The following is a 288358-nucleotide window of genomic DNA, read 5'->3' on the forward strand; positions in this document are numbered from 1 at the left end:
CAGTCCCTACTCAAAGTTTTAATCTTCTTTTTTTCCTGGCTGTCCTTTACTATTTATTTATTTTTTTCATATAAGCTCAGCATCAACTTAAAATACTTTTGTGGTATTTGTATTGGGATTGTCATAACTGATACATCCAATTTGGGCAAATTGACATGTCTCCTAAATCTGATTACTTCAAAATAGATAGTTTTGGTTTGAATATATACACACACAACACACGCACACACCCCAGGATCTAAAAATTCATTCCAGATGCAAAAAGAACGAGTGTCATTCAATTCATCAAGCATTTACTTATTACCTACTACTTGCAAGTTGTTATCATAAAATATAGGAGATGAGCAAGGCATGGTCTCTGTCCTCAGGAAGATAACTACCTGAAGAGGGCCATGTGCACTTACAGAAATTACTATAATGTGCCTTAGCATTTAAAGCACCCTATGTATTGGGTTAGCATCTCTCTGAGCCACAGAAATCTACAGCCTGAATATCCATGTAAAGTGCTTACATGCATGCTGATTAATTATTCTCCAGGTACCCTGACTACCTCCAAAACTGTCTCTTTCAAAGGAGAATAAAGGACTAAGATGAGACTAGTTGTGCATTCTACAGATATGTATTGACTGCCTTCTGTATGTGATGAACTGCTCTCAGAGCTGAGATCACAGGAGATACAAGAAAGACCACATTGGTCCTCATGATGGTTGTATTCTAGAGGCCAGAGACAGAAACAAACCTTTAAGATATTGAAGATATCATTTCAAGTAGTGATAGAGCTGTGAAGAAGAATAAGAAGAGTTAAGGAGAGATAAAGAGTAAGATACCATCTTTCCCTTGGGAAGAAAGCATTTGGGCAGAGACTTGAAAGACATGAATGGGAAAACCAAGCAGAGGTCCTTGGAGAAGAACCTTCCATGCACAGGGGAGCATGTGCAGAGCTAGGGATCCTGTGGAAGCCAAAACAACTGGAGAAGAAAACCAGGAAGAGACTGGGAGAAAAGGCTTGAGGTAGGCGAGGTCAATTAGAAACCCGAGGAAAAAAGGTTTGGGTTTTGTTCTGGAGAAGGGATTCTTTTGGCAGGGGCATGGCAGGCATTATCTGATTGCTGTGTTAAATCTGGCTGCCATAGGGAGGAGGAACTGCAGGAAAGGCCCAAACAAGAGACTGGATGGGTATTGCCATGTTGTTCCTGTGAAAGCTGAAGCAGCTTTGGATAAGGGGACTGCTGTGGAGAGGAAAAGAAGTGGGAAACAGGAGGAGTGTGGGAGCTTTTTTAGAAGTCAGGCTAACAGGACTTGCTGAGGGACTCAGTTTGGGAGTGAAGGGAGGACAGGAGCCCAGGATGGCACTGTGGGTTTGTTCCTGAGCCACTGGGTGAAAACCATATATTGAGAAGGGGTGACTACCGGAGAAGGAACAGATTTGGAACAAAAATCTAGAGATCTATTCTGGACACATTTTTTCAAGACACTTGGTTACTTCTCATGAATTATTAATATCCCAGAATAAATTATATGTTTCTTTTCTATTTTTCTCTAGTCTGTAGTTAGAGTTGTTCCCAAGAATGTCTAAGCCATATGTAAAAGAAGATACAGTAAGTGATCATTTGGTCATTTCTTAAGGTCACAAACATCATTCCTCTATACGATAGATTAAGTCAATATTCCTGTTGATAATAAAAGCTGGATTGGTCCAGCTCATTTCAATTGTAATCAAGCAGTAAAGAATGAACTGAGGTTAGACTCAGTTGTTTGCAGTGTTTTACCTGGTCAGAAGCAGAGATGAATGTATAGTTTTCAGTTGGCTCAGGAGGACAATGCCTTGGTTACCTGGGGGGAGATGCCTTAAGAGGTGTAATCTCTGAATTGGAGTCTCCTAGTCACGGAACATTTTCTCGCATCTGCCACACATAGGCCTGAGACTATTGCCATGTGGGATCCTGGCCCACTGCTGTTGTTATTCTTGGACACCCCTTTGTTCCTGGAGGATTTCCCGTGATTTCCTAGATGCAGTTGATCATTTGGGTTTTGTTTGTGGTACTCTAATGAATCTATAAGGCCGAATTCACATCTGAATGAAACCATAAATGGGTTAAGGCATGTGAAGTACTTCCAGGTGTTCAGGTGTGGAAATGATGAGGAAATACCAATTAATATTATCTTTATCTTAAAAGCAGCTCTTAAAACAATAAGCAAGATGTGGGTTTTAAAAAAAAGGTGTGTAGGATATTCTTTATAAAAAACTTCAAGTTCTGCAGTCAGTTCTTTCCTGGCTGAGCATCTCTGGTATTCTGGGAATGATGAGGAAGCACAGTTAGTCCAGGCCGCAGCTGGCCATCCTATTAGGGAGCAGGGCAGAATATCTACAGCTACTGTGAACCGTAAGCTATTTTGAATTTATGGGATAGGAACAGTGGGATTGGTGGTAACTTAAGGAGACTAGACCTTGGATGGTGAACACACAATATAGTGTACAATGATGTGTTACAGGATTGTTCACGTGAAACCCATGTAATTTTATTAACTGACATAACCACAATGAATTTTTTAAAAAAAGAACAGTAGGATTGGGCCAGGTATGAATGATTTACATCTTCAACATCAATGTACACATTTTTTTTCTAAAAGTAAAAGCCACTTTTTTCTTATAAGAAAGATAATATAGATTTAATATAGAAACTTAAAATACAGAAAATTATAAAACAGAAAGCATGTTAACTATAGTCACTACTCAGAGGTTACCACTGTTCACATTTTATTTATACACTACAAATATATATGTAGTATGTGGTGTGTATGTGTGTATATATAAAAGTCATCTTTTAAGAATATTGATTTCCTTGAGTATATTGTTTAGTAGCGCATGATTGGAAACTGAAGTATCAATTTCTAAAAGACTTCAGGTTACAGTGAAAAGTTGCATCGTGTAGATATAATATGTTATGTGTATTTTATAGCCATCTGTGCATGAAATCTTTTACCATTACTAATAATAGCTATTATTAATATCACTAATACCAATTAATAGTATTAACAATGAATAATAATGATTATTGAACTGTTGGTAACAGAAAAAAGAATCGCTTGGTGGGAGATAGAAGTCCTAGCCCCAAGTTTTGATTAGACAGGAGACAATGAGCTGTATTAAGCCTCAGTTTCCTCAAACATAAAATCTTGGGCTGGATCAAGTCTGAGGACGTTTTAGTTTTCAGCTGCTGTCCAAGCCTTGTCTGGGAATATGGGCACTTACTGAGATGCATTTCCTTAGATGCAAAATTTTACTTTTGAATATTTTATCTCAAACACGCCTGTTTTCAAGCAAAGAAAGATGGATCACATTTTTGAAGAATATTGCACGCTTTGAAGATGGGGCCTATTTACAGAGACCAATTTGTTTCTCTGCATTATTTTAGCATGTACTCTATTCCATTCCTGAAGCTCCCTAAGTATCCAAGGCTTCGAAAGAGCGGGTGGAGGAAGCTTATTACCATGGAGATAGAGGGGAGCAAATGGTCACATCATCAAAAGCAAACTAGAAATGTACAAAGCTTTTGTGATGCTGATCCTTTTTTTTAAGTAAGAAGAAGAAGAAGAAGGGGAAAAAAGGCACAAATAAAAGGACAGGTCTCTCTTATTAAATCCAACACTAATTTAGTAATCAGTGAAATAAAGGTACTCTTGAGAGCCTGCTGCTGGGAAAGACAGTACAACAAAGAAGCACAAAAGGTTGCTGGCTGCCAGGTGTAATTTCCAGGTACTCCAAGTGCATTTGGACTCCCTCTTCTCTCAGCTTTTCTTTGCCGATTGCCATCTTCACGGTGCATTCGAACTATCCATTTAGTCACCCGAGTGTATTACCCAAATATTTAGGAGGGGAAAAATTGCAGGAAAATAACCTTTAATTTTATGATTCTCCAAAGGAAACTGTTTAAAATTAAGAGGTATAGGAAGCTAAGAATGAGTGCTAACTTAATTCTGTTTGTTACCTACCATTTTGGATAATCTGGAAATAATTTTGACAGTGGGATGAGAATCAAAGTTGGGATAAGAGCCAAAATTTACATGAAGTAGGTTATATCAGAATAAAGTCGCCGTCGATGAGATTGCTTGTGTTTATATAGCTTTTCTATTAACCCTGTTCATTATTTCATTTTGTTCCACAAGCTGCCAAAGCCTAAAGGCAGAGAAGATTTATACTTAGTTCTTCATGAATACTCAAAAGAGAGAAATCATTTAAGGATAAATATATAAAAGTTAAAAAAAAAAACTTGGCCAAGATTCTGCCTTGAGTTTTCGGTCTATAAATTAGAAACAGTAATTTCATGCTCTTGGGACGTTTTAGACATTGAGGTGATGTTTTATAAGTATTTTGTGCTATTCAGAGGCACAATGCAATTCGTACTCTATTTTAAAATGTGAATTATGGCCCTGACCAGTGTGACTCATTGGCTGGGAGTCCTCCCCCAAACCAAAAGGTCACCAGTCTGATTCCCTGTCAGGGCACATTCTTGGCTGTGGGTTCAGTTCCTGGTCAGGGCGCTTCCAAGGACCAACTGATTGATATTTCTCTCCTACATCAATGTTTCTCTTCCTCTCTTTCTCCCTCCCTTCCCCCCTCTCCCTCTAAGAGATAAACAAACAAACAAGTAAACATAAATAAATACATACACAAATGCATATCTTTTAAAAATGTGAATTATAAGAAAAATTGTCTTCTTCCTCCTCTTCTTCCTCTTTCTTTTTCACTTCAGATTTCTCCTCTTTGCTCACAACAGTAAGAGAGAACACTATTTGCAAATTTTAAAGACACTAATTTCCTTAATTGATCTATAGATTCAATATAGAACTAAATAAAACACCAAGGTGCTTTTTTAGCTTGACAAAATAATGCTAAAGTTCATCAGGAAATGGAAATGAGGAATTAGAAAAATTCTGGGAAAAGACTAATTGGGACATAATCAATACAACCAGATATTAAAATGTATTATAAAGTTATCATAATCAAATATTTTGTTCTAGAGAGGAAATAGCTGATCAGGCTATAATAGAATTGAATTATCAGAAATAAACCCAAACATATGTGAATTTAATGTATGAAAAAAGCAGATGGGTCAAATATATAGGAGGTGAAGAGAAGCAAAGATGTATTCATCAACAAATAGCAATGGGTAAACTGACTAGGAATAAAAATAAAATGTGCCCTAAACCATACTTTTTTATCCAAAGAAATTCCAGAATATTCAAAGATTTAAATACCAAAAAATAAAATTAAAATATTAGTAGTTCAAAACTTTGGTGAGCTTACTACTTGGTGAATAATTGTGATGTACAAAAACTGAGACACACAATCCTAAGGTCTTAAATGAAGAAAAAGGTTCTTCCTGCCCTGGCCGGCGCGGCTCTGCTGCTTGGAGTGGTGTCCCATACACCGGTGTGCCGGTTTGGTCCTGGGTCAGGGCAGGTAGGAGGGCAGCCGATTGATGCTTCTCCCTCGCATCGATGTTTCTCTCTCTTTCCGTCCCTTCCCCTCTCTCTAAAATTAATGAGCGTGTCCTGAGGTAAGGATAAAAAAAATCTCTTCCCACTGTTATCTCCCACAATTTCACCCTCTGGACTAGCACTACTTTTTAATGTACAAAATGTTTGCCTTGTCCCTAGATCGGCCAGAACTTCCTCTCCGCCCACCTCTATTACAGTCTTACTGGACATTTTCCCAAGAGACCTCCCTAACCACCCCAGCCCACTGCGATGATTATAATTACTTCCTCACAAGCTCATCGACTATTCACATCTTTGGGTTCACTCTGCAACAGAAGAGATGCCAACACCTCCCACAGACTCTAGGTTTCCATAGATTTCTCTCTGCCCCTCCCCTGCTCTTTAAACACTCTCTGTACCAGTTGCTTCCCATCTCCATTTAAAACTTTTCAAGGGTGTCCAATGAGAAATGAAGCAGAGAGTGTGGCACAGAGAAAGTTCATGTCCACTTAATTTAAGTGCTCAGAAAGGAACGAAGAAGGAAAACCCTGTAGCAGTGAATCTAGAGGTTGTAGTTTTGCATGCCCTGTGTTAAGATGAAAGCTTCAGAAAAACCAGGCAGATTTGGGACTGGTGGGGTTGAGTAGCCCCAAACTGCAAGCAAGTCAAATGTCCATCAACAGTAGAGTGCATAGATAAAATATGTTTGTACTGTAACATACATAAGTGTGTCATGGTGGGTGTGGAATAGGATACCATGACTGGTGAAAATGAATGAACTGTAGCTACAGGAAGCGACATGGATGAATCTCATCAACATTTGAGGAAGAGAAAAGCAGCCGCTGGTGTCCAGGAACTGGCCTGGTTCGACCAGTCAGCCACTTGCAGGTCGGCCTTGGTGATCTGTTGAACATAAATAATTTCACACGATATAACGTCAGACAAGGCCGCTCTGTGACCACAACAGATCAAGGCAAAAGCAAGACTACTCTGTAATCATATCTGACCACAGACAAAACATGAATAGTATTGCTAACCCACAAAATAACCAAATATCCTCTTATCTAACTAATATGAGTGGCTGCTGCTTCTTTCCCCATCATGGCTTTAGCCTCAGTCCACCCGTCCTTCTAGGTAAGATACAGTGTGACACCCAAGCACAGAGATGACCCTGGCTTCCTGACCAGGGGTATCCAAACCAGAGCAAGGCCCCACTTCTTTAAACTCTCCCCAAATCACCCAACACAAGCCCAAATCCTATAATAAATCCCAACACCCTCTTCCTGAGACTTCTGCTGGCTCCTCAGATGTGCGTTTTCACTCAACGTCAGGCAGAGGTGTCAAACTCATTTTCACCTGGCGCCACATCAGCCTCGAGGTTGCCTTCAAAGGGCTGAGTGTAATTTTAGGACTGCACAAATGTAACTACTCCTCAACAGCCAAGTGAGAACTCGGCGCTGCTACGGGGTGGATACAACAAGGTGGAGGGCCAGATTCGGCCCATGGGCCTTGTCTTTGCCACCTGTGCCATAAGGAGTAACAAACCCAACTTGCTCAACTACAGAATGTTCCTGTTTGACTAAAAAGCACCAGTACATTAAACTGAGTGAAAGAAACAAGTCCCCCCAAAATATAAACTTCCATACAAATGAAGGGAACCAAAGTCAATACTGATGAAATAGCTCAGAGATGCATTAGCGCGTGGTTGATAAAACTCGAGAAATAAGAGGAAAGAAATGATCCGAACAGGGTGTTGGTGTAGTGTTAGCTCTTAGGGGAAGGCAGAGATGGGAGGGGTTGAGGCATAACCATGGAGTGGATCCCAGGCACAGGTGCTCCTGCTACAACAGCACCGGTAAGAACAAACAGAAACATGGAAACTGCTCTTCCACCTGTGTGTGCGACCTCTTCTCCAGATGTGCGTGAGAGAGAAGAGGATTCAAGCATTATTCCACTTGACAGGGAATGGATTCAAGAGCATGTCTGGTGATAAACTTGAGTCCAGACACAGCTTACCTTATTCAAGGATGAGTAAGAAAAAAACACAGCAGCTTAGGAAAGAACTTTTACAGAATAGGAGAAAAGAAGCAACCTCCAGGAGTCTCCGGGAAAGGGCTGGCCCTGGGGACTGATTTACGGTAGGATGCTGAAGAAAACATCGGGGAACCAACAGTCTTAATAGGCCCAAGGCAGACTCTTTAAAGGGCGAGGATTATGAGCAATTAAGGGAAGGAAATAAAATGAGAATACATTAGGATGAAATGAAAATGCAACCAATTTTTTTAAAGAAAGAATAATATGGTAAGGAAAGATAGGAAAGAAGTTAAAACTGAACACTGGAGTTTTTAAAAAATTACACTGGAGCCCTGGATGGTGTAGCTCAGTGGGTTGAGTGTGGGCTGCGAACCAAAGTGGCACAGGTTCAATTCCTAGTCAGGGTACATGCCTGGGTTGCAGGCCATGACCCCCAGCAACCCCACATTGATGTTTCTCTCACTCTCTTTCTCCATTCCTTCCCTCTCTAAAAATAAATAAAATAAAATCTTTTAAAAAATTACACTGGAGGTATAGCAAAATTGATGCTATACTGATGTAGTGGACAAGTTAAATAGCTCCCAAAATACAGAGAAAAGGGCAAGGAGATAAAGAAGCTAAGATGACAGAAATGAAGGATAGAGAGCAAACAAGAGCACTTTAACTGTTCTTTAAGAAGAAGCCAAAACGAGGAAAAAGACACAATCGCAGAAACACCATAGGAGAGTGGCTCTCCCGTGGGAGGTGAGGATGAGGATGTGTGGCCATCCTGGTGGATGCAGAACCAGAGTTGCCCAGTGGGGAGCAGTGTGCTTTACATCGCAGTAATGAGTGGGTACTGGTCAGGCTGTATCGGGTCCTACAGTTGTATCAGAAAAAAACAAATAAATTAGAACCACAGTAGACTAGATCACAGATAAGATAACAAATGAATCAATACACGTGTTTAACCAGATCAAATGTCCTAAACATGCTAAGCTATGTCACACGAGACATCAGTTAAGAACAACTCACACTTAGACATATTTTAAACCATAAGATTAAAAAGCAGGGGAATGCCACCACATCCATTTTCTCCCCTTAAAGAAAAAAAAATACCTAAAACAACAAATACAAAAATAGGACTTGTCACAAGATTTTCTTTCTTGCCACACAAAATTCCTAATGACAGTGAGGCAATGCCTGCACAATGCTAAGGAACAAGGTTCAAATCCAATAGGACTTAGCTATGTTTTCATTCAGAGAGTGGCAACATAAAGACACCTCCTCTTCCCAAGCACTCAGAAAAGAGTACTTATCACTGTTGACATTTGCTGGCACGAAGTGACAGTAAGGAGCAGACAACTACTGGGTTTCATTATCGCTCCATTGCCCTGCTCTTGGTCTGCCACAGGTTTTAATGATTCTGATACATTTATCTGTAAAACTGAATGCCAGACCCTAGGCCTCTCTTTTCCTAGTTATCCTCCGAAGAAGAAGCTGTGGTTTTAATCAGTCAGGATCATGCCGTCACTGCCCCATCAGGAAGGGGAGTATTTTGTGTGTGCAACAGGCAGCCCGGGGCTGGGTGAGCATCTGCACGGCACCATCAGGGCTGTGTGCGCCCTCTGGATTTTTGGCATCAACATCCTTCACTTCTGTGTTTCGCCCTTCAGCTCACAAAGCAGTTGCTGAACCTCAGGATCCTGTGCTGACATTACATGCAAGAAGAAGCAGGGAAAGAGAAGGCAAAATGCTCACAAGTCAAATCTGTCCTTTTTAATGAGGAAAACGGTACCTTTCCTGGAAACCTCACCTGACAGATTTCTGCTTACCTTGCATTGGCTGGAACGTGTTATCTGTCCCCTCCAAATGGCAAGTCTTTTTTATGTTATCAGGTGCATTGCCATCCTGAATAAAATGGGGGTTCTTTTGGTATGGAAGCAGGGTATTCTTCAGGTAAACTGCCTGGACATTACATGCAAGCTATTACATTCCTTTGTTGCTGAAATGTCCTGTAGTAAGTAAACTTGGGGTATAGTTGACGTTCTCATAAGGAGAAACTTGCGGTGGAGAATCACTGTACTTTTACTAGTTCCAGCTCTGTGGCATGAGAAAGACCCGTGCTGGGGTCTGCGTGTCGTGATGAAGTTTCAGATCACAAAGACATCGAAACTCCTAGGGAGGGGCCAGGCTGAGGCTGCAAGTCTCTCCCTACAAGAAACTGCCTCTTGGAGAAATATTTGTGGAACTGAGAATGGTCTCCCTTACGGACTCATACATACAGAGAACAGACTGACAGCTGTCAGAGGGGAGGGGGTTTGGGGGGCTGGGGTTAAGAAAAAAACAAACACAGACAACAGTGTGGTGATTGCCAGAAGGAAAAGGGGTGGGGGGAGGTACAAGAGGGTAAAGGGGAACAAAAGAGGGTAAAGGTGATGGAGGGAGACTTGACTTTGGGTGGTGAATGCATGATCATGTATACAGATAATGTATTATAAATTGTCCACCTGAAACCTGTGTAATTCTGTTAATCAGTATCACCCCAATAAATTCAATATTTTTTTTTAAAAAGATACTTCTTGAAAAGAGTGGGTCATGGTCTTTCATTTTGCTTTTACGTGACAATGTTAGACAGACGTAGGCATGGATATAGGTATACATATATGTACAGACATATAGATGTACACAAACATATATACATCTGAACATACAGGTGAAAATATATGTGGATATAAGTACAGATACAGATACAGAGGATGAAGCTTACTACCAGCTGAAGAGCTGGCAGGCCACTTTGAACACACCTTCTCAAAGTCTGAGCTCACCACACGGCATAGCCATCTTCGCAACTGCGGTGCATTGTAAAACACCTCTGTCATCAGAGTCTTCCCAGCCTGAGGACCGACAGTGACAGGGAGCGGCACTCCATTACACGAGGCCTCGTTATGCAGTGAAGTCCTGCGGGGCCTTTTAAAAGAGAAACAGGGTGGATCTTCAGGACTAACGGGAAAGACAGGCACAGGTGTGGGGAAAGCTTTGTGAAGCCAACAAAGGCATTTGCGAAGCTGTAGACAAAGGAGACTTCTAGTTGGTGTTTTTTGGGGGGAGGAGAAGCGATTAGACTATGGCTAGAGAAAATTCTAAGGGAATGTACAGCACAATGTGACCCTTTTTTCCTGGAGAGCAGATCACGAGAAAACAGTCTACAGTTTTCTATGTTATATGCTTCTCTAATGTTTTATGTTTTATACAAAATAAATACTACCTTCAAAATGAGAAATATAAATGTATACTGTATATACAACACGTTCCCCAAATTCACTTTCTTACAGGATCTGCCCTTGCCTCCGTCCCACTCCCAGACTGTGAGCTTCAATCAGTCCTCTGGTGCTTTTACCCCTGTCATTCCTTCTGCCCAGAATGCCCTCCCCTGAACCCTTCATTATCCTAAATTCTACCCACCTGACCTTTGGGACCGCCCAGACTACACCCAAGGGTCTCCTTGAAGCGCTTCCCCCAGCTCTCAGTCCGTTTGGACTCCTACCTCCCTCAACTGTTACAGTAATGGCTTTCAAACATCAGTGGGTATCCAAATGCCCTGGAGAGGCCATTACTGCCCCTGCTACCCACCCCCAGACGCTAATTCATTAGGGCAGCCCGGGGACCCAAAGTTTGCATTTCTAGCAATATTGCCTAGTGATGTTGATGCTGTGGGGTGTGGGTTACATTTTTAGAGGCTCTGATCTACAACTGAACAATTTAGGACTCATTATATTCTGGTGCTTTATTTCATAAAACATGTGTCTCTTTCATTAGATTGTCAGGTCCTTGTGGCTAGGTACCTAGTTTTATACTATTCTGAGTCCTCTGCAGCTGGAGAGCCGTGAGGTGTGCATAGGACACGTGCTAACTGAGGCTGAGAGGTTTGTAGGTTCCACAGTAATTGAGACAGGGGTAAGGGTTATGTAAGAGTTTGTAGCAGTCTCTTCTACTGGTACCAGCTCCAGAAAACTTTCTGGCCCTGGCTCTGAACTTCAGTGCATCTGGAATTCATGCTTGTGACCATGTGACTTTACACAGGTCAAGGGACAACGAACATACCGGCCTCAGGAAGATGATTCCTTTTGATCTCAGATTCTCTGAGAACTTAACTTTATAATAAGACTTACTGTATTCAATTTCCAGGCTGTTTCTAAATTAGTGGACTCTTGAGGCTGGCTGATGCAACTTGGTTATAACAGAGCGGTCTCAATTTAGGTGGCCATAGCTAAGTGTAAAAATACAAGTATGCAACTGACTTCTAGCTCTGTTTTTTAAGAGGAGGGATGGGATAGGTGGGCTTGGTCAGCCCACTGTACAAATGCCTGATCCTACTCAGTGCAATCCAGGGTCGGCCAGCCTGACGCCCACCCCTGCAGGACAGCCTGAGCAACAGAACACACACCCAGTCCACGCCGGTACTCTGTGCCTGCTGAGGCCCACCCTTCTTTCTCTGACTAGTTGGGAAAGTCGTCGGTTTTCTTGAGAACCACACACAACTGGAAAAATTCCACGCACCCATCTCTGTGCCTGTATGTCTGGAGTGCTGAGAATCTCAATCCTTGGTGTTCCTCTTTCTCTTGGGCTAAACACCCCTTCTCTTTCCTGCCAGGTCTGGAGAAGACAAGAGGCATCATTAGAGCTCCTGTGTGTTTATTTGCGCCTTGTGAACCTCTGTTGCTGCAGAAAGCTCCACTTAGAGGAATAAGAATGTGCTTCTTTCTACCCTAGTAGCTAGAAAATTAGTCTTTAATCCCATAAGAAAGGATACCTGGCCCTCTACACTGATAGGGAAAAATAGGGGATATAAGTAGTTCCCAAATATTTCAATAGTAGTTGTGGGAACCTCTCAGGAAACACACTTTGGCTGAAATATTGAAAATGGGCATGAAGAAGTGGGGGAGGGGGCACAGTACTTTGAATTACTACCTAAAGCATGACAAATATTTACTAAGCACTTGGTCATGGACATTGTCCTGGGTACTGAGGATATAAGGGTACACAAACCCAGACATAGTTACTGCTCATGGAGCTGGTGACTACTCCGTGACACTTACTCATGAGGAGGCAGTTCTTAATGTTAAACCATTCAAACAAGTAGAAAACCTTAACTGAGATAGCGCAGGGAAGGAGGAGTATATGGTACTATAGATGCATGAAGTAGAAGCTGTCAACCCACAAAGGCTGTGAGGGAAGGCTCCCCTGAACATCTCGCTACTGAGCTGAGAGCCGAAAGATGAGTGTGGGCCGCCACAGATCCTTCCAAGAGTGGTCTAGGCAGAAAGACATGCAAAGGCCCTGTGGCAGGAATAAGCAGGATGTGTTCATTCAGTGAAAAAGGCCCCAGTGCCTGTGCAGACATCTGGGAGGAGTCTGGTGCAAGATGTTGCTAGAGAGGAAGAAAGAGCCTCACCATGTGGGGGTGGAGGTGGAGCAATAGTGCTGCTGGGAGAGCAGCGAGGGGACCCCTGCAGTCATCCAGAGGAGAGAAGGTGGGAGCTTGATGTAGGGTGGGAGCAGGGGAAATGAGTAGTGGACATCTCCGCCATCTCCCAGGCAAAACTACTAATGGGTGGGAGTTCCCCTTGTGAGTTGCAAGCCTCCAGCAAAACTGCATGTGTGAGGCCTTTGTTATAAAGCTGGCGGGTAATAATGTAGTAGTTTGAATTCAGGTGGCCATCCCAAGTCCAAATGTAAGCGTAGGATTGACTTCTAACTTCAAATTCTAAAAGGGATAATGGGACAGGTGGTTTTCCCAGAGAAGCAGACCACTGGAAAATGAGTAGAAGCAGCAAGCCTAAGGAGAAATTGCCCGGGAGTGTTATTCTGCTTTTTAACCACTGAGTGACGCTGTTTCCAATGCCAAGTTCGACCAAACACCAAGGGCCAAGGACCAGTAAGAGGAAGTGGGGGGAAATCACCTTGGGATAGAAGAGAAAGACAAAGATGTTTCCTAATTTTGAAAACCTGAATTCTAATCAGCAGGGGTCCCCACCAAGTTTTTGTGAAGGTCATTTTGCAGTATGGTAACTTCTGGCTTTACTGTCAGCATCTCTAAAGACAGTCCCCAGAAAAAAGGGGCCAAGAAGGGGCTTTTTTAGAACCATTAGTCTGCCCCTCCCCCACGGTCCCATTAGTGAACCTTATTAAACCAACTCAGACAAAAAGCAAAGATGCCCTCGTTAATGGAGAGTCTCTGATAATTACTCTGCTCAGCTGCTTCTTTTAGGGTCTGAATAGCTTTTAAATAATGTTTCCCTTGCTGTGGTCGCAGACAATGACCTAGCAGTCGGCTTTAAGCGGTGCCGATCCCATTAGCAGAAGAATAGCAAACTCTGTGTGTGTCTGTGTGCCAGTGAGTGAGTGAGTGAGTGTGTGTGTTAGTGTTTATGTGTGTGGGTTGAGAGGCTCTTCTTATAGTAGAGATCACATTTAAATGTTGCTTTCTTCCTCTTTTTTCTTCCATCCTTTATAAACCTATTCCTCCCAGGAACCTGTGCAGGTTCAGAAGGAGCCACTCTAAGATGTGCCTCAGTGGTCTGCAGAGTACTTTGAGCTAAAGGCAATTTTAGCTTCTGGCTCAAGAGAAACTTCTGCCCTCTCCCCGTTAACTACTACCTGGAAAAACTGGAATCAGTGGCCTTGCCCATAATGAGAGATTATCAGAGGTAACTTCTTTTGACCAATCTGTAGGGCAGGACAAACTTCTGTTTACTAAAGGTCTACTCTTCTCATCATCCTGCAATGACTCTTTGCAGCCCAAGGCCCCTCCCCTCATCCCCAGCTCAGGACGCCTTACTCATCTCCATCCCCCTTTCTCTCTCCCAACCTCTCCTGCATGTGGGGCCCCTCACTCACTCACATATGCAGGGTTCCCACACATAGGTATGTCTTAAATTTGCTTATTTTTTTTATTGTTCTTCTATCTCTTGTCTACTTGATTATTAGACCAGCCAGAAAAACCTCCAGGGTAGAGAAAAGTTTGTTCCTCCCCCACAAATCAAAGGCATCACTGTGTCGATGGGGCCAGCTACTGGGTGAAAGTCTCTTCCTGAAAATGGCAGGGGACCCCTCACATGCCTGCAGAAGATGCCTCACATTCTTCTTTACTAGTCATTTCTCTGCCGGATGTGATTTTAAACTTATGCCTGTCCTCTAAGGACTTCAGATCCCAAACCACAATCATGCAAAGAATATAAAGTCACCCCAGTACATGTCTACTGGTCAGAGCTGAAAAAATGTGAAAAGCTTGATAAATGTGGTGGAGAAAGAGTTGGGGACAAAAGTAATAGGAGAAAACACAGAGATCCTTGGAACATTTTTCTCTGTGGCTCTCTCTCCTGAGGCTTGCAATTCTTTTTTCCCCCCGATAATTAGGCTATATAGTTACATAAAGTCTCATTATATCCTGGACAGAGAATGTAGGAAATGGACAACCTTAATTTATTTAGGAAGCGTCAAATCCTCCTGTACAGCAGTATGAATAAGCTCAATGGTGAGAAAGTTTGCAATGAAAATGCATAAAACAATGTTCAAAAACATTGTAGCAGATCAAATCTAGCTGATAACTGCTCACCTTTGCCTGGAGGACTTTCTCAGGGTTCCAGAATGGTCTGATTCAACAGTTTGTTTGTTTGTTTGTTTGTTTGTTTTTAACAAAAGCAGTGTGAAAACAGGCCAGCATAAGGAAGGGGGTGAGACACACACACACACACACACACACACACACACACACACCATTCGATGACTCTGGGAAGAATGATCATACTGCAGCCAATGGGATAAATAGAGCTATTTTCTGGTTCTGGGTTCTAGAAAGACACCATAGGCAAGGAAATATCCTACTTGGGTTAACTAAGAGGTGCTCCATTCAGTTCTCACTCCCTTTAACTTTGATCTTTCATTTGAATGGCTGTGAACTGCTTCTGCATGATTAAATTTCTGATGTTATTTCTTTTCAAAAGCATAAACTTACAAACAGTTACCTGAGACCCATTGGTTTCTAGTCTGTGCGCCATTGACCACCTGTCTGCAGGGTAACACCTTCATTTGCATGATAATTAGTTCAAATGTGCACAATAAGGACTCATCCTGCAGGAACAGAAAACTTGATGGTTTGCTCATTGAGCTCTATTGTATCAGTGATTCCCATTCGGGTGAAAAAGACTAAATATTGTGAAAGTTCATTTGGGTGTTTGGGGAGGTGACAGGGAACTTTTGGATCATGTAAGAAAGGCAAGGGCATCCAGCTCTTAGGGACAGGTTGGGACCTTGGGTTAGATTCACACATGCAAAAAACCCACAAAAACAAAACACAACCCTTTTTAAAAATCACTCTTGAAAACTGACTTGAGTTCTGGAATCTCAGAAGTCCTTGACATTACAAATTTGAATTGCTCATTCGATCTTACTCTGGGCCATCATGGTGCCTGGTGCTGCGAGAGACAAGTCTAAGAAGTATAGCTCATGACCCTAGGCCTTGTGGCTAGGGTCAACTCAGAGGTCCTGACCCCAACCCACAGCCTTTTCTAGTACAGCAGAGCCTCTCTTATGACATGGGTACTTCATCATACTCCTATAAGAATGAAAGATGGAGCGTTGCATTAAGAGAGTTGCCCCCCAGTAGAACATCCAAGAACTGCCCTTAGATCTGGGCAAATGGGCTGACCTAGGCTCTGCTTTAGGTTCTCCTCTGCCTGCACCTCTCACTGGCCAAGAAGGGGGCCACCTGGAGCCCCTTCCTTCTAGACCATGTCGTACCTAGGGCCTCAGAATTCCTGGCCCCCAAAGTCTATCCCCAGAGCTGCACGGGCCTTTCCCCCAGGGCTTGTCTTTCTGGGGGCTGATCCCACTGCCAGTGTGTCCTCATAGACCTGGGGGGTGACCTGAGCTGGGGACGTGGTGTATGAAGTTAGGACGAGGCAGCTGAGGTGTCTGCATGTGCATGTGTGTGGACTTGGGACGCAGGGCGGGTTTGGACTGGGAAGCTGGAGGCATCCATTGATGTTCTTTCCCTGGTCCTTGTGAATATCAGGATGAACGTGTCCAGGTCTGGTGAAATGAAATTTTGCCCATATATAACCTAGTCCAGCACGAATAACGCCCCCTTTTTAAGAGCTAGTAATCTATACCGAATGTTTTATTGCAAAATCATGAGTATGTAATTCTGTGACATAACAATATCATACTCAACACATCATATGACATTTTAGGTGAAATGTTCAAATTGTTATCCATCTCGTGTGAGACATTCATGTACCCTACCAGCCACACTCAATGGCATTACTTCTGCCAGACCCTGTGTAAATAGACAGATAGATATTGATATACTGTAGATGTAGATATTTGTGTATATATATTTATATAAGCATGGTTGTAGGAGTGATATATACATATATAGTTATATATCAGTACTGATATATATGCAGATATATAGATAAGTATAGATAAACAAACACACACAACTGTGCAACATAGTATCTTTGCATTTAGCCCCTTGCAATAACATTCCAACAACACTTTGAGGTAGATGGTATCATAAGGATTATTTTATTATTATTATTATTATTATTATTATTATTATTATTATTATTATTTTACTCATGGGAAATCTGAGGCACAAAGAAGTGGCATAATTTGCGCGTGGCCCGAGGACTGGCACGTGCTGGAGTCAGGATTCTAACCACAAGGCAGCGGAGCTCCCTACAGTCTCCTTTGCTGCCCACCTCAGCTCCGTCGTCCTTGCTCTTCGAGGCTGTCTCAAACCCTCACTTTCTTAGCAGAGGCCCACCTGAGCAGCTCCATCTTCCCTCCAATTTTCTGAACTCCTGGAGTTTCTTTTGCCTTTATTACTCAGAACACATACTGTTTAAGACAGCTGGAAATCTTTCCATGTGCTTATATATTAGCTCTACCATCTGAAGGAGAAAGATGACTAGACTCTCAGCTGACAGTTCGTTGAGTGGGCAGGTGGCTGGTTTTCCAGAACAAGTATGGTGGCCTCTGGGATGGGCTGCCCAGATCCCCCCATCAAAAAAGGACCTTGTTGCTGCAGCCTCTGGGGGTGCTGCCAGAGCATTGCCTGCAGTGGACCCTATCAGGGCAGAGAGCCGCCTTGCCCCAGGCCATGCCTCCTCCCTGCGTGGCCCACATCCGTTCACTGGTGGATGTGGGAGTGTAAAGGCCTGCCCTCTCGGTCAGTGTGGTGCTGGGGCCAGGCTTCTCCCTTGAGTCCTGACCATGCACATCTCCAATTCCATGTTCAGTGACTCCACATCCAGAGCTTGGAATGAGGCATGCTCTGGTATTTGCACCATGAAAACTGGCAGACTCTCTGGCTTCTCAGAGTCAGTTTGCCAGCACCCTATACTCTTGTCTCAATTCAGGTCTACTCTGAAGCCTCTAAAGGGCCACGCTGTCACTGAGGTCTTCATGGCTGTTAAAAACAAGACAACAAGCCCCACGTGGCATCCTTGATGCTAATCTCCACATCACCAAACCAAGACTTAGTGCTCAATTACAGTTTCAGCTTTCGCAGAAATGGGATCTTAGACCAGTGAATCAGGAGTTACCTAGTGAGCACGAGTGACATAACCGGCCTGACAGACCCCTGCCACCCCCTACAGGGAAGTGACTCGCTGCAGCCAACCTGCTTTTTGCCAGTGTAAGTTCCTTGTTCCTGACCCCTTCTGCCTACAAAAGACTTTCGTACTGTACAGCTCCTTAGAGCTCCTTTCTACCTGCTAGATGGGAAGCTGCCCAGTTCATGAATCGCGGACTACAGCCAATAAAATCTTTAAAATTTACTCAGTTGAACTTGGTTTCTTAACATGGTGTTGGTGGAGCCTCTTGTTGCTCCCTTTACCCACCTCTCCCGTCTCTCCCCGCCCCCCACACACATGCCGATCCCAAAGGCTCTCCCTGCATGCTGAACTCTGAAAGTCTGCTTCCCCACGAACTCAGCCTGCAACAACTCTTAGTGCTGTTAAAGTTTATCTAAACTTTGCAGATTGCTGAGGAATTTTATCAGGAATGCTAGGATTTTTCCCAGAAAGAAGCTGAGAATGTAACATACAAAAATGTTCCCTCCCACATCGAGGCTGAGATGCTTTTCCTTGTGTAAGGTTTTAACTTTCTGAACATTTTTTCAGTAGGTATGCTCTTTTAAAAAAGATTTTATTTATTTATTTTTAGAAAGGGAAGGGAGGGAGAAAGAGAGAGAGAGAGAAACATCAATGTGAGATTGCTGGGGGCCGCGGCCTGCAACCCAGGCATGTGCCCTGACTGGGAATCGAGCCTGTGACACTTTGGTTCACAGGCTGTGCTCAATCCACTGAGCTACGCCAGCCAGGGTGGATATTTTCTTTTATTTATGGGAAAAAGGTACCTAAAGTAGTTTACAGGAAAGATATTACTGGAGCCTAGTTCATTTCTACCAGAATAAGTTTAACAAGTATCTGTTAAATAGAGGCCCCTGGTTAGGACTCACCAATATGCAAGCCATCAGTGGAGTTGTACAGAGGTTGTAGTGCCGCTATACAACTTCATTTACTGCCTAGAGGACAGAAAATTCCTGTAGTACCTGCTCAGTGAATGACTAAAATGCACCACAGTCAGATTGTCCAATGAAATAAGTTTTTGTACAAGATTCTCTCACTTATTATTGATCTTTCTGGTTTAAAAAAGACATAATATGTGGTGGCAGGGTAGGAAATCATTGAATATTTTGCTTTGCTAAAGGCTTTTCACCTGGTGTAGGAGTGATAGTCAAAAGACTTAAAAACGTGTATGACTTGACTATCACCTAATCATAAAGAATCCTGGGCCTAATGAAAGAGCAAAGTCCTGTAGATACCCTCTAATGCAAAGTAGGTATTAGTCCCTTGAGTGCTGGATATTAGGATGCATGATGGTGGGGGGATTCCTTTGGAAGAGAACTAAGACACCTAGGAAGCTTAGGACAGAAGCTAGTTACCAAACTGTAGTGAACTATTTTAATATTTTAACGATGGGTATGGCCTCGTGGGTGCCCACAAGCTGAATAACAGGCTCATTTGTTATTTCAACAAGCGACTCCACTTATGACTTGAGTATTTTCCATCTCAAATGCTTTTTAATTTACTCAAGGAGACAAACAAATTGTATTATATTGCTCTCAATGAATAGCTAAATCATATTTTCTTGGGCCTATTTGGGGAGATGAAGTGAGGCATACTTGGCTTGCAAATGTTAAACTCTAAATAGCACCAAAAATTTTCTGATTAAATTTAAAACATTTTTTGATGAGATTTTTATTTCTTGGAAGACAGCATCACTTTATGGAATCCTGGCTTGACCATTACTTTAGTAAATGAAGGCTAAAAAGAAAAAAGTGTAATGAGATCTTCTTATATGTCATTTGGTGTTTCATTTTGCTGAGATGTACACTTATTGAGATCATTCACTAGGACCCACGATAAGTGCTGTGGAAAATACAAAGATGAGTAAGACGTGGGCCCTGCCCTTTGGGGGATGCAGAAGGAGAAATAATGGGGGAGCCTAAAGCAGGATAATGAGAAAGGAAGAGTATCTAGGAGTGGTAACAATCTGAGTCTGAACTCCAGAGGAGGAGGAAAGGGGTATTCAGGATACAAGTCTGGAAAGGTGGAATGTTAGTCAAGGTGCGTTTAGTTCTAAGTGACAGAAAACAACTCAAACTACCTTGAGCAAACAGATTTAAATTGGTACTATCAACTGCAAGGTCTAAGAGGTGTAAATAAATAGGTGGCCCTATGGATTTGGGGTGATAATGATGTGCCAGTGTAAGTTCCTCAACTGTAACAAACATACTGCCCTGGTGTAGGATGTTTTGAGGGGAGAGGAAGGGCCAGGGTGGGGTGGGGGGAGGTTGGGCATCTATGGGGCAGGGAGTAAGTGGGAACTCTGTGCTTTCTGCTCAGTTCTGCTGTGAACCTAAAGCTGCTCTACAAAATAAAGTGTATTAAAGAACAAACGGCAGGACTGCTGTTTGTAGACAGACTTTTGAATGGAGATAGGAACTTAAATATTTTAAACTTAGAGGGGCAAAAGGTCTCCTTCTGACCTAACGGAGGCTGAGGAGCCCACCACTGCCCAGCTGAGGCTGTTCTCAGCCTTTACTTTTTGTCCCTTTTCTGGTACAAAAAAGGGATCACTCCCTTGGTCTGTGCTGGGAATTTGTTAAGTGATAGTGAGTAAATTCAGTCATTCTGCAAATGTGGCTTTTTAATGCATTTTATGCACCTTACCCTGTGCTTAAAGCATATGTGGTGGGGGAAATGGCCAAGCATGAGCCCTGCCCTCAGACTTCATTGGCTGGGATAGTTTTTCCAAAGAAAAAAATCTGAGATGAGGTGGTTGGAAGAGACAAAGAAAGTTAGTCAGTTAGTAGCTTGGGACTGACATTAATACTCTACCTGTATTCTCCAGACTTTGAATTAACTTCCAGGCAGCTGTTTCAGCAAACATTTGGAAAAAATAGCCCACCACCAGATGCCACTGTATCCTGTTTGCGCGTGAACTTCCCGGAGTGCTGCCCACCACCAATCCAGAAACAAGTACTTCTTCCTTGGGGACTATGCACCTACCCAGAACTTTCCTGCTTCACCTTCTTCTGCTCTCCTAATGTATAGCTGCTGTTAATTCTTTCAAAACAACTTACATCTTTCTTCCCCAAACTCATTGTATAAAAGAGCCCTGGCAACCCCAGGATGGTGAACCTGATTGTCTTTCCCATCTAGCCCCACTGCTGATGGCTTGGACTGCATGCCCCAGGACCTGGCTAGCAAATGGCTCGATAGACCTTTTTTTTTCGTTCAGTGCAACTTTTGGTCTCAAAGTTTTTGGTTGAACATCACCTATATTGGAAGCACTTTAAGGCACTGGTTAAAATCACAGAATGCAACACCCTATCCATCATAGCCCCACAGAATAAAAATCTGTGTGGTGTAATGACCCAGAAATTTGCATTTTTAGTAAGCATCCAAGGGCCTTAGCACTCAAGATGTGGTATCACCTGTTAGTTCGTTAGAGGTGCGGAGGCCCTGTCACAGACTTCCTGAATTATAATCTGCATTTTAACAGGATCCCTACACATGAAATTGGAAAAGCACTGTTTTAGAAGGTGCTCTTACATACTGACATTGGAGAATCACTAGTCTAGGAAGGCTGATAAGCATATAGATGAATTTGGTACAATGTGATGCGTGCATTTAAAGAGGAACATGTGTGTCCCTCTGGGCATGCATGAAAGGAACAGGTTCCTCTGTCAGGGGTTCCCAGGACAGGTGTGATGTCACTTGTTTCTTGAAGAGCAAAGAAAAGTTGACCAGGCTAAAGAGGTGGAGAGGGGCTGGGAACTCTCATCAGAGAAAGCCACATGTGCCAAAAAGTCCTGAGGCAAAAGAGGACATTCTGTTTAGGGAACAAGAAATGTACCTCAAATTGCAATGTCAGTTTTTGTTTTAAACATATTTAAACTCTAAACATCAACTGAAGAAGATTTTTTTTCAAAATTTCAATGGTTAATGGTTTTCTTATTAATCTTTAAGGGGGAGAGGAAATTGGATTTTTCATTTCCTATAACACTGTTTTCTCCAGCCTCTTTTGACAATTTTTTGCATTCATTTCTTCATTCATTCAAACAAATGTAGATTGTGCTTTGTGCTTATTATGCGGTGGTAAGTGAAAAGGAAATAGTTCCTGCCCTCAAAGAGTTTATACAATAGGGAAGGTGGAGTGGAGGTGAAAAAGGCAAGAAAATAGATAAATAAATAAATGTGTAACTATAAATTGAGAAAATGGCTAGAAGTGTGTTATACTGTTGAAAAAAGGAAGCCACTTCAAGTGAGGTCTTCCGGAAAGATCACTATATCCTCTTTCGGGCCGGCCAAACTCACTGTGAGTGGAGTACAGTGGCGTCTTTCACTAGGGAGCACCCAGGTCACCTACCAGTGTGTCTGGTTTGATGAGGATCCGAATGGGGGTTGAAGACCTGCCCTCAAAACCATCCCCTTTCAACCTGCTGGCTGCAACATGAACGAATAGTGAAAATTGATTTTCCTTGCAACTTCAAACATAAAAGGAGAAGCAATCTCCAAGTTCTAACAGGCTTATTTTCAGAAAACTTAAGTAATTCTCTTAGACAAGGGTGCTGCAAAAAACAGATCCGGATCCTAGTATGTTCCAAGTGAAATTTTCCCATTGCAAACACCATTTAGGTGTGGGGAGGAGCAAACAGGAGACTATCCGGCCCATGCCATTGTTTTCAAAATGCGTGTAGTGAGAACTGTGTGAGAAAACAAAGAGGTAGGAGGCCTGGTGGGTACAGTTTGAAGGCCCTGCCTGGCCCTTGGGTCCTCAGGCAGGGAAGACACGTCTTCCCTGCCTGGAACCTTGTGTGTGCGGGTCTCGCTTCCCGGCCTGCTGCGGGGAAGCGTTTAAGAGTGGGACCGTGAGAGGCGCCTGTAAACAGGGAGCCGGGCGGGGATGGTCCGCTGCCAGACCGGCTGTCATCGTGAGTCGGGCGGGTTCTTGAAGCCCAGTCCCAGCCAGGAGTAGACTGCAGGCCCAGCAGGTGAAGGGAAAGAAGCAGCCAGGGGCCAGGTGAGCATCTGCGCGCTTCTGCGCTGCCTGGCTGACCACTGGGGGAAGGGTGTGGGGATGACAGGGTTGTAAATATCTGAGAGGCGCCCTGGGGTGGCGGTGATGTTGCTGTTTGTTCCGCGCTCTGTTTTCATTTCATTCTGGAGGCTGCACTGCAATGCTGTGGATAATGGGTGAGGGGAGATTACCTGATGCCTTGTCTGCCGATTTTTATGAATTAGGTATATAAGCAGAAAGCAGTGTTCTTTCAGTGCGTTGTTTTTAGTACCCCCAACCCCCTCCCCGCTTCCTCCCCTAGGTCCAAGAAGCCAGACCTCAGCAGAGCTTTGAACTCACACCAATTGGGGCTCCCCCAGAAACAACTATTGTTCCTTCTGTTGACTCCGCTCATTTTTAATGTACAGTAAATGACACTATGTAACCGATGACAAGCATGATTTGGCCTTCTATCAGAGAATTACTAAGCTCAAAATTCAGGATAAGGAAATTTCAGTCCCACTCCTCAGATGAAATAAGTGGCTCCTGAGATATACAAATGAATGACAAATTAAGACTGATCTGGATTTGTAGCTTGTAAAGCAGGACATATTTGAATTTCCCAGATTAAACTGAGATTTAGCTATGTGCTGTTGTAAACTTATTTGGAAGTTTTTTCTCCTCCTTTTCATTTTTCCTCCTTGGAAAAGAGAAACATTTAGCACTTTTTCTATAATATTTTAATTTCAGTAATCACAGTGAATTGTGATTTGTATTCATTCATAAGGTATTTTATTATAAAATACCACATGTAAGTTATAATGGGAGTACCTAAAGTAAATATAAGGCAGTTTTTGTTTCATTAACTTCAAATGCCTTAACCATAATTGGGCTAACAGGTCAATAGGCGTGCGGCACCTCTTAGTTAGTAGAAGAATATTGAATTAAATTGCATAAGTATTTTTAAATTGTGTACATTAAGGAAATACTATTAATGTCCAATGAACTTGTCTTTACAATGAATATTTTCACAATGTAATGGTTAATAGCAACAGTTATAAAGCCAGTCTGGGTCTGAATTCCTTCTTGGCCACTTCCTATTTTGTAATGTTGGACAGTTTACTTACTGTGTTTCTTAATCTGTAGAATGAGGATAATAACAGTACCGATCACATAGGATTGTTGTGAGGATTAAATGTGTTAATATTTTTAAAGTGCTTAGACAGTGCATGTAGTAATTGCTGTATGCATGATTGTTAATAAATACATAAGGTAAAAATACACCAGTGTTGAAAGTAAGATGGTGGTTGCCAGCAGCTGAGGGGCGGAGCAAAATGAAGAATTGTTAAACGAGTACAGAGTTTCAGTTTTGCAGGATGAAGAGTTCTGGAGATTGGTTGCACAACAGTGTGAATATACTTAAAGGTACTGCACTGTACAAGCTAAAATGGTTAGGATGGTAAATTTTATATAATGTGTATTATAAAGTATTCCCACAATTAAAAAATTTTAAAGAGTACCGGTATTAGTAAAGTTTTACATTTAGAATCTTTATTAGCACACAGCAGCCCCATCCACAGCTGCCTTTGCCATTGTGAAAAATGCAACTCTGGCAGTCATCAGTAAGATTCGTTTATCTGACAAATTCATGCAATTAAGATATCATAAAGAGCACAAACAAATTATTTTAAAAATTATACCAAAGAGACTATGGCAGGCGCAATTCTAAAAGTGCCCCTATATTGAGATAGCATGCTTTAATTCGTGGAACCTGTAATATGAGAAAATATCTCTTGATTTATGTGTTGTAGAGCACAAAGCTAGGATGGGGAAATTATCTGGGTTGACCTAATGTAATCACAGGAGCCCATAAATGAGGAGCATTTTCTCTGCCTGGGCAAATCAGAGAGATTTGAAGCCTGAGAAGGACTGAACATGCTGTTGCTGTTTCGAAGATGGAGAGGATGCTTGGAAAGGAACAAGGGCTCCCTTGAGAAATATGGGAGGCCTGGAGTGGCTGGGGTTGGCCCAGCACGGAAACTGGAGCCTCAGACCTTGGGCCACAGGTAACTGGAGTCTGCCAACACACTGAATGAGCTCAGAACTGGATTCTGTTGCGGAGCCTGTTGTTAAGAACTCCTCTTGGCCAGCACCTCGATTTCAGCCTTGTGAAAGAGACCCTGAAGAGAATGCAGCCAAGCCCACCTAGACTTGGACCTTCAGAATTATGAAATACAAAATGGGTGTTGTTGTAAGCTACTAAGTTTGTGGAAATGTGTTACGTAGCAATAGAGAAATGGGCAAAAGACAGGAACAGACTATCCAGAGGAGAGAAAATAAAAGGACTAATAGACATATGAAAATGCATTTTCTCACCATTAGTCAAAGAAATGGAATTGAAGCAATAGCAAGGTACATTTTTCCAGCTTTCAAATGTACATACATTTTTAAAAATTATAACTCCACTTTAGTAAGTGTGCAGACACTGTCAAATGCTATGAGGGGTGTGCAAATGTTATAACCTTTCTGAAAAGCTCATTGACTTAATGTATGAAAAACCTCACTAATGCTCCTATCTCTTGATCCAGTAATTTGACTTCTAGCAAAGGAACTTATGAGAAATATTAAAAAAAATAATGTTCACAGATGTTTTAAATGGTTTTGGATAGAAAAGTCAGATATTGGCAACAGTCTGAGTGCCCAACAACAGGAGAACAGTTTAGAATAAATTATGGTATCATAAAAAGATATGGAGTTGGAGAGACATGTAAAAGCATATTTATGAAGAATTTTAACCATGGAAAGGTGTTTATCAGTTATTGTTAGATGGGGGACAAGTAGGGTAGGGAACTGTATTTACAGTATGTGCTCCACTGTGTTTAAAAATCACAGATCTGCCTACATCGGAAGGGGCCAGAAGGGCCAAAATGTGGCAGTGCTGTTTCCCACTGAAGGGTGAATAGGCACTGTTTATTTGATCTCTTATACTTTTCTGTATTTTCGAAATGCTGAACAGTGAACTTGTAGTAGTTGTTTATCATCACAATAGTCCATTGCCATTATTTTGAAAGCTGTTAGGTCTCTGTGCTTGGGGAACAGGATGAATCTAAAACACTGTCCAGTCAAATAATGGAGAAAATAAAAATTCATTGAGTAACTTAAATATGTGGCAGAAAGTGATTTTTTTAAGGAAAACTATAAGATAGGAAATGATACGAGGTCTGCATAGAAGGTATCCAACCAATTGATATAAAAAATAGAGACGTTTATTGAAGAAAATACAAGAAACTTTGTACGTGGAACAATGACACCTCAGTTGCCTTTAAAGTAGGCACCTTAAGACCTCATACAGTTCTCCCAATCTCCCAGTCAGCTGTCCTGTCATATTTTCCTGAATTTCATCGACAGTCTGAAATCTCTTCCCCTTCAAAGGTGATTTTAGTTTTGGGAAAAGCCAGAAGTTACAGGGTGCCAAATCTGGGCTGTAGCAGGGCTGAGTCACCTGAGTGATTTGATGTTTTGACAAAATACTCTGCATAACACATGATGCATGAGAGGGCACATTGTCATGATGAAGCTGCCAATCACCATTTGCCCAGAGCTGTGGCCTTCTGAATCATCTGAATAGTTTTCATGGAGGAATGTTCAAGCTTAATGCAAAATTTGATGCAGATTTGTTGCTCTACTCCCTCGATCATCTTGAATGCAATGGCCACACAGTACACATGCTCACCCAATGGTGTCTACCACCCCCACTGACTAGTACAGTGAAGTCATCATCATTCATGCATACATGCACATTCCAGTCTGCTCTCCTTAGTTGCCAGGTTACATTGATGTCAGGCAAACCACTCTCGTTATATTGACAATGGCTGGACTTTTTCTGGATAGACCTCATAAATATTGTTGGAAATGTTGAAAATAAAGTCAGATAACTTATCTCTCAACAGGATAATCAGAGAAAGATTTGTGGTAGGAAAAAGATCACTGAATATTATACTGAAATAATAGGAAAAGAAGGTGCATGGTTAAATTTTTATGAAAAGTCTTTGTTTTTTCATAGATTGATGGGTTATAGGCTTTGCACTATTGACCTCAGTTACCTATACAAGTGTAAAATAAAGAACTATGATGGATACATAGCCATTTGGAAAAAAAAAAAGCAAAAATCCTGCATGTTATGACCATGAAAACCAGGCTGGACCTAGGCCAGTAACATGTGCATTAAAAAGCATCCAAACGTCATATTTTATCAGATACTTGATGTACTCTATTTCTGTTTAATTATGTGTGTAACCTAGTACTTGAACTCAAGTCATTTGCATATTGAGAAGCAGGTAGGTAGATGGGTGCTACTTTTTAAAAATTTAATTTATTTATTTTTAGAGAGAGGGGAAAGGAAGGAGAAAGACAGGAAGAGAAACCTCAATGTGTGGTTGCCTCTCACGTGGCCCCACTGGGGACCAGGCCCACAACCCAGGCATGTGCCCTGACTGGGACTCAAACCGGCGACCCTTTGGTTCACATCACAGCTCGAGCTCAATCCACTGAGCTATACCAGCCAGGGTGATGGATGCTACTTTAATTACTAACTTTAGAAGACCTGATTTTAGCAGAAACCTTTGCAGATTTTTTATGATACTCCGTCTCTAGACAGCTTCCAGGAGCACCGGGCCCCAGCCACTCCTTCTTCATTTTTCCCACTGGCTCCCTTACCTGCTCTCACTTTACCCTAACCTCTCACAGCCCTAGAACGTGCACAAAGTGTGCTGCCCCACTGGCTGCTAGGCCAAACGCCGGTTTTCTGCATGGGGAACGTTAACCCCTTCAAAGAAACCATTTGGAGGGATATCTGGCAAGGAATTTCTTTTTTCTTTTAGAGTGGATTTTGTATGTGGTTCATAGGCTTGGAGCTAAATAATTCAGAGGACTGAGGACTGAGTGAGACTGTGATAAAAATGACCACTGGCAGTAAATTCCATGCATCGTGTTTGTTCTAGTTCATTGGCTACTGTAGATATTCCAGACAGACAATAAAAAGCCCACATAACTTACCTTCATACTGACAACAAGGTAAGAACTTCATTTGGTCCATGAGTGTAATTAATCCTGGTGGCAACATGAGTAATGAGCAGAAACCCAAGTCAAAATATAGAGGCTCTTGCATTGAGATGACAGGTCTGCTATTTTCATTAACATTTTGTTTGTTTTTCAAATACTCATTAACTGTTCATTTGAGTTATGTGTTTCAAACTGGATTCCCTGGTTATATGCCACACTTATGAGTGTGGTAGAGATTTATTTGTTCAGTTATCTTGATTAGTGTGACCAATTTATAATTCAGTACAAACTAAAGCTGCCCTGTTCTTCCTTATCTAGTTTACTTTTGGACATTTATCTAACTTGGAATTTGCTAAATATCCACTTCACCTTGTGGCCTGGAGATGTGATTATAAATATAGATTTTCAGTCACAGAACAGGGAACATATATTATAGGTTAGAAAACATCAGAAATGTAACCAGCAGTTTTTATGCTCCAGGAAATTAACTAAATGACCTCCTCCCATGTGTCCTTGATCCATTTTTATCAGCACTTTAATTTTTCCAGAACAATTTCTCTTCCACCCTTAAGGGTTCATTGATTCATTGATGGAACAAGTAAGAATTGAGCACTTGTTCTGTGCTGTGGCACAGAGCTCTTGTACTTGGAGCTAGGAGTACAATGGGACAGAACAGGCACACTCTTGCCTTCATGAAGCGTACAGTCCCTGGGGGAGGCAGACAAGTGACCAGGCCATTGTACACAGAGTGAGGAGTAGTACAGTGGAGGAAATCAGGGTGCTGCAGGAACACATATGGGGCATGCCCCAAATGGACGTGAGAGGTCAGGGAAGAAGTGATACCTCTGCAAAGACCTGGAGACAAAATTAAAATTAGCCAAGTTGTGTGCCTGTGTGTTACAGGATGGGATGTGGGGAGGGAGATTAAAGAGATAAACCTAGGGAAGTGAGTGGCCATGAGCTCTTACAGGCGATGTGGAGGAGTGTATGGTTTATCCAGGAGACAGGAGGGTTTGAATTTTAGACGAGAGTGGGCGTGTTCAGTTGGTGTGGCTGTAGACCAGGGTTTTAATTTCAGAAAGCCCACTCTGGCCGCAGTGTGGCCAGTGGATTGGTGGAGGGCAAAACTGATGGGCGGAGGACTGGGCGGTGGTGTCTGAACAGTAACGAAAGCAGAAATGAAGGAGAGAAATGGGTAGATTTGGCAGATCTTGTAGAAGCAGAATCAGTGTGACTTGCACATTTGGAGTGACTGAGGGTTAGGGAGCCAGAAGGGTCAAGGGTGATGGTCATCCTTCTGGAGGGGAGGGTGTCCTTCACTATATGGAGAATGCCAGGGGGAAGGGCAGGTTGAGGGTAAGAGGAGGAGTTTGGTTTTGTGCATATTAGGAACTAGAAGAAAACCAAAAGCAGCTGCATGTGTGAGTCCAGAGCCCAGGAGAACAGTCTGTTCTGTTACCCATCTACCACATGGATCGTAGCTGAAGCCACAAGAATAGAGAAGATCACAGGCAGAAGAGGAACTTCTTGAAAAGGTTATGGGTGAAATGGAGCAATACCCTCATTTACGATGTGGGCAGAGGAAGGGGAGCCCATAGAGGGGACTGAAAGGAGCACCCAGAGATAAAGGAGAAATACTGAAGAGACTGTGCCAGTGAAATAATGAGATTGATGCAAAGGGTGGGTGTTCAGTAGGCGAGACACTGCTGAGTTTTCAGTCAGGTGCAAAGTGGGAAGTCTCTGGTTTAGCGACAAGGAAATTAGCCTCTGCCTGTGCGGTTTCAGCTGGGGCAGAACCAGATTGCTTCTGGGGAAGTTGGACAGGTGGTGAGAGGTGGAGTCAGAAAGTATACAACTTTGAAGAAACTGCGAAGAAAAAGAGAGGAGGAAGAAGTCTCCAAGCTGTAGAAGAACTTGGGAGACAAGGGAGGGTTTTATGTACTTATCTTTTCTTCTTTGAAAAGAAGTACTCCTCTGAGTCATCCTGCATCTTGTACTATGGAATCCCTTCACTTCAGGACCACGAGAAAAGCCATGCATGGCAACTCACGCTGCCTTGAAGAGTGCGGGAGGAAGCTTTGAGTAAATGAAACCTTATCTCAGAGCTTCCTAAACTAATTGCTGTCACCAGCTTGTTGGTTTACAATGGAGGAGATGAAGAGCATGCAGTGAGCCTTCCTCTGGCACCGCCCAGACAACCCCTGCTCCTTCCTGTGTCCTGCTGTGGGGCTGGCAGAACACTGCGGCCTACCATTTCATTTACACTCTAAACACCCTTTTGTAGGGCAGGAATCCTTATTTGACCTACATCTGAAATTCAGGTTCAACTGACTCGCCCAGAATTCTACATCTGGTCGTAGTGCATGGAAGTTCCAAACGCAGGTGTTTTAATTCCAGATCTTCCGATCTGAAAGTCATTGCCCTTCACTGAAAGGTTAGATATAGTATCTATATTTTCACTGTAGTGTGGTCAAATGAAACCTTGGGCATATTGTCTGTTAGTACACTTAAAGAAATGAGACTGAAAGTTGTGGATCAACTTTTTTGTTGTTGTTTTTATATTGATATTTGTCCCCACAGCACTCCCCCGCAAAAAAGTTAAATTGGTTTTAGAAGGAGGCAATTTATTTGGACATGCCTTAATCATTAAAATGTGTTGAATTATCTATAGTCACATCTAATTTGAAACTATTTCTTTTAATTCTTTTGACACAAGCACTTATTTGCAGGTTTTTAAAGAGCAAACATTTTTACAAGTGTTTCTATTTATTGGTTAAATGAAAAATGATGTCTTAGAGAAACATTAGTAAAAGGTCTGGGCAATTAGGACAATGTAAACATTTGCAGAAGCACTTGTTTGGCCTAAATGAAGTCACAGTTATACACTTGTAGGCATTCCAAGTATTGTGTCCAAGGTCACTAAGAGAACTGAGCTTAGCTATCTAGTTAGAGAACAGCCTTTTATTCTGTTTGTTCAGGGACCTCTCATCCCTCATTCCCTTAGAGAACTTACAATGACAAAGAAGAGGTGATTTTTTTTTTTTTTGGTAAATTATGTAAGTGTAAACTATTTCCCTGGGCACAAAGATGATACTAAGCAATTAACTTTCTGAGTTGTGGGATTAACAAACAGAAGGATTTAAAAATAAATATTAAAGTTTCTGGTGTTTGATGCTAAAATTCAAAGCATCATGTGTGTAAAATTTTAGTTGTGTTATCGGAACGCCATTAATTTACTATGAATTTTCTCATGCTGACTGTGTATGCATTTTAGAGTCGTCTCTACTCACTGGCCATATTACCTTGAACAAGGTACTTGACTCTGAAGTCTCAATTTCCTTACTGAAATCGGTAGTAATAATAGCAGCCCTCTGATAGGTTGCTGTGAGGATTTAACAATATAATGCAGCTGAAGCGCTTAACATAATGAGTGCCCTTTAGTAAGTACTCAATAAATATTAGCTATGACTCTTTACTCTTGGTCTTGGCTTAGGAATTATAAGACCTATCTTTATTGTTTAAAATATTTTATTAAATACATCATTCCACATTTAACGTGTGCCCGTCCACTTTGGAGGAGACCCCTGCAGGGCCTTTTTGGAGTTTAGTACCATAGTAGTCTCTGAGGCTGGGCAGCTGTGTGAGCCCAACTGTCGTTCTAATGTCAGATCAAAACAAAGAAATATGGGCCTATCCGGAGTTCTAGAATTCAACTCCAGAGTGCTTACATGCTGCAGGATTGTTCCATAAAAATTCATTTCATACTAATAATAGTCCATAATAAAAGAAATTTAGCCCTGGCTGGCGTAGCTCAGTGGTTTGAGCGCGGGCTGCAAACCAAAGTGTCGTAGGTTCTATTCCCAGTCAGGGTACATGCCTGGGTTGCAGGCCATGACCCCCAGCAACTGCACATTGATGTTTCTCTCTCTCTCTCTTTCTCCCTCCCTTCCCTCTCTAAAAATAGATAAATAGAATCTTTAAAAAAAAAGAAATTTAGACTCAGGTTTGGAGACAAAAGTATAGTGTTCTTCTCCATACTTTGTAAACTTTTCCTTTGTCCTCTATGATGGGCAGAGGTTTTTGGGCCTTCATGTTGTACACAGTAAGATAGCAAAGACTCATCCTTCTCTTTTGCCTTCCCTAGTCCTTATCTTTGAGGGTCAAAGACTGTGTTTTATCTGCCTTTGCCAGCCTTGCTTGTTTTTGGACAGAATTGTTAAAGGCTGCTCTATAGTCACCCTTATCACAGATTAAGTCCAAACGGGAGGGAGGGGTCATGGATGCAGTCCATCACCACTCTGTATGTCTGTCCTTTCAAATAAGAAGTGAGTCACCTTTTGATCTCATCATGAGTTGTTTCTCTCCAGGTGCCATTTAACAAAGACCCAGGCTCACTTACTTTTTTTTTAAGCAGGTTCAAGTGTAGCAAAGAAAGAAAAAAAAAAAATCAGGTAATTACCTCTCATGTACATTCACCCTAAACACCCATAGGAAGCAGTTTTGTAAATAGGTGCTAACCTATAAGCTGGTTATTGTTTTGAAGGTTAAAGGTGTAAGCAGTTTCATGTCCCTTCTGTTAATCAGCAGCAATGACCTAAGGAATTAAAGTCAACAGGAAGTGAGGCAATTTTTCATTTCCTGTAACATCCCAGCTACCCAGCAAAGGCCTCCTGGTGACCAGTGTTTCTGTGGGTCAGAAAGACTCGGACAGCCTGTGGAGAGGCCCTTGGCGCGCTTGCCTTCCACCCATGCAGTTGTCGGGTCACTTCAAGCTCACCCTCCAGTGGGACCTCGGAAGCTGTTACTAAACATTTACAGCTTCATGAGAGAAGTATCACTTCTGGGGCAGGTATGGTTGGTTTTGTTGGTATGTTTATTTCCTTTGTCTTTGATTTCTTTCAACTGAAGTCATCTTTGTATATATACATATTATTGGGTCATTTAATTATGTTGTGTCACTTAAGACCCTTTATTGTCCCTTGATTAGTAATGATTCCTTCTTTATGTTCCCATGACACCTTTTGTTTACTTCTATTAAGGCACCTTTTGCACTTGGTTTTGTGCTATTTTCCATCAGCTAACTAGCCCTTTGAGGATGGGAGCTGTGTTTTGTATCCCTAGCACCTAACATAGCGTTTGGGTACTCGGTCCATCCTCTGTAAAGGCCGGCTGAGCATAAATGGTTGTGTGGTTAGGAATCAGCTAGCTTCTAATGGGACTAGTAATTGTTTTAGATTTTTTACAAAGAACTTTTACATACATTATCCACATCTGTGCTTTACAGCTCTCTAAGGTAGAGGGGGGCAGGCGTTAGCAGGACTTGCGTGTGGCCGACAAGGAGAGCCCAGAAGCCCCGAGTCAGCCTGACTTGCTGGGAGTCAGTCCTTCAGCTTGGGAGGCAGTGCCAGGACAGGAACCCTTTTCCGGTGTCGGAAGTCTGTGTTCTTCCCGTTGCTACACCTCTTTCTCATTGAATAAACTCAAAACTGGGTAGCTCCTGGGTGGATTCAGCCTTACTCCTTGTTTGTGGTCCTTCTAACACTAGGGCCTCTGAGTGATTTAAAGTGATTTAAAAGGTGATTGAACTTGGGTGGCTCACAAGGACTCAGTAATTAGACAGGGATTCCAGGAACTTTTTCCTCTTTCCCATGGGAACTCCAGCCGACAACAGATGAGTCATCTTGGTCTCTCTTACATCATCTTTAAAATAGTCCTGCTACTTTATTCACCTCTCTGTGCTGCGATTACTACATGTATTTATCAAGAAGCGTATCAAGCACTTTACAAAGTATACTCGAGGCATGCATGTGAGGATGATAATTCTCACTAAAGCCAAGTGACTTTCGCTTAGGTTAGCTGAATTCGAGGAGTTGTGAGGAAATCTGATGACGTTTGGTCCTGTACTGGGTTTGGAAGCATAGCTGGCATCACTTGGGCTCCAGAGGAAGACTGTAAATAGTTACATCAGCCAATGGTACCTTTAAATTTAAAGCTACTTCTCTGGCTCTTTTGGGGTGTCTCGCATGTCTGGGTCGCAGTGCACCTCCTCGGCGTGGTTGTTACCTTGGTTGTTGTGGTCTGTCACCCACTTAGCCCATGGCATCTGGCTCTGCTCGGGCGACACCTGCACGGACCCTGGGCGGTTACTCCCTGTTGCCATTGGAGGCTGACTGTAGCAACATTGGCTTTTATGATGGAAATTTCCACTTTCTTCATCCCAAGCCTAGGAAGAAGATAATTTGAATGGCTCTTTGGTTTGTTTTTATATCACTCTCCCCCGCCATGGAGGTAAAAGGCAATGGAAAACATGGAGTCTACATTTTTAGACACTTACACAAGTGAAGTTTGTGTCTGTCTTGTTGCTAAAAGCAGGACATACTGGAACTCGGGTGTTTTTAAGAAATAGGCTTCCCAATCAGAACCCTTGACTCTTCAATCCCGTGGTTGACCCAGGGGCATAATAACATCACTGCCTTCAATAACAAAGCAATCTGAGATTTGAAGTGTCATGCTTATATTTAGTTTGGTTTCTGGGAAAACATCTCAGGGCATCAAATGTCTCAATGATTTTGCAAGTGGCAAACAATAAACAAACATGGAGCTGTACTGACGAATGCTTTAAATTGATTGCCAGTGGGTGTTTCAAAGGAACATCTCCTTACTGGCATTAGAAAGAGCTTGAGCTCAAAGTCACTGGAAAATGAGACCAGCTAAGTTGCTGATTTGGAGTCGTTCACAAAATAATCCCCAAGTCCTGCATAGGTGCTTTTGTTTCTACAGAAGGTCTGAGTGAGGTCTTTTGCTACCTGACCTTTGCCATGTTATTTTTAAACCTGGTTTCAATAGTTTCTAAGCTTTCTCTACCAAGAAAAAATGTATTATATTGGCTTTCTCAAGTCAATATAATATTTTGGAAAGCATGTCAAATTTTACTTCAATGAGTTTATAATGAATTCACATACACTTTTGTCAGAAAACCAGAGTGGTGTTTATATTTATAGGTGGCAGTGCTTTGCAAGCATACTCTTCATGTAGTTGTTCATTCAACAAATATTTCCTGAGTACTCACGGTATACTGGCTGCGTTTCTAGGCCCAGTGGGGTTATACAAATGAAGTAGACTCGAATTGCTGTTCTCAATTGGATGTAAGTCCAGTAGCGTGTGTGTGTGATTTTAGGCAAATATCTTTGAGCCTCAGTTTCTTCATCTGTAAAATGGGGATAGTAGTACCCACATGAGGGTACCTCAGAGATAACTGTAAGCAACGTCTTGGAGTTGGGAAAGCATGATATTTGAGCAATAGAAGAATTTCATTCTCCAATGTGAAGGAAAAGAGTGTATTTTGTGGAAGAAGAGAAGGAAATTGTATGGGCAAGCGAGGCCAAGACTGTGAAAGGCCTAGGGCATTGGATGTCATGGTCAGTGAAAGAGTCACTGATGGATTTTCTCTGCTACGGTCTCTCCAGTGCCTAGAACTGTGTCTAGCCCGAGGGAGCACTCAGCAGAAAGTTAGTGAATGAGTAACTGACTATGATTTTAGACAAACTGAGCTTAGTTTTGTCACAAGTTGTGCCAGTTAGAAATGCCCTAGAAGCAGTTGGGAACACAGGACCAGAGGTTGGGCCTGAGATTGACTCTGGAGGTGGAACTTTGGGAGGCGTGAACATAGAAGTGTTATTGCAGTCATGAGCATGGATAAATTGACCCGAGAAACACATGTAGCCGAGTCAGAGTGGAGGGCTCAGGTAGCGCCCCCATCTGATGAGGAACCTGTAAGGAAAGGAGGAGGAAGGAGATTGAGAACGAGGGGTAAACTAAGAGAATGGGGTGCCTTTGGCGGAGGGAGGCCATGTTTGAAGAGGGGCCGGCTAGTAGCGTAGGGAGGGTCAGGGCTGCGGAGCACCCTGCAGGTGTGCAGTGGGGAGGTCCGGGCGTGGCTGTGGAAGGGAAGTTCCACTGATGGGGTCCTATGCCAGGTCGTAAGGTGTAAGTGGCACAGCACATGCTGGGACATTTATTTTTCTCAGGGTTAGTATTTACCAGTATTTCTTTTTGAGCATACATTTAAACAGTGTGCCCAAACTCTGTATATAATCTGATTCCAATTAAATATTGGATAAAGCACAACTATCGATTTATTCTTTCTGAATTGTAAGATCTTGACTGATTTTGCCCTGTGTTTGTCACTATTGTCCAGAGTTTCCATGAGTATTTATTACTTTTAGAACTAGAAAAAACACTATACAAATTATTTTTTAAAATGTTACACTTCTAATGTATCGCATGGCAATAAACTTCTCATTTCTTGAAACTTGTGTACAGTGCAGCCGTTGAGTGTTCCCTCCAGGCCCATGAAAGTGGGTGGGATTCCACCCGGGTTCCTAGCTGTCCTCCTCTGAAAGAGCTCTTGGTATGAGGTCTGCATTGGCACCATTTCCTTACCCGCTGCTTGTGCCCTATCTGTACTTCACCAACATGCTTACTCTGTCCTTGTGACAAAAAGCACCACGAAAACCCAGAACCTCTTGTAGCCTCATGGTCCAGACATGTCATCTTACTAGGGCCGACCCTCTGGCGGTGGATCCTTCGCATTGTGTAAGTCGCAGACAAGCCTCGGTGGGCCACAGCCTTAACCAAAGTGAGGAGCACGTGAAAGCCACATGTGCTGACCACCCTTGAAATCGCCCTTGATTTCAAAAGGATTGGCAGAAAGTTTATCCTAGGTGTCCTTGGTGCTGCATTTTTCTCCGTAGTCCAGCCGCTTCTAAAATTACATGGCCCAGACACCCTCTCAGCACTCACTCGATTCTGATGACAAGCCATTTCGTCCAGTGGGAGGAAGGCGGCACTTCTACCAAACAGCTTGGGAGAACATGGCATCTCTGTGGGGGCCGGGCTGGTCTCATACCTGCTTCTGTCTCTGAGTGGGAGGACTGCCGGATTCACATTGCCAATTAGCCCTGCCCAGCGAGCATGTAAATGGCAGATTTCCTCCTTAGAAAGTAGCCTTACCCGGATTCTCCATCCTGTTACCATTTGATGCATTCATGGGATTCTTGGGGTTGGCCTTTGGTTACCATCCTAACGAACAGATCTCCAGAACTTTCTCTTGCCAATATGAAACAACTGCTCTTTTCCCCCTGCCCCCAGCCCCTGGTAACTACCATTCTACTTTCTGTTTCTATGAACATGACTGCTTTAGATACCTCGTGTATATTGAATCATGCAGTATTTGTCTGTTTGTAACTGGCTTATTTTACTTAACATGATGTCCTCCAGGTTCATTCATATTATAACATGTGACAGGATTTCCTTTCTTTTTAAGGCTGAATAATATTCCATTGTATGGATATACCGTATTTTCTTTACCTGCCTCTCCTGTAAACAAAGTAACATCAGAACACAGACATGCCCATCCATTTCCGTGTTGTCTGTGGCTGCTTTCCCACCACAGCTGTAGAGGTGAATGTTGCAGAAGTGACTGTGTGGCCCACAAAGCCCAGAATATTTATTATATGGCTCTTCCAGAACATGTTTGGAAACTCCTGTTCACTAGGGAGAGTCTGAAAGGTTCAGAGAAGTGATGTGGAGGCTGTGTTAGAGGAGGAAGACCATGCTGGCTTTGTGGGGGCACCCAGGCGTGGATGTGGAACGTGGCCTAGAGCCTAACTGAGGTGGAAAAGACAGTCTACAAAGGTGACTTGTCTAGTGATGCTTTAGACATCCAGGGAAGGGAGAGACCCAAAGGGACTGATTCCTCAGGAGAGACTTCGCAGAGGGTTGGGACTTCGGATGGGATGGATGGCATCCATGCAGGGCTGCTTCACCCTCTCACCATACCTTAACAGGCGAGGCAGGACGGTGAAAGCATGCAGAGCTGTGTCCTGCAGATAGCAAGGCCTGCACTGGAATATAACTTCCGCAAGGACGGGGCTTTACTCTGTTCACTGTTGTGTCACCAGTGCCTAGAACACAGTAGCTGCCCCCCAAAATATTCATGGAATGAATAAATCACTGCTCCCCTCAGTGACTCCTTTTAGCTATTTCATTTGTACTGTGCAAATACAGGTGCAGCCTGGATTTCTCACACTGGTCTACTCATTCGTTTATTACATTCAGGAGTGATTTTGGGGGGAGGACTGTGGTTAATGCAGCAGCTGTCTTTATTGTTTATTGCTAGAGATAATCATGTGGAGAGAGGGCTGTAAGTCAGAAGTACTGACAACAAAGGAAAAAGGAGTAAAAGAAAACTATGTCAAGTGATTCTAAAGATAGCCACTCAAAAAAATTCATTCATTTATGCACCAAATATTTATTGAGCTGCAGTTGTGTTCTGGGGTCCAAGGGTGAGCAAAAGAGGCAGTTGCTGCCTGAGGGGATATTGACATTGAAACTGGTAATCACAAATGTGATGTGTGTAACTCCCAAAGTTCAGGTGCCACGGAAACTTTAACAAGGACTTTTAACCTAGAGAGTGCTTCCCTCAGGAAGTGATGAGTCCTGATTATTGGTTGCTATGTGACAAACTACTGCCAAACTTTGTGTCTTCAAACAATTTATTCTCTCTCATGGTCCTGGGTTAACTGGGCTCAGCTGGAAAAATCTCACTTGGGATCGTGCATGAGTTGCAATTAGATACTGGCTGGGGCTGGAATCCTTGGAAAACCCAACTGGGCTCTCATCCAAGATGGCTTCTTCACTCACATACCTGGTGCCTCTGTGCTCTCCTCTGAGGACTGCTTCTCGTATCTATTTCCATCCTCTATCAAGGTAGCTTTTTGGACTTATTTTCTTAGGTGCATCATTTCAGATCGTGAACTTCTTTAGGGCGAGAGCTGCATCTTATTCGTCTTTCCAACTTTAGTGTCTTAATCATGACATGAACTTATTAGATGATAAGTGGATGGATAGATGAGTGATTTTCAGGATGCCTCGTTACAACAGCATTGCAATGTTGTTTTAAAGTTGAATTTTACTACCCTTTTATGAGGATTAGATGAGGCGATGCAGGGAAGGTGTCCATGGGACCTCTTGCTCCCTCTGGGCCTCAGTGTCTCCTTCTGTGGAAGGCTGGGGTTGAGAGGATGATCTCAAAGGCCTCTGGTTTTAGAACGTGTGCGATGGAAGCGTTGCACCGCCCAGGACTCCTGGCCATCCGGGGTCCTTTGCTTCTCACCAGTCTGTGAAAACCAGTCTGTGCCCCGAGCAGAGGGCACAAAGAGTATACTTCTGGATATTATGATTTAAAAAAAAAAAGGAAGGAAAGAAGGAAAAGAAAGAATCGCTTTGGAGGTATTGACACTCTAGAATGATCAAAGAAACTGATACGGAATTTTAAGCACTGGGTGAGAAGAGAAACATCCACAGTATAATCTGAGATGAGTAACTCAGTGCTCTGCACCTCGATGCCTCTTCTGTACAATGGGAAACATGTTTGTTACTTATGTTTATCTGAAATCATAGTAAAGAAGGAATTAAAAGCTATAAGATTTATTCTATATTTCTCTTTTTTTTAGCCTCCCACATACAAGATAAAATTTTAAAAAACCTTCCAAGTTTCAAAATTAGAGAGGTAGTGAAACCCTACGGTACAGCTCAAGAGGCTCACGTCCTCGTGGAGGCACAGAAAGCAAAACCCTGTTTGCTGCTAGAAGAACACTGTAACTGGTTTTATCTCTAAAAATCAACCTGTGCCTTGTTTCATGTGTGCTTACATAATAAATATCAAAGTATAAAAGTAGACAGATTCACAGTCATTATCACTTTACAAGAGGTCAACCACCGAGTTCTGGTGAACTGCAAACCCCCTTGATACGTTTGAAATAAAGGGCCGTATATCCTATTTACTTACATACATTGAGCAATGTAGATTGGTGCTGTTGATTGAAATGTAATGATTTAACAACCTAGGTGCTAAAAGTGATTTTAATTAACCATAAGAATTGTGCACTTTAGCACTGGCTGGCGTAGCTCAGTGGATTGAGCGCGGGCTGCGAACCAAAGTGTTGCAGGTTCGATTCCCAGTCAGGGTACATGCCTGGGTTGTGGGCCATGACCCGCAGCAACCGCACATTGATGTCTCTCTCTCTCTCTTTCTCCCTCGCTTCCCTCTCTAAAAATAAATAAATAAAATCTTTTTTTAAAAAAAGAATTGTGCACTTAAAAAAAAAAGAAAGCATATCCATGTTCTTGAGAGGCAGCAGCTTGCAAAGATGTTCTTCATTGCCCAGCTTCACCTGTTTGTAAGCAGTCCAGTGGACATAGAGACTTTGCCTAGTTGCTATTTTTTGGCAAAAATACAAAGGTATATGCGGCTGTTGAATACATGAAATGTAGCTAGTGTACCTGAGGAACTTTATTTGATTTTAATAAATTATAATGGCCATTTATGGCTAGTGTCTACTGTATTAGACGGCCTCACCATCGAGTTCTGCCCTGGTCTGGCCTGACCTCAGATCTACTGTTTCCCAGAGAGACTGGACTGGTGCGAGGATCCTCTCTGCCCAGCCTAGAGGCTGGACCTGTACTCCCAGGCCAATCTTCCAAGCCTTTTTCCAGGACCACTGGAGGAATTCTGAAGTCCAGTTGTCAGTAGGCATTACGTAACCTAAACCTAGGAAGCACAAGCACAGCTACATTTGGCTTTAGTGAAAGGACAGAGTCTCCCTCTCTACAAATTATCAGTGCTTTCAAGGTTTGTGAAAGAACTCATGCATTTATGACTTTCAGACTGATTACCATAGAGGCCTAGTTACAGAATTCCTAGTCTCTTTTGCTTACTATTTTAGGTCAACATATCACAGAGATTTGCCAGGGTAGTCTTTTCACAATTGCTCTCAAAGCTTTCTCTGTGTGAGTAAAAGCTATTGACCTTAATTCCCCTTATCAAGAGTTCCGCTCTGCTCTGTGTGAGTTCTAATACAAAGCAGGCAGTGATGTGTACTCTTGACAGTGGAACTTCTGTGCGTGTGTCATCCACCTGTGGGCATGACTGCCATAGAGAATATGGAAAGGTGGGGATGTAATTGGGCAGGTTCATGTGCTACAGAATACAGTGAACCATGTGTCAATGGTGTCCTTTTTATTTTCTTCCAGGAAATTAAGGATTGCCATGGCATTGTTTTGAGAAGCACTTCCTGTTGTCTTTACAAAGATCTCACTGAAGAATAACCTCAAAGGAACATTTGCCTTCTGGTACCTTTGTCAATGGCCACTGTCAGCGAGCAGATGCTTCTCCTGGCTGGGAAATCATCAGCTACCCTTGCGCATGGCCTGCTCCAGGCAGCCGAATGAGGTTCCTTCCAGTTGTTCCAGAACTCTGTTGCCCAAAACATCTCCATTTGTTGGGTGACTGCTCATGAGGCCCTTTCCTGAACCAGCTTAGCAGGCTTAGGTCTCCAGAGCCCACGACATGGAAGCTTTGGAAGTGGATGATATCAGCCCGGCCTTGGAAGTGACTGAGGATTTCTTTACTACTTTTGACAGTAAGCTAGACAAGGCCGTGCAACAGGCAGAGGTGTATGGGATTCAGGAAGTCCCTGAACTGGTGGGGCACGAGGTACTCAGCGACATAACAGACAATGGTGCTATCAGAAATGTTGCTTCCCTGGGCAAGGGGGGAACCATTTGGGACCACTGTCAGACCAGGCTCTTAGAAACCAAAGCTCAACATGTCTTCCCTGCCAAAGAACAGTTTATGGTCCAGAAAGGTACAACCCCAGATAACCTTTCCTGGATGGAACAAAAGGAAGCGTCCACCTTTAATTTGTTCGACATCTGTCAGCGTCGGAGGAACAGGCCTCGTTCCGTGAATGACTTATTGGACGAGACCTCTACTTTTAAGCCAGGGCATGCACGGTCAAGGTCCGACGTGACCCAAGTGGACTGGCGGGTCATCCTCAACACCACACCTTTGCAGCAGCTGCAGCAACAACCATCTCTTCAGGGCCCTCACTTCCCCAGGCCGTCTCTGCTGTTGCCCCCGCCAAACAAGATAAAAGATGCTCAAGGAAATACTGGTATGTTTTTTATGTCTGATTGCCGTTGACCAGTTGTTGATTTCCCTTTGTGTCTTTTACATTTGCCTCACGAGAATCTTATTCTCTGGTGTCCTTGTCTGTCTATGCTTACTCAAGCCTCCTCTTTTGTTTTCTTTCACACTTGACCTTATCTCACAGTCTTATTATCACCATAGGCAGTACTGAGTGAAAAGACAGCTCTGGCTAGTTCTTCCTTTTCTCGTCTTGTATGTTAGAATCAGAATACTCATCATTAATGTAGCATTTTTCCTTTGCACATTGTATGGTACCGCTTATTTACATCAGTAGGTGTTCATTGGGTCACACATTGGATGTGGCCTTGTGCCGTGAAGGATTTAAAGGTGTGCGAAGACACGATTCCTGCCCTGAGAACTTCTCGTTTAGCTGAGGGGACTGACTGACATTCACAGAGACTCTGGGAGGCACCCCGTAGTTAGAGGAAGGAGGCGGTCACCTGAAATGATTACGAGGGAGGGAACTTACACATTTCATTCTGTCTCGTTGGACTCCTTTTGATGAGGGAGTGACCATGACTGTAAGAGCATAGAGGAAGGAGAAGACACCCTGGGCTGGGCCTGTCAGGCAGGGCTTGTGAGAGGCCACGGAACTTGAGCTGGCCTTCGAAGGACGCGCAGGTGCAGAAAGAGTCTCAGTATAGGACACCTGGTCAGGAGCAGGGCGTGAACAAAAGTGAACAACAGTGAGGACGTGAGAGGTGCAGAGAAGAGTAAGTCAACCCTTGTGAGAGGAGCCAAGGGTCCCACGGCGGGTGGTGGGAGGAAAACGTTGGACAGGTTCGTTGGGACCTCAGGGTGTAGGACCTTGAATTTCCTTTCTCCTTGTGCTTGATACACATCCTGCACTGATATATTGTATGCCATATAAATATGCTTCCACACTCACACGTGAGCTTTGTCTTCTGTGAGATATGATAAGCCACCTCTGTTTGCCTCATCATTTCCCTTCAAGGGAACCTCTTTTGTACAGGTTATTCATTTTTATTCCTGATGAATCTTCAGTGACCCTGCTGAACCTTTCATATGGATGGCTTCTGCTCAGTTAACTGGGGAGACTAATTTATGTACTTAGCTGCTGTTTTACAGCTACTCTAGTCTCTACCGTTGTTTGATATTCCACTGGTACGTTTAGCATTTGATTAATAAAACTTAGTTTATAAGTGTAACTTGAGGCAAGGTTGTAATTAAATATGTCTGTTCAGGAAAGGCAGCGTTCCTTGTGAGGTGCTGCATTAATTTCAAATCCAGTTCAATCCACCCTTTTCAAATACTTTCTTTCCACTCAAATTTATGTCTTGTGATTCCTTGTTGTTTTTTTCCCCAGCGTTTCACTGGCCCTCTGTAACATCTGGCCAAGGGCGGTGACCAGGAGAGTAAAACAGAAAGGACCTTGTAAAGCGCAGAGGGCGGAGTGAGAGCTCCACCTGGAGCCCAAACAGGTGTACTCCTTTGAGTAGCAAGCGACCTCCGTTGGTTTTGGTTTCTTGGAGTTCACACAGATTTTCATCACTGTACCTCCGTACCCGTTCTCAATCCCTGGTGCAGCCGAAGTTAAGAGAGTGTCCTGGTCCCAACTCCAGTTTCCCTATATTGTTTGTCTTGTAAATGCAAGAACCAGACCTACTTTAGTTTCTCTCTTTAGTATATTATGATTATGATTTTTAAAAAGTTGAATGTTAAATGATGTTGAAATATAAGTACTGAATGGTGTTTTGAAAAATAAACTTCAACAAGTGGCCTTTGTAGATATTTCTCTTTTGTTAAGTTTCTTTTTTTTTTAAACTTCCCTGTCCTTTAAATTTGCTTTCTTTCTTTTTTTAAGATTTTATTTATTTATTTTTAGAGAGGGGAAAGGAGGGAGAAAGAGAGAGAGAAACATCAATGTGTGATTGCCTCTCACGTGGCCCCCACTGGGGACCTGGCCTAGCAACCCAGGCATGTGCCCTAACTGGAAATCAAACCTGCGATGTTTTGGTTCGCAGCCCACGCTCAATCCACTGAGCTACGCCAGCCAGGGTGTAGATATTTCTATAACGTAACCTGGCCACCTTTTGGTCATCCGTAAGACACATCTTAGCAGGAATTAGCAGAGTTGGACAAGCAGCATGTCAAGTTTCTGACGCTTTTCCTTTCTGGCATGTTCTGGAGAGCAGGCAGGATAAATCGTGTTCTTATTATTGACCAGGTGAAGTCGAAGGCAAGCAGGGAGTGCCTGCTGGCCATCCATCCTTGGGCTGAGGGTGGAGTTCTAGGTACATGGCTGGTCACCCCCTCTACTAACTGTAATTCTTACAGCCTTTGGGGTGGATGTGCCAACATTCAGGTTCATTTTAGTCTAAATCAGCCAAGATCTTTGAGCTAAGTTTACTTTAAAACCTTTGAAATTAGCGATGCGAACTGAAGAAAGGCTTACTGTTTCTCCTGAAGGAATATGCCAAAAGCAGAGGGAGGCGGCGGCGTATCCTGGCCAGGGCTGGAGATTTGGGGTCTGGCCAGCCCTCGTCCTTGAGCTCCAGACTTGCATATCCGGCTGCCTGGTGAACATGTCTGTTGGAATGTCTCACAGGCACTTTAAATTCAAAGTCGCCGAAAGTGACCCATCACCCTCCCATCTCCCACTCCTGCTCTTCTAAAAATGAGCAGGGGTTAGTGTGTGGCTGGGGGCTCCTCAGAAGAAATGAAATCTAGTCACATTGGCTTCCTTTGACGAGGTCAACTTGATGTCATGTCTAGGTTTGTCACTCTCTCACCTATGGGCTTTATTGCTGCAAATTTTTATGCTTTCTCCGGCTAATTTTTTTTCCTGGCTCCTTTTCTGAGCTCACCTTGAATAGCTTAAAGACTTACCAGGAGCCCTGACTGGTGAGGCTCAGTGGGTTGCGTGTCGTCCCACAAACTGAAGGGTTGCGTGTCGTCCCACAAACTGAAGGGTTGCCCGTTTGATTCCCGGTCAGGGCACATGCCCGGGTTGTGGGCCAGGTCTGCGGTTGGGGGCTTGTGAGAGGGAGCCAATCAACGTTTCTCTTGCACATCAAGGTTTCTCTCCCTCCCTCCCTTCCCCTCTCTCTAAAAATAAATAAATAAAGTCTTAAAAAAAAAGACTTACCAGGAACTGTTTTTCTCCTCATCCTTACCTTCCGTCTCTCCTGCCTCCCTTATCCCTCTTGTTCCCTTCATAACAACAAGCCCACAGGTCTTCTTCAGTAGGTGACACTGCTGCACCTTCTGCCTCCTTTAGTGATGACTGGCTGGGCTTGTGAGCCTTACTGAGGATAAACGCTGCTTCGGGTATAAAGAGGACCAGGTTCTGGCGTAGTGAGGGCAGGGCCTACCTGGGGTACAATATCAGCTATTCGTTAATGGGCAAGCCTGTGTGAAGAAGACCCTCTGGTCAAAAGAAGATAGTGTATTGGTTAAAAACACTGTCTCTAAACAAGCAAACAAAATATAACCAGAGACATTGAAATAAAGAATAAACTGACAGTAACGGGGGGCAGGGGGCGGCAATGGGGGAAAATAAAGGAAGGGCTGTCAAGGAACATGAATAAAGGACACATGGACAAAGCCAAAGGGGGTAGGTTTGTGGGGGGGGCGGGGGGAGGGACCGGTGGGGTGGGGGAGAGTGGGGAGAAAATGGAGACAATTGTACTTGAACAACAATAAAAAAGTTGAATTTTAAATTAAAAACAGAACCAAACACTGACTCTAAACCTATACTGTTAGTTGCAATCCTTGTTCCAGTTCTTACTAGCTCTGTAACACAGGGCAGCCTTCTTAATCTCTGTCTTTATTATTATTATTTTTGTCATAATGTGTGGAAAATAGTAGTATTCGCCTCAGTTTCTTGTGAGCATTAAATGGGTTAAAATATCCAAAGTAATTCTTAGAACTATGTTTAGCATATAGTAAACACTCAGTAAATGTTTTAAATGTTTAACAATGTTAATTGAACTTGAAACTCATGACTGAGAATCAAGGTGACTTTACCAATCACTCCTAGTTTTCCCTGGAGTCTATTTCATAAAATGGCCTCACAAGAAACATTCCTTGAATTTACCTTCCTGCAGTGTTCTTCCTCACAGCTGCTAACTGGTTTGTTGATGAGAAGTAGACCACTCACTCCCTCTCACACGCTGACTTGTGATCAGCTGTTTCCTGTCTTGCACACTAGAGCTTATGGTCACTGAGGAAGGGATTGCCTCTTACTCATTGTTTTATCCTCCGTACCTAAAATAGTGCTCTGGAAATAGTCTGTGCTCAAACATGCTTTTAGTGCGCCACGGCTGGTAAACAGGGGCACCTGGACTCGAACCCAGGCAGTCTCCCTCCAGAGTTCATGCTCTTGACCACTAAGCTAGGCTGTATCCTCTCTTTGGAAACCAGTAATCAATCCTCAGGCTCCAGAACCCTCCACTTCCAAAGCCTTATTGGCAATGAGTCTCTGTGGGGGTGGAGGGTGGGAAGTAGTGTGGAAGAAATAGGCCTGGATAATGTTTGTCGAACTAAAATTAGTCTCTCAGGGGATCAACTGGTTAGGAAAAACTGAGACACTCCAACTCAGTCTAGCTAAAAGCAAGGATTGTTTTCTGCATTTAACACATTTGCTAAAATACATGGACAGTGCAGAGCTGGTCACTGCTCTTCAGGAGACCAAGGAACTGTGAAAAGAAGACTGTAACTTTGCTTTTCACATTCTCAAATGTTACCTATTCAGGGGGTGTAAGTAAACGGGCTCCCCTGGGTTTGTAACCATGGAAAGGTGGCTCAGGGTTTTGTCCCATCTTTGGCTGCTTCTTTTCAGTCTTACTTAGAAGCATGCAAATACCTTCTAGATTCTGCATTGCCTCAGGCAGATGCAGACCTGAGGACAGACTTTTTCAGATGGAATGTTGCCTGTGTTGATGAATAAAGGGTCCTGCCAGTGGGTCCTACTAGGCTGATGGTGTGTGGCCTGAATCCAACCTGGTTAACACTATCTGCTCTACCTGGGGATTGGAGAGTAATGTCAAAAGGATTAGCTCATAGACTGACAGGAAGGAATAGCTGTAAGATAAGATGGCAACAGAGGCAGTTATTTCTAAAGAAGCCAAGGTAGTGGTGGAGAACAAGCTTCCTGAGAGTCGGCTCCTTCCCTTTCCACCATCCCAGTGTCTGCCGTGCCCTGGGCAGCTGGAGGGAGGTATGACTGGGCACTAGCCCTGAGGAAGGGGCCTGATCCCCCTGCAAGAATGGCTCATGTTGAGGTTTGGCACTAACCTTAGTTCTATGTTTAGCGTAGAACTATGCTCATGCCATTATTTAGAAATAACCTCAGTTCTGTGCAAACGTGCTCTTCACAAGTATATATACTTAACCCTTTACTCCTTTGCATCACTGTCATCTTGTTCACGTTCACTAACTAATGGTTTGGCCATGTGCCCCAGGGATTTCCAGAGGATAAAGAAAACAGGGTGTTAGCATCATAGAATTACAGTCCTGGGATAAACATATATCCAGGTAGGAACATACAAGGTCATAGGAACATGAGGACCTTAGATATGTTATCCATAGGAAAAATAGGTTATGTGCACACACACACACACACACTATATTTATATTGGTATACTTACACTTATAAGTGTGTGTACATAGTGGAGGAAGGTGAGACTCTCTGGAAAGAATACTCAGCTAGGACTCAAATGTATCGTGGAGGTTTGGAAAAATCTCCTTGTCTGTTGCCTTTGGTTTATAAACCTAGTGAAGCAAGTTAAATCATTTCTACAGTCCTTCCCAACTCTAAAATTACATCATTCTAGGATGTACTTGAACTGACCCTGACTCATGGTTGTGTGGGAGCTAATTACTGTAGTCAGATCGGTGATGGAAATATAGGTATGCTTTCTGTGTGCCTGGTAACTCTACTTCTGGATGAACTGCTGTTGTACTTTTAAAATCAATGTTTTTTAAAGAAATGCTTTGCATTAGCTCTGAAGCTCTGAAACTCAACAGACTGCCAGAACCTGACTTACTTTCCCTCCCTGACTGTGTTCACATTTTCATCTGCTCGCCAAGGGCAGTGGTCAGCTGGGCTTTTGTTTCAGTCGGTTTCACTCTCTGGTGACCTGGTACCATTCCTATGGCTGTATTTTCTTGTTCTAAGTACTTTAGGAGATGGTCTCAAGCAGAGATTTTCTTTAGGGCTAGAAAAACCATGGCAGTATGGTTTCTTTATCCTGAGTTTTATGTTACTCTGTTTTGATTCCCTTTCCCCCCATCTTTCACTTGAAAAAAAAAGCCAAATTTGGAACTTATACTAAAATGACTGCTTTTTCAATTATGATGTTTCTCAAAAGCCTTGGAGCCAGTAGAGGTGGGAATATTCCTGCAGGCTTAGAACAAGTGAGGTCACCAGGACATGGTCTCTTGCTGAATTTATGATTCACCCTTCAGCAAGATTAGTCAGTGCAAAGAAGCTGCTAAAATAGGTCAAAGAAAGTTGATTTTTTATATGGTTGTATAGTTTCCATTGGTTACATTATTGAAGGTTGGCCGGTCGCAGCTCTTCGAAAACCCAACGCGCCTCACCGACGGCCCGCATTCTGGTTCCCGAGATTTCTGTGTGGGGACTCTGAAAGTGAAGCCTCTGACTCTTTGTGTGGCTGCTCTGTTAATGCATTTTATCTTTCTTGGCCAGGAAGAACTATAGTTACTAATTTGACAAACTGCTAAAGTTACTTTCTTAAAACACAGATCTTTTTCATGCTGCTCTGTTCTCAAAAGTGAATCACAGTTCCCCATTTTTTACAAAATCAAGTATATATCTTATCAAGCATCCAGATATATTGCTAACCTCATCGCCCACACCTTCCTTCGGCCCCTCTGCGTGCCATTGCTGATTGCGCCATGTCCGCTCAAGCTTCCGGCCTCTGCTCACGCTGTCTCTTCACCCCAGAGTTCTTCCCCTGCCTTTTCCACTTCTCAAATCCTCCGTTACCTTTCTAGGGCCGATTCTGATGCCACATCCTCCCTGAGACCTTGCCATACTTTTCTCAATTAAAATTAATTTTTTTCCCTTATACCCTATGTTTCTATAGCACAATCTATTTTTATTTTGCTACCCATATTAAATAATTGCTTGTACATCTATCTCCCACACCAGGTTGGAAGTTCTTTGATGATATGAACCATCTTGTAGAAAACTTTGTATTATACCAATATGAGCATATACAAGGTGTTTGGTTGAATTTTATGTATTGGTGCTTGGAAAATCAGGACAATATAGTTTGAGTTTGTTTGTTTTTTTGTTTGTTTTTTACAAAATGGAAATTGCTTCTCTTTTCATTTTCCTTATTTATAGCTTGAGTGAAGTTGAATGAAGTTTGTTATTATTAATACTATCATTTAATGAGAGTTAACCACATTCCCAATTCTGTGCTAAGACATGTTCATTGTTTATCTTATTTAATATTCATAATAGTTTAATATGATGGATGATATGGTTCTGATTTTACAAATGAGGAAGCCGGGCCTCAGAGAAGTCGGCGTCGCGCCAGGCCGTGCAGCTAGTGTGCGGTGGGGCTGGCGTCCCAGCCCAGGCTGGACATTGGAGGCCACACGTAACCACGCGATAACGCTGTCTCTCAAGGCTGAGGAAGTCTAGGACTTATTTTCTCCACAAATAAAACAGAATTTGATCCAGATTGAAAATCTGGATTTTGGAGTTCCACTCTCAACTTGTGACCTTCGTGGTATAACCTTGGCCAAGTCATTTTGCTTCCTGGAATCTCTTTCTAAATCTGTGAAACTGGTTAGAATGTTTTCAGAAGCAAATAATGTCATACTCAACTAAAAGTGGCAGAAATAGTAAGGCCACTTATTACATGTATTTTCATCTCTCTAACAGATGGCTATTGAACACTTAGTGACTGCCAAGTACCGTATGCAATAAACACTGAAGAAGTTTGTCTGTAGGTGGCCCCAGGGTCATCAAGGATCCAGGCACTTTCCATCTTTTTGCTCTGCTCTCTTCAGCGTATTGGTGATGCCTCTTCTCTCCCCTCCTTGGTACCAGAAGGCTATAGCGTTCCCAAGGATCATTTCATCTATCAACAGCCAAAGTCGGGAAGGGGAAGCAGGGCATGTCCTGTGGGTCTCTCTCCAGTACCCTCTCAGTAGCCAGAACTGGCTCACATGCCCACCCTGAAAGCAGTCTCCAGCAAAGGAAAAGAGAGTTACTGTGATTGGATTAGGCAAATCGCAGTTCTTTCCAGGGGGCTTGGGAGAGGCCATCTCCTCTAAGCATATCCCATCGTAACTGAACAAAATAGGGTTCTGTTGGTAAAGAAGGGGAGAGAGAACTAGCCAATAGGATAAGCAGCTAACAGGTTCTGCCTCTCATGGGGTGGACTAAAAAACTTTCTAAGTTTCTATGATTCCGTATGTTGCCCAAGGTACAGTAATGACATGCCATTTATATTGAAATCGATTGGCCTAAGTATAAGAGATTCTTTATACTTAACGTCTATAGATTAGAGAAAGAGAGTAGAAAGCTTACTATGGCAAAGACTGAGCATGGTTTGAAAGCTGATGTTTGGAACTTTCTGGGTGAAAAGTTCTACTAAGATGAGAGGCTACCCTTGTCACAGAAGGCAGAAAGCTTCTTTTAAGAAGACGGTGAGGTGTGTTGGTCTCCTAGTCAGGATCACGTTTGAGAACTGAAATTGACCGTGACTACGTTGACTTATGTTCCATCACTGCTGCCCTTAGCAAAGACCTTATATGCAAAAGATCCCTAAGTTGATGTATCTAGCCAATATGTAGCAGGTATACTATAGGTTGATTTCTACAGGAGCTTACACAGATAATATGTCTTTTTCCCTAGGTTTATTGTAAAGAGAGAACAAATAGGATATTTTCTTTTATCTATGGAAAAAAGGTACCTAAAGTAGCTTACAGGAAAGATATTACTGGAGCCTAGTTCACTTCTACCAGAATAAGTTTAACAAGTATCTGTGAGCCCTACTGTGGACCATATTTTAAGTGTACAAGGCACAGCCCCTCTTTGGTTCCTATAGTATCTGTCTCTTTATGTTCTTGACATAGACATTTGGGGCAGTGTCCTGTTTAACTGGATCCTGTTAATTTCACTTTTCTCATGTGCCTCTAATGAGGAGAACAAATACCTAAAATTAGTCAAATTTTTTCTCTAGTTTCTGGCTTACACACAATTGAATACTATACTATGATATAAATAGACTCAGAGTACTGTGTTTTGTCACCCAGGAATGTAAAGAAAAGAGAGATGATTATGATGGAGAATGTCAGAGAAGCCCTCCTAGAGGAAAGGATGTTTCAGCTGAACCTGAAGGTGGGGCACAAAGTCACGGCAGAGGTGAATGCAGCATGCGTGTGGGATGGCCAGGAGGCCACTCTGGGTCAGGTCTGAGTTTGGGAGAGTGCAGCAGTGGCCTCAGGTTATGGAGGACCTTCAAGGACAGACAATTAAATGTAATGGGATAGGTTTGGCAAGAAGCACTTGGAAATTACTTGAAAGTCAAGATTAAAAAGGTAATTACAAGAAGTTTGGAAGTTGGCAGGGTTGAGGAGTAGTAAGGGGGAAGGATAGCAGGGAACCTTCTTTCTTACGGCTTTTGTGTCCATGTAAAGGGACATCAATTAAGCTAACACTCTTGGCCTCTCTTCCTCCTTTGTGACCTTTACCCCTGGGGAGGCGTGACTTATGGGCAGGTGTAGGAGAGGAACCAGGCAGTTAGCGTGCAGCCTGTCTCACAGGAAGCACTAATTCTGGCCTGCTCTTCCAGGCTTGCTCCTCCATTCATCAGCCTGTCATGGGCTGTCCCCCCAGGAGGGGCAGCCTGTGGAGAACACTGCTGCTCGTGACTCAGAGGTAAGTCTGTATAATCCTGGGGTTCAGTGTGTTAGGAGGACCCTGTGAGAAAAGTTTTAACTATTGACCACAGAATCTAGAGGAAAGAGGAGTATAGTGAAACAAAGAAGAGACAGCAAGGGGTAAGGTGGAATGGTTTCAGGATTAAGAAGACTCTTATAAGGATGGGGTAGAAGGCAGGCAAGGTGGAGGAGTCGGAAAAATGCCTGGGTTAAAAAGGAAGGAGTACCACACTGGAAACTGGTAAGTAGTTTATGATGAAGAGTCTCAGAAATCTAGGAGGTTACCGTTGTGGAAGAGAGAGTCAGGTCTCTGGAGTCAAGGAAGGCAAGGAACCTCCTTGATAAAGATTCTAAAACCAGGTGGCAAATGCATACCGATATCTTTTCCCACCTCAGTGACATCACAGTACTTTCCCTCAGAGTCTAGCTGTATCTCAGCATCTTTTTCAATACAGGGTTCCAGGTAGGAGCAGTCAATGGAAGTTGCCTTGTGTTGCTGCCTCAGACGGTGTCAGAAGGGGCTGCTACTCTAGGCTGAGGGTGGGTAGAGCTAAGAGAAGGTCAGTCTGTAAGAGGTGAGGTCCAAGAGTCCCCCTGGAATTGGGATTGAGGACCAGAGCTGAGTCCTGAAGCCTGGAGGGGGTAACTAACCCCAGAGAAGCGTGCAGTCTAGGAGGAAAAAGTGGGGCTGGCAGGTGGATGGCCAGTTCTCAGGAAATCCTGTGCCTCTGAGGAAGTGTAATTACATTCTCTCATGCTCTAGGCTATCAGTGTGGTGTCGGTAGTACCTGGGCCAGTGCTGTGAAGGTTGAACCGAGTGGCACTGCAGTCTGGGAAGCAGGGAATGGGATCTGGAAGTCAAGAGAAAATAGCAGTCGAGTATAGGTTATTGGCATTGGCCATTCATGAAGAAGAACCTAATTTGTAGGGGGTATCTTTGTTCGAAGTGACACTGTAGTTTCTCCTTCATCTTGAGCTATTCAGTTTACTATATAGATCTGGAAGACTCACATCAAAGTCATTTACCAAAACCAACTGTAAACACTTACAGAACTTGTTATCGTGGTGTCTTCAACAAGACTTAGTGCCCTGCTTTGCATATAGTTGGTGCTCAGTAAATGTGTGTCAAATTGCTTTGCTTCCTTCTTTTTGAGCCCATGCAATATTTGTAAATCCTGTGTCCTAGGCTTTCAGATCTTAAAGTCATCTATCCTTATAGCTGACTATAGTATGGAGAATTTACAGGGAAATTGAAAAGAAAGATGATGTTTGCAGGAACAAGTATAAAGGACACACAGACAAAAACAAGGGGGGGTGGAAACGGGAGGGAGGTGGGGGGCTAGGGAGTGGGGAAAAAAGAAAAGAAGGATGATGAAGGACAAAAGAATCATAATGTATCTGCTAAACTTGGAGAGGTGATCCTTTTGGGTTTGCCTAGGACAGCGTGTAGTACTGTTGTATTATGAATACTCCATTAACTCTCCACTTAGGCTTTCTTTCACATTTGTTAATTTGTTGTAAGAATTTAAATGTTTCCCTTAATTTGCCTAGACAATTTTGATTTGGAATATTGACACCACATGGGCTTTGGAGTTCTTTGGAAACATTAAAACGTTGCTCTTTGTTTTCCATTCTAACTATTGCCTGATCTTCAGAATCCTATTCTTGTGACTTCGTTCATATACTCGCTCAGGCATTCCAGATTGTCTTGGTAAACCAGATTACCTAAATATTTCATTTATTGCTTTCTGTGACGTGGTGGTGTTTTAAAAGGCAAAATTGTATAAAGTAACCAAAATGAAAGTACATAACAGTTCAGTAATTATATATGCTAATACATGTGGAAATACCCAATTATTATGTATATTATTACATAAATACATATATAGACACTACATATAATGTCTGAAGGCTTCATCTCAAATGGTACACAGTCTGGGCAGGAAGATTGTGGGTGCTGGTGTGTGGAAGAAAAAATGTGGGGGGTTTTTTTTTAGCTTTCTTGCCAATTTTTTGAATGATTTTATTGTAATTTAACACATATTTGATGAGTATAAAATACAATCTGAAATGCGATCTTTAAGGTCTAAACAGCAATTAACAGAGAACTTAGGAAACCAAGGAAGATTTAAACAACGCCATTAGGGCACATCCTGCCAAATCCAGAACGTGACAAATTCTAAATGACAAATGGGACTAATTTCTTCAATAGATACACGTCATGAAAAAAAGGAGGAAGAGGAAACTGATATAGATTTAAAGATACTTAAAAGATATAGCAACCAATCCATGTGTGAACCTAATTTGGACAAACCATCTGTATTAAAGAAGTTAGAAACAGACCAAGTGTTAGATAAGGCATTATTCATGCTATTGGGAGAGAAAATAGCATCTAATCTATATTTTAAAGTTCTTATTTGTTAGAGAGACACCCCAAAGTATTCATAATAGAAATGGTAAAATGTCTGCCACTGGCTTTCACACGCCCCGGCAAACAGCCACAACGGTAACAGCGAGCACTGAAGAGCCAGCACTGGAGTGGGGCGGGAGGGATGGGACCAGAGCAGCGGGATCGTGACTGTTGAAGCTGAGGGATGACGATTACGTGGGGATATTCATTTTACGCCTCTACATGCTTTTGAGTGTGTTTGAAATTTTCCGTAGTGAAGCCTTAGAAGGCCAAGCTAAGGGTTTGGACTCCGACGTGTAGCACCGGGACGCTTGTGAAGGGTTAATCTGACGAGCGGCCCCAAAGGTTAAGCTGGTAACAGAGTGTGGATTGGCCAGGACTGGGGAGGACTGGAAGTGGGAGCCTGCTTAAGAGTTTGATTAAGGTGGTAGCCATGAGAATGGGAATGTTTTGAGAACAGATAGAGGAAACAATGGCGAAAGCAGGGTGAGCTCCTTATGGGCAGTCCAGAAGTGACTCGGGTGCATGATGGGGAAAGTGCCCTTCCTCCTCGGCAGGTGGTAGCATTCATTGTCCTCTGACCCACTGCGGGGGCTTCCGTGTGAAGAGGAGGAGAGGGAAAAGGCACCTCCACGGAGGATGAACCAAACCAGCTCTTCATGCTAGAAGGTGGAAAACAAAGAGGAAACAGGGAGTTCTTTTTAAACATTTTTAAAATAAGGGATTAACTGTCTGTGGTTGCAGAATGAAATTTACAGGCATAGCAATTCATTCTGATCATCTTTCTCTATTTCACTGAGGCAGTACCACAGTCTTTGTCAGTGGTCCCATCCGAATCATTTTTTGTTAGTTAAGATATAACGTTAATTTATAAAATTGAACAGTTTACAGTAATGCGTGTGGGTTGATTAAATGAGTTGAAACGATATGGTCTGGGAAAACAAAAGTAAAACTATAGTAAATTAATGAAAGCTTAGATTTAATATGTAACTTCTGCTTTGTCAATAGAAAAAATATTAAAAATAAAGTTTAGATCCAATGAAAGTAGCAGTTGCTAGAGATTAAGGAGAAATGGTAGTCCTCCAGTTCCCTACAAATAAAGATAATTAATACTTCACACCCAAAATATGAATGAGGTCTGATATAAGCAGGCACTCCAGAGAGGAATGCGCACCCCAGAGAATAGTTTTCTGATCACATTTGCCTTCTTCTTGATGCTTCTTCAAAAAATTATACTACATATCGGTCTTTAATTATGGGTCACTTCCTATGACTAATACCCCCGCTTCTGTCTCCAGCTAACATACGTATTTAGACAGAGCTGAGCTGAGGTAGGGCAAAATATTGAAACACAATGTATTTTTTTACTCTTCTGCATCAAGAAGGTGAGGGAACTTTTGAAACTCCCTAAGACAACTTCCAATCCAGTGCACCCAAGGACTTCTCAGGTACCCCCCTAGCTGGTACAGCTAGAAAGAAGTGAGGTTTTAGTCAGCTTTGCTGCTGGTTTGGGCCCAATTAAAGTAGACTTTCTAATTCGTGGTAGCTTCTGTAAAAAGCTCTCAGGGAGGAAAGAAAAGGAGAGGAAAATTCCTAGCTAAAAGCAAGAGGAGTGGTTTCTATTTTACCCAGGGCTGCATAGCTGAGCCGCTGGGTCGCAGGAGGGCCGGGGGCGAAGGGAGGCTTGGTTGGGAGCCCTATTATGGAGAAGGTGGAACTACCATCAGCGCTGATGGAAATGAGAGGGGCAGAGGCGGCAGCGGTGTCTAGCAGCACTGCCTCCCTCGTCGCATTATCAGAACAGAAAGAGAACCTGAGAATAGGCATCCATTATCTCTTCCTACAAAGGGATTAGTGTGGGTTGCAAGAAATTAATGGCTTTTGCATTAACACAAATACTAATGAGTGTCAGGACCAGAGATGTAAAGCAGGTAAAATAGGCTTTTCTCTGCCTCATTTCTTTCCTTTTCTCTTTTGGCTTGCTATTTTAAGATGTAGATCTGTGTTACTCTTTTTTTTTTTCCTTCAGCCAAGATCAGAAATCATGCCCTTTGGGAGTGTGACTTGTCTTCTGTAGGGAATGACTCAATTAGCTTATGACCATCTGCAGCGTGTGTCAGCAAAGAGATGGAGACGTCTCAGAATAAAAATCTCTAGCGGCGAGGACTGCTTCCTCTTGCACTGCTGTCATTTCTGTGCCTGATAAAAATATCAAGACGTCTCCCAAGTGATAGCCCTTTTTATTACAGTATTAAGCTTGTATATATTGCAGCCGGTCATTGATTAAAGATGGTATGACCAGGTACACTCTTGAAACCGAGTGGAAGGGAGGGGAATTATATCTACTCTATGCTGGGCATTGTGCTGGGAGCTTCATGTCCAATCACTAAGCTCTTTTAAGGTACCTGCTATGTACCAGGCAGTGCATTATACTCTGTGATATAAAGACAAAACGACAGCCCTCACCCCTGCCCTCAGTAGGGAGGACAGACTTAAAAAAAAACCCACAAACTTCAATATGTATTTTATTTGTTTTGATATTTAAATAAACGATTATAATACAGCTTGATAACAATCCATCGAAGAGGAATGATACAGGGGTCTGAGAAACAGGGGTCTGTGAGCATCACACTTCCTGTGCTGTCCCTCCCATTGACCCCTCCTGGTTTCAGCATCCTAAAGAAAGATGAGGCTGAGCAGGGAGTTAGGTCAGGTGGCAGGAGGAACATGCTGACTTGTGTGTGCATACTCTATAGGGTGTTACCCAGAAAACAAGAAATCCTGGTGAGGTGTAATTGTTTCGTGGGTCCACAGGACATGGAGAGTCACATTTTTTCCCAGTATTTCTGTTTTCCGCACAGACCTCTGCATGTCACATCTACATTGCTCTTCTCCTCAGTACTTACTCAGTACTTACTCTTACTCAGTACTTAGTACTTACTCTACATTGCTCTTCTCTCAGTACTTAGCGTGATTCCACGCTAGCTGAGTTTTTAGACCTGAGATTTTTCTCCAATTACATCGTGTCAATTAGGTGTTGTGTTGGAAGTTTGCTACTGCTATTGAGTTTAGTTTGAACCAGAGAGGTGCCGACCCCTTATGCATTTGGTTGCTTGTGCCTGCCTTTTCATCTCATTTGATTTATTCTCGTTATTGAATTAATGTCGTGCCTTTTTGTTTTTGTTTTTGTTTTTTCCTCCTAGAACACAAGCAAACCTTCCCAAACATTTTGAAGAAGGGTTACCTGGAGATTAGGAAGGACCATGACAGCTGCTGGCAAAGCTGTTATGCAGAACTCTCCCCTTACAACTTATACTTCTACAGCCTCGACAGCAGTGGGAATCAAAACCTCTGCGCCACGTACTCGCTGTCACACTTCCAGAGCATCTCTGTTCTGGGCAACCTCGAGGCCAGGCTGGTGGACACTGTGCTGTATGACAACACTCAGCTCCAGCTAAAGGCAGAGTCGCCGTGGGAGGCTTTGGACTGGGGGCAGAAGCTCTGGGAAGTTGTGCACGCCTCTGTGCCTGGTTATGTGGGACGGCAGGATGAGCTGGCGAACTCACCAGGGCTTGGTTATCCTTTTGACTGTACGCAGAATCATTGTTTACAGAAGAAACCCAGTGAGCTGCTCACGCGGTCCCCTGTCTTGGATAGCCCCAAGCAGTACCAAAACATCCTCAAGTCGGGGACGCTGTATAGGCTCACGGTCCAGAACAACTGGAAGGCATTTACGTTTGTGCTGAGCAGGGCCTACCTTATGGCTTTTCAGCCCGGCAAGCTAGACGAGGATCCCCTGCTAAGCTACAACGTGGACGTGTGCCTGGCTGTCCAGATGGACAACCTGGACGACTGTGACTCTTGCTTTCAAGTCATTTTCCCCCAAGATGTCCTCCGCCTTCGTGCCGAGACCCGGCAGAGAGCTCAGGAGTGGATGGAGGCTTTGAAAACAGCTGCCAATGTGGTGAGGAGCTCAGAGCAAAATCTGCAAGTCACGCTGAGGAGCAAGCCCAAGGATCAGATCGACGGACATGAGCTCAGGAAGAGCAAACGGCAGTCCGTGACCACCAGCTTCCTCAGCATTCTGACGACGTTGTCTTTGGAACGAGGGCTCACTGCTCAGAGTTTCAAATGTGCAGGTATGAAGCAGATTTTTAGCCTAAAGCTTATTAAACAGTTCTGAATCTCACAACTGGAATTCAGTCGCAGCTCCTTCTTGTTTAAAAAGCTGTATTAGAACATCTGTTTGTCTTCATGCCATGCAGGTGAAGTAAGTATAGAAGCAGAGACAATAGACCCCATTGCATCAAAACGACTTTGCCAAAGCACTGCCAGACTAGACTTCAGACTTCCCGAGTCTGCTGTGATTGTTTCCTCTGCTTCCTTACATAAAGCTCACTGTGGATGTGGATGCCACAGATGGTCTCATAAGAGACATTCAGGCCCAAAGCCGACTATAAGCATCCTCAGGCAGGGGAAATGTCCATGGCCAGTGACTGTCATCTATCATGACCTTGTCAAATCCCGTTAAGGCAGAATCTACAGAGTCAGCCTTGACAGCAGTGTAGACGTGAGTAAGAGAGCAGGGTAGATATGACTAAGCAGATGACCTCTGAGTTACGACAGGCCTGTGCCTCATGCTGGGGAAGCCCCGGCCTCCCGGAATTGCTAAGGGGAGGTGAGACACAAAGTGGAGTTCAAGGCCAGTAATCTGTTTTTTCTTAAAATCCTGTTACTGCTTCTCTCCCCTACTCCCCATTCCTCTTACCTTCCCCAAAGCAGTAAACTAGACAGGAAAAAAAACCTCACTAAACTAAATCTATATACTTACTGTAAACGAAATCAAATGATTCCCCTTTCCCCCACTATTTGTGATAAGAAATTTACCTCGAAGGCAGCTTTAATTGGAACTCCAATTTGGAAAATTTTAAGTCACGTACATCAGATTTTGAAGTACGTTGTTTAAAAATGTACGAGAGGCTCACTGCCAACCAAGGCCAAATTTTAGAATTTGTGCTGGCTCCCGCATTGAAAAGCCATCAGCAGTGGTAGCACACTGAAAACCCCCGTTTTGAATTTACGTGAGTTATGATGATGGCCTTTTCTATTGAAAAATAATTTACCTAACAGGGGTGGTCGGGAGTGAGTTATCCCTGCCGTGCCGGGAGGGCCCCAGCGACCGTGAAGCAGCAGCTGGCGGGGTGAGGTCGGAGAGAGTGGAAACACCCAGCCAGGAAGGCAGCCATACGAGGCGATGTGCGCATCTCTGTCTGCAGGCTTGGCTTCAGCCAGCCACCTACTTGTCAAAACTGGTTTCGAAATAAGGAGACACCTTTTGTAGTGCAGTTCTTTAAAAATGATAGGTGTTTCAGTATCTAATTATACTAGTAAATATAGCATATTTCCAAGTTCAGACACTCAGCGGTCATTGATTGAGCGCTTGCTTTGTGGATGTTCTGGAATTACGGTATACTTCTCTGGCTTTAGGCTGCCGACAGGGGCAACACATCTGCTGTGTTATTAGAATCAGGGAGGACAGCCCAGCTTAGTTCTCAAGGTAGGGACGGGGGTGCCTGAATTGGGAATCTTTCTAATAAAAGGGGAAGAGAAGCCTCAGGTGTAACAAAAGGATTGTTACCCAGTTGTCACCTAATTCGCCTCCCTGTCCTGAGTTTGCTTCCTGCAGAAGTGTGCACTGTTCTGTGCTGCGTCAGTAGTGTTTTAGCACTCAGGGGAAGGAGAAATGCAGGTAGAGGGTACCATTCAGCAGGCCCACTGCATCTGGCAGTGGAGAAATGAAAGCAGGAAGAGGACAAAGAAAGGTGAGTAGAAGAGGCAGGGAAAGGGATGCTAAGTAGGAAAGAACAGGAAAAGGATTAAGTAACGGGTGGGGATAGAACTTTAGGGCAGCTGCTTTGGGTTCCATATTTAAGGGTGCCTCTCTATGCTGTGTTCGCTAAATGTGGCTGGTTGGAGCATAGGTTGGAAGTACAGAATCCAGGAAACAGGTAATATAGTCTAAAACTCATTTGCTTCGCTCAGCTTTTACCTTCATGTTTTGGTTTGGAGTTTTAATAGGGCATAGGTAGGTTTTTAATTTGGAATAGGGAGAATTCAATCCTAATTTGTATAGTGTGGCCAATTCCAAAGTCAAAAATGTTAATTTCATTTCGCTGCTCTCTCAGTTGCTTTGTGGTACATGTGGTTTTACTGGGTTGCTTTTCATTTTCCTTAACTGCCCGTGCTTGGAATACTTGTTTCCTATCTCAGGTAGGAATACTTCATCTCCTGTAGGGGGCAGAGTCTCAAAAGAAAAAGGCAGGAACTTGTTAAGCAAAGCTCTGAATGTTTTTTAAATTACTTGGGAGGCTGTTCATTATATCAAGATTATTATAGCAGATGGAACTTTAAAAATTGATCTATGTTTCTCACAAACACAGTTAATGTAAACCAGCTGCTTCTTCGTGTAGTACTTGTGTTCCCTAACTTTGCATCCTCATAAAAACACCCATTCAGTGAAAAAGCTGGTTGCATGGCCGTGTTCACCGTCCAGAAGGCCAAAAAGTCCAGTAAATTGTTTTGAGTTGAATCTTGGCTTTATCTACTGTTTTAAGGAGGAGCGAATCCACAATATTTCACGGTTTAAGTGAGCCTTCTTAGACTGTAAGTTTTTACGTCCACTTAGTCCCTCTCCCTTTAAATATTTTTGATGAATAAACCTTAAAAGTGGAAGATTGCACCGAGCAGCTCTTTATTAATGATGTCATTCAGTTGCTATTCAGGAGAGCCACAGACGTTGGCTCTTCAATCTACAAAGTAGTGCAGTTGGCCTGATTGCACTAAATTCCTTCTATAGGTGAAGAATTTTCTATATTCTTCTTTGAAACTTAAAGTGCCCCTGCAGAGAAAATGGACCGCAACCATCCAAAAATGTCTTGAGGTTATGGTTTTGCAAATACATGCTTATGTATAACTGTATCTTTCTTAGCATGTGCTTGAACTTTTTATAGTTGTATTTGATTATGTGTGGTTTGTCCAAGGCCTCCTCTGCAGCCCCAGGGCTGCCCTGTGCTTGGGCAGCCCCAGCCGCGGTGGCCTGCTCGCTGCTCTGGAACCCACTGCGGTCATTCCCACCCGGCCTTTACACGTGCTGCTCCCTTTTCCTGAACGTTTACCTTTGAAAATTAATTTCTTTGGTTCATTCTACCCTGTACTGTCTGCCAAGTTTCTGATCATGTTTCCGAAACTTGGGTGCACCTGGGCAAGTCAGTGCTGCAAAAAAGTAGACGTGGTCCCTGCTCTCGTGGGACCTGCGGTCCACTAGGGAAGACGGACGTTAATCGAGAGTAATCACTTCATGGATGCCAAGTAGCTGCTGGGATGTGAGCTCTAGAAGGAGAGCCGGCCCAGTCACGGGAGTGGAGAACTGTCGGCGGCGGTGCTCAGTGGAACTATATGGCATTGCAGATATTTGGTCATTTCTGACCTACAAAAGAGGGGCAGTTTGACCCTGAAGCTGCAGAAGGTTCCTGAGCAGAGGAGCACATGATGAAAGTGGTATTTAATAATAATTAATTAGGTGGTGCTTTAGTACGGCTTTTCAGAACCCCTCTGTGGCAGAAAATGAGGTGTGCTTCTTTGGCGAAGCTACTGATTGGGATTCTAAATGGCGTTTGTTGGGCAATGGGGAATCTGTGGTATTAAAATATTAATGCTAAAACAAATGATGATGTGGCTTATTAAAATATTTATAAAGTATGTACCTGTAAGTGGTTCTCAGGTTGTTTGCAAATAGCTGTATAAATTAGGTTATAAGGCAGCAGCCCTGTTTTCCTCAGGAATTAGACATGTGTGCATACATACCTATTTCCCCTCAATAGATAACACGGTTTCCTTGGCACTGGTACACACAGATATTTTTCATGTAATTTCCCAGCAATCAAGAAACCTAGCAATTGAGTACAGTACTGTAATGAAAGGGCCCAGGGCCTTGTTTATAGTTGCAACAGGGAGATGCGAAGCTTACCTTTTAAAGCGTCCCTTTTGTTGCTGCTTTGTAATCTGGTAGTGAAATCAGACGGCCCACTGTGGGACCGTGTTCCTGGATCTGAACTGCAGTTGAAAATGTTAACGGAAGAGACAGCAAGAAAAACAGCGAACCCTGGGGATCCCCTCCGCCGTTTTCACACTGTCAGTTTTTATGGTTTAACTCCTCTGGCTGCTGTTTAACCTCTTGGGACTGCTGTTGGTAATTACGTCTCTCTGGCTTTAAGAGCTTTTTGCTTTCCTTTTTTTCCCCCCAGCCCTTGGGAGGGGTTAGCCCAAGGTAGAGTTGGGGGCGGGGGGAGCAGTTTTGCTGTGAATTCTTCAGCCATTTAGTGCAAATTCCTGTAATTACCGGCATTGTGTCCTCTCTGAATGGCACATAATGCAGCAGAAGCCGTTCCTAATTGAGACCTTACAGGAGGTACAAATCCTCTCTTTGTTCAGCCTGACAAATTAGTGCCAGAAAGTGGCAGGGTCCGAGTGGGAATCAAAGGCAAGAAACACAAAGATGGAACTTAAGGCTACAGTAATAACCCTCTCTTGTCCTGAAGGAAAAAAAAAAGGAATGACCAATGAAAAATGAAGTTTTTTTTTTTTGTTATAAATTCCCTTGACATGACAGCACCTCGGGGCTGCTCTATTTATTTAGCAAAAGTGATTAAATAGTCATACAACAGGGCTGCCCATTGTTTCCCCGGGCACCCCCACCTCACAGACCCCCGCTGCCTTGGCTAATTGATTGACAATGAACCTCTGATAAAGAAGTATGTTGTTAGGGCCTGGGGTGGGGGGGGCACTTTTTCCCCTCTCTTTTTGTGTCTGAGTGTGTGTGTGTGTGTGTGTGTGTGTGTGTGTGTGTGATTTCACTTTTGTTTGAATTGCCCTTCAGTTTTTCTTTGCCCCCCCACCCCTCCTTTCCCTCTTCTCCCCCTTGCTTTTTTCCCCCTAAAGCTTTTCAGCGCTTGCTCCCAGCTGACATTCACAAACAGGTAAAGAGGAATTAGTATTGTAGTGCAGGCTTTTGACAAGTTTATCTTTGGAGCGAACTTCCTCCTTTCCCCCTGCTCCATTTAAGGCAAAACAGCAGTGTGAGAAGAGGAAAAGAGGAAAGGGGGCTGATTATTGGTGCTTTAAGGTCAGAAAAGTGTTTTCTTAAGTCTCTCATTTATGGAAACGGATGTCTGAAACTAGCCTTGCACTAAGATATTCTCTTAAATTCCTTACTCAACTTTTAAAAAATTTGTGCACTAATAACATACGTTTTGGGGAAGGGGTGTTGCAGAGTAAGAAATTGAAATTCGAATTGTTTCATCTCCCCTTAGCTCCTGAAGAGTGGGCATTGATAATTTGTGGGTAGAGTCAGGCTGCTTGTTGTGTAACTCGGTACTCTGAGGATGCTGTAGACTGTGGGAAGATGACCAGAACCCTCCTGGCAGATAATTAATAGGCCCTAGTTTTTATATATGCTCAACTAGCTAAACCAGAGCTAAATCCCTAATTTAACTCTGTTACAGCTGCAAAAACAAATCATTTCAAGCCCCCATGAAAGCAAAATATATTAAACAAACAGTATCGACCTTGTTAATACCACTTGGCATTTCATGTGATAAATGAGAGTGTCTTTCTGGCAAAGGTCTGTTTTATGACATTGTTTAGACATAAAGGATACCTTTACCCTGGTAATACAAGCATCCCCGATAGAAAGTATGAGGTGGTTAATTATTCATTAAGTAGCTGCCAGTCTGGAAGTAAGCAATTATTTCTGAGTTGGGCATAGTTAGTTACTTATTGGCCTCAGAGTAAATCATGCAGAATGGCAATTCTTAGGAAAAAGAGAAATTAAATGTGGAAACTGATTATGTGTGTAAGTCTAGGTAAAGGAAGAGCTGTAGGTTTTCAAGTGCTAGGAAGGGAAGTTGTATAGTATGCTCTTAAAAAAACAAATGTTCTAATGTAGCCAAAATCTGTTTTGATTTCCATGTGAAAAATTAGAAGATCCTCTGGCCACAAAAGTGCCAGATCTCCTAAAGAAGTGAGAGAAAGAAAAGAAATAGACTTTCCTTGATATCTCCAATTCCCATCTTTACAACTTTTTTCAAATTTGTCCCCCTCTTGCTAAAAATGGTAGTGAGGTGAAGATTTGTTTGAGTTAAGGAATAGACGGGTAGCCAATTGGAGGAAAAGACAATGAAGGAAAACTTAGATATACCCCACCCCCAAAATGTCATAGGTAAAAATTGTTTTGTCCCTTGATGTCTTCTCACCTTGTATTGTCCAAGTCATTTGGGGTTTTAGTGTATTGGATTGTTATCTTCCAGAGGAGAAATCTCTAGTTTGTGTGTTAGCCCTTGAAGGGCTGTTTTATTTCCCTGCCTTGAACATGACCACGAAGGGGTTGCTGACAGTAAAATCCTTAAGTGGTGTTTGGTGCAGTGTTCATTTCAACAAGCATTGTTTAAACTCCTCACGAGTACCACACACGTGCTCCACCAGGCACCTTGGGATGTACAAGTAGGGTGAGGTACAGGCTGTGCTTTTCAAAAATTTATAGAATCCCCTCCAGAGGGTATGAGGAGCTTGAAAGGGGTGAGCAGGAGAATGGGGCTGGGAGAAAAGGGGTTAAGCTTTTAGGGCCACTGGCTCGGAGATCTGGAGATCGATACATCCTGTCTCTGCTTATGTCAGAGACTCCTGTTATAGAGAATTTGAGAGCTGAAGAGCTAAAGTGCTCTCTCCCCTCATTTCCCCCTCTAAAACGTCATCCTTATATTTCCTACAGAATTAAACTCAGGGAAAAATCTTCTTGGCTTTCACTACCTGTCAAGGGTAAAATTTTAATTTCTGTTGTGTGCTCATGCAGTAGGGGCTACGGAAGAAAGAAGCAAAGAAATGGGCTGGATCCCCAGGACTTTACAGTGTGTGGTTGAGGATGCCCAAAGGAAAGGGGGGGTTAATAGACAGGTCAGGTGTATGCTGTATAGCAGCGATTTTCAACTGGTGTGCCGCCACAATGTCAAAGCACGCAATCCCTGACTGTTTTGTCAGGGACCCTGACCTCCTTTTAGATTGTCAAATTAAGAAATGACAACAGCCAACACAACAATAGCTGTCTAGTATGAATGAGTCAAAATTATACCCATTTTTTTTGGTCGGATAGGGAAAAGGATATTTTTTTGGTGTGCCACAGAATTTTAGAAATTAATTTAATGTGTGCCATGAGATGGAAAAGGTTAAAAATCATTGCTATATAGCACTTAGTTTTCTAAAAGCATTTGGCAAAACCCTCAAGACAGGGAAACTTGGGTTAGAAGAAATTACAGTTATATAATTTTATGAATGATTGGCACTTTACCCAAGGATTGTTGGCTAATGGATCCCTGCCGGCCTGGGAGGTTGTCAGTAAAGGTACATGGTAATAATGAGAAGGAGCATAATTTAGTAATTAAGATCAAGAACTCTGGCATCAGACTGGCTGGGTTTCCAGAGCCGTGGCTCACCAACTGGGTGACCCTGGGTAAATTACTTAACTTCTGTGTATCTCTCTTCTTAAATCTCAGGTGGGAGAAAATAATCACATCTACCTCACAAGTTTGCAGTGAGTATAAAATAAGTTAACAGGGCTTGGAACTGTGCCTGGCACATGAATATAAGGATTAGCTATTTTTACTGTTTGCCCAGGTAAGACAGTAATTACCTTGATAAAGATATAGACATACGTATCAATTTGTAGTGCTCCCAAAACTAGGTCAGACAACTAATATGCTGAATGACAGAATCTGGATTCTGAAACATGAGCTAAGGAATGGACCAAACAAAAATATGATTTAGTAGGGATAAATAGATAGCCCCATACTCAGAAAATGAACTGCAAAGATAGAGGGTGGAGGACATTTGATCGAAGAGCAGCTCAGCGGGCATACAGACGAGGCAATAGGAAGCCAGAATCTGTGCTGCTGTGGGCGCATCGGAAGCACGCGCCACGGGTCTAGTAAGAGAGATCGTGTCCTCATTGTGTTCAGTGTGGCCAGACCGGGACATTTCCGTTATGGATGCTGCTCTTGTGGAACAAACAGCCACATCCATTGACACGTGAATGGATAGGGAAGGCACTAAATACCGTGCCATGCAAACATGACCTAGAACAAACAGGGAGAATGCAAGTGTTGTCCCCACTTATTTAAAGGCTGCTCCTTAGCAAATAGTACTTGCTATTCTTTGTGTAATGCCAGGGGACCGAGGTAATAGAAATGTCCAGAGTGGGATGGGCTTTGCTTCATTAAGATTTTATGGTCATGGGTGAAAATGAGTGGCAAGAGCCCGGGCCAGTGAGACTGGAAGACCTCGAATTTTGACCGCAAAGCAGATCACTTTACTTGTCCCAGCTATAGTTTTCTCATCTGCAAAATGAAAAGATTTACTAATTCAGCCCTTCTGCAGATGTTTATTGAAGGCCTCCTGTGTTCTAAGCACCGTGCTTGATGCACAGTGAACAAGATAATCCCATTATGCCCTCACAGAAATTGAAAATTAGAAACCAGACAATTAAAGAGAACACACAGTTGAACTGGAAGATTTTTAGTTTCCTTCCAATACTTCCATCTCTCTGGGATATTTTAGAGGGAATGGCCTGGCGCTATACGGTCCCTTTTATCTCTTGTTCTGTGATTCTTTGAACGTCTATAGAAAATTAGAGAAAATTAGATTAATGTCCTCCATTTAAACTTCATTTAATAAGTAATACCTTCTTCCTTTGGGGAAGAGATTTTAAACCCGTAGAAGTATCACTTGAGTAAGAAGACTGGAGACAGGAGTCTTTCTCCTGGCTCTGAGGTCTGTCATTGGTTAAATTACTTTGCTTTTTAACAGCCCCTGCCCCCCGCCACTCCTTTCTCTGCAGTCTTTCTAGGGCCATACAATCATTTTAAATTTAAAAAAGTAAATGGATATTAAGAATATGAATACACACTGAAATAATTATGTGACTCTTTGGGAGGAGAAGAATGTTATATAATTTGGGTTTTGAACTATTTCACATCCTAAAATTCAGAGAGATTTGATCACTTTGTATAAGTAGACCGTTTGATTTTATAGGATATAAATTTGCTTTTTTGATTTATTCCTGGTATTCTCATCATAGAAGTCACATGTTGGTCTTTGATATGTTTCAGAAGAATAAAATCATTTTGAATTTCAGAAGATATGGATCTTTTGATAGACCTTCCTGAACTTCATAGGCCATAGCTGTGCTATCATTTTTTTTAAGCTGTTCATTTCTCCCAGTCTTTGTTGCTATACTTTGGTCTGGAAAGTTCTTGTCCCTTTTTGTAGCTTCCTTTATGGTTCACATTGTTCTCATCATGCGTTCATTTCCGGCTAAACTTCTAAAGGAAGTGTTAATGTACTATTGGACTGTCCATTGAGTGAAAAGTTTCTATTTATTGACCTTTCATTAGGAGAGAAATTGATGTAGGTGTGGTTTTAGGATAGACTGGGGATATCATATCTGGGGGTAGGTCAATATTCTCCTTAATTTCTAGCTAAGTTCCGTGAGAAACCGAGCTTTCACAGGCTCCTGTAAGAGTAAGAGCTTCTTGAGAGGTTTTCTAAAATCCATTATACTGCCTAAAAGCAGAAACGTACTTCAGTAAAAAACGTACTTGCCATTTTTATCAATAAAGACAGCTCTAAATAAGGAAATCTAATAATAGAGTAATACCGATTTACTTCTCACATTAATATTTGCATCTAATCACTCATTCATTCACCAAACACAGGCCACGTGTAGTCCCTAAATTTTACATGTTGGACTAAACTAAAAGTTAATTTTAGCAGTAGGAAATATGTATGCCGGTCTTTATACTTTGGAATATGTTAACACAGAAAATGTTGTAATTAAATCACATTGATAAAAAACAAATAGTGGGAAACTCCCTTTTATGTTTCAGATAAAAAGGCCTGCAAAGCAGTGAGCCCTGAGATGAGGGTGACAGGCAGTGTTCTGGGTGTAGTTGTGTATTATGCTTTGTGGAAGATTTCTGAGTGTAAAAAATTCTGAGTTTTTTCCAAGCCTTCCTTGACTACTCTGTCCTCCCCCGACCCCCTCTAATTCCCCAGATAGAAATGAGCCTCCCTCCTCCATGACCCCACCCCCTCCACTCCCATGGACTCTCATCATTGGCCTATGACTTGGGTCTGACTTTTGAGGGCAGGACCTCAGCACCTCTGAAAATGCAGTCAGAGCACCATTCGCCTCTGCATCAGGAGGGTAACATGGGGAGCACTGGCTGGACTCTTCTCTGTTGAACTCACGATCTCTGGAATTAGGCCCAGAGATTTTAGCAAACTTTCCAGTTGGTTTGACTGCATACAAAGTTTGAGAAACCACTGGCCTATCCCTTAGAGCATTCGTAGTGAATGAGTCAAGCCAAACTTCAGTTTTCTGAAGTTTTCAGTTTTATTAAGCACTTTCCTCCCACTCTTTCTTCTACATATGTCCGATATTGAGGTATCCATCTGCTGATAATGTCCAGGTTTCCATGTCTGCCCTACTTTCTGGACACTGCATTAATGTTCTAATAGAGTTCTACCCAGTGGTGAATACAAACAGATTAGTTCAAACTTTTATCCACATTCTGGCTTCCTTTTTAATACATCCTAATATTAAGCCTAGTTTTTATTTTATACTTAATAAGTATATTTATATTTGAATTTTGATAGCCTTTACCTCTCTTACTTCCTTTGCTACCGGTTGGGTCATCTTCACCTACACAATGACAATGGTCTTCTAACTGGTCTTCTTGCTTCCATTCTTACCTTTCTCAAGCTGTGTTGTAACTGCAGGCCATGTAACCTTATTAAAATTCAGATTGACCTTTGTAGACCCCTCTTTACAGTCCTTCAGGGCTTCTCATGTCTTTTGGCATGAAGACGAGCATCCTTACAGTGTCCCACATGGTTTGACTCCTGTCCCCTACTCACCTTCAACTCTTGCTTTCTTGGCATCCTCTCCCACACACTGAGTTCCCGCCACACAGTCTTCACTCTGTTCCTCCGACACACACATCCTTCCCACCCACCTCAGAGCCCTCCCTGCACAGCTGCCGCTCCCTGGAATATTGCCGCCCTCCCCACTCCCCCCAGCCCCTTCTTTAGGTCACTACTTAAATATCACTTTCTCAGAAACACCTTTCCAACCCTTCCTCAGACTGACTTAGGGCTCATTTAGTTCTCTCCACTGGGATGCTGATGTGGTACCTCCTACTCTAGTACTTGTCGTAACTGAGATTACATTGTCACTTGTGTAACTGTTTATTTAATGTGTCTCCTCCACTCTACTGCAAATGCTGTATGGGCAAGGGCTCTGTCCTCTTGTTCATCGCCGTCTCCCTCGCTGTGCATCTGGCACACGAAACATTTCTGACCATCTCTGTTTTGAACCCTCTTTCCCCACTCCCACCAGTGGGTTGCTTGCTTTCACCATCTCTTTTAGGAATCCTAGGTTGGAGTCATCTGCAGCTATAATTAACATGTTCTCCACTGCATCATCTGGGTTGTTTAAAAATATCAATACATCATGGGGCCAGAACCTACCCTTTTGACACTCAAGTTACAATTGTGAAGGTTTCCAGGAACTTTTTTTATTTTTCATTTTGTTAGGGAATTCTTATTTTTAATTATTTTAAAATGTGATAAGTATATATAACACTTATTTTATAATTATTAATATTTATGCAATAAAACAGCACTATTAGTTTACCACTATATTCTTTTTTTTTATTTTTTATTGAATTTATTGGGCTGACATTGGTTAATAAAATGATATGGATTTTAGGTATACAATTCTATATTACATCATCTGTATATTGTATTGTGTGTTTACTACCCCAAATCAAGGCTCCTTCCATTACTATTTATTACACCCTTTACCCTTTCCTAGCCCCCTTTGCCTCTGGTAATCACCATACTGTTGTCTATGAGTTTTGTTTTTTTGGGGGGGTGGTTTGGTTAATCCCTTCATCTTTTTCACCCAGTCCTCCAACCCTCTCCCCTCTGACAGCTGTCAGTCTGTTCTCTGTATCTAGGAATGTGTTTCTATTTCATTAGCTTATTTTGTTCATTAGATTCCACTATGAGTGAAATCATATGCTATTTGTCTTTTTCTGCTGCCAAAGGTTAATATTTCCTTTTTTTTTTATGGCCAAGTAGTATTCGATTGTGTAAATACACCAATGTTTTTATCCACTCATCTGCTGATGGACACTTGGGCCGCTTCCAAATCTTGGCTATTATAAATAATGCTGCAGTGAATGTAGGGGTGCATATATTCTTTCAAATTAGTGTTTTAGGCTTCTTTGGATATATTCCCAGAAGTGGAATTGCTGGGTCATAAGGCAGTTCCATTTTTAATTTTTGAGGAAACTCCACACTGCTTTCCACAGTGGCGGCATCAGTCTGCATTCCCACCAACAGTGCAAAGGTTTCCCTTTCCTCCACGCCCTCGTCAGCACTTGTAGTTTGCTGATTTATTGGTGATAGCTGTTCTGGCAGGTATGCGGTGATATCTCATTATGGTTTTAGTTTGCATTTCTCTGATGATTAGTGATGTTCAGCATCTTTTCCTATGTCTATTGGCCATCTGTATATCCTCTTTGGAGCAGTGTCTATATAAGTCCTTTGCCAACTTTTTAATTGGATCGTTTGGGGTTTTTTGGTGTTTAGTGGTATATAAGTTCTTTATAAATTTTGGGTACCACCCCCTTATCAGATATATCATTGGTGAATATGTTCTTCCATTCAATGGGTTATCTATTCATTTTGTTGATGGTTTCCTTTGCTGTGCAAAAACTTTTTAGTTTGCTATCCCATTTGTTTTTCTTTTGTTTCCCTTGCCTGAGGAGATACACCAGAAAGAATATTGGTATAAGAACTGTCTGAGATTTTACTGCTTATCTTTTCATCTAGGATTTTTATGGTTTTGAGTGAGACTTTTTTAATTTAAATTTTTAACGATATAACCTTGACTACTTGTAGAGCCTTTGTTACATTGGTATGAGGGATATGTGTGAAACATTTCCGGACTTACTTGACCCCCCTCCCTGTAGGCCTGGGGTTCCTCCAACACAGGGTGCAGACCCCTGCTCTGCAAAGTTTTTCTCACTTGCCTGTATTCTGTTTCAGCCCCATTGGTGCACTGCCCTTCAGTTCTGGCACTAACCACCCTCACTTAGTGCAAGCCTCATGAGTGAAGGATTTGATCCTCCACAACACTGCACCCACTGCAGGTGCCAGCCACAAATTCTGGGGGTACCCAGGCCACCTGCACTCTGACTGACTAGCCACTAATTTGGGGGTTCCCACAACCCTCACAAGGTTGCTAATTGGCTGGAATGACACACAACTCAGGAAAGCACTATACTCACAATTATAGTTTTATTAGAAAGGATACAAATGGGGAACATGCAAACGCACAGACCCAGAATGCACAGCGTGGGAGGGCTCCAAATACAGAGCTCCGGGCCCTCTCCCTGCAGACTCAGGGCACGTCACCCTCCGGCACTTTGGTGCGTTCCCAACCAGGAAGTTCCACAGAGTTTCAGCATCCAGAATTTTTATTGGGGTTTCATGATATAGGCACGCGTGACTGAGGTCAGGCTGGCTCAAAGCCCCAACCCTCTAATCATGTGGTGGGTCCTTCTGGTGACTACCCCCATCCTGAAGCTATTTAGTGGCCCACCATGAGTCACCTCATTAGCAGAAATTCAGCTGTGACCCAAGAGGCTCATGAATAAGGACATTTGTATCACTCAGGAAATTACAAGGGTTTTAGAAGCTCCCTGCCAAGAGCCAGGGAGAAAGACCAGACAATATATTACAGAACAGCACAGGACATTGAGAGGGCCATTTCTACAGCCGAAAATGGAGCCTGGATGGAAAGAGGATAAGTGATGTGTGTAGTTGCTCCCAGAGAATGAGGAAGCCTCAGGCTACTCATCCAGTCCATGCATTTCCAGTCAGTCTCTAGTGTGCGCCCTCCTGCACTGACTGCACCCACCCAGGGAGGGAAGATTTCCGGTGGTATCTTCTTGGGTCTTCCTGGGACCAAGCGGCTTCAGAAGCAGCCGTGAAACTGGCTGGTTGTGGGCTGCCGGGCTGGCGGCAGCTTCCCGGGGCCGCTCAGGGGCTGGGGTGATGTGCACACCCCGTGACTTTGTGCTACCCCCTCTCCAGCCCAGATACCACTCTCAAATCTTGGCGTAAAATAGGGAGCATTTTCTTTTCTACAGGATATTATAAAGGTGACCAACAAAATGAGTTTTATGTATTAGCTTTCACTGAAAATAGTTTTGTGTGTGCTCTACAGCACTTCTAGACAGGAACTAGGATTCCAAAACCAAAGGCATGCAGGCCAGTATAAATTTTCCAAAGATTGAAAATCACGTTCTTTTATTTCCTCCCAGCCTTATTGAGTTATAATTGACAAATAACATTGTGTAGCTTTGAGGCGTACGATGTGATTTGATGTATGTATATAATGTGAAATGATGGCCATGTTAAAGTTGGCCAAGATGTCACCCCACATAGTTAATGTGGTTTTGTTTCTTGTGAGAGCATTGAACCTCTATTCTGTTACCTACTGCCAGGTATACAACACTGTTAACTACAGTCACCATGCTGTACCTTAGACCCCCAAAACTTAGTTCATCTTTTTCCCAGCTTTGTTGAGATATGGCTGATAGAACATTGTGTATCTTTAAGGCACACAGTGTGATGATTTGCTATACATAGATACTATAGAATGATGACCACAATGAGGTCAGTCAACACATCCATCACCTCACTTAGTTACCTTTGTGTGTTGGGGGGGTTTAGAATTTTTAAGATCTACTCTCTTAGAAACTTGCAAGTAATACAATACAATATTGTTGACTAGAGTCGCCATGCCGAAAATCACATTCTAACCAGGTACATGCCAATATACCAAGGGTTGTGTCTTGCTCATGTTTTGCAGTAAAGGAAATCACGTGGTGGCTGAATCAAAAGCCTTGCTGAAAATCACATCCCCTGCAAATTGCCAGGCCCGTGCCTTCATCAGAGCATAGGCTTTGGTGGAGAGTCTTGGTCTCTGTCTCCAGCGTTACCATTGAAGATGTTCTTTTCAGGCTCCAGACTTTTACAAACCAGACAGATAATAGACACCCATGCTTTGGTGGCTTGGAAGCATCCAGAGTCAGTGAGATAAGTAATAGATTAAGAGCGCAAGAGGCTGGTCTTCTGTTTACAGCCCCGCCTCTGGTTTACTATGCAGCCTCCAGCCGGTCTTTTCACAGCCTTGCGAGTTAGCATCGTCGACACTGCAACTGGAGGGAAGACTGAGCTGCCTTGACTATATACAGTTCAAGTGTTAGAAAGATATCGGCAGAACCGGAAGTGTCAGATTTTAATTTAGTAATATTGTGTATCACTGCATTTTTTTCCTGAGGTTCCTCAGCTGATTTCTTAGACAAGCAGACTTGTAGTCTAACAGATGAGGAACGTTTAGGAAAATGATGTTTCTCATCCACAGGAGGATAAGAAATTTAACTGAGCAGAGGGGGCCCCATAATGCAGAGGGGTCCTGGCAGCCCCTCGAGCCCGACTTCCGAGTACGATCCTCATCTCAGGGCTCTGGTTGGCCCGTGCCTCCCCCCTTCTTCCCCACTTCCATTCCTGGAGGCTGTCTGTCTGGGCCGTCAGCCTTATAGGGGCAGTACAGGGTTAAAACTCATACCTCTTCATGCTGCCCCCAGGGGCCAGGAAGACAGGGACCACAATACCCACACGCACACGTCTTATTATATAATGGGCCCTTAAACTCGATGGACTTCCTCACAGCTGGAGGCTAGGCCATGCTGTCCTGTCACGGCAGATAGAGAAATTGCTTCCTGCAGGCCCGGCTGAGCATGCCAGGGTCCTTCTAAACTCACCAGTCAGACGCCTTACTTTTCCATCTGCGAGGAAGGCTGGAAGGCTGGGGAGAAGCTGGGAATATTATTAGTCTAGGAGATTCCTTTCAAGAGGCAACACGAGGACCGGGAAATAGGAGTCCCCCCCTCCACCCCAGCACGTGTAAGTCTCCTCACAGAAGCAGCCCATGTTCAGGTACTAAACATGCGGGTCAAGGCTTAGCTCTGGAGGTGGTCGCAAACCTGTGTTTTCAGAGAGACAGAAAAGTTTGGAAAGCAGGCCAAAGAAGGCATCAGGGAAAGAAAGAAATGGATGAAGTGGACCGAGGCAGTCCCTAAGTTTTCTGGAACATGAAGAATTCGGTTTGGGTTGAAAATGAAGAAATCCAAGCGTGGATTTAAAAGAAGCTGATGAAAGTGATCTTTTTCACTTTGAGACTGTTTCTAGCACTACTCAGATCCACTCTCATGACTTTAATTTTATCAAATTGTTGTCATTACTAAAATAGCTCAAGTAGAAATTACTCTAAGGGATGCAGACATGGTTTTTCAGGTCTTAGCAAAGAGGAAAGGTTGTGTTTTAAAGATATTGTAGAGTTCAAAGAGACGAGACTCTCGCAGAAGAGAAGGAAAGAGAGACGAGCATTAAGCATGAGGAGTGCCGTGAAAGAGAAGTGAGAGGGGCCCCTGGTGGGACAGTGACAGCCACCACAGACTGGATGGGGCTGGTGAATGCAGAGGCTTCTGTCTCCCTCAGGCTGGAAGGGAACACGAATTCCAGAAATAGTAAGGAAAGACAGGTTGCTCTTCAGGCAAACCGAAGAGATAATCTGAATTGCTAAGTCAATAAGAGGTTATTGACCTTTTGAAGCAGTCATGATAGAGATGTAACTGGGGAATCACAACAAGAGTTAGTGGTGCTTCAATATAATGTTAAAAGCCGGGGAAATCACTGTGGCAAACGTGGGCAGGCACTGGGTTCTCTGTGAGGAAAAAAGGTTCAGAGCAGGGCTGGGACTAGGCGGAGGGAGGGAGGCACTCGCTTCGGGCCCCAACATTTAAGGGAATGCCAAAAAACCCTCAGTAATCAGGATAAATAATATTTTAGTGTATTATTATCTAAAGGTAAAAATAATACCAAGAAGTCCACAAAGAACAAACTGTCATATTTTATATGACTTATTTTTCCTGTGGCCTCAGGCTCTGATATAGTTCAGGGGAACATTCCAGTAAGACATTTCCCCCTGAAGCTTTCAGTGTGCACATTCCAGGTAGCCGCCCCGCTCCCAGCACTAGCCTTGTTAGGAGGGCGGTGAGGTCGCAGGGTACCGCGTGGGTGACCCTGGTACTCCCTGTTTAAGATAGAGCTGATGGAGGACAGGAGGTAAACTGTGGCAGAGGAGCATTATTCCCACCAGCAGCCGCTTTCCTCTTTGAAATAATCAGCTTACTTTGACACCCTCTGTTTCTGCAGTTGTTTTTCAAGTAAGCGTTATTGGCAGGCGAGCATTTCACCAGAGGGTTAATCTGTGAAGGAAAGAGCCTCCAGCTTGGAGCGGGTGGTATTAGCAGGCAGTCGAGTGGATGGTGCGGTGAGGACAAGGCCACCCCTTGGTGGCACCTCTTTCCTCTAACCTAGCAGCCTGACTCGTTTTCTTTAGATAAGAAGGTAGAGCCTGTGAAAGGGCTTTTTCTCCTCCACATAATAGATGGCACATGCCTCGCTTGTAGAGAAAAGTGATGAAGGTCAGTACACGGATCTCTTACTGTGCTCACTCGTCTTTGTACTGTCAGTGTTTTTCAATGGTGGCATTATTGACGTTTTTGGACCCGATAATTCTTTGTCATGGGGGGCTGTCCTGTGCATTGAGGGGTGTTTAGCAACATCTCTGGGCTCTGTCTATTAGATGCCAGCAGCTACCCAACTCATCATTTTGTGACAACCAAAAATGTCTCTAGATGTTGCCAGTGTCACCTATTGAGACCGAAACCTCTCCGGGTTGCACTGCACTGTCTAGAAGCAAGACCTGCTGTGTCTTCGCTCCCTTGAACCGCTTGTTCTTCCTCACTTCTGCGTCGTGTCTTCTATGAAATGCATGTTGATTATTTCACACCATCTGATGGTTTATAATAAGACCTCGGCATCTTAATGAGTAGATTTAAATAAAAGTAGTAGGTAATAAAAATAGAACCCTCACCAACCATCTTTCAGTATAAATCTATGAGATGCTTTCAGTCACAAGTAACAGAAAATGGAATTCAAACTGATTTGTACAATAAAAGGGAATCACTTTCTATCAGTGGAGCTTTAGGCGTTAGTTGATCTGCTCAAATTTTTGAGCTCTGTTTTCTTTTTTAACTTAATGCTTCAAACAAATAGCTTTTCTTCCCTAAAGGTGCCTCTTTTGACTGATGGATTTCTCATGTAATAGTCACAAGCTCAGAACGTCCTGGGCATCTTTGAGAAGCCCCTTGCTGTGCTCTTTCCAGTGGTCAGCTGTCACATTGTTGGCATTTTATCTACACATTATCTCCTTCTTTCCTTCCTCTCCCTGCTCCCAAGCCCACTGCTACCTCAAGTTCAGACTGGTGCAGTAGCTTACCAACTATTTCTCCCTTTCCAGTGTCTTCATGCCAGTTAATCTCAGATTGCTGTTCTGCTTCAAACAACTCTAGCTGCCCCTGTATCTCATTGATTCTAGGACTTCTTCCCTCGAGCATCCAGTTCTTAGGTTCTAGTGTCAGTTTATGGTTCAAAGCTGCCCCAATGTCCCTCTAAGCTCCAGTGGGCTTCAGACCGCTAGAATGGTCAGTGTTTTCCAAATGTGCTTCCATTTTTCTGACTCAAAGTTTTCTTTGCCAAAATTTCTTTTCTTTCCCGGCTGAAAAAGAGATTTTCCCAGGCCCAGCTGAAATGCCCCTGTATCTACACAGCCATCCTTGATCTCCACAATTAGGATGATTGCTTTGTCTTTTGATTGTCTCTTCTGCTTTCTACCTTATAGATTTGTGGCCTTGCCCCCCGTCCCATCCCACCTTCATACATTCAGAGGTGATGCTACTGCTTGTGAGGTCCTAGGCTGGATGCATTGATGCACCAAATTATGTACTTTTGTGTACTTGATTCATTCATATTTCCTGTGCTTGTCCTATTATCATTTGTGAGTAGACAATTTTTACAATGTCTTCTACAAGGATACAGCTATGTGGAAATTCACCTATATAGCTTATTGGTTTGCTCATAAAGTGCCATATCATCTGCTTCTTTTAGGCTCTGTCTTTTTCGTTAGATGTACAACCATGGACAGAATTAGTGTATCACCCTCTGCCTCTGTTTCTTCATTATTATTTCTTAAAAAGGGAATAATACCTACCTCGTAGAATTGAAAAGAGATATGGGTGTGAAGTGAGTATAATAGTGACTGGCACTACATAGAAATTTATTTATCTATTTGTCTATTTATTTATAATTTCCATTTTAAATTGCGTATCATTTTTTTGAAAGTCTTTGGGGAAAGAGCAGACAGGGACAGAAGTTAATGAAAAAGTCTAAGAAGAAAACAAGTATAAAAATACTAAATTTAGACTGATTTAAATATACTAGATTCTGAATTTATAGCATTTCATTATTAAACTTTTCTTATCTTACCCTATTATAAATAGTACTATGGAAGCATCTTTTTGTAACAAAATTAAAGTAACCCAACAACTCAAATAATTTCTTTGGCAGTGAAAATATGTGTCACAGATCATTATAGTTATAACTCAAGGTAGCTATTTAGTAGATAGAAAACCAGTCAGAATTTCTAGAACAGTGAACATATTTACTTACTTGCCTTGGCAAAAATCAAGATTTATTGCCTTTCAAGATAAATTTTGACTAAATATTGACTTTAGACTCTCAATCATTGTTTACTTGAAAGACCAATAAATCTTGACACTTCTCAACTTCAGTTGGAGTCTACTTGGTATTTATTAATTTATTTAATAAGATTTATAATCTTAACAACATTCCATGAGCTTGAACAAACAAACATAGAGTTTAGCAAGAGTAGAAAGCCTTTAGTTTGTATTTTCTTTTCTTCTTTTTTTTTTTCTTTTCTTTTGTTCTTTGCTGCAAAGAACAAAATTGTTTTCATTTGGCCTGCAGCTTGGGAGAGGGCTCCAGGGTGGTTAAAAACTGCCCCATGTCAGGGGGCAAAAGCCCTGACACCAGGGGGGTGAAGAGGGGCCCCTCAAAGTCCACTGGCCTCTGGAAGCTCCTAGTCCTGCTTGAGGGTGAGCCTTTCCAAGAGATACTTGCCCAGTCCCGCCTGCGCAGGTTAGTCAGGTGGTGGCCCACCTTCTTGATGAGTTCCACCTCCTCATCCAGGGAGGGGCCCTCCAGGAAGGCAGAGAGATAGAGGTCCATGTGGGCAGAACCCAGGGCCTGCAGATCCCAAAGGGCCCGGTTCAGGTTCTTCTCCAGGACCATGGTGCTTCGTGGCATCCACGGCTTTACCTGACTCATCTTGGGATGGCTTCTGCACATCCTGAAAGAGGATGTGGCCACTGCTTGCATTTTTATGAGAAGCCCGGTGCTCTCATGCTTCTCCTCACAAAAGAAGTGGCCTGCCCGCTCCAGAACTACATCGTCATGGTGGATATATAAGCCCAGAGGGAGATAGGGTAGGAGTCCTATAGATGCAGATTGCAGGTTGCAGACCAAGTGGTTGATGGTGGCCTCCACCTAAGTGGAATAATCCTGATGAATCTGGGAGCTCCTCGTTGGTCAACAATAAGGAGCTAACCACAAAAATGTGTGTTGGATGGTCCTGGAGGGAGGGGATGGCCGAGACGGTGGTTTTGGCAGTAGTGACTAGAAAGGGGGTTGGAGGGTGGTTAGAGGCTGGAAGGAGGAGGACTCCCTGGATCTGTTCCTTCCAAATGCTGTTGAAGCAAGAGAACAGATTCAGGGAACCACTGGCATGCTGCCTTATATTTTCAGTCAGCAGTAATTACATGACATGTGATTTTCACTTCATTGCTTACTTAAATACAGTAACTCTATATTTAATATGACATACAAATCAAAGCTAACTTACCTATTGAAATATTCGTTGCAAAAAAAAAAATCCTTACTGAGACTTGTAGAATACTTCTAAATTTTAAACCAATTAGTATTCAGATTAGATTTTTTAAATTATCTTTCTTTGGTTGCCTTAGTCCTATAAGTCTAATCAAGTAAGCCATGATTATAGTTCTTAGATAGCCTCTGTCTTGGACAGTTGGGATCTGTTGGTGCGAACCTCAGTCTGTCTCCGTTTCTCTAGATATCGTGTGGACTGAACACTCTTTGTGTCCCAGGGCAGATCCAGGACCTTACGAGCATTACGTTTGCCATGCTGCTGCGCTGAGATGGAAACCCCTTAGTTAGGTGCACCCATTTTGTCCGATAGGAGTTACTGACGTCTTAAGGACAGGCCTGTCTTAGCAGCAGTCCAGTCTACAAGTGGCAGCCTAAGTTTTCCTACACGTGTTGGCCTCCACAGGGAGTTTCTGTCCAAGTGGTACTGATTTAGGTTTTTTTATAATCCTCACCCAAGAATATGTTTATTGATTTTAGAGAGAGAGTAAGGAGTGAGGGGGATAGAAGGAGAGACAGAGAAACATTGATCAGTTGCCTCGCTGCTACCACTTACGCTCACGGACCGGGGATCAAACCTGCAACCTTTCGGTGTACGGGATGTTGCTCCAACCAGCTGAGCCACTGAGCCGGGGTTTAATTATGCTTTTTACCATGCATCATCCGTTTGTGCAGCTCAACCTTTTGAACCAAAGTTTTAGCCAACAGTGACAATTTCTTTTTATAATCACTTGTTATAAAGTCCATAAACAAACAAAATAAAACCCATCAGAAAAAAAATATTATTTTCTGATGAAAAGAAATTAATTTCAGTGTAGTTTTGGAAAGAACCAGTCTGTACATTTCAAGACTATGCTTTATTGCACTTCACGATGTTGCACTTTTTAAAAATTGAAGGCAAGACCTTCCACCAGCAAAAAAGATTACTCCTTACTTCATTGCGATGCTCTATTTATTGCATTGGTCTGTAATCAAACCCACGATATTTCCGAGGAATGCCTATATGTGTATTCCCTCCCAACCACGAATTTTTCATCTTCTGGGAAGAGAATTCACTATTACAAGACTTAAACCTTATGGAGAAAATGATTTTGAGATGTTGCAGTCTAAAGTGAGCCCATAAATCATGCAAAGGGACTACTAGCAGTAAGTATGCATACTGCTGGGATGGGCAAAAGTAGGCGTATAGTTGTGAGTCCGTGAGATGTATTGTTATTTATTATTGTATTATTTCCATATGGACAACTGTAAACTTACTTCTGCACCCCTGTATTCACGTTAGCGTTCCGGGTGGTGCACAATGGACTTTCCTTGATTTACCCTTTCGTTCGTTCAGTTTCGTTTGAGGTGCTCGTGGGCCCTGTTTGCCTTGTAACAGACAAAATGCACACTCAGAGGGATGTGCTTTCATGTGCCTGATTCTCCATCCAGACATTTCATGTCTTGATTGGTTTTCTAAGTAGGTGCCTCCTACTTGGTGGGTCACCACCTTGTCCCACAGACAGAATAACTTAGCCATTGAGATGGGAAAGTTTTAGATCACTTATAGCAGTCCCCCCTTATCCATAGTTTTGTATTCTCGGGTTTCAGTTATTCATGGTCAATCTTGGTCAGAAAATATTACATGGGAAATTTCAGAAATAAACAATCCATTAGTTTTAATTTGCACACCACTCCTGTCAGGGTAATGAAATTTCAGGCCGTCCTGCTCTGTCCCACTGGGGACATGAAGCATCCCTTAGTCCAGCGCGTCTTGCTGTGCATTCCACCCTGCCCCCACTGGTCACTTGCGCAGCCGTCTGGATCATGGATCCACTGGTGCAGTGTTGCAGTGCTTGTGTCCAAGTGACCCTTGTCTTCTTGCTGTAATTGTTCTCTTTTCTTATGAGGTATTGTTGTTCATCTCCTACTGCGCCTAATGTATGCATTAAACTTTATCATGGGTATGTATGTGTAGGAAAAACATAGTGTGTGCATATTTGTGTGCATGTGTGTATATGAGTATACATATATACGCACACACATGTAGGGTTTGGTACTCTCTGCAGTTTCAGCATCCACTGAGGGTCTTGAATCAGATCCCTCACAGATGAGGGGGGTCAGTGTACTTCTAAGTCAGTGGTTTTCAATGTCCCCCACCCTTGGCTCTTTTCCATTACCATTGCGTAGAATTCCATAGCCCCGGTTCCACCTGTGTTAACTCGAGAACACACACGTGGTCAGTCTGATATGCCAGCTCTGTCCCTCCTCCAGTGCAGAATGCAAGTTGCACCCAGGTTGGCTTTGTCTCCACTTCCTTTAATGGGCACCAAAACTACCTTGCAAAAGATTGCTTCTGCCCTCTGTCTGCTAGTCCCATGCTTAGACACTGTGCAAGCTTTGTGCTAATGCCAAGCTCATTAAACAGAGTTTTTGGTTGTATACCCAACATGACACCTTATTTTAAAAAGAACATGTTCAACACTTAACTACTTACTGAGCCAACAGTTACAGTCTGTAAGCTAGGAAAGCTAAGTTCTTTTTGATTTTTTTTCTCTTAATTCCTGTACAATTAGCAAGCCATTGAACCCCTATTTCCGTTTTTCATTTTGGCAATTCCAGTCACTAAAGCATATGACCAAAGTCCAGGCCGGCAAGCCACACTTTGCACAATGCTTACCACAGCTCCCGTCTGGGGCCAGGACACCGGACAGCATGGAGGAGGGAGGGGCAGGGCAGTCCCCCTCCCCTGCCCCTATGGCCACCTCCCCTTACCCTGTGGGCGTGCAGTAAAAGAGGGTATAAAACTTACCCATTTTATTTTTTCTATTTTAACAGAGCAGATGAGAATCTGTCCCCTCACTCTGAATCTCTTTGACTGTGTTTTATAGAGATACCTTCTCTTTTTTCTTTTTATTTGCCCCTGTTCTCCTCGTAGAGCTTTTTACCTTCCAAATACAAACACTGGATTTACATGACCAAACTGGGTAAAGTGGTAGCAGGGCTGCGCACACTCAGAAAGCATTGTGTGTGTTTTTCTCCAGTGACAGGGATTCACCTGGATCCAGCCACAGCCCTTGTTACTTCTCTCTTACACCCATGAATTCTCCAGTTGCTGGTCCGGGGCCAGAGGGCGGAGCTGGTAGCCATGAAGCAGAGAAAACGTGGTTGGCTCCTCCTCAGACCCCAGCTTCAGTAACAGCGTGTTGCAGCCAATTGAGCTAACTGGGTACACTTGTTAGAAGAAAGATTGTGCCTTTGTGGAGAATTATGCCAAAATTTCTGCTTCAGCCCCCAGCAACAGATTCTTTGGGGTGTCTTAAAAGGCCATTTGGGAAATGGACTTACATGCAGCAAATAGAATTTCGGTTAAATGGTTACATTTGTTTCCCAAAGTGTATCAGAGGGAAGCCAAGCTCTTCAGAGAATGTGTTCATTAAAGATTTGAAGTGGGGTGGGAAGCAATAAAAAAAAAAAGGCCAGTGGGTTCTCTTGTGAGATAGTTTTTTGTTCCTATGAATTGAATACACTCTCTGAAAAGTTTCAAAAAGGGACTGGGAAGAATGTATTTGCTTTGATCCAACATGTGGAGTGTTCTCTACTACAAATGCCCTTTAATTTAGAAACATTGTTGAAAAGTCTATTGGAAGGTACATACAAATATAATATGTAAATAAGCTCTAATTAGTTATTTCAATTAATTATATTTTGTTTCTGCTTTGCAGCTCTATTTTTCTCCCCGTGACGTTGCTTGTCAGAGTCCAGCTTTGGTACCCTCCAAGAAAAAATGTGTTTTTCTAACAGTAATTATTAAGAAAACACATTTTCCCCTCTCCTGAAAACTTTATAATGATAGTGAAATCCCAGATTGTGTATCTTTATAAGGAATTGTTTCAGACGTTTTTAGTCTATGATTTGCTAGTATAATATTAAAGAAGGAAATCTGGCAGTTAATTGAAAGAATGGGTGTTTCCTTCTTCAAATAAATGGTGTGTGTTGTTTTTATAAAGTGAATCTGCATCAGGCTACCAGCTAGCCTCTAATCTTCTTTCCCAACCATCCTGTGTTCTTATAATGATAAATATATTGGATTTGAAGATTAAAAGTTTTATTTCTTTGTAAGTCAAATAAGATTCTTCTCAGTGGGGACAATGAATGCTCTGGAAAAACACTGGCAAAAGGAACTCAGGTTGTTTCTACATAGTAAATTTTTGGAAATAGACAGAACCTGAACTGTTGATTTTGGCAGCCTAGAAAATAAACTATGTGACAAATTATGAGCTTTTCACTGAGCTCATGATTTGCACACCCTCTGCACTTTGCTTGCCTAGAAGTAGAAATGCAGAGCTTGGAGAGACTTTTGCAGTCACCTAGAAATCGGGGAGCAATGCCCAGCTTTTACATGCCTCAGTCCCTGGTGGTGGTTGGGTAGAAATGCCAGTTCCTAGGCCCTACCCCAGAGCTACAGAATCAACATCTCTGGGGGTGGGGGGTCTACACTTTTCACAAACATCTCTACAAAATTCTCATGCTCACTGAATTTGGCACACCACCAATGCAGGCTAACCCATTAATTCTGTGGTGAGGAAAGCAGGCCTAAAGAGTTGACGGGTCCGACTTAACTGTACCCGAGGCGAGAACAGGCTTCCCGACTCTCGGCTTGCGCTCTTCTACACACCTCGTATCCGACACAGCCCTGCGTGTGCAGATAGGTTGACACCCACTTCTGTTATTAGGGGCGGTTTCAGCACCCAGAGTAGGAGAGCATGGTTCTAAATAAGGTTGAAGGTAAAGACCCCAAGAATGAGAGATCGGAGTTTTTATGCTGGTGCTCCTGTCTACACACTGAGACCCGAGTGAGCCTGAGCTGTGTTGTCTCAGCTTTTCCCTCTTGTATGAGCCTGGAGACCTCTACAAACAAGCGAGGATGTTCAGCTCATTTGTTATCGAGCCCCCAGAATGTTAGGCTTTGGACCTGTGTGCCTGGTTTGATATACACATCTGTAGGCTATATGCTTTCTTAACATGCACACTTGTGTATTTTAATAGTACCTAGAAAATTATAATAAAGTCATTAAAAAGTATAGGTTGATATACTCAGTAATACCTACTGCAGCATATGTAAATATCCGGCAAATGCTTACTAACGTGTATTATATCCATCAAATAACCAAAAAGCTAAAATAACCTAAATGTACTTTACAGTATTCGCCAGTGAGTTTCAACTATAAGAATGATTCTGAATTTGTACAAGATCACGGTTATTTTCTAAATCATTAGGGAAGACTGAATTCTATCCATTGTCATTTCAGCATTGAGTCAATTTGCCTGCCTGTTGATTTTTGGAAACTGCAATGGCCCAGTGTCTAGAATGTGTCAAGATCCACTCAACTCTTTTTCAACTTCTGTGTATGAACGCATGTGTAATGTGTAAATCTTAGCACAGACAACACATTTTCATAGGGAAATTAACAAAAGTAGGCTGTTTCAAGAGGCAGTTGACCATGTTAGGAGGGTCAGCTCTAGAACTGCTATGGGAAATTAAAATCTCTTTATATGCACGTGGCTGGATGTGTGCTAAGTAATACTCAGTTTATCATCCCTTCAACATAAACATTTGTTGATGGTCTGCTATATGCAAAGCTTTGTGTGAAGTGCTGAGGATAAAAAACAGATCTGAGAAGATAATAGTATGGTTCTGGCCGTACAAGCACATAAAAAGGCCCGCTCGTGTAAGGAGACATGTGCGGCATGCCAGAAGGGCAGTATGGTCAGTGAGTGCCGCAGGCAGCGCCTGGAGCTTGTGGCCCAGTGACTGGGACAGCGCCTCCTGCATGTCCAGCAGGAGCAGTGCGTAAGTTTGGTTCTTCCTTGCCTTTCACACGTACCTCACTCCGCGGCCAGTCTGAAAAACAGGAACCTGCTAGGATTTTGTTGCTACTCAATAGTAAAGAAATAGCTCTTTTAGGAAGGAAGAGTATTGAGCTCTTGAAGTATAATACCTACACATTTACTTTCTGTCTCTCAATACCTCCCATATTTAAAAACAGTAGGATCTCATTCTCTTTGTGGTGGATGCACTGTGAAACTGCTCGATTACTCATGCCGTTTCATTTCTAATGAAAATGAAAGTTCTGTGAGCTTTGTGATCCTTTTATTCATGCAGTTCATGTGAATCAGTATCTTCTTAGGTTGGCAATTTGTTAAGTGTGTTTTAGCTCTTGCTAATGGAAATGGAGTACAACACTGATCATTATATCATCATTATTATTAATAGTAGCAGTAATTTATTTTATACCCATATCACAAAATAGGCTTAATATGAGATTTTTTTGATAAATGTACTTCTTAGCACTCAGCCATGACATGGGCCATATGGAAGGATTTCTAAAATGAAAGTTGTAAATCAAAAGTGTCAGGAAAGTGCTGCTGTTTATGTAATCGTGATTACCACCTGTCTGGATTTTGTCCGTTGGATTGATTATGACAGAGTTCTCTACTCATCAGTAGAAGGTAGCTCCTCCATCTAAAGGAAACTAGTGTCTTCTTGGCGGCAGAGCCGTGAGCATCACCAGGTTCCCCGACAGTACCAGGACAGCGCTCACAGACCATGGACTTCCTTGGTCACAAAGAGGGCCTTCGCAAGGACCTGTAGGCAACCAGTGACTTTGAGTAGTTGGCAGGACTCAGCAAAGTCGAGATCAGAGAAGAGGGCCTTGTGTAAGGAGAAACAATATGTACCAAGATATGGAGGGTGGAGTGAGCACACTGTGTTTACTCGGGAAACGGTGTGGAGAGTTCTCTGACTGGAATAAAGAGGTTACATTCCCAGTGGAGAGTGGTAGGAGTGGGTCGTCAGAAAGGGGAGATGGGGGCCAATCAGAGGACACGCTTCTTTCATTGACTTTGGAAGCGAAGCTACATACTAGTTTTCAGGGTTATTTGAGAGTCAGACAAGCTCAGAGCCAAGTCCAGCTCTGCCCCCTGTTGACTGGGTAACCTCAAGACAAAACACCTAACCTGGCTACAACCTTAGTCTACTCACCTGGGACACAGAGCTGGTAACATCTCTCCCACAGAGATGTGTGGCCCATGTGACGTCCTCTATGAGAAGCCCCAACAGAGTGCCTTGTGGACGTAGAGTGTCTGAGGAGGGCAGCGAGGAGACAAAAGTGGGCTTGTGGGGAGACCGACCGGTGGCAGCTGCATGCTGAAGAGCTGCAGTCAGGAGAGGCCAGAAACGGGACCAATGGAAGCTGCTGGGCGAGGAGGGAGGACACACTTATCTATATGTGGATTCTCTGCGATTTCTTTCCTGTTGCGGAACTTTGTTTAAACTGAGGGTTGTATAGTCTGGTCCTGTGCTGTACAGTACAATAATCACAGACTTCTGTGTTTGCTTGAACAGGATGCCAGCGATCCATAGGCCTTTCCAACGGGAAGGCCAAGGTGTGCAACTATAGCGGCTGGTATTACTGCAGCAGCTGCCACGTGGACGACAGCTTCCTCATCCCGGCACGCATAGTCCACAACTGGGACACTTCGAAATACAAGGTAGGTAGGCCAGCAGCCGGTCCCCTTCCTAACGGCAGTCTGTTCACATGCCATCCCGTGCGTAAGAATGTGAAGCACACTTGACTAGGTAGTCTCACAAAAGCCGTAAGACCTTTTCCCACTTTCTACTGTCTTGCGTTATCTCCCTCCCTTCTGTGGTTGGAACTGCCAGGACTCGAGTGCTGATGATTCCCACTTTTCTCTCCAGCTTCAGTTTTGCTCTTGAAAGTGAGATCTGTGGAATTAATTGCCTAATGGGCATCTCAACTTTAGTTTTCAACCTAGTTGTCTTCGAGATCTGTGGACTGGTTAGCTACATTGTACAGCATTTCCACTCTTGCAGAAACCAGGAACCAGACGTTGGCAAGGTGAGGAATCTAACCCCGCGATGGAGTGGTACTTCAGGCTTAGGATTCTTTTTTGGTCTTGTGCCTGCCACACAATAGAGAACTTTGTTACCTGATCTGACTGGAGCTCTTCTGATCCTTCTGCCTGAATATTGTCACATCCGTTTTGAATGACCCTTCCATGCAGGTGCTATGAACAAAAACAGGCTGTATAATTGGTTTGTTCACCTCCTTGCTACTAGATGTCTGAGACTTGTTTTCATGTAGCTATATCACCTGGGAGCAAGGTAGGTGGAAAGGGGACTACAGCTGTGACCCACCTGTAATCTCTGAAGTCGTAAACGAACACGGAAATTGTGAGTGATCAGTTGGCTCACATCCCTGGGCAGCGCCGTCTCCTTTCCTCCTCAATACCCATCCACATCTTCACTGTCTTCAAGATGCCTCATCCTAATCCTGGGTTTATGACCTTGCCTCCTTCAGGAGAAAACTGAAGCTGTGAGATATGAATATGAATACCTACACGTCCTGTGGGTGCTCAACCTCAGTATACCCCAAGTGGGCTTTCTGACCCTCACCTAATGCCCCCCCCCACCCCAAGTGCACATGGCCCCACCATTCAGCACTGCCGGGGCTGGGAGAACCCCTGGTCTGCCTAATCAGCTAGCAGAAGTCAACTGCAGAACTTTAGCTCTTGAGGTCATACTGTGCACTGTACCCACGGCTCTAGCACACGAACTTGAATCCTCAGCATCACTCACTCATGTGGAGGAAGTCAGTAGCTTTCTATCTGTGCTTCCTGCCTTCAAGTCTTGCCCTAGCAATATTCCAAAAAAGTTAAAATTTGCACCAGTAATATTTCAAAGAAGTTCTAATTTGCCCCCCAAAAATTTGTTCAAAAAAAGTCCTAAACTCACCTTGGGTAAATTTCATTCCCTCCTCAGTCTCAGTTTCTTCACATTCAAAGTGAAGATAATAATAGTACCTATTTCATAAGATTGCTCTTTGCTTAAATAAATGTTTGACAGAAAGCACCTACTGCAGTGCATGGTATATAGTAAGTGCTCAGTTAATGCCAGCTTTTACCCTATTTGTACCTAAGGTAAACACAAATCTCTTAGCTTGGCATAAAGATCTTTGTGATCTTTAGTCCCTGCCTTTCAAGCCCCTTCATCCACTACGTCCCCGCCCCCATGAGTCTCCTCAGTAAGGGCACACTCCTGCTCTTTCCCCGTCCTGCCACGCCATTTCACACCTCTCTCTTCCTCTTGCCCTCGTTCTGAATGGCACATCCTAAACCCAGCTGAAACCCCATTTCCTCTCCTGATTCTTTCCTTCCCCTCTGCCATGCAGAGTTATCATCCTCTCCTCTGCATCTTGTACTTGACACTCTGAATAAGGCTATAAATATATTTGCCATGTGTGTATTAGATAAAAACGTATTTAGAGGGAAAGAACACCAGTTGGATTTGGCTTAGACAGTTTAGATTAATCTGCTTGGAGCGGGGCTTTGACAGCTATGAGAGGTGTGTAAGAGCATGTGAGTGAGGCAGTCCCAGCCCCGTAATCATTGAGGGCTTAGGCTGGTGGCACCTGCCAGCAGTATATATGCCAATCAGGGGAGCTAAAGCAGAAAAGGTGTCACTGAGTGAGGGAAATGAGAAATTGGGGCACAGTTTATGAAGACGTGAAATGAAGGAAGCAATCAGGTCTCTGTCCACAGTGAGCTGTAGAGGCCACCCTCAGCGTTCACCATCAGTTTAGCCATCACTGACACGGGGGTCTTTTACGTGGCAAGCATTTTGCCGTGGTGGTCATTCCGATGGCAGGGTCTGATTCTGAGAGGATAGTAACTAATGGGAGATATTGGGTACCCCAATTCATCCGGGTTGCACGTGAGGAAAATCTCCTTTGTCAGACCACTCCTTCTTGGGATGTCAGCGGACGAGAGCAGATTTTAAAGCAAAAACAGAGCCGGTCGATTTTATCTGGATCATCTCTCACGGGCATTAGGTAACTGCAGTATATTCCATTTAGTGCAGTGTCTGTCTGTCTTTGCTCAAACGCAGGATTTAACTTAATGTTCCTAATTGTGAGGATCAATTCAGACCTATCAGTTTCCCAAACCAGACATCTTTCCATGAGATCTGCCTGCTGTCCCTAATAGCAAGTACGTGACTGGCTTGCCTATCCATTTAAAGGAGTGAAAAAATGGTTTCGCAGAGCAGGATGAAATCTGTCATCTTAAGCGTTTCCTTGTCTGTCCTCTGGGGTAATAATAATCCTAATTATTTTTAAAGCAGGATTTCATCTATTTTCCGGTGTACATCCTGCAAATTGAATTGAGCTCCAGGATTACCCAGCAGCTAAACCCTATCCTCAAATTCTATAGCCATTTTCTAATGAAATTCTCTTTGACAAAAGATACCCCCCCACACCATCATTTGAAAATACCAAGCATGACAAAGAGGTGGTGAGAAACTCGGACTTAGCCTCAACTCTCCCTAATAGTGCCCCTTCATTGTGCTTTTAAAAAATATTTTTGTATCCTAGCCTGAATATTCACATTCCATTTAGCTAGGGGTTTTCCATGTTACATAAACCATTTCCTGTCTCTATTATCTTGAGAGGTATTCGAGGCGGACGCTGTTGCCCTTGCAGAGCTGGAGAGCCGTTCGCCGAGGGGGAAAACCACTTGTTCAGAGCCATTTGGAGATTTTGAGAACAAATTGTAATTAAACTTAAGATCTCCTGATTCCTCCTCCATTAGCCCGCAGTGCCTGTTTTAACAGGACCAAGAAGTATTGTGGTTGGGATTGATTTCATTAAGGCTTTCGCCATGGCTTTTCAGAGATGGGAAAAAATGCTGGAAGAAAACCTTATGCCAAAGCAATAAGTGGTTATTTGACTGTGGTAAGATAATGGGTGATCATTTTTTTTTTCCTTTTTCAATTTTTATTCTCCAAATTTGCAGTAATGTAATACTATTTTTATTATTTTATAAATTTTAACTGTCACTTAGCTCCATATATTGTTTAAGAAAATATGTATTAGAAATTACTGTTTTTCAATGCCTCAGAATTACAATTATGTAGAATTACATTGTTCTGTCCTGTGATGGAAAACTTCAACGTGCATGAATGTGGTATGAGAGGCTGTTTTGCTGTAAAGACATTGCCTTGTGCTGGTATACTTTTATTCTTCTATTTTGACTATACTTCCAGAAGTTTCAAGATTCAGAAAGTACAAAGAGCATATACACATAGACAATCTCCCTCTCACCTCTTTCTCCTGCCCACTCTGTTCTTCCTCCCTCGGGCAAGCGGATCACACACGTCTGATTGTTACGTAGATGTGGCAACAGGCGATGCAGTGTAGGGGCTCCTCTTGGGCAGCTTCCATTTAGAGCATCAGACTCCTCCTGGGGCTTTTTAGAAAAATATACAGCCACTCCGGATTCCATCATGAATTTTACACATGCAAACTCACCAGTGTATCCAGCCTGACCTTTGGAGGGGGTTCTGATGGACATTGAGGTTTTCCCAGTCTTTTGCTCTTATAGACAGCGATTCAGTAAGTAGATTTATACATCACTTTGAATATAAGTTCCCTCATTTCTGAGTGAGGCACCCTGCAGATAATTTTCGAGATGCAGGTGCGCACCTCCGCACAGAGGGAGGGATGTTGCCCAACTGCCCGCGGCCGGGCTTGCACGCTGTCCTTTTCCCCGTGTCTCCTTGCAGGTGCCTTTCCTCCCTCCGTACCAGGGCATCAGCCGCCACGCCTCTTGTCACTGTGCCGCCTCTTGGGTCCTTTCCCTTTTCTGCTTTGTTACCTCTGAATAAGTTGTGAGCTTAGTAACAAATAACCGGGCTGTGAGGAGTGTGTTTAAGGTAATGGTGTGTGGTTCAAAGTCACAGCCAGAGTATTGTGAAGTTCTCGTCTATTTGCTCAACAAGCATTTATTGAACAGAGACTGTGCTCAGCATTCCAGGCATTGGTGCACAGTCTCTGCCTCGAGCGTTTCTCCTGAGGCAGAGAGACAGCAAATGAATACACAACTAAGAGACTTCTAGATCAATCAAGTGTGACTGGACTTTAGTGTTTGTTTTAGAGTTAAAATCAAGTGGGAACCTGCATGCCAGTGTATCGCCTAGTTATATTAGGTTAGTCTGTCCGTAGCCCACTAGCTTGCTGTTTGTCTGCAGGGGGGAGGAAGGATACCCTTTCTCTTTTAAAGAGTGAAGAGGAGATAGTTTATGGTAGAATTATGGAAAAATAGAAAACTGTGAATGTAAACAGTACTAAAAAACACAGAGTATCCAGAGATCGAAGTTTTGGTTCTAAATCTGCCACAATAAGTCACCTAAGCTCTCTGGACTCAATTTTCTTTTTTACATCAGGTCAGCATTTCTCAAAGTGTGGTCCCTGGAACATTAACAAGCTGCGTGCATGCTAACAGTAGTTACTCAGAAAGGGGGTCCCACAGTTGGGCCACAGGGAGGTCAGCTGTATAGTCTGAACAGGGCCCCTCCAGGAGAACACAGTCCTGGGAGCTCACAGCTTGGCAAGAGGATGAACCGAATTAGACAAAGACACCCCTTCCTCCTGTTGGTAGTGGAGCCCAGGCTGGATTTCACCTCCCTCCACGCGCCCCACCCCCATACAGCCTGTACCACATTAAACAGCTGCCTTGCCTGCAGTCAGGTAGGTTTGGGAAGTGGCTGGGGGGGAGTGGCTTTTCTCTAATACACGATGTCCCAGGGCTTTAACATGCCAACTTGCTGCACTTGAGTCATCAAGAGAAAAATGTGACGTGTGGCATATTTTTTATGGGACCTCAGAACTTCTTTTTTGCAGGATTAGTATTCCTTGGAACACAGGCTGAGAAAAACTGAACTAGATCATCTGTACCAATCCTTGCTATCCTTAGAGTGTGTTCTTATCTGTTTTATTCTGATACACTTTCCTCCTTTAACAAAAACTGAAGTCCTCACGGCTGCCGCCACTGCCACATCGTCTCCAACTTGCTGTCTGTGGTTAAACATTCCCTTTGCCCCATCGCATTAGCACCCAGGGCTCTTTTTGTGGGGGAATGTACTAGCGCACTCTTCTACAACCTCCCTCTCAGAATCGTGTGAACCTGAACACCACTGGAGCCCTCTGTTTTTAAGGGGTAGCTGTCACCAGAATAGTAATTCTATGTACAAAGGATGCTTAATGTTCAAATTAAATGGTGTGTGTTTATTTATAAATACATATGTGTATGTAGCAGGTTTGGTCATTATTAATTTCGAGCTAATTATGACCTCGTGGTGCTGCTTGCTGCAGTGCCTTAGGGGTGTGGGGTGGGGAGGACACCTGTCGCCCCCGGGCGTCCTCCCCCTGCACTCGCTCAGCTCACGGAGACTCAGGGCTGCGAAGGCAGGACCAGTTCACAAACTGCAACGCAGTCACAGGTTTGAGTTCTTACAGCTCAAACTATTCTGTTACAAGGTAGAAGAGCAATGGGTAGAATTTCATTTATATTATTAATAATAAGCATTAAGCATTATCTAGTAAAGTACTAATAGGTCAATAGGTAAGTGAACTATGTTGACCCTGTAAACATCTTTTACAAAGGAAGAGTATTGGGCTCACCCATCCGCACCTGTGGGCCGAGTTTTCACATGCGTCAGAAGCAGCGCCCCGGCCTTGTACGTTCTCCATGCGTTTGGTTGGCAGGGAGTGGGACAGTAGCTCTCAGCTCTTAGGTGAAATATAGTCAGCGTTTACATATAAATCACATAATATTTATGTTAACTAGAAAGAAACATACTGTCATATAAACTTTATCACCTAAGAATGTCATTGGCTTCCTTCCCTGGGTGACTATATATAATTCGAAACATTTTCTTTTTTAAAAAGCTGTTAGATGACGGTTGAGTTTGAAAGTGGAATCCTCATACCAGTGTGGAGAGCCATTGGAACTTAGAGGGGAAAGTGCTCTATTTGGCAAAAAATGGCATTTCACGCCAACTTTTGAGTTCTTGCAAGCATTTCCTCACCGGCAAATGACTCACTCTCAAAAAGGAGCACTTGCTCAGCCTCGCTGCCCCAGGTGGCTCCGCGGGGCGGGGACTTGCTCCCCTCCTCGGGCAGCCACGGCCACAATGCGCTCTGTATTCTTAACCTAGTTAATAACCTCGTGAAATAGTGCCTCAGACCTTATTGAAACTAGCTCTGTTTTTGTTTTTAGCAATTTCAGTTTATGAATGCTGATGTCAGTAGCTGCTGTCCCATTTGTCTTACTGCTTTTACTGTCTCTGTAAAAGACTTTTTTTTTCCCTCCCTTTCGGGCTTAAGTGCCACCTGAAGAGAGAAGCCTTTTAAGGCCTGGAAGACTGGCCAGTGCCCTTTGTCCTCCTGTTCACCTACTAAAAGGTAGCATTGTTAACCTAACGCAGCAGGGCCCTGACTCAGTGTAAACACTGCTCAATAGAGCCAGAACGACTAATTGAATTGTACAATACATCATTTTTCAGCAACAGTTTCAAGTGGATTGTACTTCATTTTCCAGAACACCATTTGCTTTTTTTCCTCGTTTAAGATATTTAAATATGGCAAATATTTAACCATGATTTTAAAAAATGTGTTTGAACCCGATTCTGCCTTTCCCCACTGAACTGCGAGCTGTGTGAGGACAGGGCCATACCTGTTTCGTCTCCCACTGCCTGCCTGATGCTCGCTGCGGTGTCTGGCATGTGCCCACGGCTCTGTGCCTCGAAGTGTGGTGTTATTTAGGTCTGTCAATTGTTGTTTCCAGCCTAGTAACATAGTCGAAGGTTTTGGCTAACTCTAGGTGCTTGTTTGTGGGCTGGAGTTACAGAGACTGTAAACTTCATTAACCTTAACTCCATAACTGTGCAGGACCCCAGAGGATTACACAATACAGCAGCTACCTCAGAATAATTGCTTTTAAGGAATAAATGATACTTTTATTAGAAAAAAGAGTTGATGCATATGTTGCATCTCTGTAAAGAGCAAACTTTAATATGAGCTTTACAATGAAAGATAGTATTGAATTTCATAAACATGTTTTCAATCAATATATAGTAGCCATACATTTAGTTATCTTGGGTTTTCATGGCTGTGTCTGCTTATTGTACTCTCCTGTGTCCCATCCCTACCCACCAAGTGAACTTCTACTTCTCTTTCCAGGCCTGGAGCCAATGTCACCTGCTCTGCCAGGCCTGCCCTAGCTCCTGGCTGCCTTCTGCCAGAATAATTATTTCTCCCCACTTTAAGCTACCAATGGGCCTCATCCATATTTCTTTGGTGGAAGATGACAGGCTATGTGCTACCCATATATTTTGTTTTAAATATTTGTCTGTTGTACTGAACAGTGAGTCCCTTGAAGGTAGGGACTGTATCCTATTTAATTTCATTAATAAGCTTCTAGCCTAGAGTGTGAAACATAGTGCATTTTCCATTTTTAGTGCTTTTTAATAAGCGAAGTTGTTTGTTTTGTGATGAATTCCAGCCTTATTCCCAGTACATGAGAGGTTTTGGTGGAAACTTGAAGGGATTTCACCTTCCATAAATAGAACCTGAGCCAACTCTGTGTATCACTAGTGAATCCATGTCTCAGTGAATTGGAATGTACAGATTCCCACAGATTATCTGTGTGTTATGCATTATTTAAGCAACTCCCTGTCTCTTGGATGCATTATGTTTCTACCCTTTATTTCTACTGATGACAGAGACATTTTACAATCAACTTTCATCATTTACTAGCAGAAGTGGAGATAGACTTGGATGAATATGTTGGCCAGAGTTAGCCCAAATTCAAAGTTGTTCTAATCAGAAAGACTCCTTTCTGCTCACTGAAGTGTGTGTTTGAGCCTGCATTGCACTGAAACTATTCTGCATATATTTTTTTATTTTTTGAAATATTCTTTTATTCCTTTTGAATTTTATAATGTATATATGGTTTACCTATTTTTTGAAAGTGGCTACTTATAAAAAGCATTATAGGATATACATAGATATAAATGCATATACATGTATGTATTTTTAAAATTACAGTCTTAATTCCTTTTTTATTTATTTTTTTACTTTTTATTTTGAAATAATTAAACAGTCACAGAAAGTTGCCTAGGTAGTACAGAGTTGTCCTGTATCCCTTTCACCTAGTTATCCCCATTGGTTGCATCTTAAATAACTAAAGCATAATATTGTAAAAGAACAGAAAATTGACATTAGTATAGTACGGCTGTGTAATTGTGTCATTTTATCACATGTGTAGATTCATGTAATCATGTAATCCTGAAACAGAATTAGTGAGTTCCTTTCAATGCCAAGGTTACTTTTACCAGTTGAGTTTCTAGAAGAGAGAAAGAGAAGCCAAAACTTATACTTAGTTAAATGGGCTTTTTCATTTGGCTGTGATATTAAAGCTGTGGCTCTTAGTCTGAGGAGGTATGGGCGGCTGGATGGCACACCAGAACTGACTGAGGACGTTTACTTTGTAGGTGTCTAAGCAGGCCAAAGAGTTTCTGGAGTACGTGTACGAAGAGCCCCTGATCGACATCCAGCAGGAAAACCCCATGCTGTACCTACACGCCGAGCCCCTGGCCGCTGTGGTGCGGCTGCGGCAGCGGCTGAAATCTCTGCGAGCCTATTTGTTCAGCTGCCGGGCAGCCGTGGCCGAGGATCTGCGCCGCAGGTAAGAGTCATAAATGTCAGATGGCTCCAGTTTGTTTTTCTTTCCTGCCCTGGGAGGGTGGTTAGACGATCTCCAAGGGCCTTGCCAACGCAGACCGTCTCGAATTCTGTGGTTCTCCCTCTGGGCTCATCTTTGACATTTCCTCCAAGGTCCTCTATCAGGTTGAGCCAAGCAAAATGAAAACAATATCTCAGCATCAGTGCAGGATGTTAACCCAACGATCGAGTTCCCAGGGTGGTGATGACTTCTCTTACCAAGAGGGGAACTTGAAATGATGACTGTGGCAGTGTCTTCATGGACCACTTCTGCGGTGTCTTACACTTTTCCCCATTTCAGTTCCTATTTATCACCAGTAAAACCGAGCATGTTTGAAATATTTCATAACTTAAAAACATTTCTCAGTGGGATGTAAGTAGGTGGTTATTCAACTCCTATTTTCCACAGAGAAAGACGCTTGGTAAGTGATGCAGGCGGGAGAGCTGGGATTGAAATGCACAGGCCCAGGCGCTTTCTTATGGCTCTGTTGTCTCAGAGCTCACAGAATGCGCAAGTCCACACCAGGCTCAGGTCCTCAACATCAAATTGAAGTGAAATGTGCCTGCTCTCATCAAATTCCTTCTTTTACAGTTAGATTTTATTGGCATTTAAATTCTCACTCTTGGCATATACAGACTAGCTTATACTTGACATAATTGTTGATGGTGTTCATAAGTCTCTAAAAATACCTTCTAATTTTTTCTGTTTTAACAGAAATGACCAAAAGCATACATTAGTCATGGGTCTTGGAGGTGCATCTACGTGCATAACAACCTTTGGAAAGTATTACAAGTGATAGTTTGCTCTTCGAGATCCAATTAGATCCCAAGACGTTGACATAACCTCAGGCATCTGAAGAAGACATTTTGAAAAGAATTAAATGTAGGTAGTGAAGAATACATAATATCTAGACAAGCTCTCATAAAATAATAATGAAAAGGCAGCTGCCATAAATTGAAATACTTCTCAGAGGTAGTCATTCTATTACCTAGTTTTGTTTTTTTTAGAAAGCACTAGAAAGTGGTCAGGATTTATTCTTATAAAGTCTAGGCAAATCTTAATTTAAAAATATCAGGGCTTTCCCTGAAGGGCAATAGAATTATGTCTCAAACTAATTTACCAACCAAGACTTTTAACATTCAAAGTATGTTTGTTCTATTATTTTCAGTACCTTTTGGCTTTCCTCAAAGCTGGCTTTTCTTGTGCCTGTCTGTTTAGACAATATTAAAATCTGCACATGGGAATTACGTTAGATGCTTTTCTGATATCATGTTTTACTTTGGTTGAGTATGCCACACAGGGCACACATTTAGAAATTAAACAGGAGATCCTGCCTTCCTATGGATGACGAAGAATACCTATGCTGTTCCAACAGCCTGTGGCTCACTACCATGGACTGTGCCTATGGCCAGACCACAGGGAAAGGAATGGGAGTTTTAGAAAGAAGATGCTCCCAAGGCTCTACTCCCGAGAATGAAAAGGCTGTACTCCCCAGAATGAAGACAGTATTTTTTTTCTTTCCCTCGATTTTTCTTCTCTGGCCTTGTTCATGACCATTACGTAGTGCGGTCCTGGCACAAGGTAGATGCTTCGTCAGTGCCGAATGGGTAGATGGACGGAAGGAGGGTTGGGGGAATGGCCGTTGCGGTGTCACTTTTGACCACTGAACAGTGGCTAGGAGCCCAGTTTTGAGGCAGGAGTCATCTTCAAATTCTTTTTCTTACTTCCCTATGTTACTTAGTGCAGTGTATGACCCATATGAAAACCTTAAAAATAGTTGTTGAATGAACAAATGAACTGAAGAATAAACCTAATCAGTCAGAAAAAGATTTAGTTGGTTCTGTTTCTGGGGTAAGTCTGAAGTCTTTCCTTTCCTGCTCACATCCGGCACAGCACCCCGATTCAGGATGTCACACCTTCTGTCGCATCCGTCTCACTGAGGTGCTCCCTGCTCCAATCGACCCTTCAAGTGAGATAAATGACTAAAGTATGCAATTCAAGGTCTGCCCAGTTCTAGTTCATCCTATTGCTCTGTCTGCCCTCTCGAATTATCTTGCACTTCACACACAAATAATTAATATTGTTATTTTACCTTCTCTGTACTTACAGGCTTGAGGTTACTATGTCTTTCCAATCTGGCACAGAGCAAAACACAACAGTAACAAGCATTCTTTGTACAGCTTTTGGTGGGGGTGCCTAGAGGGGGAGGCCGGTCTTCTTGAGTTTTTTGAAGTCTTTTTGATTTGTTTTGAAATATGACTATTTAGTGAAAGACAACTAAGAGATTTTCTGGGATGTGTCCGTACTTCTTGCAGCTGGGCCATACTTGGTATCAATTCACTATCTACCAAAATAACCATAAATACAAAGGAGAACCGTTGCCCACCTAATATGCTAATATCCTGTCCCCCGAGGTCATCTCCTTCCTATCTTTCACTTTCATATGGAATCCGACTTTTTCAAACAGAATTTATGTTCAGAGATGATAAGCTTCCCCAAAAGCAACATCCCACCTTCCCTTTGTTTCACCGGCGGACACAACAGAAGTGGGGGAGTTTGAACAGTGAGGAGAAACTGCTGGACACTACTGATTTTAGACATCCCTGATAGAAATTAAAAGAGAGGGAACTTGATAGGCAGTAGGGGAACAGAAAAGAGTAAAGAAAGTCCAGTTCTTATCTAGTTGTAAAAGGCATTCTCTTCTTGCCTGGGTTTTACCTCAGTGGAAGAGCAGCCATTAATCTCCAGCAAGTAGGCCCAACATGCTGAAGACTTGTCAGCACCGTATAAACAGAATAAAGCAAACTGTTAATATTGCTGTCGTGAGAAAACTGAAAACAGACTGATTAATTGTATCGGCGCTCTACCGCCAGGGAGCCAACCGTGGTCGTCGCCTTATTAGGGAAGTCACAGTTTGCTTTTAGGCCTTTCATTAGGATGGCCGTCCAGTTTTCATCCTCACTGTTTTTGTTATTGTTGTTAAATGAACGCCTTGTTCTTGAACTCCTGCGGCAGATCTTGACTGGCAGAGGTGATTAGTTTAGAAAAAGTCAGTGTCTGCCCCGAAGTCTAAAATGTTTACAGTGCTGACAACTCACTGTTTCTGAGGCCTCCCAGATGGCAACCCCGCGGGACTGGTTCAAGGCCTAGCTAGCTTTTCACGAGAGGAATTATTTACAGTGTCCACACGTGAAGGTGCACGGAGAACTCGGTGGAAAACCTTAGCACCGGCAGGACATCAGGATCAGCAGCCCTTGGGGAGCCTTTGGGAAGGCCCCCGAGAAGAGCGGGCAGAGGCCGCAGCCCTGGGTCTCCCACTGAGCTCGGAGCGAGCAGTGGGACACGTGTGTGGATCAGAAGTCACAAATGAGCGCCCCGGGGCCAGGTCTGGCCCTCAGACGTGTTTGGTGGGGCCTGTCGGAGACGGCCACACCAGGTTTTTTAAATTGTTGACATGGTGGCAAACATTAAATAATCAGGAGTTTTCGTGAACATACAACATGAGGCTAGCCCTCTGGTTGCTCTTAGGAAATCAGACGCTCTGGTTCTGCCAGGCTTCCCTCATTCCCGGAGAGCAGACATCAGCTGGAGACACTAGATACTCTACTCTGCCTTAGTTTCCGTGCCCTGTCGTCTCCTGAGACACAGCGGCAGTCGGTATTAAACTCATCGCTGCCGTTTTTCTTACCCCCGGCCTATTTCATTTGTTTATGTTGGTGCCTGTGCCTGTGTAAGATAATGATGATTTTCTCAATTAAGAAATACTTTCCTGTAAATATGTTATTTGTTCTTTACAACAGCCCTTATGGCTAGGGCAGAGGGTATTTAGGGAGAAGAGAAAGAACTGTCACTTTGAGATGCCGTGTGACTTGCCTGAGGTGACAGAGCTAGTAAGCAGTGGGCCTACTGGTTTCCCACCACTCAGATCGCTGCTGCTTTCCCAGGCACGCTTGTTATTGGTGATGGTGATGTCCAGAGGTCTCCAGACTCTTTAGAGGAACTACCTGGGCCCTGGCTGGTGTGGCTCAGTGGTTGAGTGCCAACCTGTGAATCAGAGGGTCACTGGTTTGATTTTTAGTCTAGGGCACATACCTGGGTTGAGGGCCAGGTCCCCAGTGGGGGGCGCATGAGAGGCAACCACACATTGTTGTTTCTCTCCCTCTCTTTCTCCCTTCCTTCCCCTCTGTCTAAAAATAAATAAATAAAATCTTTAAAAAAAAGAGGAATTACTTGGAATTCTCCTGAAGTCTTGATTGAGGTCATTAGGAGAGTGTGGAGGAGAGTGGGGAGGTGGCACACGGTACTATCCCACAAGCAGGAAGGTGGGAAGGCTGACACGGGCACCCTGTGCGCCCTGCCAGCGCAGGCAGCCTTGGAGGGGAAGGCGTGATGGCTGGCTTAGCACTCGCGAGTTCATTTTCTCTAGTCAGTGTTTACCAGGCCTTTGCATTTCACAGACCTGTTCATTTAAAACAAAAATGTGTAGCTATCTATAGGGCTATCTTATATATGTCTATAGCCAAAACAAACTTAAACATGACCACCTGTTTCTCACTATCATTTCATAAAAGAACATAGTAACACTAAAAATACATTTAGGCAAACAACCTCAGAAATTGAACAGCTTTTTAAAAAGTCAAATATATTTAAATGTATTCTACTACTCTTTTTTTTCCCCTCATTTTACCTTGCACTGCTAAAAACTTCACCAGACTGATACCAGCTGTTTGGACCAGCTTTTCAGAAATCTTGATTTAAGTCATCTTTTCTCTTCTGAGTAAAGTGCAATCATCCAATCCAGGGAAAGACATTCTAGAAATTAATGTGGGTGCCTGAGCATTTCCTATTCTCTATCAAAATGTGATTTGGGGACTTGGGTTGCCTAGTGAGTCCAAAGTTTCTATTATGATATAAATTTAAAATTAGATTTTCTCCAATCCTAGTTGTGGCTAATAGGCAACCTTAAGCCTATTCTCCCAGTTGCTCAGAGCAGAATTGTGTCGATGTGGGTGAAGCATTGGTCCCACTTGGCTTCGATGGTTCTGAAGCAACTTAACAGCTTAATTGGGAGTCTCAAGAGAATATGAAATGTCATTCTTCTACCTTCTAAACCACCTTCCTGTCTTTGGTTTCACATTTTATTTGAAATACTTATATCCAGCATTACTTCTCAATGACATACCAGCTTTGCCGAATGATGAGAAACATCTATCAAAAGATTGCTGTTTTTATTAACATTATTTATCCTGGTGATTACCAGAAAAAAGTGAGTGTGCGTGTGTGTTGGGAGAGTTTCATTGCTGCTTCTTCCTTCAAGGAAAATTTAGCATCTTGCTAAGCTCTTAGAGGAGTCCCCATAAATGTCACCTGATTTACCAGGATTCCCCTTCCATGCCTTCTGCTGTTACCCCAGGGAGAGCAGTCTTTCTAGGGAGTTCACTGGAGGGAAGCTAAGTTCAAAGGTTGAAGTGTCCTTGGGACGCCTATTAATGTGTCCAAAACTGAGCTCCTGATATCCCTGCCTCCACTCCCACTACAAATCGTCCCTCCCGCAGACTCCTCCATCTGGCTTCACGGCACTGCCATCCATCCAGGTGTTCAGAGCAAACTCCTTTCTCTCACAGTCCACATCCAATCCATCAGCAAATCCTGTCAGCTTCACCTTCAAAATATATTCGCTCATCACCACTTCCACTGCTACCACCCAGGGCCGAGCCACTGTCTTCCCCTGAATTATTTCCCCCGAATCATTGCAGTAACCGGTCTCCCCCTTCAGTCTGTTCTGAAGAGCACAGCGAGAGTGGACATGTAGACTGGATGACATCACCCCTGATCCACACTATCTAATGGCTTCACCTCCTGCTCTGAGTAAAAGCCAAGGTCCCACGTGGCCTCGTTCCCCGCTACCTCTCTGCCCTCTTCTCACCACTTCCCTTCTCATTTACCCTGTTCCGGTCACACTGGCCTTTCTGTTGAGCATGCCTAGCAGGCATCTACATGAATTCTATACTTTCTACTTTCCCCAGATAACCACAAAGCTTACTTCCTTACCGCCTTCATGTCTTTACTCAACTCACCTTAATGAAGCATTCTTGACCACTTTCTTTAAAATTGCAACCAATGAATAGACACGGGGATGTCAAGTATGGCATAGGGAATAGAGTCAATAATAACTATATGGGTGGCAAGTGGGTGTCAGACTTACGGGGTAATCACTTTGTAAAGGATGTACTGCTTAATCACTATGTATACCTGAAGCTAATATAATATTGTATGTCAACTGTAATTGAAAAATAAATGAATAGTGACATTAATCTGAAAAAAATTCAAATGAATTGCAATTGCTAAAAATTGCAACCGTTGTCACACACTTCCTGTGCTTATTTCTTTTCAGCTTATTTCCACCTGACATGGTATTTTATTTTGTCTGTCTTCCTCTCGCCGGCCCTTTAGTGTAGGTATGGAGGTTGTGCTTTGCTCCACCTGCACTGCCGTAGGCAGTGGCCCTGCTCTGCCCACCAGACATAAGCTGCAGAGGGGCAAGGCTTTATATCTCTTTTGTTCACTGCTGCATCCCCAGGCCCTAGACCATACCTGACATATAGCGGGCACTAATAAATATTTGCCAAACAAATTAATTAAATGAATAAAGTACTAGCACCAAGATTCTACCCACTAAATTTAGTCAAACTTATTTTTTTCTTATTACAAAAAAAAATACTGCTCATCGTAGAAAACCAAAGTATTTAAGAAAGGCCCACATTATTCTACCACTGTGGTGTATACCCTTCGAGGCTTTTTCCTCTGAGCTTCATATGGAATATCCTTCTTTTAACCCAGTCGCTTCCCTTAGTATATTGTATCTTTTTATGCCAGTAACTGTTTGGCAAAGTATCATGAACCACTGAGTGAAAATGATGTATTGCTGTGTGAGCAGACCTATATATTATTGACCTCGGAAGAAGGAAATGAGGATGTTATTTAGTGTACCCAAGATAAGACTGCATGGGCTAATAATAAATTAGCTGGGAGAGACCATTTCAGAGCAACGCCATCTCTTGTCCCCTACCTCAACCCCTTCCCCCCAAAGTCCAGATGTATTAGGTGGAGGGATTTCTGTTACAGAGAGAAAAGATGCACACTGTTCTGGATTGAATACACTTCATTGAGAATGCCGGCTTGTTAAGAGTGTATCTCTTGGGGTAGCCTCGTTCTTAAAACACAGGCTGTGCCAACTGGACTGGCTGCGCTTCTGAGCGGCATGTGAGGAACACCTTCTGACTGAAATCGGAGGTACAGAGGTGCAGTTAGTAGCCAACAGTCTGGTTAGTGTTGAATTTTAGAGGCATAAACCCATTTTAGCAACAATATTATCACAAAATTAGTCTCGTTAAGGACCAGTAATTATTAACACTTCCGAGTACATAGATAACCCTCTTTTAAGTTCAGTAAATGAATATAACTCATATTTTCTGTAAGGTTTAATATTTTCCAGCCTTTGTGGCTGGTTTTCAGGTTAGCTAATTAAAAGTGTCATTAGCGGCAGCTGAGGCTTTAGTCTGACCAGATTAGCTGCATGAACCTATCAGGACTCAGAAACTACTGAAACCCAGGATGCCTCTTTGATACTTTTTGAAAGCAGTCATTCTCATTCTACATCAAGAATTCCTTTTCCTTCGGATGACTTCTAGAACTAGGGTTTTCAAGTCATCTAACCTCCTGATCTCCTAATAGCTCCTCCTCTCTCATTTTCTCTAGAGATCTCATTTAGCCAATTATAAAAATACCAATATCAACACTCTAGATGGGACCCACAGACTCTCTAAAAAAAAAGACAGTGTCTTTCAAAACTTAACAGATAAGTAAATTTTGAAAAAATAACTCTGGCAAGTTATATATTAATTTCACTATAATATACACATAGCTTTGTATTTACTGAGAAACCCTTCAGAAAGTTAGAAAGTGATTTTATCTTACTCTGAGATTAAATGAAACATAAATTATCTAAAATTGTTTTCTAAGAAACAACAAAATATAAAACTTATTGCAGGAAAAGGGTTATATTCTTGGAACTGTTAAAAAATATCCTAAGAATTTGAGGTAGGAGCTACAATAACTGTTATAATCTGTTGCTCTTATAATCAGACCCCAGAATAATCACAACCAAAATTACTTCCCAAGTATTTCTACTCCAGGGAGACTGTTGCTAAGAAATTTAAGCACAATTTCTGAATGAGCCGGTAAGAGAGACCCTTATTTCCCATAATCATCTACCCGGATATAATATCTGATACAATCTTGCCACTTTTTCATCCAATGAGATTAGCAAAATGAGTTATCTAGAAAAATGATTGAAGTTTGTTTCTTCCACACGGGTTGCTATCAAAATATCTGCCTTTGATTTCAAATTGTTTTTCCATTAGCCAGGAGCATGGCTGGACATATGCGTCCTGTCCACATCCAGCCTAATGTAACTATTTCAGGAAGAGTTTGCAGCTCGTATCAGGAACACCAAATTGCATCTCCCTGGGGATGCTTCACAGTGCTTTTTGCTGATCTCCGTGTGGGTGCCTGTGCCCTCCAAAGGAAAGACACCGAGGCTCTCAGCTCCAGGTACAAATTACCTACCCTGGAGCATGTATTCTTGGAAAGCACAGTAATAATATATGAATAAATGATTTTCCTCTTATATGATTCCTTATGCACCATATTCTTCCTATAGACCTTTATAATTTGGGATCAAAATTGGAGGATTTCCTTCGGTGTTGTATTATCTTTTAGATTTAGTGTGTAGCAGGGAGGAGGGGGGAGGGGAAAGAGGGGAGGCCTTTTCCTTAAAGCCTATTACGTGTGTTGTGGTATTTCCACGGCAAACTTTTTTCTTTCCATTTTAATCATTGGTTCCTTTGCTGCCAGTTGTGCAGCTCTGAGAACTGAGCTTCAGGGAAATGGTGATATTATTGAACCTATCAAAAATCCTGCAAAGGGTCTGCCTACTTCAGAGCCCGACCTGTCCCCCTTCTCTCATCAGCATCAGGGCCTGGTGGAAGCTGAGTCGAAGTCCTCAGAAATTACTCAGGTTAAATGGGTCTTGATGTATTTGACTCAGTGTCCTGGTACAAAATGGAATGAGGACCCCCTACCTTTTTTGTAAAGACTCCTGGCTTTGATTTCATAGGCAATTATCTCTGCATTTTTAACCTCAAGTACCAGCTGCCTAATATACGGGCTCTGAATCATGTATGATCTTTTCCCTTAATTTTCATCCTTTCTCACCTTTCTCATTAGAGCAATCTATAATGAAGCCTAAGCTATCTTCTCGGTGTGTCAGGCAATTCTAAAGGTGATAAAATAGAAAACGTTGGCACTAGAAATGACTGTGCTACTTGGTTTTCATGACCCTTTAGCAGCTTTCCTCCTTGTTCATTGGCATCAGAGAATGTGAGAGTGCCACCTGCCAGGGGCAGGTGAGTGGAATGCAGAGTTGACTCTCCTCACGTCTGCCCTTTGGCCCCTGTGTCAGTACCGACCAGATGAACTTGCGCTGGCATGAGCACGCTGTCCTCGTGGCCGGCCTGCTGGAGAAATGCTGTCAGACCCGATGATTAATAGGCTTGCAGTGCAGTGAGGTCACTTAATGGACAGAAAATCCCAAACACAGCAGCCTCACCGGGAAACAAAAGGCCGTGCTGCACTGCGGCACGGACCCTGCTTTCCAGACACCGCTAAGGCGGAGCGCCTCGGTCAGTGTGCTGCTTTCGCTTCCCGATACGTTGGAGTTTGGAGGGAGCACTGGAGGAATCAGTAATTGCGTTTTCACATTTTAGTAAAACCTTGAAGGATTTCAATTAAGAAAACGCAGGGTGCGTGTGTATTTGGAAGCGCTTCCAGCTGGTCCCCATCCCATTTCCTGGAGGCCTTTCCAGGCCCAGGCTCCCTCTCAATTATCATGACTTTTGTATCTGCAGCTTCTGTTTCTACACTGGCTTCTCTAGTTTATCATGTAAATATGTCCAAGTCTCTCCCACATTTAAGAAAAGAATCCTCTCTTAGTCCTACATCCTTTTTTAGCTATGGCCCAGTTTCTCTCCTTTCCTTGCAAGTTAGCTTCTTACAAGAGTCATCAGCCCTTCGCCCCTCTGCAGTCTGGTTTCCATCTTCCTCCCCTAACCATCTGTCCGAGGTCACTCGTGAATTCCCTCTGCCAAATCCAGCAGACTTCTCAGACCTCGTGAGAGCCTTCCCCATGTTAGTTGACCTCTCCGCTGCCTTTGCTGCCATTGACCCTCTTCTTCCTTGTTGAAATTCTCTCCTTCCCTGATTTCCCTGACACTCCCTCTTCTGCGCTTTCTCCTCCCTAACAAGCTGTTCCTTCCCAGTCTCCTTCCTGCAGCTACTCCTTAAACAGCACTGTTCTGCCAGGGTCCCATGTTTTCCGTTTCCCTAACACGGGCTGTCCCAGGCTATGATTCATTCTCACGGCTGTACCCACACCTGTAGGCTGGGGGCACGGAAATCTCCTTGCTGACTCTGGACAGCTCTACTTGGCCGTTTCACCAACACTTCCAGTCCTCTGCCCTGATAGCCGAGCTACCTTTCTCCCCAAACACAGCTCCTCGTCCTTGTCCCCATGTCAGTAAACGGAACTGCCATTTACCGACTGGACCTAGCTAGAAAACTGTGAGTAATCCCAAACTCCTTCCTGGCCTGCACTTCCGGTGAGTCATCATGACCTGTGCATTTCCCTTGAACCCTGGGCAACCGTTTAAATGCTGTTCAGGCCCCCATCGTTTCTCATCTAGTTTACCCCCCCCAAATCATCCATCCTTTCCTTCTCCTGCCCTCTTCCCGTTCTGCTGACATTGTTCTTTTACAGGTGCGAATCTAGCCCTGTCATTCTCCTGCCGGAGGCACTTTTATGGCACCCCGTCTATTTTGGGGCATTCAAGGCCTCTCATGTCTGGCTACATCCTGCCTTTCTAAGCTCGCACCCTGCAGTTTCCCCACCCCAGAGTGTACGCATGGACAGCTCCTTCATCTACACAGGCGGTCGGTTCTCTGAGAGCCTTATTCTCCCTCTGGCCTCTCCGCTCCTACCCACCTTCTCCCTCCACCTGGAATGCCCATCCTTCCACTCGCTCAGATTAACTTGAACTTGTCGGTTCCCTGAGGCCTTTCCTGACCATGCATTCTGCAGGCTTCTCTCACCCTGCACGCATGACTACAGATCAGCACTATACTTGTGAACTGGAACCGCTCCATACTTGTCTGTTCACCCCAGTGGCCTACGTGGTCCGATATTTAAAAAACTCCTCTTGGGCCCTGGCTGGCATAACTCAGTGGATTGAGCACGGGCTTTGAACCAAAGCATCGCAGGTTCGATTCCCAGTCAGGGCACATGCCTGGGTTGCAGGCCAGGTCGCCAGTGGGAGGCACATGAGAAGCAACCACACATTGATGTTACTCTCTCTCTCTTTCTCCCTCCCTTCCCCTCTCAAATAAATAAATAAATAAATAAATAAAATCTTTAAAAAGAAACTTGACTATAAAAAAATAAAAAATAATAAAAAACTCCTCTTGGGTTCCAAATCTCCAGGGCCTAGCACAATGCCTTTCCCGTGTCATGTACCCAATGCCTGCTATTGCAGTGAAAGATATGCTGATCTTAGGTCCTGATCTTAGGTTTTCATCATGGTGACAACTCACAGAGGTCATAAAGCTGGACTTTATTTGCATTAAGTTCATGGGAGATATGATCACATCTGTTTTCTGACAGACAATGCACGTAAACATCCATTCTTTCTTGAATACATTAATAGTAAAAATTAATGCCGACCTGACTTTGTTAAGGGGGCGCCAAACTTTACCTCCCAGACAGGAAAGGCTTCCCAGGCCGTCCCTGAAGCTGCTCACGTTTATCTCTGTGTCTCCTGCAGAGCCTCTTCCTCTCCGAGTCAGATCTGCTCAGGCAGCTCGGTGCTAGCTGAGCACGCCTTGGGCTTGCGGGTCCTCCACAACCTCTTCCACTGCTCAGGGTTTAAGGGGAACTGGCCCCGGGGAGTCCCTACTCGTCCCATCCCTTCCCTAAAGAGCAGCTATCCAGAGAGCCAACTTGTACATCTAAGCCACAGTAGGGAAAATTCCCTTGACACCCCCCACATGGGAGGTTGCCAAGGCTTTTCTGGGCTTGGCTTTTAAGTCATTATTTACCCTATGGATGGTCTGCCTAAGGAAGATATTCAGAGAATGTCTTGCAAATGCAGTGTACCTTGAAGAGGAAGGCATGGGGAAGACGAAGAAACTGATAGCTGGCAGCCGTAAGTTATCTGACTCTGCCTTCAAAACCCTAACCTCCTCTAAGCAGAAGAGTGCGTCTCTACCTCTAAATAGCTGCAGAATATCTTTTTCTTTTACTTACATGAAAAGGCATCACTGTAAGAGACACATTTTAATACCTCTCAGTCTTCCCTCTCAGGAAATTTATTCTCATATTTGACTTCAGTGCTACAATATCCATCCTCCAGAGAGAAAAAAAAAAAGCTGACTGGCATTATCTGTACTAAATATCTCTGTTTTTTACAGCCACCACTAAATCTGGACAGAGCATCTTCTCCAGACACAATAAGCTCAGTTCCTTTATCTTCTCTGTATATATTGCATTTTCCAGTCCTTTATGTCTGTTATGACTGACCTCGTGTGAATTACAGTATCAGACCCTGCAGAGGGATAGAGAGGAGACAGCAGATAAGGTGCTGCCGGAGGGGCTTAGAAACTCCTAAAGAGAGAGAGAAAACAAACCCTTGTGAAATATACTTACGCACACAGAAACACTAAGTAAATGCATAGCTAACTTTAGCTGTACAAATAATGTTGGTGAAATACTAGAGCTGACTGTGCCCCGAGTTGGTTGGTTATTGTGAGAAGAAGAATAATCAACTATTTGGAAGCAAGGAGGGCCCAGCCTAGTAAGAAAAAGCTCAGAAATAAAACCACGGACCTATGGTCAATTCATTTACAACTGAAGAGTTGTAAATTTACAATGGCGTTTGGACAGTCTCTTGCATAAATGGTGCTGGGAGAACTGGACAGCCATACACAAAATGAGGAAACTGGGGGACAAGCTTCTTAACCCAGGACTTGGCCGTGATTTTTTGAATCTGGCACAGAAAGCAACAAAAGCAAAAATAAACAAATGAAAACCTTCTGCACAGCAAACCACCAACAAAATGTAAAGGCAACCTACTGACTGGGAGAAAATAATTGCAAATCACAGAGCTGATAAGGGGTTAATATTCAAAATACAGAATATAAAGAATGTATACCTTATAATAACAAAACACCAGACAACCTGATTAAACAATAGGCAGAAGCTCTAAATAGTCATGTGTGCACAGAAGACGTACAAAGGGCCAACAGGTACATGAGAAAGTACTCCATATCACTGATCATCAGGGAAAACAATCAAAACCAAAATGAAATGCCTGTTATTTCATTTGCCTCATACCTGTTATAATGCTCATTATCAAAAGTAAAAAAAAAGTGTTGGTGAGGAAGTGGAAAAAAGGGAACTCTTGTTTACTGTTGGTGGGAATGTTTACTGTTGGTGCAGCCACTGTGGAAAGCAGTATGGAGGTTAATCCAGCAATTTCACTCCTAGGTATTTATTTGAAGAAAATGAAAAAATATATGCAACCCCATGTTTATCACAGCATTATTTACAATAGCCAGTCATGGAAACAATTAGAAAATGCAGTGTATATACACTACAGAATATTATTCAGCCATAAAAAAGAATGAAATTTCTTCTTTCCATTCGCAACAACATGGATGGACCTTGACGAGGTTATGCTAAGTGAAATGAGTCAAACAGAGAAAGAAAAATACCATGTGATCTCACTTACCTGTGGAATTGAAAAATAAAGACCAAAGAAACCAGACACAGATACAGAGAAGAGATTGGTGGTTGCCAGACGTGTGGGAGGAGTGGGTAAAGGGGGTCAGAAGGTAGAAACCTCCAGTAATGAAATGAGCCATGGACGCGATGGGCCGCACGATGACTGTTGTTCATGATACTGTTTTGCATATGTGACGGATGTTAACGAGACTTACTGTGGTGATTATTTCACACTGCATACAAATATCAAATCATTATGTTATACATCTATTACTAATACAGGGTGGGACAAAAGTAGGTTTATAGTTGTTTGTATGGAAAATAATATAATCATTAATAATAATATAAGAATGAACTCTGTATTTTGCATATCTACCCTGTATAATGTAATGGTATATGTCAATTACACCTTAATAAAAATTTTTTAAAAACCTGGGCATTGCCTTTATCGCTCATCAGATGTGCTCATTGACATATCCACCAGCAGTTAGCACAACACCTGGCTTATTTTTGGCACTCAATGAGGGTTTGTTGACTGGACAACTGAATGGCTCTGGTATTCTACTAAAAGAATACCAGCATGATTTAGTTTGTAAACTTATAAATAATTCTTATATCCTTTATGCTCTCAGTCATAGAATTTGGGGGTTTAGGAGCACAAAGAATTTTAAGTAACAAAACATTATAGACAGGCTACCCTGCATTTGTCTCTGCTATAGTTCATTTTAGTTGCCTTCCTTCTTCTAACCCTCTCTGACCTATGTTTGTACAAAGCAACAGAAGAGGCAATGCTAATTTTGAAATGATTTGCCAGCCTATTCACCTGGTTCACTGTCTCCATTTATCAGCTCTGCTGCCGCCTTGCTTTCATTTCACCTGCAAAGGGATTTCATTGAAGAAGCAGTCACCTTTGGGAAGGATCATGCCCCCCAGGCAGCCGGGCTCGCACCTCCTCTGGCCCTGCATTAGATCATCATGCATCGCTGTCCTCGTAGTCCCGCTGAGATACTGTGTCCTGTGTTTCCTTTTTGCACATACGTTTGTGTCTCCAGTCTTCTTGCAAATGCTTAAATATATGTATACAGTAGTCCCCACTTTAACCACAATGGGTATGTTCCAGCACCCCTAAAAGGATGTCTGAAACCATAGACAGTACTGAACCCTATATACCATGTTTTTTCCCATGCATACATGCCTGTGATACAGTTTAATTTATAAATTAGGCATAGTAAGACACCAACAACAATAGCCAGTCATAACATAGAACAATTACAATAGTAAAATAAGGGCTACTTAACACAAGCACTGAGGTACTGCCACAGTTAGTCTGATAACCAAGACAGCTACTAAGTGAGTGAAGGATGGTTAACACATACAGTGCGGGTGTGCTGGGCAAAGGATGACTTACATCCCAGGTGGGACAGAGCAGGACAGTGTGAGATTGTATCACACTGCTTAGATCGGTGTGCAATTTAAAACTTATGAATTATTCCTACAGTGTTCCATTTAATATTTTTGAACTGCAGGTTACTGAAACTATAGGGAGTAAAACCACGGATAAGGGTGGACTGCAGTATTTTTTTTTAAAATCTATAAATGCAATGTTGTATTCAGGATTGGATCCTTTGTTCAAGGATCCAGTCCTGAATATGTAGTGATATGATTGATGAAATCTGAATGAAATCTTTAATTTACATAATAGTTCATTTTGTAGTTTTGATACCATAGTTGTATAAAATGTTATATTAGGGGAAGCTGGGTAACAGGAGGAGGAATGACTTAATCTCTAGATTTGTCAAGTAATGCATACTTAATTAAAAGACTGAATAATGAATGTCCTAGTGAGCAGGATGGATATTAGGTCAGTGGCTATGAACTCTGGCTGCACTAATTATCAGGAGAGTTTGTGTCTTGTTTAACACTGATTTCTGGGTTCTACCCATGCTTGTGCCCTGTTATTTTCTAAAAGCTCCCCAGGTAATTCTAATAGACAGCTAGGGTTGGGATCCACCATGTTCGACCATTCCAGAAATGAATGCCCACGCATTACTCTCTTTCAATAACCGACCACACTGTATTGCAATTATCAGTTCACGTACTGTTCCCTCACTTGACGTCATGCTTCTCGAACTCAGATACTAGGTTCGTCCTACTCCTAGTTGTCTTCCTAGTGCCTGGCACTCTCCTAGTGGATAGTCATAAATGTTAAGAAATGTGTGGTTTCCTTCATTTAGGACACCAGAAAAATGCATAGTACCATGTAAGATAAAGAGAGAAAATGCTAGAACCATGAGTTTTGTTGTGTGTGTAGTGTTGTTCTGTGACCATCCACTCTTTAGTACCTGTCTCTTTATCCGTAATCTATTGTTTGTTTGTTTTAAAGTTCACTCACTGTCGTTTACCCAGATGCTATGAAATGACAGCAGCAAAAGACATGGGATTTTGTCAGGGAGTCCCAATTTGAGCTATTTTGTTCCATTATTCCCATTTGTACCTAGGGTCTAAAATTTATCCTCACCGTGCGTGTAAGAGGACAGCTCACCGACGTGATGTTGAGCACTGCTGTCCCTGCTAATGAAACCTGTAGAAGCCTCCAGACAGAAGACACGCAGGCTTCCAGCCCCATTATTTTTCTCAACTCCAGAATCTATTCAATTAGACATAGAATAATGGAGCTGGAAAGATTCAGAGAATGGAGTTCAGTCACCTTCATTCAACAGTGAAGAAGCTGAAGTAGGTTTTGTGACTCGCCTGAGGTGGTGCAGCTTGTTAGGGGCACAGCTGGTACAAGAAAACCCGGTGCTCTGGCCCTTGGGCCTGGACCACTCTGGTACCGACAGCACCTCAGATTACGGTAGAAATCAAGGAGCAGAGTTTTACTCCCGTCTCACGATGTGTGTTAGGAAGAGAAATATCTGGAAAAAGGTCTTATTACAGATTTTCCAGAGGGTAGGAGGAGCATTATAGGTGGGAAGGGGAGAAGGCAGACGAAAGGGACCTTGAATGAGACTTTGAAACTTATCAGGAGAAAATGCATCGTGTGGCAGCATCACAGTTCATCTGGGTTTCTGTCCTTGTTTTCAGAATTTTCCCCAGAGAGTACCTCCTCCAACAAATCCACCTGTACTCGCTCGCCGATCTGCAGCAGGTGAGTGCCCAGAGGGGCCATTTCATTTCTGCTCCCTCCCTGGGGAGGGGTCTCTGTTGATCATGGTCTGGGCGCTGAATTCAGCCACCCTGGGGCAGTTTTCTTTCAAGCCTTGATAATTGATTAATTTCTCTTCAGAATGTAAAAAATAAAGTTAGTATAAAAAGATATTCCAGGACAATAACAACTGTTGGCAAAGACGTAGAGAAATCGGAGCTCTCACCCGTTGCCGGTGGGAACATGAAGGGGTACAGCCTCTGTGGTGGAAAACCAGGCTGGCGGCCCCTCGAGGAATTCAGCGGTTACCATGTGGCCCAGCAATTCTACTCCTAGACATATACCTACAGAATTGAAAACACATGTCCACTTTAACACTTAATACATGCATACTCGTAACAGCCAAAGAGTGGAAACAACCCAAATATTCATCACCTGATGAACAAGGTAAACAAAATGTTGATGTCCATACAATGGAATGTTACTTGGCCATAAAAAGGAGTACAGTACTAACACATAGGCAACAGGAGTGCACCTAGAAAACATCATGCTGGGAAAAAGCAGACGGAAAAGATGTATATTTTATGATCTATTTGAATGAAGTGCCCAGAACAGGCAAATCCACGGACAGAGAGAGCGGGTGAGTGGTTGCCAGGGCCTGGGGAGGAGAGTGGAAGGACGGGGTGATGGCTGACGGTCCAGGCCTTCCTTTGGGGCCGATGCAAATGTCCCGGAGCTAGATAGTGGTGATGGTTGCACAGCTGTGTGCATATGCTAATGACCCCTGACTTGTACGCTTTAAAAGGGTGAGTCTTATGGTATGTGAATTATATCTCAGTAGAAAGAATTGTACAAGGAAAAAGGATATAAAAGCAGTGAATACATTAAACTCCTTATGCTCAAGCCAAACAATTCGATGGTTTTAAATTTTAACAAAATGTAACAAAGCATATAAGAGTCAAAATCATCTTTTTATGCTTCTATTAGTGTATGTCCTTTTAATGATTGACAAGTTAGCAGCCAGGAAGAAAACGGACATTTGTCTGTTCAACCCCAAGTTCTGAATATGTTAAGCTTTGGTTAAATCATTTAAATCAGCAACTCCTTCCCTAAAAAGACACTAAATGAAGGCATATCAATTGATTCTTTCAACAGTTATTGACAAAAAAATAATTGCGACAACTTTCAGAACGTCTCCACTACCGTTCCCCTGTTCTTCTGTTTGTTGTTCTCCTCTCTGGTGGTTTTGCCCAGAAGAAATGAGGTCAACGAGAAAGCTGTACAGATCCTTCAGTCATTTTAAGACTTTAAAAAAAATCTTAAAAATAGTTTAAACTTAAGACTTTTGTGTTCTTTTTGTTCCCCAGAGATAGGAAATTTATTTTAAGTGGTAGAAGTAGTTTTAAAGCACTTTGTTGGACAAGTCTGAGAGGATGCTAGAGTTTTCGTTCCCCTTGTGCGGCGATTGTAACTGTTTGTGCGCACCAGCTCCCTCCACTCTTTCAGTCCCGTCGCCGGCACCGCACGGTCTCGCTGCGGTGATCTGCTGGCTAGGGTGGAAGGGCATCTATTTTTAATTACGATTGCCCAGTGGTGTTCGAGGGGCAGCATTGGTGAACAGGCCATTATACATTTGTCTATTTTCTAGGCCTCTACCTGATCGCAGTGTCTGGGAACCAGACTATCACTTGAGAAGCAGGTTTACGATGCATTCTCATAAAGGTGGTTGAAAACAGAATGGGCGGGCCCCAAAGTGAGTCCTCTTTGAGGAAGCCTTTCACAAATGAGTGCTGTTACCAGATTAAGTGAAAGAATCAGAGTAATTCCATATTCATTTTAGAGTGTCAAAGTAGTGTCCATTTGACATAATAAAACCCGCTTTTTAAAGCTTTCCTGTACCCTGCTGTCTTTTTTCTTCTTCTTTTCTTTTTCCTTGTAATAGTCATACCACACATGCCAAGCGGCTTACTTCAGTCTTGGTGGGCCAGACCATTAGCCCCCGGAGCCCTGTAAGCAGCTTAACCAGTCCTCAGCCCCAGTAGTGAAGTGATGGAGGCAAAGCGGCCGCCCATCCCACTCCCCGTGGGCAGGGCGGCGAGAGCTGCCCGCATCCATTTACTCTAAGGCCTGGTGCTTTGTGCCTGGCTTTAAAACCCCCAAACTTATCATATTTAGAAGAGGTTTAATTCAATTGCTTTTCCTGCCTGGGGTGGCTTAAATTGGATTTAGCTTTTGATCTGTCTTCATCTAGGCTATCAGTACTGAAGGGCACCTCCACTCTTGGCTTCTGAGTAAATTTCAGGCATGTTTTCTGAATCTGAACTATTCTTGCAAGTAAATAGGTAAAGGAAAGGAACACACGGAGGGGAAAAAAATACTATTGCTTTGTGACAGAGCACGGTGGTGGTAGCACGTGGCCCAGCGGCTCTGACCCACTTGCCAGCCCCGTATTGTCCTGTGCCGCTTCGGCCTCGCCTGGCTGCTTTGTCATCCCGTTTCATGTCAGCCTCAGGGGTTTTAGAGTAAGTTATTCCTCCCCACTCCTAAAGTGGGGTTCTCTGTAAAGGCAGGCCTTCCTCTCATATAACACAGCTATAGAAACATGCGTCTCCGCTTATCCATTTTTCAGGGGAGGGGAAGGTAAACTGAAGCAGGTAACCAAGAGTTAGAGATCTCAATAATAATACAGATGCCCTTCCTGCTGGCCAGTTCCTTTCTACAAATTTCCCTTAAGTGAATTTGATTTTTCTTATTAGTTTTTATTTAAAAAACAAAACAATAGACATTTTTCTTTCCAAAAAGAAAAAAAGGTAAGCACTTAGTAAACATTGTTAAGGGGGATTGATAATTTAAGTATATGTACTCTTAAAATAATACAGTATACCAAACATTAATAATACCTTAAATAATAATGCTGAAAGAATTCTGGTACAAAAACATTTACAATCTTCTTGTCTGTGTGTGTGTGTGTGTGTGTGTGTGTGTGTGTGTGTGTGTGTTTTCAGTTTTATAAGTAACAGTCCCCAAAGTTTTAGCCAATAGACTTAGCTCAACAATTTGGCTAAAGACTTCAAGCTACCTCAATGTTTCTGATGTTACATTCAGACAGTTTTTTCCCCTTCTTATCATTTGAATTTCCTGGCCTCTTTGCATGCATTCTCCTTTACGATCCTACACTTGGACGTCAGTCAATGTCTAGCACAGACTGACACCACTTCACACAGGGAACTCCCTTGCTCTGGGAGCTGTAATCACCTGCCCACTGGCCAGTGAGTGCCAGTTATTGGCAAAATTTGTAGCTCGTGCTGTACTGAGTCCCTAATTATCTATTTATCTCACCAGTGATTGTGCTGCTGACTGGATTTTACTAGCACATCGTGAAAGTAGTAGTTGAAAACACAAGTTGTGACCTGACTCACCAGTGGCAGCACTGTGACGTGGGACATTAAGATAGAGCTAAGCACCCCTCCTGGCCCAGCAGCAGGGCCACGGGAGGGGGCAGAAAGTGGGGGCAGAGGCTTCCCAACTCCCAGGAGCTCGGGGGTCCACCGGGTTGAGTTGGTCATCTCTTCGGTTTGGCATTGCCAGAGAATTTCTGTTCAGCAAAGTAAAAATTGCTAGAATACAAAATCCTATTAAATCTGTAATCTTTGAATTACAGATTCAAAGATGTAAATTGGCAGAAAATAAAATCTTACAAACAGGACATTTCGTTTAGGAGGTGAGAACACGCAGTGGTTTTTTGGAACTGACAGGCAGTTCCTTCTAAAGGGTTTGGCAGTCAGTGACTAAGCGTCTGTGGACAAAGGGACCAGTATCGGTGCATGGTTTTTAAATCTATAAATCTCAAGATTTGTTTTCTTTTACAAGTTTAAAAATTTGTATTTTTCAATTACATTTCATTTCAATTGTTTTATTTTATGTTGGTTTCAGGGGCACAGCATGGGGGCTACTTTACACGTGTCCCACCAATATTTCCAGTACTATCGGTGCATGTTTTGAATGGGGAAACTGAGGTACTGCTTTTTAAGAGCTTTCTTCTGGTTTGATACTTTGAGAAGGGGAAGCAGAATAGAATTTGTGTTTTGTCATTTTCGGTCTACCTGTCATTATCACAGTCCACGGAAGAGCGTTAGGATGGGAATACAATAAAAAGAGATACTCCCAAGAGCCAGCAGGAAGAACACTCTCACTACCCCAAGGAGCCCTCCCCTTTGCCTGTAAGCTGTGGCTCCTTACTCACGGCCCCAGAGCCGTTTTAACACTGATAAGAAAGTTCCACATTTTACCAGTAGAATACATTAGTATATGTGAGTTAATGTTCAAGAGATTGCAGTTGCTCGTAAGGAGCAAATCAGAACCCTGGTTTAATATGTCATTCCTCATTCTGTGTAAATGATAGGAGAATTCTTCTAAAGTTCCTGCTACTTGCTGAAAGGAGAGGTCAGATTTAACTTCTAAATTTTGGCTACCCGTACTCTTGTGACAAAACCCTAAAATGTATATTAATGACTAACGCTTCTGGTGTTACTCACCTTTGGGGCATATGTAAGTTAAGCACTGAATGATTCTGTTTGTGCGTGATTCATGAGAAAGGGTACTGGATGATCCCATGGGTGAGGCAGCCAGTTAGGGTAGCCCCTCCCCACCCATTCCTCCACCGCCCACCCCTTCGCCTCCCAACACCGCCCCCCCCATCTTGTGGGACAATCCAAAGAACTTACCTCCCCATCGTTCGCCCTCCCTAAATTTTCAAACTAGACTGTACCCTGAGGTTAAGGCAACTCAGACTCTAAATAATAGAAATACATTGCCTAAGAAGAATAAATCATTATTTTGGCACAAATTCATTTGTCTTAGTAATAAATTCAAAACATAGAATGACATTTGAGGGGAGAGAGATCTCAACAGATAAGACTGAGTGAGGAAAAAGAGATGCAAAGCCTGGGGTCTGGAGAACTTGCTGAAGAGATGTGAAGTGGGAAGGATGCCAGAGAGGGGGACCCAAGGCACCCAAGAGCCGTGAAAAGAAAAGAGTAAACCAAATGCAAACCACCTTCCTGGAGTTGCCTGCAACGGTCTGAGCTGTTTGTTTTATGCTAACACAGTAAACACTCACACCGAGCAGCAGGGCACAGACTTTCCGTGAACCGACGGACAGAGGGGTGAACACACACACACACACTATCCTAACCTCACTAGCTTCCTCCCCAGGGAAAACCAAAGGAATGATGTTAACGTTAGCCCCTGAACACAATATTGGAAATGCTGATCCGTAAAATAACAACACACGGAATTCTAAAACCAAAAAACAATCTCTGCTTTTTGTATGTTGGAATAATGGTGAGTTATTCGATGCTGCGAACTTTCGGTACACTGGACACTCCGGAAGAGCTGGCTGACTCCTCCGTTACACTTTCACTAGTCTTCCACACCCACAGACCTTGGGGACTGTCCTCTGTGGGACCCAAACATTTGTCCAAATTGGCCTCTGAAGAAATAATGCAAATCGTGGTCCTACCTTGAAGATTTTCTAGTGTTTTCTAGATACTGAGTATGATCACCAAAAGGCAATGTTTTAAGACATTTCGAGGCCACGTTCTAAAAACATACTTTACTGAATTCTTTCCCAAGGAAGTTATGCAAGTTATTTTGTGTGGCCCTGCCCCCCCGGCACACACAGACTTCGAGACTGTTGTTCCCTGTGGGCGCTATTCAGAGCCGGCAGACAGAGGCCAGCCTGAGTGGGCACCCAGCGCAGCTGCCCTTTCACCGGAGGAGGAACAGGTGATGACCTTCGCGCACACGGGGATCACGGCGCCTCAGTACCACAAGCAGGTCACCAGTCCCCAGGCCTCAGGAGCCCGAGGAACTTGTATTCATAGCCTCAGCACCCCTGCTCTCCGTGCTATTGTTCACCCAGGCGTTAGCAGGCAGGGTAACTAATTAGGAGCATTCAGATTTAACAAGCAGAAAAACAAAGCGTGACAGCTTGCCTGTGCTGCACTGTGGCCAGCGCCTGTGTCACCGCTGCTGTCACTGCCCTCAGAAGCCCCTGAGCATAGTAACCTGGGCTGAGACAAGCGTGAGGCCTCCAGTGAGACACCACTACATCTCTGTTAGCTACTTTACCCAGGGTTGTTCCACCCAGCTAATGAGTTAGGAAAGAGGACTGACTGTTAAGTTATTTGTGGAAAAGTCATGCCTTTTAAATAAGTGGATCTTTAACAAGTGATCTTTCAAAGGGGAAAGCAAGGGATTGAATTTTATCCTCTGCAGGACAGGCAGGCTGGCAGCAGAGCAAATGGAAAGTCGCTGTTTCCTTGGAGAGCAGGTGTACCTCAGGTAGGTGCTGAACAGTTCATGCCTCGCGCTCAGTCTCCCAGGACGTTGCAGATCTTGGGTGGAGGGCGGAGTGACAGCCACTGCTAAGTGCCAGGGCTGGAGCCTGGGTCTTCGGACTGCTCCCCAGAGGCCTCAGTCTTTGGAGCTCCGCTGACCATGACTACTGGGTTTTGGCGTTCTGGTGATGGGGCCAGGTAGCTGGGTGAATTAAAGTAGTTGATTAACAAGGTGCTGATACAGATTGTTCTTTATACCAGCTGGGTAGTCTTTGCACAGAGGAAACAGTGTGCACACCCAGGCACCACACCCCGCTGTGTCCACACACCTGGTCCACAGAGCAGCGAGGACCGGGGAAGGCAGGCAAAGGCTGTGGCAGACGGTGGAGCTAGCTGAGGGCAGTCTCTGCTGTGTGGGGGAAACCAGGTCGAAAACGTGACTGTGCTGTGAGTGTTGGGTAAAGACCCTCGTGGTCCAGGTGAGAAAGAGCTCGGTTGAGATCGGGATTCCGGAGGCCAACCCTGGGCCCTGCAGGGGTAAACAGCATCGTGCAAGATGAGGATACAGCCCCAGGATGAAGCAGTGTTTGGTCAGTGCGGAAATCACTTTCCTGGGGGTCTAGTTACCTGGCCCCCATTTCTACTTTGGCATCCAGCCATCTGGATCCACTCAGCAGTGGATTTGCAGGACCCTGCCGGACCCTGCAGCCTGCACTTCACATACAAATTTGTTGGTAGTCGCTAGGAACAGGCAAGAAAGGATTTGGATCAAAACCTATCACATGCTCAGAGAAACAGAAATGTCTGCCACACCACTGGTTGGTTGGTATTAGTTATTGGTTGCCATATGACAAATTACCCCAAATGTTGCAACTTAAAAGCCAAACTTCATTGTGCCCCACGGTTTCTGTGGGTCAGAAACTCGGGGTCAGTTTAGCTGGGCAGTTCAGGTGTGGAGCCCATGAGCGGGGTGCAGCCTAGGTGTTGGTCAGGACTGCGTCACCTGAAAGAGCCTCTGACTTCCGAGGTGGGCTACCCCACAGTCGGCAAGGTGGCACTGGTCATTGGTGGGAGGCCTCCATTCCTCCCACGCAGGCCTCTTCACGGGCTGCGTCCTTGTCCTCGTCGTACGACGGCTGGCGTGCACGGGATCTGGAGCCTGAAAGCCAGGGGAAGCTTCAGAAGGCAGACAGCTGTACTTCTCCACATTGTACACCTTTGAAATAAATCACAAAGCCGGGCCCACAATTTGGGAAAGAGAATTAGACTCCACCATCTAAAAGGACACTTGTAAAGAATGTGTTGTTTAGAACCACAGTTTCCTGTCATAATCTCATTTTGTATTTGTATTTTGCATTACCAGTTGCAAAGCATTATTCCCAACAACTTGGTGAGAAAGACAGGTCTGCCTTTTTAATACTTGCTTTAGAGGCAAAAAAAAACCCGAGACTGAAAATTAGCAGAGCTGCACGGCTTCTGCTAAGGGACTGAACCAAGCCCGAAGCTGAGGTTTTCCGACTCCCCGAGCGTGTGTCGGAGCATAAAGAAACAGGCGGCCTCTCGGGCCATCGCATGTTTGCTGTGCTCATGGCACAGAGACGCAAAGGAGAGAAATATTTTCAAAAAGCTCAAGAGAAGAGAAATATGAGGTCAGTTACGATTCTTGTAGTTATTTCCTATGCACAGCCAGAGAGGTGTAAGGAAGCAAATGCTCCCTTTGTGTGTACAGTCCACTCACAGAGAGCAGCCTTGGCCCCGGTCGGGGGGGGGGGGCGTTTGGGTCCTTCCCCCTCACACTCACTCTATTTCCCTGGTCAAACTTCCCTCATGCCAGCAACAGCCAGTGTGAAAGGGGGCCCCAAGAGCCCTTCTGGTTCTTCCTTTCTATTCGGTTCTGTTCACCCAACAGGCGTCGATTCCTTCTGTGTGCCACGCACTGTGCTAGGAACAGAGCTCACAGAGGTGCATGAGTCACAGCCCCTTTTCTCACCGAGTTCACAGTCTGATGGGAGAGGCTGACAAGCATTTTTTAAGTCTGGATTTGGACACTTGGGAAACACATCTAACCAAGTGTGGCGGGTTCTGTTTTGTGGAGATAGGCACAACAGTACCTTTCGTCCCACACACCTCTCTTACGCTTGACTTTGATATTCTTCCCATTGAGAGGTGGGGGTGGGGGGTGTCTATGTTCCCTTTCCCTGGATGTGGTTGGGCCTGTGACCATGGAGGTGGTGCTATGTGACTTCCAAGGCCAGGTCATAAAATGATGCAGCTCCAACACGGTGCCCTAGGTGGGCGCTCACTTGTTCATCAGCCACCATGCTAACTAGCGGTGAAGAGTCCTGGCTTACAGCCATTACCAACCACTGAACGTGCGAGTGGAAATCCCTCCAAAGGATTCCCGCCCCTAGCTCTCCAGGGGCTACAGATAAGAATACAGATATCGTGGAGCACGGACAGGCCATCTCCACGCTGTCCTGCTGGAACTCTAACCTGCAGAACCTAAGCATAATAAAGTGATTGTCTTACACCCCTAGGTTTTGGGCTAATTTGTTTTCAGCAACAGGAACCTGAACACTCGTAACTCAGCTGTCAGGGAAGGCTTCCTAAAAGCTGTGATTCTAAATCGAGGTGTGAGCCAGGCGGAGGGCGGGGGAGGCGGCCTTTCAGGCTGGGGTAGCCTCAGACCCTTCGGTGACCTAGCCCGCAGCGTCTCTGTCCCGGAGACAAGCAGGAGAGATTTCTCATGACTGACTTGGACATTTCTGAAGAACATTTTGTCTGCATGCTTCAGGATTATTTTGATAAATTGTCTTGACAGACATTCATGGAATGAGTAGGATGGGATGGCTTCACTTTCCTCAGAAATGCAAGTGTTATAAAGGGGCTGTGGAAGAGTCCCCAGCCTAGAGCTGCACCGAGGGTAGAGCTTATAGACTCTCCATCCCAACCTGCGCACCTGAAACACGAACCCAGTTTCCCATCACCAGACCCCTGGCTAGGGGTTTTCTCTCCCTGTTCATGTACTCACTTAGCAAACATTTATTAAGCACATTCTGTGTGCCCAGAGCCATGGTGACCTTGAGGTTGAGACAGCTCGTTTTCTCAGAAAAGGACTAGTGACTCTGACTGGCTGCGGTCAAACTCCCGCACTCTGCCTGTGTGCTGAGGACTCCCAGCAGGAGGCTGCCCATGAGTCTGCTCAGCCTCCTAATGGTCAGCGGGATTTCACCCCCGGAGGCCTGCTGCCAGCCGTTCCACTGCAGCGGCTGTTGGTCTTCAGGGGGCCAGAGCAGGAAGGCTCTGTCTAGTCAGGTGCTGAGGGCTTCGGAGGTTCTAGCACTTCCACAGAGTCCATTCCCTTGATGATGCTCCAGCGATGGGACCGGGAAGTGTGGCAGCCTCATTAGTCAGCATTAGCACGTGTCTCAGCCGAAACTGTGGGCCGTATGTGATGGTAGCTGCAATTCCAACGACATTTGGAACTTGTTGCCCTTCAACAACATCACCCCCATCTTTCTGAGGAAAAAAAACGAAGATTGACTGGGGCAAGTCTTCCTATTGCTGTTTTTTTATTTTAATTTCTGGCTAAATCCAATTAAACCATCAACACATTTGCTCCTGGAATGTTAAGCAGGGTTCAAAATCATCTGTGACAGCAGGGAAGGCCTTTGCAGCAGAGCAAGTAAAGAAAAGGTGTAGACAGCAGCCTCGGTCATTCAGGAAGCTGCCGAAGCATTAATGAGCGTGGACCTCTGTAGCGGTTGAACAGGTTTCTTGTCACTCAAATTTACTTTCTTCCTGAGAGCTAGTCAGTCGTTCATTCACCCACGCAAGAAGAAAGTGATAAGCATCTACTCTGCACCACCTACAGTGTCAGGTGCTGGGGACAGGACAGAAAAGGGACAGCTGTGCCCGTATGCCAGGCGCAGCGGGAGGGGCTGCCCACCCAATGCAGTTGACATTTTAAAGGAGGGAGATAGGGCTTTAGAACAGAGTCTAGTTGATTAGATTCCTGCAGAGGCCAGGCAAGTGGCATCTGTGCATGAAGCAGGGCCAAGGTCAGGCTTCAGGCCATGCTGAGACCAGAGAGAGTGTCCCCCTCTGAAGGGGACAACTGTTACTCAGTAGCCCCAGAGTTGTCATCCCTTCCCGTTTTCTAAGAGAAGCCGGAAATCCGTATTTTTATGTGAAATTTCTCAATATTTGAACACTCTGCAGGCCAAACAAAACACAGCCACTGGTTTTGACCTCTGCTTTATAATAGAGAATGCCTGCTTTTGTTCCGTCAAACTAATGAATGCTCAATTACGAGAAGGAATTTGGAGGTTAGGGTTAGACTGTGCTCCACAGAGGCCTGCAGACCCCACCCCAAACCCTTGAGATCCTAATTGACAGACGCGCACAGGCTGGCAGCTGGGCTCTGAAAGTGGACACACACAAGGAGACGGGCAAGCTATTCCAGGTCACTTTGCAGGGTCAGGGCAGCAATGCAAACATTAGGAATGCCGGAGACAAAGGTCAGGCGGCAGCAAGGAAGCCCTCCCTTTCCTTGAGCTGTCGATTAATAAATCATATTCAAATGGTATCACCAGATTCCCACTCCCTGGTACTGCTTTGTGAGGTGGAAAATTAAATAGAAATCAAAATTAAGATGGCTGTCAGGAGACCAGCAGGCCAGCGTGAGGCTGACAGGGGATGAAGTTTCTGCCTGGAGCAAAGGTCCCCAAAGCGGTAATGATACCTGACCTTGGGCGTTGCAGAGGGGCTGGGTGGGGCAGTGGTTATGCACTGGAGCCTGGCTGCACACACTCCTAACTCACGGCAGACTCACTTAGGTGACCTTGGGCAAGTCACTTCTCTTTCTTACCTCAAGAAGCTCTTCATCTCTGATGTGGAGAATAATAGTACCTTCCCCAAAAGGCTTTCCTGAGGCCTAGAGGAGTTAATGTGTATCAGCCACTTAGAGTTTGCTTGAGGTAACCTGAGTCTTGACCTCTTGCTTTCATTCCCAAACATGAACTTCAGCACCTGCTCCAGCTCCTCCACCAACCTTGGGCTCCGTGCAGCTGGCCAGCACTGCAGCTGGTGTCTCTGCAGGCTCCAGGGGCTCGGGCTCCCATATCTCCATGTCCTACTCCACCGGTACCCGGGATGGCTAGGGGCCCAGGGGCCTGGCTGCAGGGATAGCCGGGGATCTGACAGACAAAGGGGGAGTCCAGAGCTAGAAGGAGACTAGGCAATGCCTGAATGACCTCCTGGCCTTTTATCTGGAGAGGCCGAGGAGCCTGGAAGCTGATAATGGGAGACTGGAGAGCAAAATCTGGGAACACCTGGAGAAGAAGGGATGCAAGGCCAGAGACTGGGGGCATTATTTCAGGACCATGAGGACCAGAGGGCTCAGACCTTTGCAAGTTCTGTGAACAATGCCCTCATCCTTATGCAGACTGGCAATGCCCTTCTCACTGCTGATGGCTTCAGAGTCAAGTATGAGACGAGCTGGCCATGCAACAATCAAGAATGACATCACTGGGCTCCGAAATGTCATTGATGACACCAGTATCTCCCAGCTGTAGCTGGAGGCAGAGATCGAGGCTCTCAAGGAAGAGCTGCTCATCATGAAGAACGACGAGGAGGGAAGGCTTCCTTCCATGAGGAAGTTTTCCCTCATGGGATCCCGCAGCACTTGGAGTCAGAGCCAACTCAGACACCAGGCAGAGGGGCAGCACCAAGCCCAGAAGTACGAGGCCCTGCTGAACATCAAGGTCAACCTGGAGACTGAGATCGCCACCTACCACCACCTGCTGGAAGAAGGGGAGGACTTTGATCTTGGCAGCATCCCAGACAACAGCAACTCAATGCAGTTCCATCCAAAAGACAACCATCTGCAGGACTGTGGATGGCCAAGTGGTGTCTGAGGTCAACGACACCAAAGTTCTGAGGCGTTAAGGCAGCAGAAGTTGCACACCCATTGAGGGGCAAGAGGCAAATAGAAATTAATAGATCATTTATAAAAAAAAGATGACACATAGGGCTGAGGAGATATGAGCTTTCCTAGTTGTATGAAGACTAGTATTGGTGCTGCTATGAGATGTGGGCTCTTCACAAATGGCTCCCAGTAGCTTTCTTCTGTGTCACCAAGACTCTGCATTTCTGGACACTAGACTCCAGCTGTAACCACAAAAGCAATGCTTGCTGCACCCCAGTAGTGCCCTTCAGGTTCTGCAGTAGTGTTTAGGCCACAGGATTCTGCTGTAGCAGCAGCTGTGCAGTAACCAGGTGGACCAGCACCTTGGTAGGGAAAGCTTCCTCCCCTACCGCTTCATTCCATCTACTTCCCTCTCCCGCCTACCCCCTGGCCCACCTCCCACCCCCTCCATTCCCCCAGGTGACCCTAGACTAGCCTTCCCCCAGTGGCCACACAGAGGAATTGGATCTGGAGAGCTCATCCCCAGTCAATGAGATCTCTGTAAAGTTATGCTAGAGCAGTCAAGTGTGGCCCTCGGAGCTCTCCACCTTCTTTGGTCTCTCTGAGAGGACTTCAGAGTTTGAACCAGAAGGTTGGTCTTGGCTTCCCCAAAATGGTAGGCACCTTCAGCACCTGTCTCTTTGAAGAATGCATGCCCTTTCAGTGGGTTGCACAAAGACATCAATTGTGTAGAATCACAAATATTTTTTCTGCTTAAAAATACTGAGTCTACCCTATTTCTGCAGGTATAGAAGGGAGGGGCTTACCAGACTGAAATGTTGGCAGAAACAAAGAGAACCCGTGTGTCTTCCCACCTGCAATTATAGTTTTACTAGCATGTAAAGCACACACAGAATTTGCAGTACATTCTGCCCTTGCAGTAAGGGAGAGGCCCTGCTGTGAGAGTAATTGGCTTTCTAGCTTCCTTTAGCGCGGAGGTGGAAGGCAGCTCGGACTGAAGGGCCTTTACTCTTGGAATTAACTGATGTTGAATTGTGCTTAAATTCCACACATCTCCCTGAGTGTATGTGCTCCATTAAATCTTAGGAGTGGAGGCACAGCTTACTTCTTAAAATACCTCCATCCCTATCACTTCTCGGGGCTTCATAAAAGCTCAGTTCCTTTTCTTTTCTAATGGATTTTAACTTAACCCTCATAGGGATTATTCTCAGACCTGTTCACCAGTGTGTTAAAGATACATGGCGTCTGTAAATGACAATTTTATATAGTACATCCAAATTTGGACCAGCTTTTCTTCAGGCTTTGGCTTTGAGCTACACCTGTTCCCAAAAGGAGAATCATAGTCGTATTTGGATAGAAAGCACCTTTATCATCTTACCTCTTAAGTCTTACATTCCCTCATTTGTGAGGTGAAAGGTTGAATTAAGCAATTTTTACAGGTGCTTCCAGCTTTAGGACCTGGGTTCCATGACTTTTGGTACTTGAGAAGCAATTAAATTACTTATATCGACTTTACGAGGTTTCCCAGCCAATTTGCACAGAGCTGCCAAGCCGTGGGCACAGCAAGGGCCGGAGTGCTAGAGCCTCACTCAGCCCCTTCGGCTCCAGCCAATGAATGTTGAGACTTGTATTTGCCAAGGGTCAGCTGATGATTTGCTTTTTTGTCATTAAAAGCTGTTTCAACCATTTTCACAAATATGATATAGACAGCTTATATAAACAAGTTGAATATTTTGATTTTACATATTCCTTAAAGGAAGATAAATTATTTTCTTAATACCTTATTATCCAGTGGCAGTTAGAATAATACCCAGCACACACAAGTTGGCTAATAAAAATATGCAGAAGATCATATGCCACTGAGAGGGTTTGCTGCATCAGTCAGGTCATCTGGTGAGCTGCGAGTTGGTGTTTGTGCTGGGCTGACACAATGAAAGGATAGGACATTGTAAGGGAAGGTTTAGAGCTGAAGAAAAAAGGGAGTCAGGGAAGGGTATTGTGAATGGATTCTTGGCTGGAGCAGAGGTCAAGGGTACAGAGAGAAAGTAGTATAGGCAATTGCAGGTAATAAAACTACCAATTGGAGTTTCATCTTTTTCTCCTTTCTCTTCCTACTGCCTGCTGGGGGCTGGGACTGATCATTTGACAGACAGGCAGAAGGAGCTACAAAGAGCCAGGGTTTTCCACCTGCTTTCTTCAATCCACAGTTAAGGCACAATCTCACTGAAGGCAAGGGGCTTGCTTATTTCACTGTCATTTCCTATCACTTAGGCAAGGAGAAAGAGAGGGACATTTACAAAACCTAGGACCCAAGGTGACAACAACAGTTTATCATTTAGCAAGTCACATGATCTCTCTGGTACTTAAAATCTTTGTAAAATGAATAAGTTGCACTAAATGATTATATTAATATCTACTAGTTATATGCCTCCAAAATGTTGGTTACTTTTATTATTGAGTGCTTAACTTGCAGGCAGACCCTGTTTGAAATGGACACAGATGACCTTGTTTAACCCTGACTACAGCCCTCTGAGATGGATGCTATTATTACTCACATTTCACACATGCGATGAACTTGCCCCAAGTCAAATAGCCACCACAGGAGATCTGGGCTTTAAACCCAAGCTGTCTTGCTGTAGCACATACCCTCCTTTGTTTTGTTTCCTCCATTTAGTGTGAAATATTTCAGACTTAATCAAAACATAAGGAATAAGGAACAGGACCAGCTGTGCAATCCGCCCAGCAGCTGAAGGATTCCCTTCTCCTGGGCACATACTCTGAACCGCTACATTATACTGGTTCCCTCCAGCCCCAGCATCCTGCTGTTCTAGAGGCAAGCTGGAACCAAGATCCAGGAGGCAGCAGGGCTGGGCCCCACTGTTGAGGAAACCCCACCAAGTCCTTCCACTGGGTGGTCGGAGGAAAGAACAGGGAACAGAACCAGGTAAATGCATCCACAGCTAGCCCCAGAGAGCCAGCACTGCACGTGGCCAAAGTGACCGGCCCACCTTCTCCCAAGTAGGCCACAGCCCCTACAGTTTTCACAGATCCATTTTAACCACCACCGTGGCGGTCAGAATAGTTCAATTCCACCCAACCCAGCGAGTGACCTGTCCTTGTCAACAGCAACAATGTTCTAGAACAAAGAACTAGATAACCCATAGAATATATTAATCTCTAGTCCAAAAGGAAAAGCAGGCTAATTACATATGGATTTATGATACTATGAATTTGCTTTTTGTTTTGTTTTTCAAAAGTCTAGAGTTGGCACATTCTACTTTCATAGCTGGGGCTGACCTGTTTGGTGTGTGTGTATGTGTTTATGCCTAGTCAGATTCCCAACCAGACCTTTGTGGTAACTTCTCTCTACCTCACGTGTGTGGGTGTACATGCGCACACGTGCACCTGCGTTCATAACTGTGGCTATTTTTAATTCCCCTCCTTTTCCATTTGCTCCAAATTATCGGCATATACACTTACCAAGACGATTCTTCGCTACTCAGAATCCTGGTACCTGGAGTTCTGCTGATATCCCTCCTACAGAATGTGGTTAGAAAACCCAACCCTCCTAGAATTGCCTTCAGCCAAAAGGTTCCCTTCAACTCCTGGAAGGACAGAAAGCAAAAATCTCTGATGCAGCTGACATTTTAGGTGTGTATATAATTTACCAAATTGTTGGCCACTCAGCTCTTAGTCAGTGGTCACAAAAGGAATTAGCAGTCTTCCCCTGCTACCCCAAAACCCGAAGGAGGAAGGGTGTTACTCCGCTTTGGCCCAGGAGCCTGCTGGCACACAGCACCAAACAGCAGCTCAGCAGTGCATGTTGGCCACAAAAGACTTTGGGTGGTAGAAAGGGCCAAAATAGTTGTGGCATAAGTTGGCCAAGATATTAAGCAGATCTGAGTTTAATTTAACATGGAGATAACAACTCTCTTTTTGTTTTCCAACTGGCTGCTGCTTTCTCCGTCTCCGTGGGTCCAGCACTTTCAGCCAGGAGTTAGTTTGCGAGGGCGTTCAGGTCTTTCAGAGTGAAATGCAATGGTCTTTACATGGGCTTTCACGTTTGGCTGCGCGGGATGCAGTGCAGAGAAAAAGGCACATGGGATCTGGGGAAGGCTGAAAATGGATCTTGAGGCTTGAATTCCTTCTATGAGTTTGCTTAAGCCACATTGCCTGAGCTCAGAATAGAGAGGCAGGCAGTCTGTCTCCTTGGGATAAGGAAGGATTTGGAACTCAGCTACTGTGAGGTCTTGGCCCCTACTGTGTTTTCTGGTTTGTTTTGTTAGCAGGAGCAAGTTATTCTAGTTTCTTGCTTCTGGGGTTTTCTTCAGCACACTTATAAGCTGAGCCTCCACCCCACTGATGGCAATGGGGTGGATGGAATGGGATAATGAAAGGGGTGGAGAGAGAAGTTGATTCAGCTGCTTAGGATGAGGGAGGCAAAGAAACTTTAGACCTCCGAGTAGCTTCTGAATTTATCAAGGGTGGGGAGGGAGGGGGCGCCACAAGGATTGAAGTCATCCCAGTCTAGGAGAGAAGCTGGTCTTTCTGAGATACTAATATGGCCAGGCGTGCTAGTTGGTAAAACCAGCTTATTGTTTGAATTACAATTTTATTACCCATGAAGTGGTTGGAAGTAAAGAAGCCATAGTATTTAGAAAAGTTATCGAAGTGTAACCAAAAGTGATTATGAGATATACCTAAATATGGTGAAAATGGTAAATTTTATGTACATTTACCACAATAAAAAGAAAGAATACTGTCATCTTAAAAGTGATTGTGGGCACTGCAGGAAATTACCAGCACTCCTTTACTTACAGACTATATTTTACAGCCTTTCAAGTATTTAAGTGCTAGCTGTTACGTACTGTGATGCTGTGAGTTCGAAATATGCGTGAGACATTCTATGTGGGCAGTGTGCTGAAAAAGCCCTCCTAGTGGGGTGAGCTCAGTTCCTTGGCTGGAAGCAGAAAGGGGACAACTTTATTGTTCTCGCCAAGACTGTTGACCCATTCCCGAAATAAAATGCACCTGTGTTACCTCGCTCTTGGGCCTGCTCCATAAGGTTGGAGCAGATTCAACCTTGAATAAGGTGGAAAGATTTAACCTAAGATAAGATGGAAAGATTCAAACTTGAATGCAAGTCTTATCTTATTCGTCCTGGTCCCCACTACTAAGAACAGAGCCTGGGCAAGAGGCAGTGCCTGGTAAGTATGAGGTAAATGGATGTGTCAATTACAGGAAGAGGAAGGCAAGGACGAGAATGAACTCAAAAGAGGCTGTTAATTCAAGCTCTGTTATTGCATAAGTGAGCACTTGTGAACTGAAGTCCTCAGCAACATTTATCTCTTGTTTTTTCTTTAGGACTGTTTGGTCCTGAGTTCAAACAACTGACTTTCCAGTAAACCTTTAATTAACCGCAGTGTGTTGTTTAGCTACAGCACACCCTCTGAAAGGCAGGTTAGCCCAGTGGTTGAGGGCATAACGTCTAGAGCCACACAGCCTGGGTTTGCATTTTGGCTGCATCCCTTACGACCTTGAGAAAGTTACTTAAACTGTGCCTCAGTTTCCTTATCTGTGAACCAGGGATGAAGTACATACCCCGCAAGGTTATGAGGTTGTTACAAGTATGTGAAGTGCTTAAAAGAATGCCTGACATACAGTGAGTGCTCTGTGAGCACCGCTGTGGAAAGTCCCTCGCGGTCATATTAACAAGGTGCCGCGAATTTATGGCCCTGTCCATACGGCTTTATCATACACCCTGTGAACACAGGTGCTTTCCTTCTATTTTTTTTCTGACCAGCAGTTAAAGCTGTTTATGAATAGCAAGAGCACCTTAACAGGCATTAGAAACTCAGAAATGTCACAAAGGGGATTTCCTGCCTGGACAATTTGACATTTATTTCACATCCTATTCCTACCACTACCACCCATCTTTTCTAGTTTAGATGGCCTCAATGTCTCCATCTCTGACATGGATAATAATTTACCTTATATGGCTGATAAAGAAATGAATAAAATATATGTTGAAGTTTTATTGAAGTATATTAGCAAAGTATTAAAATGTATAATTAAAATGCTTGTTCAAATGGCCCGGCAATCACTGATACTGGCAATTAAAAATACTTTGAAAACAATAGTTGACTTACTAGTAACCATACCCTTTAAAAGGCATACCCCCTATAAAGCTGAGTGACGATAACCCAATAGAAGAAGCAAAAAGTACAATATGTAATCATTATGATATAGAGCTGAAACTCAAAAATCAGTTTGGTGGGGGTGTCATCGCTAAGGAACATTGCCCTTAAGAGTGATGGTCTTTTCTGTTATCAGATCTGATAGCATATTCTTGGTAGTAAATTACATGTGTATACAAAGAGTGACAAACAATGCAAATATATGTAATATCCAGTCATGTATTTAAGGAAATGGTCCCCTTTCCATAATTTGAAAATTCCCCAGTAACTCCCTTTTATTTTATAAAGCACACATTCTCACTTGATCTTAACTACCTGCTTCCGAGGATGCCCTGTAATTTATACTGCTGGCACTGCCTTGTGACAGGAATTATGAGTACTACAGACAGTCTGAGATTCTTACATAATGAATGAAAAACAAAGAGGAAAAAGTAATAACCTGTGAATGGGGGAGTACTGGGCTGGGGGGTGAGCAGGAGGAAGGGAGGAAGGCATTGGCCCAGGAACGGCCTTGGAACCCGGGGGAAGAGAGGGAGCTGGCTGCCTCAAGATGTGTTATTTTTACTGTGGCTTCTTGCTCCTCTCCACCCCCACCTCTTCCAGTCTGAGCTTGGAGTACAGTTGAATTTTCACCACAAAACTTGGCTAGGCCTCCTCGGGGACTTTCTCTTTCCCATCTTTCCATAAATTATAGGTTTGCACATGAGAGCAGCACAGATGATTCCCATTATCTTTTGGGTTGGGTTAGGATTTTTTTAAAACCTTCTGCCCACTCTTAAATGTGTATCCTAGTTCAGGGAGGTGGAGCATTGGTTAGCATAGTGCCCCATCCACCAACGAATCGATCTCCTTCTTCCTTAATAGGATGGTTTCAGCCTGGTTTTCTTGACCAGTGTGACTGCGATCGCTTTCCTTGGCCTTTAAATACTCTCAGAAGCTGTTGCTTCAGGAGAGTGGGGCCTGGTCTGAGTTGTTCACCCACGTCCCCAGCCCCTGGAGCAGTGCCACAGGTGCTGCAGACTCCCTGTTAATGTATGAGATTTTGCTCCTTACTTTGGTGGTAAAGTGACATTTCTAGGACACTACTATACCTTCACAAATGACCCCTTCAGGTCACTGTAAAGTCATCAGACAGATCCAGAAGAGTTAAGTTACCCTAGAACATAGAGGCCATTTATAGGTAGGGTGTAGAGCTCACTAAAAGCCAGAGCCACTGCTAGTAGTTAATGTTTATTGAACACCAACCTCCGGTACTCCTGTTGATTAGATACCCAGGCCAGAGGCAAACTCGGTGAAGGAAGGGGAAAGGAGAGTTCACTGCATTGCCTCTGACCTTATTCAGCTCTTTTGGTCTCTTAAAGTACTCCCGGTAAGCCTTCTAAAAGAAGCAAGTCCTGGGGAAAAGTGCAAAGGCAAATGAAAGGTGTGACCAAATTCCACTTTCAGGATCCGGAACATTCTATTGGTTATAGACTTAATAAGGGTAGAGTGGAGGAATATTTTTTTAATGTCCTTGACAACAGTGTGGGAGGAAGAAGTAGGAAAGGACAGGTAACATTTTTAAGAAGAATAGTTAATGTTTGATGCAAAATTCAATAGAAGAGTTGCAAGACCTGCCTGAAAGAGCAAAGCGAATAGGGACGAGAACTTGGCCTAATCAGAAGAGGACAAGCCTAGCAATGAAGAGGTCTATGGGGAAAAGGTAGGCAAGTTACAAATGGGGGGCCCTGACAGCAAAAAGGGAAAGCTGGGGTGCTCAACCTGGTGGAGGAAGAACCAACAAAAGAAAAAGGGAGGAGAGGAAGGCGATAAAGGTGTTACCAAGAAGCACGTCGTAGGGCTGGAAGAAACCGTCCTAAAGTGAATGGATTGAAGGGACTGAAGAAGACCAGATATTTTAAAAACGCCAATCTTTGTCAATCAGGCCACTGTCAAGGTGGACTCGACGTAGGGTCTTGAGACTGCTGTAAGTTTCCAGTGTGACCTTATCTTATATTTTAATAAATTCAATATGTACTTGTCCACTATCTCTTGCCCTAACCTTGACCAAGACCTACTAAATTAATACCCTCTCTTTCTACTTGACTGCCCTGGCAGCGCTGTTGTTCTCTCTGTGCTAAATATAGTTCCAGGGACAAAAGGGATGACACATGAAAGGCAGCAGCTTAGGATATGTTAATGTACGTCTTTCTTGTTCAAGACCAACTAATCCATCTCAGGAGCCCCCTAGAACCATTGCTTTTTGATGTTAGCTTATTTATCTGATGGTTTAGTGATAAGTCCTCCCTTACTGTATTTCATAATAAGAATTAAATCATAACATATGTAGCCACTCTGAGGGTTGAACCTGACATTAATTCTGTTGTTGACTCTAAACAGAGGGGACATTGATTTCATAATTTAAAACCTAATGTATTTGGATGGCCTTATTTATCTAAAGAGTGACTTGCAGTTAAGATTGTGAAAGCCGTTGTCTACGGTGTGACCTTTTTATGTCGAAGGCATTGCACTGTGCCTTAAAAACAAAAATACATCATTCAGACTCGCCCTTGACCAAGTAACTGGAGCATAGAAGAAAACTTAAACCAAATGAACAATAAATTGCCTTATATGCATGTGGACCAAGTCATTCATTTTAATTCAAATTACCCAAGGAATTGTCATTCTTATTCCCTAGCTATAAGTTCTTTCCAGAAACGTGTTACTGCATTGCTGTATGCTTGGTGTAGTCTAACGTGAAGTGTGGACCTCTTGGGTTCCTCCAAGTATGAAATAATAAGTGTAACTAACATTTTTGAGCTCTTGGTATGTGGCTTACAGTTCTAAGAGCTTTACATATATCTACTCATTTGATTCTCACAAGCAGCCTGTGAAGTGGGTGTTACTGTTACCCCCATCTCGTAGATAAAAACCTTACACAGAGAAGGTAAATAACTTGCCAACGGTCACCAGCTGGTACATGGAGAAGTCCCAGAATCTGAACTCAAGGAGGCTGGTTTAGCCAGCACTCTTAATTCCTATTTGAGGACACCTCTGATTCCATAAATGGCTACCAAAATGGCATTAGTCTATACAAGAGATGCTTTTAGGCAGCGCATGGTCATGGCATTAAATGACACTTAATTACATAATGAGAAAGTTTTTCCCTTCAATCCTCTTTCTGTGCTTCAGGTTAAATCCAACAGAAAGTTGCGTCCTGGTATTGCTCTGACTTGAACCCCTAACACCTGCTAATCTTCCTTTTCTGCAGAGAGTCGGCTGCAGGCTCAGGGCCTTCCCGCAGTTGTGTTATCCTGACATTGTGGGAAGAGATACTGGCTTTCCACTTAACGATATTCATGTAAGACTTCCACGTTTAAATAAACGTATTTAAGTAAACAAATGACTCAGTTGGAATTGAGTAAATAACAACACAGGTGAAATGCAGCTGTGATGCTTGCGAAGGTGTTTTCATGTAACCGAAGTTCGGGAAACACTGTCCTCATTCTTCTACGTTGAAACTCACTTTAAAGCAATGGTTTTGGCGAGAACAATAAGCTCCCTGTTCTCTGTTATCACAAACATTCCCAGCTTCCCTCCGTGGGCTGAGGGCTCATCTGGGATGGAGTTTTCACCAGGTCATATAGAAGGGAGAAAAGTAATACAATGTGGTGAATTTTCAATAACACCACATATATTCCATTTAAAATATCCTTTTTTTTTCCCCCTGAAAGCATACTCTTTCTACTTTTTAGGTATTAAAATCTCCTTCCTTTCTTGTGGAATGATGATGCTAGATAATAGATTTTGGTTCTAGTGTCCTTATTTGGCAAAGTTAAAAACTGTAAAACCTTTGAAGAGTTGTACTGACCCAGAAAACATGAAATGTGGATGTCATTGCTAGTCCCTCTCTCTCCACGGACGAGGCCTCTCGGTTGCTTAGCAGTCGTGGCTGCTTCAGGAAGGGTGCTGTGGAGTCATGCCAGTCTTTCTTTCTGAAGTACATTCAAGCATCTTCTTCAGGGAAATTATTAAAGAGTTCCTGCTTGTGAAATTCTCTTACGTCTGTTCTCTAAGTTTACAGTTTTCCTATCAGGACTGCCATGTTAATTATTAATGAAATAATTTTTGAAAGACAAGGTGTCTGTGAAATAAGTAGTGATTACAACCAGTTCGTTGGAACACCTACTTACACTTGCTACGATATGTTTATTTCATTACAATATGGAAAGTTCAGAGCACAATTTTAGAAACACTTAAATACTTACCTTTTTTTTTTAATGTTGCTGCCATTGTTACTGGGACTCTGGAGAATAGAGAAGACAAAATCTTGGACATATTTAAGAAGATTGTAAAAGGTCATTTTTCAGTTCTTCGTTGCTTTGACCAGCATTGTTTTACATAAAATTTAAGAGTTGGCCTGGAAAGAGGCCATGTGGAGATGCAGAAATATTTATAAAAGGGGGAGCAGGAGGCTCCAAATGTCCAATGTCAAGAAGACTAGGGTTGGAAGGGCTAGCTGTAGGACCAAAGCACAAGCAAGAAGCAAAGTTCAAAGACTCCAAGTTTTAAGGTGGTTTATCAGGATATGTCTGAGTTAGCACTGAAGATCTGGCAAGTTCAAGGCCAGCAAACCCAGAGTAACAATTTCATTGCCATAGTCACTATTCTATGAAAGGAAGTAGAAACTAGAGAGCCCTCCAACCTAGACATTCCCAAGCACCTGGGTCGCTCCACACACTCAGCGGATATTACTGGGTTGCGTGGAACTTTTATTTTCACTAATGTTTAAGATATTTGAGTAGCCTTGTCTCTTACAGGGCTTTCCTTTGTGCTTTAAAAGTTCTCATTTTCATCTACCCAATGGCCTCAGTTTCAACAACAGATAGCAATGACTTGTTTCTAGTCTGACTCTATGCCCCATGTCCACATGGAGTACAAGGGGATCTGGAATAGTCCTATCAGACTAATGCCATTTTTCTTTTCTTGAGAGTAGCCACGACCCAGAGAACTTGCAGGAGGCGGGGCCAGATGAAGTAAGTAGACACCAGGTAGGCAACTGTTTGGCATCCTACTCACCAATAGTCTTTAAACATATTTTCAGTATGTACCCAAATAGCATGTATTTAGTAGTTAGGGGAAAGGAAATTAATAGCTATTCACAAAAATGCACTTCTTTCTTTAGGTTGAAAATAAGGAGTTTATTATATGCTTTGTCACCACCTTTTTAGCTTATTTGGAATGGGATGCCTATGAGTGTTTTCATAGCTCTGAACTGGACAGTGTCAGTCCGACTTTCCAAGCAACATGAGAATATAGTTACAAAGTCTTGTTCAGAGATTATTTTTTTAAAAAGTTTTCTGACTTTCATGTCAGCAAAATGTTTCCAGCTTTTCTACATTCCAGATCTTGCCATCTGAGACTAGCAATGGTTTTACTTCTTCCTTTCTAATCCGGAGTTTTCTCTTTTTTTGCATACTTGACCTGGCTAGAACCTCCAGTACAATGTTGGATAGATGTGGTGAGAGCAGATATCTAGTCTGTTCCTGATATTAGTGGGGAAAACATTTAGTCTGTCACCTTAAGTATGTTGTGTTAACTGGTTTTTTCATAATAGCTTGTGCCAGGTTCAGGAAGTTACCTTCTTAATTTAGTGAGTACTTTTTATCACAGAGAAGTGTTGGATTTTGTCAAATGCTTTTTCTGCATCTATTGAGATAATCATGGGGTTTCTGTCCTTCATTCTATTAATGTGGTCTATTACACTGCTCGATTTTCAGATGTTAAACCAACCTTGCATTCTTGGAATAAATTCCCAATTGGTTGTAGTGTGTAATAATTCTTCCTATAGGTTTCTAGATTCAGTTTGCTAGTAGGTTGTTAAGGATATCTGCCTCTTTTCCAGGTCTTCTATAGTTCTTATTTTCTCTAGGTTTCCTGTTTGCAGTTTTTCACCAAGTCAGTTTACTTTAACCTTTAGGGAATAAAATTAATCTCTTGCACCCACATTAGTTGATTGCTAACTCAGATTAATGTGAGCTGCTTCATTGCAGAACTGTATCTCTGGCCTACAGTTGGTCTCTCCACCTTACACACACTTACCACTAAAATGCTAGTACTCAATATGTAGAGGTGTTTTTTTTTTTCATTTTGACTGCCATCTACTTATCCTGAAGTGGGAGTAGTTCAGTGCCAGTAATTTCAGGAGTGGCTATGAAAACCTGAGCTCACTGGCACCTTATTTCCAATTTATTTGTTGACAGTATGACACAGTTTATTAGTTCATGCCCTGGGACCGCTTGGCCATGCCTTAGTGATGGTGGGGGGCTGAGAAGAAGAGCCTCATCATTGGACTCTGATGTTTGGGCTTATAATCCCTGACAGAATAGATCTAAGGCTCCAGAAAAAAAGCTCTCCAGGATCGTTTCCACTTTCTATTGTGTTAGCCATGGCTTTGGGATGCACAGTCACAAAAGAATACCCACATCTTACCTGCCCCTTTCAGACACTGTCTTTGAGAGAAAGGACACAGAATAGCTAGCTGAGTGCATGGCACCAAAGCCTTGCCACCTGGGGGTGAAGTCGCACGTGTGGCGCTCCCCAGGTTTAGAGTGCACGGCCCCGTGTGACTGAGCCTGTTGAGCAGGTATGGCGGGTACCGAGACACAGGCTTGGATATCTGCCTCTTAGCCGAACGAGCCACATCACCAGTAGAAAATGATTTTTGTTGTTTGATTAGCCAACTCTCACTGTGACAACTCAGACCTTGTATAACTGTTTTCAGAGACAGAGAAAGAAAACAAGGGAGAACAGCCCTGACCATGGTCTGCAGCCAGGCTTCTGTCACTAAGCAATAAAGAAAAACGCTCAAGTAGCCCTTGCATAAGTGGGAATTTGTGGTTTCTAAGGCTGCCCGTTCCCCAAACGACTAAAATATGTTATTGGCATTTGGCACTGTTTCCTATGTTTTGCTCTCCTTAAATTTCTCTTTAAAAGGGTTTGAGTTTAAAGACAGAACCACTGAAAAATGCAATTTAATCATAGAACTGTGAAAGGCCAGCCCAGCGTTAACCCCAGGATGCCCTGTTTTGTTTTGTTAAACCAGAGCCTTGAACCAGGCTTATTCCCAGTGGGTGCTAGAAAGCCTAAGGGTCTGCAGGAGGGAAGGAAATAAGAGGGAGGCAGAGGAAAGAAAAATGAGTCGGCCAGACTGGCCCTCAGCCATCGGACGGCGCCGCCACGCACGGGGGCTTCCCTCCCTCAGCAGGCCGGGCGGGCGGCCCCACGGCTTACACTGGAGAGAGTGGGAGAGCGGGAAGGGGAACGGAAGAACCACCCACAGCCGAGGGGAAGAGCGAGCGGACCCTACCACAGGCCGTCACAGGGCTTCTTGACCCCAAGTCACTTTTTAAAAAGTTCTGTGCTTTTTTTCCCCCCGAGATTGTAAATGTATGCTCACTGTAGAGAACCAGGGAAGTACAGAAAATTGCTGAAAAGAAAATAGTCATCAGGCAGCATGGGAAAGAGGTTCAGTTCCCAAGCCTCGGTGGACCTGAGGTTGTGGTCCAGCTCCACTGCCCGGCGTCCTCGCCTGTAAAACCCGGGTAGGAAGATCCTTGTAATGACCATGGGAGGGTTGAATCAGGTCGCCGCCCGGCTAGTGTTAGTTGCCATTGTACCTCTATTATTACTATTCACCACCACCACAACTACCATTTACATAGACATCGGCTGGTTTGTCCTGTGCATCTGCAGGCATAAAACATAGCCCGTTCTCCACAATATACACATTTTTAATCTTACCTTTTTAATGTATTAAATAATCTTCAGAAGTACTAGCTATTCTGAATTCCTGGACAAGATCTCATCGGCTGTAAATACCATCTTTTTGTTGGGCATTTAGAGGTTTTTGATTTTATGTTGTAAATCCTATGATAATATGCATCCTTATACAAAATTTATTTTCTGGTTAAGATAAACTCAGAAGAGGAACTACCGTAGTCAGAGGATTTGAAATTTTTTAAAAGCTCTGGATATGATTCACTATATTCACACCCACCAACAGTTTAAGAAAGTTTTCCCTCGTAACACTGGACTGCTAGCCACTGTCATTTAAAAAACACACAGTGTGGGTAGTTTTAGAGGCAAAAAAAAAGATTTCTCATTATTGTTTGATGATTTATTATTTGTGAGGCAAAACATTTTTAATATGCTTTACTCCTACTATTTTATTAATTTATAAATTTTATTCCCCTTTTTGAGTGAAGGCTGTCTTTTCAGTTGGCTCATGAGTTCCTTAAATTTTAGACTATCAACGCTTTATGTGTGATATTTTCCCTAGTTTCATTGTCTGCCCTTGGTTTTTATATGTCATGTTTTTTGATAAACAGAATTCTAAAACTTTTATGTGTTCAGATCTATTTGTTTTTTTTCTTATGTGATATTTTCCTGTGGCTTTAAAACCTGCAAAGCCTTTCCCCACACTCAGATCAGATAAGTGATATTTTGCATTTTCTTGTCTTTTTTAAATCAGTTCATTTTATACATTTAATAATAAACTTCTGGGATTTATTTTAGTTCATGGTATAAGGTGAGAATATAGTTTGATTCTTTCCCCCAAGTGGCTAAGCAATCATTTCACTCTACTTTTTCTTTAAAAAAAGAAAGGCTTAATTCACTATTTCCCTTGTATAAAATCATGTGGCGACGCAGCTAGAGCCCGATCCACTGCACAGGAACCCTGGGGAGGGTCTGTATGTGATGCTCAGTGAAGTCCTGTAGGGAGACTTGGTGCATACGGTATTTTCCCAGGGGTCAGGGGCGAAACAGCTGTAGGCATTAAGAGATGGTATCGATGGTATCAAAGGCACCATCTCTTAGCTTAGCCTTGGCTCAGTTGCCCAGGGTAGCAATGCAGCCCCCGGCTAGGGAGGAGCGGTTGTAATACCAGCCATCAGCAGCAGCTTCTTGGGCACAGGGGTTGAGATGATTCCAGTGCCCGGGGGTCAGGGATGAGGCGCACCAGCACAGACTCTCACCGGCCGGCCACCTTGCAAGGGACAGTATGGGACTTGCCAGTCTTGTTCCCCGATAGCCTTGCTTCACAGGGACAGTAGAGAGCTTGGCCAGGATGATAACTCCATGGATGGCAGTGGCTACTTCCTCTGAGCACTTAACACCAAGACCAACATGTCCACTGTAGTTCCCCATGGCAACAAATGCCTTGAACTGGGACTTTGGCCAGCATGTGTTTGCTTTTGCATGGGCATAACCTTCAAAACCTTGTCCCTGAGGGATGTCTCCAAGAAAAAGTCAATGATCTCAGATTCCTTGACAGGTGGGGAGAAGAGGTAGATCTCCTTCAGAGACTTGATCTTCATGTCCTTGACCAGGCGGCCCAACTTGGTGATGGGGATCCACTCCTTGTCCTCGGCCTTGCCTCCCTGAGCCCTGTGGCTTCAGCACAGACCCCAACCTGGCTGCAACCTCGGCCCCAGATGCTGCTGCCAAATCCTCCACGGAACCCACCGCGGCCTCCCATTCCAGGGCTGAGCAAGCCTCCAGAAACCAGGTAGCAGCACTGTCACCTCTCCAGCCCCTCCCCACACACAGAGCACAAAGCAGTGAAGTGGGTTGCCCCACCCTGGCAAATACCTAAGGCTCCACCCCATATAATATAAGAGGTACACTAAGGCAGGGAGTCAAAGCAGCTCTACCTGATACACAGAAACAAATATAGGGAGGCTGCCAAATTGAGAAGACAAAGAAACATGGCCCAGATGAAAGAATAGAACAAAACGCCAGAAAAAGAATGAAACGAAATGGAGATAGCCAACCTACCAGAAGCAGAGTTCAAAACACTGGTAATCAGGATGCTCAGAGACCTTGCTGAGTATGGTAAATACGTAAGGAAGGAAATGAAAGTTACACTAAGTGAATTAAAGAAAAATTCACAGGGAACCAACAGTGAAGAGAAGGAAGCTGGGGTTCAAATCAACAATTTGGAACATAAAGAAATAAACATTCAACCAGAACAGAATGAAGAAACAAGAATTAAAAAAACAACAAGGAGAGTATAAGACAATTCTGGGACATCTCCAAAAGTGCCAACATCCGAATCATAGGGATGCCAGAGGAGAAGAGGAAGAGCAAGAAACTGAAAACTTATTTTTAAAAAATTATGAAGGAAAACTTCCCTAAGCTGATGAAGGAAATTGCCATACAAGTCCAGGAAGCACAGAGAGTCCCAAACAAGTTGGATCCAAAGAGGACCACACCAAGACACATCATAATTAAAATGCCAAAGATTAAAAATAAAGAGAGAATCTTAAAAACAGCAAGAGAAAAGGAGAGAGTTACCTACAAAGGAGTTTCCATAATACTGTCATCTGATTTCTCAAAAGAAACCTTGCAGGCAAGAAGGGGCTGGAAAGAAGTATTCAAAGTCATGAAAGCAAGGACCTACATCCGAAATTACTGTATCCAGCAAAGCTATTATTTAGAATGGAAAGGCAGACAAAGTGCTTCCCAGATGAGGTAAAGCTAAAGGAGTTCATCATCACCAAAACTTTATTATATGAAATGTTAAAGAGAATTATTTAAGAAAAAGAGGAAGATCAAAACTATGAACATTAAAATGACAACTAACTCACAATTATCAACAACTGCATCTAAAAAACAAACTAACTAAGCAAACAACTAGAACAAGAACAGAATCATAGGTATGGCGATCACATGGAGGGTTATCAGTGGGGAGACTGGGGAAAAATGTACAGGGAATAAGAAGCATAATTGGTAGGTACGAAATAGACAGGGGGAAGTTCAGAATAATATAGGAAATGGAGAAGCCAAAGAACTTACATGCACGACCTGTGGACATGAACTAAGGGGGGGATTGCTGGAGGGAAGTGGGGCACCAGGCAGAGGGGGGGCAAAGGGAAAAAAATTGGGACAACTTTAATAACACAGCCAATAAAGTATACTTTAAAAATTGTCTTACTTATGCCTGCTCTTTTATTCTTCCAAATCAACTTTGAAATCACCTTGTCAGCCCAATTTAGTTTTTAAATTATTTAAATAATTGTGCTGTTCCAAGTTGGATATTTGTACTTTTTTCTCAACAATGACACTTTTTAGCCTGGGACTTGAAACTATGCATATGTAGTTTCAATATATGCAAAAATAATAAGCCAAAGAATTAAGTAACTCATTTAACCAACTTAAATACGAGCATGATTGAATGATCACAACCAAATGCTGCCCGATCTTGTCAGGAGGCAGTGGCAGAGCCAGTCACTTCCTGTCAACTCGTGAGACTTTACAGATTGCGCATTAATATTCACTCTGCAGTACAGAAGGAGTGGAACGTGTACCAAATGTTCAAATGCTTTGGTGCTTTTTTATTCTGCATAATCAACAAGAATGTTAGCTATTCCAATAATAAAACACTTTTCAAGATCATTTTCAAAATTGCCCAGTATGGCCTTTTGGGCTGCCCACAGAAGTCACCCTCCATTGTCCTCAAGTTTGGAGAGCTGGCTAGCTCATCCTTTAGGAATTGCACATGTCCCCGGAGCGCATGATTCACGCATCCCCTGGAGGTTCTGCTAAAGTACATGTGGTGTTTAACTGGCAGTGACTTCTCCATTTGCCTTCTGCATTCATGCCATTAGACCATAGCCCGATCTGGTCAAAGATTTGCCATTTTTCTTGGACAAAGTTGCAATTTAAATGTTTGGTTCTAGGGCTTGCAGTAGGAATATTCCACAAATATTCACTTTCAGCTTTTTTAATAGAAAGGTCAAATGCACTTGGAAAGGTCTAGGATAGAAATGCAGCAAGAGCCATTCCTCCTTAATTAGTGACCTGTTTATACCTGTGGAAGGAGGCAGAGGAAGAGGGAGCAAATGGGTGGAGAGGTAAAAAATGCCTTTGAAACCAAGTGGCATTTGAGCCAGGAGTGACAGCATGGGACTTGAGAGGAATTGAGGGGGAGTGGGAAGGACTGAACACTGAAATCAGATGTCCTGGGTTCAAACTCTAGCCTTGATGTCCGTGTATATTGGCAACCCGACCATGAAGCAGGACCCTTAATCTTTTCGTGTCTCGGTTTATTTATCTGTAAGATGAATATCCTTTTCAGTTAGCCGTGTGCCTGAAAGACAGGGAGCCCAAAGAAGACGGAAAGACCTCTACAACTCACACAAAATTCTGACTTGTTGGAAAGTTTTCCCTTTGCTAGAGCTCCCAGCAGTAGCGAATCAATCTAGATGAGAGTCTCTTTTGGCCCAAAGGTGCCAAAATGCTAGAACAGAGAAAAGCAGGGCATTGGGGTGGCACAGAGAAGGATGCTGGACACTGGACCAGGTCACAGATTCTCCTCTGTCCTCAGCCCACCGGGAAAGCTGGGTGTTTACTAGGCTTCCTTTTGTGGGGCTCTTTTCCATTTAGATTTTACCAAACCTCAGAACATGTCACACACAGGTGGGCATACTGTTAAAAACGCTTTTCTCTTTGATTATGTTTGAATGTCCTCCTGTTGTAAAACCACAGTTTTTGTTTCTTTCTTAAGGCCAAGTCCAAGGCAGGTCAGTCAGTTCACTGACTTTTCTTTGGATGAACACCAAGCTAAGTGGTTAAAAACATTCAGATTGGGCAACATACTTCCTCTGCACAGTGCCCTGGGTGATGTGACATCACTGTGACCTTTGAATAGATGGGGAATGGGTTTTTAAAGATCTGATACCAGTACTGTTTCTTCTGTTGACAAAACAATCTGAAACTGTTGGAATTTCCAGACCAACCAGGTGATGAAAATCAAATAATGTGCTTCTGGGGGTGGAGCCAGTGAGGGTAGGTCACTTGGGATAGGGCAGGGAGGAGAGAACCCTGACCCAGCAGAGCTGGGAAGGGGCGTTTAAAACATTGAAGTGAGATTCGTAGAAAATGCAACGTGCATTCTAACTAATTACTTACTTACTAACTCCCAGTTAGGTATTTAAAGAGATAAGATTAAATGTCTAGAATTCAGTGATAATTATGTCAACAAAACCACCTTAAATTTCCTGGCATTAGATATGGCTGTTGACACTCTGCATATCTTATAAGTCATTCTAATTGGGGCAATGTTGCCTTCCAAATCCTAAAACCCCCTACGTCAGGAAACATTCTGATTAGACATACAGGTCTCCTTGGATACAAGCGTCGGGTCCGAGGCAGTCACAACATGGTCACTGATAGGCAAACTTTCAAGAACTTTTGTGAAAATAAACAGTGTGGGGACAAGTGAAAGCACAAGTCATATAAAACTAAAAACTGAAGGCTTTTCTACATTTTTATAATGCTCGCATATATGCATATGGAAATTACATGTGTATATTTCTAAAGCCATTTTTATAGAGCTGTCACTGGGTTTTTAAAAGCAAGTTAAATATTTATTTTAAAGTGACAAGCTGTATTCATTATTCAGCATTCCAAAGTACAGGACTTTTCTGAAGGTACAAAAGCTTTATTACTTACATGATCCAGGTCTCTGGGATGAGCAGGGGGCTTCGAGCAGGTCCTGAGTGGGTGGCGAGAACCAGGGAAGCTGACCAGCTTGGGCCGTTATTGTGGTTGGGGTGGGAGTTCTGGGTGGGGACCCCTGCAGGTGGGGATCCCGCAGGAGTCTGGGTGGTTTGAATCTCCTGCAGGTGCTAACGGGGGAACACTCGGGCTTCCTGTCAGCCTGCCCAGGCTTGAGCCTTCCACGCTGTTTGCAGTCGAGTATCAAAACAGAGTTAACTCCGTCACAAACCTTATACACATAATCACCAACATGCTCTTCAGTGTTACCACCCAAACTTTTCTTCCCTCTCCACTCTCACTATCCCATTTTAGTTTTTAAAAAGTTATCATCTTTGAATCTCTGTGAATGACCTTTTAAATTGAGGTATAATTGACATCTAACATTATACTAGTTTCAGGTGTACTATATAATGATTCAATTCCTTTTTCATGTTTCTCACTACCTTTGATCAGGTTTTTATTTAAAAACTAGCTGTCGACAGTGATTTGACCTTTATGGAATAAACAAAGTTCAGTGTGTGCTGCAGGCTTCTTTTCTTCTCTGGTGGGTTTCTTTTCTGTGGGCTGCTTCTCGGCTGCTGGTGTCTTGGTGGCTGTAGCCCTTTTTCCCCACCAAAGGTTTCTGGTCTGTAATGCCAACATCCTTCTTTCCTCTCTTCCAGGCTTCTTGCCTGGAGTCCCCTTCTCATCTGATTTGGCTTCTAGTGCTGCTGCTGCTTTACCCACCTGGAGCTTGTGGTTCTTGGCCTGGAGAAGAATGGTGTTCCAGCACATGGTCTTTGCACGTGGGTTTAGCTTCAACGTGATTCTCTGGTTTTTCAGTGGATTCTCCTTCAAGACTCTGTGATGATTCTTCTTGTGTGATGCTTGGAGGGATCTTTGGATCTCTGGGCTTTTCAAGACTCTGCTGAGGTCTGCACTGAGTGCCATGTGCACGGGAGGGTCATAGTCGTTCTCCAGGGAGGCAGCTCTCTGCCGAGCGCCGTACAGGCCGTCTGACCTACGGAAGCACTTCCCATCCAAATGCAGAAATGGCTCACATGCCCCCAGGAGCAAATTTCAGAATGTTCAGTGTGCTTACACTGAGCACAGTAGTTCCAGGGATGTTTCTCAAGGCTTCGATAATACTGTTGTTCTCATCACAGACGATGCAAGGTCCCTGCACTAGATAGGATGACGGTTTCTCCTTTTGCCCTTGCCAGCTCTCCTTCACTGAGAATCAGAACTTTTTGATATCATTCCAGGCCTTACGTTTCTTAAAAAGAAAAACAGCCTCCTTGGTCTTCTTGTAGCCTTCAACTTTATCTTCAGTCACCAAAAGAAGTTCAGGAACTTTCTCAATACGATGGCCTTTAGATATGACCGGTGCTGGTAAGGCCGAGGCAGCCAGGGTGGAGCCACTGGCATTTCCCTGCTGTGCTGTGTTCACCCTGTGGTGCCAGTGGTGCCAGGTTTCGGCTGGTGCAAACATACGGCCCCCAAGACACATATTCCCAAAAGCACCCTGGCCAGGACAATGAGCCCCACCGCCTCGAACTCTGGGAACTGGAGCCACAGCCCTGCCAGCACCCCAAGAGTCAGCAGTGGTTTGATGATCTGCCAATTCACTGGCTGTCTATTGTTTTTGCCCAAGTTGGTGTGAACAAAGTTCACAATATCTGGTCAATGGGGGCCTTGAACACAGCAGGCAAAGTGACACTTTTGCCAGATTCCCCCTTTCCGGAGCACACTGATAGCAGTGGACAAGCACATCCCATGGCAGGGTGAGGCGGAGGCCGCTCTCCTCTCAACCTGGTGGATCCCACAGGAAAAAGGCGGTTCAATATTTATATAAATTGCAAAACGATCACTGCAATGTCTAGTTAACATCTATTATCACACACAGTTATAAGAATTTTTTTCTTATGATGAGAACTCATAAGATCTCTCTTAGCAACTTTTAAATATGCAATATGAGGTCCGTCCAGAAAAAGTCCAGGCATTGTTAAGATAACGAGAACATTTTGTGTGGCATTGGTGTAACCAGGCAGCCAAGGAGAGTGGACTGAATGTGTATGTGTGAACAATGACAACTCCACTGTATTAGTCAGTGGGGGCAGTAGACACTGTTGAGTGTACTGTGTGGCCATCGCATTCAAAATGACTGAGCAAACAGACCAACGAATCTGCATCAAATTTTGTGTTAGGCTGAACATTCCTCTGTGGAAACTGTTCAGATGATTCAGAAGGCCACAGCTATGGGCAGCTGGTGATTGGCAGCTTCATCATGACAACGCACCAGCTCGTGCATCACATCCCATGCAGAGTTTTTTCGGTGAAACATCAAATCACCCAGGTGACTTAGGCCCCCCCCTACAGCCCAGATTTGGCACCCTGCAACTTCTGACTTTTCCCAAAACTAAAGTCACTTTTGCAAGGGAAAAGATTTCAGACTGTCAATGAGATTCGGGAAAATATGACTGGACAGCTGGTGGCAATTGGAAGAAGTGGGTGAGGTCCCAAGTTGCCTGCTTTGAAGGGGACTGAGGTGTCATTGTCCTATGTACAATGTTTCTTGTATCTTCTTCAATAAATGTCTCTATTTTTTGTATTACATGGCTGGATACCTTCTGGACAGGTCTCGTACAATTTTAACTATAGCCACCATGCTATATATTACCACCCCAACCTACCCCCACCTTGGGCAACCACCAATCTGTTCTCTGTATCTATTAGCTGGGGGGGGGGGGGTAGGTGTGTGTGTGTGTTTAAATTTCATATATAAGTGAGATCATACAGTATTTGTCTTAGTCTGATTTATTCCACCTAGCATCATGCGCTGAAGATGGCATATGTGTTGTTGCAAATGGCAAGATTTTTTCAGCATATTTTATTGATTATGCTATTATAGTTGTCCCAATTTTTTCTCCCATTTACCCCCCTCCTCCCTGCACTGCCCCCCAATATTCCCCCCTCCTGTGGATTGTACACATAAGTTCTTTGTCTTCTCCATTTCCTATACTACTTTTAATCTCCCCCTGTCTATTTTGTGCCTACCAGTTATGCTTCTTATTCCCTGTACCTTCCCCCGATTCTTCCCCTCCCCCTCCCCACTGATAACCCTCCATGTGATCTCCGTTTCTGTGATTCTGTTCCCATTCTAGCTATTTGCTTAGTTTTTATTTTTGTTTTTTAGGTTCATTCATTAATAGTTGAGAGTTTCTTGTCATTTTATTGTTCATATTCTTTATCATCTTTTTCTTAGATAAGTCCTTTTCACATTTCATATAATAAGGGCTTAGTGATAATGACCTCCTTTAACTTGACCTTATTTGGGAAGCACTTTATCTATCCTTCCATTCTAAATGATAGCTTTGCTGGATAGAGTAATCTTGGATATAGGTCCTTGCCTTTCATGACTTCAAACACTTCTTTCCAGCCCCTTCTTGCCTGTAAGACTTCTTTTCAGAAATCAGCTGATAGTATTATGGAAACTCCTTTGTAGGTAACTCTCTCCTTTTCTCTTGCTGCTTTTAAGATTATCTCCTTATTTTTAACCTTGGATGACTTAATTATAATGTGTCTTGGTGTGTTCCTCCTTGGGTCCAATTTCGTTGAGACTCTCTGGGCTTCCTTGACTTCCTGGAAGTCTGTTTCCTTTGCCAGATTGGGGAAGGTTTCCTTCACTATTTGTTCAAATAAGTTTTCAATATCTTGCTTTTTCTCTTCTTCTGGCACCCCTATGATTTGGATGTTGGAATGTTTAAAGTTATCCCAGAGGTTCCTAAGCCTCTTCTCACTTTTTTGCATTCTTGTTTCTTCATTCTGTTCTGGTTGGATGCTTATTTCTTCCTTTTGTTCCAAATTGTTGATTTGAGTCCCAGTTTCCTTCCCTTCACTGTTTGTTCCCTGGATATTTTCCTTTACTTCACTTTGTCTAGCCTTCATTTCTTCCCTCATTTTGCAACTGAGATCAATCAATTCTGTGAACATCCTGATTATCAGTGTTTTGAACTTTGCATCAGATAGGTTATCTATCTCCTTGTTCCTTAATCTTTCTCTTGAGTTTTGGTCTGTTGTTTCATTTAGGCCATATTTCTTCATCTTGGTGCACCTGTTACATGGTAAGGATTGGAGCCGTAGGTATTTGCCAGGGTGGGGCAGCCCTCTTTACTGCATTGTGGCTCTGTATGTGGGGCGGTGGGGGGGGAGGTCAGAGAGGGAACAATGACACTTGCTCGGCTCTTGTCGCATTTTCTGTCACTTCCCTTGCTTCCCACAAGCAGATTGTGCCCTTCTAGGTGCTGTTTCCCAGGTGGGTGGTTTTGTATACGTTCTAGGATCCTGTGGGTCTCTCCAATGAACTCTCCTGTGAGGCTGGAAGTTTCTTCCACCACCGCAACCCCCAAAGATTTTTTACAGCCGGGGGGTTTGAGGCTTTGTTTTCCCATACTGGAACCCTGGGTTGCATGGTCTGCCTCGCTCACCGGTTGTTCTTCTCCGATTGTCTGCTCACGAATGTGGGATCACCCACATGGTCTGCTACCTTGCTGCATGTCCTCTCCACCCCAGCTGCCCATCTCTACCCTTCCTACCAGTCTGGATGAACGTTTCTTTAACTCCTTGGTTGTCAGAGTTCCATGCAAATGATTTTCTGGCAGTTCTGGTTGTTCTTTGTTTTTAAATTGGTTGCTATCCTTCTTTTGGTTTTGTGAGGAAGCAAAGCATTTCTGCCTTTGCCTCCATCTTGGCCAGAACCTCAAGATTTCCTTCTTTTTATGGCTGAATAATAGTCCACTGTATATATTGCCCCTTGCCTTCTAAAAAGGTGGAACCAATTATAATTCCATTTAGTGTCTTGAGAATTCCTGTTTTCCTACACCCACATTAACTTTCCATATTAGTGATATTTTTAATACTAGCCAATCTGAAAAATTAAATATAACTTTACACAGTTACTTTAATTTGTATTTTTTTCCATTGTAAGTAAGGTTGAAGCATTGTTTTATATGTTATTGGCCATTTGTAGTTTTTGTGAATTGCCTGTTAATTTCATTACCCTGTATTGAAATTATATTGTTTTCCTTATTCTTATTAACCTGAAAATGCTCTTTCAATATTAAGGAAATTGGCACTTTTTCATATAAGTAGGAAATATTTTTCCCAGTTTTCTGTCATATGACTCTGTAAATGGTGTTTTGTGTTGTACTTATTTTTAAATTTTATTTATTCAGATTTGTCACTCTTTTATGGTTTCTAGGACTATAAAAATATTTTCCCCAGGTAAATATTTTTCTAACATTTTTCTCTAATACTTTTTTATAGTTTTAAAAATACTTTTTAAATGATTTATCTTTTTATATTTAAATCTTTGACTTATCCAGAATTACATTTTTTTATCCTCACCCGAGGGTAGGTTTATTGATTTTAGAGAGAGAGGAAGGGGAAGAGAGAGAGAGAGAGAAACATCAATCTGCTGCCTCCTGACCAGGGATCAAACCTGCAATCTGGGTATGTGCCCTGACCCCTGCGGGGGATTGAACCTGCAACCGTTTAGTGTATGGGACCACACTCCAACCAATTCTGCCACCCAGCCAGGGTGCACAGTTACATTTTTTATTAAATGAGTTAGAGATTCAGCTTTATTTTTCCCCTAGTAGCAAACCAGCTGCCCTAACATCATCTATTAAATAACTTATTTCTGCCCACTTTTCTTGTATACTAAACTCCCATATGTATTTCAGTCCATAACCTAGGTATACCCAGTACACAGACGCCACAAACACAGCCAATAATATTCTTGAAAAACAGGATATGTGAAAGCATAATTAGTGTTGTGTGTGAGTGGTGGTTTACTCCTCATTGGTACCTTGAGGCCAAGAATAAAAATCACCAACAATCGCAACACAGGGGCACGCAAGCGAATAAGGGGCACCTGTTTTGAGCTGTTGGCAGGATTTGTTTTTCCTCACATCAGCGGCCCAACTCTTTATTACAGCACAGTGTTCTAGTTGAGAATCTACTTTGGTTTCTCATTTAATCTTAGGCATTGCTAGTCTCCTAAAAGCTATTAAGTAATAATAATATTGAGCACTTATATCGTACTTTTCCTCCCTAAGTGCTATCTGAACATTAACTAATTAAATGCGTTGGTGAAAAGAAGGGATTTTCAGCCTTCTTCAGGAACACGGATATCTGGTGGCACACCTGTGAGGGGATGGTTCCTAAAAAGCATTCACTCCCTTCTGAATGGCCCTCAGCAAGCAGAGGAATGAAAAGCTGGTGACATTATTTCACTTCCTTTGAAAATTACCTTGGGTATCTTCTAATTAGTCTGGCTAAACTCACCTTTTATCTGTCTCCCCAGATATTCCCTTTCTACGTTCTTGGGGGCATTCAACAAGCTTCTTTTGATGTTTCCCCTGTTCGTTAATCACAAAATCATAAAATCGTCCAACTGAGAGGGATCCTTACTGATCATGTAGTTTTGAATGACCTAGTACAATCACTTTATCTCGTAGATGAGGAAACATAGGCCTGGAGAAGTTAAGTGACTTACAAAAAAGGTCATACAGCTCACAGGGGACATGACTGGGAAGAGGAACCTAGGCTTCTAACTGCCGTTTCAGATCTCAGTCAGCTTCATCCTGCTATTTCCCTCTTTGTGAGCTTCTGGCTTCGCTTTCTCCTATCTTCTTAACTTTTCTTCCTTCCTTCCTTCCTTCCTCCCTCCCTCCCTCCTTCCCTCCTTCTTCTTTCCTTCCTTTCTTCCTTCCTTTTCTTTTCTTTTTTCTTTTCTTTCCTTTTTTCTTTTCATTTCTTTTTGTTTCCATCTTTCCCTACTTCTCCTTCCCTTCTTTATTTTCTGCATTTTCTGTCTCCCCTAACTCCTGATGGGTCATCTGACATGATCAGGTAATGTTGCTTTTATTTCTCCTCTATTTCTCTTTCCCCTTAAACATGGGGTCTTCATTGTGTTTCTATTAGGGTGTCTTACATTGGCCTTTACTCAGGTCCTCTTTGAAAAGCCGTATTTCTTCCACATACATGCACACAGGGAGTTGCTTCTTTTGCTTTGGGTTTTTTTTTCCCCAGTTGTAGTTGCTTCTCTCTTTAATAAAATCATTTCTCTAGTTTTGGTAAATAGAATAGGATTTATGTTGATGTTAAGTCCATTTCTGTCACAGAGTTTTGTGTCACTTTATGAATTTCCCATATGAATACTCCATACTGAGAAATTTACACAAGATGGGACCATTTAAAAGAATTCCGTGCAAGAAGTAAATAGGTTAGACAATAAATCTTCCTAAAGGCCGGTTCAGTTCAGATCAAAACTGTGGGTGTAAACCTTGATCAATCTAGACTGTGCATCTTGCTTCCATGCAGGGACTGAGTCAGTTTTAGAAATAAATCTTCCATTTGTATGTGATGGGTCAGTAGGTACCCAGTGACCTCAGAATTCTCAGGCTGCACCAAATCCTAAGGCTGCCTCCGACCCCAGGTGCCCTCGGAACGCCCTTTCCCTAGAGCAGTGAAGAGTGTTTTAGAGGTCTGTCGCTAATCAGCTGGGTGACCTGAGGCAGCCACGTTACCTCTCCGGGCCTCGGATTTCTGACATATATATTAAGTAAGGAAGCTGTGTTTACAAGACCACTTAGGGCCTTTTTTTTATTATTATTTAATGAGTCAATAATGTCAAAAACTAGGAGCAAAATGAATAGTAGAGACCTAAATCAGATTTATTTCAGGCATATAACTAACTCAACAGAGAAGTATAATTCTGCTGAGAATTTTTTGGGACTGTGTCAATTTAAAATGTTGTAATCATTTTCCCTCATAAATAATGCATATGTACTTCTATCAGAGCATGTGGCTTGTTTGGGGGCTTAGAACATGTGGACCCCTGACTGTACTTGACTCTGTGCAAATGCTTCTGCTGAGTTCCATGAGGCTGTGTCTGCACAAGGCCACACCCCTTGAGACACTACCTTCAGTAGCCCCCAGCCCCCATGTTTTTCTGAGTAAGAAATTCACGTCCTTTGGTTCATCTTTGCCATTCAACAACTAAAGAAAACTGAAATGGAAATTCCTTTATCTTTTATTCCCTAAGACTTAGTTTCTAGTAGGAAGCAAAATGTAATTTGATAGGAACGATGATGACTACTCACAAATATACCCAATTACATCAACCCAGATTCAATTATCACGTACTTTCGTAAGTCTGAGTTGAAATTGTCACCTTCGGGAAAGGATCAGATAAGAACTATTTAGTGACATCATAATCCACCCTCAGTGAAGTGCTTGATTAGCCAAAAGCCCAGTGGTGTTGGAGCCGCCCTGTAAGGGGTAAAGAGGGGCGGGGAGCAGCTAATTGGAGAAGACACAGTTTTCTGTTTATATACAAACATCCCAGCATTGAGCCACGATAAGGAGCTCAAAGGTTAATTATGGGAAAATGGGGTTCAGCAAACTTTTGAAATAGGAACATCCCCTATGCTTTTTATTTTCCCATTGTAAGGACATTATTAAGAAGAGTAAAAATTGGCATGGAATGGGACCTCAAAATATTCTCACCATGTGTTAGGGTTTTCAGACTTGAGCAAAATCCACCGCCAGTTCTTTCCTAACTCTCCACGAACTCCTATGACCCAGGTCCCTAGACTTCACTGTACCTGCCTGTTAATGCAGAGAAAGGGCCCTCAGAGAAAACGAGTGCCATCTCTCCCGGGCCTCTGACTAAGCACATGCAAACTAGATTACATTGGAAATCATCTTACAATGTGTGACAACTTTGGGTCTTCCATTTCATCAGGCTAGCTTGTTACTAGTAAGTGGCAGGTGGCTTTGTTTACTGTGAATGGGGTCTTTGGTTAGACTTTTAGAGGAGGGGCCATTTGTCAAGTGCAGCAGCCCTCTCCATCAAAATCTTCCCAACGGTTGGCCAGAATCGAAATGCTGCACAATGGTTGAGGAATGCTTGTGTTCAAATGGAAGGTAACTTGACAAATCAGGGGGAAGGAATTAGCCCATGCACACAGAAATTCAATGAGAAAAAGCTTTTTCTTTCTTTTTTCTTGTCCAACTTAGGAGTGTTCTGTCCCTCTTTCCCTGTAGATTTTGAATTTTGTGCTGGTGCCAAGGGAGTGAAGGTAACGGACATAAAAGAATCATTTGTGCCCATTTCCCAATCCCACAGATCTCTATTGGCTGCCGACCTTGAACATGACACTGCAATTTCCTGGTGCCACACATGAGTAATAAGCAGCTGCTTCTGAAACTGTGGTTTGGAGAAGACAGCACTAGGTTATTTTTTAACTTAATTGTAATTTTTGATTGGTCTGCAAGAAAGTAAATCAAATAAAGTCTGTTGTCTTAGTCTGCAAGAAAGCCATAGGCCTCAAATTCCAATGCTGACCATATTGACCAGAATAGAAGAGGGGGGAAAATGTGTGTATCCCTGAACTGGAAGTTCGACCAGGCAGCTTTCATGGGGTAAGCATATTTGGTATATCTGTCAGCTAGCTGGATCGTGGAAAGTAATATTTGATGGTTCCTTGAGCGCTAGAAGTACCTGAAGTGATAGAGTGGAAGGATTTATAGAGAGACTACAAAAGTGACAAAGAGCAAAATCAGGAAGAAGGTATCAGCCTGGTGCTGCAATCTGTCCTTACCCTACCTTGCACTAGGTGGACATGTCATTTTAAGTTACAAATGGAAGTGTGGATTCTTTGAACACCCAGTCAGAAAATACCTCTGAAATGGTCATACACACGTGCTCTCCAAATAAATAATACCAGAGTAGTACCTTTCTTAGTAGAAGAAGTTAATTTGAATGGAAGCCTTTTCTCAAGGAGACAGGGCAACTTGGTATGTGGAGAAGGGGGGGCGGGGTTGAGAGCAGGGGGTGGAGGAGATGGACAGAGTACTGCATATACTTTCTGCTCCTTTGTTATGATTTTGCACAAGTGGACAGGCACTTGGGAAAAGAAACAGAAGGATTACTAAACCTCATCTCAGAGGCCTATTTTGCCATCACTTTATGACATATCCAAATGACCACCTGATTGGTGGCCTTATGACACTTTTCTGATGTATTTATTTTTATTTACTTTTATTATCTGCCATTTAATCATTTTTTTTATTTTTCATTTACAGTTGACATACAATACTATACTAGTTTCAGGTGCACACCGCACTGACCAAACATCACATAACCCACCAAGCGATCATCCCAATAAACCCTGCACCCATCTGAATCCACACATAGCTGCCAGAATATCATTGACTGTATTCCTTACACTGCGGTCCACATCCCGACGACTGTTCTGTGAAAACCAGTTTGTACTTCTCAATCCCTTTGTCCCTTCTCCCATCCCCCACACCCCCTCCCACCAGGCAACCGTCCAAATGTCCTCTGTATGTATGAGTCTGTTTCTGTTCTGCTTGTTCATGTATTTTGATTTTTAGATTCAATTGTTAATAAATATGTATTTATTACCTTTTTATTGTTCATATTTTTTATCTTTTTTTCCTTGTAATTTGTAAAGACCCCTTAACATTTCATATAATACTGGTTCGGAGCTCCTTTAGCTTTTTCTTGTCTGAGAAGCTCTGTAGCTGTCCTTCCATTTTAAATCATAGCTTTGTTGGGTAGAGGAATCTTGCTTGTAGTCCCTTGCTTGTCATCGCTTTGAATTTTTCTTGCCACTCCCTTCTGGCCTGTGAAGTTTCTGTTGCAAAATCAGCCGACAGTCTTATTGGAGCTCCCTTGTAGGAAACTAAATGCTTTTGTCTTGCTGCTTTTAAGATTCTCTCTTTGTCTTTGACCTTTGGCATTTTAATTATGGTATGTCTTGGTGTGGGCCTATTTAGGTTCATCTTGTTTGGGACTTATTATACTTCCTGGACTCGTATGTCTATTTCCTTCACCAAGTTAGATAATTTTTTTGTCATTAAATAGGTTTTCAATTTTTTTCTCTCTCTCTTCTCCTGGTATCCGCATAATGGGAATGTCGGTATGCTTGAAGTTGTTCCAGGGGCTCCTTACACTATCCTCATTTTCTTGGATTCTCTTTCCTTTTTGCTGCTCTGATTGGGTATTTTTTGGCTTCCTTATATTCCAAATCACTGATTCGATTCTTGGCTTCATCGACTCTACTATTGATTCTCCGTAAATTATTCCTCACTTCAGTTAGTGTGTTCTTCATTTCTGACTGGTCCTTTTTCATACTGTTGAATATCTCACTAAGTTTATTGAGTATCCATATAATGAGTGTTTTGAACTCTGCATCTAGTAAATTGCTTGTTTCCATTTTGTTTAGTTCTTTTTCTAGAGTTTTGTTCTGTTCTTTCATCTGGGCCATGTTTCTTTGCATCCTCATTTAGGCAGTCTCCCTGTGTTTATTTCTATGTATTAGTAAAGCTGCTAAATCTCCCTGGCTTGATAGAGTGGCCTAATGTATATAGTAGGTATTGTGTAGGATATAGTGGCACAGCCTCTCCAGTCGCCCAGGCTGGGTAGTCTAGGTGCACCACCCCCATGTGGGCTGTGTGCACTGTCCTATTGTAGTTGAGCCTTGATTGCTGTTGGCATGTCAATGGCCAATCAGCTAGCTGTAAGGACTGGCTGTGACCACTGACCTCTAATCGCTGTGGAGGATCAGCTATATAGGGGCCCACCCCACAGAACAGGACTTACTTCAGTGGGGTTCTGGTGCCTGCTGAGCCCACCCCTTGAGTGTGTCACTTGTGGAGGTGGTTGGGTGGTGATGCTTCAGTGTGGTTTGAAGCTGTCCACTGGGTGTGCTGGCCCTGGGGCCTCCCAGGAAGTGCAAACCAAAGTCAGCCACCACCTGTGTTCTGCCCAGGGCCACTCAGCATAAGCTACAAAACAATTTGCATAAAGCTGCTACTTTTGCTGGGCTTAGAGGTGCCCAGGTGAGGCCAAGCTGCAAACCAAGGCTAGCTGCTGCTAGGGTCACTTAGCAAGAAGTACGGGGCTTGCTGAGGCCAGATGCTGCTTGTTTGAGAGATTTTAGGAAAATCTGAAGCATAAGCCAAGATAGGCCACAGGTATGGAAAAGCCACTGGAAACAGCTTGGGTAGGCCTGGAAGTTGGGTGGGGTAGGGCAAACAGTGTGAGCCAGGATGATGGGTTCTCAGATAGGGTGCCTACCTGCCGGCTCATCAAAGGAACAATGGCCTCTGCCAACACTTCTGTCTGAGAGAAAACTGCCCCATCCCCAGCTCTCATCCTAATGCTGAAAAATTCATTTCTTCCTCTTATGTCTCCAGTCCCTTTGGAGCTGTTGTCCCAGAGCTCAGAGGGAGGGAGCCCGAGTAAGTCCATGTGCAGGCCCTTTAAGAAGAACTGCCTGGAACTCTAGATGTCTCCTTCAACCTCAATCTCCACTAGTTTTTACAGCCACACTTATGGAGACTTCTCTCCCCGGCACTGGAACCCTGGGCTCGGGGGCCTGCTGTGAGGCTGGGACCCCTTGCTTCTTAGGCAGGACTTCTGCAGCTGAGATATCCCTCCCAATTTGTGTTTGCTACACAAGTGTGTGGGCCCTGCCTGTTCCTTGTCTCCACCCCTTATGTCATTCTCTACATGGCTTCTTCTGTAATTCCCTAGTTGTAGGACTTCCACTCAGCCAGATTTCAGGCAGTTCTGAATGATGGTTGCTCTGCAGTTTAGCTGTAATTTTGACGTAGTTGTGGGAGGACACGAGTACCACGTTTATGTCTACCACCATCCTGACGGGAAATCTGACCTTGTGACTTTTAATGGGTTGTTATAAAGTTATATTAACTTGTGACTAATTTAATTATCATAAGTAGGAAAAAATAAGCAAGACAAATTCCAGCCTTGTTTTTTCCTTCCTATCCCACTGCTTCCCCATGCCCAGAGACAACTAAGCTCCGAGGGAGTGTGGAAAACTCTGTAATGTAAGCCTCTCTGGGGGACTCCCTAATAAATCCAACTACCATACACCAGAAAAATACACCTAAGTTGTCAAGAAGCAAAAACTGTACTGTGGTTAGATTCTTTTCTTAACAAGCTTTAGCCAGTATTATGAAGAAACTGCTTTTTTGGCTTACTTTGTCCTAGTCAGTCCTGGCTTGCTCTCAGTGACATTGGAATCCCCTGGATCAACTCTGGATACACACTTTGTAGGACTTTTCCCCGTGCTGGTCCCCATTGAGAACTAATGTCACCCTGGGGAGGCACTCCAGTTTCAGGCTAACACAGCAGAGGTCTCAAATCTGACTTCCCTCAGGCTGTGCTCTTGCTCACCTGTTGGCAGTTTGACTTTGCCCAACCCATAGTATTTTCCAGGTCCATTGGCATTCTAATAGTTCTTTTCTACTCTTCATTCTCATTTGGAACCTAATGGTAGGAGGATCCTTGGGCTTTGGTCTTCAAGGCTGTCACCTTCCTGGTGTTTTTGGAAAGTGGCCCTAACCCTAAGCCTCCACCAAGATGGCTAGGAAGTAGACATGGAAGTTGTAAGACTCTTAGGGGCAGGAGGAGATGGTGGGAGGCAGGACACTTGATTTCCTTTTAAGCAATGATCCACAGTAAAGATATATGGGATTTTTAAAAAGAACTCTAGGAGATGTCACACTTGGAACCTACTTCTTTGTAGTGATCAAACCTCTAGACCAGAAGCTAGATTGTTGGATTCTGCTCCTAGTGTTGCTAGCAGTTGCATTCGAAGATAAGATTTAAACCTCCTAAATATATCTTAATCCCTGGGAAATTATAAGTATAAAGTTTTCCTTTTGAAATATTAAAGAAATGTTTGTAAAGTCTAAAATATACTTATAGGCTATTACCTCACTTTTCTGGAGGGAAAACTCTCAGCAGCTTCAGCCCCTTGGAACATGGTCATGAACCTGAGCTGACAAATAGGAAGAGCAATTAATCAAGTGAAAAGAAGCAGAAAGAGTCCCTGAGTAGCTGAGCTGCCACCAGGTCCATGCACTCTTTATGCTCCTCACTCAGTCACACAACAGAGTGATTGAACGTGTCAGTGACACAAAGAGAGCCCTAAGATATGCCTGCTGCAGGCAAGGAAACAAGATGAGAAAGCATCGGTGGCCAGTCAACAAGAACTTAGGTGCCTGGCAGAGATGGGACATTAAAGACAAGTATGAAAGCCAGTCTTTGCCTCCAAGCAATTTACATTCTCTTCGGTGGCTCGATATAAAATTGACATTTTTTAAAGTAAAATCACTATTTTATAGTTAGTATCACCATTTCAATATGTTCAATCAACAGTCGGATAAGCAAAACAATCACATTTTGAAGAACAGCAAAGAGTACAAAACAGCATCAAGTTCTGTATTGAATTACATGTTGTAAAAGTAATTTACGTGAAGCACAAAAGATCCAAACAGCTGAAGTTGCCAAAGGTGGCTTTCCAGTTCATGCCAGAATAGATCCGAGCCATGAAGCCCGGGTGAAATTTAAATAAGTGTTAAGAAAAGAAGCGAAACTTTAGATAGAGGAAATGACATGGGTGAAGGCACAAGAGCCAGAGAAAGCATATTCTGCATGAGGAAAAGTTTGCTCACAGCAGAAGGAGCATTGCAGGAGGTGGAACCTGAGTCTGGGTAGAGAGCATGGAGTCAGCTGATGGAAACACCTGCACAGCAGGAAAATGTAAGATCCAGTTATACCCAGGTCACTCCTGCAGCAAGTATATGGGATGTAGTAATTCAATACAATTCTATGAAATGAAGGAGTAAAGAGTTTTTACTAATGATAAAATAAGAATTCACCAAGGCTTGATTAAAGAGATGCCATGTGACGAAAGTGGTATATAAAACTGATTAGCAAATATGCTGTGTGGGTTGAAGGAGAAAGACTGGCATCTGGAGACAAAACCAGAAGACTGAGAGCAGTGATATGAGTGCTGGGCAAGATGGGAAAAGGGACTTCCACCAGAGATGTTTAGGGAGAATCAACATGAACTTTAAAAATGTTATGCTAAGTGAAAGAAGCAAATCACAGGAGACCACATAGTGTGTGGTTCCATTGATATGAAACATCCAAAAGAGGTAAATCTATGGAGACAGGAATCAGATTATTGGTTGCTTAGGGTTTGGGAGCAGTTTACGGGGGAAAGGGAGTACTTGCTCCCGGACGCAAGGTTTTTGAGAGAGTTAAAGATGCGTTCACAAATTGATGGTGGTGATGGTACACAACTCTGTGAATAAACTAAAAGCCATTTAATTGTAGACTTTAAATAGGTGAATTACACGGTATGTGAATTATATCTCAGTAAAGCTGTAATTTGAAAAGAGAGGGAATCAATAAAATGTGGTGAATGACAATACGCATATATGTTTCTGATGGAGAAAATGGGCCACTCACTAGACTCCATAATTTCCAGTTTGATTCTCTTTGAAATAACAAGAATGCCCACTGATACTCTCGTTACTTAGTATTGTTCGAGGAGCGCTGGGTGATGCAATAAGACATGAAAGAAACAAGAAGTATAATATTAGAAAAGAAGTGACTAGATTATTACTTTCAGAAAACCATAAGAATCACCTAAAAATGATTTACATTCCTAAACAGTCAGTAAGATATAGTCATACATTAGATGTACACAAAAGTTAATATATTCTAATATACCAGCAATAGCTAATAAGAAAAAAATATTATATAGAAGTTTAACTTGGAAATACCTGAATACAATAAGAGCATGTGGTTTATTCAAGGGAAGGAAACAAATTTTTGTTAAGCAATAATAAATGAAGATTTAATAAAATGGAGATTTAAGAAAAAGAAGATCAAAACTATGAACAGTAAAATGACAATAAATACATATCTATCAACAATTGAATCTAGCTCTGGCTGGTGTGGCTCAGTGGGTTGAGTGCTGGCCTGCAAACTGAAGGGTCTCTCGTTCGATTCCTGGTCAGGGCACAAGCCTGGGTTGCGGGCCAGGTCCCCAAGTGGGGGGCACAAGAGGCAACCAATCAATGTATGTCTTGAACATTGATGTTCTCTCCCTTTCTCCCTCCCTTCCCTTCTTTCTCTAAACAATAAAAATTAAAAAAATAATTAATTTTTAAAAAACCAATTGAATCTAAAAAAACAAGAAGAACAGAGACAGAATCATGGATATGGAGAGTGTTTTGATGGTTGCCAGATGGGAGGGGGTGTGGGGCAATGGGTGAAGAGGTAAAGGAATTAAGAAGTACAAATAGGTAGTTACAGAATAGCCATGGGGGTGTAAAGTACAGTGTAGGAAATGGAGTAGCCAAAGAACTTATACACATGACCATGGACATGAACAAGGGTGTGGGGATTGCCCGAGGGAGTCAGGGGTGGTGGGTGGAGAGGAGGCAAAGGGGAAAAAACTGGGACAACTGTAAAAGCATAATCAATGAAATATAATTTTAAAATAAATAAAGCTAATAGAGATATAGATCAGGTTCTTTGATAAGGAAACTAAATATTATAAAGCTATCAGTCCCCAAATTAACTTTTTAAAGCTTATTAAAATCCCTAGGTAGGAATAAGTATACATTGTTGCCCATGTAAGTTTGCTGAAATATTTCAAAAGGCTTCAAAATGTTCATACCCTTTGTCTCAAGGAAACCATCTGGATAGGGCAAAGCCTTATGCTCAAGATGCCCAGTCTGCTCCTTTAGATCCTAGATGGTAACCCTCAGGCCTTCCCTGAGGTCTTCCCATCCTCAGTTCTCCCAACAACCTTCACTCACCTGGTTTCCAGAACTGTTCTGCATCCCAGTGTTTTCCCCTGAATGGACTGAAGTTTGTGCCTCTCTTTAAATGTGTCATTAACCTTGGTTGTTTAGGAAAGAATAATGTAAGTAAGTAAAGCCAAATGGAACTGAAATATCGTTACCACAATTTAGAAATAACCCTATGACACATTGGAAAGTGCTTACTGGTGGCTGGGTATATGATTTGGTAGTGGTTATTTCTTAGAAAGTATAGCATGTGTTGGTATTAGGAGGGTGCTTTACTGGAGTTTATTGAAGTTAATGGTCCTTGAGAAAGTAAAAATAAAAAGAGCTCTATCTATGGCTTTCTGAAGGTCATAGAGAGGGAAATAAGTTGAAAAATGGTGGGAAATGGACTTGCTGGACTCAAAGCCAGCACAACTTCTACTGTCTTTATTAAGAACAAAAATCCACTCTTATAAAGCAGTAGACCTGCTTTTTCTGTTCACTTTCTGAATCTTGATGCAAAAGTAATATACATTGTTTTAAAAATGCAAAAAAAAGGACAACTGTATACAAAGTGAAAGACTTGCTCTTCCAACTTGTTCCCTTCCCTAGAGTTAACTATTGTTATATTCATTTTTAAACCGTTGTGAGATAATGCTGTGATCTTTAGTTTTTATCACTAACATTATTCACGGCTTCATTTCTTGCAAAATACAGTATTACATTCTTTGTAGTCTTATTTTTGTAATGTCAGTTACTACTAATTTATTCTCCTTGGCATTATAATTTCTTTTTAGGTATGATTAACATTGCCCTCAGACGTTATTTTTATGTAAAATTTTCATTTAAACTATGTATTCATTTGAAAGTATCCATCTATTTCCAATTATTTCCAGTTATTTCCTAATAAATTAAATTTCATCTTTTTTTCTTGTATCAGAATCGGCATGTGTACGTATTTGCACTAATAGCAATAAAGGCACGTTTTAGCTTATTAATGTATGAACTGCTGGACTCCTTGAAGCCCACGCAGCCTTAGTTAAGTGAGGAGGGATCCTACTAACCATTGGTTAGTGGATGTTTGCGGGGCCAACAGGTGAGGTAATTGTGGGAGGCAGGCACATGCAGGACACCAGTGGGGACAACTGGTGGGGGCGCTAGTTGGGGACACTAGTGGGGACAACTGTCAACAGGACAGCACATGCCCCAGTGGGAGCAAGCTGCCCCTGTCACAGCCAATATCATCGCAGCTTAGAGTTCATGCCTAGTTCTGCTAGATCTATGGATTTTTTCAAAAGAAGCCCCCAAAGCTGGATTTTTGTGTGAAATCTCCCAATTACTAAATGGAGTCATTATTTTAAAACACTAAGTCTTTAAAAAAACTGTCAGGCTCAATGTGACCTTCAGACTGCCCAATTTGCAACCTCTTTATATTATATACTTGTCAGCAGCAAAACAAACCTATTTTTCCACATTTGGTAAGTGTTCTTGGGGGAGATAGTGAAAAACTATCCCATTAACTCATCAGAGAAAGAGCATTACTGAACTTACAATAGGAGGTTCTACACTCAAATTTACCCTGCGTGTTTTCAGTCTATTCTGGGAGCCCCACCACATTCCTCTTGTACCGCACCATAACTGCGAAGTCGGCCTATGGAAACAGGGCTCCCCATTTGTTGGCCTTCGATCCCCTACTCTACACTACAAAGAAAGAAGAATACAAAAGAAGTTTCAACATCTTCATTTTCCAACCTCCAGTGGTTTAAACCAAAGGGTTCTTTTGGAGCGAAAATACTATGTCTTTTCTTTCTCGGAGTTGCTGAGAAATTATAATTAGAGGTTTTCCTGTTGCGTAAAGGAAAGGAATTCCAGTTCTCCTCATCTGCAAGATTTCTGTTCTCACTTTCTTCCTTGTCCCGTTTCTCTTTCTGCAGGTAATAGAGGGAAAGCTGGCTCCGTTCCTGGGCAAGGTCATTAAATTTGCCACCTCACACGTGTACAGCTGCAGTCTTTGCAGCCAGAAGGGGTTCCTCTGTGAAATCTGCAACAATGGGGAGATCCTCTACCCTTTTGAGGATATTTCAACGAGCAGGTACAGAATTTCTTGTTTTAATTATACCCGAATGTGTCACATGCAGTTTTATTTGGCCAGATCGGGCCAACTTCTAGTGAAAAACTGCATCTTTCTCGCATACCCTGTATCAGATCTCCCTTATTGTTGGAGAGCATTTCTTACCCTTTGGTTTTCTATATTTATTTGCAATGCACCTCACTACCTCTACCCAGAATGAGATAGCAGAGTTGCAAGGAAACATCTCCCAGCTCTGCCTTATTAGGTAACAAAGAGTGTTCATATTCATTTTTAGAATGAAGACTGGGGGGGAAGAACTGTCACAGCCATTTCAGGGCCAAGGGCTGGGCGGCGGGAAATCGAAGCCTCAGAGGAAGGCCCGAGCTGGGCGGATTACTCGGAATGAAACTAGAGGACACCGGTGACCAGCTGTCTGGCTCACCACATGCGTCTGTCCACAGATGCCCTGCAGCCTAGTGATGAAAGTTTTAGGACCCAAGGAGAGAAAAGTGGGAGTTTATGTGGGATTATTTTTCTAACCAAAGTAACATTTGGGCATCATCACATCCATTGATTGATGGATGATTTTTTCCTCCACCAACTTGAGAGCAGGATTTTTACCATTGCTTTTCTTGAATCTCAAAATGATATATATCACTTTTCCTTTTACACAAAGAGCATGATGGAAATATACACCGGGTGTATGTGTACACTGGCTTCTCTGGGCATGAGCGTCCTGGTCCATTTCCCACCCTGCGGGGCTCACTTACTCTGTGGTGCAGACAGAAGGTGAGGCATGGAGCCAGGGAGAGTGGAAGCGTGTAGGGTAGAGTTAGGGTGTTAACAGTTGACTCAGCCCTTCTGGCTGCTCCTTAAACCCAAAGACTCTTTGTAAACATCCAGGAACCTTGGTTGTTCCCACACAAGGAAAGACAGACAAAAACACACACTCTCCAGCCTCCAGTTTCCTGAGTGGACAGGTACTTAGCTCATAGCCTAGAGATTATACGCTGCTTAAAAACGTACACCACCCAAAATCCTGCACACAGATGTTCATAGCAGCAGCATTCATAACAGCCAAAAAGTGGGAACAGCATAAATGTCCATCCGCTGATGAGAGGATAAACAAAATGTGGTATGTCCACATAACAGAGTAGGATTCCGCCTAAAAAGGAATGAAGTGCTGATACGAGCCGCCATGTGGATGGACCTTGAAAACATTATACCAAGTGAAGTAAGCCAGACACAATAGGCCATATACTTTATGTTCTAATTATAGGACACATCCCAAATAAGCAAATCCATAGAGATAAAGTAGGGTAATGGTTGCCTGCGGCTTGGGGAAAGGAGAGTGGGGACAACCAATGGATACAGATATTTTAGGGAAGAGAGGAAAATGTTTTGCAATTAGATTATGGTGACAGCTACATGGTCTGGTGAATACACTAAAAATCAGTGAATTGTATACTTTTAAAAGAGTGAATTTTATATTATGTGAGTTATAGCACAATAAAAAGTTTAATAAAAATTAATATTAAAAAGACTTCCAACTGAGCTCTGGGTGGTGTGGCTTAGTTGGTTGGACTGTCATCGCATAGCCAAAAGGTTGCAGGTTTGATTCCCGGTCAGAGCACATGCCTCAGCTGAAGGCTTGGTCCCTGGTCCAGGCGTGTGCGGGAGGCAACCAGTTGACATTTTCCTCTCACATCTGTGTTTCTCTCTCTCCCTTCCTCTCTTTCTTCCTCTTTCTCTAAAAGCAATGAAAAATGTCCGCAGGTAAGGAAAAAACAAAGATTTTATTGCTTTAAACTGAATAAACCATTGCTGGACCACAAAACACGTCTCAATAGATTTTAAAAGACTGAAACTATACCAAGTACATTCTCTGACACATAGAATTAAGATCCCCAGTAAAAAAAGAATCTGAGGAACCTCAAAATATTTGGAAATAAGACAATACATTCTAAAATCTCTGTGTCAAAGAAGATATCAATTACAAGAGACATTTTAAAATATTTTGAAATGAATGAAAATGAAATATAAAATTTCAAAATGTATGGAGTACACTAAAATAATGCTCAGAGTGAAACCTATAGCTATAAAGACCTATATCAGAAAGGAGGGAAAAAGGGCTCAAGTCAATAAATAACCTGAAATTCCACCTTAAGAACCCAAATAATAACCAGTAAACTAAGTCCAAAGAGAAGGGAGGAAAAAATGAAGATTAGAGCAGATATCAGTGACATAGAAAACAGAAAAGCAATAGATCAGTGAAACCACAAATTGACTCTTTGAAAAGATCAACAAAATTGATAGCCCTTTAGGCAGACTGACCGAGAACCTGGGAGAAAACACAAATTGCCAGAACCAGGAGTGAAAAGGGTACAGCAGTTACAATCATTATAAGGAGGTACATTTAAACAACACCATGCCAATAAGTTGTAAAACTTAGATGAAATAGATAAATTTCTAAAAAGATAAATTACCAAAAGTGACTCAGTAGGAAACAGAAATATGAATAGACCTGTAACAGGTAAAGAAATTGAATTAGTAAGTTTTACATCTTTCCATAAAGAAGGCAAATGGTTTTCATGGTGAATTTTGTTGAATATTTAAAGAAAGAGTACCAATCCTTCACACAAGAGGGGCATTACATAGTGATAAACGGGTCAGTTATCCAAAGAGTCACACCAGTCCTTAATTCGTATGAACAGAGAATCAAAACTCATGAGGCAAAAATTGAGAACCACAAGGAGATATGTATATGTATATATATTGTATATCAATATCAATATGTGTATATATGCACACATATACATATATACATATATGTGTGTATACATATATACGTGTGTGTGTGTGTGTGTGTGTGTGTGTGTGTCTAAAGAAAGTTTCATTTCACTGGGTCTGGGCAGGCTCATCCTGATATTCACAAGGACCAGGGAAAGAACACCAATGGATGCCTCCAGCTTCCCATCCCAAACCTGCTCTGCATCCCAAGGCCACACACATGCACATGCAGACACCTCAGCTGCCTAGCTTCATACACCGAGTCCCCAGCTCAAGTCACCTCCCAGGTCTATGAGGACACACTGGCAGCGGGATCAGCCCCCAGAAAGACAAGTCCTAGGGGAAAGGCCCGTGCAGCTCTAGGGACAGACTTTGGGGGCCAGGAATTCTGAGGCCCTAGGTACGTGGTGTAGAAAGAAGGGGCTCCAGGTGTCCCCCTTCTTGGCCAGTGAGAGGTGCAGGCAGAGGAGAACCTAAAGCAGAGCCTAGGTCAGCCCATTTGCCCAGATCTAAGGGCAGTTCTTGGACGTTCTACTGGGGGGCAACTCTCTTAATGCAACGCTCCATCTTTCATTCTTATAGAAGTATGATGAAGTAACCATGTCATAAGAGAGGCTCTGCTGTACTAGAAAAGGCTGTGGGTTGGGGTCAGGACCTCTGAGTTGACCCTAGCCACAAAGCCTAGGGTCATGAGCTATACTTCTTAGACTTGTCTCTCACAGCACTAGGCACCATAATGGCCCAGAGTGAGATCTAATGAGCAATTCATATTTGTAATGTCAAGGACTTCTGAGATTCCAGAACTCAAGCTGGTTTTCAAGAGTGATTTTTAAAAAGGGTTGCATTTTGTTTTTGTGTCTTGTTGTTGTTGTTGTTGTTGTTGTGAATCTAACCCAAGGTCCAAACCTGTTCCTAAGAGCTGGATGGCCCTTTCCTTTTTTACTTAATCTGAAAGTCCCCAGTGTCTAAAAGTAGACGTGTACTGTGATGACTCTGTATTCTTTGCATGATTGTGGTTTGGGATTTGAAGTCCTTAGAGGACAGGCATAAGCTTAAAATCACATCCGGCAGAGACATGACTAGTAAAGAAGAATGTGAGGCATCTTCTGCAGGCATGTGAGGGGTCCCCTGCCATTTTCAGGAAGAGACTTTCACCCAGTAGCTGGCCCCATCGACACAGTGATGCCTTTGATTTGTGGGGGAGGAACAAACTTTTCTCTACCCTGGAGGTTTTTCTGGCTGGTCTAATAATCAAGTAGACAAGAGATAGAAGAACAAGAAAAAAATAAGCAAATTTAATACATACCTATGTGTGGGAACCCACCTACATGAGTGAGTCAGAGACCCCACATGCAGACAGATTCACAGAGGGAGAGGGGGACGGAGGTGAGTAAGGCATCCTCAGCTGGGGATGAGGGGAGGGGCCTTGGGCTGCAAAGGGTCATTGCAGGATGACAAGGAGAGCAGATGCTTAGTAAATAGAAGTTTGTCCTGCTATGTAGTTGTACATATGTGACCACTATTATAATTAGAGACTTCAACACCCCTCTATCTGTAACTGGCAGAAGCAGCAGGCAGAAAATCAGTGAGCATATAGCTAAATTGCCCAGCATTATCAATTACCTGGATCCAATTGACGTCTTTGTCAGTTCGTGTGGTTCATCCAGTAACAACAGAACGCACATTCCTCTGAAGCTCACAAGGAGCACTTACCAAGAGAAATCACCTTCTGGGCCATAAAACACCTCTGAACAGACTTAAAAGCCTAGAAATCATGCAAAGTATTCTCTCAGACCACAGTGAAATTAAACTAGTAATCAGTAATAGAAAGATACCTGGAAAACCCAAAAATATTGGGGGAGTAACCAATGTGCTTCTAAATAACATGACTTGATAACTTAATGTCCACCCAAAAACCTGCACATGGATATTTGTAGCAGCTTTAACATAATCACCCCAAACCTGAACCAACCGGGTGGATGGATAAGTGAAATGTGGTACAGTTGACCCTTACCTCAAGGCTCTGACCTCAAGTATAAGTACAGCCGGTCCTCTGCATATGTGGGTTCCCAGCCTCAGGGTTGGCCCTTGAACTACAGGTTTGAACTGACTGCAGGATGTTCACGGACCAAAACTGTGTGTTCATACAGTGGAATATTATTCAGCAATTAAAGAAATGAGCTCTCAAGCCACAAAGGGACACAGAGGAACCTTAAATGCATATCTCTAAGTGAAAGAAGCCAATATGGAAAGGCTACATACTGTGTGATTCCTGAAAATATGATATTCTGAAAAAGGCAAAACTAGGGAGGGGGTAAAAAAATAAGTGGTTACCCGGAGCTTGGGAGAGGCTCGGGAGGGATGAACAGGTGAAGCACAGGGGAACTTTCGGGCAGTGAAATTATTCTCTGTGCTTCTGTAACAGTGTGTACATGGTGCTAGGCATTCGTCACAACTCATAGAACTATACAGCACAGAATGGACATTAACCTGGGCTTCAGTTAATAATATTGTATCAACATCTGCTTATGAATCATAACAAATATACCACACTAATGCAAGATGTCGGTAACAGGGAAAATGGGGCAGGGCATGAGTAATATGGGAACTGTACTATATGCTCAGTTTTTCTATAAATCAAAGCTGTCCCAAAAAGTCAAGTCTACTGAAATAAAACTATTTACCCAATTAACAGATGACTCAATGTCCAAAGCTGAACAGTTTTAATATACGTTATTAAAACAATTTCAGACTTACAGAAACATCCCAAAGGTAGTACAGAGTTCCCGTATACCCCTCACCCAGTTTCCTTTATTAACATCTTACATTAACATCTTACGTTAGTGAGGTGCATTTGTTACATGAACAAACCAATGCTGACACGTTACTGTTAACTCAGTCCATAGTTGTTTCCAGTGTCCTTACTTTTTCCCTAATGTCCTTTTTCTGCTCCAGGATCCCGCAGTGCATTTAGGCGCCACATCTCCCCTCGGCTTCCCTTGGCTTTAGGCTCAAGTGTCTTAGATTTTGTTGTGTTTTTTTTTTCTTGACCTTGACAGTTTTGAGGAGTACCAGTCAGGTGTTTTATAGAACCCTCTGTTGGGATATACGTGATACCCTTCTTTCGGTTAGGCCGGGTTTTACAGGCTTGGGGAGGAAGACCAGCTAGTCAGTCTTCTTCCCCCACCACTACCCCCTCCCATACGTCTCCCTTTGGGGGAAGTCACTGTGCAGCGCACACGCAGGGCCTGGGGAGTTAAGTCCCACCATGCCTGGGAGCAGAGCATGTACAAAATTATTTGAAATTCTTTATGTCTTTTGCTATTTCAAAACATTTTAAATTAAATTTATTGGAGTGCTGCCATTGGTTAATACAATTATATAGGTTCCAAGTGTATCATTCTATGACACATAATCTGTACATTACAGTGTGAGCTCACCACCCGAAGTCACCTCTCCTTCTGTCACTGTACGTGTGACCCGCTTTACCCTGGAATTATTCTGCATGAGGGATTTGTCTCTTCTTCCCTGTTTATTTATTTTCTCAATTGCTCATTCACATCAGTGTGGACTTGTGCATGTTTAGTTTATACTGTGGGTTATAGCCCAATACCACTTTATTGTGTTGGTAAAACCATTGCAGCTTTGGCCATTCAGCTCTTTCATTTGTCTCCTGCATCCTCTTTGACATGCCGCCACGGTACAGGTTTTGTTTTTGACCAGTTCCTTGCTTACTGGCACTTACCAGATGTTCCAGGCTCTGATTTTTCCTGCTGTAATCCCAGAAGCAGCCATTTCCTCAAAGAGCCCCATTCCCTTTATTGGAGAGTATCAGAAACCAAGACGGGGCACTGGGCTGCACACACATCTCACAGCGCAGTGCGCCCAGTCCCAGGATGCAGCTCGTGACTGGGGCCGAGGCGCCCCCCTGGGACTGTGCGTCACAACCTCCTGTGAGGCTTTCCAAGGCTCCCCCCCGTGATTCTGCATCACAGCCTGAGGAGGACACTCCTGGGAGACAGCTGTGGTCCTGGTCAGGGCTGCTGCTTTCCCACGGCCAAAAGGACCACATTAGCACCTCTGCGGGCTCGTAAGGGCCTTAATCGAGCAGGAAAGAGTTCGTAGCTATTCAGGACCCCCTGTTTCTTCTCTGGTCAGATGCAGTTCTCTCAGCTGGCACAATGATCTGAGTGCAAAGGAGCCCCGGTCAGCCTTGCTGGACTTCCAGAATGAAAATGCTCTTCAGGGACCTGTTGAGCTATTTCTTGATGTTTAGTTTCCAGTTAAAGAGTGGGAGTGGTTTATATGAGTCTATAGGAAAGGACAAAGAGAAACGCTAATAAAAGATTTGGTAAAAGAAACATTAATTGGAAATAGAGTTGCAGGTGTAAAACATGTCCATGGAGATGTGCCGAGTAGATAAATATGATAAATAAAAATAAACTGGAGTAGCGGGGCACACTTTTAAATCTATATTAACTGAAGTCTTTATGGATGGAGCCACATGATAACTGGGACCTGCTTCATAACAGCCTGATAGTGGGGGGCAGATACAGATGAAAGGTTGATCATTGCTGAAGCTAGGTGGTAGGTGCACCATGGTTTATTACACTGTCTCTCTACTTCTGAGCATGTTGAGATTTCCATAATAAAACATATTTAAAAATCTATATGTAAAAATCTTAGAAGTGAAGTATTTAGTGAATTTGTTACCACGTATCCTTGACCAGCTTGCTAAATTCAGCGCCTCCATGTCCTCAGCAGTATACTTACTATCCTTTGAGATCCAAATATTATTGAATAGTATAATTCAGTTTTTAAAAATCCACAAGCATTAGAACTATTTGGTTCTTTCACAAAACAATTCCTTGAGTGTACTATGTTTGTGCACTGGGCTGGGTTCTGGAGACACACGGTGAACTTGGCGTGCTCCTTGCTCACAAAGAGGTGATAGTCTCTGGGAGAGAGACACTCCCTGAGCCATTAGGAGGCTGCAGTGAAGCGTGGGAAAAGCCGCAGGAAAGGGTGAGAACCTGAAGCTGCAGCCAGGAGTCATGCACAGCAGTGATGTACACTGTAGATGGAAAAGAAGTTCCACAATTTCTAAAAACACTAGAGCACTCTGTATTGGACTCTAAAGCACTGATCTAGGTAGTTTAGTATTAGAATATGCTTGGCTTTAACATGCTTATTTGATTAGGGCCATACATCAAACACTGGTCAACTCGTCAGACTTTCTTTTCCTTATTACCGTATTTTGCCATGTATGATGCCCACCAACATTTTTGTGCATGTTATACCTGGAATTATCATACCCATGGTATGTAAACATTATACCCATGTATGACCCGCATCCTTATTTTTCCCTCAAAAATCTGGGCAAAAAGTGTGCATTATACACGGTAAAATATGGGTAAATTTATTGTTATGCAGGAGAAAACATCATGAATATGTAACTTTAAAATAATAGCCTTAGTATTCACTTTTAGAACACCACCTCTGGCAAACAGAATGTTCTGGGTCTGTAAGGGGAATAATACTAATATTTACTCGTACTAATGGTATCAATTTGCATACCTCACCATTTAATTCATATGCCAGTGGTGTGAGGGAGTATTTTACCTTCGTTTTAATAACAAGGAAACCCAGGTTCAGAGAAAGCAATTACCTTGGCCCAAGAGATAAGGCCCAAAACTTGAACCCAAACATATCTCACTCCCCAATCCAGCCCCTTTTCATTATACATCACTGTTTCTTCTGCACCTGTAATCTTCAAACCATTTTTGCAGCATAACCCATAAAGATTGGGGAAAAAACTGTGTACCTCTATCATTAAAGAAGCGTCCCCAAAACTGTTATTTTGAATTTTGCTTTTACTTGCCACCTGGAAATTTTTACATTTAGAGCCTATCAGCCAGAGCTGTGGTGGGGGTGGGGGGAGCGCGGTAAGGGAGCTGCTGTTAGGGGGGCGGGGAAGGCCATCACAGCCAGGGGTCGCTGAAGGCACCTGTGAGCCTCAGGCCTGCTGGGCAGACCTACCTGTGGCCCCGTATTCCCTCCCCTCCATCCAGAAGATACTGTTGCCAGTTTCACCTTGAGATATTCAGTCTTCTCGAACCCAAATTAAATACATACCTCTCTCACATTTAAATAGGAAAACACTAAAAGCCAAATCACCAAGTTTTCAGTACAACAGGAAGAGCCAGAGTCTCCAGACTGCTTTACGTGCGACTGGCCCAGCATTCACCCTGCCAGAGGACTGAAACAAAAGTCCAGCTTGCAGAGAGAGAGACGTTCTGTGACCACAGTGGTAGAACCCCACACCCTAAAGAAGTACACGTGACAGTGTGCAGCCTCTAACTTTTCAGAATTCTAGATCGGAAGATCAGACGGATACTCTTCTAGGACTGAAGGGAAAAAATGAAAAGCAAAGAAATCACATAAATCCACAAAATGACCCAGAACATAGATTTTTTTTTTAATCCCTAAATTGCCTCCCATCCAGCAGCTTTCTTTCTGACATCTCCGCAGATCTCCCATCTTCTCCTGCTATTAAGGACAGAATGCTGCTAAGGAGACCATTCTCCTTCACACATTTCTGTGAAGATGCCGCTCCCGAGTCTTGCAGTGCTTTTAGATCCCAAGTACATAAAGCCTTCATCTTAAAGACACTCAGCATGCATTTTATGGGACTCAGGAAATACACCAGCTACTATGAATCAGTGCCATCCTGTCTTTCTGACCCATTTGGCTCTGTTGCATTTTTCACGTGACATACAAATCATCCCCCCAAGCTTTCCAACATGGAAAGTGCTGCACTTCAAGACTGCATGAGCCCCATGCCGTTCGTTGTTGGCTATATTTAAAGGGGGGTATACTTAACACTGAATTTACTGTGTTTCCACAGTATTTACTGTTCGGTTCAGCTCTCCCAAGTATATTATGAGCATTCATTAAGAACACTGACAGCCCTGATTGGTGTGGCTCATTTGGTCAGCCTTTGTGCTGTGAAGCCAAAGGTCACCAGTTCGATTCCCAGTCAGGCCACATACCTAGAGTGCAGGTTTGGTCCCCAGTCAGGGCGAGTATGTGAGACAACCGATCGATGTTTCTCTCTGTCCCTTCCTCTCTCCCTTTCCCTCTCTTTAAAAATAAATAAGATCTAAAAACAAAACAAAAAAAAACACTGACAAAGCTTTTTAAATAAACTGATTAGTTAAGAGAATTTAAAACACTTGCACTAAATGAAGTCAGACAGAGAAAGACAAATACTGTATGGTCTCATTTATATGTGAAATCTAAAAGTAAAAAGAACAACTCAGATACAGGGCAGAGGTTGGTGGCTGCCAGAGACGGGGTGACGGGGTGGGTGAAATGGGTGCAGGTGCTCAGAAGGTACAAAAATTCCAGATCTGAGTTCCGGGAATGTAACACATAGCATGGTGACTAAAGATAACGATGTTTTACCATGTATTTGAAGGTTGCTAAGAGTGTAGATTTTTAAAGTTCTCATCATAAGAATAAAAAATTTGTAACTAGGTGAGGTGATGGATGTTCACCAGACTTACTGTGGTGATCACTTTGCAATATATACATATATCACATCATCACGTCGTAGACCTGAAACTAGGACAATGTAATGTGCCAGGTTCATCTCAGTACAACCTGGGGGGAATACTTGCAAAGATAGAGGAGCACAGTGGGAGTCCGAAGTAACACTGCAGCTTTACACATAAGGTTGAAGCTCGGACCTACCAGACCTACCGTTGAGAGGGTTTCTCCGGCGGGAGCATCAGCCCGCCCAGGGGACAGCACTCACTGCCCAAGGGAAGGCGCCCCGGGAGGGGTCTTCCTGTGCGAGGGGCGTCTGCAGCTCAGCGGTTACTCTCCTAAAAGAGTTACGTGTTTTTTCAAGCACTGGGTTTTAGAACAGATTGAGTGTTACTTGCCAGTTTTTCTTTGCGTGCGGTATTCGACCACTCCCTCCCTGCCTCCCAGAAATCATGACTGCACACAGGACCTTGAACTTATCAACACCAAACTCTTACCAGTTGAGTTAACATACTCTGACACCCCATCAAATCTGCACACATTTCAAGAACATTTCCTGCACCTCTCTAGTGAGAACAAGCACTGGCCTTATGGAAAAGTCCACAGCGAGTGAGTTTCTAACAGGGCTTTATCCTCTTTTTCATTTTTAAAATGTGTTTTGTCAAGTTCGTTTACAGAAAAAAGTCTCCCAAAAAACTTGCTGCCATCCATCTGGCCAACTCTAGAAATGTCCAACTTCTACTGAAGAACGGGCAGGCTCCTCTCAACACACTTGACCTTTTGAATTGGTCTTTGTCATTCTGCAGTTCGTTGTAATCCCTACCACACTGGCCCCGAGGACCTGACTTGCTGGGACACGCACTTCGTTCTTGGCTGTGGCGCTTTCTGCCCTTCTTCAAGCGTCACGTACACGTGAAGCTTCCAATAGCTAAGTGTTGTCAAACCTTATAAAGGTTTGTTTAAAAAGAGAAACAAGCTGCTTTTTTATAAAGTATAGAATTACTTCTTCCCACAGAAGGTGCTGAGGTGCACGGTTTTCCTCCGCACAACTGGAATGGTCCACAAACAGCTGTGTTTTCCGTTGCCCTGGCTCTTTGATTGTCCACGGAAGGTAATGTGGAGGTGGCTTTGCCTAACGTTGTCACTTATGCATGTGGCTAGAAAAATCATCAAACCCCACATTTGCCAGCAACCTTACAAAGATTCTTCCATTTTTCCGGGGAGCCAGTTAGAGTTTGTCATATTTTTGAAAGAGAGCTTCATGTTTAGGCAGGAATTTTTTGGTGGGGGCAGGGGAAGCACGACAAAGCCCCAGAGGAGCAGAGAGAAGCATCGCCAGGAGCTGGTCTTTCCTTGTGGCTTCCTATTTGCTCAGCCTTTGCTTTCTGCAAGTCCTTGCACAAACAGACTGAATACCTGGATTATGCCCTCATCTGGACTAGAATACACTTACATTACATACCCTTTTCTCACTAATCAGCCTGACACATTCCTTTGTGGGGGAACGGTTCCAAAACAAACACTGTCAGCGCATCTAATTAGCAGGTCTGTGGGCAGTGCTTGGCAGTCCTGTTACATCCTGTTCAACAATAGAGAACAACAGCCTTGGCTAGGTCGGGCTTAAGGGAGGGAACAGCCTCCCTTAAGCATATACACTTTCTTAATGATATTTCCTTTCTGTGGCTTTTCTTGGGAAGCAGCCACTCGGTGAGTATTGTAATGAGGTGTGGGATCCTCGAAACAGCTACAGGAAATTTGGACTCGTCTTCACAGGTACCTTTGCAGAGGAACCATGAGTGTCTGGCTTCTTGTTCCTTCCTCTCTCTGGTATTGAGGAGGAGCACATGCAGGAACTTTCTCCATGGACCTCTGACACTGATTGGGGAAGACGAGACTCCTGCCTGTGTTCTAGAATCATACACTAACAGAGGGAAGGGACTGTGCAGAGCACCGAGACATGTGGCGGGGGGTAGAAAAATGGAAGCCCAGAGAGCTCCCAGATTTTTGTGAGTGCCAGAAGCAGGGTAGTGACTTACCAAGATGGAATTCTACTTTTGTTAGGCTATACGGTTGCCCCCTCGTAAGTGTATCTGTATCAACGAAGGTTTTCTTTGATTATAAACTCTAGCACTATGCTTTTTTTTTTTTTTTTCTTTTAAACTTTGGTCAAAGAGTAACTTGGTAAACAACATTTCACCTTGGCCTGGTGGCTTCTACATTCACATGTCAAACTGTCTCAGCATGTCTAACCCAGGCAAGACTTTTGTGAAACCCCCAGGACTGACCTGACCCTTCATGCCATTGAAAGTCACTTGATAAATATGGTGCATGTATAAACATAGTCTTAGCTGGTGAGGCCAACCACCGCTTTTTGAGACCATTTGGTCACTTGAATAGATGGCCGTCACCTCCACCTAGGCATACTGCTTACCAAGCCTCTAATTAGGTGTCTGGTTAATATTGTGTTAATCATCTTATCTCTAATCATTTTAGACAACCTAATTTTTTGTTGATTGTTGTGGGGGAGGGGGAATGTTCATCATTGTGTAACTCACATTTTAACTTTCTAACCCAAATTAATTGATGTTCATTATAGAAAATATGAAAAGTACACAAAAAATGTAAAGAAAATTTCTCCAACATACATGTGTATATTTTTTAATAAACTTGAGATCATATTAAAAACATAATTGTATATCCAGCTTTTTTGTCACATCATATGAGACCCAGGAAAATAATAACATTTAATTTAAAAACTTTGTTAATGGGTACTTGAGCAGGACAAAACTTAATTGGCTCTAAAATCACTAAGGTCCATGTAGTAAATAGAGGCAGGCTAGTCCACGGAAAAATCGCTGGCCTGGGAATGAGGAAGCCTACAGGTCGTTCCTAGCTGGCCACTAATTTGCCGTGCGACCTTTGACAGACCACCCCCCACCACTGACACAGCAGGCATATGGCACAGATTTAAGCTCTCACTTACCAAAGAAGCTTTACTTCAACTTTATTGATTAGCATTTTGTATTAGTCTATTTGATTATTTTCAGTAAAGTTGACTATTTTTCCAGAATTTACCCACAGGGATTGAGATACAAATCAAATGGTAATTCAGTCCACCGTTTTGAAATAATGTAAGCTTCGAGAAGAAACGGACTTTTTCCATTCTGCTCACTGCCCTGTCCTCTTCATCCAGCACACCACATAGTAAATGCTCAATAAATAATCCATGAGTAAATTAAGAATTTGCTTTATTTTAGTTTTTCAAGGCTAGACTTAACATATTTTCTATTATTTTAAATAGCTTTTAAACTAATTCCAAGGAAATTGTCCACCTCAATGTAGATCTATATTACCAAGATACATGACTTTATTGAGTGATAGTCCAGTATGTTGGGGACAGATGTGTTTTACTGGCCCAATGGAAACTTGAATGTTAAAAATAGGAGCTTTGCTAAACTACTCAGATAATTTAATTTTCAGAACATCTTTTTGGTCATTTTTTAATGTTTGCCTTTTCCTTCCCTATAGGACTGTAAATAAGTAACCTGAATACACAATAGGGAAGAGAAGGAGTATTTACCTTTCCATACAAAAAATGTTGACTTTTCAGACTGAGCAGTATGTTCTGAAATGAATTGTTTTATGCTTTAGAATTACAAAAGGTACAAGAGTATCTTGGTTTTGCCAGTGTATGCTTATAATAGTTCAAGACATTTTTCTTACAAGTAATCATGAGAGTACAGATAGTAATATCTTGTAAAATTGTTTTAAAAAAATCCTTTTTCATTTTATTCCAGTATCCGATGTATGGTATCCTAATTTTATTAAACCTCTTTAGTATTCTGAATATTAAATGGCTCAGTGTTGCCTCAGAAAGCATCTACATTGCTATCTCTAGCTACCATTAATAATCATATGCTACCTAGCTACTGCTAATCTGTTCAGTTCAAGAGGCCTTCCAAATGCTTGAAATAGAGGCAAAGGCCCAGGCCACAGATATTTGCACTCTGTAAAAAGTGGTCATTTGCACTGAATTGATATCAGAGCAGAGACCCTTTGTAGAGTCAGAGGGAACTTACCAATCATTCTCCCAGCACTCTCATCCCCTGTGACGCCCACCCTTCCCCCCCCCCACTTCCCCAAGACCCCCATCAAGGGCAGCATCTGCACCCGAAACCACAGCCTGTAGCTACAGGAAGATTCAGCCTGCGGGACCCAGTGTGGCACCCTTTCCGCCTCACTCCTTTTGTAAGCCTGAATTTGAGGGACCCACGCACCATACGGCCCCTCTACCCACCCTTAATGAGTCTCAGTTACTTCCAGTGATGGTTAATGGTTTCCAAAGACTGCATTGGAAACACTGGAAGCCACTAACTTGAACTGGTTTAACTTATACAGAAAGATCTAATTTGGCCTTGACAGTCAGGAGGTTGAAGGATCCTAAAGCCTTTCTTTAAGAGGGGCGCTGACACTTTTTTGCCAGAAAGAGAATCCTTGATGGTGGAGGGGAAAGAAGTTAGAAGATATAGCTGTGCATCATTGATTTTTTAAAAAATCAGAATTTTGAATGAAAAGAGATGAAAAATTTCATTGGCAGGAGGGAAGACTGGGGCAGGGAGAATGCCAGGGTGGAATGGTGGGGAGTGAGGCCTGTGGTTACCTGTGGGGCCGGGGACGGGGCGGGGTGGGGGGGTTCATGCCTGAGAGAGGCACCAGCCCAGGATTTAGGGACAGAAATAATGTGAATGTCAAAGCAGCAAGCACGAAAGATGACTTGTTCCTTCCTCGAGCTTTCCCAAGCTTCCCCGATAGCATACTTAAGGTATATTGTTTAAAAGAGAGAGATCTAATCAGAGGAAGCTTAATATTTACTCAGAAAGTACCTATGAGCAGTACTCAACCCTTCTTCACGCCTAACTCCACCTCAGTTTTTCTTACCTCAGTTTTTCTCACTGAAAGGGCTAAAGAGTTTGCCCAGGCCACCCCCCAGAGACAAGGAAAGAGAAAAGACGCAGTTATTAGTTAGCACAGCCCATTGCTAACCAGACACAGCTAATCAATGCTTCCTCTCCCCCATCGATGTTTCTCTGTCCCTTTCTCTCTCTCCAATAGAAATGAAAAAATGTCCTCAGGTGAGGATTAAAAAAAAATCAATATAAAACAGGCAAGGGGCATAAACTAATTTACTAAAAAAATATGCAAATGGCCAATAAATACATAAACCAGTCCATATTAATTGTAATTAAAGAAAATGAGATTTACCTATGAGCTTTGAGAAAATACAATAATAGATACAAAATGTAAAGCCCTATATAAAAATATTAGTTCATAATCACTTCTTAATTTTGTTTTGCAAAGCCCATATTTTTGTTTCAGATATTTAGAACAGCCCTAATATTAGCCAGCTGTCTTTGGGAATGATTGGCCTGGAACAGTGGTTTTCAAACTTTCATGTTCATAAATTCTCTGGAGGGCTTGTTAAAACACAGATCGCTGGGCCCCACCCTCGAGTTTATGACTCAGTGAGTCTGGATTGGGACCCAATAATTTGCATTTCTAACAAATTCCCGGGTGATGCTGGTTTGGCTGGTGCAGGGACCACACTTTGAGAGTCACTGGCTTAGAACACGTTGAGTATCAGAAAATTCTGTAATGCCATCTTGTTAAGAGAATTGTACTGGTGAGAGGAGACAGGGAATTAGGCTGAAGTTATGATGAAACATAACTTCAAATGATTTCTTTGAAAGCATTTCTCCTTCTAAATTGACATCACTAACTTACTCCTAAGCAACTAATCATGCTGCTCATAAAATTAGATTTGGTTTACTTCTGAACTGTTTTGTATTTTTCTAATGTACCCGTGCTTGAAAATTTTCATTAATTTTGGCTCCATTAAGTGTCTTAGTACTTTGAGGAACTGAAATGTAATATGTTAAATAGAAGTAAATCCTGTTCGGAGTCTTAGATGCCTATCTTCGTTATAAATTATTATTTCTTTTAAAGAAACTTAACTTCAAAACTTAACAGTTAAATTTTTTATTTTTACATTAAGAAGAAAGGTTCCTTGGTAAATCAGTGGAATCCATATATAAGCCAAGATTATTCAAGATTATTGTTTTTTAAGTCTGTATGAACCTAACGATACTCTCATATTTACTTCCTTTGTCTTAGATGCAGCAAGACATTCCTAAACATCTCTTGGGCTCTTAGAAGTCCTTACAGAAGGACAATTCTCTTATTTATGGTTCTCTATGACTACAATTATAATATACTCTGGCTTTTTCCTTTTCCAGAAATTGTAGAACATTTTTAAATCCTCCTGCAGTCCTTTACTCTTCTAGGATTAAATAAGATTTTCCTAAGGCAATCCCCCAAAGAGATGGACGTTTGTTTGTTGAGAATTCTATTAACTGCCAGGTGAACCATAAAAAAACCTTAGATGTGTTAGAAATATCAGTTTTTCCCTATCCCCCAAAAACTATTCGGGGCAAATTTATCATGGTTTTAGACAGCTCCATAGGCTATTGCTGAGAAGTTCTGTCACTGTCCACAAGTCATCACAAAGCATTTATTAAGCTTTTGCTCTAAAGGTAACAGCGAGTTACTGTCCCCAGTAGGGTAGCAAAATTAACAAATGAATTAATTAACCCTTGTTTACATTCTATTTCAAAGCCAAGATTTTAAGTAAAGCTTTTGCCAAAGGTTATTAACTGAGCTTGGTTTACAAACTAAAAGTGCAAGACCTGTGAAAGCCAAATGCTTTGTGGGGTGCAATCAGGGGAAAAGCCTTCCTTAATTAACTCTGGGGATTAAGAGGTAAATAAAAAGATCATTGCAGGACATACCGATTGTTCTTCCCAGATTTGAGTCTTAGCAGGCATTAAGGGATGTTTTGAATAACTTAAAGGACCATGTGGCCAGTAACAGGGAAAAAGGCCTAGATTTCAGGTCAGAAGACTGGAGTCAAGTCCACTCACTTCCTAGTCCTGGGACCAGAGCGGCCACCAGTTATTTTATTCTTTCATTTCAGTGTATTGATTTACTGACTGGCTTATTAAAAATAGGAAAGTAAAGAGTACCTGGCTCATAGAACTAATGTAAGGATAACTTATGTAAAAACAAGGGCGAAGGGCCATTCAGATGCTGCCTGATTTAAGTGTCTAATTTTGACCTTGCTGTATTTGCACTTACCATTCAGAATCATTGCAATAGCTTTACAAGCTAGCACATAGACGCCTTAATCTGCCAGACATTTGGCCAAAGGAGCTGGATCTTGTCCAGTCTCTTACAATTCTAGTCAAACCATATGGATACCTTTTCAGCCCCCATATCCCCATCCTCAGCCAAAAAAAATTACAATGAACACTCCTAAATGTGATATGTCCAAGTGTAGTCCATTTCTCACTCTACAAGGAGCCACAACAGTTCTGGAATCCAACATTTCCAGACTCACTGCTCTTTCCCCGCTCTCGCCTGTGCCTGCAGTGGAAGAAAGGGGCCCCTGGAAAACGTGGACAGAGTGAATCCCGGCGATCACGGTGCGAGGCTTGACAGGAGGTGGGGCTCCGGGATGTGGCTGTGAAACCCGGACTCCCCTCAGCCGTCAGCACCAGCCTTAGTCAGTTTCCTACTGAAATGGCGTATTAAACTGTCTTTATTTTAACCCCACTATGTCCTCCAGTAGAACGAGTCTGTTACATCATGTCATTTATTTAAATCATAATGAAATCATTTTATCTTAGGATATTTAGTAACATGTCTGTGACTTCTTCTAAACAGCACAGATACATGTGTAAATACATGTATAGCACATATGCACCCATGCAGGTGTACACTGTACATGGTATTTGGCTGATTTCCTAATCAGGCAAACTGTCAGTTGTTTGCTTATGTTCATTTACTTATACAATAACAGAAGAAAGCACCAACCCAAAATATTAAAATAACCAGGGCCCAATAACTACCCCCCTTAGCTAAGAGATTTAAATAATCATCTTGGTTTCTTGGAAAAACCAATAATAGCTAGTGGTCCTATGGGGCGCCTTACATAGTAGCTATCTACTAAACCACACTCGCCTGCCTTGTAACGTGCACTTACTCCGGCACCCCACCCTATTCGCTGTGGGCTCCGACATGTGGAAATCAGCCAAAGCTCTACTACCCTGCTCTGCAAGCCTGTCCTTTGGCTTGTCAGAGATCCAGCCAAACTCAAGCCTGCATCTGAATCCTAGTGAAATATCTGAGGTCACTGCCTGAGCCAAAAATAAAAATGCAGCAGGAGTAGGACCCAACATCAACAGAGCAGAAGCATTTCAGTGACCTCAGCTTGGGGCAGGGGCCTTTAGCAGTTTCCTGTGACCTCCCTGTGTGCAGAGAGAATCTGGAAGGGCGCAGACAAAGCCATCGAGCCTGTCTCTAATTGGTCTCACATCATCAGCATTCCAGAACAGGAAACTGTCTGCAGCCGGGAATTCTTGCTTCTTGGCCATAATATCTGAGAAGCAAACCTTTCTCCCCTGCACATATCTAGTTTGTAGCAAGTCGGTTTTCTTGGTTTTGACAGCTGCAATAAGAATGTGTCTGTCCCATGTCTTGGCAATTGACTTAGATTTCTAGGTTATGAACTCCTCCCTCAGTTGCCACAGGTCAGTTAGTAAGCTAATTTTTAGGTCAACGACTGTTCATAAAATGCAGAGTCTCATTCCATGGTGCCTTTACTAAGACACAGAATGAGATTTGTGTTGCCCCCAAATGGCAGACATGTTCTCCTCTCCCAAGAAAGGGGACCGGTTTGCCAGGGCGCATGTGGATGATGGATGCCACTGTCCCTTGGCGCTTCCGCCCAAGCAGACCTCAAGTTCCTCCTTCCTTGTGCCACATCCTGTGGTGCACCCGGTGCTGATATGCACCAGGGCCACACTGGGGTGGTTGTCCCAAGGTTTCAAACACAAAACTCCTTCCAGAGAGAGCGGTAAGTGACTGCTATCTCGAGCCAGCTCCCTCCTTCACCCTCAAATGGAGGGTGAACCCCATTTCTTTCCTTGGAGAGATGTGGTGCTGATGAGGGTAGGGGAGGCTTAGAAAGAAATCCTTAACGTAGAATTGAAAGTTTATAAGGCAGGGCAGAGCCAGCTCCTTTTGGCCAGATTTCTGATCGTCAGAGCTGCATGTACTAATTCATATAAACTATTTCATAGCTTTTGCTCAATCAATGCAAATAAATAAAGTTGAAAGTACTGTTTTTCACTTTAAGGCTCATCTCATGCAGTCCCAGCTTGTCAGCTTGAGCCATTCCCAGGAGGGGCCCACAAGGCTATGGTCCCATCCTTCGTCCACGGACTTTGGGGCAAGGAAATATGGAAGGGGGAGGACCAAACCCAGGGTAGCCTTTTTCCTCCGGCACAAAATCCACAGGCTGGACGGAACCTCGCATACTATCTAATCCATCCTTCTTTATCACGTTTGCAGAGAGTGAGGTGCAGAGATGAGTGACTTACCGAAGAGCCCAGTGACTCTTGGGCTCCCCCAGGCCGAGAACTCTGGGCCCCTCACTCCATCAAGCCCGCCTGCTGCAGTGAGTGGCCTCCTCGACATTCACAGGGCCCCTCTGCACTGCAGTAGTTGCCAAACCCTATCTGCTTCATCTATATAAAAGCAATTCATTTTATGAAGCAAACACAGAAGTTTTTCATTTTTCGTGGCCCAGACAGGGCACGAAGAAGCAAAGGATACTGCCAAGAAACCACCCACAGGTGCTGCGCCAAAGAGCAAATAAATGTGACTGAGGGCCAGCCACCAAGACAGCTTTGGGGAGGGCTGAAAAATCGGTGAGTTGATAGAACGTTAAGGGTTGCTGAGCGATGCAGAGAATTGTGTCATTAGTGATAGTCTAAATTATTTTGAGAAACCATAGGATGATTATGCTAGTGTCAGCTATTTTAATCAAATAATGTATTAAAAATATACACTTGTGGAAGTGACAAGGATAAGGATACTACACCAGACCTTACTGATGGTGTAAGCCTGGGGAGAGCGTGTTTTACCCCCAGGACACCTCCTCCAGGAGTCCTTCTCCAGACAGACGAGGCCAGCGGTTCTCAGCTGGGACGGCCTTCCCCACCAGGCACATTTGGACGTTTGTCAGTGTCTGCAGACATTGTCGGTTGTCACAAATGCAGGGGATGGAGGCAGGGTGGGACTGGCATCCAGTGGGTAGAAGCCAGAGACACTGGAAACATCCCACAATGCCCAGGACCGCCTCCCCGCAACAAAGAACCAGCCAGCCCCAAACACCTGGATTAGGTGAAGCAATGGATGTTTTCAGGAAAAACCCGTTGCATGGCTGTGGGCCGTAGCCACGGTGCGTCCCTGCAGTGGCATTCTCTGTGACACGGGAAAGGCAGGACATAGGTCTTTGTTCTCTGTGGTGCACAGCCGCAAGCAAGAGCCAGGCAACAGCCGATGGCTGGGACTGAGTGACTCAGAAACGGAGGTGCTGGCTCCCTTTGATTTACCGCTCAGGAGCACCGAGGGGACGTTTCTCTTTCATTATGTGCGGCAATTTTCTGGCCAGATGATTGCACTAGTAGATTTGCCTTCTATGAAAGACATGTTTCTGAAAAGTTGGTGTTTGTTAAATCATGTTTTAAATAAAGTCAGGACATTCGGTAAATACTAAGGAGCTGGTGACTTTTTAACGTGAAAGGTCCTTTTTAATGAAGTCTTATTCTCAAAGAGGAGCATACCTATATTGCATTTTTTAAAGTAAATACTTTCTTTTTCCTGTGCATTACATTTTTATTACAGAGCTCCATAAAATTTATGTAAGAGAACAGTTTCTCTTCCTTCTTCCTTCTCCTCCCTTATCCTTTACCTTTAAAGAAAAAGTCAGGGGAAATTAACAACAGAGCCTCTGAATTTAGGAAGGTCATTGATCAGTCTATCCATTACACAGTTCAAAAGATGCCTGCTGGGTTACAAATTGTTAGAAAACAGGACTTGGTTCTATTTTGAAATCATTAATTTTTTATCTCACTTTTTTTTTTTTCAGTTACTGACCTTTGGTTAGAAAGAGCAGGTGCACTTGGTCCCTCCATCACCCGTGGGTGTTTGCTGCTCCAGAAATATTCGATAAGAGTCAACTCCTGCCACGGGTGGGGGTGGGGGGCTGGTATCAGCAGAGATAAGGGAGTGGCACTGAAGGAACCCAGTGGTTTTCTCCTTATCAATTGCCGCCCTAGGGCAACATCCCATGTATATAAATCACTGACTAACTCAGCAGGGCAAAGGGGGCAGGAAGGAGGAAATTTATTTGATAAAGCTACCATTAGTGTCACTTCACTGATAGGAGGTTACACAGAGGTATGACCCAATGGGGACAAAGCCACTGCCACTGGGGAGGAGCTGGCCCAGACAAGAGAGGCAGGCCTCGGCCTGACCTTCATCCCCACAGGAAGGAAGGAGGGGCAGGGGGCAGAGAGATGCCACAGATGGCCCAGCCTGTCACCTGCCCTGGCCAGCATAGCACCACTGTCGAGAAGGCTAGAGCCACCATGAGAGGTGGTGTCACACTCGCTGCTCCTTCGAGCCCTTGCCATTTGCATCACCTTCCCTCACCCGCTCGCCCACTGTAGTTTCGCAGACCCCAGTGAGCAGGCGGGGGTCAGTGAGAGCAGCCTTTTTACTAACGAGGGAACCAGAGCACCACGGAAGTCAGTCACTTGCTCACACCACTCAAGGGAAGGTTTCTGATTCGAACACTATTCTGACTCAAAGCCCTGCATTCCCCAGCCCGACGGCACACACTCTCGCTCAAGTGACCAGGCCTCAGTAAGAGTCACGGCGGAGCAGCCAGAGGCCCTGGGTTCCAGACACAACTCTCTTCAACTCACTGTGTCCTCAGGGGGTAATCATGTGCCCTCTTAGAATCTTAGTTTTCTTATCTGTGAAATCAGAGGGTGGATCAAGGTGTCCTCGGGTCGCCACAGTGACATAAGTGAAGTCAGGTTGAAATGAGGCCCCTGGAAAGGCAGCAGACAGCTGCTTACATGAAAGGGGCAGTCTTAGCTGTATTAAGCACTTGCTGTATGCCAGGAACTGTGCTAAAAGCTTTCTTCATGATCTCACTGGAGACTCACAACACCTCTACGAGGAATCTGGTCATGGAAACCCCACCTAGCAAACAAGGAAAGTGAATGAAGCTCAGAGAGGTGCAGTGACTCGCTCAAGTCCGTTGTGTTGGTCTGCTCAGGCTGTCGCACACAATACCGCAGGCTGGGTGGCGTAATAGCTGGGACTTCGTTCTCTCGGTTCCGGAGGCTGGGAGTCCCAGATCAAGGGGCAGCAGGGCTTGGTTTCGGGCAACGCTGTCTTCCTGGCCTGTAGATGGCCACCTCTGAGCTTCCTGTTGTCCCATCTTGTAAGGACACTAATCATATCAGATCAGGGCCCACCCTTATCATTTGTTTAACCTTAATTACTTCCTAAAGGCCCTATCTCCAGTTATAGTGACACTGAAGGTTAGGGCTTCAACACAGGAATGGGGCGGGGACACAGTTCAGTCCACGGCAGCCCAGCAGCCAGAGAGTGATGTCAGGGGGGCGTAGAATGCGGCCATCTTACTCCTTGCTTACCCTCCTAACCGCTGCGGCTGACTGGGCCCAGAGAGCCGACTGGGGTAGAGACTGTGAGTGTGGTGAGGCTCCTTTGTGTTCCTAACTCTAAGCCTCCCCAGTGTCTCCCCCTCCAAGTCACCGCCTGCGCCCCTGGGTACAAGCGTGGCTAGATCCTCCTTGGGCAAAATTTCTGAATCCTCACTGGTGCCAGGGGTAAGTAAGCGGCAGGCAAAGGAGTCACTCCAAAGACTATCCTGAGCCCAGGAACAAAACTCACGATACTATGGGAAAAGCAAAAGAAGCGTAAGGCTGAGCCCCGAGGCCTGGCTCCTCGGTAGCCATAACCAGCTTTGTTCCTTGTCCAGTGCCGGCCCCTCCCTGGTGTTGCTGGTTGAACAAAATCACGTGGGCCCAATTCCCTGGGCTCCAGGGGCAAGGTAATAGTCACCTTGTCACTCATGTGTGGAAGGATGAAAAATTAATCCACATTGGCGAGGCACCCACCGAAGCAGCTAGAGTTGTGCCTGTCAGTTGCTCATTATTAAAGACTCCGCAGTAAAAACAAGCCGCCTAGACGCCTGTGCAGGCCTCCACGACCAAGCCAAACAACAAACTAGTCATCCACCTGGAATGTCTGCTCTTACGGATTGTAATATCTGTGTGTCAGTTTAAGAAACTATATTCTCTTCCTTGCTCCCTCGTGCCTTACTCTTTCACTTATTCTATAAAGGTAGGCTTACAAGGGTGGGTGGGTTTTCCTAATAAAAAAAAATAAAACTCAGAAGAACAACAGACCACAGGATAGCATTCCAAAGATGAAGGTGTGTCAATTTATCTTCCCATCCCATCAAATGAAGGCAGGGAGTTGATGGAGAACCCCTTAGTTCCCCTTAACTGCCGCGGAAAGCTGCTTTTTCACAGCTGTGACACCGGGGTTGTCGCTGGTGTCCCGGGTGTTCTCAGTTGCAGAGGCCCTTCACACTCGCTTTCTGTCGCTGACGCCCTTCCCTCCCCGAGGAGGGGAAGCTAACACAGAGTTTCTAGAACTCTGTCCATCATCCAGCATTGGGATCACGGTGTTGTTAGTTGACTGCTGGCTCCGGTCCACCAGTCAGCAAAAAGCCTCCTCCCCAGCTACTTCTAATCACCAAAAAAAGAAAGAGAAAAAAAAGTTTTCCAACTGCAATTCAACCTTGAACATTTGGGAAAGAAAGGGAAGCGCTCACTTATGAGTCATCTCTCTTCCCAGCGGCTCTCGGCTGTGCAGAGTAAAACACTGCGTCCCGAGCTGCACGCAGGCCGCGGGACTGCAGCTGTTGTGTCTTGCTCATTGCACCCTTGCTCATCATGTCCCTTGCTGGCTTTTACAGGTGCGAGAGTTGTGGAGCCGTTTTCCATTCTGAGTGCAAAGAAAAGTCTGTCCCCTGTCCGAGGTGCGTCCGCCGGGAGCTGCAGAAGAAGCAGAAGTCTTTCTGGCAGAGGCTGAACATGGACGAGAGCCTAGAGGAGGCTTGCAACATGTTCGAGCTGTCCTACCAGAACACCTGACTGGGCAGGGGCCCAAGGCCAGAGAGTGACCTCGCAGTGACCCATCAGCCCCAGCGGCGTCCTAGCTAGCCAGTTAGACCCCTCTGGATGGAGAGTACGTCTCATCTCCAGCTAGATATAGATATATATTTATACATAAATATGCACACACACATACCTATCCGTGTGCTCTGTGGAAGTCGATGTCTCAAAGGTCCGTGGAGCCTCCATGGCTCAAAAAACTACCAATAACTGATTACACATAGCCATGAATTTCAGCTGCTTGCTCCTAAGCAAAATGTGGTTTACACATAATGCTTTATGGTTCGGACATGTTTCTTTTTCGTTTTTGGCTCTCAGGGGCCATTTTATTATTACACAGGAGGAAGCATTTCCAACAGAACAACCGTGCTTTGGGGGTTTTTTGTGTTATTTATTTTTAGCCTTCACAGCCCAGTGAGGTAACTGAGGCAAGCACCCATCACCATCTGTTTCCTACGAAAATCTTCAAAACACAGGAATGACTTTGGGATCCTTCCAGGATCCGGTGTCCCTGGCTCTCTCCCCGCAGTTTCCTCCCCAGGGATCGCCTGAGCTGAGCCGAAAGGTTTGGCAATCAAGAGTGTGAGCTCCCCCGACAGAAAGCATGCACCCCTAATTTATATCGGGAGAGCTAGTTCTGGTTTTGAAGTCCATCTCGGAAACGATTTTTCTTTAAAAAAAAAAAGAGAGAGAGAGAGAGACCGCTACGACCAATTACCGCACATTGTTGCTCTGTTTGCTGGTACGAATCGCAACTCCGCCAGCGAGGCGACGCTCCGCCTATTTCCCAGGTTGCGAACAAGGCTCTCATGAGCGCGGCGTTCCCGGGGCTCCATGGGTGGTATTTATGATATTTTAATGGTGCTGGCCTGAGGAAATTTCCGAGGATTGCCGTTAAATACATCCGTGTGTGGACTGGTAAATACATAGTGCATGCATTCCAAGAGACCGTCTTCAATTTCTTTTCCCAGAATCCTGTGTAGGCAGTTCCTACCTACCCACTGTAAATGCTTTGTTTCTCATGGTTCTTCATTGCGCTTTCATCCTGATCTCTGTCAATCTAACCACTGCTACTGCCGTACTTTTTAATCATTTAAAGAAATCAGAATAGCCTGGACTTCACAATACCAACATTAGACTATTAAGAAAATACCAAACTTACCAAATATATTTAATGAATTAAATATAATATTGTTTAAATAAATATACATACACGTAGATCATTACCACCTTAAGGTAAAACAAAAAGTGCTAAAATAATATTGTAGGAAGAAGAAATACAACAGATTGCTTGGCCGGCTGGCGGGGGCATGTCCTCCACTGCGGCGCCCTTGCAGGAGCCAGCCCCGCGGTGACCGCGGCACAGACGGCAGGGACGGTGGCGCTGGGGATCACGGTTCCCCCTCCTCACTTTAGCTCTTTCCACACAGAAAAATATGCTCATGTTGGAACAATGGTACGCTTGACCCCATTGCTCCTTTTCCCCACACCTTGCTCCCTCCAGATCCCAACTCGTTCCACTTCCGCCCACCCAGAGACGTGGCGTTTCAGACCAATGTTTCTGCAGACCTTCCGCTGTAAGCATCGCGCCTCTCAAGCTGTGCAGGTTCCTTTGCCCCCAGACCGCACGTTTCCACTCAATAGCGCCGCACCACGCATGCGTTTGTTTTCTCCTTCTACAGGAGCTGTGTCTGAGGCAGTGGAGACTTGTTCCGAGGCAAGGGCCCCATTCCCGAGATGCCTTATGGTGCCTTTTACTCTTGGAAAAACAGGTTGACTCCCCCCCAACCCAACGCCCGCTCTAGTTATAGAAAACATCGCACACAAAAGTAAAAGGGTGGAAAATCTCAAGCACTTGGCAAAGAGGCACACAGATTTGATCATCTCCTCTTTCCTACCCCCTTTCCATGAAATACAGCACTTATATTTTTCAGCCTCAAAGAAGATAGCAGAACAGGATCTTTCACTAGAGAATTATGGGCCTGCTTATTATAAAACAGATGTGCTCCGATGGCACAGTGCCTTTCCCCTCACCCCCGCTCCCTGTCACTGTAGCTTACTTCTGCCTTCGCGATAATTAATGCATCTGCGACTCCGACTGTCAGCGAGGCTGTGCCCAGCGCAGTGCGTTTGGAGCCCTGAGCGCACAGCCGTCTCCCCCCCTTCCAGCACGCTTGCTCTGTGTGCAGAACTTCCTGTCCCACCTCGCGGGCCCCCAGGGTCAGGCCCACCATGCGTCAGGGGAACATGCTGGATCCCAGTTCTAAAGGCCCTTGTTGTCCCCAGGGCCCGTTCAGAGGGCCCTGCTAAATATTGGCAGTCTCTGTGAACTGCAGAGAGCTTTCCAGCCACATCGTTTTCTGCTTATTTTCAAAAGGGAAGAAAATAGATGTGCCATCACCATCAGCTACCCAGTGTTGGTGCTGTATCCCAGTGGCCTCTGTGATCACGCCTGCCCATGCGTCTCTGGCAGCCCGGCCAGGGCCAGTGCAGGCCCGCACAGTGCTCGCGGCCACCATCGCCCAAACCTAACCAAGCAGTGCAGCCGGCATCAGAGCTGGGTCTGCCTTGAAAATTCAGAATTGCTGTTTTCAGCCCAGAATGCCTGAGCGCCCATGAACACCCTTACTGTTTTCAACTCGAACCAGTTCCTTGGTGTATGGTTAGGTAATTGTTCCACTGCTTAGAAACTGTTGAAACAAAGGCAAATCTGTGGATTACCACCTCTGTAAAACCAACCTAATACCCGCTTTCCCTCACGTTCTGTTTGTTATCCCACATTAAATATCTTGTTCTTAAAGTACATGAGAAAATGGCCAATTAATCTCCTAGAGCTGGCAGCTGACCCAGGAGAACCTCTTTTCCCTTGAAAGGCCCATTCCCGGGCGTATCACTTGAGGAACTCCCTCCCCTGAGCGCCAGCAACTCCTGTGTGAGACAGTCCGACCCTGGCGAAACGTTGGCACCTCACCCCGCAGTACAGCAGCCAGTTCCTAAAATAGACCTCAGTGAGCACCGCTGCAGGAAGGCCACAAAGTACTTAAAAAGCAGTCAACTGGAATGCGACTGGTGTTCTCTCCAGGGCTGCTTTTCCCCAATTTTGAAAGCCTCTTTATATGAAAACCATGTAAACGCCTGTCTTCCCCTCTTTGCTTCACTAAGCCTTTTCAGGGGCCTGCATTATAGTCGTTTTTGTGTGTGTACTGCTAAAGGTAATCTTTTCAGGAGCTGTAATATTTGATTAACTGAGGAGGTAACACTCTTTGATTGTTCTAGATAGACCAGGCCTGCCCCAAAAAGGGACCATTGCGAGCTCTTGGGATTTGTGGGTTCCAGCCCACTCAGTGGTGCCCTTTTCAGGCTCCTGCAAAGGGATGGTGCGTGATTTCCTCGCGCCGCGCTGAGAACGGAGGTGTTTATATCCCTAGCTGTTGTGAGCAGCCTTTGCTCAGCTTGGGGGAGTCCCCTCGGACAGGGCCGGGCCTCTGTTTTTGTCTCTGCGCATGTGCGCGCTGAACGCTGACAGGGAGGGTGTCTTCCCGAGCCTCCTCGAAAAGGCTTGGCTTCCAAACCTATGGGTTTGCGTGGGCAGAAAAGGCTTTGCATGAAATTCTGTATCAGGGCGGGCACGGTGTGATGCCACCCCGAACACGGTCTGCAAAGAGTGTTCTCGGACAAAGCCACCGTGCGTCCTGCTCCTAGTTTAGGGTGAAGCTGCCGCTGCCGCTAGTGTGACTGGGCTGCTGTACTTTATTGAAATAACTGGATCATGAAGTGAACCTTCAACTCCTGATTCTAATGCTGCCTGGAGTCACCACAAAGGCTATTTTATATTTGTACTTCTCCCAGGAAAGAGATGCATGCAATTTGCTCCTTTATTTCTTGAGTTTTCTGTCTCACTACTTCTCTTACTCTAAGATAATGTGAAAAAGTAGAGAATTTGGGGCAAGACGGAAAGAAATGAACACCTCCCTCCTTGGCCGGAATTGAGCCTCTTGAAGTCCTCTGGTTCTCTCTCCTGGGTACTTGTGGACAGCTGGGCAGTAGGAGCCCCGGGGGTTGTGCGCCTTGTACCACTCCTCCCCCTGAGCCAAGTGGAACCCGCCGCTCCAGGCTGCACCCAGAGATGGTGAATAGGACGGGGCCATCGATCCAAGCAGACAGCTGCTGGTTCCTGTCGCATGGGATCGTGTCTGGACAGTTAGGTCCAGCACCGGCAGCCTTACTGGTCACGATTCTACTTGCATTGTATTCAAAAATCCCTAATTTGAGGGGGTTCTCAGCAGTGTGTTTTGGTGGGGTTTAGTGTGTTTTAGTGAGGTTTTACCTTAGCAGGTGGAATCCAAGTCCTTGTGAAACTCTAGGTGAAAGTTGAAAGCAATGTGCAGGCTGGCCTCCTCGGCACACCTGCAGTTGTCGGGTTCTCTGTAAAATGGGTTCCAGATGATCACGTCGTGTGGCACCTGCTCACAGGTGGCCTCCGGTGTGATGGGAGGCACTGTTAAACTCCTGCTCCACCCAGTGAAGAGACAACTGCAGTTCTGCTGTGGTTTCTCCTTGTGGAAAGAGAAGCCATCTTGTTTGAAAGGTCCGCAGTGAAGCCAGTTGTTGCAGGTAGAAGACACAGGTGCCCACAGCAACTCGGCCCAGTGACGCTTTCCTCCTATTGGCCATAGAGCTGTAGACCAGCCTCCCTTCCTCCCCTTCCCTTGACCTTCCTTGCCCCTAGCCCTGGGCCCTGGCCCAGATTCGGGCCTCATAGCTAGTACCCTGGCTAGTGGGCCGCTGGGGCCCAAGGCTCCTTCTCCACACTGGCCAGCCCGTTAGTTCCTTTCCCCCGTAGGAGTGCCTTATAGTACTGCTTAGTGCTTCTCACCTCGTCTCTCCGACCCACTTGAAGCCCACAGGACTCTCCACCGAGACGTGGATCACTTTGTTTCTTCCCCCCATCAGCTCCTCTCTGTCAGATCCCTCGGAGCCTGCATATTCCATACGCATGTCAGACCTTCCACCTTCGTTCAACCTGGTGCCTTAAGCTCGTGAGTGAACGGGATTCCTGTGGGCAGCGCCTAGTTAAAGCAGAGGGGCAAGAACACTGGCTTCTTAGCTCCACTGGCACTTTTACCAGGAAATACAAAAGATACAGACCACGTAATGTTTTCACTTCGTTTTATGCTGTTTTTCAGATCACTCCTTCTGTTTGCTTGATTGCTTGCTCTCATTAACCAGACTCAGGGGAATGCCACGATGTCAGGCCAATGGGCAGAGACATTAAACCAGTTATCCAGACTTGCATCTGTAAAGCCCATGAACTCAGCCTTTTTCAGGTTAAGAAATTACATAATAAACATAAAAGGATTTTTTCTTTATGCAAAGGTTTCTTTTTATTTTGCCACCTGTTTTCCAAGGGGAAGCCCCTTGAAGATTGTGCGATGAGATGTTCGAGGTGTGGGCAGTGCACCGAGCCATTACTAAATGGGACTGTCGCTGCTGCAGGCTGGGTTGGGTTGTGGTCATCGGTTTCAGTCTTAGTGCGGCTAGCCAGTAACCTACTACAGAAAATGTAAGGGGCAGGGGGGAGTCTATCTTTGAGGGACGGTAAAAAAGAGGGAAAACGCTGAGGTTACAAATGAAGAGTTTTGAACACAGCGATGCAGAAAACACCTACACAACTGTTCTTTCGCTCCTGGGTTGGAATGATGTCGTCTCCCCACTGGGCTCATGCACTGCAGAGCTGACGAAAACTCCGGGGTTGGGCTCTCGTGTCGCTATCTGTTGAGCGGTTCGAAGTAGCTGATGTGCTAACTTACGTATGTGTTGTTTCTGTTTTCTGGATTTGTGTTGCCTTTCGTCTTGTCATCGCTTTCCCATATTTTTGTCTACATCATTTTTTAAGTATCAGTAACTGTAATACTATGAAATGAAGTTGTACTGTTGACGAGGCCCCTAGTTTTTATGGTTATCTGTTAAGTGCACCAGTTCCTAATGTATAAAGTTATCCTGCTCTCAATAAACAATGCAGAAGGTACTGTCTCTTATAACGACTTCATTAAATTATTCTTTTTGCGGGGGTGGTGACAGTCCGGGATGAGCCCTGGATGTTAATTCACAGTCAAGCTTTGAGCTTTATTAACAGTGAGCTGCTGGGGCTTTAAATATCTTAATATTAGTCATGCAGGTAGATTTTGTTTTTTTCTAAATTCATCAATCTACAATATTCTCACCAGCCCTTCCTATGTTTATGAAAAACATAACCTTTTTTAAAAATGCAGATGTTGTGTTACGGGCCTTGTTTGCCAAATCAGAGCATGATGATCTTCTTCAGTTCTGAGACAAACCTGCTGAAGCTCATGCAGGAGCTGTCCTTCCACCAGGGCGCATGGCCTCCAAGCTCTCTGGCCCTGGTTTCACCTCGCCTCCGCACTCTCCAAATTAGACGGACAAGTGCCGGGCCGGGGGCCGCTAGGCAAGATCGCTAGTCCTTCCTGCAGACCCTATTTTGGGAGCAAAGAGCGAAAAGTGAAGAGTAGGTGTTTATGTGAGAGATAGCAGCCCTCTGGGAGGTGAGAAGTGATTGGAAATATCCACACTACCTTGCCTGGGCCGGCCCTCAAGGCCGGCCCCATAAGGCCACGGGATGCAACCCCTGTCCACGTGGAGCCCCGCAAAAGCACCAGTGAAACTCACTTTCTCAAAGAAAGACATCGAAGAGACTGAAAAGGTGCTTCTGGTTAACCATTTACCAAAGGTGAACCCTGAGCCTCACTCCCCGAGACACACCTACCCAAACAAGTCCTTGCCGGCCTCCGCCCTCCGGAAACCAACTGGGGCTCACATCCAGGCCGTCCAAGGAGCGGCTGGACTTCATCCTCACAAGAAACTTGACACAATCCGTGATAAAAAGAAATGAGTTAATGTTTCACTGACCCAAACTAGACACTTGGCCTAGTCAGGGAGCCTGAATTCATCTGATTCACAGGCCAAGTTAGCTTTGCCCCAGTTGTGGTAAGCGAGGGGCTGGGTAACTCCAGCAATTTCGGGTGGCATCCAAGAGAAGCTGTGCGGAGATGTCTTCAGAAGGGTGGAAAGAGACACAATCTGGCTCACCTCTCCCCGCCCCCACCCCACCACCCTCCTCAGGAGACGGTGATTTGAATCTACCTGAATTGTTCCCCCACCCCACCCCACCCCACCTGTCCTTTTAATGGCTCATGATCGTGGGTTTAAGCTGTGGTTCCCACATTAGAAACACAAGAAAACAAGCAAAATGTCAGGACCCCATATAGACAATTGAATCAAATCTCTCTGGACGGGGCCTGAGTATTCGTGTTTCCCTGAGTGACCCCTGTGTGCCCCAGGAGTGAAGGACCACTGGGTTAAAGGGAGCACGTTGCCCTGAAATAAACACTCGCTGGGCACACTGGTGGCCGGTCCACAGCGGGAAGGGCGTCAAAGGTTTGCAGAGGGACTGAAGGGCTCTGGTTGCCCTCTAGCTGACGGCTGTTGCTTCCCTCCCTCCCAGCAGAACGGTGCCTCCGAAACTGCTGCTCACAGACTGCACTCATTTCCATAAAACCTTAGCTCTTTATCCTTTTAACTTTCTTCCAGGGTGTGGTTGGCTTCCATCTATCCAGCATATACTATCACCAGACGGCCTGGTAAATAGAAGCAGCCAGGTCACGGCCACGGGTGACTAAGCTGGCCTACGGAGGGAACCGTGTAACAGTCTCCCTTTTGTTTTGTTTTTTTTTCATTCTTCCTGGTTATGTTGCACTTGTCCTCACATGCAGGTGTATGATTGGATGAGGGTCTACTTTAGGCCCAACCAGCGAACGTGAACCTCATCACTCTGGACACTGATATTTAAAGTGGGAAATCACTAGGTACTTCTTGCCCAGAAAGGCCTGGAACATTCAGGAAATCCTGGGCTGTGTCCAGCTTTGCCTTGGTTCAGGAGAAGAATGCCTTTGAAATGAACCAGACTCATTCCAAATGTGGGCACCTATCGAACTGATGACTTTCAACCTCCACTGCCAGTTACGGGAGAGCGGAGACAGAAAGACAGTCCCGGCCCTTGGCTCCCTCTACGGAGTCAGTACTGTCAGGGGCACAGTATTCCTCACTGACAGCACACTTTTCCAAAGGGTTCAGAGTCTTAGAAACGGCACAATCTCCTCCGTGCTCACCATGCTTACCACCGGGGGAACACCCACCGCAGCAAGGACCTTATTCAAAATCTCTGTACGGAGCTAGTAGTGCTAAGGGGCAGGAAAGCAATCAAAAAGAATCTCGGCCTCCCAGGGTCTGAAGCAGCACCTTTAGCACCTTGTTCTAAAGCAACATCCTTAGAAACTACATTCCTGATTAGGACAAAAAAAAGTTTCGTATTTATTTTTATTATTACACTGGATTCCGCGTGGCATCGAGAGTATGCCTCCCCCAAGGGAACAAAGACTCCTGGTACAGAGTACCCAGGAAGCCAGGGGCAACCACGACCAGGAGAGAGACAGAGTCAGTTCACTCGTCCCCGTTTGCATCCATCTCTTCATGGCCTGGGCAGGGGAGTCTAGCAAGAAGGATACATTGTTTCCATAGCTGAGCATACAGAAAAAATTCTGATTTATGTGCTCTGACTTCCAATTTACCTGGACAATAGGGAAATGTACTACTCCTCCACCTTTATTTCATATTCCTCCATTAAGGGCTATTGGTTTTAAGCAAATCAACTAGAGTTCACAAGTTCATGCCATATTTCAGATCCTGCCATGCAACCACGGGCTGCTGCCGGTCTGGGGGAAATTCCTCCAGCTCCCGTCCAGACGCTCCCAGACAGACCGGCAGGAGAAACGCTTTCAGTGGCTCCCATGTTCTCCCAGGACGGCCTATTGTTCTGAAGCTGAGAAGCTGCTATTAGCACAGTAATTTTTTCAAATGAACATTGAGCTAAATTATCTCAAACGTATAAAGGACCATCTCTCACTGTGTTATGGAAAATTGCCTTCCAAATTACAAGACTATACAAAGCACATATTAATTTGGGGCCCAAGGACATCCAAATTGCCTTGGCTTCCGAGCTGTATTGTGATGACACGCTCTTAATAATGTCAGGTTCTGAGGCCACCACGAGGTGCACGCCGTTGTGAAAATAAACCAGCAGCTTTCTCTGTGAAGATCACCACATGCATGCTCCAGCCCAACAAGCGGTATTTTGCTCTGAGATTTCAGCCTTTTGCAGAGGAAATAAATTCCAATTGCACAGGCAAGGAAGTGAATTTGAATTCTAAACTGGGTCAACCTCCCCAGAGGGCTTCCTCACTGCCCCCCAGGAGTGAGGTTGCTGAGGAAGCAGCCATCGGCCACCCCGGTGCCCAGAGGTGACTCCCGACGACAACTGTGTCTGGAAGTAACTCCTACTCTTGCGTGTTCAATTCCACGCCAGGAGAGACGGGGAAAGCAGAGGGCAGCCACCGGCCGACGGGCCTGGCCGAGTGCCGAAGCTGGAAGAGAACATGGGACCAGATGTGGTCCAACAGGCGGCCCCGCCCAAAGCGCCCCAAACCAGTCCCCAGCCCCCACCAGCCCAGACGGCCCACCACAGAGAGTTTCGAATGAGGATTATTAGATTTTGCCTGGTTTGTTTCACCTACTCTTGTTTTCATTGTTTTACTTTGAAAAAATATCAAATCCCAGACATAAAGACATGTTATGCCCACATGCTTTAGTATTCATCTAAAACGTGTTTATTTTTTTGTACACAGCCAAAAAAAGCATTCCACACCTAACCAAATTAACAGTGATTCCTTGTTATCAGTGGACGCTCAGTCCCAAATTAAATTTATCCTTTTGTCTTAAAGACATCTTTTTGTTTCTTCACAAAATAAGGCTCTTACACAATAAATATAAGAATACAAATGTCCCCACCCAGGCTAGATAAACTGCAGAGGACCATGAGCCTCCCCACCTCCCTTCCCTGTCTTCACTGCGCAGGCATCCCACTTGTCTGTCAGAGTACTCTACCCCCCATCCCAGGTGGCCCTGGCGGGCTGTCAATCAAAGCCCCTTTTTCCTGTGGGCCCACAGCCCAAGCTCGGTCAGCAGGAATTTGAATCTCAAGGGGAGCACACACGTTGGATTTCAGTGTCTGGAGGCATTGTCCTTGAGTTCCTGCTCCCTCGAAACTGCCCTGATCCCTATTCTTCCAAAGACCCGGGCTTGTAATTGTTCACATTCTATGAACTTTGCAACACGTGCCTTCTCTCCTTAAGAGCTGCCTTCTGGCACAATGTCTTTCCCATGCAGTTTCTCACTGCCACTCTTCCCGTCTCTCTGCATTGCGATCTCACCCTCGCCCACGCATCCCACAGACGCTGCCGCGTGAACACACGGGAGTGAGCAAGGGCAGTGCGCACCGTTCCTGGCCTCTGCGTTCAGAAAGCAGTACCAAGGCCAGGAGGAAAGTTTCCTCTAGCCGAGAAGAGGTACTTCTTCAGCAGCCTGCTGCACCCCAACACAATGGCAGTGACTTAGCAAACGGTGCTGAGTGCTGAACTAAATGACATCACTTGTCCGAGAAACAGGGCTGGTTCCTACAAAACGGAGTGGAGAGAGCCACTCATTTGCAGAGACGCAGTTGCCCGAGGGTGCAGAAGCTCCCGTCCCATCTGTTCCCAGGTGGTCCACGATCCCAGGCCAGCACCCGGATCCTTGAGGGCAGATTCCTGAATTCCTCACTGATCCCTGGCGTGCCCTCGCCAAAGACGTTAGAATTCAAGTGCTCTTTATTCAGTTCTTTCCTCAGATGAGTATTTCACTTTAAAGTCTAACATAGTCATAAAATAAAATTAAACGCCACAGAAATCTGTGCAAGAGAAAGGTTCTTCATAACAGCTGTCCCCAATAAAAGCCTGTCTAGAAACTCTCTAGAAAAATGACATTGTTTGCAGTGTGGTTAGCAGGGCACAGCGTTGATCATCTTTCTTTAATCAGATATAAATGACTGTTCAAGAGTGTTGTTTAATGCAGGCAGGAGTCTAATTACTTACCATTAGAGTCAAAACTTCTCAACCTGAACTTCTCCATAATAAAACTTCTGATCTGGGGCCACAGAAAGACGAGGTAAGGGAAGGAACGGGGTTCCCTGCCACACTGGGAGCATGCTGTTAAAGCAGCACTTCTAGACCATGGGCCCCGCCTGACCAGCCGCAGCCGCTGCCGCCGCCACCGCCGCAGCCAGTAAAACATTAGGAGTGCGAGTTCTCGAGTCCCACCTAGACCCTGGGGAGGGGCCCAGGGTCTGTTTTAACAAGCTCTCCCTACCCCCACCCCAGAGGATTCAGATGCAGGCTGAGGTCTGGGACCCACGGGGACAAAGAGGAGGACTACCAGCAATTTAGACCCCTGCCTCACCCTTGGGCCAGCAAATGTTCCTGGAGGCCTCCTGTGCACTAAGCACTCTGCTAGGTGCTGGGGATGCAGAGACAAGGAAGACACAGCCCCTCCAGATATGCAGGGTGAGAACAGGGAGGGGAGAGCAGGGAAACCAACAGAGCCATGTTAACCAGCTCTGTGGCAGCTGCTAGATTTCAGCCCCCTTCATGCTGGGTGACCTTGGGCAAGTCACTTAACCTCTTAAAGTGGCCTCAGTTTCCCCATTTGCTTTCTTTGTTGGGATAACGACAGCTGTCAGGTGACAGGGCTGTTGTGAGATGGCAGTGGCACGGTGCACACAAGGCCCTTAGCACCAGGCCTGGCCCACAGGAAGAAGGAGATGTCAGGTCCTGTTATTTTCAGGGTGCAGAGGGAAGGCATGAAAGGGGGTGTGGTGCTCTCCTCTGGCCAGGAAAAGCTCCTGGGAAAGGGCTCGTTTGAGGCTGGTCTTGGAAGGTGGGTCATTCTGTGTAAGACGGGGTTTAGGCTGGACCCAGGTGGCTCTGAGACCCCTAGTTTCCAGGTGACATTCTGGTGTTTCCCAGGCATTCTCCAGCAGCCCTGAGAACCCCAGCAGCATACTTTGGCTACCACATTGCTCTTGTCCGCCATCCTGCCCAAGTCCCCTTTAATGCCATTTGAAAGGTCACAACCACCGTCTGTGGCTCCCAGGCTTCCTGGAGCTCTAACACACCACCAGCAAATGGATAAGCCTTTTCCTTCTCCAGCTTCCTGGCTCTCTGCTTGAGCACTGTGGTTGAAAGGAGGATGCACCAACCTCAGCCCCGCCTTCTAACCATCCTTTCCCTGTTCTTGCCGGCCTCTCCCACTGGCCCCAGGGTTTACAGAAACACACGGAATGTTGGATGTGGAAGGTGTCCGCTGAAGTTTCCCCGCCCACCCACACGCATCCCCACCACCAGGACCCTGAAGTTGTCTGCAGCAAAGCGTATACACTTTTTACAAAATAATTCTTTCCTCCCTGGTTCGTATTATTCATTTTGAAAGCCTCGCACAGACCACAGCACTGCGCCCGCTCTGTGGGTCTAGCCCATTCTCTCCATCAGGAACCTGGGCCTCCAGTCCACCTCCTCCGCCTTCTCCTCCTCTTTTATTTCAGCGGCCCATGATTGGAAAGGAGCGGCCCCCCTCTTCCTCCCAAGTCCACAATTGTCACCGCCAATTAGCGCATTGTTAGGACACACAATGGCGTTACTGTAGCCAGTGGAATGGGCGGCCTTTGTACTTCTCCAGCCGGCCGTGGGGCAGTCAAGTTTCATTTAGAGACTTAAAACACAACGCCAGGAGGAAAATGCTATCAGAAAAGCAAAAAGGAAAAAAGAGAGAGAAGGAGGGGAGGGGAAGCACAAAAAAAAAAAGAAAAGAAAAAGAAGCAAAGGAGAAGGTGAAAATGAAGAGGAAGGAAAAGAAAGGCAGGCGGCAAATGTTGAAAAGGAGAGGAGGAAAAAAACCTGCCATTGAGGCGTCAGCCCGAACTCATGAAAGGACGCGAGTGGTCGCTGCGCACTGAAGTCCCCCCTCAGCACACAAAAGGGGCTCGGGCTTAACAGTAATTAGTGGTCTGATTGTGCTCGGAACACTGTGTGTCTTTAGAGGATTTTTCCAACTTTTCTATTTTTTTTTCAGTCTTAACAAATAAAGGAGGTAGAAGGAGAAAGGTCGGGGCTGGGGGAGGCAGGGGGCCTGCCAGCCGCATCCCCCCACCCCGCCCCAGCAGTCCCGGGGTGGGGGTGCTCAGCCTTTTTCTTTGACAGGTAAATTGGATTTTATTCTCTAAAGCATATAACTAATTACAGAGCGTGTTTTTCTGTAAGAACGTGACATATGGGTGCGTTTTAGAGTCACTGTTGTGTTTGTTTCAAGTGGCTTTTGAGCCGCCTGGCCCTTTTTGCAGCCCAGAAGATGCCCCCAGAGGCCCAGCTCTTTCATCCGGAGCCCACGGGTTGTGGATTGGTTCTGTCAGCAAAACGTTTATGTCCAGGGCAGCTTTTTTCTGCCTGTAAAATTAATATTCAAGTTTAAACACACAGCCGCCCTCAGCAAGCAGCCTTACCTTAGGAGCCGGCATTTACTCAGAGCACCTGTCAGGTAGCCTGTGGGCTGGTGTTCCCTCCCTCCCTCCCTCCTCGCCTTCCCTGAAATGACCGGATATGTTCCCTGCTTGTCTGAGCTCTCGCACAGGAAAGGGCCCTGGGCAAAGAAGCCGCCCTGACCTTGGGCTCGTCTCCTTCTCCCACCTGGCCCCCGCCACACCCTCCAGTCTCTAGAAAGTGCCAAGACTCACCAAGTCCATCTTGCCACCAAACAAGGAGATTCTTGTGTTTTTTCTAACAACATAGCCCGACACAGCTGGTTCCTAACTTGTACCTAGTTACTAGAATTTCATTTCCTTTCAAATGCATTAAATGTACCTCCCCTTTCCCTCTTCCTGGGTCAGACCAGATCCTCATTTTTTTAAACAAATAAATGGAGACATCATTTCTATGCACAGTTTAAATAAAATTTCCCCCACTTTAGAAACAAGATAGAATTGACCCAAGACCCCAAGACCATCACATTGTATAGTATAAGCAAAGGAACCTAGAGGCTGTTTCCAGGCCTTGGCCTAAGACGGGAGAAAGTCTGGGTAGAGCACCCCAAAATGTGAAGACCAGGGTTCTAATCCATATCACACCAGCACGAGGTAGCTGTAGACTTCAGTGATAGGCCGGTGTTCATGGGTAAAGGGGGCGGGCACTGTGCTGCCCCCAGGTATTGCAGTGAGGGACACCAGAGACGACCTACGAAAAGGGAGGGGTCCCTGCGCAGCCCAGCGCCGGCACGGAGCACACGTGGAGCACACGGAGCACACCTGTCTTCTTGCCCTGCGGTCTGCTGGCCAGGAGGGCTCCTGGAGTGGCCCACCCCGGTGGCCGTTTCTTTTCTCTTCCCTCCCTGTTGTCCATGCTCTTGGTGGAGGCCTTGCCGCATGCCGTCTCCCTCAGCCCCACACCACCCCCAAAAAAGGGCAGTCCCGGTTCACTCAGGAAATGAAAAGTGAAACGCGTGGAACATGGCCCATGGAATGTCACAAATACCGGCCAGGAAATGCAGGTCAGGGAGGCCAGTGAAACAATGGTGACTGGCTTCCGCGGAAGACAGTGTTTCTAGGGCTGGAGGAGAGAGGGGTGCTGACTCTGCTCCAGATCTGGGTCAGGGACACGGTCTGCCCAGAGGGAGCCGGTCAGGTAGATCCTGAACGGGTCCTTGGCCAGAGGCCTGTGGTGTGATGTTAGCCCCTCCCACTGTCCCTGCACCTGCAGCCTTTGGCTCCGGGCTGAACCTGCAAAGAAGGAGCAACGAGAGACCTAGCACAAGTCCACAAGCCCCACCTCACCTCCACACATGTCCAATCAGTGTCCTGTCATCGGCTTCACCACCTACTATCTTCCCGAGTCCTGTCCTCTTGTTCCTGTCACTTCTTCTGCCCTTGTCCTCTCTCCAGGCCATTTCAATGGCTTCTTTTTTTTTTTAAGTTATTTTTTATTTTTTTAAAAGATTTTATTTATTTATTTTTAGAGAGGGAAGGGAGAGAGAAAGAGAGAGAGAGAGAGAAACATCAATGTGCAGTTGCTGGGAGTCATGGCCTGCAACCTAGGCATGCGCCCTGACTGGGAATCGAACCTGCGACACTTTGATTCGCAGCCCGCGATCAATCCACTGAGCTATGCCAGTCAGGGCTCAATGGCTTCTTCAAAAAAAAATTATTTATGTATTTATTTATTTCTAGAACGAGGGGAAGGGAAGGAGAGAGAAAGGTAGAGAAACATCAGTGTGAGGCAGAAACATCGATTGGTTGCCTCTTGAAAGCACCCTACCGGGAACCAAACTGCTCGTGCCCTAACCGCGAATCTAACTGGCGACCTTTCACCTTGTGGGATGAGGCCCAACCTACTGAGCCACACCGGTCAGGGCTCAATCGCTTCTTAACCAACCCTCCTGCTAGGCCCTTCGGTGCTGCCCCCAACATGCTCTTGGTCAAAGGCAAGCGTGATCTTGCCTCACCTCAGCTTAGAAATCTGTCCTGTTTCTCTATCACCTTCAGGACACAGGCCAAGCTCCAAAGCATGACCAGAACACCCTTGATAACATGGTCCTGCCTTTCTCTTTAACTCCCTCTCCTGCCACCAGGGCGGCCTCGTGGGCATGCCACCTGTGCATTGCACAGGTCCCCATGTCCCTCCTGCCACCTTACTTTCCTCTAACACCAGACTTCCCACAGTGATCTAGAGTTTTTTTCTAGTTCCTTCTATTTTGAAATGTTCTTTCTATTTGCTGAGCTTCTTGTCGTCCATCTTAACCTTGCTTATACTTCTCTGAGAATCTTCCCAACTTCGCTGTCCAAATAATTCATCATCACTTTGCAAATGTCTACTTTTTGGTTTATCAGAGCTTATTATTATTTATTCTCTGCCTCAACGTATAGGTTATGAACTCCAGCACAGCAGAAATTGTGTCTTGCACAGTACCAGATTTATTTATTTTTTACATTTTTTTAAATTAAAAAATTTTTTTCAACTACAGTTTACATTCAACATCATTCGTAGTCGTATTAGTTTCAGGTGTACAGCATAGTGGTTAGACAAGCACCAGGGTTTCTAATGCTCATCTGTATGACACCGAATTAAGTGCTGCATCTCAGAAATAACTGCTTATGGGAAGTTTCATGAAGTGTTCACGCAAGGACCGCACCCGCACTGCTTGTGCAGATTCACTGCAACGCTGCATATCTTCACTCCAGCCTCACTTGGGTCCCTCAGGGCCATGGCACAGGTCACTGCAGACTGGGACCCGCCAAAGGGCCTCTGCTCAGTGGCGAGCCTTAAAGTAACACTGTCCAGTATGACATCCTGCAGTGGCAGAAGTGTCCTGGACAGCTGCACTGCCCTGTACAGAAGCCACCAGCCACGTGTGCTATCGAGAACTAGAAACATAGCTAATGCAACTGAGAAACTGGATGTTTAATTTAATTTTATTTTATTTTAATTAATTTAAATGTACACAGCCACCTGTGGCCAGAAGCTCAACATCGGACACAGCCTTCCATGATGTTGCGGCTTGTGGCCGCGGGCCGGGCAGCCTCTCTGCTCCCAGGCCTTCCTGCTCCAGAAAAACTTCCCCACAAATCGCAGGCCTCCTGGGGAGAAAGGTTTTCAGTGAAAGAGAAAATATTCGTCTCTGCCATCCTTGGTTGAAGCCAGCAGCCTCTCTCTACACACATTCTGTTGACAACCACGGTTTGGGGCTCCCTGGTGTAAACACACTTGGTCTCACCCGTGAAATGAGTGGGGATGAAAAGCCTTCTCCACCTGGGAGGGAAATACCTGTTGGAGTCAAGTGTTTCTGTCATGGTCGCCAAGGGCAATGGGACCAGCCTCCACTCCTCCCCTCCAAGGTGGTAACGGAATTCCTGCTGACGGTAATGGTGGCTCCCTGCAGGACGTGCCAGGCTAGCTCCCTGGTCCGGGGTCACCCGTGCAGAGTCAGCTGGGTGCTGGATTGTTGAAGACATTGAGTGAAGCCGAGAGAGGGGGTGAGGATCCCATTTTCAAGGTGCATTGTTCCTTTCTGTGGGGACTTCTGTAACTGATCCAGGTAACAGGAGATCACCTGGGGATAGTTTCAAAGACGAGAGCAGCCGGGCGAAGAGAAATCACGGCACATCTAGACGGCCGAGAATCAGGACAGTGCCGCAAATCACAGAAGAAGGAGCCCCTCGGTCCCTTTGTATTTAAAATGATCCACAAACTTGCAAAAAAGGGGACATCCCTCTATGGTTTGAATTATAATTTCAAATGCTTTTTTTAAATTATTGTCATCAAAAGGATAGATGAATTTTCAGGCCCCCAGGTAAAATGTGGGTCCTTCCCCTCAGCTTTGCTGCCAGTGCTTATAACCCCACGGCCTCCAGTTTCCCAGGGGTACTCCCTGTTTTCACAGGCCCTGGGGCAGGAAACTCTAGAAAATTAGCTGCATCTAAGACTGGAGAGCTAAGATAAGAATGAGGGAAATGATCATTGAAACTGTGGGGGTTTCCCTTCAAGTTCTAATTGCATTTAAAACAGGTACACAGCATTCCTTCCAGAATCATAACACTCAAGTTGAGGGGTCCTTCCTAATCTTCCTTCTTGTCTCTGAGAACAGCTGTTCATACTAATTATTCTCAGCTGACTTAAAGTTTACAGAGGCTCTGAGGTTGTCCACTAAAAATATACTTTATCAGTCAATATTTGGGTCCGTGCTGTTTTTAAGAGGAGTTGTGTACCAAAAAAAAAAAAAATGTAACCCAGGCCTTTGGCCCCAGAGGCGTCACTGTTTGTCTGGTGTGACAAGGAACAAAGTTTAGAGGGCAACACAAGGACTAACAGAATTCTGTGTTCAGTTAGGAGTTGCCAACTCCCTGCATGGTCAGAGTCAGAAAGGCACAGGTCTCTGTGCACTGCAGGCAGGAGGCTGCGTCACCCAGGAGCTGAGCAGAGCCACTCCCGAGGGAGGGCAAGTCAGAGCCACCACAGTGGCCTGTGAGGCTCATCCATCCAGTCCCAGGAACTGGCAACACCTCAGCTAAGGAACCCCAGGAGCAGGAGGGGCTCTGCCAGTGAAGCTGTGGACTCTGAGGGTCAAGGACACACAGCTACTCTTGCAGGCATTCCCATACTCGAGTACGGGCACAGAACAAACCCAGGGATTTCCATCCTGTTGCCCTCCCACTACAGACACCAGCAAAGTCACCCACTCCTGGCCTTGGTTCCTGTTAGTAACCCTGACTCAGTGTTGGGGGGCCACAGACACAGAAAGGACAATAGTCAAGAAGATTTCAGTGACTGCCCCCAAAGGGACAGAGATGAATTCCCAGCTCTACTTTACCACAAGCTGTGTGACCTTCAGCAAGCGACTTAACCTTCCTGGGCCCTCCCCATCTGCCAAAGGGGGGTAGCGGTTCCCTTGCAGAATGATTATGAAGGTTAAATAAGATTAAATAACAAATGTACAGCACTCAGCAAATTATTTGGTACATGTAACACCTGTAATAAGTGGTGGTTATCACTATTGATGTTCTCTTTCCTGGAAGGGAGGTGGGAAGACTGCATTAAGGATCACTGTCCCTTTTCCACCCTTTTCTAATCCACCGGTTATTTGATCACTAGGTGTTCTCATGTGGACAAAGTGCATTGCAGTACAGGTTCACCACAGTGCATTTCAAGGAGCAGAAACTTGATGATCTACTATTTTCATAGCCATTTGGCTTTTTTTTTTTTTCTGAGACTGGTAGAACAGGTTAAACTTAGAGAAAATTGTGCTAGGAGATGTCATGAAGACTTTAATTAGCTTCTGGATTTGACTCATCCCTGTAAATCCTAAAAAAGAAAAACACTGATGAAACACGTGCTTTCCAAAAGTGACTTAGCCATTCAGTAAACGTTCATGAAGCCCCTACTATGAGGCGGGTCCTGTGCTGTGTGCAGGCGGCTGCCTGACTGTGTGCTGTCTTTTCATACTAAAAAGTCTCATCAATCAGTATTCCTTAGATACTCAAAAAGAGCATGACAAGCACTTGGGTCCAGAATGATGTTGGAACTTATTTTTAAATGTGTTTAATTTGCCATGTATGTTAACAGATAAAAGAAAGAATATCCAGAGTATATGAAGATTGTCTGAAATCCCATTTAAAATCATACCAGACAACAGGCAATTCACAGAAAAGAGAACTTAAATTTGCCAATAAACACATGCAAGATACAATAGAATATTATGCAACAGTCAAAAAGAATACGTTGACATAGAATTACCACATGATCCGGCAATTCTACTTCAGGGTATACACCCCAAAAGAACTGAAAGCAGGAGTTGCACCCCCATGTTCATGGCAGCATTAGCCACAATATCCAGAAGGTGGAAACAACCCGAGTACCCATCAACAGACAATGGGTCATATATACATGGCATGAACTATTATTCGTCCCTAAAAAGGAAAGAAAATCTGACTCATGGTATAACATGGGTGAGCCCTGAAGACATCACACTAAGTGAGACAAGCCAGACACAAGAGGACAAATACCGTGTAATTCCATGTAAATGAGGTGTCTGGAGTAGTGAACTTCATCGAGGCAGAAGTTGAAGAGTGGTGGCCCAAGGCTGGAGGGAGGGAGGACTCGGGAGTTGGCGTTTCATGCGTGTGGAGTTCGGTTGGGGAAGACGGTTGCATGACAATGTTAATGTCCTTAATGTCATTGGACTATACACTTCAAAATGGTGAAAATGGTCGGTTTTATGGCATAGCTATTTTACCACAATTAAAAAAAATACTTCCAAGCTGGAACTCCAAAATAACTATCGAACTTTTGTCCTTTTCTCACTTTTAATTATGCTTAAGGAATAGTCTTGCTTTCTCTCTCATCACTGAAGTTTTTCAGTGTGCTTTTATTATTTAAAAATGTAAGGAAAAAAAATAAGGTAGACCCAGAAAGAGGTTTAAGATAAATCATTATGTGAAAAGGTTGATTAATACGCTAGTTTTTCATTTATGTTATGGAAAAAAACACACTATATATGTAAAAGCATAGAGAAATGTCTCCAAGAAAACACCCCAAACTGGTAACAAAAATTGCTCCCAAGAAGGAGAATGAGAGGCAAATGGGAACTTCTGATTTATCTTTATTGTTAAATAACTTAAAAATAGATCCATAAATCCCCAATACCAGGGGAGGGGGCCTGGGGTCTCCTGCCCAGCGGGTTTGGCAAGCCAGACCTATGACGACCATATCTGACTGCAAAGACATCCTGAAAGTGACAAACAGGCTAACACAAGCCCAGGGCAGAAGGAGACCATTCAGAGTACCCATTGCCTGTCAAAAAAAAAAAAAAAACCCCATACTTATAAGATTATGAGTCTCCATTTTTGGTGTGGAAAACATGGCTACCACAGTCCTACTCTGAAAGACTCAGAGGTAACAGCTCGGCCTGGAGCCAGAAATATAGAAGTATAAATACCATGAGACCACATTATATGGGTATGATGTAGGCAAACTGTTTAACCCCCCCAAACCTCAGTTTCCTCATCTGTAAAATGGGCATAACAAGAATACGGCTTCAGGTAGGTGTGGGGAAGTTGAGAAGATCAGAAGATGCCTGGCGTACACCAAACACCCCATAAATACCATTGATATCAAGTCAAGTCATTTCCTTACAAGGGCAGCTGGAAGTTAGGCCTTTCAAAAACCAAAGCCAAAGCTATTTCTCTCCCTTGCACAATACCTGGCATTAAGGAGGCATATTCTAAATAGGACCCTGAGCCTCACTCATCCATGGTTCTCAATCTTCAGTGGGCATCCACATCATCTGAGGGGCTTGTTCCAACTACAGATCCCCAGAGTCTGATCCCAGAAATTGTGATTCAGTTGGTTTGGACTGTGGCCCCCAGAATCTGCATTGCACCTCCAGCCCTGTCCTAGGAGTAACGTTTGGGAAAGAGATGAGGCAGAAGTCAAATATCCCCATACCCGAAACTGTTCTTTTCCCTTCTCTGCTTTCCCTTCCTTCTCAAGAAGAAAATCACCCCTCCTTTCCTTCTCCTTCCCCCAGAGTTTTGGGGAGTACAGTTTCTAGAAAGGATGCCCTTGCTATTTCAAGACGAAGTCTCAACAGGACTGTTTTTAAAAGAGAAGGGGTGGGGGACGGAAAAAGGAAACGACGGCTGCTGGGAGAGAGTAGGGGGACAGTAGGAAGGCCGAAGACTTCGAAGTGCTTGGCATTTAAACTCAAAAGACGACAGATCCTTAAGAGTCCCGTGTGACAGGCAGACAGACCTTTTCCGTCCTCCAGGACAAAATCCAAAGAGTTTTCCAGTTGGAGAAAGAGCGGAAATGAGAGAGAGAGGAAAAAATGGGCTGGAGGACAGGAGGGTGGGGAACATGGAGGGAGGCAAACGGATGTCCACGGGACGGAGCGACGGAACTTGGACGTGCGTTCAGGGCGAGACAAAGGGTCCCTTTTTCTGTACCTTTTACACTAAATAAATAAATAAATAAAAATAAAAACTTACCTAATGCTTTCTTTGGATTCCTGCCTCTCTGCAAACACCAACTAATGAATTCGCCTGCCCAGGACAGCCCCTCCAGAGGGAGGTAAACAGTCACGGGCTCTTAGGCCATATCTGCTAAGTAAACCAGAACTACAATGGGCTAGAACTCAAGCAGCTTGTGTGGCGAGAGGCTGCGTACAGCTAATTAATTGCGTCACGTCTGTGGCTGATAAAGCAGTTCGAGTGAGTGGCTGTTTTTAAAGTCTCACGGCTTTAGTAGGAAATTGAAAATTAAAATAGTTGCTTCTTCGAGAGAGTTGAGGTTCCAGGATTGAACCTTTACTAGGGCCTCAAAGGAAGGGGTGAAGTTGCTCAGAGAAACTTGAGGAGCTGGGGTTGGTCCAGAGGGGTTAGAGCTCCCTGTCAAAGCCTGCTGCTAATGCAACCATTAGCCCAGACTTAATCCCAAAGGCAATAAAGACACGGGCCCCAACACAGTACTTGTGAATGACATTCAAGAGAATGCGTTTGTCCACTGCTAGCTCCGGAGGCTGTCCAGCTATGACCCGTCCCCCATCATACACACTCTCCCCTCTCCCAGTGGGCTTCATTATTCCTTTAACTACTACAGGAAATTTCAGACATGCCTATGAACCCCCTCACACAGGAACTTAGTTCTCAGCCTCAGCAATCAACTCCTGGTGAAGCTTTTCCACCTAAACCTCGAGGTTCTCAGACCGGAATGTGCATCAGAATCACCTGGGGGCCTTGTTAAATACATTAGTGGGCCCTCCCCTGGAGTTTTGGATTCAGCAGGTCCGAGGTGGGACCTGAGAATTTGCATTTTCAAGTTCGCTGGTGATGCCGATGCTTCTGGTCAGGCAGCCACACCCTGAACCACTGATCTGTATTCCCACTCTGCTTTTCCTTCTGGTATTATTATTATTATTACTATTTTATTTTATTATTGGCATTATTACAGACGTCCCTCATTTCTCCCTCTTTCCCCACTCCACCCAGCCCTCCCCCCGGCCTTCACCACATTGACTTCTGGTATTATTATTAAATCTAATCTCAGCCATCATGTATTTCATCTGAAATAAAATGTCATTACACCTAAAGAGTAATAATTCATTAATGTCATTGAATATATAGGAAGTGCTCAGATTTCCAAATGCCTCACAAAAGTCATAATTTTTTACGGTTTATTTTAACCAGAATCCAAATAAGCTGTATGTATTGTGATTACCTGTCTCTTAAGTCTCTTTTCATCTTTATCCCTCCTTCAACATTTTTATTCCCTTGCAATTAACTTGTTGAAGAGCCTTTCTTTTATTTTTAAGAGGTAGGATATTGTAGTGGAAGCTCTCTGGAGTCCAGCTGCGCGCTTGGCGCCCCCACCAGCCTTCTGACCTTGTTAAGTGAGTTAACCTCTCTCAGCGCAGGGAGACTGGTAAATGTTTAACGACCGGCTCTCTGGGGAAAAAACACAAGCCCTGATTTGTATGTTTGTTAATTTCTGTGGCGTAAAAACTGCCACCATGCCCCACGAAGGGGAGAGGCGGGAAGGCCGGCGCGGCAGCGCACTCTAACCCAAGACTCTCTCCGCGCAGACTCGGCACCGTCAATAGCCCCTGCAGCGTAGACACGAGTGCAAGGTAGTTAGTGGTTAGGAAGTGATAAATTTTGAGTATTTATTACCTTTGTGTTTAATATAGTTTACTTGGTTCTACGTTTGGGTAATTTAATTTTTAATGATGGTCGTGTTTAACCCCTAGCTTGCCAACCGGCGCTGGGTCCTTCACGCAGCTGCGGCTGCCTCTCACCGTTCTCACCCGTGAAATGGGAGGCACGATCGCAGTAACGCTTCGTGGTGAGCGTGAAAGAAGACCCACCACGGTGGGTGAGGGTGTTGGGGCACACAGTGAAGACTCAGTGTGAGTACTTGGTCATGCGGACCTCAAGGACAGAGTTAGTTACCCGCTCCCTCTGGCCGGGCAGGGTTAGATTTCTACATCCAGGGGAAGCTGGTTTCAGAGCTCCAGGGGAAGAAACAGCCAGAAGGGTGTGAGCTCAGTACCCTTGGGCCCAGGAATTGGCCCTTGGGCCTGGCTTGATTACCAGACAAATTCCAACTGCCCAGAAGAAATGCTATTTCAGGAGCTGACTCAGTCCTGCTCCACCCCTCCACTTTACACAGAGGCCACTTAAACTGTTTGCTAAAACCAAGACCCTTCTTTTGAGGTAGATCAGGTTACTGGGCAAGGTGATTATTGTTTCTAATGGTCTGCAAACAGGTTCTCAACTGTTAATCCCTCCAGCCTCTGGGACACGTGGGCAGACTAGACAGAGGCAAACTCCAGCCCCCGGAGCTCAGGGGTTTGAGAGATGCCACAAGCCTGAGGCTGGATTTAGGAGGGTCCTGTGCTAGTGAACAAGGTGAAGCTCAACTCCAGGCTGAGTGCTGGCACCTACACCCATTCCCCAAAGCAGCCCGTGACTCCCTCCTGGGGGTCTCACATTCCAAGGAGGCCCTGAGGTTAAGCCAGGGGCTGGAGAATTCGTAGGCATGCCAAACACTATCCACAGAATAAGTAAATAAGGGGCAGGATCAAGTGGCATTAAATCCTCCATGCCTGTTAGTTAGACTTTGAATTCTCAGGCCCCCACTTGCCACCTTTGGGAGCTTGGGCAAATCGCTTGGGCTCTCCAAGCCTCAGTTTCCTCATCTACACAATGGGGGTGATAAAGGGTTCCACCCTGTAGGGTTGTGGGCAAAATTATGGATAATGCATGCAGAGCACTTAGCAAAATACTTGGCACGTAATAAATACACAATAATAGCAGTTGAAATGGGAAAAGGTCGTGCTGGGGATTCAACAGTGTCACCGAGATCTCACGAAGGGAGGGGCACGACTGAGAAGAAACCTGGGACGAGGCGGCTGGGCAGCCAGGGCTCCCTGAAAAGAAAAACTCTTTAGAAACATATGATGTCTCCAGAACATTCTCTTGCCTCTTAGCGACATCCACAAAAATCTGTCTGATCAGCATAATGTGGAAGAACAATATTTAACATGGAAATAGGAATTTGTTGACACTCAGAGCCTTCCCTCCACTTGTGTGTTACCCCGGAGCAGGTCACAGCCCCGCATGCAGCAGGAGCCCCTTTATGTGAACGTTTTCACCTCGGAAGAGTCTGGGAGGGTCATCACATGAAATAAGCAGCAGCTAGCACAGACACATGAAATTTGGATGCGGGAAAATAAATTTTGCTTATTTCATTACTTCTATCTATAAACTATTGAACAGTTACATTCTACCTTTATTTCCTTTTAAATTTTAGATAAAACTTGCAATACTGAAGCAGACAGATCTTAATATACAGCTTGTAGATCTTAGATATACAGCTTGATCAGTTCTAACAAAGGCATACACCCTGTAATCCCACCCCGTCAAGACATGAAATGCGTTCATTACCCCAAACGCTTCTTCGTGCCTCTGCCCAGTTACTCTTCTCCTTCCCCCAGCCCCCATCCATCCACACCCCATCCTTCTAGCCCCAGCGAGGCCCTGGTTTCTAGTTTTGCCTGTTCTAGAACTTCATCTGAGCAAAGCCATACAGTACATACTCTTGAGTCTGGCTTCCTTCGCTCTGCATAGTGTCTGTGAGACGTTCCCATGTCATACGCGTATCCGCCACTTGTTCCTTCGTGCCGATGAGTGACATTCCATTGGGCAAACCTGCCACAGCTCATGCAGTCACCTGTCAGTGCACACCCGGGCTGTGTTCAGTTTCCGATGATTTTTTTGTATAATAACTCAATTATTATAAATAAAGATGGAAAGAAATTCATGACCAAGCCTCTTTTTTTGAGGACAAATGTTTTCTTGTTTTCTTCAAGGTAAATATCTAGAGGTGAAAGTGTTGGATTGAAATGAACTGCTTTCCGCATTCTTACCTAGGGCTTGATGAACCCCGGGCAGGATGAAATGGAGGCAAGGAGAATTGGTGGGGGGGGGGGGGGAGAGGCCGCACTTCTGAGCAGAAGATGCCATGAAGCAGCTCTTTGAATCAACCCCTCAGGGTCCCAGCTTCCTCACCTGGACAAGAGGAACAATACAGGCACGCCTCACTTTGCTGTTCTTTGCAGATGATGTGTTTTACAAATCGAGGTCTATCAGTGCCATTTTCCCAACAGAGCAGATGACCGTTAGCATTTTTAGCAATAAAATATTTTTTAATTGATGTATGTCCATTGGTTTTTAGATGTGATGCTATTGCACACTTAATAGACTACTGTGCGGTGTACACATAATTTTTCATGCACTGGGAAACCAAAGAGTTTGTGTGGTGCGCTCTTGTGCGATGATTTGCCTTGTTGTGATGGTCTGGCGCCGACACCGCACTATCTCCGACATGGTGGGTCTGTGATGGTTCAGACAGGGACGGTGGGAGTGGCTGTTTTCAGGTAGATGCACCGAGAATGTGGACGGCTCACTGCCAGACCTCTCGCCCTGACTTTGAGGTGGGGAGACACGCTCAGCACCCCCGTCAGCGAGCAGCAGTGGCGAAAAGACAATGCTCACCCTGGCTTTCTGAATGTGGCTAAGGAAGAATGAATGAGTGACTAGTTTAGATCCAGAAAGTTCTCCCAATACTGTCTCCCACTTACAGTTTACCAGGGCCAATTTCCCGTCTTCTGCACCCATTCTTCCTTCCTCCACCGTCCAACAGGGCAGGGGGTCCTGGTCCAGGTTTCACATGACGATAATATCTAAATTCTCCAGTGGTCCTGGGGATATAAAGTACAGCGTAGGGAACAGAGACATTACAGTGTAGGGAACAATAACATCGAAACAACTCTGTGTAGTGTCAGGGGGGTACTGGAAATATCAGGGGGATTGCTCTATAAAGAATATGATTATCTAACCACTATGCTGTACAACCTGAACTAACACAAAACAACACTGAATGTAAACTGTAATTGAAAAATAAAATTTAAAAACATTCTCTGGTGGGGTGAGCAAGGGTGCTATTGGGAGTGCAGCAAGCCACGCAAAAGGTCGCGGAAGGCACAGGGAGGCCCGTTCGCGTTTATAGAGGAGAGGTTTGCCAGTGAGACTTTGGCCCTGGGCCCCAGAGGATCCCTGGGCGTCACCGACCAGCATCCATGCGGCCCCATAATCGGCTCCTGCACGGGCGTCATTCCTGCCGCACTGCAACCTAGAAGAGATTATGTTTTCACTTTGGATGTCTTCAAATTCCCTGTAAACAGTAAGGGCCCAATGAATATTGAATAAATGAGTGAACCATCCTTCTTGTGGCTTCCACTTGGGAAGAAAAGAGGCTGAGGCAACGGTTTGAGCCTGTGCAGGATGGCTTCATTGCCCAAGTGACCTAATGCTGGATCATTATTTCCAGAGCGTTAGATTTTCCTGCTGCCAATTTCAATATAAGTCTCAAAATTTGAAGTCCCTTCCATGAAACTTTTCCTTGTTTATAGGCAGGAATATTTTCCCTCTGTGTTCTTGCTTCTGGCACGATTTTAAACATCGCCAGGGCAGAAAAGTCCAGCGCTGGAAGCGGGAAGAAAAAGAGAGGAGAATGTGAGCATTATTATTTCACAGAATTTTCCCCTCTGGGCCAGTAGAGTGTCTGTGGTTCTGATTAGAGTCATTTTGCCTGGATCTATTAGTTCTTATTTAATCGAAACGACTTGCTCTTGTTTTTCTTTCCTTGCTCCCGAAGGTATGGCCTTGGGAGGGAGACAGTTTTGGCAGCTGGGAGAAGCGTAGGAGCAGGAGGAAGTGGAGACTCTGGACGTGAATTTAAGGCAAAGGCCTGAATAGTGAGGCTGTCACTGCTTTTTTATGAATGCTGCAGAATATCCTCGAATTACAGCACCCAGGAGCAATAACACCACTGACTTTTATTTTATTTCAAAATATAAAAATCAGCCCTGGCTGGTGTGACTCCATGGATTGAGTGCTGGCCTGCAAACCAAAGGGTCGCCAGTTTGATTCCCAGTCAGGGCACATGCCTGGGTTGCAGGCCAGGTCCCCGGTTGGGGGTGTATAAGAGGCAACCACACATTGCTGTTTCTCTCCCTCTCTTTCTCCTCTTTCTCCCTCCTTTCCTGTCTCTCTAAAAATAAAATAAATAAAATCTTGAAATATATATAAAGCAATGTAACCTGGAAAGTAAGCCTAGGTTCTTTGGATTCTAGTCCTGGCTCACCACAAACCACAGCAGCTTGGACAAGCCATTTCCGGGCACTGCACGGAGCTTCCACGCAGAAATACATGTAAAGCAGCGGGGTATTTAGAAGTTACAACGAGGCGTACTGAGATCTAAGGTTGAGGGATATAGAGAAAAGCAATTCCAGAAACTCTGCAATCAGCTACTCCCAGTCTTTTCCATTCATTGCTCTCACCATCCCACTTCTTAGTTCCCCAGACAAATGGAACAGCCTCTCAGACGGACACACACACACACACACACACACACACCACTTTTCCCATCTGGGCTCCAGGTATGTGCCTGATCTAGAATGTTCTTCCTTTCTTCCTGAAGGGTCAGATGCTGCCTTGCCAGGACATGGCGCTCCAGGATAAACAGGGTGTGGGTGCTGAGTGAAGCAAGCCTGGGCTGGAATCTTGGCCCCATCACTCTTGGGCATCTGTGCATTTGGGTGAGTTACTTAACCATTCTCCTCCATGTGTTAAATGGGGTCAGTAATACTTTCATTGGAGGATTCTTGTGAAGACTCAGTTAGAGAGTGTGTTTAGCCGATGCTGGCACATAACAGGTGCCCAAATAAATATTTGAGTGAATAAAAGTACAGAATGATCCACGGGTGTTTGGAGAGCCATGAAGGGTTAGATATCATCAGAAAAAGACCTGAGATCGTGAGCTCCATGACCTTAGGGACCCTAAGTTGTTTGCCTGACACAGTGCCTGGCATCTAATTGGCATTCGATCAATGCTTGTCCAGTGAGTTATTCCATATAGAGGTTTAGAGAGCAAACTAAAAAGTCTGGTGACTATTTTGTCCTATTGCTGAGCTAACATCTATTAAGTGCAAACAATACGCCAGGCACTATGGCAGCTGCGGGGGGATGAAGAAGCCAGGCCCTGCCTTCCAGAAGGCTGCAGAAGAGGCAGCCGTTCGGGCTGGGTTGGCAGGAAGGTTGGATGAACTGGAGGAGAATGAGTGAGGGAGGCTGGTGGGTGGGAGCGTCAGGCAGGGCGGGGAGGGTGGCCCGGCCCGCTGGTTAGAGAGATGGGTCGGGGGTAATTCTCGGCAGGTAGGGGGGCAGGGAAGATCTCAAGATAAAGCCAAGTTTTTATAGTCAGATTTTTCTCTCTGTGTGCTTAGCCACCCAGGAGTTGAAACTTCTTGGCGCGGTGGGGACAGCTTGCGGGTACTGGGGAAGGATGCTTCCTCTCACTCCACAGGGGCAGTGGGCTTCCTAACAGAGACACCCCGCAGGAGGGACCCCAGAATCTCAGGGCTGGAGCTGGTCTGATCCCTGTGGAGCAGGGGTTTGCCCAGTGCCACACATGATGTCCCAGCCGACGCAGCAGGCCTGGGGACCTTCTGAGAGGGACAGGAACTGGAACTGGGATGAGCTCAGAGGCACTTCACTGAATATTACACAAGCACCTTTCATGATCCCAAGCCGGAGTGTTTCAGGCTGTGTCTTTTTAATATGCAGCTGACTGTCTCCAGTTTTTCCATGTTATTTCCATGTTATTTTTTTTCCATGTTATTTCTCTCTCTCTCTCTCTCCCTCCCTCTCTCTCTCAAAGGTGGGAGACTTTTTATCTATCCATTCATTTAAAAATTATCCACTGAGAGCAAACATGCTGGAGATACCAAGAAAAACAAGATAGAATTCCAGCTCTCCAGCTTGGCCACAGTTATTAAAAAGTTAAATGTCATCACAGCCTTTGACTCAGCAATTCAACTCCCAAGAATTTATTCTAAATATATACTCCCACAGGTGCTAAGACATATGTAGAAGGACAATCCCCGAACTATTTTAAATAACAATTCAAAATTAGGAACAATGCAAGTGCCCACCAATAGGAAACTGATAAAATAGATTATGATAAATTGAGACAGTCTACTACTATAACTGTCTGGAAAGTGGTTGAACTTTATGGGAAGATAGGAAGAAATCCCCCCAAAAGATTATGCACTAAAGAAAAGCATGTATATGATATTACTTTTGGTTTTTAAAATTATGTAATTACATGCATACAAAGAATATCTAGCTTCTACAGATAAGCTGTCCACATGTTGCTGTTGAACATTCGAAACGTGCCTAGTCCACAGTGAGATGTGCTGTAAGCATAAAACTCACAGCAAATTTTGGAGACTTAGTATAAAAGCAATAATTACTTATTTTGATTACATGTTGAAATAACATTTGGGATAGATTGGGTTAAACAAAGCATATCATTGAAATTGATTTTACTTTTTTGAATGCTTTTTAAAGTAGGGCTATAAGAAAACACAAAACTACCTATGTGGCTCTCATTATATTTGCATTAAACAGCAAGTACTGTTCTAGAACAGGAGCCCACCAACATGGGTCTGTTTTTGTAAAAACAACAACAACAACAACAACAACAACAACAAACCATTATTGGCTCACAGCCATACTGTTTGTGTAGTTATTATGTGCGGCTACCTCCCTGCTGTACGGACAAAGCTGAGTAGCTGCAATAGACAACATGTGGCCACAAAGCCAAAAATATATACTACCCTGCCTTTTATAGCTCCTATGCTATAGAAACCACAATCTACAAAGATTATCTTTAGGGGTTGACCGGAAAGCAGATTTTTTTGACTTCTGTTTTGCAGGGGAATCATGGGTAAGAAGATATTATTTTTGTCAGCAAGGAAGAAAAACAATGAAAAGAATTGACAAGCCTGCCTTTAAGGGTTGCACATTCTAGTAGGTGGTCAAGCCAGTAACTAATTAAAGGGTCAAGAAAAAGTACAAGGTCACTGTTAGGTGTTCGGAAATGTCGGTGGACAAGGATGATAATAGCCAGTAACTACTGAAGGCCTACTAGGTGTTGGCCACCAGGTGCACAGTCGTGCTTTCTATACCTTGTTTCATTTTACCACAGTATCCTCATTGCTACAGTTGAGGAAACTGAAGCCTAAGAGACGTAGCGACCTGCCCAATGGGACGAGTCCACACCCTTAACCACGCTAGACTCCGCTGGGGAGGCAGCCTCGAGACGAGACGCAGTCTGTGGAACCAGGAAGACTTACTCTCACTTCCCTGACTCTGTTTCCCTCTCCCTCCCTAACTAGCATTTTTGTCTGATTTTTCATATAGTAGGCTTGAGCCTGAGGAAGGGGCACTGGGGGGCTGTTCTTTTCTGGAATGCACTAAATGCCTTTAAGAATGTCTTCATTCTAAGCATTAACCTGCTTGTAAAATACTACAACAATCCAGAAGCAAAACGTGACTTTCCCTTTCTGAACCCTCCTTCCCCACATTCCCTGCACCCAGCTGGAGGGTGGCTTCCCAGAATTCGTCCCTAAAAGGTACTTGATGCTTTTAGCAGGAGCAGTACATGATGATATTGTCAGCAGAATTGCTTTTATTGCTGACCAATAAAGCATGGAACCCTTTACACGGTAGCACTCACAATCTACTGAATTTTTTAACAAGTTTTAAGTAACCCATGTGTTATTATTTTAGTAACCTGCTTTTTAAAATGAAAACATCCATTGAAGTTATGATCAATACTAGAAAAATACCTTTTAAGAACCAGTTTGACCCTTCGGCTGTTGCTTTCAGGAATTAAATTTACATTTGTGATTTCTCCGTGGACCCAGCAGCAGGCTAGGTGCAGCTCTGAACGTGTGGGAAGCATGTTTCACACCGATTTTCAGTCTGCAACAGTCTGCGACAAACAGCCAGAGACACAACTGAATGAGGTTGTCTTTGGCCCTCATGTACTTGCACCAACAGCAATGGTATACACCTGTAAAACCCAAGATAATTATGACTTGCCTGGAGAACGTCAAAGTCATGTCCAGGCAGGGTAGGCTGAGGAATAAAGCCTTAGTGTCTGCCTCTCTTTTACCACTTTCCCAGCCACTGACCTAGCTTGGGCCTCTTCACCTCGTCCCTGGACTCCCGTTGAGATCTCCAGGAGTCTCCTAACCTCAGGCCTCCTCTGCTGCTAACCACCTGGCATAGAGTGGCCAGGTTACACTTCCCAAATTATTGCTTTGTGCATGTTGCCCTAGTTTAAATACCTGAACAAAATTCCAGATCTTTATCTTGGCGTCCCAGGTCCTCCTCAGTATTGCTCCAACCTACCATTCTGCTCTTATTACCGAGTTGCGCTTTAAGCTTGTCTCCTGTCTCCAGCCAAAGTGGTCCTCTTTGTCCCCAGTTCATCTTGCTCATTCTAAATTCACTCTCTGCTAAGACAGTCCCTGCCTGACTCCCACAATCCTTTGGCTCTATCTAAATCCTTCCCTAACTCAAGCAAAATTCTTCTGAAGACTTCTGATTCCCTCCACCTCAAACTTTTTCCCCATCCCAGCATCAGGTTGATTCCACATTCATTCTCTGATCATTGGATGATTTTGATTGTTATCAGTGTACGAAAAGATTATGTGCAACCTCAGCTAGACTTGGTAGGCAAGAGGGACTTCCTCTCATATTGTTTTATACAGTCTATAAAACATACCTGAGCACCTTCCGTATAATACATTGTCAGTAACTGTTGGCACAGATTAGGAGGCAACTCACTGCCTCTGTTCTAGTACGTCATAGTGCTCTCCTGCTGGAATGCCAGGGACTCCAGCTGCCCTTCCCCAGCTGCAGTCCAGTGAAGATGCATTGTCATGCCATCTTCATTGAACAGGACTTCTTGGAAATGTGCTATGTAAAAACATAAAAAGCCTCTTTCTCCTCTTCCTCCTCCCCGCCCTTCCTACTTCTTCTCTTCCTTCTTTCCTTTCCCTTCTTCATAGTTGTGTGCTATTCCATCCTAAGGAGAAACCATAATTTATTTAACTGGTCCCTATTGATGGTCATTTAAATTATTTCCAATATCGTGCCAGGGAAAAAATGCTGCTCTGAATAATTTTGTATGTCTGTGAATATTTCTGTAGGATAAGCTCCTCGAGCTAAAATTGTTAGGACAAAAAGTACTTTCATTTATAGTTTTGAAAGACAGCTCCTAATGATACTCTTACCTGTCATTATAATTTGATAGTCATTATAGTCATTTAAGTTTGATAGTCATTATATTTCATGTTTTCCAAGTATTCCACTGAGCAGAAGAACTTGATTAAAACATTCCCTTATTTTTGTACATTTGAGCTCAGTTGCTACCCAATGGGGAAATCTACTTCCAAAGTCCTAGAAACTGAGAATGTGATCCTTTGACTTACAAATGACACAGCTTCTCCACGGTACAACAACGGAAACTCAAGCACCTAACTCTATGTACAGAAATGTGCTCCAAAAAAGTATAAAAATAACATTTTTGTAGATAAAGTCAAACAGCTAACAAGAGGATACAGCATAGTTCAGGAGAAACAAGACAGACTTCATGGTCAAAATATAAAATAATTTTTCATCTTTCTCTTATAAGCTGTGTGACTTTGAACAAGCCACTTCATGCTCCCTGAGGTAGAATTTTCCCCTCCGAAAAAGAATTTAGGAGTACATGTTTTGACATAAGGGACAATGTGTGGAAAATCCATCGACCTGAGTTGGTAGCCAGCTCAGGAAGCATAGGTGAGTACTGTTTCACCCCCAGCGTCCAGATAGTTCCTGGAACGTAGCACATAACCAACACACAATGAACAGATGAACCATATTTCATCCACTTGTCCACAGGATAGGTAGCTTGTCCACGGTCAGGTAACGCACAGCCAAGGAAAGTTGAGCTTAGCTAAGGCAGGGCTCAGACAGGTATACTGAGCTCTAGTCTGGACTATTATGTCTCCATCTGACCAAACACTTCAGAATCGTCTCCAGCTTTGCTCCATTCCAAGTGAAGAGATGTGAAGAAGGGGCCTTCTGTAAGCCATTTTTAGGATTTCCCCCCTCCCTTGCTTATTCATGAATCCTACACTTTCAGGTCTCTGAAGAAATGAGACTTTATATCTGACCTCCAAGTATATTTCTTAGCCTTAGACAAAACACATGCTTCAAAGTCATCCAGTTCCCCCCCTCCATGCATCTGTCCCTTTTATGACAATCACATTTTATTTATACCAAAACAAAATATCCTCTTACCTCACTCCCACCTTCCTCATCTCCTTCTTAACTCTTGCAGTAAAGTTCCCATGTTAATTGGGAACATTCTCTCAAGCTCTCATGATTTTGAATTTGTAAGCCAACTCTGTAATTTTTCTGGTAAGACCCAGAAATCTTAAACTATCTGCCCAAGTTCAGAGAGTAACTGGGGGCATGAGCAGACCTGAACTCAGGTCTTCAGGTTCCAGGCCCAGGGCTTGTGCAACGGTCCATGCCCTTCTGCTCACTCCCCACAGTATGACATTTGCAAAGTGCTTTTGTTTCTAGTTGCTCATATAATCATCATGACAGTCTCAAAGGCCATGACCTCATCACAGTTGCAGGGGGACAAACCACCTCAACATACAGGGACTTAAAACAACCACTACTACTCCAGCTCCTACTCCAGCTCCTGCATCTGCAGTTCAAGTGAAGGCTGGGTAGGTAGACCTGCCGATCTTGGCTGGGTTTGTTCATGCATCTCTGGGTCAGCTGTGTAGTTCTGCTCTAGTCTGGGCTGGGCTGGGCTGGGCTGAACTATGGAAGCTTCCTCGGGGCAACTCTGCCCCACATATCTCTTATTCCCATCCTGGGCCCATGGGCCAGTCCAGGGATACTCTTCTCATGAAAACTGTAAAGATGCAAGAGAAGAAGTCCTTGATACAAGCACGTTTCCAAGTCTCTGCTTGTGTTATCACATTTGCTAACCTCCAAAGCAGACGTCACAGTCAGAATCAGTAAATCATCTCTTGACAGAAAGAACTGCAAAGCCGCAGGGCAGAGGGTAATGATACGAAGAGGGATGAAGACCTGGACATTTACGCAATCTACCTGCTGTTCAGGTATCAAGCCATCTTAGATAAAGGTCATCTTCCTTTTTGCTTCCAAACACAAGCCAGTGCTTAGATCATCAGTTCCCAGAGCACATGGTGAGGTGGGACTGGGCACCAGAGGCCCTCCCACTGCTGGTGCCTTCAGCACAGGCTGCCCTTTGGCTGCCGCAGCAGGCCAAGCTGAATGAGGGTGACAAGCCAGCACTGGCTCAAACCTCCTGGCTCCGTATCCAGCTGCCCCCACCCTAACGACTTCTTAAAATGTGATTCACTGCTCTGGGGAGAGAAAAGTAATTGAGGGTATAATTTATATTGGGAAAATTGCTCTAAAGAAATTTACAGAGCAACAGACCCAACATTCTGTCTCAAAGGGAGTTTCATACTGAAAGCCCAGGGAAATGGAATGAAGAAGGTAAAGGGTGTGGGGACCTGGAGGAGCAGATAGACACCAGCGGTGGTGAGAGGTGGGGAAGAGATCTGAAAACGGGGGAAATGAACAGTACCAAGAAACTCCAAACTAACCTTCGAGGAGAAAAATGGAAGAGCAACGAGCTTCCCATTGTCTCCAATTCGCTTTGCTCTGTGAAAATGCTCAAGAAATGAGACAGACACATGTGACACCAAGTTGTCAATGAGAATTTCTCCAAGAGGTTTCTCTCACACCCTGCCCCTTGCATTGCCGGGATTAATGTGCTAGGAGGCTGGTCCCATACACAGTGAAGTCCAAACAGCTGAACTAACTCAGGGAAGCCTGAGAGGATACAGTTCCCAACTCAGGTAACTTGGTGATCATCAGTTCTCCATCTGGTTTAGATCGGAAGCTCACTGTACTTGAAAGGACTTTTATAATTACACAAAACAATAGTCACATGCGAATATGCTAAGAAGGTTAAATTAAATAGTAATAGTAACATTACTGGCCACAAGTTATACCAACCAAGGCCATGACCTTGTACATCTGAGGTTTAGAGGACACAGGTCAAAGCCCAGTGAGGAACTGACCTAGCCTTCCCTCCCCCTGGGGTTTGGACTTTCTCTATTTTTTTTTTCATTCAGCTTGTTAAGGCATCCAATGTTTTCTTTCTTGGCCCGTTTTCTCCTCTATAAAAGAAGGAGGTAAAATGACATGACCACCAAGGTCCAGTCCAGCACACATACGTAATTCTGTGATTTTTCTCTATGCTTCTCAGCTCATGCCACTGAGGAATAAAGGAAATCAGTGTGGCACAAATCTTTGTCCAGGTATTTAATAGCATGGGTCAGCTGGCAGAGATATCTAAAATACAAAGCATGATGGAAAAACAGCAAGAAGAGCTCCTGCCTGCAAGTGAAGCTCTGTCAGGTACAAACTGTGCACCCTTGGGCAAGTTATTTCATCTCTTTGTGCTGGGGTTTCCTCATCTGTAAAATGGAGCAATAACAGAGCCCGTTATTATTGGGCGTTACGGGGACTGAATGAGCTAAGGAGTGAAGAAGCATTTAGAAAGGGACTTGGTACGTAGAAAGCATTCCATAAGTTTATTTATTATTATCTGCCAATGTGATTTTGCCAATTCTAAGGATGGCAGGTTTTCTTTCACTAAGAGGTAAATGCTGAGAAAAGTTGTTTATAAATGAAAGATCTTGGTTTAAAAAATGCAACCTTTTTTTTTCCCTTTATTGACTAGCTGGTGTGAACTTGTAGCTTGGGTTTCTTCTTACTTGCTTTCATACTGGTACTTTCATACCTGTACTATGCATTTGGTTTAGTTCACCGTGCCTTCAACCAGTAAGACAACTGCTGTCAGTGGTAGCTACACATTAGAAGCATTTGGGGAGCTTTAAAAATCTCTATACCCACACTATCTATGCTGTAAGAGGTGTGGACAGTGGTTGGGTGGTGGGGTAAGCGGGGAGCGGGGGAGACCAGACGGGAGATGGATGCACACTCCCGGGTGCTCGTGATGTTCTGATTCTTGAGCTGGGTGGTGGCCACACAGGTATCTTCGGTTTGTAAAAATCCATTGTCATGTATCCTTACAGCATGAGCACGTTTCTACATGCATAATATACTTCAATAAAAAACTTAAACACAAAGTTCTGTGCTGAAGTTGCACTAAAAAGCAATTAAATCAAAACCTCTAGGGACAGGACCCTGGCGTCAACATTTTTGAAAAGCTTCCCAGGTGATTTCAGTGTGCAGCCAAGGTTGAGAGCAGCTGTGGAGGTTCTTTTGGCCACAGTGGGCCCAGATGTTGGAATTGGCTTTTGAGCCAGTCGTAGAAAGCCCCTCGGAGCAGCCAGGAGTCAGTGGGATTGACCCAAAATTTGTTTAGGCAGATCCCAAGTCCAAAGGTCACTGGGCATGATGGTAGGGGCGAGAGCTCTGGACCGAGACAGAAATCTGGGATCAGTGTCTGGGTCTCTCCCCACTGGCTGGGAGACTTGGCTAAGCATGTAGGGAACCTCACAGAACTGCTACTTCCTCATCTGTTAACTGGTGCTCATGCTGGCTCCTCCTTACCTCGTGAGGTCTCCCATATCCTTTCCCATATAGAAAGCGCTCCGTAAGTGAGCTGTTATTACAAGATGTTGCAAACTTTCAAAAAGACCTCCCTGCCCCCACAAAAAGCATTTTGTCCTTGCCTCCAATTTCCAGCAGAAAGGCTAGGCAGTATTTTGACATTTGCACTGCTATTGCTCCTACCACTCTCTTTTGCACTGAACCAATATGGGAGGAAGAGGCACTCTTGCAGTTTCTCTTGCAATCAATGACTTGCTTGTTGCACGTTAATTTGACGCATGGGCACATGGGTGGGAAATTGGCCATCATGTGGCTACACAGTTTTCAGCATCTGGGTGTTCCCTTTGGTGAAGCTTGATTAAGTCAACCTAGCTTTGCATCCTTTAAGAGAAAACTTTAGCTTCCTTTGCCTCCACTTTCTGCTTACCTCCACCAAAATTCCAAGAATCCTCAAGTCAAAAAAAGTCTTCCTTCCATGCTGCTTGAATCTTTGTTTTATTTCTACAGTTGTGCCTACATTTCCCTCTTCTCTTATTCTTTGGGGAAATGAAGAATGACCCTGCTCAACATAGTTCCTTTGTACAATTGAACATCATTCTTGTGCTCCTTCTTTTTTCCACCTTTGTCCTACCTATATTTCAGCCCTCCGGGAATTTTGGGTGGTTTCCCTGAACCCTCTTCATTTCCCTATATTCTTTTTATAAATGTGGCTCCTCACAAATATAGTTCTCGTGAGCACTCAGGAGGCATTATTGGATAAAGATTTAACAAGTGAACTCAACAGCACTTACCAAGGCTTGCTACATAGCAAGTGAACTCAACAGCACTTACCAAGGCTTGCTACATAGAAGATTCTGGGCTGGGTAGTGAAAACCATTGATTCCTGCTTTAAAGGAACCCACATTAAGGTAGACCTAAAAATAACATTAGCACAAGATGGGCTGTCAGACGTTCTGTGATACAGCCACACACAAGCCAGCCATGGGAGTATGCCATCAAGAAGGTAAATCCCGTGATCGACAATTACCAAAGCCGCTGATGTAAGAGGCCTGGGTCTATAGTTGAACAAGTGTACCATCTGCACATCCACAAACAGTCATAACTTGTTTTTCTTTTATTCTTCCTTACAAATGTCATTGCCAATTTGAAGTTTCTTATGTTAGAGTCAAAGAAGTTTTTTTTAAAAATACAACTTACCATCTTTAAAAAAATGAACCAGAATTGCTTATCTCTGTTTTTGTGTTAGACTTGGTTGGTTGAGTGAATTTGTTAGAAAGACTTGACTATTTTACTAGCCTTAGAAAAGTCACTCATTTAATAAATCATCAAGTATTAAGGAGCAATGATATATCCAAAAAGTAAATCTAAATCTTCCTTTCTCACAAAGGTTACATGGGTGGAGTCCACGCTGGAAGATGTAAGAATGAGGAAATCAGTACAAGGGCACTGAGGGACAAGCGGGCAAGGTCTGCAGATATGTGGCGCTTGTGGCAGGGACTGACACAGAGCCAGTGGTCACCTTCAGATGCTAAAAGTGCCACTCAGGACAGCTCCCCAGCATTCTCCAAGCTTCTTTCTGGAGTCCAGTGATCTCTTCAAATCTTGTTTTCCAGACATTTAAATACCCTTTTAGATGCAACACCAATAGTATGATGCATGAAAGAAAAATTCATAAGTCAGACTTCATTAAAATTAAAAATGTCTGCTCTGTGAGAGACAATGTTAGGGAATAAGACCAGCCACAGACTTGGAGAAAATATTCAAAAACATAACTGATAAAAGACATATCCACATATACAAAGAACTCTTACAACTCAGCAATAAAGAAACAAACAACTCAATTAAAAAAAACATTCAAAAGATCTGAATAGCCCTGGCTGGGTAGCTCAGTTGGTTATAGTCAGCCCAATACATTAAGGTGGTGCGTTCGATTCCTGGTCAGGGAACACACAAGAAAAAAAAGTACCCAGCATAAAAAAAACCTGGACACCTCACACAAGAAGATATACAGATGGCAAATAAGCCTATGAAAAGATGCATTCCATCATATGTCATTAGGGAAATGCAAATTAAAACAATGAGTTACCACTACAAGCCTATTAGAAAGACTTGAAGGAACCATAAAATGTGTATTACTAAGTGAGAGAAGCCAATCTGAAAAATCTACCTACTGTATGATCCCAACTACATGACTTTCTGGAAAAAGGCAGGACTATAAACACAGTAAAACAAAACAAAACAAAACAAAAAACAGAGTTCCTAGTGGCGGGGGGAGGAGGGATAAATAGGTGGGGTACAGAGGATTTTTAGGGCAGTGAAACTGTTCCGTATGATACTACAATGATGGGTACATGTCCTTACATACTTATCAAAACCCATAGAATGTACAATATCAAGAGTAAACACTAATGTAAACTATGGTCTTTGAGTGATCAGGACGTGCCAATGTAGGTCCATCTATTGTAACAAAGGTACCACTCTTGCGTGGGATCTTGATAATAGGAAAAGCTGTGCAAATGGGGGGACATAAGGGAACTCCATACTTTCTTCTCCTTTTTGCTCTAAACCTAACATTGTAATAAAAATAAGTTATATTAAAAAAATGTGGTATCGAGCCACAAAATGACATGAAGGAACGTTAATTGCATGTTGCTAAGTGAAAGAAGTCAGTCTGAAAGGCCACAGAATTGTATGATTCCAACTGTATAACATTCTGAAAAGGGCACAATTATAGAATAAAAAGATCATTGATTGCCAGAGATTGGGGTGGGGGATGGAGAAGGGATGATTAGGTGAAGTATGGGAGATTTTTATGGCAATGGAGCTGTTCTGTACGATATGGTAATGGCAGATACCTGCAACCTAGAGAACCACACAACACAAAGAGTGAATCCTAATGCAAACGATGGGCTTGTGTCAAAAATAACATATTTATATCGGTTCAACCATTCTGACAAATGCACCACGCTAATGTAAGATATTAATAATAGGAGAAACTGTGAGTGCTCAATTTTCTGAAAACATAAAATGGTTCTAAAAATCCAAGTTTATGAATTTGAAAAAAAAAGTGCAACCCATTTGCCTGTCCAGTCCATGATGCCCTTAAACAGTATAGACTATCTTAGCACAGTGCCCCTGGGCAGCGAGCAATGGTGCGGCACAGCCAATGTGGGCAGGAGGACTCTGAAGCCAACTGGGTCATCCCCTAGCGATGGTGTGAGTAGGAATGGAGAGGGGGGAACAGATGTGGTGTTTGGTACACTGGGTTCCCCTTTGGAGTGACAACCAAGGGGTCACTGAGCACCTGAAGGCAGCCTAGTGAGGGAAGCACCGCTCTCAGAAACAAACCACATTTGTGATTAGTTTCAGTACTGATTAACCAAATACCCTAAATAAACAAATAATAACCAAACAATCTGTCCTATGTGACCTTCAATTTTCCCTTTGGTACAGCTGAGTGTATTAATTGTTTAAAATGCTGCTATGATGTTTTCAAGGCTTCCTCGAAAGCCTTAACAATGACATCACCCCATTCTCGTACATTATGACGAGGAGGAAGTAGATGCATGTGCTCATGTATGATACTGTGTGCTATTAAGGAAGGTGGGGGAGGGGTCTTCTTTAGAATACTTATTTTCAAAAGCTCTTCTAGGCATTAGATATACTATTTTATTAATTTCACCACTGTTATTCTCCTACTCATTATCTGAAATTTTATCTAAGATTTAAACCCTCCATGAATTATATGGACCTCAAGGATTTTTTTTTTTTAACCTTGCAAATGCATTCTATTGAATAGGGCCTTGTCCTGCTACTGGTTGCTATTGATATAGTTTGCCAACTCACCAATGAAAAGCAATCCATCCTCCCAACACATGGTATCCTTTCAATAGTGATCATTCTGTAATGAATTTTAAAATCAAACGCGAGAGACAATTCTCCAACTTGGCACTGGAAAGTGAAAATTCACCAAAACAGGATGAAGAGCTGAAGAAATGCGTTTGAGTCCACAAAGCCGGAGACACATGGAGCAGGCCTGAAAGCTGGTGAAGTGAGTCCCCGCTGAGTGAGACCGAATGCTTTTCCCAGGCCCCAAACGGTGACTGCGTTTTCCTTCTGCAAGGAAGAGGGTTGGCAAGGCATTTCAGATTGAGATCTGCCTGAGTAGTTCCTACAGCGCTACTCACTGGGACATTATCCTTTTTCCTCCCCAAGGTTACCCTGCAGCAGAAGCTGTTACCCCACCCATTCATTCTCATCGCTTGGCATGGAAGTGTCCCAGCACCGATGTCCGGCAAGGTAGCTGTGAGAACCGATAGAAAGCAAGGGAGCCCCAGGAATGCACCCCCAAAGCAAAAGGACTCAGGCTGTAAGAACTGTCACGTAAGAGTTACAGCAGAGTTATTTTTTTGGTAATTAAAGCCTAATGTGAACACTGATTTTGAAAAAAGATAACACTTGTTTTCTAAACACTAGAAGATATATTTTAGGGGGAGGGTTTTCTCTCCAGCCCACACTTTAGAGCTAAAGGCACCCTGTAGGGTACAAACTATATACTCATACTTCTTTCCATGAATTCATGTAGTAGATGTCTCAGAGTAACTGGCAAATACCTAGAATTCATAGAATGTTAAAGGCAAAATGGTACCACGGGACACTCTGGGTGAATCTCTTCATTCTGTAACTGAAGAAAATGAAATCCAGAGAGGTTAAGTGTTGTGTCCAAGGGCACACAGCTGCTCACAAGATGAGACTTGAATCCAGATCGTCCATGAACTAGCCAGTGTTCTCCCCACTGTACTGTGCCGCATTTATCCGCACCACAGGAAGATACTCATTGCCTCTTGCAGAATGTACAGACTATTTTTTATAAGCTGGGAACTAAACTTGTGACTAATTAGAATACTGTGCTCCATCACCCTTCAGTCACCAGCTAAAATCCACTGCTCCATGTCCCAGCACGCCTGAGGCCTTCTGGGTGACCAACTCAAAGAAAGATTATTGTCTCAACTCAGTTCTCTGTGCCTAGGTACCCACAAAATGGAAATCGTTTTACATGGGGAAGAACAAGAGGACAAGATGAGATGAAAAGGACCCATGTTTAAAATGGATAAAAGGAGGTACTTTTTTCCCCACTACACACAATTGACCTGGGGAACTCACTGCAGCAGGATATTAAGATCAATGGTGAAGATTTGTGTTTTAAAAGATTAGACATTTCACATGCATATCATCAACAGCGAGACGCAATAGGATGAAAGTAAGATGGATGAAAGTTCTCAAGCTTCAGCGCATAAGTTGATCACCAACTGGGTCAGGTAAAAAGAAAAAAAAATTTCTGTTCGGTCATGTAAGATTTCACAGGAAGGCAGATTTGGGGGTATTCCAGTCACTGCTACCTTGTAACAAACCACTCAAACTAGTGGCATGAACCACCAGGCATTTTGCTGTGCTCAGGGACACTGTGGATCAGCAGTTTGAAGGGGGCACAGCAGGGGTGGCTTGTCCCTGCTTTCTGCCATCTGGGGCTGCAGCTGGGAAGCCCTGAATATCTGGGGGTAACTTGAGGCCGGGGACAGGAGTCATCCGGAAGCTTCTTGACGCATCTGTCATACTCCTGGCCCGGCATGACCTAAAGGCTTACTCAGCTGGGACAATCAACTAGAGTACCTTCATGTTGCAAGAGAACCAGATAGAAGCTGCATTGTGTTTGTGACCTTTCGGAGGAAGTCCCATTGCATCACTCCCAACATTTTATCAGTCAAAACCATCACAAGGGGAGTGGACTTAGACCTTCTCTCCCCCACGGCATATGTCAGGGTCGTGTTTCAGAACACGTACGAAGGGTGAAGCTTTTGCAACCGTCTTTGGAAAATACAATCTCCTAAGGAAGGGATGGGAATGTGAGGTTGCATGAACACACCATCTAATGGGAAAAAAAATCCTGATATATAAATAGAAAATCACATAACCATAAAATATATTTCAAGGTAGTTTATTCCCCCTTTTATATGTTTCCATAAGAATTCTTTTTTTCCCTTTGATAAGTCATCATCCTTAAATTTTTTCATTTATTTTCTGTCTTCCCCCTGGATTGGAACTCCACATATCTAGTTCTCTGTGCCTAAAATACTACTCCATAAATATTTGTTGAAGAAGTGGATGAGTAAAAGGCTGTGGTAGAGGAGTGGCAAAAGGGCTGGGGGAGTACAGGCAGTAGCAAATAACTCAGTTTGACAGAATCAACATCTAACTGGGTCTTGAATGATTTTTGAATAATAACTAACAATTTTTCTAGTGACAAAGGAGGAATGCATTTTTGTCCTTAAATCTCCTCCAGGGACTTCCATTAGCTAAGTCCAAATGAGCATAGCCTCACCCTAAGTGTACAGACTGCATGTAGTAGTTATGATGTTTCTGGTTACAAGTGAAGAAAGCACTGACTCATTTGGGTCAGAAATAAGCAATGTATTGTACCAAATAACAAGAAGTCCGAAGCCAGGCAGAGGGGGCAGCCTCGATGTCATCCTTCCTCAGTGTCGGTTCAGTCTTTTGTGGTTACAAGATGGCATGTGGCAGGCATCACACACATGTGGACAAAACAATACCTAACAGGGAAGCACACTGTTTTTCCTTTTGAGTAAAATCTTCCCCATGAGCCCCAGACACACTGATCTCACACTGGCCCACTCCCTTACCGGCCAGAACTGTGCCCCATGCACACATGTAAGCTATATACTGTTAAGAAGGGCAGCAACATGATCGTGTGTTACTTCTTCAGACTTAGATGGGAACGCCTGCCTCTCTTGAAGCACATGGCTGTGTAGAAAATGGCAGATTCCCAAACAAAACAAAACAAAAAAAACTTGGGTTCCGATAGGAAGGAGAAAGGGGAGATGATTCTTGGGTGGGTAATCAACAGTATTCATAACATTAAGCTTGGAGAAGGCTAAGGTTCTGTTTTCTTTGTGGATGAGTATCATCGCCGAGCACTTTTGTCTGTTCTCTTTTGTGCTGTTTTGCTCATTTCCTTTCTCTATCTGCATTAGCAGATTTATTAGCTAAATAAGTCCAGTACTGTATCAATGAAAAAACTATGATGTGTTGAGTGTATGTTTGAGTCTAGTTAGTTTTTTTAAAAATACATTGATTAAACACTGAGTGTACTTTCAGGTAAAAACCTGGATTCAATGCTCCTATTACTCCCTGATAGCCTAGTCATGCCCAGCTGCCCATCACTTGTACTGTGCTCTTTCATGGCCTTATGTCTTTCATTTGTGCTGATTCCTCTGTCTAGGAAGTCCTCATCCTTTTTTTCACATATAGCAGATACAGAGGATTGCCTCTGCAGGCCTCAATTCAACGCTTCTAGTAATCTAGTTGGAGAGATTGGAAACCTCAAAAGTACATTTCTCAGACTCCCTTGCAGCTATGGTCTGGATCTGAAATACATTCAGTCAACCAGGTGCACTCCTGTAAGATTTGGCAGGCAGATGCAAGGAGAGATGTCATTCTGCTGCTATTGCTGCTGGCAAGCCAGGTTTGAGAAATAACATTTATAGGCATTTAATGCTGTTGGGCTCAGTGTCGGATCTCAGTGTCTAGTCACCAGTCTCATAGGCATGAAGAGTAGTTGCAGCAACAGCACCACCCTGGCTTCTGAAACGTAGCTCCAGTAGTGAGCCCTTGAACTTCATAGTCCAGAGGTAGCTCTCTGTCTTCTGCCTCTCCAGCCCTTTCAACAATTTTGTAAGGCCCTGCTTGATTGTCAGTATTAAACCTTTCTGTGCTTGAAGTAATGAGAGTGGTTTCTGTTTCCTGTACTAAAACCTGGCTGATAGAGCACCTAACTCATATGGAGCCTTCTAAGCACAGCCTGGGTTTCCCTGAGTCCACAGGTTGAGGTAGGTGCCTCCTCTGCACGCCCTCCAGGCCCTGCCCGGTAAGTCCATGCCTTATCATGTTTGTACCCCAGCACCACTGGTTGGCTCACAGCATGCACAGCATCAGTGTTTACTGAACTAAAACTTCCTCTGCCAAGAAACAAGGAAGGTTCTGAAATCTAGTCTAAGGAAAGTCCTACTTCCTTCCTGATCTGCAAAGCCCAAAGAACAAGTTGGCTCTAAACTTTTACTGGATTCTAGATGAATCCCGAGCCCTCAGCTTTTCCACACTTTAGCTCCCCCAAACACTAGAATCAGAGATTCGACCTGGCCCCCAGGAAAGGGGATGCTAAGGAGCAAGGGGAGTTATTTATCTCAAGATTTACTACCCGGACCCTCTACTGCTGGGATTACAATGAGGCCTGCAATCAATGACAGCATAGGCTTTGGAGTCAGGGAAACCTAAATTGGAAGGTATGTAACCTTGGATAACAAGTTATTTAACTTGTCTGAACCTTGGGATAAAAGAGATTATATATATATATATAATGCTTAGCACAGTATGTGCACATTGGAAATGCTCCATACACACCAGTTGCTGTGATTACAGTCAACACTGCCATTAACTGTACCATCACGGTACCACAGTTCTGTTGCTAATAATTTTTCTTTCAGCCCAGACTCCCATGCCATTAGACTAGAGTGCACTTTTCCAGTACCTTCTCCTAAAATATTCTATATTGTCTACTGATGTGATTAACCCTTTTTGCGGAAGGTCCAGCCAGGCCCAAGTTTGGGGCCATACTGGGGAAATAACAAAACCATCTGTGTGAGAGGTTCTCAATACTCACTGAAAATCAGAATCACCTGGAGAGCTAAAACCAAAACAGCACCAAAAACAAACTAACAAATGAAACCAAAAAACAATGGCTGGGGCCCTAAACTACAGGTTCTGATTTAGTTAAGTTCCAAGCACCAGTGTTCCTTCAAGTCCCCCAGGTGACTGTAATGTGCAGCTGAGAGCCACTGCTCTGTGTGGGAAAGATGAGTACTTCCATTACCTCTGGGGGAAAAGAAAAAAGCTTCTACTTTCCATAGTCTCCACCACAGTGGGGGAGGGGAGAAGACTAAAGATTATAGTTGAATTATTCCATTCTCATTACAAACCTGGGCAAATGGCTCAGCGTGTTAATCCTCTGATTAGTGTCTTGGTTTTTTGTCTAGAGGTGTCTGATCTGATGAGGACCATCCAGAGCTGCTCTAGGACGTGGACGGAGCTAGTCTGAAAATACCTGTGAGGCATTCATGTTGGCTCATGAGCGTCTGTCCTGTGCCAGCCCTGTGCATGCTATCAGCTGGCTGCTGATGTCAGGTGTGAGCACTTTGATCAAGGACAAGTGAAATGATCCCTGCTTTGGCATCGAATTTAGCTGCTATCTAAATGCTAGAGATAGCTAGTGACAGCTGGGAGTGTGCTCAGACACAAAGTTTACATCTAAAACATGTAACTACTTTTTTCCTTATTAAAGTAATAATATACAAGAGGAAATATACAAGATTGGGAAAACAGAATAATAGAATAACCATAGTAGAAATTAATATAATAATAACAACAACAACAACTAAGACCTGTATAAACTCACCAGGTTCTGGACATGGCTCTAAGCCCTTTAACAAAGAATTCATTTACTTCTCACAACTCCATGAGGTAAATAACTATTTGTAACTCTACACATGAGGAAAGAGGACCTGGAGCTATTAGGTGCCTTGTCCAATGTGGCACAGCTAATAAAGGCAGAGCCAAGGTTTGGACTCATGCTGCTCTTAACAGGGCAGCATGACTTAACAGTCAACTTCAGATGCAGCTTAGAAGGTAAGCTGTACTCAAGGATTCAATGCCAGCTGCTAAAGTTTAAAACATTAATCTCAGTCGGTCATGCATTCACCCATTTATTGAAGGCGTCTAACCAAGACCATTCTAGGCTTGACTATCAAGATATTGAAGAGTACACAAAGACAACTGTCTAGCCCTGACCGGTGTGGCTCAGTCAGGGCACATATGGAAGGTGGACTAATGGAATCAATATCTGTCTGTCTGTCTGTCTATATCTCTCTTCTTCTCTCTCTGGAATAGGTTTTCCTCAGGTGAGGATTAAAAAGGAAGGAAGGAAGGAAGGAAGGAAGGAAGGAAGGAAGGAAGGAAGGAAGGATCTATTCATTCCTATATCACTGAACTCTCAAGTGTCTCAATAGAATAGTACATGTATAATCAGCACAAGTCTAGTAAGATTAAAAATGCAGTAACTATTCCCTGGTGACAGACTCCCAAAGCACTGTTTCAAATGCCACACACTTAGTAGATGGGATGGTTAGTTAGCATCATGATCTGTATTTTCATGAATTAATAAACACACCTTTGACAATAATTTAAGTTGAATTTCATGAATTTGGCTTTGTAGAAACATGTTTAATATAGTAGTAGTGCCTTCAACTCAGAAATTGGTGTTTATTGGATGGATGGATGGATGGATGGAGGCAGGCTGAGTAAATTAATAGACTAGGATATTTGGCAATATTCCAGGTCCTTAAAAATGCATCTTAAAAATAATTTAGCCCTGGTCAGGTGGCTCAGTTGGTTGGAATGTTGTCCTATACACCAAAAGGTCGTGGGTTTGATTCCCAGTCAGGGCACTTACATAGGTTGTGGGTTGGACCCCCAGTTGGGACACATACACGAGCCAACCAATGGATGTTTCTCTCTCACACTGATGTTTCTTTCTCTCTCTCTCTTTCTCTCTCTTCTTTTGCTTCCTTTCTTTCTCCCTCTCTCCCCTTTCCTCTCTAAAATCAATAAACATATCCGAGGGTGTGGATTTAAAAATCATAATTTAGTGTTTCTAGTTTGTTGAGTAATAAATTATGACTCAGGAGAAAATATTGATTTCTATCTTTTCCAATGACTAAAAAAGTAACTTCAAGCAAGTCATTATGGTGCCAGTTTTATTTAATTGTTGTGAAGATTAAATGAACTAACATAAATGAATTATTTAGCATCCTGTCTAATACTTACATGTTAAACAGTCATCATATTTTAAACTGCCTTTAAGTTGAAACAACCTATGTTTTTAATAAAACAAAAATTCAAATGATACAAAAAACTTTACAATGCAAAATAAGTCTGTTTAGGCAAAGTTTCTGCTGTTATTACTACTATTATTAGAGGTCTCCAAGCAAAGGAAAACTTTCTCTATTGATTGAGCAGAGAGAGGTTTACAAACCAGTAGATAACATCGTTTGAGTTAGAACCACGTGAAATAACACAAGTATTCTGGCTAAATTCCAGGAGGAGTGATTAACATTCTCCAACCTCAAATAATTTTTATTATTAGCTAACACTTGTCTATCCCCAATAATACACACGTCGCATAAAGGGCACAGAATGAGACAGCCCTCCCCTGGCATGTTCGCCGTCTACACATACTTTCCGCTGAGGGTTTTCCTTCCTTTCTGACTGCTACTCCCTGGCTTCTCAGCTCCCACAACGTTTCAGCCCTGGGAAGTTTGCCCACCCAGAGTGCCAAGTATTTCCAAAAAACAAAAGAGATAAATATGAACACCTGTAGAGTTCCAAGGAATGAAAGATGTAATGTACATGTAAAACATATTTATTAATAGTTTTGATGTTTGTGAAGCTATTGACATTTAGTCCTTTTAAATTCTGAGGCTGCGATTAATACACATATTCTTTATTATTTCCCACAGAGCCTTGTTGAGGGAGAGGGTTATTCTGCCATTTAGTCTCTCAATCTGTACAAAATGGAATCCAGGACAGAAGAACAATAACTGCGGCCTATCTCGCTCCTTTAGTCCAGTCCTGAGTCCTTCAAGTTCCCTGGCCCTCCAGTCTTTTTTTCACCTCCTTTCCAGAAGGAAGAGGTGGGGGAGTGGGAAACAATTCAGACCCTCTTTGTAAGCGTGTGAATGAATTTCAAGTATGCTAAACACCTCAGTCTTCCAACCTAATTAGAACACGTAGAAAAAGAGGCATTTTTAGGACATTTAAAACTTTCAGCATAAAAACCCATTTGGAGAGCGCCACTGTGTGTCCCCGCAGTCGGGGCGCCCAGCAGGTCTTCCCGCGGGCGGCGTCTGCTCCGTGCGCCCGCCCCAGCCTCCGGCTGCTAGCGGGTGCGCAGCTAAGCAGCCCGCAGTCCCCAGGGGGCCCAGCGCCCTGCCCATTACAGAGCCCAGAGCCAGCATTGCTACTCTCTGCGGGGAACAGCCTGGGATTTTAAAGGATTAACATCTCTCGAGTCTTGCAAAGACAGAAAAAAAAATCACTTTCTTGTCACAAGCCTAAGATTTTGTTACAAAACGCAAAAGTAAAGGTTGAAGCCTTGGAGATACCTATTGTACATAGAGGGAATGGTTTAAATTGTGCATGCCACGGCCCAACTACCTGGCTTCCAATTCTGGGTTTGCCATCTGAGCGCCTACTATCTGTCAAGCCCTTGGAATGCCGCGGGGAACAAGATGGCCTAGCTTGCGGTTTTCTCGGGGGAAACTATCCTTAGCTCGAATACCTTGGATTAGTTTCTAAATCTCTGTTTCTTCACCTGTAAGGTGTACTTGCCTCATAAAATTTGTTGCAAGGATCTGAGATTTGCATTAAGATGTAAACGATTAACGCACTGTCCGGCACACAGTGCGGCTCAGTAGGCATTCGCTCTTCTCTCGACGTGAGCTCACCTGGTTTGAGGACTGCCCGGAGAGGGGACAGGTGCCACGGTAAAGAATGATTCTTTGAGCAGTTCTTTTACACGAGCTCTGGATTCTGTAAGAATGCTTAGCTGAAGAGAGGAGAGCTGGTAGGGGGCCCTGGGAGCAAAGGTTCAGAAGCTAGAACATTACAGGAAAGTGAGCCCTGCACCCGTGGGCGCCAGCAGAGAACTCCTTAAGACTTCTAGCAAGGGTTTCCCGCCCCGGGTCTCAAGAAGGCGTGATTAGCATTCGTCCCGCCCCTGTCGCGTCCGGGCCCGCGATTGGGCGGCGCGGCTCTGCTGCCCGCTCAGGGCGGGGCCGGAGGGCGCCCAGAAGGGAGGACAAGCTCGCGGGGCAGTGGGCGGGGACGCGCGGAGAGCGTGGCGGAGCAGCCCACCAACCGAGCCCTAGCTCGAGGGGGCGGGGCTGGGGCGGGGCCTCCCGGCGGGCAGTAGAAGCAGGTGACCGGGCGGAGCGGGAGAGGCTAGTCAGCCTGCGGCCGTGACTCCTTCCCCGCTGTCGCCGCCTCTGCCGCCTCCGCCGCCGTTCAGTGCCAGCCGGAGGTGGGAGAAAGGGTGCGAGTGCGCGGGGGAGGAGCCGAGTCCGGCGCGTCCCAGGAGCGCCGCCACCGCCCCCAGGAGTCGGCTGGAGCGAGGAGCCCCCTGCAGGGGAGGAGGCGAGCGGCGGGCGGGACGCGGCGGCGGGCGCGCACCAAGCAGTCCCGGCAGGGCCAGTGCAGGCTGCTCGCGGTGCTGTGAGGCGGCGGAGTGCCCCAGCCGCCACACACCGCCTTCCTTTCGCCTAGGTGCTGCAGGGGCGTTCGCCCTTCGTGCGGCTTCGGGACTCTGGTGGAACGCACGGCCTGCCCCTGCCCTGCCCCACCCGGATCATGCGGGGGGCCCCGGAGGAGGAGAGGGCGAGTGACCGGCCTGCGGAGATCGCGTTCGGGGGGCGACCCCCTCTCTGAGACGCCCCCACCTGCTGCTGCCATGTGCCGCCTCCTCGGATACCCAGCCTATCACCAAACTTTCCAGGTGCCAGCTTGGCTCTGAGTCGCGTTTTTGAGCGGAGTGTCCCAGGGACGGAGGACCCAGGCTGGCTGCGGAATATCTGCTTCTCTCCGGATCAGCGAAGGTGAGAGCCCGCGCCTTCCCATTTTTCCCTTTCTCCCTGGCCTTCTGCACTTTGCTAGAGGGAGGCTGAACGCTCCGACCCTGGGGTCCAGCCTGGAGGGCCCAGTGGAGAGGGAGGCGGGGTGGGGCGGGGAGTCAACAGTTCGATTTCAGGAGGTGGAGGGGAAGGAAGGGAGAGTTGAAGCTAGAGATTTGGCGACCGCTTGCAGCGACTTAGCCGTTGACTCCCCTCTAATTGGGAGTGGTTGCAATTTTTCTTCTTTTTTTAAAGAGTACTTTCCTTGGAATCGGAGCCCTAACTGCCCCTCCCCAATCCTATCCGGTGAAGAACTAAGCGCGGAGGGAGGCAGCGCCTTCCCAAAACAGTTTATCTTGGGCCGGATTTCTTGAAGAGAAAACGAACCAACAGGTTGCCAGCCCCGGCGCCACAAACAAGTCGGTGGAGAGGGAAGCTCCGGCCCGGTTTCCCCTGCCTGCTTCGGCCCGCGCGGGCTGTGCGAGGCAAGGGGAGGGAGGGGGCTATGGCTCGGCCTGACCCGTGTGCGCCGCCCTCGTTGCTGCTGCTCCTCCTGGCCCAGCTTGCAGGCCGGGCGGTGGCCGCCTCCAAGGCCCCTGTGTGCCAGGAAATCACGGTACCCATGTGCCGCGGCATAGGCTACAACCTGACGCACATGCCCAACCAGTTCAACCACGACACGCAGGACGAAGCGGGCCTGGAGGTGCACCAGTTCTGGCCGCTGGTGGAGATCCACTGCTCTCCGGACCTGCTCTTCTTCCTGTGCTCCATGTACACGCCCATCTGCCTGCCGGACTATCACAAGCCCCTGCCACCCTGCCGCTCTGTGTGCGAGCGCGCCAAAGCTGGCTGTTCGCCACTTATGCGCCAGTACGGCTTCGCCTGGCCGGAGCGCATGAGCTGCGACCGCCTACCCGTGCTGGGGCGCGACGCCGAGGTCCTGTGCATGGATTACAACCGCAGCGAGGCCACCACGGTGCCCCCTAGGCTCTTCCCCGCCAAGCCCACCCACCCAGGCCCGCCAGGGGCCCCATCCTCTGGAGGGGAGTGCACCGCTGGGGGCCAATCGGTGTGCAAGTGCCGTGAGCCCTTTGTGCCAATCTTGAAAGAGTCACACCCGCTCTACAACAAGGTGAGGACGGGCCAGGTACCCAACTGCGCAGTTCCCTGCTACCAGCCCTCCTTCAGCCCTGACGAGCGCACGTTCGCCACCTTCTGGATCGGCCTGTGGTCTGTGCTGTGCTTCATCTCTACCTCCACCACGGTCGCCACCTTCCTGATAGACATGGAACGCTTCCGCTACCCCGAACGCCCCATCATCTTCCTGTCAGCTTGCTACTTGTGCGTGTCTTTGGGCTTCCTGGTGCGCCTGGTCGTGGGCCATGCTAGTGTCGCCTGCAGCCGTGAGCACAGCCACATTCACTACGAGACGACAGGCCCTGCACTGTGCACTGTGGTCTTCCTGCTGGTCTACTTCTTCGGCATGGCCAGCTCCATCTGGTGGGTCATCCTGTCACTCACCTGGTTCCTGGCGGCTGGCATGAAGTGGGGCAATGAGGCCATTGCTGGCTATGCGCAGTACTTCCACCTGGCCGCATGGCTCATCCCCAGTGTCAAGTCCATCACCGCGCTGGCGCTGAGTTCTGTGGATGGGGATCCAGTGGCTGGCATCTGCTACGTGGGCAACCAGAACCTGAACTCACTGCGTGGCTTCGTGCTGGGCCCTCTGGTGCTCTACTTGCTGGTGGGCACACTCTTCCTCCTGGCAGGCTTCGTGTCACTCTTCCGCATCCGTAGTGTCATCAAGCAGGGCGGCACCAAGACAGACAAGCTGGAGAAGCTCATGATCCGAATCGGCATCTTCACGCTGCTTTACACAGTGCCCGCCAGCATTGTGGTGGCCTGCTACCTGTATGAACAGCACTATCGCGAGAGTTGGGAGGCTGCGCTCACCTGCGCGTGCCCAGGGCAGGACGCCGGCCAGCCACGAGCCAAGCCAGAGTACTGGGTGCTCATGCTCAAGTACTTCATGTGCCTCGTGGTGGGCATCACGTCTGGCGTCTGGATTTGGTCCAGCAAGACTGTGGAGTCATGGCGGCGATTCACCAGTCGCTGCTGCTGCCGCCGGCGACGGGGCCACAAGAGTGGTGGCACCACGGCTGCCCGGGACTATGCCGAGGCAAGCGCAGCGCTCACAGGCAGGACCGGGCCACCAGGCCCCGCCGCAGCTGCCTACCACAAGCAGGTGTCCCTGTCGCATGTATAGGAGGCCTCAGCCCTGGAGTGCGGGAGGGGGGTTGTTTTGTTTGGTCGCTTTGCCAAGGTCACTTCCGTTTACTTCCCTGGTGCTGATGCCCCCTCCTGGGGCAAGTTGGAGAGAGGGGAAAGGGCCCTTTCAAGGGTGTAGCTGTCCCAGGACTTCTCAGAGGGGCTCAGCTCACGTGTATTCTATTTGCGTTTCTTACTGCGTTCTTTAAGGGAACCCTATTTCTAATTTATATGTATTTTTCTTAATTTTTAACTTTGTTGCATTTTTAGCAACAACATTTACTTTTGCTTTGGGGGCTTTACAATCCTAAGGTTGGCATTATAATGAAGTTCCACTTAGTTCAGGTTTCTTTGAACTGTATGGTCTGAATTGGAAAAATATATTTCCTATATTTGTGTCTGTTAAAGAAAAATGTGAACAGTGAAAGTTTGGGTTATTGCGACTGAGAAGTTTACCAGCGTTCTTTCTCAGCTTGTTTTCTCCTTCCACTGCTTAAAGTGTCCAAGATCTTTTAAGGTGAGCTGCTTGTCCCTGCTTATGAAACTCCGGGTCATCCCAAGGACAGTGTAATGTGGTTAGGGCCTCCCCGAAGTGACAAGGTTAGGGAGTGTTTAGGGATTTGGGGTCCAAGCTAGCTTTGTTTAGTGAGCTTCGGTTTCTTTTCTGTAGAACTTGTAACCATTCTCATTCTCAACAGTGCCAGCATTTGGAATAAGTTAGAGGTAGCAGTATGGTGCCAGGTATAAATATTTGGAGCAGTGAAGACCTAAGGGATGGGCATTGGTTGAGCCTGAATTCTAGATTGCTGCGATGTCAGCTCTGTGCCAGAGGAGTGGGTGGTTCTTCACAGGCTTCAGTGATCCCAAGTTTTTTACAGAATAACCTGTGTTGTAATTTTTGGTAAAAGTAAACCCACTCCCTTCTTCTGGAACTACTTAGCGATAATCGCTAAAGGGGGCTGCTTTGTAGATTTAAGGACTGAAATGGGTATAGCTCTATTAATTAAGTCAATTCCCAACGTTTACCTGCTCCACCAGCACCCCACCTCCTTTATCATGTTAAACAGTCTTTCTTGCTTTTCTTACTCCTCCTCCTGGAGAGCTGTGATTAGAAACCACACCCACCCTTGAATGAGGTGCTTGAACTGGGGGAGGGAAGCTGGCTACCTGTGAACAAACATTGGCAGCAGTGAGAGAAAATAAGTGTCCCTGGACTTTGGACTAGAGTATAGCCAGATATGTATTCCAAAAGCGGCAAGACATTGCTCTCTGCACCTCTGAAAACAAATGAGACCCATAATACACTTGCATTAGTTTTTAAAATGTTTTCCCCACCCCCACCTCAGTATATTTTTCTCCCCCTTTTTCCTGAGAAAGCCTATGTATTGATATGTGCACACACATACACACGTTTCTTTACTATTAGAAAATCCTGTTTGCTCTCCTAATCTGTTTAACCGTTCATTCATGAAGAGTGCTAGGCCAGGGCTGAGGAACGGGGTGGCAGTGCATTGGCCAGCAAGAGACCGAGGACCAGGGTTAAGCGGAGACTAGATTTAGGAAGCTAAAATGGCAAAAGCAATTAAAATTTGAGAATGCCTCCCTAAGGAAACAAGTCTAGGGAATTTGTGCTTCATTTATACCAAAGCTGGAAAAGTAAAATTTAAGCCCAGTTTAATTTTTACTTCATGTATATTAAGGAAACCAATGAATACATAGTTCCCATAGTGAATTTAAATATTTTACAGGGTGAGAGTGGGGAGCCTGGCATTATCGTTTTAAGGAGTCTCAAAAGCTGTTCAGTGATAAAAACATACTGCTCTTACACACTCATCCTCTGAATCAATGGAAATTTCATTGGATTTGACAAAACCTAGTACACACAGCATAGAAAACTTCTTGCACATCTTATTTCACTATTTACTCAGAAGTGTCTTTGAACCTTGATATAGTTCCCCTGTCTGAGAGCTGCTCCCTCTCCTATTTTTCAAATGGGGACCTTTTCTGCTCACCTTGGCCTCTTCCCTCCTCTAGTGTATCTTCCCAGATAGAACACGGCTTCTGCTGCCTTCAGTGGTGCCCACTCTGCACCGTCCCCCCACCCCCGCCCTGCTGTCTTTTTCTTTGTGCAGGAATCTGGAAATGGTGCATAGTGTATCTAAAAGTTGTGGGATGAGTGGGTGAAAATAATTCTTCATTTAAAAAACTTTTTTTTTTTTCATTTTGGCCACATGCCAAACCTTAAAAAGAACAACCAATTTACTTTAAAAAATAAGACAGTTAACACAAAGGACACTAGGCCAAGGAAAGGCACTATAGGTACTGCTTTCGGGGGTTTACTTTGAGAGCCGCCTCTTTGTTTGCAGTCTCCAGTTTCCACCCTCCTGTTCCCTCCAGGATAAAGCCCACCTGCTTCCCTGAAGTCTCACTAATAGCCACCACCCCACCCCCTTCACCGGGGAGAGAGGCCACAGCTATTGCTGGTCACCCCCCATTTTCATCCCACATACTATTCCCCTCCCCTGGGTTTGCATTTCTTATTAGACAGTCCGTACTCATGAAAACAGTTATGAAGGGGGAGGCTGTGGGGTGGGTTAGCAGTTTCTTCGCAGCCAGCTTGATGAGGTTGGACGGGATTTGGGGCTCCGTCTGGCCTCAGTGTGCAGCACCGGGGCTGTTCCTTCCACAGTTCCATTTTAAGTAATGCCTTACTTCATAGATTAGGAGTGAAGATTTCAGAAGGTTGTCTGAAGGAACTAGTGAGACCTCTCCGTGAATCAGTTGACATGACCTTAGGAAGTGCTTTTGATTTATATTATTTCCCTCCTCACATTTTGAAGTTGTCTAAATTGGCTGAAAATTATTTTTCTTGGTGCCTTATTGGTTTACCCTTGGAAACCTTTGTCATATTTTCACCTGACCACTTCCAGTGACGGGCCTGTGTGTGTTGTGTGTAATTGTGCGCATGTACAAGCTTAAATAATGTGCCGACAGCACTGTTTCTAAGTTGGTCTTCATTAGGCTGTTTCCTCCTGGGCCAGGGCTGCACTAATCCTGACACCGGCTGCCAGGAGAAAACCTCATGGATCCCACACCGAACCTTAATAACAGCATCCGTGACCTGCACTGTCAAGTACAGAATGGGACCCCCAGAGCTAGGAAATGTAGTTGTATATTTTAATGAACTGCTACCCCTGCTAAAGAGGCTTCTTTCACTTTTGTGCTCTACAGAAAGACCAAGGGGGGTAGAAGGGACAAAGCTTTGAATAACTGCTTTCTAACACCGAATGTGGCAAACAGGACAGAGCACATCACAAATCTAGGCAGGTGGAAGGTACAGCGGCTGAGATTTGCCTGCTCCCTCTGCATGCCCTTTCTTGCCTCCAAAGACCAGTCGAGAGATCTTGGGGGGAAAAATGCGCCTGAGTTGGGGTGGGTGGTTCTGAAAGAAAAAGCTACCAAGTACATTAAAGCAGGGCGAGGGCTGGGCAGGTTGTCCGTCACCAAGTAACCTGATTCAGAACTGGCAAAGCTTAGCAGGTTGATGACAATTACAGGGTTGATTTCAGCCAGGATACTGTCTGTGGCACATCATTTTATGACAATATTGCTTCATGTTGTTACAAACTGTCTGTATAGTATGTATGTGATGTGGGTTTGTATATACATAATATATATTATATATATGAGAGATTTAGTGACTTTTGATACGGGTTTGGTGCAGGTGAATTTATTACTGAGCCAAATGAGGCACATACCGAGTCAGTAGTTCGAGTCCAGGGCATTTAATACTTTTTATGATTTCCATATATGTATAGTGCCTATCTCATACAGTGTCTTCACAAAGATATCCCCAGAACTCATGAATCAGAGCCAGCAATATTTTATTTGTAGACAATCAACTTGAATCTATAAATTATTACTGGCAGATGATTATAATACAGAATCCATAACACTAACAAATGGAAACCCAGAGCATCTTGAGAAGTTTTTCTTTTGTTCCTGGAAGTCAGTAGAACAGCTGTGTATGTGGTTATGTTAGTCTCATAATAATTTGCTGACCTTATTATTTCAGAAAAAATTTGTATGTATTATATTTGTGGGAGGTAAAATAATGCTTTGAGATTTTTATCAAATATGGAGAGTAGTTATTTATGAAAAAAAAAACAAAGAAATGTCTATTTTTGTTTCTTTGTTCCCAACTAATGTAGATAAATTTTAAAGTACATTAAAGCAATGGCAAAGAAATAAGATGTGCCCTGACTGGTGTGGCTCCGTTGGTGGGGTGTCGTCCTGCAAAAGCAGAGGGTCGCCGGTTCGATTCCTGGTTGGGGCACGTGCCTGGGTTGCAGGCCTGGTCCCCAGTTGGGGTGCACTTGAGAGGCAACCAATCAATGTTTCTCTCCCTCTCTTTCTCCATCCCTTTCCCTCTCTCTAAAAATAAATAAATAAAATCTTTAAAAAACAAAGAAAAGAAAAGAAGATGCTGTACAAGTCTTTTTCTCTGTGCTTTTTCACACTGCTTTCTAAGAGTATCTGAGGAGATATGTGGGTTCCAACATCGTAATCACATTTCTCAGGTGTACTTAAAATGTAAAGGGTAACGTTTTTATTAATAAGACAAGCAAATCCCAATCACCAGAAACAGAACTAATGAAAACTTGTTTTACTTGAATATACGTCACAGGTGTCTCCTGCTGATCCTGTCATTGTTTCTTGATGCACGTGAAGAAATGAAGGAAAACTAAGAACGAAGACATGGCCTGAGGTCACGTTCTGTTCTATCGACCCTCGTCTGTACTCTGCACCAGCGGGTTTCAACCTTTCTCATCCCATGCTGCACGTACACTAATAACTAAAATTCTGCAGCACACCAAAACATATATTTTTTGCTGATCTGGCAAAAAGTAGATATAATTCTGATTGACTTACCAAAAATAATAACAACAATAGAAATTACCTTTTTGCTCCAAAGTGACTTTTTAAAAAATCAGGGGCCTATTCTTGTGTATGAGGATTTCTGGTACCAAGAATGAACCAATCAGGTGTAACCTATTATGCAATGTGACCAAAAAGATGCAACTCAAATATATGACCTATTATAAGACATGTAATTTAACCTGAATATATTATTTGACCTGTTAAAACTTCAGTTTTCTCATCTGTGAAAACTCATATCTTGGGGTTCAGAAGACCTATTTATGGTTCAAGACAGGACATTCACATCAGACGGCTATTGTTGTGTTGGCTGTTGTCATTTTTTAAATTTGATAGTGTAAGAGAAAAGAGGTCAGTGCCCCTGACTAAATAATCTGTTGTTGAATGTTTTTAAAATTCTTGCTGCACACTGGTTGAAAATCGCTGCTCTACTCCTAAACCTATTTGGAGTAGATGTTGGCGCTGTTCTGTGTGTCTGGTTGGGGAGCAGGAACTCCCCAAACTATTCATTATTCACCAGTTAGACCCACAACTTGGTCTTAAGCCATAAACACAAGTCAGGGAACCCAGATAAGAGGAAATAAATTGATTTAGAGTTGACACTTCCCTGATAATCCGGATAGATGCTTAGTAAACCTGAGATCCTGTTGTCAGAGTATTTTCTTACTGGCTGCTGCTTCAGCAAGAGGCAGTTTAGCTACCAATTTACCCACCACCACCACCACCACTTCATGCGAATGCCTCATATGTTTGTTCTCCAGCAATGCTCTGAGGCTTAAGTATGGGAGAAGATAGGTAATTAGGAGGTTACAGTGTTGTTTGGGGGAGATAAGAAAAATTCAATATGAGAGTATATAATTCAAGGCCAAAGTGAGTGTGGGGAACACGATTAGATTGGTTCATAGTTGGGAGGAGAAAAGAGTTCAGTTGTTGAGCTGGATCCTGATGGAAGAGCATCTGGGCCTTAACCTGTACAGAACTCTAGTGGGCACATCTTTCTCCCCAATGCTTCCTCGGTGCTTATTCCCCACAAATGGAAAGGGCGAAGTCACAAGTTGGAGCAAAGGGACTGTTGGGATTTAGACGCTGGAGAAATAGGTGGGCCCAGAATAGTCTGGGTAATAATGCTTCCTTAAGTGATTTAATTACAGAGCTCTTTAGTTTCTCATGGATGGAAATATGATTAAGAGACAATAGAATGGTTACGTGCATAGATTTGGGAGCTAGAATGGCTGCTGATCCTGTCATTGTTTCTTGATGCACGTGAAGAAATGAAGGAAAACGTAAGAACAGAGATATGGCCTGAGGTCGCGTTCTGATCTGTCAACCTCCTGTCTGTACTCTGTACCAGCGGGTTTCAACCTTTCTCATCCCATGCTGCACATAAACTAATAACTAAAACTCTGCTCCACCGTTTAAGGGCTGTGTGACCCTGGACATACTATTTAACCTCTTAGTGCTTCAGTTTTCTCATCTGTGAAAGGGGGATGATAATACTCAGATCTTAGGGTTCAGAGGACCTAAAGGATTAAATCAGGTTAAGGCAACATTAAGGTAAAGCAAGGTTTACACAGCTGTTCAGGCATAAAATGGAAAAAGAATTAAAACACTAGGTTTTCAAATTTGAGTCTCTGTAAGCATCATTAGAGGCTATTAAAGATGTAGATTCTGACTTCAGCTCTGGGAATTGAGGTTTGGTAGGTCTGGAGCCCAAGAAACTGCTGCTTGCTGATTTTTTCTTTTAGGTTTTTTTAGGTGTACAAAATGTTGTAAAGATAATTCAGAGTTCCTGTATACCCCTTCCTTACCCATTTTTCCCTGATGTTAACATATAATACATTTGTCAAAACTAATAAGTCAACATTGGTTCATTACTATTAACTCCAGATTTCATTTGGACTTCACCAGATTTTCCACTACCATTCTTTTCCCGTTTCAGAATCCTATCCAGGATTCCATATTACACTTAGAGAAACTTTGCTTTTCATGGTCACTTCCACCTGATGAGAGGTGGTCTGGGGACATCTTGTGAATCACTAAGACGTGTGAACGACTGAGCAAAGTCAAATTTTCCCCATCCCCATATTGGGGAGATGAATGCAGTTCTGAAGCAGAACGGGACACGTTGGTGGAGGTGGAAAGAGGTGGTCGATTTCAGAATTGGAATGGAATCCCCTCTGTCAGATGAAAGGGGTTACCTTAAGTAGCGAGACATGTATTCCTAATGCCAGGTGAAATGAGTTTTGGAGCGTGGAATGTGGGGATGCTGCCCAGACTGGGGGGACACGTCTAGGGTTGTGGGCAGGTCAGGGGAGTCAGGGAGGCAGCAAGTGCAGTCAATTGGGAACAGCTGCTTTGGGGAACACAGAACGACTCAAACAGGGATTAGAGGAGATGCGAAGCTCTGCCTTTGGAAGAGTCAGTCCAGTGAGGAGGTAAAGGGGCCACTGTTTGGGAGGCTAAAAGTAAGGGTTAGTGGAATTGAGAGGAGTAAGATGAAATAATCAACTTTCAAGAAAATGCTGGCAGAATCATTTGGAGGTCTTGAAGTAAAGACTATTGATAGCTTCTGATGCTATCCCTGAATTTCTCTAATCATTCAAATTATTTAGCTCCCTTCATAGCAGTTACAATAATCACCTAACTTGTTCATTTTTTAGTGTTAGCCTGTTTTTATTTGACTCTGGATTCTGCTTAACTTCTAAACTATTTCATTTTCCTACTTCTTTCTGCACCCTAGAGATCCTAAACCACAGACTGGTATTCTTAGTGTTTATTTCATATTACATGGTCTCTCATCTGGCAAACCCATCTAGAATAGCTGAGTGGAAACTGCCTCAGAAACCAGACGGATTGTGCCTGGCTCCAAGGGAACAGGCCTTGCTGAAGGGCTCCGAGATCTCTTGTGTCGTTTGCTGGCACAGTGGCAGGCGAACCAGGTCAGTAAGTGGCCAAGTGAAGACTTTAGGTAATCGAATCCTTCACTTGTTGATAGATGCTGGGTATAATCTGCAGACTCTGCACTGAAACTAACACTTACCTGGGAAATTTCTCTGCCAGCTGTCAAGTGCTTTTCCAAGTAGCCCTGTACTCAAGAATGTACCTTCTGGGAGAGGGAACAGTCTAGTCATTTTAGATGTGGCTAGGGAGAAGGCTTGGGTGATGAAAGATTTTAGCTAACCTACATGCCATAGCTAAACATTTCCAAAAGCACTGCATAACCTGAATACAGAGTGAATTCTTTTCTGGTAAATACTGGCTTCAGCATTTTTTTTTAAATCAAGGAATAGTGTATTTATAGACATAGGGAAACTAAACCAAGAAATGAACCATGAGCTGTTATAAAACCAGGATTCAGTGCTGCTGGATTTCAATAATGTGTGGGCGTATGGGACATAGTAAGAATAAATGTGAAAGGAAGGGCTGTGTGGAATCTGATACAGCATGGAAGAAATTTCTCTTTAACCAGAAACAGTGGGCCCCAAGTTTTGTTTTAAGATGAACCATATGAAATTGTTGATAGGCAATGATTCTTGACATAACAAAAATGGCAATTTGTTCAAACATATTTTAGACCTTTGTCCCGTACTGAAGACTTCAAGGTTCAGTTCACAATATACTAGAGTTAAAATTCCATTGAGATCAGTATTCCAATAGGGAAAAAAACCTAATGAAAATAAATTCGAGTCAAGGTAGTCAGATACTCTTTCATAGTCTTGTTACTTTAAGGAACAGACTCTTCCCCGGTATAAAACCCTGAGAAAACTGTCAGTTGCCACCCTACTAGTGAACTAGCTTCCATGTCCCATAACTTGTCAGAGAAGCTATTCACTTTCGGTGATGTTTATATTCTTAACCCAAGTTGACTAATTCCCCATCTATCAAAATGGCCATATCACCCTCTAGAATTAAAGCAAAAGGGGAAAGACCAATTTTTAGTGATTTGTTATCCCACCAACTTGTTCCTGAAACAGTTGTGTCCAATGTGCCTTCTCCAAATTTTTACCCTTTGACCACTCACGTGTCAGCATTTCTGCTCAACAGCTAGCATATTACTGTGGGGTGCAAACTATTGTACAGTGATATGTGATGTGACTGATACATGCACACACACACACACACACATTTTGTCCTTCTAAACTAAACTAGATCATTAATCAGTAATTTATCAAGAACAAGTGATAAGATCTGACCTTAGGTAGTGAAATAAGATGCATGACAATATGGCAAAACCAGCAGGATTTACTGAATACTGCTCAAGCTGAGTGGCTAGGATGTTAGTTGTAAAGAGGTATTCAGAAAATTTTGTATATTTCTAACTGAAATTTGAGTCTGAAAGTAGCATTTTAAAGTCAAATTATGTGGCTTGTTTAAAATCCCCCTCCCTAAAGCATAATCCTGTTCTTCCATATTCTGACCTTTTTAATTGCTTGAAATCTTCAAATAACTCACATTCTGATCTATAGTTTTCCTGTAATTCCTTCCTCTCTGATATGTTTTACCTAATTTTATCTTCCAATGTGCTTTTCCCTCTTGGCACAATAATGAACTATTCAAACACGCCATCTAATGCACCATGCCACTAAATAAGTACTGTGGCCAATGATTTTAAGTGTCATCAGTGACCTTTAGGTTGAAAAGAGCGTAAGACAAATGACTACATCTTAGAGGCAAGGGTCAGACCAACTTATGGAAATGCTTTAAGACCTCACTATCAGAGCTGATTGGATACATGTAAGTAAAGCAGAGATCTAATGCTATGTGAATGGAGAGAAGAGTTACAAACACACTAGCCACGTTTTAATTAAAATAGGGTTTATTAGCTTTTCTTTTAATATAAACATGAGGAAGAAAAACCACATAAGTTGTAGCATTCTTTTCAAAATAAAACCACAACCAATACTTAAATCTCCAAGCTCTGAACTTCATAAACAATGTTTTTTATTTGAGGTGGTAGATTGTAGTATTTTATATATCATTATTTTTTGTTTCTGTCTTTTAAAAATGATGGAACCCGCCATACTCAATATAACATGAAGCATTGTATATTGAGAAAAAGTATACCTTGGCCCAGAAATGCTTTGTTTATAGGCAAAATTCCTAGGAATACATTTGAGAAGGTAAATAAAAGAAAGATTTCACATAGTTGAGAACATTTTAAAAAATATTTCAAGTTTAGGTGACATTTTACCAATCTTCAAAAAGACTGATTACTCAACTCCCTGCCCAAAGCCTGGGGTAAGGGTTCCTGAAATTTGCATTTCCTCCTAAATAGCAAGACTGAAATGGGACCCCTACAGCCGAGTCAACATGTAGGGAAGAAGAGCTATTTCCTATCACCTCCTTTCAAAACACTATTTGTTAGGGTCCACTTCCTTTAAATGTATTACATGTCAATTAACACTGCTCCTCATAATCTTCCTTTCCCAAATCTAGAAAAACAACACTTTGATGATCAAAGCAGGTAGACAGCATAGCTTGCAAAGAACTATTTTTATTTTATTTATTTTTGGTAATTTGTTTATGTTATTTGGATTTACATTTCTATTTCTTCTGTGAAAAATTTTCTAATTTATTATACTTAAGTTTCCTTGTAATGCTATTCTTGGGGAGCCATAATTATGTATCTTAAAAGATTAGAACTTAAACCATTAAAAACCTTGTATCAAAATAGACCTATCATGTTTTAACCTTGGGAGAAAACAAATGTTACCATCTAATCACCCCTGTGTTCACTGCAGAGTTATTTACAGTAGCCAAGATTTGGAAGCAGCCCAAGTGCCCATCAACAGATGAGTGGGTAAAAAAGCTGTGGTACATCTATACAATGGAATACTACTTGGCAGTAAAAAAGGAAATTTTACCCTTTGTGACAGCATGGATGAATCTGGAGAGCATGATGCTAAGTGAAATAAGCCAGTCAGAGAAAGACAAATACCGTATGACTTCACACCATATGTGGAATCTAATGAACAAAATGCACTAACAAGCAAAACAGAGAAAGACTCGTGGACAGACAGTAGGCTGGGAGGGGGGAGGAATGTTGAAGGTCTGGGAGGGGAGGGATTGAGCAAAAAAGAAAAAAGGAGAAAAATAAATAAAAAGCAAGAAAATAACCTATATGATGACTTGCAAAGATTTATTTTTAAAAGAGGAGGGCATTTCTGTGGAGATACAAGGTGTCCCATAAAGTCCCAGTGCAATTTTAAGCTTTGGCACATGGAGTATAAATGCTACAGACTTAAAAACCATTTGAAAATTTAAATGTCTTTTAAACATTTAAGCTTTTAATTTTTGTTTCAGCTTCCTCTTGAAGATGGCAAAGACTGGCTGAAACTTGTCATTTTAACAATTTACCAAACTAAGTTGACAAGAAATAGAAATGTAAACTTCCACATGATGTTTCTCTGAGAGTGGGTGGTGCTGCTCCTTCCCCAGCAGGGCCCTGGAGGACCCAGCTACAGGACGCTGTACTTGGGGAACACCTATTTCGTCACCTGCTTGTTATCAGAAAATATCTACTGATACATTTATTTAGCAAATAAATACATCAGAAAATGAGAAGCATCCTTATAGTTTTTTTTTTTTAATCCCAATATAGTTCTTAAGATACGTAGTGTGGACCCACTGTAAGTAGATAATCAATGACTGAAATTTTCTCTTATCCCAAACATGCTAATATGCTAGTAAGTACTGCTTGCAAAGAATTTGAATGGCAAGTGTTATTCAGCAGCTTTTTGGTTTAAACTGATGGCCAATAATAAACTAGCAGCTTCTATGATGTAGTAGGAAGAATCCTTCAATACCTAACAATGCTACACAGTCTGTTGCTAAGTGGCTTTATGAGTTGTTAGGAGTCCCATGTTTTAATGGTAATACTGCACTGATTGTAAAGGAATATGCAGCAACAGTGGGGGAGGGAGTTCTGTTTTCTTTCTTGGAGGGGGCAGTTCAGAAAAGTAGGAGAAACATAAGAGTTATATATGGTTAGTGTCTTTCAAGTCTCAAAATTTAAACTTCAATAAAAAACCCTCACATAGTTCACAGTTATCAGCCTACATTGTAAGCAAATATCTGTGTGTGGGTTGGGAGCTATTGCTTTGGAGTGGCTTTTGTAACTCGTTTAGTAAAGGACAAAGAGTGTGTTGCACTGACAAGGTCCCATTCTTTCCTTCGAGCACAGTACTTGCTGTCCACGAGGCTCTTCAGTTTTATGTCTGTCTTGCTGACTTTGCTGGCTCTTGAGCAGGAGAGGTGGTATTTCTCCAGTCCTCCCAGATGAGGGACTAACTCCGCTGGTTTTTGAGCAGGTGAGGTGGTATCTTCCCAGTCCTCGTAGATGAGGGGCTCATGATGTTGCAACCCCTCATTTCTCCCTTAAGACAGGATGGCTTTAGAACGCTGAACCCCAATAAAATTATCAGCGCTGAGAGACCTTCTCATAGCAGCTCTGCACAGGTCTTTGTCTTCACACAATCTGGAAATGGCCTAGAAAAGGCAATCAAACAGAACACAGGTACAATTAAAGAAAACAAAGGTTCCAACCTTTAAAAAACAGCATCACCTTTAAGCCATACATGCACTGTTCCTTACATAGTTCAGTTTCTGCTGCGTTGGGTGGCTGAGGTCTAAACTGCCAGGTTCGGGGGGTGCTGTCTTGCTAATTCACTGAGGTAAGTCCTTTAGGGGCTATGATTAGATTGCCAGGGTGACGGGGAACTTAGACTTACCTAAAAATGGGTTCCCAAAGATAGCAAGGGTATAACAGGGTCCTAACAGCAATATTATCCATTGCCTCTATTCCTTAAACATAACAAACACAGACTCGGGCAAAACAGGTGTTTGTTTACTCAACTATTCAAATTCCATCCAATCTTCATTAGCTATTATATACTCTAAGCAAATTTTAATGAGGCAGGCATGTGATGTAATTTATTGGATGGTAGGAAAAGTCTAATGACTGAAGCATGCTAAGGAACTATTTTACTTGCACATTAATTATGGTCGAAAAACGTCTTATTACCACCAAGGTACCACAGAAACTGTCCATTTTAGTTGTGAATAATTTTGTATACTTACCAGAAATCATAAGCCATAAATTACTTTGTCATATGTACTTTACCATTTCCATTAAAAACCCATGTACTTTCTACCCCCAGTATTTGAAAAACACAGTATTTAGTCTAAGTATACTGCATGTTTCTAAGGTTAGCCAGTAATGCTTTGTCTAATAAACTCATGGGACTGAACCAAAATATATACAGAAAAGACATGACTTTGCAAAACGAATTAAGAATGGTAAGTAGATTATGTATGTAGATATGATCAGTGACACAGTTGTAAGAAATTCATGTATGGTTATAAGGGTCAAAAGGAAAACCATTAACAGACTAAATTTGATTTAAAATATTCCGAATTATGGTCACAGAAGAGACCTGTAATTTTCAGTTGCTGTTGTTGCTGACAATGTGGGACCCTTGTAGAAACCATGAAAGACACTGGACATGTGATGTGAATGGGTTATAACAAGCTCTTCTTCAATCTGTTCATTTAAAAAAGCTTTTTCCATCTTCCTAATCACTTAATACAATTTATTCACAGGTGTTGGCTTTGGTGGCTGACAGAACCCCACTCGGGGATTCCACAGCCTTACCTCTAGGTTCTGTGCTCTCTCTTTGCTAAGAGGAGCAAAACAAAAAGGCAGGTTGTTGTCGTCTGCTAAGGAGCGAAGGTCAAAGTAGTATTTGGCATAAACACTGGCAGGAACATTAATATTAAACTGAAGTAGCTCCAGGAAATGCCTTTCCATCTCATTCCTGGGCAGGGGAGAAGGAGACAAAACCAACACAGGACAATTTTAGTCAACTGGGCTATCTTCAGAAGTGTCATTCTGAGCTACTAACATGGCTTGAAATTTTATTCTGAAACAAATAAAGGCTACTCAGCTATATTAATACACCAATATTCGAACAAGGTACAGCTATTTGTGGTCCTTTCTGCAGCCCAGCACTCTGAGTTCGGGACAAGGGGGAGGAGGTTACAGCCCTCTGTGCACCCGTGCTGCTGACTGGCGCTCATTCTTCAGAGTTCCATTAGTGCAGCTGTTCGATTCATGCTCCTCGCACACTCGCAAGGCCCCGCTATAGTGATCAGATGAAAGGAGTGATGTGTGCTGTTTATTAGCTCTGAAGAACTTGCGGACATTTTCACCAGACCGATAACAGGAAGGGGCTTATTGAAGTAGAGATGCACCAACAAAAGGAGTGGGCACGTCACCACGGCAACAAATGGATGCATCGAGAGCCACCGCTATTATCCCTGAGGGGGAAAACTCTTGAGGCAGCAAGGATTCATCTCAAATAAATAAATAAATAAGCTACATTTGATGGAAAAAGGAACCCTTCCCCGTGCCTCAGTGCCCGGGGCTAATGTCAGAGGGCGTAACACAAGTTTCTGTTCACCTTAATCTCACTGGAGTGAGAAACTGTCACTATGACAGGACCAGATACACTTTTTAAACTGGAAGGCAGAAAGATTAAAGACAGATATCCTGTCCGGATGAACCCACTTTATGATATGACCTCTGATAGACCTCTGGACTCAAACTCCAACAGCGTTCCTCCCGGGTTAGAAGTGCAACCCAGAGATGCTCAGCATCCACCATCCCTTGCTAGAGAGACGAACACAGCCACAGGGGTGAGTTCAATACAGTGGGGACAGAAAGTTGGGAGCAGTCCTTTGCTATGTGACCACAGTGCCATCACCTGCCAAGTGTTTAAATATAAAATTAAGAGTAAATCATGCTACTGTCACAGGAACCCTTGACAGAGTTAATTAATGTAAAAATGATAATACCTGAACAAACAGGAGAGGCTTATTTTCTAACATATTTGTTTTTTTAGTTTTAAAGTTTTAATATTTTACCCATTAGACAGGTCAGCAAAGGCTATTCTCCTGTATGGATAGCAGTCAGAACACAAGCAGAGATAAGATAGTCTCATTTGTTGAACTTTAAACCCAACTGAACCGACTTCCAAAATGACCTCCAAAATTCATTTCCTATTCATATGGCCATAAGGCTATAGAAATGTAAATCAGATAATGTTGTGATAACCAGCTAATCAGGACTTAATTTACGACAAGAATAAATGCACTTCACTACTCCTTTTATATTTTCTCCACTAATACATTTTAATTGTGTAGAAATACAGTACTTCATAGGATTAACATGTCTATTAATAGAGATTTAATCACAGAAGAAAAGCAGTATGCCTACAGAATATGCATTTTCTGGGGTTTTTTGTTGTTTTTTCAATGGCTAGATGGCTGAATAGCATACCATTTACAGGCGCAGCAAATTTTCTGAATAGCAGCTGCCCAGTTTAACCTATTCTTTTGAAGGGAAATATATTCTAAAAAGACACATAGATGTTGGAAAGTTTTAAGAAAAAGCTGATAGACACCAATTTTTCAATTGAGAGTCAAAATGAGAACATTACAAATAGTCAACAGCAGGAGAATGAAACCAATGGATACTAAACACTGTTGTAATGCCTTCCAGTTTCCAAAGAGCATCAACAAAAGCTCCCAGTGTTTCTGTTCGTACGCAAAAAGCATGTTTACAACTAGGCTTCCTGTGGCTCTCTGAGGTTACAACTAAGATGAGAGCCCTAGCCAGCTCAGTTGCAGGTTTTGAGAAAATTTCAGCTGCCATCACGGCAGGGCTGGTATTCACGATTACAAAGCTTCTTTCCCTCCAGGGACCAGTTTGAAGACTCATGACAGTGGTGATGAAAGTCCCTTTAGCTTCTGCAGCTTCCAAAAGTACTTCCATTTGTTTCAAATTCATCATTTGCTGTCACAGTTTGCTAAGATGGCTACCAGCAACATCCCCATTACTACTCAGTTTACACTATTGTCAAAGTGGGCAACTGCACCAAAAGCCACTTTGACAGCTACTTCTCTTGGTCACAGTATCCTCACTTCCGTTGTAAATAAGCACTTGGTAATTCTGAGTAAGTCTCATCTAGAATAGCGAGCAAAGGAAACAAAAACAAACTCTTGCCACTACCTCCCAAGATCTTGCTCTTCCCATGCTGCTCATCACCAAGAGGCACTCTTTCACGTTTCCTAGATGCCACCCGCAAAGACATTTCCACTGCCAAGTGGGCAGCTTAAGAGTCTGCGGGAAAATACCTCTTTGGCTTATCCTGCTACCACCCTTAGGGCCCTTCACAGTAGTCAATGTGGCCAGATCAAGTGCCCTTGTTAAAGTTAGAGTTTCACTCTCACGTTGGTGAGCCACCTATGAGGAGCACCCTTGTGGTTAACCCGCTGCCTCCCACAATGCACTGCTGTGGTTGCTGAGTGCCCCAGGAAACTCTCGAGTGGGATGGGCACTGGATGATGCCCAGTGATGTTTCTCCAACTGCCTAAGAGGTAGGAGCTTCCTAACTCATCAGACTTATTTTGAAATGTGAAATTCTCTTAATGGGCAGGAGAGAACACAGGGATGAAACCTTTATATGTGGCTAATTTTTTTTTAATTAAAACAAATTTTAATTCATTTTGAGAGAGGGAGGGAGGGAGGCAGGAAGTGAGGGAGAGAAACATCAATTGGCTGTCTCTTGCATGTGCCCTGACCAGGGACCAAACCCACAACCCAGGCACATGCCCTTACTGGGCATTGAACCACCAACCTTTTGCTTTGCAGAATGATGTCCAACCAACTGACCCACACTGGTCAGGGCTGTGGCTAATTTTCTATCATGGCTTCTTACCTTCCCCCTCCCCACTTCACTTATTTATGCATTCATTAGTTGATTCTTATATGTGCCCTGACTCAGGATCGAACTTGCAAGATCATCCTTTATCAGGATGATGCTACAACCAAGCTACCTGGCCAGGGCTGCTCATGGTTTAACAACAGAACTTCATATTAAAAAACGGTAAAAGTAAATATACCATATGTGACTCAAGTTTAAGCTACAAACCCTCAATAATCTAGTGCTTCTAAGACCTTGACAATGGCGAAACATTTATTTCAAGGGCCAGATGTATGCCCCTTAAAAATGGACTGAAACCAGTAGATGCTTTAGGAAAGCCATTAAGATATTTACTGTACTGTTCTGGTAAGTGAACTTGTGAAATGTTTGTCAAAAACCACCACAAATAATTATCAAGCCAGTTATTAAAACACCACCACATCAAGACCTACTTAATGATGAGGAATATGAATTGGTACACCAAAGATGGCTAGAAAGAGGTATGTTATTTTATGCCTATTTCAGTTCTCTGCACAAAGTAAGCTTTACAAATATGTCTTAACATATAAACTTCATGGGGGCAAATGAGGCACTGGAAAATGGTTAGAAAGTTCACCAAAACCTTTCAAACTCACATGTCCTCAACGGTAATGTCCTTGAGGATCTGGCAGTAGTCCACATTCCACACAGCCTGATCGTCCCAGACCTTGGAGGCAAGAAGAACGGCTCCCAGAACAATTCTCTTCCAGTTAGTGGGACAAATGTCGATCTCAGCATAAGTTAAAAGCCTTTCTAAGTAAACCTGCAAAAGTAGAGCACTGGTCTTTGAATTCCGTTCAGTTTAAGTGCTGTGATAAGAACTGTTAGCAATGACAGATTTCATCTATTTTTTACATGCCTCTTATTTTAGGTTCCACAGAGACTGGTTGGCCAGACAAAGCTAGAGACGAAGTCACAGTTGCACATCAGATACCTCCACTGCCTACTTTGCCCCTCTGAATTCCCAGCCCAATTTTTGGTCACTGGAATGTGCATCTTAGCAAAGGTCATCCTGAAGAAACACATTATGTTATTACCTCTCCACTTATAAAAAACAGCTCATGTACAGGCCCAGTGTAAATTCAACCAGTTCAATACTTGAGTGCCTACCACGTGCAATGCCTCCTACTTGGCTGGTAGTTATGTGGTGCTTTTCATAATACTTGAATATGTAAATCTCTGGCAATACTGAGCACATTTATATCCTTTTCACAGTAACTAGGTCCTTGTCTGGCACGCACCGAACATAAAAACTGGTGGTCAATGGAGCCTCCCAGTGGCTGCTGCGTGCGCAGCAGGGCAGGCAGCACGAGCAGGTGTGCGGGAGGCTGGGCCGTACAGCTGTGGGCATTCCCATCTTAGTGCCTCTGCAAGAACACGCACGCAGACGAAGGACAGTCCCTCTCCCAACCCCTGATGTTCACTGCTCCAGTATCACTTTATGAAACCCATCTCTGCCTCACAGAATCTGAAGCTTTAGTCAATTCTGGTGGTAACAGAGCTGCCAGTCTCTTCATCCCTGGTTCTCCTCTAAACCTGCCAGGTAGATTGTGGGATTTCATGATTTCTTTTACATGTATTAAATGTCTACTCTACAAAGAACTGGGCAAAGTTAACAGCTGAGTAAAGAGTACAGAGGTAAACTGTGATTTGTTGTTACCTCAACGGGTGCTTTGCAGAAGAGTATATATGCCATTTGACAAAAAGAAAAAAGTCCAATTTTAAAGACTATGTTTACTGTATGAAGGTTATCAGATTGACAGCTCAGATTTACCAAGGTTCTCCAACCTCAGCTGTGTTTTTGAGAATGAATGATTACTAAACATGATCTGCTCTTAGTGAAATTTTGTACCCATTCCCCAAAACTCAGTGCTCTCAGATATTCTACTCTCTACTTTACAGAAATAATTAGAGGCACTTACATACCACTAGCATTTTCTCCACTTCCTGTCACCTTTACTGGCAAACTTTGCACGTGACATTACTTATTCATTCACTCCCCTTGCCCTCCTGTGTGGGTGGAACTGTGATTTCTCTTCTCGCTGAAGCTAACTCTTCTATCATGAAGTCAATTCCATCCACTTCTGCAGAACAGTTCCCACAATTACCTCTCTTTGAAGAATCCTCCGTCGGCCAGACAGACTCCCCAATGTGATGTGTGTATGCTGCTCCCACCGCACCCTCCACGCCCCGAGAATGCTTCCTCCCGTTTCTCTCACAGGAAATGCCTTGACGCTTCCTTTCATCTCCCTTCTCCCCTTAACCCACTTCGGCCTGCCCCCTGCCACTACCACTGTGCTGAAACTACTCCTGTGCCAAGGCGCCTTCACGCATTCATATCAGAGTTCTTCATCTCAACTGTCCACTCCTCGGGCTTTCCTGACAAACATAAAGGACACTGCTACTTACCAAGTTGCTGGGGCAAAACCCCCCATTTGAGTTAGCCTGCTCAAATCTGTTAGCAATTCTTATCTCTACCTGTCATTGGTAACCTGACCACACTTTCTGTTCTATCTGTCCCTTCTTGCCTGTATCACAGTTACGGCCTTCTGACTGCCCAGCCTACCAACTCCAGTCCATTCTCCCCAAAGCAGCCAGGATAGCCTCTTTAATTTTAAAGAGCACTTTACTGCCCTGCTCAACATCTGCCAAAGGTTCCCCATCACAGAAAAATTTAACTTACTCCTGTGACCTGCAAGCTACAAGGCCCTATAAGACAGGACACTGCCCTTCTGTGCCCCCATGCCCCACATTCCTTCCTTCGTTTCCCACTACTCTGATTACACTGGCCACCCCTCACTGTCCCTTGAAAACACAAAGCACATTGTGCACTTGTCTCAGAATCTTGCACTTGTCCCCTCTGCCTGTAGTGCCAGAGCTCCCTATCTTCCTCAGTTCAGTCAGGACACAGTTCAAATGCTACCCCTTTAAAGAGGCTGTTCCTGATCATTCTATGTAAAGTAGTAAGCCCCTGTAATCACTTTACCACTCTAGCCTGCTTTATCTTCTTGTGAAAAACACTCACTGAAAAATGCACATTTTCCTCATAGAATATAAACTCCACCAGGCAAGAACTTTGTGGAACCTGTTCTCTCCTCCCTCTTCAGCACTTAAATCTGTAAGCACTATCAGCACTTAGGGGACACGACCCCAGGAGTGGCTAGAATGGTGGGAAAACCAAGAGAGAATGATCAAAGAAAAGCCAAGGTAAGTGAGGTTCAAGAAAGTGTGGTCAAAATGCTAAATGCTGCCAAGAAGTTACTTATTCCATAAATATCCCCCAAATACCTACTCTTTGTCACAATTCTATCTTCTGTCCACTTCTGAATCATGTGCTTTCTCTGCACTTGAACCACTACTCTTAATTCTTAACACTCTAATTCCACCCGCTGCAATGATGACTAGACATTGCTGCTCTGCTGCTGCAGGTGCACCAAGGTGCTGCAGGTGCTTAACGTGTCAACAAAGAACTCCCCCCTTCCCACCCAGATGCTCTCCCTCCTGTATTACCCAGCTCTCCACCTGGAAGTAGCACTCCTGCCTTTCTCCAGCAAGTGCTGAGCACTCCAAACAGCTGGTTAGCTCCATGAAAGACCTGTGTCTAATCCAGTGCCCACTGCGGGGTCTCTATTTAGAAGCACAAGCTTCCTCTCCAACATTTTAACTGGATGCTAAAGGAGGAGGCGATGACCCAAGTATTCTTTTCCTCCAGACCATGCCATTGACTCTTCCCTTTACGTTTGCTGTAGGACTTATTATTCCAAATGATAAAATCTTAGCATAGGAATTCTGTATGGGTGACACAAAGGTCCTTACCCAGCTATAGCTTAGCAAGCAACTAGCAAAGCCTTTTCAGGTTCTACTGGCACTATAATCCTGGGCAACCTCACAAGAAAACAAGGCTTGGATTACCACCCATCATCCAAGAAACAGAAAATTTAGGGTTATGGTTTTCAATCAAGACACACACTAGAACTACCTGGGAATTCAGCCTGGGACTCAGCTTAGACCTACACTCAGCCTGTGGCCCAGATGGCTCGGCTACTGCCCCCATGCTACCCCACCAGCACACCTGCTGCCTTTAACAGCAATGGCAACGTTTTAAATCACAATGATTCTTAAGCTCAGATGTGTGTATTTTACTTCCTTTGATGGGTTTCTCTTAATAAAGTTCTTTGACGTGAACAGGACCACACCCTGTGTACAAGACAGAGAGAGATGCTTTATGAAGGAAGAGCTACCTTACCAAAGTTACTATGGCACACTCAGCTGTCAGCTGTGCGGCACTGAAAAGAGTACGAACAAATCTGTAAATAAATTTGTGCTCCGGGTCATGCTTAAAGTATTCCTCTGGAACTGTTTCTCGCTAAAAGAAGAAAAAAAATGCAATGTAAGTATCCATTGAAGAAAAGTAAAGGATTCTTTTGATAGCAGTCTCCTAAGTTGTGCTCACATGCCCCTTAAAATAATTTTTACTGGGTGTCATGTCTGTTAGTCTTTTAAATATAAACAATGGGATCTTAAAAAACAATAGTGGTTCAATACTCACCACCATTCATTATGGCAAATACAGGCACAGCCTCAAACAATTTGTGTGTTCCTTTCCACCTTCCCGCTATAAATTCTATCTAAATGTAAGCTATTGTTAGGCTCAAAAGTCTTGATCGCCATGTCACACGTCTCTGCAATCAATTCTGAAATACACGTTCAGTTCCCTGTAACCGTAAGGCTCCAAGGTGGTGCTGTGTTATACAGTCATCCCCAGCCACATATTGCTACAGAGCATCTGAAGTGAATTCGAAAGTTTTTGTCATATTGATTAATTTTCTTCATAGGGATGGTAACCTATCTATCAAGTTTCTTTCCAAGTATTTATATCGTTTGATGCTCCTGAAAACTATCTTACAAAGGTACATTTTCTGTTTTTTTGGGTACGTTTACTTAGCTTAGCTTACCAATTATACAAGCTTCAACTCAGTACGGACATATCCCTTTTACAACATTTCTTTTGTAAAATAATTAGATACAACAAGGGGTGGGGAAAAATATTTAAAGAAAGATGATTTTGACTAAGTTAGAGGAAGTAATTTTCTTCTAGTAATTGATTTCCTACAAATCAGCATGAAATAAACACAGCTGTATGAGATAAAAAATATAACCTCAATAAAGCTGACACTTACTGTGAGTGGATGTGATCTCTCATCAAAAATATCCAAGGATCTATTTGCATCTCTAAAAAATAAAAATGTGTTTTTAAAAAAGACTAATTCAGAAAGTGTTAACACCTTAGGAACACATCTGCTGAGAGTAGAGATGAGGTGGAGGGAGAAGCTTAACCTTCAAGAAAGCATTTTACAAATTCTGCTCCTGCGTTCTGTAAGACAATTTCCTGAGCTTTTACTCAGCACATCAAATTCTGCAAAATTTTTTCTCCAAAGACCAGCTAGAGGTGCCTTTATAAGCATTGACTCTCCTTAACAAAGTATATTTCCACTTCTCTAACCTCACATTGGAACACACAAGAATGTTTTATAAACCATTATTAGTAGGAGGCAATAATGTTTTCTGAGTTTTAATTCATGTGGAATATGAGATTCGTGTTTTTCCTTGTTTTTTTCCTCTTAGTTTTGTATGGTATATTCCTATTGCATATTTCTTCATATCTTTTACGTAGTTTGAGTTAAAAACTTTCCTTTTTATTTTACAAGTGACCAGTCTTTTGATTTAAAAGTTAACCACCTAATACGGTCTGCTCATTTAAACAGTGGTTCTCCAAATATGTTCTGGCGGCCACCTGGGTTCCCCGAGGGGTGTCCAACCTGCAGCCCAGGATGGCTATGAATGTGGCCCAACACAAAATTGTAAATTTACTTGAGACCCTTTTTTTGCTCATTGGTTTTCATTAGTGTTTGTGTATTTAATGTGTGGCCCAAGTCAACTCTTCCAGTGTGGCTCAGAGACGCCAAAAAGTTGGACACTGCTGTGGGCCTAGACCCTTTTCAGGAGGCCCACGAGGTCAAAACCGCTTTTACAGGAATCTTAAGGTATCGCCTGCTTTTATACTGACACAGCAATGACAGTGTAAAAGCAAGAGTGAATTCTGAGCATGAATCAAGGCCGTGGTACCACACTGTTGTAGTAGTCATTCTCTTTTTCGTGGTCTCTTGCAGCTGAAAAATCAAGAGTGTTATTAAACCTTGACCCTTCCTTTCACACTCAGAATAAGTGGGAAGCACGCACCGATTGCTGCTGCACACTGAGATGCGGCCTCGTTTTGTGGAAAAGCACTTCCAACTTAATTGTGAGCTGAAGAAGCCACTTTTTTTTTTCATAGAATAACACCTTTATCTGATAGTACAACGGTCATGCTCTCAAAAACAAAAAGCAAGCCTGTCACTTCAAAAAAAAAATAACTTGTATATTGGTTGCCAATGACACAATTCAAGCTATCAAGCTAAACATCGGGATTTGGGAAAACTTGTACTTCTTTTTGTGAGCTTGACAGCTTTTCAATACTTAAACACTTTTCTGGTAAGACTGGTGGTGATCCTAACAGAAGTTTCTGACACTTTATAAAGAAATGTAACCCAATACTTCCCAAATGACCAATGTATAATATTATTGCAAAATCATGTATAAGTAAAAGATCCATTAAGCATACAAAATAGATCAATGGGTATTAATTTAACAAAGTACCTACTGTAAGTTCATGGATATGATTTTAAATCCCACTGTAATTCATTTAACAAGCCAGCACTTGTGCAATTTTGGTATAGTATCAAAGAATATCCACAATTATCTAAAGGCTTTAGAAATACACCTTTTTCTAGACACATATAGCTACAAGGGACTGGGTCTTTATATTGTTTCTTCAAAACAAATGATTGACATGACTAAAATGATAGCAAATGACTGAAAACAGAGTATACATTAGAATCAGCCGTCTTCTATTAAGGCTGACATTAAAGAGATTTGCAAAAAAGTAAAAAAATTATGTTAATACCATGGGTGATGTTTGTCCCCCAGGGAACAACTGGCCACGGCTGGAGAGATTTTTTGTCGTCACAACATGCAGCGAGGATAGGGTGCTCCTGGCATCCAGTGAACACAGGGAGCAGAGGCCAGGGATGTTGCTAAATATCTTACAACGCATAATACAATCCGCCTCCACGAAGAATTATCTAGTTCAAAATTTCAAGAGTGCTATAAAAATTGTTTTAACATACAAGGGACTTATTTTTAAATTCTCAATTTTAATCTCTAATACAAACAAATAATGGGATCTACAATAACAAGCGTCCTAAGGCAAAAACAAATGACTGGCTTCAATAATGTAATAAAAGCACTCTATGGCTTACTTCAATGTCTACAGTTATTACCTAACACTAAACTTCATATCTTATAAATTTAATAGCTAAAATAATAAGGCAGATTTTAAAACTCACCTGTTCTTTATGTGGTAATATATCGCTAAGGTCACACTGTGGGGGAAAGAAAAATTGTAACATTGATTTTAATATGTTATGTCTGAAAACATATTTTAAAAGGGGTTTAGAATGGGGGAAGACCTTCCCAGCTGCCCAGTGGCCTTGAAATCCTCTTTCCGAACAGTATCATGTGCGTGCCTGCACCCTTGTCTTAGTTCTTTGGCTTTTAGCAAAAATAGGGGAACCAAAATGGTAAACAACATGCTGTTAGAAGCCCTGTCTACTTGATTATTATAACATACATGTGATCATATATTTCCTCTGTCATTCACACTTTTACTCATAGAACCTTTTATCCTATACAAGTCATCTTTATTTGTATACATGGTTAAATTTAAGCCATAGAGTAGTTTGCATTTCTGTCAATCTGTTTCAGTATCCACCTACCCACCCATTTCCTATCATTTTCCTAAAGGTAATAAAGTGTTCTATACCAAATAAAATCATTTAAAATCACTTCTACACAATTATCAGAAAATTTAATAGCAGTTAAGAACCCACAAAATCTATAGGTCTAGCTATCCTGAAATAAGCAGTGCTAACAATGTAGCATAATAGTGTAATATGTAATAAATTACTTCAAAATTAGTCTAAGTGAAATATTAATGAGCAGATATGTAAGTCCTCAGATACTGTGAAAAATACTGTATTCCTAAGTTATTCAAAGATGTTGTGCATTAGGCAACAAACGGGTTCTCTTGGTTAAGTTATATGTATTCTTCTCCTTTTGCCCCCAGTGTCTAAAATGAAGCTTGAAATAATTGAGGGAAGGCAAATCTGAATTTTAAAACTAGACACCTAGAATATTAGCACTTGTAAAAAGGCTTATACCATTGTTAGCATCAAAGATGGATACTTCTATAGTGCTTCAAATAGTTTTATCTTCAAATTGATTTTAAAATCACAGACTTCAAAGCATAAAACTTCAAGGATGAAAACGATCACTGAACCTTAGATAACATTTAATTCAACAACCCATTTTATAGATAAGGGAACCAGGGTTTAAAATGGACTTGCTCAAGGTCCCACCAATAATAAGAAGCAGTTCTTTCTCCTACACTCTGTTCAGACAGTGGTTCCCAAGCTTAGCTGTACACTGGAATCACCTGAGGAGCCTTAAAAGCTGCCTGGCTTCCACCCCTAGATGTTCTGACTTAAATGGCATTGGAAAGATCTGGTGTTGTTTTTAAAGCTCCCTGGGTGATTGCAATGTGCAGCCAAGTTTGGGAACCCACGAATCAGGGCTAAGATCAGAATCACCCTGGATGCTTTTGTCTATGTAATCACGCCTCACATCCTTCTTCAGTTTAAAGGCTTGTGAGAGTGAGAGAGTTGTTGGGGGAGGAGGGATGGAATGCATGTTTTCAGAGACATATTTTGAAAAAGGTTGCATAAGTGATTCTAATAAGGCTCACCCACCCCACTGAGAACAATGTACTACTACCCCATAATAAACATTCTTCAAAATCATCCTTAAAAGCCAATTAGCTCTATTAATTTTCTCAGTAAACTTTTATTTCACCAATAGTTAATGTACTGAATGACCATCTTCAAAACTTAATGAGAACTAATTAAAACTTACTGAACTTCCAAGAATTAGATTAATTTGGAGAAATAAGCATGAAACTTACTTGTCTGAGCAAAGTTAATCTTTAAAACTACTTTTGAATTATACACTGTAACATCAGAATCTTTTGAATTAAAAAAAAGCTACAGAATATAGCCAAAGTCAAGTGGGGTTTTTTTACTCATAGATTTGATGTCTTGGCTGAATAAAAATGCTCAGTGATTATTCTCAGTAGGTGCCACAGCTCAGAACTTTAGAAACAGACAAGGCTCAGTTTTTGCTGAAACACAATTTGATCTTAACTACTGTCATAAGAGAAGAAAGACACATGATTATAATCGTGAACATGCTATTTTTAATTGAAGTAAAAGTTACAGATATTTTAACTAGCAAAAAAATCTTGTATATTTAAACAAAATTAAGTTTACAAGCTAATTATATTTTTAAGGCTAAAAAATAAAAATCAGGGATGAGGCTATTAATATTTTCAGACAGCATTTCCCAAATTGTGTTCTGGAAAATTAACACACATATTTGAAGGAGATACTGACAATGTTCCTTGGACAACCCCAGTGGGAGTATATCCTGCTTTGTCTTTTTCTCTTTTAAGTATGCTTGAAAAGTTCATATTAGGGTGTTTTTAAAGTGCATCTCCAATTGTGGACTAGGTGGTGCTCCCAGAAATTAATGACACGTTTCCATCATTATGACACACCGTTGGTGTCTGCTTAAAAAGAAACTTGACCGTGGCTATATTTCCAAAACTTCACCTTTCTCATTTTTTTGCTGTGATTTTCTTGTATATGGATTTAGATAGTAGTTTGGGTATTTATATATCTATACATATATAAAATTAAATTTAATTTATCTATGAAATTAAAAAGTCAGTTGAACAAATTATATCCACATAGAAATTAGTTTGAAAAGTTATTCCTTAAGATTGGTTTGACGTATTTTCTCCCTCTTTGGGTGATAAGAAGAAGTGAATTTTTACACAGAAATAGTGTGAGGGGAAAATGTATGATGGAAACAATCTGACAAAATCTAATTAAATTTAAAGGGGCATACATTCTGGTGGCAATAGGGGACAAGCTGTTCCTTCCTCCAAGAGTAGCTTCCAAAATAGTACATACATTGTTTTAGGCCTTTATCTCATAAAGAAATACTTTTTTTCTAGACACATACAATAAAAAGCACCTCTCCTTTTTATTATATTCAACAATGTCTTACCAACAGATATGCATCAAAGAGAAGTACTTTTTCTAGGACTTCTTATTTGCTAACTGGCTTTCCCTCCTTCCATCCACTCTAATATTAAAATGGAAAGTGAAAACTCATATTTAGGTTCTTGAAATCAATATGTAATTGGCATCGGTTTCTTAACCTGATCACTGAAAAGGACAATCAAATGACTGAAATTACATATGGCTAGGATGCCTTCAGCATAAGGGGGTCTGTCACTCAGCCCTTGGCAACCTAGTTGTACTCACCATTGTATTGTGGTTCTAAGATTAGGCTGGCTGACTGTGCTGTCATCTAGAAATATTGTTGAGCATGAGCTATATTTTTTAGTAAGGTGCCCTGGAGATACCTGAAGGGGAAGGGAAATAGAAGAAAATGTCATGGTAAGTTAAACCTATAAACATGTGCTTTTTCCTTGGTTAAAATGTCAAACAATTAAGCATTAAGATTTTTCTTATACTCCACGAACTGCTTGAGTGTGATATCATGTGCAGCTCCATGGGAAAACCATTAGATAGAGACTCTTAACTTCCATAGAAAAGATTTGAGGAATAGACTATAAAATTCTTCCCTTGATATAGTACCTATAATCTGGCAAATCCTCATACATTCCCTTTATAATGCTGTAAAATGTTTAGAGTAAGATTTCAGTGTTTTGGTCTCAAGCAATGAAAACCAGCTAAAATTTTCTATTTCTACTATTCACTTACTACAATAAAACATAACGCCTTATAGAATATTGAAGCAAGAACATTTTATCGCAGTAAATGAAAGCTGATGATAATCATTAGTTCAGGAGACAGTGTGATAAAACACATGTCAGTCAAAGGTGAATGTGCGCCCGCGCTGCCCATTTGCTACCAAGCTAGGGAGTCAAAAGTCTCTCTGGGTCTCAGGTTCCTTATCTAGAGGATGAAAGAGTATTGTTTTATGATTCTCTCACATCTAAAAATCAGATAAAACAACTTTGAGAATTTAATTCTCATTTCATGTTTAAGTAAGACTGTCATTACATTCCTCAAGTGAGAACCTCAAAGAATACTGCCCATTCATTTCTAAATGTTAATTCAATTCTCTAAGTTATTTGACACTCATCACAACACTGCCTCACTCATGCTGCTCCTCTATGCCTTTTCTTCCTCCTGTCCCAACAAGCTTAACTCCCTCCCCACTCCTCATCCACCTCCAGAGTACCTCTGCCAGTAACTGCACTACAAAACGTCCCCCTTTCTGTACACTCGGGCATCTAGGTTACCACTTGTTACATGGCATCAGTTGCTTGCAGGGAAGCCCCCTCATAAAAAAGTAAGTTTCTTGGCCTGGCTGGGTGGTTCAGTTGGTTGGAGTATTGTCCTGTACACCAGAAGCTTGTGGGTTCAATTCCTGGTCAGAGCACACTGGAGGCAACCAATCGATGTTTCTCACATCGATGTATCTATCTACCTACCTGTCTCCCTCCCTCCCTCCTTTGCTTGTTTCTTTCCTTCCTCTCTCTCTCTCCCTCCCCCCCCCACCTCACCACCCCCCTGCTGCTTCCACTCTCAAAATCAATAAACATATCCTTGGATAAGGATGAAGAAGAAAAAAAAAAAACCCCTCAAGTGTTTCTAGGGAAAGGAGGACTTTTTCCCTACTTCCATCTAGCTGCTGAGCACAGAATCTAGGACAAATTAGGAGTTCACCTAGTATTTGACAAATTATTTAAAATTAACTACAACTGGAAAGTAAATCTTACTACAGATACAAATTAGAATGTATCTGTAGTGGAGAGGTGACAACGAACTTTTTGAGACCTTCTAAAAAATAAACTATCTTTAAAACACTTTAGAAGTATCCATTGATTTGCAAAATGCCCAACAATAAAATAATAATCAAATACTGACATAGCCTAAACTATGTTAGGACAATTCTCTTCCTTAAAGTAAGGCCAATAACTAATCCCAGTCACTGTAAATAGTTGAAAGTAACAGTAGCATTCTTTAATATTAGAGAGTACAAAAAATACAATATGCTTGGTTTTGCTATATTTTTTAAAACGAATTCAGATGAGCCTTCCTTCCTCATATTGACATAAAATAATTTTCATCATGCTGTCACACTTTCCCATCAGTATTCCCCACAAACACACAAAGGATGGGACAGAAAGAAAATCTAGCTGATGCCTCTTAAAATACAGAGCATTTAAAAACTGTCAGTAAACAATGTTGAGAAATACCTACAAAACACCGTATCACTTGTTTCAGATGTTTTACTGCAAAGGTACCTATTCCTTATAAACCAAAAGTTCCAGAGAGCATATTTTTGAAAAGTACCACAATTTGGGGGAAAATTGTCCTTTAAGCAAGAAATGTTTTAGCTATAGCTAAGACTCTCCTACATTTCTTAAGCTACTGAGTTAACATGTAATTTATTTTTTGGATCTCAAAACAAAAAAACCCCAAACAACAACAAATACAGCATAAAAAATAAACATTCAAATGTTTTTATTTGAAATGGAAGGTTATATTTTAAGATCACTACTATTAAGGTGTAACATAGTACATAATATACCATAATAAAGTCAATTATGATCAAAAACCTATATATTGGGGGAGTATAAAGAATAGGAAAATATATTCTAAAATACAGTTGGTAAAGCTTTGGGTGATATTTGCTCCCATTATCTAATTTTCTTTCTATTTTAAATGTATGTTGGTTTATCTTTGAATATTAGTGCTAAAACTTTTTGAATGTTTAATTAGACGTGGACTTACAACCCAACGGGGGCTCACTTAGTAAATTAGAAACACTGAAAACTTTCTAAGCAGTCCAGGCTTACTCCTTGCTATTCAAACTTCTCAGTATCGAGTATCTGGTAATCACTAGAGGGTGGCAGAATTAAGCTTCTGCAAAGCCTAGATATATATTAGCTGCCATCAGGTTAATTACCCCTCATATTGCTTGAAAATTTAAGACAAAAGTCCCTTATGGTGAAAGCCTTACTATTGCTGGCTGACAACCTCAGTGAACTACACTGACAAACATAAAGATATGAAACGCAAATACAAAAAAAAAATTAAACAGCCAAAATACTATTGACAATTTAGTGTTCTTAGGTATTATTAAAGTTGGTCACCAGAATTCACAGGGAGAAAGAATCATACTTTATCTTCATTCATTCAGCACTAATGACATACTAGATGGACTTTTCCAATCTTTACAAGGGAAGGAGTTGCTTAGCAGACTTAAGGTTCAAAGGCAAAGACCAGATCAATAATCACACCTAAAACTCTAACAAGTCACAACCCAGAACTTACTACTATCAAAGGTCAAGTACCTGTTGAAACTCTCCCCCGACCCATGGTGCCTACTGCTCATTTTAACCCATTAAAAAAGCTGAAGTTTACTTTTTTCTCTCTACCTTTTCACAAGTTTTGAATATTAAGAATTAATGACTTAATTAACCTAAAATTTTTGAACACTTTATGCATTAATGAAAACTGTTCCATCTATGTTGCACATTAATGGGACAATATGGCAGGATAAGCAGTTTGAATAGAATTCTTAATTAAGGCTCTGGCAGAAAAGTATAGTATGCTAATTATAGGTATAGCCAAAAATATTCTCTGAATTAATATGATTAATTATATTGAATTAAAACTTTAAACTCAGATTCACGCTTAAATATATGTTCTAAATTTAAGTTAAACATGGTGGGACTGACTACAAATCCATTTTCCTCTCCCCTTCCTTTTGGAGATACCTCATTAGAATTAAAGGCAAAAAGAAAAGGTTAGACACAATATAGGACAAACAGCAGGTAATTTTTAATGTTTGAAAGCTGAAGACTAGACAAAGGACTGGCAAGTGACACAGCACAACAGAGGAAGCACAAACTTGGTGCCTATAAGCGTGGCCAGGACAAGAACAGGAAGCCAGAACCAAAGGCAGGTTCAGAATTCAGAGGCTCGACCCCAAAATCCTCCAATGAGACTTGATATCAGTTAACACAAGTCCTGCTCATTCCTGGTGCTTCCATTCAGATCTTAAGATAGAGCCAGGGAACACCACACATCTGAGGAAAGCCAACAAGTAAGAGAGGTCAAAATGGGAAGGAGGAAATTAAGGGGAGTGATAAAATTCAGGAGGAGCAAATGAAAACTTTAAAAAAATAATTCTTAACCTCAAAAAGGCAAAAATGTGCATTGGTGAAAAAACTGAATGCTATTAAAAAGAATAACAGAATAAAAGAGAAAGCTATAAATTAAAAAAAGATAGACAAAACAAAGAATTCAATAGGAAGCACAAACTCAAGCAAATCTCTTAAAAAGTAGAGATTTCCCTTTAGATGAAATGGAAAAGAGGAGGGAAAAACATTAGAAAATTGTGAAAAAATACTGGTCTAAGAGTTCTAGTATTCTGAGTAATACAAATACTAGAAAAAAAAAAGGAACAGAGGAAGTATTTTTTAAAAATTCACTGAAATGAGAAAAGATGCACAGACTTAATGGCCGCAAAAAATGAAAAGGTACAGACCAAACCATACCAAGAAATTCGGAATCCCAGGGATAGAGAAGGTACTAAAAGCGTCCAGAGAGGAAGGGATGGGGAAGAATGACTAAAATCGGTAACATAAAATGTATCATACAATGTCAACAGATTTAAGAGCAATGTTGTACATGAGAAAATAGTAGAAATATCTCCTGAACTGTAAAAATTAGTTTCATCCTAGAATTCTACACTCTATCAAATAGGCATTTCAGAGAGGCTGGATCTCTAAAAACTCCCACACAGGAACCCTTTCCCGGGGAAACGTGCTCCAGTAAAACAACAGAGTATAACAAGCCAGGGAAACAGAATCTAAAACACAGAGGATCCAACACGAGAAAGCAGTTATGTGAGCTCCTAGATGACTTCAAAGAGATAATTCGCCAGGAAAACAGGCACAGAGCAGGCCCCGGGAAAACCAGTCTACACACTAGAGTAGGATGATAAAAGGCTGAGGAAGGTTGTTTCCAAGAAAAAAATGGAACAAATGTGTTTAGCAGACAGAAAATATTTTTGATAGGCATGTGACAAATGTTACAACATTTGGGGGAAAATAGCTGTTAGGAAACAGGCAAGAGGATATAATCAGGAAATTAATTGCACATACACAGAAATGAAGAATTACTAAGTATTAAATTAATGTAGCATAAATGTAGTATTTGGTCATCATCCTTCTCTTGTCAAATTACTAGATTGATAGGTATAAATTATTATTATTTTAAATCAGGGGGACCAGGCTGCTTATTGCACTTGGCTATGTAAGATAATGGCAAGGGAGATTGTATTATCCTGGAAAAGTGTGTAAGTGCTCAGATTTCAGTTACATTTGAGAAAAGAATGAGGGTTATACAAGGAAATAGCGCAGTCAGAAAACTAAATGGGTTGGCAGTCAGAAATATTTGCATGGTCATAACAATGTAAATAGTGACTCTGATTTTCTGAAAACCGTGTTACATGTTGAGGGAACAGCGGGAAGGAAATAAGACCACGATAAAATAAGAAAGCGAAACTTTCACCTGTTATGACAGGAAGTAAATAGTGCTGAAAATTACCTTAGCTATTACACTTTTGTTATTTTTGTAAAAATAGTAAGATTTTAAAATTGAGGCAGATCTTTACACCACAATCATGTTACTGAAATTTAACTTAAATGTCAGAACTCTTTAAAAAAAGGCATTACTAAGCCAAAGGCTTTCCTGAATTTAGGAGTTTGATAATTAGAAAAACAAAGGAGATTTAGAAAATCTACAAAAAGACGTCTATGCTAATAGTACTGGGTCCATTATATTTTTTAGGAATCATAGCAGAAAACTTTTAATTCAAACTATTAATTTCTTACTTAACTTTTCAACTGTTTACTTACATGGTTTACATAGTTGTTCTTCCTCTTTTCTCGCACTGAGAATAAAAAAAATTAACTGATCAATTCTGATACAAATGCCATAGAAAATAAAAGTTGCTGATTATCTGACAGATTACCAACATACAAAATGAGACAAAATTCCATTCCATTTTAAAAATAAGTTCCAACAAAATTTATAATTTAAATCACCTGGCAAGATGAGTCCCATCAAGTAAAGAAAGCTAAAAACATAGTTTTACTTTTTGACCTAACATATTCTGTATCAGGTACAAATGAAAGACTCTCCAGATAGAGAAGAAAAGGGCAAAGAAATCAGACCAGGTAAGAAACTTAGCTAATACACTTCACTTGTTGCATACTGAATATCCAGCACTCGTTTCTCATTCCACATTTATACCCACCTTACTTGAATCACTGGGATCTAAGAGCTGACAGCTCTCAGAACCAGTTTCTGGCCGGGCACTAACCCCTCCATGCACCAACACCCCTGAAAACATCCTAAACTACTTATTGGTAATCAATTAAAATACCTTACTAAAAAAATAAATAGGTCTTCACTCAATTGGAAAGTAACCTATTTAAATTTAAATTTTAAAATGAGCGTGCTACCCTAACTGAGCATATCTACAGCACACAAAATCAACTTGCTCTAACAAAGGCCGGAAGGAGAATAAAAACTCTGAAGAGGGCCTTGGGCGGCATGTTTCCCACACCGCCTTGTTAATGGACAACGGGCACCAGAGGCGCGTATTCCTTAGGACTGGAGAGAGGGGCATGGGCTAGCTCTCCCTTTTCTGTCTCCACTCTCTCTACATGCGAGCAGCCCATGGCTCTGGGAAAAACTGAGAAGCAGAGCAATTCTAACCAAAAATGAACAGCTCAAGACAGGCAAAATACACATACACCATGAAAAGGCAGATTAGAACTCCCATTTTTTATTGTGCTCCATTACTTCAAACATTATGGAATCCTCACTTCTTGTGGTTCTGCTGTCATAATCAAGTGAAAAACTTGATCATGTGTGGCCTTTTAAGCAAGTAAACTAGATTTAACATAACATTAACAAAAATAAGCAAGCAAGCAAGCAGAAGTGTTAAAATCTTGCAGTTCTGATTCTTATCCTGAGGCAAACAGGACACAGGGACTTTACACATGCTGAGGCTAACCTTCTGGGAACCTCCACTGGGGATATGTTCACTCTGGTGTGTACAGTATCACATCAGAATGAGACAGCTTTGAATAGTTCGAAAATTCTGAATACAAATCTGGATGTGAGATAGAATCATTTGGTTGAGCACTATGTTAAATGGGGCCAAAATTATAAATTCAATCCTCATATACAAACTGACTTTACTGTGACCTAAATCCTATCATTCATCTTTAAAACGTGTGCTCTTGGGAGCGAGGGGAAAGGACACGGTTTGGGGACACATAGCACACCTAAACCACGTGGCTGACTGACGGTACTGATAAGGGGGTGTGACACGTGTGAGCACACAGTCTACCCGTTCTCCCCACTGAGACAGTGACAACTAAAGGCAAGTGTATCTGTCATCACATATTAAAATAAAACAAGTAGATGCATGAAAAAGTGAAACATTTAAACCAATGTATGAGTTCTTTTAAATATTTTCTATAATACACAAAACAAAAACAGTTTTCAATCTTCTCAGAGGAAAAAAATACTGGCTTACCATCCGTTTGAGATTTGTTCAGGAAAATCGTGCTTGCCCTTGGATGGTCGGAGGGGTTTGATTCCAAAGCTAAGTCTAATAAGAAGAGAAAGAGGGTATGTAATAACTTAGTTGGGTAGAAAAACAAGATTTTAAAAACAGCTACACATCAATTTTAATAACTTTTAACAGCATCGGGAAGAGTTTTTAGTAATGATAAGCCAATTCTAGTAAAGGCAACAATATAAAAATTCTACTGGAAAAATGCAAAACTGTAGAATCTCTCTGTACATATGGAATAAAAGCAGGCTATGTCTTAGAATTTTTTAACTTGCACCTAAATAATCTATTCAACTTTTAGTTGAATCATATATGTGCTTTCCCACTTCTCTTTATCAATTAAAAATATATAGTCACCTTCCTTTCTGCTGATATTACTAGCACATTCCAGGAACAGTCTCAAGAAGTAAGTTATGCTGTGGCCCATATTACTGTCAGATACCAACTAATGTATTAAACATGCCAAAACCAAGTGGGTTGTTTTTGGCAAATATTCTTTAGACATTTAGGCTAACTCTAATTCTATCCAACAGATGAACTCATTTAGTTAGCTGTAGTTTACTTGGGGGATACTCACTGAGGAAGATTTCACAGGATAGCATAAAAGCTCAATGTCCTAATCTATAGGAACACATTCATGATAGTGATCTTTAATACTTTCATAAAAGTAATTTTTAACTTTTTCCTCCAATTTCCAAAGCTAGTCTCACTTCTTCATTCTTATGTCACATGATTATTTGGGGGTTTAATAAGAATAGTTTCTGGAGCTGATCATATGGCTGCTTGAAAAATATTTTTGCTATACCTGTGTAAAAGTAGGTCTGCCTGCAGTCCACCTTGCACTAAGGTGGGATAACCTATTTCAGCAAGAACACAAAACAGGTATTTGAAAATAAAGTTTGTCACCATATGGAACAATAAAGTTGTCATTAAAACAAACAAAAAAAAGAACCCTATGATACTCCTCAGTAATGTCCATCTCAAACCACTTAACTAATCTTGTAAGTGGACCAATATCCTAATAGAGGAATGGTTAAGATAATATTTCCCAAACCACATATTAATGGTTCTTCTTAAAAGGGCATTTGGTGATGAAATCTAAATATACTATGTCACTGGTTCTTAGAGAATCAAAATGCACATTAATGGGTTAAAAACTAATCAGTCTAGTGATGAGTAATGTCTAACTCAGCATTCAAAAATTTATCTACCTAGAATCCTTTTTTCCCCTCCACATATACAGTTAGAATCTTGCAAAAACATAATTTGGGACTTCCTGGTTTAACGGGAATCTGAATCATGCATTTTAATGGTGCGGCCAGCACTAGAAATTTATATAGCTCAACTAACTGCTGTATTTTCTAAAGAAATTCCTTCACTGAATTTCAAGTTTATTAAGCTGCTTTTGGAACAACTATTCTATTCAATATTTTTATATGAAAGGTCCATAAAATGACTTCAAAGGTTTTTCCACATATTTAAAAAATGAGACACTGTTAGCTATTCGGAAAAATACATTAATTCAGTTGTGCACAAAGTGACAGGCAGAGATTTTCACAGCTGCCTCTAACCCCAGGCTTCTGAAAGGGTTCAAGACTACTACCTACCAAAAATTTTGCTGCCAAAAGGCAGCAAATATACTGCCTTTGAATCTAAAAAATAGGCAGAAATGTTTGCAGAAGTAGCCATATTATGTATCAGTGCCTACAGCATGATAAAGATATTTAATGGAAAGTCCAGGAAAAGTACCGCAAACAGAGAAGCAGCAGGCTTAAACACATGCATGCACGCACGCACACAAGTGCATGCACACCCCAAACCAAAATGTACTGTTATGGATATAAATACAAAAGAGCAAAAACAGCCCAGGAGACAAGGGAAAAAGTGGGAACTGCCCTACCCTATACCTAGGGTTCTGGGGTGGGCACATGCCCCAGAGCTGGCCAATCAATCAGAGCCAGCCTGGGACCTCTTCAGGAGAGATCAGCAGGAGTGCAGAACTGAGACAAGTTCTGAGAAGATCATTTGATTTCTGGATCAAGGAATACCCTGATTTTTATTTTGTGAACTCTGATTTTACAAGTCAATATTTAAAACAAAAAAGTTAAGCTATTTTAAGATAGATTTTTCTTTAACTTGCAACTGAAAGAAACCTAGACCTAGTTAATCAAGAGTATTGATGACTACAACAGGTAAAAGCCATTTGCTCCTTCCTTAACAAATATCATAAACAGAAATTTATAAGAGCCAAAATAATGCTTTGTTTAAAGTACCCATGTAACTTCACACCTGTCAGAATGGCCATCATCAATAAAACAAACAAGTGCTGGCGAGGCTGTGAAGAGCAAACCCTCACGCACTGTTGGTGGGAATGCAGACAGGTGTGCCCACTATGAAAACAGTATGGATGTTCCTCAAAAAATTAAAAATGAAACTAAGACCCAGTGATTTCAGTTCTGGGAATATATCTGAAGGAACCCAAAACATTAATTCAAAAGAATATATGCACCCCTATGTTCATTGCAGCGTTACTTACAATAGCCAAGATCTGGAAGCAGCATTATTTCCGAAAGACACTGATATATTCCAACTAAATAGAAATGTCAGCAGTTTCTGGGCCAACTACTGAGCTCTTGTTATACTTAAGGCTCCCTCATTTTCTGAGCTGCTCTATCATCCATACACGATACACTGCATTCTCTATATATTGTATTAGTTTCATGGCCCCTAACACAAAATTTAGGTTCTAACTACACACTGATGATTTTCTCTCGCTGAGTCCACTTTTCACCTGAGTCAGGTAACTCCCATCCGTCGACCTTGAGCTGGCCTGCCTCCCCAGAGGGTACACTGCATGCTCCTGTGTCCCGCAGTCTACTGCTCCCTGAGCCTTGCTTCTGCTTTCCTAACCCCTAACAATCCTAACTCAGGCCTCCAAACTACTTCTGCAGCTGCCTCTACCCTGGTTCTCAGTCTTGCCTTGTTTTAGTCATCAATCCATGTTTTAGTGACTGTGACTACGATGTGACACTTCATAGAGAAGTGACACCTTTCTTTATGCATTTCTAAAAGTACTTTGCTTAGTGTCTCAGACTTTAAGAACATTTTTGAGTTGCAATTTACCTCAATTTCATTTCACATTATACAATGTTACTGTTTTAACCCTGAGGCTTAATTTCTTTAATATACTAAAAAAGGGGGGTGAGAAAATAAAGTAGTATCCCCAAAGCTGCTCACATGATTTGTCATTCTATAAATCCAATCCCTATGTGCCAGGTATCTGGAGTTAACGTTCCTGCTCTATCAAGCCTCATTTTTCAACCTTAGATAATTCAAATATATACCACTCACAGCCTGTCTTCTCACACGTAAAACGGATATAATGCCTATACTACCTAACTCAAAATGTTGTTAGAATCAACTGAAATGCAAGAGCAATCTATATAACATATACATAAAGCACAGTAAATGACAAAACGAAGTTTTCACAAATTAACTCAAAAGCAAAATGAGAGTGTTTAGCATTGCATTGGAAAGTGTATGACAGGGTCACGTGTTACCCATACCCAAACATTATCTTAAGTAAATATGTGTTTTGGCTACCCACTAAATGGAAAGGAATAATAGTCACACAATTAGCAAGAATTTCTCCCAGTGGTTTTTTAAAAAATAAGCAAACACTTATTTTCCCTGCTTCTGTCATAGTTACTGTATGTCTTCTCCTTCCTTTTCCAATGTAACTTATCCTAGAGATTACTACAGAACAGTAAAAAGAGATCTTATTCTTTTTTATAGCTCCCTAGTTCTCTACTGTGTGGATATACTAGTTTATTTTATTACACCAGACTTTTACTGGACATGGGTTTCCCCAATATTTTTCTTTTGAAAATAATGCAACAAAAACTCTGTGAATATATGGTTTCATATTTGTGGGATATGTCTTCAGGATAAATTCCTCGAAGTAGGATTTTGATTTATGTATCTGCATTGTTGTGAGATTATGCCCGCATTCCCTGCATGGAGTCGAACCATTCTGCAAGTCCATCAGCAATATGTGAAGGTAACTGTCTGTTCACAGCCTTATCAGAGAATGCAGCGCCAAGTTTATGGATATTCTCCAATGGAACAAAAACTGTAGTATAGTTTCTCTTGCATTTCTTGTGTGCGAAGACATTTTAAAATGTAGTTTGCAATTCTTTTTCTGTGATTTGTCCATTCATATTTTTGTTACTACTTTTAGATTCACTCCATTTCTTTAGGTCAGCCTACTTCAGGCCTTTAATGTTTTTTGTTGTTGTTGTGGTTCAAGCTACTGTTGGCGCATACCTGGTCTCCCTGCTTCCACCCTATTCTCACACAGTAGCTCTCCCTTTCTCCACCCCCCCGTTTCTAAAACTGACATAATTTCCCTGCATACAATCCTCCAATGCTTTCCCATTACAACTACATTAAAATTCATACTTTTTTGTCAAGGCACACCAAGCATACAGGGTCTTAATCCACCACATTCCTCCCGGCATCCCTTTCCCTCTGATGAAGCCATCCCCATGCCCTTCTGTCCTTTGCCTGCACTCGGCATATTCCCATCTGAAGAACTCTGCCTGGGAGTCTCCACTCCCACATCCTCACATGGCTCCCTCTCAGTGTCAGTCACTTAAGAAGAGCAGCTGTCTCACACCATCCTGACTTTCTTGTTCTTAGGTTGCCTTCCCCAAGGCTCCTCTAGAATGTAAGGGCCTGAGTTAGGCCAGAGGCTTTGTCCTGTGTATCAGTTTGTGTAGCATCTGTAATGGCGCTGGATAGACATCTAACAATTTCAGTGCACCAAGACCAGTTAAGTTTCTCCCAATTGTTCTATATCTTCTAAGGTTTCATCTAATGCCATCTTTTCTTTTATCATCTAAGATCAGCATTTCTTTCAGATCTTAGCGCAGTAGTTATTCAGAACTAAAGACACAAGAACCACTAACACCTAAGAGTCCAGTCAGAAACCAATGACAACTTTAATTTGGAATTGAGAACATTTAATGTTAAAATACCTTAACTACAAAATGACACCCTAATGAAGTTATAAGAAAGTATACCATCTGAATTCTACAGGGAGGTATAATGCATCCATTTTTATCTGTGACCCCAGGATACAGCATTATAATGGGATTGTGTACAGTTTCACTTTAAAAGATGACCAACTATACAGGGTGAGTGAATGAATCATGTTCCAACCATTTGATGGTACCCTGACAGTTATTAAAAGGTGTGCAGTAGAGCTCCAGCAGTTGCATGAAAATACATCCTGGAGAGCTCTCTAGGTGACAAGCATAGTTCCAGGAGCTTTGTGCCATTACTTCTCTTTATAACAAAAAGTTACAAAGCAGCACATGAAGAGTGACCATTTTTGTAGAATAACAAAATATTATGTTTATATGCATACAAAAGGTTCAGGAAAAATCAACACCAAAATATCAATGAAAGTTTTGGATATTCTGAGCATAAGTGAAAGACTTCAAATACTTATTAATACTGTCATGCCACAATCACCCCCCGCCAAAAATAGCTACTGGAAAGAGGAAAGGTCTGTTGCTCAGAGGTTTTTCCACCTAATATTGTCAATTCTGTCTCTACTAAAGTATCATGGGGAAGGGAGAGGAAGGGGTCACTGGAGAGAGCACCTTTAGCCAACAAATTAGCAAAGCTCATAAGGTAAGAATGTAAAAGGCTGTCTGAAAAGTTGATGACTAACAAAATTGGATGACAGAAACTTAGTGTCTTTTTTGTTTGTTAGTGATACTACCATCAGTTGTATTACATATACTGTTAGATAAAGGCAAGGCAGTAGAAAAATTTTAAGTCTACCTGAAATCCATACTAGGTTCTTAGGAATATCTCTTTGAAATGACTTGAAAAAATCATGTTCTTCTGTTTCAGAGCATCATTCACGTATGATTTTGTGTAAGTAACCAAATAATTCAATTCTCCATTGTAGAAAAGCCAAAATGTTTTACATCTAAGTAGGTATTTCTTAGTTGCTAGGGAAACTGATATAAAATTGACTGACATAAAGACATTAAAAGCAAACTTTCCATGAGGTACTTTATATTTGGGCTTCTGACCTGTTTCTAGGGAAACTTAATTATAGCAAATGTTGAAACTGAATTTCTTGTATCACTTTACTGAATTCCCCCAAAATTAAAAAATACATTGAAATGGAATTTTAACTATCATGTTAAACATAAAAGGTAAATTCTGTACTCGCAAACTCTATTTTTTCCAGGTCTTCTGATTTAACACTCCTTATCGTAGTCCTATGCTTAATCCTCATTACCTTACCTGCCCTCTTACCAGCTTCTCTGAAAGTCCCTCTGTCCAGGGCATTCTGGGCTTCACTCTGAAGTCCCCAGAACAAATTCTTCAAAATATATCAACTCATTTACCTGGTAGATTCATGCTATTTCATGACTTCTACTTTTATTCTTATTCTTCATAAGGAATTTAGGGTACAGGATGGAGAGGTAAGTGTTGCTTCTGACTTATGTACAATAATTTTGAATGGAAATAATCAACACTGGACTAAGAGACTCACTTTATGGGGAAATTATAAAATACAAACTGCATTCTAAAGAGTGCAAGTACCATGAGAACTCGATGTGGCATACCTATCCCCTCCACAGCAGTCTCTTCTGTTCAGTAGCTGTGTTACAGTCATTTCAGCTCTCTAAGTCACTGTTTCTTCATTGGCAATATAGGAAGAATGTACATGGACCTTATGTGTAGTTAGAAGGGCCATGAGATATACCTGGAAATGCGTTGTAAATCTTAAAAGAACATATAAAGATCTCTCATCCACCAGTACCCACCTACTAACTGGTTTGTAAAATCACTCAGAGGTTTACCATACAGCACCAAGCAGAGCAGAAGTTTTCACAAGTACTTACTTGCTTTGTGTTTAAAGGTACAATTCACATAATTTGTTCCTTTGCTTCACATTTGAATAATTTGAAAAGGGAGTACTTCGCGGTTAAAAAGTCATGTCCACCATCTGGGTGAATCCACAGGCTTAATTATTTTAACTTTTAAAGAAATTAAGAGCTCAATGAGAGTTTAAATAGAATAAAAACTACTATTTTCTCTGTGAAATAATGAAATAATGTCTGGCATTTTAATGAAACAAATGGGCCAATGGGCCTATAATATCTTTATGAAACGTTGTTTTCTACTCAAAGAACAAGTCTTCATCAGCCAAGTTGCTACCCAGAATTGTTTTAAGTCAAACATTTCATCTTCTTCTCCCCTTCCTCCCTACCCCCACCCACAGCAGCCCCTTCACCCCTCTCAGCCTTTTGGTCTTCAGAACTTTCACTCAACATTCTCAAAGTTGAACAGGATTCTAAGAACAGGAGGGGAGAGGAAGGAGAGGGAGCCGTGGAGACGAACATTCCTGTGCAGGATCTGGTATCTTCATCCCAAACCTTTATATTACAAATTAAAGTCTAAATTTGTTTGTGTTCTCTTTTGAAACTTTTGACCAAGTCCCATGAACCACCCCACCTCTCTTTTGGAACAGGCAAAGTCAAAGTCTGTTAAGATACTGAAGCAAGACAAGACATATGTGTGTCCAAGCGGGAATTTTAAAGTAAGCAGAACTCTGGATTCTCCTTTGCGGGGGGGCGGGGCAGGACCTATACCCTGCAGCGCTGGCAGTAACACTGCACGTCGTTCAGTTATTTTAAGTTCCCTCTCCCACATTTTCTTTCCTTCTGTGTTCAAATTATAGTAGGAAGGAATACATCAGCTTCTATCCAACTAAAAACTGCCTACTTAAAAACACCATGTAGACTCTCCTATGCTAGTCTCTATTTTGGACTTAAAAAACAAATCCTAAAATGTTTGTGTCTGAGTGGGTGGGAGGCAAGGGTACCTACCACCAGGCCCTTACCTGACTCCTTCATTTAGACACCATCTGGATAGTTAAAGGTAGAGAGATCGATGAATACTCTAAGGTTGGGGTATTCAAGTTCTCACTGAGACAATATACCAAAGTCTTTATAACGTCCCACCAGACGCTAAATAGAACCTAAAACAAGCAGGGCGCAGGGTCTCAGCCTGGTTTGAGAAATGGGGATAAGGGCAAGAACTGAGCGTTTGGTAGTGAAGATGGAAAGAAACTGGCCGGACGGGACGAGGAAAGAATAAGGGGTGTGGACGCTCGGCAGAACCAGCCTTCCTCCCCGGTGCCCAGCCCTGGGAAGGCCAGCTCCGGGCAGGAAGGAGCCCGAGGCGGTGGCTCTCTCCCGGGGGACCCTGGGGACGGCGGAAGCCAGAGGTACTCCCGAGACCTCCCGCCTGCTGCCGCCTCCTTACCGTCCGGCATCTCCCGGTCGCTTATGTGCTGCAGGTGGTGGCCCTCGCCGGTTCCGAAATCCAACTCTGCGGGGTCCAAGGCAGCGGGCGAAGGTGCTACTGCCACCGCGTCCCCAGCCGCCGCCTCATAGATCTCAGACTCGTAGTCCGGCTCTGCCGGCTCCGAGCGCCGGCTCAGCTTGGGGCTGGCACTGGGCTTCACGCAACAGGTCAGCGTGTTCCCCATGAGGTGCCTACACTCTTCGCCTCTGTCGCCGCTTTTGCTCACCCCGGACTCCTGCCCCCACCTCAGACTCCGCCGCGCTCGGTAATGCCCCCTCCCCCAACAATGGCGCGGCCGGCACGGGCAGCCCCCGGGGCTGCGCCGCACAAACAGGCTCGGCCTCGCCCGCTGTTCGCACGCCCGCAGGGCTGCCGGGCCCCGGGCAGGGCTCCGGGCCCGGCCGCACCCCTTGCCGTAGCGCCGCTACCGCCTCCCCGGAGTTGCCTAGTCTGCGAGGGCTGCGCCCAGCCCGACTTATTTAAAAGGGGTGGGGACCAGACAAGCGCTGAAAGCTACAACCACTGCGGGAAGAGAGCGCAGCCGAAGCTCCTCCTCCTCCCGCAACCGCCTCTTAACTGAAAGCCGTTGTCCTGTGTGGCAGCAGCCAACCGGAACGTGTGCTGAGGTCACCTGGTTAGGGGCGACCAATCACGCCCAGACCTCTCTCCACGCGGTCAGCCTCACAGGGAAGGGACGAGATTACAATGCCCCGCCCCGCCCCCGCCCCTCGGCGGCTCCGCCCCACAGCGCGGCCAGCCCCAGACTCCGGTTTCCATTCATAGTGGCGCCCGCGTGCTTCCCGGAGCTTTCCGGTCCGAGGGAAGCGCCGGGGACCTTTGTTAATAAGAACTCTTATGTCAGTGGGCTCTGTAGAAAGGCCCTGTTAGTAAAGAGCCAATTGGTTAGCAACTCGGTTTCACTGGGTCTGACAGCTGACTAATTTGATGTATTACTCAGGGGGTGAGTAATACATCCTAATACACCCTAATTTGTTGACTTTTTTGTAACTAAATGCTCCTCCTCTTTGACTTCTAAAAGTGTTAGCTCTCTCCTGCAACTTGGTATAGCAATCCCTGGGGCCATGGTCCAACTCTGAAAAGAGCTACGCAATGTGTCTTGAATGAAACTCAGGACACGTCACCCTTCCACTTCCTCATCGGCAATGTGGACCCAACTAATTCTTCCCAGCTCAGACACGCCAATTCACTTTCCTCGCCTGTTTCTCTCTTGCACGGCAGGAGTTTCCAGATTTTGTTTGTCTGTTTGTTTTGCCAACAACAATACTTAAAGCATGATTTTCTCACACAAAATTCAGAAGCTCAGAGTGGAGTACCACAATCCCGCTTGATAAAGATGATGAGGATGTTAACATTTGGCAAGCACTGTGTGCCCAACCCAGTTCCAAGAGAGTCATTCATTTAACCATCCAAAACAATCTTCATTTTACACGAGAACTTGAGACATAGGAGTGAAGTAAAGCTCTCAAGGTCACATAATTGTTCAGGGGCGGGGCTAAGCATGGATCCCCAAGGCACCATAGAGTGATTACCAGAAAATAAAGGTAGAACTAAACCCTGGCTGGTATGGCTCAGTGGATTGAGGCCTGGCCTGCAAACCAAAGGATCACCAGTTCAGTTCCTAGTTAGGGACATGCCTGGGTTGTGGGCTCTCCCTTTTGCCCTTCTCCTCTGTCTAAAAATAAATAAATTAAAAAAGAAAAGAAAGGTAGAAGTAAAATGTGGAAGTGATGTTGTATCAGTATTTTTTTTAAAGGAAGTGCACTTTTTTAATGTGTATTTTAATGCTTTCTTTTCATTCGACATGAAGTCTCTCCGGGGTGCCAGGCACTGTATGTGGAAAACACTCCCGCCCTCAGTGTGCTCAGGCAGAAGAGAAAACAAAGGCTTAGAGAGCTCAATTGTTTGAGCTCATGCTATGCCATACACCTGAAGCTTATGCAAAATTATACTGAATGTAAACTAATTGAAAAATAAAATTTTAAAAAATGGCATGTAATTGCAAAAAGTGTGACATTTACAAACCCTTTAAGCACACAAAGTACCAAAAAAAAAAAAAAGAGGGGACCAGAGGGAGTGTTCTCCTTCATTAAAAAGATGGCAGGAGAGAAAGGTCACCTTAAAAATGAGGGAAAGCATGCTCTGGCTCCTGTGGCTCAGTGGATTGGGCATCCACCTGCAAACCAAATGGCTGCCAGTTCCATTCCCAGTCAGAGCACATGCCTGGGTGGCAGGCCAGGTCTCCAGTTAGGGGTATATGAGAGGCAAATGATAGATGTTCCAAATAAAAAATAAATCAATAAATTTTTTAAAAATGAGGGAAGCAGGGAGACTAATATTTAATTTAATAGTTTAAAAGATATAAGAACTGATGATAAGAATAGGTGATATATTGAAATGTGGGAAACCACAGTGGAATGTAGAATGGAAAAAGATTAGATGAAGTTCAGTTGCAGTAAAGAGTCTAGTTAAATCCTTAGGACCTAGTGACTACATTCAATAATAGTAATGATAATAATAACCATATTGTCTGAACTCTTAGGAATGTATTTTGGATGATTCTTATAGACTTGAGGCAATGCCTAAGATTAAGTTACAAAATAGTGCCTGCATTTAACAAGAGAAACACACACAAATAGATGCACATGACATTAAAGATGAAAGAATTTTAAACTTGCTAGGCAAAAAAACAATTGGGAAGAATTATTAGGAGAATAGTTTTTAAATATTTTGTTTGAAGAGAACATTGGAGACCATTAAGAAAAAACCCTCTCCTACTATAACAGTGGCAAGTCTAGGAGAACAAAGGAAAACTAGTAGGAGTAATATGATTTGAATTAAGCAAGAGTTTTATTTTGTGATAAAAACTGAGAACTTGCATTTACCTACTGATGGTTGAATATCCCCTGGGAGAACTTTATGATCAGTGTTTACATGGTCTGGAGTAAACTCATTATTCATCCAGTTTATTCATTCAATACCCATTCAATACCTGAGCCCTTACCACATGCCACACACTTTTAAGGTGTTGGAGATGTTGTTCTGACCAAGATATACAAGGTGCCTATTCTCATGAAACTTATTTCTAGTAGAAGGGTCAATAGAGAGTGTTGCCCACCACACCTCAAACTCATGGCCCAGATGGCTATTGATCTCCAGCTATTGTATCTTTATTCCAAACAGCAGGGCAGAATAAAAGGGAGATTTTTCAGAATATCCACATAACACAGTGTTTACTGGCTTACAGCTTGGTCACATGGACATACTTAGCTGCAAGGGAGGCTTTAAAAATGTAATCATGTAGCTGAGTAACTAATGTAGAAGGGAGAATTGGCTATTGGCAGGTACCTTTCACTCTATGCCACAATCTGTAAGGAAAGATTAGGAAAACTTAAACTTCAGGAATAATCATAATGTCCCCAGCTGGTGTGGCTCAGTGGATTGGGCATCGTCCTGAA

The 288358-nt window shown here is 43.4% G+C and overlaps 3 protein-coding genes and 2 long non-coding RNA genes across 10 annotated transcripts; 2 read left to right on the plus strand and 3 right to left on the minus strand.

Moving 5' to 3' along the window:
• The first annotated feature begins 23011 nt into the window (after positions 1-23011).
• Positions 23012-194647, plus strand: PLEKHM3 (pleckstrin homology domain containing M3). 5 transcript variants are annotated; one of them, XM_045852135.1, is made up of 8 exons: positions 23012-23157; positions 41290-42212; positions 57752-58687; positions 87049-87194; positions 96055-96248; positions 113263-113326; positions 163962-164119; positions 188424-194647. In XM_045852135.1, exons 2-8 carry the CDS (start codon positions 41606-41608, stop codon positions 188599-188601), a joined length of 2283 nt encoding a protein of 760 aa, XP_045708091.1. In that variant the 5' UTR covers positions 23012-23157; positions 41290-41605; the 3' UTR covers positions 188602-194647. The 5 variants fall into 5 exon arrangements, with proteins under 5 accessions (XP_045708091.1, XP_045708095.1, XP_045708106.1 ...); XM_045852139.1 differs by lacking the exon at positions 188424-194647 and adding an exon at positions 176213-176534; XM_045852150.1 differs by lacking the exons at positions 163962-164119; positions 188424-194647 and adding an exon at positions 141107-141267.
• On the minus strand, positions 87288-90963 carry LOC123827721. Its single transcript, XR_006787337.1, has 3 exons — positions 90824-90963; positions 87862-88018; positions 87288-87731 (listed from the first exon to the last, which is right to left on the minus strand). It is a non-coding gene; the product is annotated as an uncharacterized LOC123827721 (long non-coding RNA).
• A 10427-nt stretch (positions 194648-205074) lies between the features above and the next one.
• On the minus strand, positions 205075-210225 carry LOC123827718. The gene is made up of 3 exons (XR_006787336.1): positions 210152-210225; positions 205434-205695; positions 205075-205246 (listed from the first exon to the last, which is right to left on the minus strand). It is a non-coding gene; the product is annotated as an uncharacterized LOC123827718 (long non-coding RNA).
• A 29172-nt stretch (positions 210226-239397) lies between these two features.
• Positions 239398-246074, plus strand: FZD5 (frizzled class receptor 5). The gene is made up of 2 exons (XM_045855595.1): positions 239398-239538; positions 239809-246074. The coding sequence occupies exon 2, from the start codon at positions 240059-240061 to the stop codon at positions 241817-241819; it is 1761 nt and encodes a 586-aa protein (XP_045711551.1). The 5' UTR covers positions 239398-239538; positions 239809-240058; the 3' UTR covers positions 241820-246074.
• Positions 246075-252796: 6722 nt separating this feature from the next.
• Positions 252797-285371, minus strand: CCNYL1 (cyclin Y like 1). Of its 2 annotated transcripts, XM_045853497.1 has the most exons (10): positions 284841-285371; positions 276444-276518; positions 274750-274784; positions 269108-269208; positions 266009-266044; positions 263744-263795; positions 262810-262929; positions 259160-259326; positions 255413-255575; positions 252797-254247 (listed from the first exon to the last, which is right to left on the minus strand). In XM_045853497.1, exons 1-10 carry the CDS (start codon positions 285064-285066, stop codon positions 254137-254139), a joined length of 1086 nt encoding a protein of 361 aa, XP_045709453.1. In that variant the 5' UTR covers positions 285067-285371; the 3' UTR covers positions 252797-254136. The 2 variants fall into 2 exon arrangements, with proteins under 2 accessions (XP_045709453.1, XP_045709462.1); XM_045853506.1 differs by lacking the exon at positions 274750-274784 and having other exon boundaries at positions 284841-284897.
• Positions 285372-288358: the final 2987 nt, after the last annotated feature.

This window comes from Phyllostomus hastatus, unplaced genomic scaffold, assembly GCF_019186645.2.
Source record: "Phyllostomus hastatus isolate PE091 unplaced genomic scaffold, TTU_PhHast_1.1 phas_contig_137, whole genome shotgun sequence".
In the NCBI taxonomy this organism is placed as follows: Eukaryota; Metazoa; Chordata; class Mammalia; order Chiroptera; family Phyllostomidae; genus Phyllostomus; species Phyllostomus hastatus.

What these genes read in the sequence shown, in the direction of transcription:
- CCNYL1 (XM_045853497.1), bottom strand. Translation starts at nt 285,066, where the DNA reads ATGGGGAACACGCTGACCTGTTGCGTGAAGCCCAGTGCCAGCCCCAAG. An exon ending in GAACAAATCTCAAACGGATG is followed by an intron (nt 274,785 to 276,443) that starts GTAAGCCAGTAT and finishes TTTTATTCTCAG; the next exon opens with TGCGAGAAAAGAGGAAGAAC. An exon ending in AGAGAGCACAGAACCTAGAG is followed by an intron (nt 254,248 to 255,412) that starts GTAAGGCTGTGG and finishes TGCCTTTTCTAG; the next exon opens with GCCATTTCCAGATTGTGTGA.
- PLEKHM3 (XM_045852135.1), top strand. Translation starts at nt 41,606, where the DNA reads ATGGAAGCTTTGGAAGTGGATGATATCAGCCCGGCCTTGGAAGTGACT. An exon ending in GCCGAGGATCTGCGCCGCAG is followed by an intron (nt 96,249 to 113,262) that starts GTAAGAGTCATA and finishes CCTTGTTTTCAG; the next exon opens with AATTTTCCCCAGAGAGTACC. An exon ending in CGCTCGCCGATCTGCAGCAG is followed by an intron (nt 113,327 to 163,961) that starts GTGAGTGCCCAG and finishes CTCTTTCTGCAG; the next exon opens with GTAATAGAGGGAAAGCTGGC.
- FZD5 (XM_045855595.1), top strand. Translation starts at nt 240,059, where the DNA reads ATGGCTCGGCCTGACCCGTGTGCGCCGCCCTCGTTGCTGCTGCTCCTC.